The following is a 213,285-nucleotide window of genomic DNA, read 5'->3' on the forward strand; positions in this document are numbered from 1 at the left end:
TTTCTTGCAACATGTTATAAGCTTCCAGAAGCAGCACAGGAAGAAGACTCACCAAATATACACCATATAACCATGACATTTCTGAGAGATAAGGAGACCAAGATTCTTTTCTGGGATTAAAACAAGTAACACAGTAACTTTTCTTTCTTCCAAGTCTGCGAAGCAATCTCCTTCATGCTTCTCTTTCAACATGAAAAGTTAATGAACAATAAGTTTTTAGCATAAAAAGTATATATAACATCATCCAATATGGGTAAACATAAATTTACCCCAACTACCTGAAAACTCTGCTTTTAGTAGGCAACACACACACAAAACAACTTAAATTAAAATACAAAATAAACAAACAAAAAACATTATTTTTTGGAAAAGCACTGCATATGCTGCAGGTTCATAGGCAATATTTTATATTAAACGTAAATCTCACCCAAATTCTGTTAAAATTTCTTAAAAATTTCTCAAAATTGTCAGCCATTATATGAATATTATCTTTTTCCTAAAGGAATACTCTGATATTTTGCATTTCAGATATTTTAAGAGTTTTATTTGGCAAAGAGAAGCCTAAGAATTTTTTTAAAAACATTTCCAGAGGGAACACCCTTTACCATAAAATAAATTTGTTTAATTTGGGAGGACAAATGTATATTTCTGACATATGTGCCAATTTTACAATTAATACAAAAAAGATAAAGTTAGTTGAAATATTTTAAAAATGTAAAAACCAGTCCAGGCAACATAACTATACAATCTTGCTGTAAAAGTTCTTATATCAAATTCCATCCAAAATATTTATGCAATATACTAAATTCAGTTGCTCAAGTCACTCTTCACTGCCGGCTGGCTTTTCCATTTTCTGTTGTCTCCATTCTGAAAAATAGGAGGAAAAAAATGAGTTGGTAAAATAAAACATTCATTAACTACCAATATTTTTTCTCCTTATCTAACTTTTAAATGAAATTAAAATTTAATATATTCATAGAACAGAAGCATGTAAGCACTTTAGAAAATGACTAAAGTTAGGGTTCCCCCTGGTTAGTTTAACTTCCTCATTTTGCAAATGAGTGAAAATTGAGGCAGGCCCAGAGAGACTACATGACTTCCCCAAGGTTTTATTTCAAAGGCCACTGGTGTTTTTCACTATACTGCTCCAAGCAAACTAAGGAAAAAAATCTCTTCCATTTTGATAAGGATTTATTTCCTTTTCCACTAAAGAAATTCCTTTATCAATACACTTTTAAGAGAATTTCTTCCAAAAAAGGTTAAAATAACCATTTAAATTATTTTAGATTTATTCTAATAAATCTTCAATTATTTTTAGATTTTAGATTTATTCAATTAAAATCAATATTCCTAATACCATATTACTTACTAGGAAAATATTTTCTCCCTGTTATTTTATACAAGAGTCAATGTTGCATACTACGTTTTCTCTACAATTTTTCCCTCTATGATGTTTAATGAACATTCATGGTTACAATCAATAATATCAGGTCTTTTACAAGTACCAAGAATCAAAGAAGGTAATTTTTTTTCTCTTCATAAGTAACACGTATGAGTCCATAATATTATAAGTAGTTAAAGTTATTATAAGTAATAAAAAAATTGCTGAACACAACAAACAAGCAGTGTTTATTTTTTTAAACTTACTATAAGGCAATTAATAAAACTAATTTCTACAGTAATGAATACAAACCCATTTTCCTCTTTAAGATGTTGATATAACTCAGCTCTGTTATTAACAGAGTTCAAACGTCCAGCAAACTCCTGATGTTTTCTGGAATTGGCAGTATTGATTCTATTACTCCATAAGGATAATAAGGACACTGGCCCTGGTGTAACATTTGAAAGAGAACAAAGGTAGAATAATTCATTACTTCAAAATTTACAAACTTAACAAATTTACCCCTTAGTCTATTGTTCACTTTATATAATTTAAGCAATACCATCTTCCCTTTATTCTAAAGTTTGTATGTGTTTAGGGGTCCCCAAGACCACCTACTAGAGGTTCAGTGATTTGCTGGAAGGACTCAAATGACTAAACATAAAGTTACAGTCACAGCTAGGAATCATTACAACAGCACAGTAAGGACACATAGCCAAACCAGTGTGGGGAAAAGACACAGTAGTCAAAGACTAGAGAAATCAATTTGCAGGCTTTCCATGCTCTCTCCCTCCCATGAGGGTTTACACAAGAGTGCATACTCCCTCCAGCAGCAAAAATGCAGTGATGTATGTACAATATTTCTGCCAGAAAAGAACATTTAAGACTCCAGACTGGAGTTCCAGGTTTTTCTGGGGGCTGGTCATGTAGGCATTCCCTGCCTAACTACAACTACCAAAATTCCAGACTCCCAGAAGGAAAGCAGGTGTTCAGTTCAGATATAAGGCAAAATAACTTCATCATTTGGGGAATGTTTCAAAAGCCATATTCCCAGATGTCAGCCAAGGGCCAAACTTGAAAGCAGGCTTTTCTAATGATAATAGTCTCAGGCCTGCTATAGTTAACTCTTTTCTACACAATAGAAATGGCAGAAAACATTCTCTAACACCATATACAAAAATAAACTCAAAATGGATTAAAGACCTAAATGTAAGACCATTAACCATAAAACTCCTAGAGGAAAACATAGGCAGAATACTCTTTGACATAAATCATAGCAATTATTTTTTTCTGATCTGTTTCCTAAAGCAAAAATAAACAAATGGAACCTAATTAAACTTAGAAGTTTTTGCACAGCAAAGGAAACCATCAACAAAACAAAATCACAACCTACTAAATGGGATAAAATATTTGCAAATGATATGACTGATAAGGAGTTAATATCCAAAATATATAAACAGCTCTTACAACTCAACATCAAAACAAGCAAACAAACAAACAACTTAATTTAAAAATTGGCAAAAGACCCGAATAGGCATTTTTCCAAAGAGGAAATGCAGATGGTCAACAGGCACATGAAAAGATACTCAAATCAGTAATAATCAGGGAAATGAAAATCCAAACCACAGTGAGATATCACCTCACACCTGTGAGAATGGCTACTGTCAAAAAGAACACAGATAACAAACGCTAGCAAGGATATGGAGAAAAGGGAACCCTTGTGCACTGTTGGTGGGAATGTAAATTGGTGCATCCACTGTGGAAAACAGTACGGAGGTTTCTCAAAAAACTAAAAATAGAACTACCATATGACCCAGCAATTCCACTCCTGGGTATATATCCAAAAAAAACCCCAAAAACACTAATTAAAAAAGATACATGCACCCCAATGTTCATAGCAACATTATTTACAATTGTCAAAATATGGAAGCAACCTAAGTGTCCATCAACAGATGAATAAAGAAGATGTAGTGTGTGTGTGTGTGCCTGTGTCTGTGTGTGCGTATATGTATGTATACATATATAGACATACATACAATGGGAGACTACCCAGCCACAAAAAGGAATGAAATTTTGCCATTTGCAACAACATAGGTGGACTTGGAGGGTATTATGCTAAGTGAAAGAAGTCAGACAGAAAGACAAATACTGTATATCACTTATATGTGGAATCTCAAAAATACAACAAACCAGTGAATATAACAAAAAAGAAGCAGACTCACAGATATAGAAAACAAACTAGTAATTACCAGTGGGGAGAAGAAAGGGGGGAGGGTTACCAGTGGGAGGAGGGAAGGGGGGAGGGGGTTAAGAGGTATAAACTATTATGCATAAAATTAGCTACAAGGATATACTGTACAACACTGGGAATACAGCTAATATTTTATAATAACTATAAATGGAGCATAACATTTAAAAATTGTGAACTGCACATCTGTAACATATAATATTGTACATCAACTATACTTCAATATAAATAAATATAAATAAACTATACTTCAAAAATAAATAAATAAATAGATAGATAGATAAATAAAATTATAGCACTCCTAAAAGAAAACATAGAAATAAATCTTTGTGACTTTGGGTTAGCAAAGATTTCTCACATATAACACCAAAAGCATATCATAAAAGAAAAAAATTTATATATTGAACTTCATCAAAATTAGAAACTTCTGCTCTGCAAAAGTCGCTCTCAGGAGAGGGACAATCCACAGACTTGGAGAAAACATTTGCAAATCACATATCCAACATAAGATTTGTACCCAGAATAAATTAAAAATTCTCAAAATTCAACAATAAAAACCCCCCAAACAACCAATTTAAAAATGAGCAAAATATCTGAATGGACCTTCATCAAAGAAGACATACAGCTGGCAAATAAGCAAATGAAATGATGCTCGCCATCAAAGTCGTGAGAGAAAATATAAATTAAAACCACAAGGAAATACTACTACATACTTATTAGAAGAGAAAAAAAATCGTGACAATACCAAGTGCTGTCAAGGGTGCAGAACAACCAGAACTCTCACTAACTCCTGGTGGGAATGCACATGTACAGCCACTTGGAAAAATGAGTTGGCACTTTCTAATAAAGTCAGTCATATACAATGGAATAATAATAAAAAAAAAACCTAATGATAAACACACAACGCAGATGAATCACAAATGCATTATGTTCTATGAAATAAGCCAACCTCAAAAGGCAGCACACTCTATGATTTTATTTATATGACAGTCTGAGAAAGGCACAATCATAGGGGGAAAAAGACACATCAATGGTTATGAGGGATTGGGGGTAGGGCAGTGTAGGACGAGCAGAACTGTTCTATATCCGACTGTGGTAGTGGCTGTTACACAACTGTATACATGGTCTAAACTCACAGACTGTGCACCAGAGAGAGTTTATATTACTGCATATAAATTTTCCATAATAACTTAACAAAATTAAAACATTTTTTCTTATTCTAAAACTAATACATAGTCATTAGATAAAATGTAGAAAACAGCAAGACATATAAAGAGGGGAAATCAACCATAATACTACTGCTCTAACAACTATACATATTTTTTTTAATGCCAATCTATAGCAATAAAATTACATTTTGGTTTTTCTATTATTGCATTACACAAAGAGAGGTGAACAGATTTTCACCAAATCTATAGGGCATGTTTGGAATAGCCCAACCTTCCATGCAGACTACACAGCAAGCACAAAATTCACTTTGGAGAGTCCTAGGAAGTTATTTTCCAAAGCAGATGAAACTGAGGTACAATAAAAGACCCATATCAAATTGCTGATCAGAAGAGACATATGACTTAGGTTGTAAAATAGAATGAAAGAAGAAACAAACAAGTTGCAAGTACCAGTCTTGACTGGAAAGTTACAAGGGCAGGCAGTGATTTGCAATCAAGTTGCTTCTCATATGGGCCACTCTATATAGTGTTTCCAGGGTGAAAAGCTTCAGGGATCTATTTAATTGAATTATAGCTGATATTTCATCTAAGTGACATGCTCTAGTGCATATGTGTATAAAAACTTCTTTTAAAACAAAGTGGACATCATGGTATATATGGTTGTGTAACCTGCATTTTAAATTTAACTTATTATAAATTAATTCATTAACTTTTTCATTTAACAAATAATAACTGAACTTCTCCTATGAACCAGGGACTGTAGTGGGTGGTAGTGAAAATTTACAACAGTAAATTTTTAAAAGCCCCTGCCTTCGAAATGTTTCAGCCGAATAGCAGAGGCAACATATCAATCAGCAATGTCAATGAAGTACTCTAAGTGCTACCATAGTATTAATCATGGGATGCAATGGAAACACAAAGAAGTACCTGACTTAATTGTGAAAGGAGGTCCTCAGGGAAGTCTTTCCTGAAAAAGTATTTATTTAAGTTAAAATCTGAATGATATACATTAGTGAGAGGAAAGAGTGGGTATTTGTGAAAATAGTTATTCTGAGGCTTTATAAATTCCACCCTACGGACACACCATCATTTGTCATTCTCTTGCTAATTCATGTTTCAGTTGCTTGCAACTTTTTGCTACTATAAATAATAATTTTTAGAGTTCTATTTTCCAAACAGTGTTGAAGCATTGCTTAGATTAAACCTAAATTAACCTCATCGTAATCAGCAGTGGCATGTGAGTAATAGAATAATTTACCAATAGACATTTATTTAAATCCCATTATTTTCCAGGTACCCTGGCAAATGCCTGAAAGACAAATATGATAAGATCGCCCTTACCTCTAATTTCAAAGAAATCAGTGAACTGGACAATATTAACATGTATTACAATATATACTACAACAGTAGTATATAAAAAAACAAACAATCCCACCTTCTCCCTAGGATGAGCCGCCAATAATTGTAACCAGCTCTGAGGTCTTACGTAAAGGCACAGTGGTAAGAACTCAGTCCTTTGTCATACCATTTCCCATTTACCCTGAAAGAACTGAATTTAGTTTACCTTCAAGATAACTAAGGCCTACAGTGATTTCAGGCACTCCCAAACCCAAATCCTACCTTTGACTGCTAGAATTCCTCAAGAGGAAATTCAGCTTTTCAGCCTATAACTAAGACATAAAAGGCATTACAATAAAAATATTGTTTGTAATACCTTTACTGAAACCCATTCACAAGACATTTAAATTTATCAGTAAATGGGGATATTAGATCCTTCCCTAAGCTCAGTAACAGCTTAGAGAAAAGAGTCTGTCCTCCATAACCTAGCACTTAGTATAGTGTTAGAAACACACACAGATTCAAGTTTATGTAATTAAAATTTCTTAAACCACAGACTTTATAGTAGAAGTGTTTATCTTCCAAAGGCTTCATTAATAAAGCTATGACACTATGTTTCCTTTAAAGCTGACAAATGGGACTTCCCTGGTGGCACAGTGGTTAAGAATCCACCTGCCAATGCAGGGGACACGGGTTCGAGCCCTGGTCCAGGAAGATCCCACATGCCGTGGAGCAACTAAGCCCATGTGCCACAACTACTGAGCCTGCACTCTAGAGACCGGGAGCCACAACTGCTGAGCCTGCGTGCCACAACTGCTGAGGCCCACGCACCTAGAGGTCATGCTCCGCAACAAGAGAAGCCACCGCAATGAGAAGCCTACGCACTGCAACGAAGAGTGGCCCCCGCTCACCGCAACTAGAGAAAGCCCATGCACAGCAACGAAGACCCAACGCAGCCAAAAATAAATTAAAAAAAAAAAAAAAAAAGCTGACAAATGTATTTACTGCCTATATTTTCCAAGGCTGTGAACAAAGGGTCTCCTAAACAACATCAGGAGCAGTGAGTAGCTCTTCCTCACACACAACATAAAAGGACACTGTACAAGAGAACTAAACTGGAAAACTTTTTACAAACATAGTTACCGCAGTTCTACCTTACCTTTTGATTTTTCTACTGGTGGAGTTTCATCCATCTCAACAAGAGGCTTTTTATTTGGAGGTTCTGGGGAATCAGGTGAATCTTTGATAATCTCAGCTTCAGCCAACTCTTCTTTTCCACGTTCTAAGATTCCTTTTAATCTTTCAGAGGGACAAATAATAAAAACTTAAAAGTTTAAATTCTTAGAAATCTGAATGGTTCAATAATTAAACTAGACTTTACATACCAATCAATAAAAGATACCTGGCTCTCACAACATAAGCTTAGGAACAAATCAGAAGCTATACCTCAATTTAAAATCAGGTAAGAGAACTTAACAAATTTAAACACAAGTTTCCCTACTCCTCCCTATAATGCAGTAATTCAGTAATGTAATCAGCTGTAAAATGGAGCTAAAATTATAAAAGAAAATGAAGAAGAATTTATAAACGTAAAATTTTAAAGGTCAGAAATAATGTGATCTCTGTTGCAACAAAAAGAATAAAATACCTAGGAATAAACCTACCTAGGGAGACAAAAGACCTGTATGCAGAAAACTGTAAGACACTGATGAAAGAAATTAAAGATGACATAAACAGATGGAGAGATATACTATGTTCTTGGATTGGAAGAATCAATATTGTGAAAATGACTATACTACCCAAAGCAATCTACAGATTCAATGCAATGCTTATCAAATTACCAATGGCATTTTTCACAGAACTAGAACAAAAAATCTTAAAATTTGTATGGAAACACAAAAGACCCCGGATAGTCAAAGCAGTCTTGAGGGAAAAAAACGGAGCTGGAGGAATCAGACTCTCTGACTTCAGACTATACTACAAAGCTACAGTAATCAAGACAATATGGTACTGGCACAAAAACAGAAATATAGATCAATGGAACAGGATAGAAAGCCCAGAGATAAACCCATGCACCTATGGTCAACTAATCTATGACAAAGGAGGCAAGGATATACAATGGAGAAAAGACAGTCTCTTCAGTAAGTGGTGCTGGGGAAACTGGACAGCTACATGTAAAAGAATGAAATTAGAACAGTCCCTAACACCATACACAAAAATAAACTCAAAATGGATTAGAGACTTAAATGTAAGACCAGACACTATAAAACTCTTAAAGGAAAACATAGGAAGAACACTCTTTGACATAAATCACAGCAAGATCTTTTTTGATCCACCTCCTAGAGTAATGGAAATAAAAACAAAAATAAACAAATGGGACCTAATGAAACTTAAAAGCTTTTGCACAGCAAAGGAAACTACAAACAAGATGAAAAGACAACCCTCAGAATGGAGAAAATATTTGCAAATGAATCAATGGACAAAGGATTAATCTCCAAAATATATAAACAGCTCATGCAGCTCAATATTAAAAAAACAAACAACCCAACCCAAAAATGGGCAGAAGACCTAAATAGACATTTCTCCAAAGAAGACATACAGATGGCCAAGAAGCACATGAAAAGCTGCTCAACATCACTAATTATTAGAGAAATGCAAATCAAAACCACAATGAGGTATCACCTTACACCAGTTAGAATGGGCATCATCAGAAAATCTACAAACAACAAATGCTGGAGAGGGTGTGGAGAAAAGGGAACCCTCTTGCACTGTTGGTGGGAAAGTAAATTGATACAGCCACTATGGAGAACAGTATGGAGGTTCCTTAAAAAACTGAAAATAGAACTACCATACGATCCAGCAATCCCACTACTGGGCATATATCCAGAGAAAACCATAATTCAAAAAGACACATGAACCCCAATGTTCATTACAGCACTATTTACAATAGCCAGGTCATGGAAGCAACCTAAATGCCCAATGACAGAGGAATGGATAAAGATGTGGTACATATATACAATGGAATATTACTCAGCCATAAAAAGGAACGAAATTGGGTCATTTGTAGAGACATGGATGGATCTAGAGACTGTCATACAGAGTGAAGTAAGTCAGAAAGAGAAAAACAAATATTGTATATTAATGCATATATGTGGAACCTAGAAAAATGGTACAGATGAACCGGTTTGCAGGGCAGAAATTGAGACACAGATGCAGAGAACAAATGTATGGACACCAAGTGGGGAAAGTGGCAGGGGGTGTTGGTGGTGTGATGAATTGGGAGATTGGAATTGACATATATACACTAATATGTATAAAATAGGTAACTAATAAGAACCTGCTGTATAAAAAATAAATAAAATAAAATTCAAAAAAAAAACAAATAATGTGATCTTTGGAAGATACTTCACAATTTTAATTTCTAAAGATATAGACAAAATACTATTTCAAATTACAAATAAGATTAAGAAATCTACTAGCATTTGTTCCCTAGTTTATGTACTGTGGAAATGTACTTATGTTCCTTAAGTTAGGAACTTAACTCCAAGCTTATTTTGAATTTCATATACTTGAAGATCAGTGGGATTTGAATGAGAATAGTCTTTCCCCCCTCTTCTTAAAGCAAGACAATTCTGTTTCAGAAACTCAGCAGCACTAAGGAAGAAGTGAACCTCTTCATAAAAGTGTCCTACTTATTTATGAATGAAATAATACACTTTCCAGAATTAGCTTCAAAATATTCAGGTGGGGGAGGTGGAGGGTGGTAGTGGTGAGGGGAATGGATGTGAATATATATGAAGTGAGATCTGCCATGAATTGATTAACTTTTAAAAGTAGATAATAGGTAACTCTTTATTCTACTCTTGTATTAAGTTTCAAATTTTCCACAGTAAGTTCTGTTTTTAAGGACTGACTACACTGCCATTGTAATAGTTACCTGGTTCTCTGCCTGATTTCTGGCAAGGAGGTAGAAGATAAAGCCAACTACTGATACTATGTCATGATATTTTTATTTATAGACCTTTATTACATTTTACGGTTTTTTCCAAATTTAACCCTGACATCACTATATAAATCACGAACTGAGGAAAAGAGTGTACTATTGAGGAAGGTTTTCAGAATAGGACTATGATCTTTCATGCTTTCAAGGGTTTCCTATGCCTATTTTTATAATAGCATCTTCCACACTTTGCTGTAAGTTGCTCATTTACTTGCCTACCTCTACACAACACTGTCCATTCTTCCAGGGCAGGGATTGTATGCCAAATGCCTGGCACATCATGGGCATTTAATAAGTATTCACTGAATAAAAGAAATAAAACTATGCCTTTGATGTTCATAACACATAAAAGCAACTACTGATACCAAAAATCATGTATTATGACTTTCAGAAGTTAATTAGGAAAAAAATTAAACACTATCTTTGCCCCAACAGTAAAAAATACCATACCTCTTTAAGCCCAAGAAAGACCTTCCAGACTTGAAGAATGATAAAATAATAGTTATAAAATACAATAAACACATATTAAATGAAGTACTAATAAATAAGGTCTGAATGTTCAAATGTGCTACATGTAGAATGGGATATGCCAAAAGGCACCACAGTGCTATGTTAATTTAATTAACAAATCACCTCTCTGAATCTTGCCAAGATTTCTCCTGTTCATAATCTTTCACTGCTTTCTCTGACTTGTCCTCTTTGTCCTCCCTTTTTCTTCCTCGTTTCTTTCGTTCTTCTTCTTCTGGGGGTTTGCTCCTACATGCCATTAGACATTCCAAGACTCTTTGATGTTTCTCCGAATTGTTGATATGGGCTCTGACAAGCGTTTCTAATTCATTCCACATGATACGGTACTGTTCATCTCTAAAGTAAAGATTCAAAATAATGTTCTTACAAAATACTCTTTAAATAACATCCAAGTGTCACTTGTTACTGATAAAGTTAAAAGAAATATTAAACATGGGTTTCCTTTCTCTTCCAACGGTGCAATTCTAAGTGATAATGTATCTAATTCTGCTATTTTATATTCTATATCATTTCATCTTAATCATATGTATGTGTATATACACACCCCCAAACATATAATTTACATATGGAATAAGTTAGCTCAAAAAAACAGTAAGTATCTAGAAAATGTGATATACGAGAAAGAAAGAAAAAAAACCCTACCTTTTAGGGCCTTTTCCTCTTGTACCAACTGTGGAAATAGGTAGAGGATCATTTTTTCTTTCCATATCAACTAAGTTGTATATTGTTTTTTGACAGTTTAACACATCTTCTTCTGTCAAAGATTCTTTCACAATAACACTGGCTAATGGAACTACCTGTTAGATTTAAAAAAAAAAAAAAAAAGAAAGAAAGAAAAAGAAAATCTGTCATGAAAAATAAGTATCGAAGCATCTAGACAGTACTTGAATTGATTTTAAACATCACCATGGAGAACTAATCTATAACCATCACTTCCATTTTCTATTACTAATTCTTTAACTGTAGCAAACTCTTATATTTCATTCTTTGCTTGATAAATGTTATTTGTAAAGAATATATAACTAATCTAGAAGAAAAACTGAAACTATTTAACACTTACCGCTTGCATGTTAAAGATGGTGGTCTGTGAAATAATCATAGGCCAGTAACGGGTGTGTTTTTCTAACTGATCTTTTGCTCGTTCCAAAGGGATCTCAAGATTTCCATCGATTTTATATCTGGGGTCTAGAAAAGGAGTTAATCTGTTTTCCCTCATAAATTCACCAAAATCCTAATGATAACCAAATAAGATAAAATTAGAAACTATTTTCTAATGTTTCAGCACGGATTACATGTAACAGTCTGTTCCCCTGAGGTCTTCTGTCCTGTGATATGCAACAAAGCATTTTCTCTAACAGCCCGCCCTCCACACACTAATTTCTTCCCTGCTTTTTGAACATGAAACCTATCAGCCTTTATTCAATGGAGATGAAGAAAGCTTCACACATTAATACATTCATGGTTCTTTCCACTTTTTAAAAACACTCATTTTTCTTCACTCCTATAATTTAACTCTTTTCTATTATATGCAGATAAAAGAATAAGTTCATCACATTAGAATACCATTTTGCTTACTTAAAAATTACCTTAATACAACATCAAAATGTTAACAGTGGTTATCTTTGAATGATGGAATTACAGGTAATTAATAGTCTTTGTTTTTGCTTTTTTTATAAAAAGAATCTACATTTTCTAAATTTTCTACAATGAATACTTACTAGCTTTCTCCTTATTTAAAAAATTATGTAAAAATAAAAATGAAAAGCCTAATCAAAAACAATTACAGTACAAAACACTTTGTGGTTTACAAAGTATATTCATACACATCATTCGCATTTAATTTTTATAACCACCTTAAAAAGTAGACAGCCATGAAATATCAAAGAGGGGTGGAAGAGTGAAAAATTCAAATCAGAACAATACAATTTCTACCAAAAATAGATAAAATTTCCTTGTATGCACCTCTCAATACTATAAAAATTTATAAAAATTTATTTTCAAAGTAGCAGAATCCAAACTTTCAAATGTTTATGCTTGGCACTTAAGTTACTAGAAATAAAATTCCACCTAAAATATTAGTTTGAATCAACTTCCATTCTCTCCTATAATTCCAGTGTGTGTCAATGCTATTCAGATACTTCTCAGCATACACTGAGTATGTAAGGAAGACAACATAGTGATAAACAGCTCTTTTGAGCAAGTACTGCAGGAAATTCACCTAATTAAAACAATAATAAAAAACCAACTTCTCTAAACTTCTTAATGCCACAGATCTTAGCATATAATAGGTACTCTATGTACTTGCTGAATGACAGACTCAAAATTTATAGATATTAGAGTCTTACTGTAATCCGGTAGTCTGTAACTCTTCCTCCACATCCTTCACTAATTGAAGGCGGATCTTCTAGAATGGATCGAGAACTGCTAAGGACGTGCAAAAAAATCTCTCCTCCATGGCTACTAAGCATATGACTAATGACTTTGGAACCTGACTTTCGTGGTTGTTCCAATAAAACAGAACGACCTGTCAAAAACAAGATTACTCTATCAGTAATGAAATCCCAAGGGCTCTTAGTTCTTCCCTTAAGATTTATGTCTAGATTTTTCATTTTATTTATTGCTCTTCATATTTTAACCAGCATTGCTAATTGAGTGTATCTGCATATCAAGTCCTAAAAATCTGAATTCTAGCCTTAGCTTTCTCTTTGCTTCTCCAAGCTTACATAGTTACACAGTTTTCCAAAGTAAGTACAGTGGTCTCTGGTATAATGTTTGGTTATATTATTCATTCAATTACAAGTTCATACAAAATTTTTCTCCTGGACATCAAGAAGAAAAGTGGGACAACTCTTATATAACCCTTAGGTTATCAAAGCTACAAACCATTTGGGGGAGAAAGCAAGTCTCACTTCACTTCTACAATACCTCCGTATTGACACTGTTACTTTAACTACTTGCTACTTTACATGACCAAATGTTATTTAATCTGAACATTACATAATCTGATAATCAAACTGTGCTTAATATAACAATGAAATTAACCTTATGATAAAGGCAGAGTAACTCTTTACAACAGTGGTTCCAAAACCTAGTTATTATAAGAATCATCAGAGGAGCCATCAGAATTTAGATTTAGCAAATGGAATTCAATAATTTTTTAAAAAATTTTTTACACAAGGAAACCTAGGATTTAAAGTCGTATTTGTAAGAATCATATGGTATATTATTGAAAATAAGATGTTTATCTATAATAAAGATATAGTGTTTAAAGAGAAATAATTCCATATATATTTTGTAATTTAAAATTCAATAGGCCAAGATAAACAAGTCTATATTATTCTATCTTCCAAAAAAAATCAACTTAGACTCTAAATGTCAAATTTTTAAAATGAAAATTCTAAAAAATATATTAAGTAAATTTACTTAGATACAATAGTCTGAAAGACAAAGTCAACTTATTTTTAAACATCAGTAAAACTGTTAAAGGGTATTTACCATTATATAAATTTAAAACAGCTTTGGGAAATAAAATGGTTAGACTATATTGAAGAAAACAGCTTTTCGAGAATTCACATTTTCACATATTCTCACTAATGATTTCACTTGTCATAATCTCATTCAAAACAATTAAATGATGAAAGTTACCATTTAGAAGAAAATTAGTAAGGCAGGAGGAAGGTCTACTATTTACATCTACGGGTGAAATTCGATAAGCGCCAGTGCAATAGTGTAATTCTGAAATAGAAGAAAACACTGATGTGAAAGAATATAAAGAAATATTTCCACAATTAAAAGAGAAAAACAAGCAAAAACAAAAGCTTGTTCCTTGATCCTCTAAAACAATGAAAAACAAAAATTCAAAAAGAAACAAATAATCCCTACACAATACTTAAAGAATCCTTTGATTATTCTTTTCTCTTTCAATTATTTTTAAATACCTACCAATGTTATTTGTCCTTGGTGTGCACCACTTTAACGTTATTGTTTCTTTAAATGAGCCTTCTCTACTGCTTCCACTTAAGTGGTTATCACCTTTAAAAATAAGTTAGAGAAATAATAACATTACTAAATAATCACAAACTTCAAATGTTTGACAAGATTTCCAAGAGTTTAAGGTCTATAAGAGAAAATACCTCTGGGAGTACATCTTTTTTTAGAAAGTCTCCTAGAAAAATACCAAATTGAGTTTGGATATCAGTTATTATTCAAATAAATACTTTGGGCTTCCCTGGTGGCACAGTGGTTGAGAATCTGCCTGCCAATGCAGGCGACACGGGTTCGAGCCCTGGTCTGGGAAGATCCCATATGCCGCGGAGCAACTGGGCCCGTGAGCCACAACTACTGAGCCTGCGCGTCTGGAGCCTGTGCTCCGCAACAAGAGAGGCCGCGATAGTGAGAGGCCTGCGCACCACGATGAAGAGTGGCCCCTGCTCGCCGCAACTAGAGAAAGCCCTCGCACAGAAACGAAGACCCAACACAGCCATAAATAAATAAATAAATAAATAAATTAAAAAAAAAAAAAAAAAAAAGAATTCCCCATTAAAAAAAAAAAAAAAAAATAAGTACTTTGTTTTCCTCCAAGTTTCTCATTAATTAATTTAATCATTTCAATCACTACACTAAAAATCAACAGCAAATTTTTTTAAATTTTAAGAATCTACAACTGCTACCCTCCGACACCATTAAACGATAAAATAACATGGTTATGTAGAAAGCTTCAGGAATCTAAAATGCACAACTCATTGTACTGAATCCCAATAAATTTATTAGAAGAAACATAAAATGAGGAATCTATAAGGTAAATATATAAGAAGATGTAACAGTGAGCACTTTTTGCCTTAATGGAGTTCAGAGTAAACAGATGTTAAAATAATAATGAACACTGAAGTCTTAAACCCCTCAAGGTCATCCAAGAGGGTTGGAATCAACTTCTTCCAAACTTATGTTAACGTTGATATTTTTACCTCTTCCCATAAAAAACAAATGTTCTTAACAGCATCCAGAACAGTGAATCCTTTCCAGAAGGTTTTCAACTTTCTTTGCCAAGATCCATCAGAGGAATCACTACCTATGGCAGTTATAGCTTTATGAAATATATTTCTTAAATAGTAAGACCTGAAAGTCAAAATTACTCCTTGATCCACGTGCTGTGGAAAGTATGTTGTATTAGCAGGCAAGAAAACAACATTAATCTCATTGTATGTCTCCATCAGAGCTCTTGAGTGACCAGGTGTACTGTCAATGAGCAGTAATATTTTGAAAGAAACCTTTTTTTCTGAGCAGTAGGCTAAATCGTAGGCTTAAAATAATCAGTAACCCATGTTGTCAACAGATGTGTTGTTATCCAGGCTTTGTTGTTGTACTGATAGAGCACAGGTGGAGTAGATTTAGTGTAATTCTTAAGGGCCCTAGGATTTTCAGAAGGGTAAATAAGCTCTGGCTTCAACTTAAAGTTACCAGCTGCATTAGCCCCTAATAAGAGTGTCACCCTGTCCTTTGAAGCTTTGAAGTCAGGCACTGACTTCTCCTTTCTAGCCATCAAAGTCCTAGATGACATCTTCCAATAGAAGGCTGTTTCATCTACACTGAAAATCTGTTTAGTGCAGCCACCTTCAAGAATTATCTGACCTAGATCTTCTGGATAACTTGCTGCAGCTTCTAGATCAGCACTTGCTGCTTCACCTTGCACTTGTATGTTATGGAGACAGTTTCTTTCCTTAAACATCATGAACCATCCTCTGCTGGCTTCAAACTTTTCTTCTGTACCTTCCTCACCTCTTTCAGCCTTCACAGAATTGAAGAGAGTTAGGGCCTTGTTGTGGATGAGGCTTTGGCTTGAGGGAATGTTGTGGCTGGTTTGATCTTCTACCCAGACCACTATAACTTTCTCCATATCAGCAATAAGGCTGTTTCACTTTCTTATCATTTGTGTGTTCACTGAAGTAGCACTTTTAATTTCCTTCAAGAATTTTTCAGCTGTTTGGTGCAAGAGGCCTCGCTTTCAGTCTATCCTGGCTTTTCGACATGCCATCCTCACTAAGCTTAATCATTTCTAATTTTTGATTTAAAGTGAGGGACATTTCACAGCAAAGGAAACCATAAACAAAACGAAAAGACAACCAACAGAATGGGAGAAAATATTTGCAAGTAATGCGACCCAACAAGGGATTAGTCTCCAAAATTTACAAACAGCTCATGCAGCTCAATATCAAAAAAAAAACAACCCAATCAAAAAATGGGCAGAAGACCTAGAGGCATTTCTCCAAAGAAGACATAGCTTCAGCTGGCCAACAGGCATATGAAAAGATGCTCAACATCACTAATTACTAGAGAAATGCAAATCAAAACTGCAATGAGATATCACCTCACACTGGTCAGAATGGCCATCATCAAAAAATCTGCAAACAATAAATGCTGGAGAGGGTGTGGAGAAAAGGAAACCCTCTTGCACTGTTGGTAGAAATGTAAATTGATACAGCCACTATGGAGAACAGTATGGAGGTTCCTTAAAGAACTAAAAATAGAGCTACCATATGATCCAGCAATTCCACTCTTGGGCATATATCCAGAGAAAACCGTGGTTCAAAAGGATAAACGCACCCCAATGTTCACTGCAGCGCTGTTTACAATAGCCAAGACATGGAAGCAACCTAAATGTCCAGCGACAGACGAATGGATAAAGAAGATGTGGTACATATATACCATGGAATATTACTCAGCCATTAAAAAGAATGAAATAATGCCATTTGCAGCAACATGGATGGACCTGGAGATTATCAGACTAAGTGAAGTGAGACAGAGAAAAACAAGTATCATATGATATCACTTATATGTGGAATCTAAAAAAATGATACAAATGAACTTATTTACAAAACAGAAACAGACTCACAGACTTAGAGAATGAACTTATGGTTACCAGGGGGGAAGGGAGAGGGGGAGGGATAGATTGGGAGTTTGGGATTGACATGTACACACTGCTATATTTAAAATAAAATGCCTTTCCATGAAAAAAAAATAAAGTGAGAGATGTGCAACTCTTCCTTTCTTAGAGGCCACTGTAGGGTTATTAACTGGACTAATTTCAATATTGTTGTGTCTCAGGGAATAGGGAGGCCCAAGGAGAGGGAGAGAGATGGGGAATAGCCAGTCAGTGGAGCAGTGAGAACACACACAACATTTATGGAATAAGTTCTCTGTCTTATATGGGTACAGTTTGTGGCACCCCAAAACAATTTACAAGAGCAACATCAAAGATCATTGATCACAGATCACCATAACAAAAATAATGATGAAAAAGTCTGACATACTGCGAGAATTACCAAAATGTGACACAGAGACATGAAGTGAGCAAGTGCTATTGAAAAAATGTCGCCAAAGATTTGCTCAACCCAGGTTGCCACAAACATTCAATTTGTAAAAAAACGCAACATCCATGAAGCACAATAAAGCAAAGCATGATAAAATGAGGTATGTCTGTATTTGTTCCATTAGCCTAGTCTTTCCCAAAGTAAATTCAATAGAACACTAGTTCCATGGCCATTAATGGGTGATATTGTCAGGGAAGTTTGGAACGGGATGGACTAAAGTCAATCAGGTTTATTTACTCAAGAACTTCTCAAAGCTGTTAGTACGCTTTCATATGTTAGATCTTACAAAATAGTATTTTCCAACGTCTCTTACTTACCACTTTTCAGAAAATCTACATGTGCATCTTTGTGATGAAGTAGCTCCACATCGTAATTGGCAGATGTGTTAGCATGTTGTTCTTCCTTAAAGCAAAATTTAAAATAACTTGGCTTTGTTTTTAAAACAATGAAGTAATTATTCATTTTGCTTAAACAATAATTAGCTATAATAAGGGGATAGTTTGCTCAGTAATTAATCTATTTAAAGATGCAATAATTTTCCACAGCAATATAAACTATATTAAAAAACTACTAGCTACATATCACTAATAAAGTAGTGATTTTTCTTATGTATGTCAGAATTAACATAGATGGTTCATCTAGAAATTTTAGAAATTTTTTTACTCTGAATGCATCGTCCTGCCAATACTTTGTATACACAAATATGATGTAATTGAAATAGTTTACTCAATGTAAAATAGCTGATTAAAGGAGGAAATAGCATCTTTAAATACCTATAGTAAATTAGCAAGCACCAATTATATAAAATAGCAAATACAGACTAATAAACAAGTTTAGTAACTTGTCCTCACTAAATAGTAAATACAAACTTCAATATTATCTATTTACAAGAAAAAGACAAAGATCAAGGAGTCACACCAGTAGCACACAAATATGGTCAAATTTAAAAAGCAAGGTATCTGTCACCCTCAGGGTATTTTTCTTATAACTCATGAAATTATATTAAAGTACACCTATTATGCTATTTTAGTTGTTCACTGCTGCCTCACCTAAACTGTTCTATTGGTTAAGGCTATAATTTCTATTAAAGAGCCAGCCAGTGGTATAAGGAGGAAATTAATAATGAAAAGATTACATTTCTCATGCAATTTAGTTTTCATCATATGGTGGCAAAAAAAATGAAACTGGACTTATGAGAAAGCTAATTTAAATTTTTAGATATACTGGCTACTTTATATTTGTAAATATAATCAATACAATTAAATGTAACTCCCCTCAGTAAAAATTTATTTGAAGCTTTCTATGGGCCAGGCATCGTGCTGGTTTTAGACAGCTAAATAACATAATGAAAATGACAAGGTAGTAATAGATTCCTAAGAAAATCCATTAGTAAAATCGTAAGACTCATATGTTTTTCAGCTAGAATCATAAACTTGTTTAAAACTATAAACTATTTTTCCCTAGTTAGACCTATTAGTTACAAACACCTTTATACTGGGTAGGCAAGAACAAAAATATAAGAAAGAAAAGATCTACTAGAACACACAAAGTGAGTAAAATCTAATAACAACTGTCAGGAAAAGAATCACAGAAAAAGTAATCATTTCAGATAGAAATTATATTTTGATGAAAGTAATGAGAACAAAATTAAAAACAAAAAAGCTGATACAGAATGTTCTTATTAGAAAAAAAAAATACAGCACTTTGTTCTGTGATCCTTTCTTGTTGCTTTTCATTATTTACTAACCTGGTCAAAGACACTGAATGTGTGCTAGCAAAACAGAAAATATGATATGGGAAGAAAAAGTTAAGGTTCATTAAAATAAATAATACATATCAAATATTTAAAAAGCAAAGCAGAGCTTTCAAAACAGCAAGAAAAAGAACTGCCTACCTTCATTGGAATATTTGTAATAGTAGTTGAAGCCAAGTCGAAATGCTGCTGTACTAAAATATTTAATTTGGTAGCAAGATGCCGTCCTGCACGAACACTATGAACTTCGCTGGTTAAAACGGGGGACAACTATAGAAAGGTATGAAAAAAAAAACCCCACAAAACTTTAATACGTTTTAACTTAGTGCTAAATATTTTACTTCAACCCATGAAAATTAAGTACTTTTACTTGTGAGAATTTAGGGGGAAAAAGGTCCATAAATTAACCATAATCATTATTTTAGTAATACATGTTTATACATTCATTCATTCAACAGATAGGTATTAAAGAGAACTTACTGTATAAATTGCCAGAAACTGTGTGAGCTACTGGAGGATACAGCAGTGAACAGGCAAAATCCCTGTCCTCTTGAAACTTAGTGTAGAATAGTCTTTGATTTAAATATATTTTTTAATTTATAATTTTTACTTCTATTTATCTATATGCAAAATTGATTTGAAGTACCCCACAGAAATACTGTAGAGAAAATAATTAATTTTGTGGAGAGGACAAACCTCTGCAGATACTACTACTTACTACAAAGAATGAAAATCACTACAATCATCATATTTTGTCACCAAGAAATGTATAAGGCAGCCAAAAGTTACTTATAACAAGGTAACAAAATTTTACTCATTCCAGGGTAATAGTATTTATTGTAAGTAAATTATTTACTTATCTCAAAGTAAAGCCAATATAATGTCATGTTACCAAGAGTCAGAAAAAAGTTAACAAAAAATGGGCTCATGCTGGAAACCACATAAAACACAATGATAGAGATAATGACCTAAAAAAAAAATCAGCTATAAAAAAAATCATTAAGTTAATATTTCACATGTTTATATTAAGTAATGCTAAATAAAAACACAAAAATAAGAACATACACATTTAATATAGTTATACAAACACACATGTCTGTATTTCTAAACACAGACCACCAATGGAGAATATCATGTGATGTGAATCCATTTAACAATCAACAGACTCATCTCTTCCTTTAAAGTTGTTCAGATTTATTTGAAAAGTAAAACCAAAGTTGGAAATTAGTCTTTTACCCCTCTGGATAGGTAAAGTTAATTTCTTTGTTATAGGAGTGTATTTTGATTAAAGAGTGTATTGTTTTCCTAATGAGGAGAAAAAACAGTTCTACAGAGCAAGAAGTCATTAAAGCAACTGAAATCCATTACAGTAATTGAAATTTGAGGAACAATACAAATTGTGTATGGTTTGAGAACACAGTTATTTAAAATAAACATCAACAGGCAAACCAAACAAAATACTTTCAAAATCTACAATTATAACATAAAGAACCAATCTAGGTACTTTGCCATACAGGTTGCTTTCAAAACTCTAAATATTTTTGTATCAGAAAATGTTGGCAACCTGATCATTCTTATGCTAAACCTTCTCAGCATTTATTATTAATAATTAACAATGATCTCTTCTTCCATTACTTCTGCACTTACCTCTTTTTTAGGACGATCAGATACAAGGCTGTCTTCACCAACTGGGTAGGTATGGATCAAGACTAGCTCACACTTCTGAATCTGCATGAGACTTAAAGAGAAACTTTTCACTTAGAACATAAGGCTATATACTACGTAAAGAATTCAGGCAGGTAAACTATAAAAAGTTTTATATACTAAAACAGTGTGTCTCTATAATCAGATACTACGGTTAACATAAAAGTTAAATATTGAGAAAGACTGTATAACTGCTGTACTTGTATGAACATTTAATGAATAATTTATATGAGTTTAATTCAAATGCAAAAATGATCATTTTGTGTATTCGAAGGATAAAATAAAGCGAAAATTCTTATACTCTGGTGTAATTTTCAATAGATAACTGCCACAGAGAAAATGAATATATTGTGTATTAATTTCCCTTTTACTAGTGTTTTTCAAGAACAAATTATATTACCTATAATTGGTTATTTCCAAGAATACAGAATTTGTATTACTAAAAATTTACCCCCAACTTTTTATTTACTTTTTGCCCCCTCCATTTTATTTCTTTTTTTAAATTGAGGCACAGCTGATGTACAATGATAAAAGTTTCAGATATACGACAGTGATTCACAATTTTTAAAGGTTATACTCCATTTATAGTTACTATAAAATACTGGCTATATTCCCCATGTTGTACAATATATCCTTATAGCTTATTTATTTTATACATAGTAGTTTGTAACTCTTAATCCCTACCCCTATCCTGCCCCTCTCCCCTTCCCTCTCTCACTGGTAACTACTAGTTTGTTCTCTATATCTGTGAGCCAACTTTTTATTTTAAAATTTCCAAACCTACAGAAAAATTGAAAGAAAAGTACTATTCAATGAACACCCATATATCCTCAACATAGATTAGCTAATTAGCTGTTAGCTACATTTGTTTTCACTATAAATGCCTAAATAGATGTACATTCTTTTTTTTTTTTACTAAGTCATTTGAGAGTAAGTTGCAGAGGAAATGATATTTCATTCCTAAATACCTCAGCATGCTTCCTTCTCCTAGCGAGAATAATCCTACTCGTTGACAATAATACCAGTACTCCACCTAGAAAATTAATAGTAGCTCGATCTAATATAGACTCCTCACAGCAACTGTCCCAAACATATCTTTAGTGGCTTTTTTCTTTTTAAAAAATTCAGGCAATATAATTAGTTATGTTTTGATTTGGTACATACTGAATAATGCCACCAATGATCTGCTCATTTTATAGATTTATAATACAGAGTATGAGAACAAGCCATAAAAAAAAATGCATTATAAATTTATGTGTTATTTTATCCTTCTGCTCACCTTTCCTGTGAGCAAAAAGTAAAATTTTAAACTTAAAGGGAAAATGGGACAAGAAGTTTCTGATCGAACATACGTTTTTGACTAAATTGTAGAGCCAGTAGAGAATTCAAGGGAATGGTACCAATTACCATTAAAATTATTGGAATAATTATAATGAAATAAATATGACTACAAAATGGAATATTTACTCCATTTATGGATTATACTCACTGATCTGAATTTGCAGCAAGCTTGTTATGTTCATGAATTGTTTCCTGGACACAGTCCTCAAGCATTCGCACATGACTATCACTATGGCATAAAAAAGATAAAACCAACTTAAATAAATAAATAGTCAGAGAAAAAACTAAACACACTATGCAGCTGTAGTATCTTGTTACAGGCACTTAAAACTACTTCAATAAGGACTGTCTGTAGTGTGCTCATTCACAATACCAAACAACCAATTGAATGAAAAACTAGTGAGGAAAAAAAAGTCAAATCGACCTACGTGATAACAATCTAAACGGTTTTCACTGAGATGAACTGGATATTTTAGAACTGGATAAACACAGTTTCGATATTAGAAAGGCCACATGTGATATCCTTAAATGCTAACATGTTGCCCCTGCTTTTTTTTAAATAAAAACTACAATAGGATATTAAAATTCCCTTAGTGAAAGAATTACTGTGATTAATGTCTCACCTTTTTGCATTAGTAATGCAAATTATTCGTCCTCTATTTCCAACACGTTCTGCATTCTCCATTAGTAGAGTACGAGCCTCATGTTGGTATTCGGTAATTTTACAGAGGGTTTCCACTGCTGCAACAAGACCATGCAGAATACTGCAGCATTCTGGATCTGCCCGGGGATTAGGAGGCCCAACAGCTGCTAATGCTGCCATCAGCTAAGTAAAAGGGAAAGCAATCATGTTGACAAGAATAAGCACAAGTCAGACAAAGGCATCACAAGAAAATGAAACTACAGACCAATGTATCTTATAAATATGGATACAAATATCCTCAACAAAATACTAGCAAACTGAATCCAGCAACATATAAAAAGAATTATATACCATGACCAAGTTGGACTTATCCCAGGAACACAAAGTTGGTTTAATGTCTAAAAACTAATTAATGCAAACGATATCAATGGAATTTTTAAAAATCACATGATCATCCCCATAAATACAGAAAAAGCATTTGACAAAAATCTAAAACCCTTTCATGATAAAAAACACTCAACAAACTAGAAACAGAAGGGAACTTCCTCAAGCAGATAAAAGGCATCTATGAAAAACCTATACATAATATCATGCTTAATAGTGAAAATTAGATGTGTTCCCTCTAAGATCAGAAACAGAAGGATATCCACTCTCACCACTTCAATTCAATACTATACTAGAGCTTCTAGCCCAAGCATTAGGAAAGAAAAAGAAATAAAAGGAATTCAGATTGGAAAGGAAGAAGTAAAACTATCTCTATGTTGCAGATGACATGATCTTGTATGTAGAAAATCCTAAGGAATCCATTAGAAATTTTTTAGAAATAATAAGCAAGTTCAGCAAGGTTGCAGGATACATGATCAATGGACAAAAACCAACTGTATTGCTGTACACTTGCAAAGAACAATCCAAAAATGAAATTAAGAAAACAATTCCATTTATAATAGCACCAAAGAGAATAAAATGCTTAGGAATAAATTTAACAAAGGAAGTGCATATTTTATACTGAGAATTATGAAATATTGTTGAAAGAAACTGAAGATCTAAATGAATAGAAAACATCCTATGTTCATGGACTGGAATACTTATTATTGTTAAGATGACATTACCCAAACTGAACTACAGATTAAACATAATCCCTGTCAGAATCCCAGCTGATTTCTTTGTATTGATAGAAATTGATAAGCTGATTCTAAAATTCATATGGAATTACAAGGGATACAGAATAGCTAAAACACTCTTAAAAAAGAACAAAGTGTGAGGACTTTGCTTTATATATGCATAAAGATACGCTGGAAGGACCCATTAAAAACTAATAGTGGTGGGCTTCCCTGGTGGTGCAGTGGTTGAGAATCTGCCTGCCAATGCAGGGGACACGGGTTCGAGCCCTGGTCTGGGAAGATCCCACATGCCGCGGAGCAACTAGGCCCGTGAGCCACAACTACTGAGCCTGCGCGTCTGGAGCCTGTGCTCCGCAACAAGAGAGGCCGCAACAGTGAGAGGCCCGCGCACCGCGATGAAGAGTGGCCCCCACTTGCCGCAACTAGAGAAAGCCCTCGCACAGAAACGAAGACCCAACACAGCCAAAAATAAATAAATAAAATTAATTTAAAAAAAAAAAACTAATAGTGGTGGGGATAAATAGTGATGTGCTGGTAAACCAGCTCTCCAAAGGGAAAAAAACCCCCTAATTTGTAGTGTTTGCCAATATCTATGGTTAAGTACTCCCATGATCGCTACTTTCAAGCTTTCACTGAATGTGAAGTTGATAGGAGATGCACACACTCAGCTCTCCCAAGTTGGTATAACCAGGCTCTAGCACACCACTAACTGGAACAGAGGATGAGTCGGAAATTTTTCAAGACTTAGCTTTTACTTACACACACACACACACACACATACATGTATACATGCAAGTATATATGTAAAATTTATTTTTAAACTACATAGGTATTACCTATTCATAAAAAGTGATCAAAAATGAAAGAAAAAATACTGTATATATAGGACTATAAAAAGTCCCTGGTACATAGGAGAAAAAATAAAAAGCTGCTTTTTAGGACAGGGGTGTTGTGGTCCTGGGAAAGCAGCAGAAAGCTTAACTTCTGGAGTCAGATAACTATGGACTGAAATTCTGGCTCTGACTTTTTTTTTTTTTTTAATTAATTTATTTATTTATGGCCGTGTTGGCTCCCCGTTTCTGCGCGAGGGCCTCCCCCAGCCGCGGCAAGCGGGGGCCACTCCCCATCACAGTGCGCGGGCCTCTCACCGCCGCGGCCCCTCCCGTTGCGGAGCACAGGCTCCAGACACGCAGGCCCAGCAATTGTGGCTCACGGGCCCAGCCGCTCCGTGGCATGCGGGATCCTCCCAGACCAGGGCTCGAACCCGCGTCCCCTGCATTGGCAGGCAGACTCCCAACCACTGCACCACCAGGGAAGCCCTGGCTCTGACTTTTAATATTGTGTGACCCTGGTTTATCTCTCCTAGCTTTTTTCCTAATCTGAAAGTGAAACTAATAATAGAACCTGTGCCACATTAGTATGATACTTTCAAACTTTATTTAATTTAGCCAACAAAAACAAGGCCAAAACTCCTGAAATCTGATAAATTTTTTGTAATAAGATCTACAATGTAGAGGATAGAGTCACGTGCTGTAACAGAAAGAGCCCTGGACCCAGGTATGCAAGTCAAACTACCTCTGGCACCTGTGGGCTTCAGTTCCTTCACCTGCACAAAGGAGTCTAAGCAAAAGATGTCTACAATCCTTACAGCCCAAACATTCTTCAATCAATCTACTTCAATTGCTTCTCATGATCAGTCACAATAACTAGAGAAAGGTGTGACACAGACAACCAAAGCTAAACATTAAACATGTTTACACAGACAAGATTATACATAATTTATGCGCTTCCCTGGTGGCGCAGTGGTTGAGAATCTGCCCGCCAATGCAGGGGACACGGGTTCGAGCCCTGGTCCGGGAAGATCCCACATGCTGCGGAGCAACTAGGCCCGTGAGCCACAATTACTGAGCCTGCGCTCCGCAACAAGAGAGGCTGCGATAGTGAGAGGCCCGCGCACCGCGATGAAGAGTGGCCCCCACTTGCCGCAACTAGAGAAAGCCCTAGCACAGAAACGAAGACCCAACACAGCCATAAATAAATAAATAAATAAATAAAATTTAAAAAAAAAAAGATTATACATAATTTAGACAAAATGTCAATTATTTTATGTCATCTTAAACACTAGGGATTTGCTATATAGTTGCCTTCACACCTGGAGTTTCCCCTTCTGTTCATAATCTAAAAGCAATGCGTGTGATATAATATGCCTTCACCTTCAGAAAGCAGAAGGAAGCAGTAATTCTTGCATCATCAGTATAGCTCCCATTATTAAATGCATACCTCTTACTGCACTGCAGAGGTGCAGTAACGAAAATCTATTCAAATTTGTACTTATTTTTATTCATACACAACTAGAGAAGCTTCAGGCTTCTTTCACAGTACCTCTTGAAAGAACAAAGCAGAATACATGCTATTTCAAAAAGATAGTACAGGGGGAATGTATGGAATCCTTAATATTTTTTCAAGCAATGAAAGAATAAAGAACATTCTGGAGTGATATAAATGCAAAGCCAAGCCAATAAAAGCCCCCCTTCAGTGAGTTATCTCAAAAGAAAAAAAGGTTAGTTATGTTTACATATTATAATATTAATCACAACATTTTAAGACCAAACATTGTAAGAAACACATTTTCATTAAAACACATTTGGATGGGATTATTTCCACTAAAGGGCATCCATTAACAGAAAAATTTTAACATGAAATAGTTCAAATAATGTATTCAAATATTTCACTAATGCCTGTCTCTCATGTTCATATTCATCAGTGAAGGACCTAATAGACTGAAGTCTTCTATCCACTTAAAACAACAGAAAAGAACGTAATCTACAACATATTCAATATCCTTAGACACGTTTAAAAAGCATAAACTTGATGAATTGAGCATGGGTTTATTTCTGCTCCCTAAAACTCCACTAAAACTGTAGTAAAGGAATTTAATTTAAAAAAGCAAACACCAAAGGGGGGGATAAAAAACCCCATAAACCCACAAAGATGAAGAGAATGGAGGAGGAGACAAGAGAACAATCAAGAGATGTCAGCAAGAACGTATGAAAATGGATGGAGGAATGGTAATGGACTTAGCAAGACTGAATAAACTGAAATCTAAGCGCCTACAGGGGAAAAAGGCAAGATGATATGCCTTTCAGAATCCAAGAGAAGTTCAGGAACTGGCAGCATCAAGTACCACATAAAGCAAGGATGAGGCAAGATACTGAAAACGGAATGACTTGAAGCCAGTATAAGGAACAGCTTGACTCCCAATCCTACTCACACCCTACCCATGCAAGTGACTCCCTCTTCCTGATCCCCCCAGATACAGAATCACAGTCGTTGGAGGAAATGAACCAGAGAGGTACCAAGCATGGATACCACAAAGCACAGCAGAGTGTCAGGGGAAGACACTAGACCAGTGCTGCCCAAAGGAACTTTCTCTGATGATGGAAAAGTTCTATAACTGCGCTGTACAGTAGCCACTATCCACATGTGGCCTACTGAGCGTTTGGAACGTGGCTAGTGCTACAGAGAAACTGGATTTTTTAATTGCATTTAATTTTAATTAATTGAAATTTAAATAGTAGCTATTTGATAGCTAATGGTAGCTACATATGGCTAGTAGCTACTATATTGGACAGCACAGTACTAGACCAAAAACAGAAAGACTGAGTGAAAGTTCACCTACTGGATGGTAGAACCTACCCTCTCCCCTGGCTCCCAGAAGGCTGACAACCAAGTTTATAGCATACAGGTGGAAGAGTGGAAGATCTTCTCTGGAGACCCTGAGAAGTCCCGGAGAGACAATCTGTCTATTCTGACATCTGGAGGCCTCCCAGGGAAAACAACTAGATTAAAGCACGATGAAGGCCAGTCAGCAATACCTACTCCACGACATGCAGATCTTCTAACCTGCTGTTTAGTGCCCTGCTTTTAAATAAGGTTGCATAGCTAAATATCAGTAGGCATTTAAGAAAAGCCTCAACATGAAAAGAACACTGAAAACACAAGGAGAGCAAAAGAAAACTTCAAATAAACTAATACCTTTGGATTAAAAAATTACACCCATAAAACAAGAAAAGGATATGACAAAAATGGACATAATTAGAGCATAAGTAAAAGTTCTTGGAAATTAAAAATTAGATCACACACCAACAAAGGGAATAACACAGAAGTCAAATCATTGTGCTGTAGACCTTAAACTTATACAGTGCTGCTTGTCAACTATATCTCAATAAAACCTTAATAAAACACAAAACAAAGGAAATAATCGCATATCCTACTTGGCTTAGCAGTGGATAACACTTTATGTAGACATTATAATGTAAACACAAAATTTTGAATTAACCAAAACTTCTGATATAATATTGAGAAAATCAGGGAAGGGAAGAAGGCAGTGAGAGTGGCATGGGTGAGAGGAAGTATAAAAGGTAAATCCTCATCGACAATAATGATAAATAAGGTTTAAATTGAGAACTCTGTAAATAGCAGTAAAAACATGTTATTTAGAAATAGGAAGTAAATACTAGATGAGCTAAAGAGTTGAAAGCTTGCTTCTAGAAAGTGGGGAAAGACTGGAAGACAGACAGCTCTGTTTTTCTTTTAGTATTAGTTGGTGTTTTAAAACTATGTGCAAACACTATATCTATTTAAAAAATTAATTATATTTTAAGAAAGTATTACCACATCCAGATAATTTTCAAAAATGGCCACAGCTCAAAATCTAAGCATACCTCCTGCAAATTTTGGTCTTCTTGAGTCCAAGAATTTAAAACATGTGCTCCAGAGTCACTCACAATGAAATTCACCTAATAGAGTTCAAAGAAATAATTAGTATTCAACTCCAAGTCTTCTCAATCACATCATATTTAAAACATTTATTTTATTATAAATACCTTTTAATATATTATATATAACATAAACATAAATAGAGAGTACAGTCTCTAGCTCTCGTTTGCTGATTGATTCATTCATTCATTCTATAGTTACCGAATGCCTAGCACAGGCCAGGTGCTACTCTCAGCACTGGGGATATGGGAATACAGTGATGAATACAACAGTTCTGTTGCTCACAATGTGGGGAAAGCCGGAGTTCCGGGGTGTGGTAAGACAGAGGGTAGTGCAGGGAGAATACAAACAAAAATAAATGAACAACATAATTTCAGAGAGTGATAAATGCTATGAAAAAGAAGTTGTTTAGCTTCTTTAGGTTGGGTGATCAGAGAAGGGCTCTCTACAGAAGTGGCAATTGAGGGAAATCCAAAATGACCAAAAGAAACCAGCCAGGGAAAGAGCTGGAGGTAGAGAATTCCAGGTAGAGCAAACAACAAATGCAAAGATCTCTAGGTGCACACCCTCAGAAGGGTGAAGGTCAGAGTGGAGACAGATGTAGGAGATAAGGTCAGAAAAACAAGCAGTGACCATATAACCTAGAGCATTGAAAGCTAAAAGAATGGATTTGCACTTTATTCTAAATTTTAAAGTAAAGGGACTTCCCTGGTGGCGCAGTGGTTAAGAATCCGCCTGCCAGTGCAGGGGACAAGGGTTCGATTCCTGGTACGGGAAGACCCCACATGCTGCTGAGCAACTGAGCCCGTGCGCCACAACTACTGAGCCTTTGTGCCACAACTACTGAAGCCCGCGTGCCTAGAGCCCATGCTTCGCAACAAGAGAAGCCACCGCAATGAGAAGCTCGCGCACGGCAACAAAGAGTAGCCCCTGCTCGCCACAACTAGAGAAAGCCCGTGCGCAGCAAAGACCCAATGCAGCCATAAATAAATAAATAAATAAATAAATAAATAAATAAATAAAAAGCATCCTAATTCTTCCACTGTATCTGTCAAATTTCTTAAAAAAAAATTTTTTTAAGTAAAATGCAAACAAAGAATAGTATCAGGTAAGATGGTAACAGTAAGGATACATTAGAAAATATATCAAATGATGGCTATGTTCCCTTTTGGGAGGAGGGTGAGATTACTTCTTTCCCCTGGACTACATGATCTAATTCATGATCTTTCTTCCTATTATCCATGTAATACTCATTTTGCTTCCCCAGTAAGTTTGATAAGCAGCCTTTTCTCCTAAGACTTACCTGACAGGAACATATTTTACTGGCCACTTTACTCACATTACCTCATTGAAATCTTACAACAATCATAGGAAGGAGGTGGTATGCTTACATGGGAGGAAACTGAGGCTTGGAGAGATGAAGCAAAATGATCAAGGTCACACTGCTGGTAGCTTAATGATGCCAAGACCTGAACCGAAACCTGTGCGTTAAATCACTACATTATGCTTCCTCTCATATATACTTTTTTACCTTACATGATACACAATTTACAGAGGGACTAAAACAATTTATATTTTAATTTGGAACATATCTGAATGTATAATATATATTAGCCTCTCTGTGTTCAGCCTTACGGTTACTGCTGTGCCTGTGCCGGTCTATGAACAGGCTAGGTCCCAGCCTACGCTGCTCCAAATGAGACAGAAAGCAAAGCATCCACTTGTGGCTTAACCAAATGACTTTCCCAAAATAAAACAGTTGAGATTCTGAAAACTGAAGATAATTTTCACACTTGGAATTTCTATCAATCTTCAACTTCTCTTCTTACTGATAAAAACAATTTCCCCTTAGCATTCTTAAGAGCATTCTTTACAATATGGCCAAATCCTGCAGCAATTTAGGACACTTTCACTAAAACTGTAAGCAGCCACGTTCAAATTCTGGTTCTTCCTCTAACTAGCTACATGACTCAGGGCAAATTGCTTCTCTTTACCTCCGTTTCTGCGTCTCCAACAAGGCAGTAATAAACAAGGCTGATATTCAGATGGAACATACCAACACATTCTGACAAAGTGCTTTCAGCCAACATCCCTTCTGCTTAGGCTGGCAACAGTTCTCAGTGGTCAGTGTCTGTTCCATTCTGGTTTTTATACACTTTGAATATTGTCCCAGTAATTACAGTAGCTACCTCATAGGACTGCTGTAAGAGTTAAAGGAGTTAATATGAAGCACATGTAAGTGCTCCATAATTGTTAGCGGCCCCAATTAAATACACATATTAACCCCAAAGGGGAGTTCTATATACTACACTTTTAAAGTGGCAAATAAACAGTTGTAAGTCAAATCTAAAGCAAAGTCATACATAAAAAGTGTAAAAAGCAGTCAAGTACATCCCCCAAATCATGATTTTCCTTGTACTTCACACTCACCAGCTTTTTGAAAGGAAATATATCATACATTATTCTACAATATTCCATGGAAGATTCTACTGAGCAAGTCCACAATGATTTAGATATAGGGGCCAAAGGGATGATTCCTTGGGTCCTATTCTTCACCAGCATATCAAACTCGACATGCTGTCTGCATGATTCTGCCATGTAAGGGCAGTGATCCACAACAAATACTGTTTTATGAGATTCAGAAAAAATCTTCATTTTGTTTTAACCTGTAAGGGATAAAATATATTAGCCAAACATCTTATACATAACATTTAATATCTTAAATTATTTCTAACGAATGCGTCTTCTCCTCAAGATTTGATAGGGAACATGAATAATCAGTAGTCAAAAAAATTTATCGAACAAAGGACAAGATTTAATGAGGTCATGACCAGAAAGTAGCAATTCAAGGGATGAGCTACACCATATTCACCTGTCATTCTACCAGACACAGGCAGATTACAATACATGCAGATATTTCTTGCCTTTGGAATGAACTTAAATTTGCCAGAAGAAAACATTTTTACAAATAATCGTACTTGTTTCCCTTACATAATACCAAACAAAATAAACGACAAACACTCTTCAAACACACTTTTGATGATCCTTGCTAATTGACATCAATCAAATATAAACCCCTAAAGTAATATAAGGCAGCATTTGGGGGCTTCCCTCCAAAAAAATCTCTAAGACTTCTGAAAAAGGGTGGGGATTGGGGAGAAAGAATGAACTGGAAAGAGTGACAACAAAAGGGAAGCTCAAAACATAACAAACATCTCCTAAGATAACTGCATATCTGGTCTTCGCATTAGGATAAGGACCTCAAATTCACACTCTCCACCTTAGCTTCTGAAACACCACGGTAATTCATCATGTAGAACAGAAAAACTTAGGTGCTACCATCACATGGTGGGAAGGAGGAACTTTGGAAACTTCTTCTTATAAGAACTCCCTTGCTTCGCTAATAAAATCTTATACTGAATAGACAATCCACATTCGAAAAGCACAGGGTAAACACAGCAGAAGTGTTCATTAAAACGAACCGACTTTTTACAATCCAGCTATTTTCTTCTCCTGCTTTCAAATGCATTTCCCCTTCATGCAAAACTCTTCTTTGAGAAACCTAGACACACTCTGCTGGAAAGTGGGGGGTGGAAAGTACAAGGTGAGTGGATAAGGAAGACCTCAGGATCGAGGTTCGCTTACTTTCGTGCCTGGTCCTGCAGTGAAAACGAACAGAGGCTATGCACCACAGCCTCTCTGGAAAAGGCTGCTGGCTGGGTGGGGAGGGTCAGCGCACAGTCAGGAGTGTCTGGTACCAAAGACAGGGGACTACGCTTTCCCCGCTCATCTCCTAACACACCGGTCCTTCCCAGGCTTCCTAAATGCAGGAGCGCGCGCGCCTGCGCGTGAACACAAACACTCACACACTCGGACTGGCGCGTGCGCAAAGCACTCTTCGGCAGCCCCGCCACGCTGCCCTTCCCCCTCTGCGGGCCAGACGCCCAGGTCTCTAACAGGAAGAGGGCGGAGCCAAGAAAAAAATGCCTCCGACCCTCAAGATTTTCTACCCCCTAATTTTCCCAGTCACCCATTGGGAAAATTGATCCGGGCGACCTAAGAGCCTCCCCAACAGCGAAGTACCAACCACAGCACCGGCTAACGGTGCTACGGTCCCCTAAGCGCAAGACCCGCCCACCAGATCTCCCCTTCTCCGTCTCTCCACCCAGGCCCGTTTCCCCTAGCAAAATTCGCGAGACTTTGCGAGAGGCCGAGAGAAAGCTTGAGTGTGGATTAGTGGGGAGGCCCGCCCCTACCTCTCGCGCATGTCAGGTAGAGGCCTCAAAAAAAATCTCTGGGCTCTGCCCCCACGGTTACGCGAGGAAGGAAATCTCGCGAGGTTAAAGTGTTCTGAGAGCGCTGGTCGGAGGCGGTGAACGGAGGTTTTCGCTTGGCCAGTGATGGGGCTGAGCCCCTCTGATTCCCCCGGGACGCCCCTGTACTGCCTCGCTGAAGAAGCTGAACAGGCAAGAGGAGTCTCTTCCCCTGGGTGCATAGGTCCCCGTTGGCCGAGGCTTTGAGTCCTAACCGCCACAGCTGACGGCTGCGAGGGATTGAGACCAGAGTAAGTGGAATCAATCCAGGGACCAGAGCGGGCATAGGGAGTCGGAAGCTTCCTTCCCCGATGGTGCTTTGCACCATCTCTTGAACTACCGGTTGCCAGTTCCTGGGCGCGGTACTTCCTCTCCTTGTTCAGCTCTGAGCACCTCTTTCCGGAACTGAGGTGCGGCAAGTTCGATGAAAAGCCTTGGCCCTAACCCTGTGGACACACCTTCCCTCTCTGTTTTCTTCCTGCCTAACCCACCTGGGAACTCACCGTTTGCGGGGTGGGGTTGGGAGGTGGTCGGCAGGGATGCAAAAGGGGTCCTTTTCAGTTTTCAATTTACCTCTTTGCATATGACATGGAGAACCATTCCCTCTTTCTTGAAACTGCCCTCCAAGAAATATTACTCTTTTCCTAGTACTCTTCATGGATAACCATACTGTCTGGAAACTGCCCTCTGAAGAATCCTACTCTCTTCTTGGTTTTCTTCCTGCCTTTTTTATGTATCCCATCTCAGATAATGGTACCGGTGTCCATCCTGCTGTCCAAACTAAGAACCTAAGGCTCATCCTTGACTGTGTATTTCCACTTGCACTGCACGATGCTTTTTCTTTTTCTTTCACCAGATGATTTCCCCGCCATCATCCTTCCCTAGAGTTACCATTCTGAAATACAAATCTGTTCATATCGATACTCTCTTTAAGCTTTTTGAATAACCGTATTGCTGACAGAATTCAGTCCTAATTGTTAAGCATATCACTTAGGACCTTATACTGTCTGTTCCAATCCATTCTACCTCTTTCGTCTTATTTTGCCTCTCCTCCAAATACTTCAATACCCAGTCATGCCAGACTGCTGGATGTTTCACCAAACATGCAAGCACTTTCACAACTTTGTGCCTTTGTATGTGCTGTACCATCTGTCTTGAATGCTTACTCTTCCTTTTTTTTTTTAAACCAACTTTCAAGATCCAATTCATAGACCATTGTCTTCTCAGGCTCCCACAGATGACATTGATAGTACCATTGTGTTCCCAAAGCACTTGAAATGGTACTTCTGCGGTATTTTTTAGGTTGTATAACATTAGTTGTTCAACTATCTGTCTCTTGTGCCAATTTGAGCTTGAGCCTGGGATCACGTCTTATTCATCTTTGTAACAAAAGTTAGACCAGTGCTTGGCACATAGCAGGCGTTATAGTTCTGAAGATTCACCATAGGAGTAGGAGTCCTTAGCATCCTTAAAAGTGTAGAATTTTAGAGCCAGAGGAACCTTGTATATTAGCTTAAAGAACCTTGACCTGTTTTGAATATGAGGCACCCTGTACCACCAACACACAAGTAATTGTACGTTTAGTATCTGTTAGTTGAGATTGTGCATAGTGGCAAAAAGACTATTATGCTTTTAAATGCGTTTGTATTTTATTATTACTAGTCTCTATTAAAAATAGTGGGCTATATATGTGAGAGAAATATTTAGACTACAGACCATGCTTGGTATATGTACATCCGTGCAACCCTTCCAATGATTCCTTGCCCATAGGTTAGAAATAACTGGTTTAGATTAAGTTAGGTCCTTCTTGAATTGTCATACCTGTTTGAACATACTGGTGTATGCAACTTATATTTAGCCACAATTCCAAGGTAACGTATAATTAAAAAAAAAAATTCTCCTGTGTCCTTACTTTCAAACTGTTTCTTCTAACTTTAAAAATTCATTTTCTTCATAAAGCAGCTTCATAAAAGTCCAAACGTGTTCATTCCATCATTTTCAAGGACAGTGAAAATTTTTTGTGCTTTCACATACAGTGCTATGTCTGTATAAGATGCTTTTTAAAAATACGTAATTTATAATTTACATGTTTTCTTTCTTGATCTCTTTATAAGTTTCTAAGAAAGCCATAACCAGGACTTTTTATTTTTATATTTCCATATGTGTCAGTTAATATTATCTACTAATTAACTTTAGAGGCACCTGCCTGAACAATAAAAATTTTTAAACTAGATTGTTGACATTGATAGACACATCTGTGGTATGTCAGCGGTCACAGTATTTCTGTGTAGTTCCAGCTATAGGGTAATGGATTTGTGGATAAAGGAGAAAGAAGAGTGGTTTGAATTTCTTTAAATTTTTCTTAACCAAAATCTAAAACGAACGAACAGCTGGCAGTTTCTGTCTCGGGTGGGTGGTGGTTTCTCTTTTATCAGCAGCACAATGTTCTGAACCCTCTGCCAGGAGTCTGACTGCGAATGTCTTTGGGTGGTAAAGTGGGTGAGAATGTGGCTCATGTGGAGGGCGGGGAGCTGCTTTAAAAAATTTTACCTGTAATATGAACCTACCTATAGAAGATAATGTAAGTAAGTACACTAGTTAAGTGTGACTAGTTAAGACATGCTCTCTAAAAATAGATCAATTGAGAATATCTTTTTTTTTTAAACTGGAGTCTTTTAAAATTTAAAACTTGTTAGAGAATGTGGAAAACAATCTTCCTCCCACTCCAGTTACCAGCCAAACAGTGAGGGAAAAGCACAATGTTTTTCAAAAAAGGTGGCAAAGTAAATGCTTATTATAAAATATTTTAAACTTACAGGAAATGAACATGCAGATTCATAGAAACTTTGTGTCACTGTTTTTCTGAAATGCTAATAAAGGTATGCTTTCAATTACCTGCTATTTATAATTCCTTTCCCTGAACAGGTATGTTTTTATAGTTACAAAACGAATTTCAAATGTAGTTCATTTTGATAGTAGTATTTCATTATGCAACCTAGAGAATGTTTTTTAAAGTGGATGTTAATTCTAGTTTCAGAAAGCCTAATTGGTCTCCTTAAAGAACAAAATTCAACTGAGTAAACTTTAAAAATCTTATTGGCTTTGTTCAACGACTCATGAATCAGGCTGCGTCCCATCTAGCAGAAAGGAGTTCCAAGGAGCTGTACAAAATGAAAGACTTTGATAGGAGAAGGGACAAGGAAGTTATACTAACAAAAAGCAGATTGGTTGGGACAAGGTCACTTTCCTTTAGGGGATGGCAGGGGTCTGTCAGACAAATTACCTCACAGTGATTCCTGTTCGACGGATTTAAGGTTCCATTTCTGGAAGAGGCCAAAACTGTAAGTTAAGTCTTGGTTTGGTGATATGGGGCTTAGCATAAGTGACATGGCATTTGGGGGCCTGTTTTCTTGTTTTTAACAGTCATATTAACTGTGATGGCTGGTTAAAATAGGTACTAGGCTTTTATTGGTTATGCAGAGAAGTATTAAAAATTTGTTATTTTTTCATCTTCATTTACACTTCCATTTATTTTCTATTGCTGGTTTGAAATGCAATTTATATAATATTTTGGAAGTCTCATTGGTGGAGTAGGGTGAAGGAATTTGCTTTGTTTTTCCACCCAGGAGACCAGGATAGTCTTTATATAGGTAAAAGCAAACAGGGCCCTGGAGAGCCATCTTGGCTCATGAATATCCACTAGACTGGGGGTCAGAAGTTCTATTTCTGGTACTAGCTTGGCTCCTTCCTTGCTACATGGTGCTGTCAGTCAGCTCCTTACCTTTGAAATCCTGAGTCTATTTCCTCATTGATAAAATGGAAATAACAGTTATCCCAATGAGCAAGATTCAGTATAAGGTTGTACTACTCAGGCTCAGAAAGCTACCAACAGTTGGAATTAATTAAAATTATTACCTAGCGGTTTGATTTTACTCTGGAGTGCTCTAGAGGTCCATTTAGATTGAATTAGGTTGGAGAAAAGGCTAACACACTTTTGAAGAAGGAAAAGATGACTTGCCATATCAGATAGCAAGAGTTAGTTTACAACTGTAACAGTTGAGGCAGCATATTGATGTAAAGATAGATGATAGATCCAGAGGTAGAATAGAGAGCTCAGAAACATACCCATACATTTATTGAAAAAACATACAACAGGTGTGGCATTAAAATTCAGTGGGGGAAGAACATACGATCCAATAAATGGGAACTGGGGCAACTAGTTGTCCCCATGAGAAAAGGAAAATATAATTAGATATCTTCCTTATACCACGCATGCAGATAAACAGCAGATGAATTAAAGACAAAGGCAAAACCTTGGGGACAGATAATGATTTTTTTTTAAGTTTTAAAATTAACATATTATGCCCTTTTTTGCAATATAGTTCTATTCATTTTAACATGTATACAGATTCCACCGCAATCAGGATACAGAACTCTCCATTATTTCAGAATGCTCTCTTGTGCCACACCCTTCTCCCCCACCCCCATGCCCACTCCCACTCCCACTCCCACTCCCAGCTCCTGACAACCACTGATCTCTTATGTACCCTCTTATCTACCGCTGTGGTTTTGTCCTTTGGGCAGTGCCAGGTAAGTGGAAGCAGTATGTAACCTTTTGAGATTGTCTTCTTTCACTCAGTCAGCATAATATTTTTGAGATTCATCTACGTTGTTGCCTGTATCAGTGCTTCATTCCATATTATTGCTGAGTAGTATTTCATTGTATGGACTGTGTGTACTGCAGTTTGTTTATCCACTCATTTCTCTACAGTAAATACCCAGAATTGGTATTCCTGGGTCATATGGTAGAATACATTTAACTTTTCAGAAACTGCTAAACCATTTTCCAAAATAACTATGTTATTTTGCATTCTCACCAGCATTGTGTGAGAGTTCCATGCCAGCACTTGGTATGTCAATGCTTTCTATTTTATCCATTTTAATAGGGGTATAGTGGAGCTCATCATGGATTTAATTGCTTTTCTTTAATGGCTAATGATGTTGAATATCTTTTCATGTGCTTTTTTTGCCATCCATATATTTTTTTGGTTAAGTGTTAAAGTCTTTTGCTCATTTTTAAAAATTAGATTATTACCTAGTTGTTAGTTTTGAGAGGTTTTTATGTATTCTGAATACAAGTCCTGTGTCAGATATGTGATTTGTATCTTCTTCTAGTCTATAGCTTGTCTTTTCAGACTATCTTAACAGTGTTTCCCAGAGCAAAACTTTCTAATTTTGATGACGTCCAGTTTATTGAATTTTCCTTTTTTGAATCAAGCTTTTGGTATCATGTCTAAAAAGTGTTTGCTTAACCCCAGGTCACAAAGATTTTCTCCTGTTTTTTCTTCTAGAAGTGTTACCATTTTTCATTTTACATTTAGATCTGTGGTCCATTTGGAGTTAATTTTTGTGAAAATTGTAAGAATTACTTCAGAGTTAATTTGTTGTCATGCAGATGTCCAGTCTCCCAGCACCATTTGCTGAAAAGGCTATCCTTTCTCCTTTGACTTGCCTTTACACCTTCTTCAAAAATCAGTTGGTCGTGTTTCTGTGGGCTTATTTCTGGACCTGTTCTGTTTTATCTGACTGGCTCTGCCAATACCATGCCATCTTGACTGCTATAGCTTTATAGTAAGTCTTAAAATTTAGAAGTGTGATTTCTCCAATTTTGTTTTCAAAATTATTTTGGCTATTTGGTTGAATTTGCCATTGAAACCATTTGAGTCTAGAGATTTTTGGCAGAAGATTTTTAACCACGAATACAATGTTTTTAATAGTTATAGGACTATAGAATAGTTACAGGTATTTAATAGTTATAGCTATAATAATTATTACTAATAGTTGCATCTTGTATGACTTTATGTAGTTTGTGGTTTTTAAAGAATTAGTCCATTTCATCCAATTCATGTGTATGAAATTTATTATTGTATTCACTTATCCTATTTTTTTTTTAATTTTTATTTATTATTTATTTATTATGTTTATTTTTGGGTGTGTTGGGTCTTCGTTTCTGTCTGAGGGCTTTCTCCAGCTGCGGCGAGTGGGAGCCACCCTTCATCGCAGTGCGCGGGCCTCTCACTATCGCGGCCTCTCTTGTTGCGGAGCACAGGCTCCAGACGCGCAGGCTCAGTAGTTGTGGCTCACGGGCCCAGTTGCTCCGCGGCATGTGGGATCTTCCCAGACCAGGGCTCGAACCCGTGTCCCCTGCATTGGCAGGCAGATTCTCAACCCCTGCGCCACCAGGGAAGCCCCCCACTTATCCTATTAATGAATTAGGAGTCTGCAGTGATATCCCTTCTTTCATTCCTGACATTGGTAATTTATGTCTTCTCTCTTTTTTTTCTTGGTCAGTTATGCTAGAGGTTTATCAACTTTTTTTTGCTTTTTCAAAGAACTAGTTTTTGGTTTCATTGGTTTTTTTCTGTTGTTTTCCTGTTTTCAATTTCATTGATTTCTGCTCTTTTATTATTTCCTTCTTTCTGTTTACTTTGTGTTTATTTTGCTTTTCTTTTCCTTATTTCATAAGGTTGAGGCTTAGATAATTGATTTGATATCTTTCTCGTTTTCTTATATAAGCATTTAGTGTATAAATTTCCTGCTTTACATGCATGCCAAAATTTTGATATCTTGTATTTAGATCAAAATATTTTCTAATTTCCAAAAAGACTTTCTTTTTGTCTCATGGATTATTTATGTGTGTTGTTTAATTTCCAAATATTTAGAGATTTTCTTGTTGTCTCTTTGTTATTTATTTCAGTTTAATTCCATTATGTTCAGAGAACATAATTTGTATGACTGCAGTTCTTTTAAATTAGTTAAGGTTTGTTTTTTGATCCAGGATATACTCTATCCCAGTGAATGTCCCATGTGTACTTAAAAATAATGTGTATTCTGCTGTTGTTGGGTATAGTGTTTTATAAATATCAATTCAGTCTACTTAGTTGATGGAGTTTGTTCATTTCTTCTATATCGTTGCTGATTTTCTGTGTACTAGTTCCATCAGTTACTGAGAAAGAAGTGTTGAAGATTTCAGCAGTAAGTGAAGACATGTCTATTTATTTTTTTCAGTTTTTGTTTGATTTTGAAGCTCTCTAGTTAGGTACATATACATTTAGGATTCTTATGTGTTCTTGGTGAGTTGGACCTTTTATCAACTGTGTATTGCCCCTCTTTTATCCCTGGTAATTTTCTTTTCTCTGAAGTCTAATTCATCTAGTATATTTTTTTAATAAGTTTATTTGTTTATTTATTTATTTTTGGCTGCATTGGGTCTTTGTTGCTGTGCGCGGGTTTTCTCTAGTTGCAGTGCGCGGGTTTTCTCTAGTTGCAGTGCGCGGGTTTTCTCTAGTTGCAGCGAGCGGGGGCTACTTTTCATTGTGGTGCGCGGGCTTCTCTTGTTGTGTAGCACGGGCTCTAGGTGTGCAGGCTTCAGTAGTTCTGGCATGCAGGCTCAGTAGTTGTGGCTCACGGGCTCTAGAGCACAGGCTCAGTAGTGGTGGCGCATGGGCTTAGTTGCTCCGCAGCATGTGGGATCTTCTCGGACCAGGGCTTGAACCCGTGTCCCCTGCATTGGCAGGTGGATTCTTAACCATTGAGCCACCAGGGAAGTCCCTCATCTAGTATTAATATAGCCACCAGCTCTTTTTTTAAATATAATACCTTTATTGAGATACAATTTCACATACCATAATATTCCATCATTTAATGTGTACAATTTGATGGGTTTTTTGTATATTCACAGATTTGTGCAACCATCACCACAATCAATTTTAGAATATTTTCTTCACTCCAAAAAGCTATGCCCATTAAGTCACTACCCATTCCCCCTATCTTCCCCCTCTCCCTTTGACCCTAGACAAATCACTCATCTACTTTCTACCTATATGAATGTGCATCTTGTGGACATTTCATGTAAATGGAATCAAAACATGTGCTCCTTTGTGACCGGCTTCTTTCACTTAGCATAATTTTTCAAGTTTCATCCATTTTGTAGCTTATGTCAGTACATCATTCCTCTTTGTTTTGGGTCAAAAAATATTCACTGTATCGCATTTTATTTATTCATTTTTCAGTTGATGGACATTTGGGCTATTTTTACTTTGAAGCTATTATGAATAATGTTGCTATGAACATTCATGTACAATTTTTTGCAAGGACATGTTTTCATTTTCTTGGTGTGTACCTAGGAGTAGAATTGCTAGATCATGTGTTTAACCTTTTGAGGAACTGCCAGACTGGTTTCCAAAGTGGCTGCACCATTTTACATTCCAACCAGCAGTCCATGAAAGCTCCAAATTCTCTGCATCCTAGCCAACACTTACTATCTTTTTTATTATAGCCAGCCTAGTAGATATGAAGTAGAATCTTGTTGTTTTGATTTGCAGTTCCCTGATGGCTAATCATGTTGAGCACCTTTTTGTGTACTTATTATTAGTACACTGGCTTTCTTTTGATTGGTGTTTATATAGTGTGTCTCTTTCCATCCTTTTACTTTTAACCTACCTATATCATATTTGAAGTGAGTTTCGTATAGACAACATATAATTGGGTCCTGTTTTAAATCCTAATTAAAGAGTTAGATTATCAGACTGTATGTTCTAATGTGTTTAGAACATTTGTATTTAGTGTAGTTATTAATATGTTTGTATTAGATCCACAATCTTATTTGTTTTCTGTTTGTACCCTCAGTGTTTTGTTCCTTCCTTTCCCCTTTTCTCCTTCTTTTGGGTTATTAAAACTTTTAATTCATTTTAATCCATCTGTTATGATTTTGACTCTTATCTCCATACTGCTTTTTTTAGGAATTTCTCTAGTATTACAATATATATGTTTGTTTACAATTGACATTTTATCATTTCAAGTGAGATGTTGAAACATTATAGTATAGGTCCATTTACCCTCCCCCTTTATGTTGTAGTTATATATTACATCTACATAAATTGAAAATTCCATCACAAAAGTTATAGCTTTTGTTTTCAAATATCAGACATTTTAAAGCACTCAAAAAGAGAATAGTCTATTATTTTTATCAAGATATTTATGATTTCTCTTGCTCTTCCTTTATTCCTGATACTCTAAGTTTCCTTCTGCTATCATTTTGCTTCCCTCTGAAGAATTTCCTTTAGAACAAATCTACTAGAAATGGGTTCTCTTTTTCTTCATCTGAGAATGATTTTTATTTTACCTTCATATATGAAGGATATTTTCACTGGATATAGAATTACGGGTTGAGAGTTCCATTCTTTAGCACTTTTTTACTGGCCTTCTTGATTTCTGATGAAAAATCTATAGTCATTCAAAATGTTGGTTCTCTGTAAATAATATGTTATTTTTCTCTGGCTGCTTTCAGGATTTTTTCTTTGTCTTTCATTTTCAGAAATTTGATTATGATGTGTCTGAGCTTGGACCTTCCTGGATTTATCCTGTTTGGGGTTTGTTGAGGACTGGGAATGATACAAGCAGAAAGATTTCTGAGAAAGAGGCAAAGTGTTGCATAATTTAAATTCATGAATAACTGATCCAGTTAAATGTCTCTATCTTACCTGATTGACAAGTTAGAATATTCTTGGAAGGACACAGAATATAATAGTATATTAACCATTGTGAGTATTACGGCTTTTCAGTAGGGGACTTTTAAAATCCATCCATAACATAAATAAATATACTATTATTAATACATTGCTCGTATATTTAGGAATGTTATGTAGTCCTAAACCATAGAGAGAGACAACCCTATGAAATCCACTTGGAGATGTTCAAAACGTCCTTTAGGAATGGTTTTAGTCCTCGCTTCACCTTTACAATTTTTCCAGATACATTTATTTACAAATAAGGTGTGTACTGGGCCATATCCTCTGCCATCCAAGCAATTTTCCCATCAGTGTTTACTATTGTGGCTAATCTTTTTCTACTGGAATGAGTTAGTGTTCATTCGAGGTTTTGTCTGGTGCTATCAGGTAGCCATCCTGATTCTGTCCGCTCTTATACTCATGGATTTTATAACCTGATCATCCCATGTTTCTTTCTGGAATTTGGCAGGCCAGATTTTGTGTGTCTGCGATGGACTCTTTGACTTCTCCATGGATTTCTTATGAGTTTATTGTTTTACGTGAAACCCTTGCATAGGACTTTTAGTAAAAGTAATGTTTTTATAACTATGTACTTTAAAGTAGTTCGGTAGTATCTGTAATATACGATACTAGCTTTAGAATCTTTTTTTTTTACTGTGCATCTCTACCTTATTATTTTAGGTAGCATCAAGCCATCAGGTAGTTAATGTATTTGTTGTTTTTTAAAGGATATCTGAGGAACTTCCTTGGAGCACTTAAAGAAGTGAATTATTCCAAAAACAATTCAGCTATTAGTGTATGTATTTACTCTTTCATTTTAGCGAGTTGCTGTATCTTAGAAGGCCACAGTTAAGTCATTTGATCAGTTTGGCTTCTGGTAAGAAATTGAATTTTATCAGCATGACTGAAGTGCCTGTTATGTATCAAGCCTGATGCACGTCACTTTTCATGTTTGATATAAAACCCGTTAACAAACAGTAAAGTCGGGATTTGGTACTATAGAGTTCAAAAGCTTTGCTTTGGGCTTGGACACTCCTTGAATCATGGGAACACAGTCACAAGATTTTCTTCCAGTAGGTATGTTTGTTGGAGTAAGAGTTTTGTACCAGGAGATGGTAATATGAAGCGGAGAAAGTAACAACATTTCATAATTATTCCACTAGTAGATGATTTAGGGTGCTTTCATTTAGCAGTTGGGATTTACTACATATGGGAACATTAGGTATAAAAAGACCTAGTATAAACTGTGAAGATGCTTTGACTAATTTAGTTGAGGCCTGTGATTGCTCTGAGGCAAGGAGGGTGAGCCTTAGCTACTGAATCAAAGCATAGGATTTAATAGGCAGTGGGTCTTTGGTGCCATGTTGTCAAGTTGATACTCGCAGAACGCAGCTTAACTTTTTCATATTCCTTTTTTTTTTTAATATTTATTTATTTATTTATTTACTTATTTATTTGGCTGTGCAGGGTCTTTGTTGTGGCACACGGGGTCTTTGTTGCAGCATGCGGGATCTTTAGTTGTGGCATTGCGGGATCTAGTTCCCTGACCAGGGATTGAACCTGGGCCCCCTGCATTGGGAGCACGGAGTCTTAACAGCTGGACCACCAGGGAAGTCCCAACTTTTTCGTATTTCAAAAAGAAAGATTTATGATTATCTGGAAAGATTCCATCTAGATTCAGGGCTCTGTAGATTCCTTTGCCCAGAGAATTCTGGGAGCATGGCTTCTGGGGAGAGAGCAACTTATTGAATTACACACAGTATACGTATTCTCATGTCTAGATCACTTATTATCTGATCATATATAGGAACTTTAGTGCATTTTATTTGGAAACGCATCCTGTCTATTGTTTGTAGATGTCATGTTGTTACAAAGCATAAAGAGGTATTCTTCTCATGGTAGTCCCAACAGTATCATTTAACAATATCCTAGGTTGGAACCTAGGACTGTCAGAGGTTCCTCATACTTGACTTGTTCTATTAAATCAAGATAAACTTTACTTCTCTCAGATCTTTTATAACTTTCTCTAGACTTTGTTTTTTTAATTTTCTTTCACCATCTGTTACAACCAGTTATTTTTACTGTAAGACAAATATTTTTTCTCTTTTTAATTTTTTTTTTCCACATATAACTTTAAAATTTTACTCTGAAGAATCTGGTGTTCTATAGTAGTGGGATTGATGGGAGATATGGAGATATAGTAACTCCCACATAAATAGGAAAGCCGTACTATTACCTATATATAATTTTAGATTATTCCCCTTGGAAGTTTAGAGGAAGGGCAAGGCATTATTGGAGGCTAATGTCTCCCTTGGAGCAGCATCTTAGATAGATTTTGAATGGCTGTCCTTTTGTGTTTTAGCCAGTACGAGGCATTGGTTCCTTTAATTGCCCTTTTGCTTGTTGTATTTTGAAGTACGCTTATCTAAATCTCCTAGATATTAGAGGACAAATCTTCCGGTTGTTTTATCTAGAGAGACAGAAATCGTATTAGTTTCCAGCTTAATTCTTAAAGCTCTCTGGAAATGTCTAGTCATGAATATTTTCTAGATTGGCAGTTTTACATTTTAATTTATTTTGATTAAATCTTTTTATTCAGCTTTAAACCTGTTTGTAATAACAGGACAGTATACCCTTTGCTTCAGCTGTTGGGTACAACCAAGAATACTGTTTGAAGGTTTTTTCATCTTTATTTAGTTTACGATTTTGAATCTTTGCTATATAACCTTAAATGAAAGCCTGCTAAAATGGCCTGATGTGTTTTCTTTCCTTCTTTTAAAATGTTACACAGTTGGGTTATTTAAATCTCTTTTGTACTTGCTGCATTTTTCTGTATCTGAGGGGCAAATAATTAACTGAACTGTAGTCCAGTGCAGTAGGATCTAACTAAGTCCTACATTCTGTAGCAAATTTCTGTCTTCCTAAACTTGATGAAAATCCTTCATTATAGCCCTTAACTTGGTTCTATACCTGAGTTTTAATTTAATATCTATAGACCTGGCTTCTGGCCTAGTAATTTTACAGTGTAATTTTATTTTTTGAGAAAATGTTGAAGAAAGGGTAGCTTATATAGAAAGTAAGGTGACACTTAGTACAAAGAGAAAAAATCAAGAATGATAAGTTTCAGAAGGTTAAAGTTTTTGAGAGACATTATTTTAAGATTAAAATTTTGTTTTGAGGTCTCAGCATACCAGTTGAAGAAACTACAATAACTATTGGCTGCTTCATGTTTTGCCTCCTAATTTTTTGAGCTCCTTTTATGCATATTAATTATTGATTTTAACACCTCAGAAGTTTCCCATAATGGCCAGTGTTGTTCTAAGTTAAAACTTTCTTTGCCATTCACTAAGGAAAGTGCAAGAGTTAGGATTATAATGCAATTTTATATAAGAAGCCAAAGTTCCTCCAGAAGGAGGTTGACCCTTGAGCATAGCATGACACATAGAAGCCACTTTGGCTGGTCAGTAGTGTGCATTTGTGAATAGTGTCTCAGGTCACCTGACCAAGCAGAGGCTAGGAAGGGTCTATGGTCAGAGACCTGACAGTCATTGACTGCAGAATAAAGACTAATAAAGTGACATTTTTTACAAATGACAAGATTGGGATTGCCCTTATGAAGAGCACTATTTCTTTATAACATAAAATGTATTCATTGGATGTGTACTTTTTTTCCCCGCTATAAATTCAGGGTGTTTTAAATACATTCTGATTATGTCTGCAAATCATATATGTATGATCATACACACACACATATATATGTGTATATATATATATATATGTAATTATATAACTATATATATTTATACACATTGTAATTTTTGAATATTATAAATTCACTTTTGAGTTTGTTCTACCTTAACAGAATCAAAGCCACAGGTGTTCTTAGATTTTTTTTCTTCTGAGACAGTGAGCAATCCAGTAACAAATGTAGCTTAAGCATATCTGTGTTAACGTGAAACTAAAATAAGATGCTACGCCAGCTTTGTTTTGAATCTTGATTTTCATTTTTAATTATACATATTCCTTTAGAAATGAGTTGCACAATTGAGAAGGCACTTGCTGATGCTAAAGCCCTTGTTGAAAGACTGAGAGATCACGACGATGCAGCAGAATCTCTGATTGAGCAAACCACAGCTCTCAACAAGCGAGTAGAAGCTATGAAGCAGGTTTGATGTTTTTCCTTGCTGATTCCATTTTAAAAAAGCAGTCATTGATATTTATGTGTTGCTTGAATTGTAAACTTCTGCTTAATTAGTATTTTATTATTTTTAATGTTCTCTAAAATTTAAAAGTAGCTTGACTTGTGTGTTTCAGTTTACTTTAGACTGAAATGTAATTTTGTCAAGTTCAGCTGGCATTTATATGTGTATATATTCAATATATATTCTAAAACATATAGACTTGAGAACTTTTATGACAGTGATGCACATTTGAGTTTGGAAAATATATGAATTTTTTAGGTCTAGATATATTTGACAAAGACCAGATAATATCTTTTACTATATAATTGACACATATTTTGCTCTCTCTTCTATTTTTATAACGTAGAAATATTTTTCTTTATAAGAGTATTTAGGTGACACTATTTAACAATAAAATAGTTTTTGAAAATGATGCAAAGCAATATCTGGTTTCCAGCTTTTGCAGTTACTGCATTTGTACTTGCTACCTTATTTTTCATTTAATGCTGCCAGTTAAAGAAGAAAGAAAAAGGGCTTCACTTCTTGTTATCCTTACTGTTGTATGTAAGAACTTTCCAGTGAGCTACTATTTTAAGCCCTCTTTTGATAAAGAGTTTCAACTCTAAGAATTATAAAATCTCTGATATTATGATGGAAATCACTGGAGGAAAATATATATTCATAGCTTACTCTCTAGAAATGCATCCCTTTTGTAAAAGGAAGCAACCCAGGGTTACTGGTTTTAACAAAGCTGCTGAAAATAGTGAAGGAAGTTTACTTATTTTGTTTTGCAACTTTGTTGCCCTAAACACATTACATACATCCCCGTCTACCTTGATTCATGCATTCCAGTGAGCATATATATCTGATATTGAGTTGTAAAAAAGGGGGTTTGACAACCAGAGTTAAGAACCATACCATAAAGTTTACCCTTTTGAAGAGTGCAGTTCATTGGACTTTAGTATATTCACATGCTGTGCAACCATAATTACTGTCTAGTTTGAGGACACTTCATCACCCCAAAAGCCCATATCCATTAGCTGCTACTCCCTAGGTCTCCCTTTCCCTGGCCCCTGGAAACCACAAATCTGTCCATCTCTACGGATTTGCCTATTTTAGACATTTCATATGAATGGAGTCATACAATATGTGGCTTTTTGTGACTGTTTTTTTAACGTAATGTTTTCAGGTTTCATCCATGTTGTAGCATGCATCAGTACTTCATTCCTTTTTATTGCTAAATAATATTCATTGTAAGGATACAGCACATTGTGTTTATCTGTTCATTGGTTGATGGACATTTGGATGGTTTCTATTTTTTGGCTATTATGTATAATACTGCTATGAATACTTGTGTGTAAGTTTCTATGTGGACATATGTTTTCAATTTTCTTGGGTATATACCTAGTTCAGTTAGAATGGATGGGTCTTATAACTCTACGTTTAACTTTTAGAGCATCAGCCTGACTGTTTTCCAAAGCAGGCACATCATTTTACATTCCCATGAACCGTATATGAGAGCGATTTCTCCATATCCTCTCCAACACTTGTTACTACTTGCTTTTTGATTAAGCTCATCCTAGTGGTTGTGAAGTGGTATCTCCTTGTTACACTGAATTGTATTTCCTGAATGACTAATGATGTTAAGCATCTTTCATGTGTTTATTGGCCATCTGTGTATTTTCTTTAGAGAAATGTCTCTTCAAATCCTTTACCCATTTTTTTCCAGCTTTACTGAGATATACTTGACATACAACATTGTGTAAGTTTAAGGTGTACAATATATATTGATATATGTATATATTGTGAAAAGATTACCTACCACAATGAGGTTAGTTAATACCTCCATCACCTCACATAATTACTGATGTGTGTGTGTGTGTGTGTGTATACATTTAAGATGTATTCTCTTGGCAACTTCCAAGTATATAATACAGTATTGTTATCTCTAGACACCATGATATACATTACATCCTCAGAACTTACTTGTTTGCCCATTTTTAAATTGACTTATTTTTCCTTTTATTGTTGAGTTGTAAGGGTTCTTTATCAAATATACATATATGTGTGTGTGTGTGTGTGTGTGTGTGTATATATATATATCAGATACATATTTTCAAATATTTTCTCTTACATTTTAATAAAAATCTTTTCATTAGTATCAAGAAGAAATTCAAGAACTTAATGAAGTTGCAAGACATCGGCCACGGTCCACATTAGTTATGGGAATCCAGCAAGAAAACAGACAAATCAGAGAATTGCAACAAGAGAACAAAGGCAAGCTATATTATCACTGTGTATAGCAAATCAAAAGAGAGCTTTAATCTGCAATTGTACTATCAACTTGGGACCAATTAATATTTTTTAAAATGGCAAAATAGGGAATTCCCTGGTGGTCCAGCAGTTATGACTCCACACTTTCACTGCCATGGCCCCGGGATCAGTACCTGGTTGGGGAACTAAGATTCTGCAACCTGTGCGGCGTGGTCAAAAAAACAATAAATAAATAAAATAAAATGGGAAAATAGCCAGTTAAAGTTACTTTTTGACATTTCTAGTCCATTATGCCTAAATCGTACTTATTGCTCTTTTTTTTAAAACATCTTCATTGGAGTATAATTGCTTTACAATGTTGTGTTAGTTTCTGCTGTATAACAGTGAATCAGCTATACGTATACATATATCCCCATAGCCCCTCCCTTTTGCATCTGCCTCCCATCCCTCTAGGTGGTCACAAAGCACCGAGCTGATCTCCCTGTACTATGCAGCTGCTTCCCACTAGATATCTGTTTTACATTTGGTAGTGTACATATGTCAATGCCACTCTCTCACTTCATCCCAGCTTCCCCTTCCCCTTCTCCATGTCCTCAAGTCCATCCTCTGTGTCTGCGTCTTTATTCCTGTACTGCCCCTAGGTTCGTCAGAACCACTTTTTTTATTTTAGATTCCATACATCTGTGTTAGCATACGGTATTTGTTTTTCTCTTTCTGACTTACTTCACTCTGTGTGACAGACTCTAGGTCCATCCACCTCACTACAAATAACTCAGTTTCGTTTCTTCTTATGGCTGAGTGATATTCCATTGTATATACGTGCCACATCTTCTTTATCTATTCATCTGTCATTGGACACTGAGGTTGCTTCCATGTCCTGGCTGTTGTAAATAGTTCTGCAATGAACACTGTGGTTTATGACTCTTTTTGAATTACGGTTTTCTCAGGGTATATGCCCAGTAGTGGGATTGCTGGGTCGTATGGTAGTTCTATTTGTAGTTTTTTAAGGAAACTCCATACTGTTCTCCATAGTGGCTGTATCAATTTACATTCCCACCAACAGTGCAAGAGGGTTCCCTTTTCTCCACACCCTCTCCAGCATTTATTGTTTGTAGATTTTTTGATGATGGCCATTCTGACCGGTGTGAGGTGACACGTCATTGTAGTTTTGATTTGCATTTCTCTAATGATTAGTGATGTTGAGCATCCTTTCATGTGTTTGTTGGCAATCTGTATGTCTTCTTTGGAGAAATGTCTGTTTAGGTCTTCCACCCATTTTTGGATTGGGTTGTTTGTTTTTTTCATATTGAGCTGCATGAGCTGCTTGTAAATTTTGGAGATTAATCCTTTGTCAGTTGCTTCATTTGCAAATATCTTCTCCATTCTGAGGGTTGTCTTTTCATCTTGTTTATGGTTTCCTTTGCTGTGCAAAAGCTTTTAAGGTTCATTAGGTCCCATTTGTTTATTTTTGTTTTTATTTCCATTACTCTAGGAGGTGGGTCAAAAAGGATCTTGCTGTGATTTATGTCAGTGTTCAGCCTATGTTTTCCTCTAAGAGTTTTATAGTGTCTGGCCTTACATTTAGGTCTTTAATCCATTTTGAGTTTATTTTTGTGTATGCTGTTAGGGAGTATTCAAATTTCATTCTTTTACATGTAGCTGTCCAGTTGCCCCAGCACCACTTATTGAAGAGACTGTCTTTTCTCCGTTGTATATTCTTGCCTCCTTTATCAAAGATAAGGTGACCATATGTGCATGGGTTTACCTCTTGGCTTTCTATCCTGTTCCATTGATCTATATTTCTGTTTTTGTGCCAGTACCATACTGTCTTCATTACTGTAGCTTTGTAGTATAGTCTGAAGTCCGGGCACCTGATTCCTCCAGCTCCGTTTTTCTTTCTCAAGATTGCTTTGGCTATTTGGGGTCTTTTGTGTTTCCATAGAAATAGTGAAATTTTTTGTTCTAGTTCTGTGAAAAATGCCTTTGGTAGTTTGGTAGGGATTGCTTTGAATCTGTAGATAGCTTTGGGTAGTATGGTCATTTTCACAATGTTGATTCTTCCAATCCAGGAACATGGTATACCTTTCCATCTGTTTGTATCATATTTAATTTCTTTCATCAGTGTCTTATAGTTTTCTGCATACAGGTCTTTTGTCTCCTTAGGTGGGTTTAATCCTAGGTATTTTATTTTTTTGTTGCAATGGTGAATGGGAGTGTTTCCTTAATTTCTGTTTCAGATTTTTCATCATTAGTGTATAGGAATGTAAGAGATTTCTGTGCATTAATTTTGTATCCTGCTACTTTACCACATTCATTGATTAGCTCTAATAGTTTTCTGGTAGCATCTTTAGGATTCCCTATGTATAGTATCATGTCATCTGCAAACAGTGACAGTTTTACTTCTTTTCCGATTTGGATTCCTTTTTCTTGTCTGATTGCTGTAGCTAAAACTTGCAAAACTATGTTGAATAATAGTGGTGAGAGTGGGCAACATTGTCTTGTTCCTGATCTTAGTGGAAATGGTTTCAGTTTTTACCACTGAGAACGATATTGGCTGTGGGTTTGTCATATATGGCCTTCATTATGTTGAGGTAGGTTCCCTCTGTGCCTACTTTCTGTAGAGTTTTTATCATAAATAGGTGTTGAATTTTGTCGAAAGCTTTTTCTGCATCTATTGAGATGATCATATGGTTTTTCTCCTTCAATTTGTTAATATGGTATATCACATTGATTTGCATATATTGAAGAATCCTTACATTCCTGGGATAAACCCCACTTGATCATGGTGTATTATCCTTTTAATGTGCTGTTGGATTCTGTTTGCTAGTATTTTGTTGAGGATTTTTGCATATGTGTTCATCAGTGATATTGGCCTGTAGTTTTCTTTTTTTGTGACATCTTTGTCTGGCTTTGGTATTAGGGTGATGGTGGCCTCGTAGAATGAGTTTGGGAGTGTTCCCCCCTCTGTTATATTTTGGAAGAGTTTGAGAAGGATAGGTGTTAGCTCTTCTCTAAATGTTGGATAGAATTCGCCTGTGAAGCCATCTGATCCTGGGCTTTTGTTTGTTGGAAGATTTTTGATCAGAGTTTCAATTTCAGTGCTTGTGATCGATCTGTTTATATTTTCTATTTCTTCCTGGTTCAGTCTTGGAAGGTTGTGCTTTTCTAAGAATTTGTCCATTTCTTCCAGGCTGTCCATTTTATTGGCATATAGTTGCTGGTAGTAATCTCTCATGATCCTTTGTATTTCTGCAGTGTCAGTTGTTACTTCTCTGTTTTCATTTCTAATTTTGTTGATTTGAGTCTTCTCCCTTTTTTTCTTGATGAGTCTGGCTAATGGTTTATCAATTTTGTTTACCTTCTTTAAGAACCAGCTTTTAGTTGTATTGATCTTTGCTATTGTTTCCTTCATTTCTTTTTCATTTATTTCTGATCTGATCCTTATGATTTCTTTCCTTCTGCTAACTTTGGGGGGGTTTTTGTTCTTCTTTCTCTAATTGCTTTCGTTGTAAGGTTAGGTTGTTTATTTGAGATTTTTCTTGTTTCTTGAGGTAGGATTGTATTGCTGTAAACTTCCCTCTTAGAACTGGTTTTGCTGCATCCCATAGGTTTTTGGTCATCATATTTTCATTGTCATTTGTTTCTAGGTAATTTTTAATTTCCTCTTTGATTTCTTTAGGGATCTCTTGGTTATTTATAGCGTATCGTTTTGCCGCCATGTGTTTGTATTTTTTACAGTTTTTTTCCTGTAATCAATATCTAGTCTAATAGTGTTATGGTCGGAAAAGATACTTGATATGACTTCAGTTTTCTTAATTTTACCAAGGCTTGATTTGTGACCCTAGATACGGTCTGTCCTGGAGAATGTTCCATGAACACTTGAGAAGAACGTGTATTCTGTTGTTTTTGGATGGAATGTCCTATAAATATCAATTAAGTCCATCTTGTTTAATGTGTCATTTAAAGCTTGTGTTTCCTTATTTCTTTTCCTTTTGGATGATCCAAAAGGTGTCCATTGGTGAAAGTGGGGTGTTAAAGTCCCATACTATTATTGTATTACTGTCGATTTCCCCTTTTATGGCTGTTAGCATTTGCCTTATGTATTGAGGTGCTCCTATATTGGGTGCATAAATATTTACAGTTGTTACATCTTCTTCTTGGATTGATCACTTGATCATTGTGTGGTGTCCTTCTTTGTCTCTTGTAATAGTCTTTATTTTAAAGTCTATTTTGTCTGATATGAGAATTGCTACTCCAGCTTTCTTTTGATTTCCATTTGCATGCAATATCTTTTTCCATCCCCTCAGTACACATCAGTCTGTATGTGTCCCTAGGTCTGAAGTGGGTCTCTTGTAGACAGCATATATACGGGTCTTGTTTTTGTATCCATTCTGCCAGTGTATGTCTTTTGGTTGCAGCATTTAATCCATTTACACTTAAGGTAATTATTGATGTGTATGTTCCTATTACCATTTTCTTAATTATTTTGGGTTTGTTATTGGAGGTCTTTTCCTTCTCTTGTGTTTCCTGCCTAGAGAAGTTCCTTTAGCATTTGTTGTAAAGCTGGTTTGGTGATGCTGAATTCTCTTAGCTTTTGCTTGTCTGTAAAGGCTTTAAGTTCTCTGTCGAATCTGAATGAGATCCTTGCTGGGTAGAGTAATCTTGGTTGTAGGTTTTTCCCTTTCATCAGTTTAAATATGTCCTGCCACTCCCTTCTGGCTTGCAGAGTTTCTGCTGAAGGATCAGCTGTTAACCTTATGGGGATTCCCCTGTATGTTATTTGTTGCTTTTCCCTTGCTGCTTTTAATATTTTTTCTTTGTATTTAATTTTTGATGGCTTGATTAATATGTGTCTTGGCGTGTTTCTTCTTGGATTTATCCTGTATGGGACTCTCTGCACTTCCTGGTCTTGATTGACTATTTCCTTTCCCATGTTAGGAATGTTTTCAGCTGTAATCTCTTTAAATCTTTTCTCAGACCCTTTCTTTTTCTCTTCTTCTTCTGGGACCCCTATAATTTGAATGTTGTTGTGTTTAATGTTGTCCCAGAGGTCTCTGAGATTGTCCTCAATTCTTTTCATTCTTTCTTCTTTATTCTGCTCTGCGGTAGTTATTTCCACTATTTTATTTTCCGGGTCACTTATCCGTTCTCCTGTCTCAGTTATTCTGCTATTGATTCCTTCCAGAGAATTTTTAATTTCATTTATTGTGTTGCTTATCATTGTTTGTTTGCTTTTCAGTTCTTCCAGGTCCTTGTTAAACATTTCTTGTATTTTCTCCATTCTATTTCCAAGATTTTGGATCATCTTTACTATCATTACTCTGAATTCTCTTTCAGGTAGAGTGCCTATTTCCTCTTCATTTGTTTGGTCTGGTGGATTCTTACCTTGCTTTTTCTTCTGCTGCATATTTCTCTGTCTTCTCATTTTGTTTAACTTACTGTGTTTGGGGTCTCCTTTTCGTAGGCTGAGGTTCATAGTTCCTGTTGTTTCTGGTGTCTGCCCCCAGTGGGTGAGGTTGGTTCAGTGGGTTGTGTAGGCTTCCTGGTGGAGGGGACTGGTGCCGGTGTTCTGGTGGGTGGGGCTGGATCTTATCTTTCTGGTGGGCAGGGCCATGTCCGGTGGTGTGTTTTGGGATGTCTGTGAACTTAGTATGATTTTAGGCAGCCTCTCTGCTAATGGGTGGGTTTGTGTTCCTGTCTTGCTAGTTGTTTGGCGTGGGGTGTCCAGCACTGGAGCTTGCTGGCCGTTGGGTGGAGCTGGGTCTTAGCGTTAAGATGGAGATCTCTGGGAGAGCTCTTGCTGATTGATATTACGTGGGGCTGGGAGGTCTCTGGTGGTCCAGTGTCCTGAACTCAGCTCTCCCCGCTGAACTCAGCTCTCCCACTTGACACCAGGCCCGAGCACCAAGACCCTGTCAACCACACGGCTGCTGTATTATTTAGGGTTCCACTAGGAAACAGCATGCTTAGCTGAGACTTTGAGGAAAAGGCAGTGAAGGCACTATTTCAGGAGTGTGGAAGGAAACAACGAGGAGTGTTGAGGCAGCCAAGGACTAGCAGCCATACCTACACATTTCCTGACTCACTCCGTCTTCAGTTCTTCTCCATTCTTGCTGCTATCACACATCTATTTTTTGTTTTTGCTGGGTCACTCGTCACTCTTTTTACAGTTGAATTTTATTAAATTGGAGAAATATTTTGTCCTTTGCAGAGTCTCAGTTTCTCCATCCAGATGATGGAATGGATAATATCCTCTTCTCAGATTTGGATGAGGATTAAGATAGCATATTTTTAATGGAACTGACACTCTACATCTCCTCCCTTGTGTCAGCCAGTACTCTCAGTACTGAGTAATAAAACTTTTTTAGCTTAGCTGTGAAAGGCAGTTTCATTTGTGCTATGTAACTCAAGGGTGAAGGCAGAGGTGCACGGTGCTAGCCGGAAGCCAGGCAGAAGCCTGAAGTCAGATTGCTCCCATGTGAAGTCAGTTGGAGCTCACGCAGAACCAGAACCATAGACAGCTGAGGGCAAAAGGCTGTGATGTGGTGATTAAGAGGCGTGTGATCAAGATACCTCCCCAGATAGAGAGGATATTTATTGCTCTTTATCCTGTTCTACATATGAATGTCTAGCTTACTTGGATCTTAGACTCTCACCCTCAGTATCCAGTTTGCACCATTGTCATTACCTATGAAATAACTCAGTGTCATTCTCTGCAGTCCCACCACTTTGGCCCACAGCTTAGGTGTTCATAGTCTCTTGCCTGAACTGTCCTCTTTGGTCTCCCTGATTTCAGTGTCTTTTCCCTCCAATCCATCTTCAACACAGGCATCAGATTGATTTTTCAAAAATATATCTGATCATGTTATTCTTCTGCTTAAGAACCTTCATTGTGTACTATTTCTTTATCCAGAGGCCTTCAAAGTCGACTCCAAGCTTTTTTTGTATTCTTCCCATACTTCTCTTCTCCATGAAACCTTTGCTCTTGTCACCCTGAATGATTTCCCGAACACACCATCCAGTTTCATGCCTCCCTGCTTAGAATGCCCTGTCATTTATTTTTCATTTCAAGGAATGCAAGTTGATCTCAGTACTATACTTCTGTGAAGCTTTCACCAATTTTTCCTCACAGACTTTCTATATGTATTTGGATAGAGCTCCACTCTACACTTATCACATTGTATTATAATTATTTATGTTTTGTTTTCTCCACTAGACTCTGAGCTTTATGGCCTTTTGGTATTCCTAATATAGAGCATGATCTGATACTTAATTCCTATTCAGTAAATATTTGTTAAAATGATTTCTCAAAAAATGAGTTTAAAATGGTCATTTTGAGAACTAATAAAGGACTCCATTTGGTATCCTTTATTTCCATGTGGCTAGATTTTTGTACCTCATGTTTTCTTTTTAAAATACCTCTGTTATAAATTGCTTTTTTGATAAATGTAATGTGGAAGAGAATACTTTGTACATCCTGAACTCAAGTTTGAATAAAATATACTGTTGTTTTTGATAGAATTACGTACATCCCTGGAAGAACATCAGTCTGCCTTGGAACTTATAATGAGCAAGTATCGAGAGCAAATGTTTAGATTGCTAATGGCTAGCAAAAAAGATGATCCAGGGATAATAGTGAAGTTAAAAGAGCAGCACACCAAGGTAATCCTTTCTGTAAATATAATTTGAAATAGAAAAGAAGGACAGTTGGTTAACTTGTGTTCAGATTTTTAAAAAAACAATGGAATCTTACTTACATGATATTGAATACTTCTCTTTTTGACATTTTCTTCTCCTTATTTTTGTCATGTTATGTGTCATTTTCTGTTTGATTTACTCTTCTAACTCCCATTCTTCCCTAGTAGCTTTAATATATACTAAAAAATAAACTTTATTTGGGAAATAAAGGTAAGTCTGTTCAATTCAAAATTATTTTTATAAGGTTATCTGCTTGTAAGAAATACTTCTTTTAATTTGTGTACTGATATCTCTTGCAAAAACGAAAATTAAATGCTTAAAACTTTTTGAAAAATCTGAAAACAGCTAAAGGTAGATTTGTTTTTCTTAAGACTATTTTCTGAATGAGGTTAATTCATCCAGACTATAGATACTCCTGATTATTAATGGAAGTGCCATGGTGGGGGGGAGAGGAAATATATATATCAAATATATGTATATATTTATATATATATCAAATATATTGCCTCCCCACCCCCTCCTCCATCACATATCACTTAATATCATTTCTAGAGACAGAGCTGAACTGGTTAGAAATTAGTGTTTTTCCTGCTGTTCGTCATACTCATTCTGATCCCTGTGTTTGCTAGCACCTGTTTTGAAAACAGGTAGAATAGTCCTTTTCTGTTTATGTTTTATTTTAAACTGATTTTTAACTGCTGGTGTGAAATAAAAATATTAGAATAGATTGTGACTACTAGGCCATTATCTGTATTGGATAATGGTGAACTAACTATTAGTCATAACTAATATTATTTAAGAAATATTCACATAACATTTTTATCTTTCTCGATTATTGAAACACTTTTTAGATTCCTTAAAATGTTATATTTCTTCCATCTTGGTGCTTGTAGGTATTTTTAAATTATGAATTCTATTAAAATTAAATACCTAGTGAATTGCTTTAATATGTAAATTCAACTCTACATATTAAGGAAGTTAGTAATAGACAGCTCTTGTGTCAAATAGTAAAATAATAAAAATAAATGTGGCTTTAATATTATCTAATTATGCTATTCATCTCCTATCCAAAAGGAAACCTTGGATAGTTAAATGGCAGTCTTTTGACTATAAACTGTATCTATTGTTAATGAGATCATTATAAAAAATTTAATTTTAAATATATAATTTAAGAGGTCTTTTTAAGGTACAAATATGAACTGACTTAAAATTATTGGTAAGATAAGTATAATCTTGAGACATTCCAAAAGGCCCTTATGTTTAACAACTTAACAAATTTTTTAAGATCTAAAGAGAATGCTCTGGCAAACTAGTGCTTGAGAATAAGATACTGAAGCTAGCTAGTCTCTTGTGGTAGCAGCTATGTCAGAAGCAAATGTTTTCTAAAACACATTAGAGTTTACCACTCATCACAGCTGTTTTGTTAATTAGCAAAGTTAAACATTTCTTAAGATAGCTGTAAATCATCCTTTTTCAATTATGTCAATTGAATTCTTCATCTAAGTGCTGATTCTTGCCTTCCATGAAATGACAGTTCAGTTACTTGTTATTAATTCTAACTAATACATATTAATGTTTGTGATTTTGATTTTTCCCAAAAAGGAGACACTTTGATTCAAACAGATATTTATTAACACTTGCACTGGCTTAGTTATTATTAATAATAAGATGAATGAATAAGTTTATTACTCTACCATAGAAGCTTTCAGTGTATTTGGAGATACAGACACAAACATGATTATCTAATATAAGGTAGGATGTGATGAATCCTAAAATAGAGATCTGAATTATTACTGGAATACTAGAGGAAGCAAGATTGGTTCTCATGAGGAGAATCTGGGAAAGTGGCAAGGAAAGGTAGCAAATCCATCTAAATCTAGCCTTGAATTAATTATTGGGGTCAACAAGCAGAAGTGGGTGAGCAGAGAAACTTGTATGATAAGTATGAGCTTCCAAGATATGTTTAGGTACTAGTGCTCTGATATGCCTAAACACAAAAATAATTTTATAACACATTTAGGGGTAATAAACAAAGTTACACGTAACAGCATTTTGGAGTAAGAGACCCTTTTGAGACTACTGTAACATAGAATTTTGTCCTCACCTAGAAGTTTTTGAGCACACATTTATTTAAAAACCAATAAAAAGTTTGAGGAGAACTCATTTTCATTCAAATACTCATTTTTACATTATTTTTGAACTGCTACCTTTTTGGAAATCTTAAAAAAACAAACATTTCAAACAGTCGGCTAACACGCATGAACTAACACTCATTCAGTTTTTAAATTACGGATATTATCCGTATTAACATTATAATGACTCTGTACTACAGATTGACATGGTGCATCGTAACAACTCCGAAGGATTCTTCCTTGATGCATCTCGACACATCCTTGAAGCACCTCAACATGGACTGCAGAGGAGGCACTTGGAAGCAAATCAGAATGTACACTAAATAAAACAGTCAGCTTTTGGGGTGTGGATGGAAGGGGGGGGTCCATTTAAAAAGTTCTTTTACATTGAATTCTCCTCCCAAATTAAATCAGCAAATAAATGAAATTGCTTTTAAAAACGCTGTGCTTTTCATAGCCTTGCAAAAATACTCAGTATAGAAACTTTAAGTCTGTCATCAGTTCTCTGTGTATTGTATTATACATAGCCTGTTAGATAATTGCAGGCTTTAAAGGTTCTTTGGGCCAGACTTTCATGTTATTGTTCTTGTGAGCTATAGATGCAAAATTTTAGTAAGCTTCAAACGGTCATCCTCTTGCTGGACATCAAAGATGTTTTCTTGGTAATAATTTTAATCTGATTTTCTAAAAATTTTGTTCAATTAAACTGTTAAATGAACTGTTTTAATTCAGATTTTCGATAGTTTTAGTCCTTTAGTTTGAGTTCACAATAAAATAAAATTGCTTTTGTTTAGGTGTTATTAAGTATAGTAGTACCCTCTCCATTGTGTCTATTGTGTTTTAACTGCCTTTTTTTCTTGAAAGGCATTTCAAGACAGTGCAGGGTTTATGTTGCTAGCACTTCTTGCCTTTAAGACAGTTTTGAAAGCACAGGTCTTGCCTTCTTGTGCCTATTAAGAGATCTATGACACTTCCCTGAAGATTTTATTGTAATAAGTGAACCATCCAGGAACCAGACCTATAAAAATACACTTCTGTTTGAAGTATTGGGGTTTTTTTCTTACGATGATTTTATTAAAACAGACTGTCCTGAAAAAATTAGTAGTTTCTTGTTTTCTTTTGTTTTAAAGGCAAGTAATTATCTGCTTCCTTGTAGTTGTTTAACCTAGGTCAGTGCCATAAGACACCAAATCATAAACTGAGAAAGCTGTTGGTATTCAAAATTTTTACTCATTACCCTTATTCAGTTTGCTGCTGCAGTTATCTATACTTAACTTGCTTTTAAACATTAGGCTCCCTTTACAGTGGGAGGGATTGTAATCATTTTTTTTAAACTACTACAGAATATGACAGATGTTTGTCTTGATATCATTCTTGCTATCATAATTTAATCCAGAGCTGTCCAATAGAACTTTCTGCAATGATGGAAATGTTCTTTATCTATGCTGTTCAATATGGAAGCCACCAGCCACATGTGGCTATTAAGTACTTGATGTGTGACTAGTGCAACTGAGGGGCTGAATTGTTAATTTCTTAAAATTGTATTTGACTTCAGGTAACTTAAATTTAAATAGTGCCATACTGGACAGCGTAATCTTTTATTTTGCATTCTTCCTGCGTACTAGCTTTGTATAGATTGTGTTAAAATAATGTAAGGATCTGTATATTTGTTGGTTAAGAAGATATTAAATGTGTGGTTTGCTAAAGATATTCCTATTTGCTCTCTATTACATTCCTTCCATAGTTTACTAGTTTTGTAGGTTTTGGGGGGTCTCGTTGAAATCCTTTTTACAAACAGAGTATATACAACTATTTAAGAAACTTAATGTTTATTTGGGGAGCTATTAACTTTTATATTTAAGTTTTGTCCTTAGTATAACAAAATGACCCTCAATTGCTAGTGAACAATGGTCTATAGAAGTTGTTCATTTAAAAAAGTATTATTCTCATGTTTCTGTTGATTATAAACCTTTTGTCTGTCTGTTTCATTGACTGTAAGCTCCTTGAAATCAGGGAACATTTCTTAACAGGCTTCATATTCCTGTCACCTAGCACAGTGCCTGGCTCATCTTAGGTGTGCAAAAAAAGAATAAGAGAGTGAGATTGAAGAAATTTATGCTACTTGCTGTGCCAAACAAATGTGGATGTCTATTTTATACTAAAATTGTATTTTGAACAGTTTGCACAGAAGGCCATTTAATATTCAATACTTAAAAGCAGAACTCTGTTCATTTTACTCAACACGTATTATCTATTATGTACCTAATGTTAAATAATAGGCAGATATAAGCAATATACAGTTCCTGCTCTCAATGAGGAATATAATCTAGAAAAGCTTCTGGATTGAATTGAGATGAATTTTTAGGCATGGAAAATACAGAAAATATTTTTAAATCATGAAGACTTCAGGGAGGAAAGGAGATTGAATGCTTATCTTTCCCATTACTTTGGTCAATGGGGTATGTAGGTGCAGAAAAAAGTTGCTGATCATTTGTGGTGAGAGGACAGTGAAATGAGTATTTTTCCTGTTTGTGGGTTTAGATATATTGTGCTGCTTATCCTTAATCCTAGTCCTAACAGAAATCTGACTTCAAAAGCACATTCATGGTCAGTCAACTTTCTTATAAATATCTGTTTGATATATTACATTTATGTTACATGGCAATGTAAAGATATTACATTCATATTAAGTGGCAATGCAGATTTTATAAAAAGGGGAGGATCCAAAAATTTTTAAAAAGTGTATCACTGATTCACAACTTCCATCTCTTTTTTTTCAGGAATTACAAGCACATGTTGACCAGATAACTGAAATGGCAGCAGTAATGAGGAAAGCCATTGAAATTGACGAGCAACAGGGTTGCAGGGAACAGGAACGAATATTTCAACTTGAGGTAAGTTCTAAATTGCACATGTAGGTGAAAACTGTCCATACAAAGATTTATGCCAGAAAATATATCCCACTTTAAAATATGTACCTTCTGGGGACTTCCCTGGCAGTCTAGTGGTTCAGACTTCACCTTCCATGCAGGGGGTGCGGGTTTGATCCCTGGTCAGGGAACTAAGATCCCACGTGCCTTGTGGCCAAAAGAACCAAAACATAAAAAAAAACAGAAGCAATATTGTAACAAATTCAATAAAGACTTTAAAAATGGTCCCAAAAAAATCTTAAAAAAAAAATACATATATATATATATGTATATATATACTCACACACTTTCTGGGATACTAGTAATGTTCTTTTTCCTAATCTGGATACTGGTTATATGGGTGTATAATGCAAGACCATTTATATAGTAATGCAGGAGTCTAGGATCAATAGTAAACTTATACCAGTAATTGAGAAAATGGATTTTTTTTTTGATCCTGTGTCTCTTCTGTTATTAGGTGAATATACTTCTTCAGCTTAGTAATTTTTTTAATATCTTTATTTTATTAGAGATCACAGTGATGCAGGGAGAAATGTTTTCAGTCCACAAATCATATTCTTTGGCCACTTGTATTTTTCTGGGGAGTATAAAAGCTTTTATCTCATCTGTCCTTTATTTTGTGGTAGCAAAAGCACAAGTCATTGTTGAATAACTGAAATCAGTAGAGTAGACCTTTATACTTTTAAAACCTTTATTTTGAAATCATGGTGGAGAAATTGGTTATAGAGGGCCAAAAATGATTTCTCTAAGTATACAAAGTTCTCTCATTCTTTATAACAAAGGTAAGCAAACTTTTTCAGTAAAAGGCCAGATAGTAAATCTTTTAAGCTTTGTAAACAGGCGATCTCTGTTGTAGCTACTCACCTCTGGCATTGTAATGAAAAAGCAGCTATACACACAAAAAATAAGATTGGACTCAAATGTGTTCCAGTTAAGTTTAATTTACAATAACAGGCCTCAAGCCAGGCCATAGTTTGCTGATCTCTGCTTTATACCATTGAAACTTAGAAAGTAAGACCAAAGACAAAGCAGTAGAGAATAAATTATGAGAGTTATTTTTAAATGTCTAAAAATTTCTTGCAGTAACTAATCTAGAAGAAGAAGGCAAAGTCGTTTACCAGTGCTAGATTTGGTCACTTAACTTTCCTACTTAAAAAATATCACAATCTATTCAGCCAGCCCTGCTGCTGTTAAATTCCAGTGAGGGATAGCATTCCATGCTATCATGGGAAATAATAAAATTACTAAAGTACTGAGACCTTTTAGCCCCAGGGTATTATTCAGACTTTCTGAGTTTACACAAATATAAATCTAGGTGTTATTTTCTTACTGTGATTTTCTATACTGTGATTATAAAATAAGGCTGTTTCTGAGGTTCTGTCTACAGTTACAGCTGGATAAATAAAAAGGCTTTTCAGTGGTGGAAGACATTGAATACATGATTCCTACCTCTTTAAAAAAGTGTTCTCTGGATTCAAGTTGTCAACTTCAGCTGCATATATCATTTAATACATTTCTGCCAATTACAGTACTTGCTTTTTATTTATCATACCTTCATATGTTTGGCTTTTCTTAAGATGTTTGTACTCTCGTAGCCAGCTTGGTGACTGCTTCTTTGTTTTTGTGCTTTCTTATAGCAAGAAAATAAAGGCTTGAGAGAGATCCTTCAAATAACTCGAGAATCATTTTTGAATCTTAGAAAAGATGATGTGTCGGAAAGTACATCTTTGTCAGCATTAGTGACCAATAGTGACCTGAGTCTGAGGAAGAGCTGAAGAGCTTTTAAGTCTGTGAATGAATTAACAGAAAAATCCATCTCAAGCTGCCCTTTATTTTTTTTATAATACGTACAGTGCACTGGCAATGACATTTTTAAAAGATAGCAACAAGAAAATGCATAGTTAATGGTCATAGATGTTATTCCAAACTATAATTGAAAAATAGAAGCTAAGCCTTTGTTAATTGGTGAACAAGTTAAAGATTTTCACAGAGACTGCTGAATGTATCAAGAGCTTTCAGCAGTGCTGTTGGCTTTCTGGTTGACACTTGGATAAACATGACTATCCCCAACAAATGTCTGGGAATTAATAGAAACATCCCAATTTTAAAATACAAATTTTGCCACAGTATTGTGAATGGAAAATCGTCATACTAAATTATATCCTCCCTATATGGTGAAAGCTAACAAATAGCTTATGTACCATGAGACTTCAGCTTTAATGATTGCCTATCTACCTTCTCATTAATTTAAATTTTTGTCAAAGAAAGTTCAGTTTGAAAGACTTAGGAATGTTTTATATGCACCATAACTAAAAGAGGTAATTTAATTTTAGCTAATTTATCCTAATTAATACTGAGCTAACAATTGTCCATGATTTGCTTAAGTATATGAAATATTTCAGGGATGAAAGAGAAGGAATACTACTTTCTAAGAAAGAAGAGCTTATAAGAGACATATTTAGTAGGTTAAACTACTTCTTTGAAAGAATAAGTTTTGGTTCTAATCAGTAATGAAGATGAGATTTTTCTCTTCTCTGGTTGATCTTTAAGGATATTATGTAGCTCATTTAGCTAACAGTTGAAATGTTTGATATAGCAAGATAAGTATGGTAATTTCAAAGTAAATTGGAAATTCCTCTGCCTCAAAACCTTTTTTTTTTCTTAAGTAATTACGCTTAAGACATATAGAAACAGTAAGTTAAAATTAAAAAAAATTTTTTTTCTAGATCTATTCTTAAGTTCCATCTGGTTCTCATAACCTATAAGATGTTTCTTGTAACCTTTCAGTCAAAGGGCTGGGGGGTGGTGAGGGGGAAATCTGGATTTATAAGTATTTGTTTTATTTTTTACAGAATATATATCCAGTATATAAATTTTTAAAAGCTGCTAGAAATAGAAATGTGCTTTAACATCAGTTGAAATCTAAATATTTCATATTCTGTCATGATTATAGAAGAAAAGGTAAGAGTGTCAAATATGATTATTAAATATACCATACTCATTTATATTAAACATATATTAAAAATAGCACAATAGAAAATTCTACTTTGGAGTATATAATTGGTTAAAGTAATATTTACATGGTAACTTTTATGTATAATTTCATATATTGGTAAAATTCAAAACTACTTTTCACTTTAGAAATTTTTATCTTAAGTTTGGGGTAAGTGGGGTTGATGGGACTGACTGAAATAGAAAAGGGCTAATGGCCCAAACATTAAATAGATTTCTTTTCTCATTCAGAGGCCTTAATTGTTATTTGATAAACAAGTGACAGTTTTTATTTTTAAACTTTTCTATTGGTTTTGGGGAAAATATCCTTTAATTTGATGGCACATTCATTCATAGAGTTTTTATCCCAAGTCAGAATTGAAATAAGCTACACAATTGAGAGTAAGTCTGAGGCAATTCATTGGGGCAGCTCTATTATAAAACATTACTTGATAAATAATTATTTTTGTAAACAAATAAGTTGAGTTAATTTATTCTTCGTCTTCTTACTTGGATATTATTTTAAGAACTTGGTGTTTAAAGACATTTATGTTATTATATAGCAACTGTGTTCTATCCCATACTTTTTTTTTTTAAGCAGAACCTTAAATTTATGTCTGAGAATATGTACTACTAGGAACCTATTTTATCAATAAAGATGAGCGATTAAAATTGGTATGGTCTCCAAGTTAATTTGAAAACAATGCTTACATTTATTCTTCCATATAGTTTATTTTTAGGGCTTTTTATTTATTTTTTTCTTACCACAAACTTAGTACTTAGCAACAACTTCTATCTGTATTTCTTAGGAATTGGCCAGCAACTTATTGCTAACTCGGCAGACCTTTTGATCATCTGTGGTGGGTTTAATAGTGTCCCCCAGAAGTATGCCCAGGTCCTAACCTGTTGTACGTGTGGGTGAGAGCATATTTGCAGATAGAGTCTTTGCAGATTTAAGGATCTCAGGATAAGATCATCCTGGATTTAGTATGGGCCCCAAATCCAACGACTGTCGTCCTTATAGGAAAGGGGGAGATTTGAAACACAAGGAGAAAGTCATGTGAAGACAGAGGCAGAGGGTTATGCAAATCAAGGAACTGTAAGGTTTATGAGGTGCCATCAGAAGCTAGGAGAGATACATGGAATGACCTTGGCTCCCTCAGAGCCTCCAGAAGGGACCAACCCTGCTTGATTTCAGACTTCTGGCCTGTCAAACCAAAGGCTGATGTGAGAGCAAGTGAATGAATTTCTCAAATACTAACTAACTAACTTCCCCTAGAATATGTTCATTTTAAGACCTACCTCAGTGATTATAAGGTTTTTGTTCCTAGCTCGTGCAGACTCTAGACATATATAGAATACAAGAGGTGAAAAACCATCTCTATTCAGTAGAAAGAAAATCACTGGTATCTATCAATCATTGAAGGGATTCAGGAGGGAGAGCTGGTTTGGAAGAAAGGTTGAGTAGCTCTACTTGTGGAATGGGAAGTTGTCGTCCTCTGTTGGAAAAACCTTCCGACATTAGTAAGCAAAATGAGAGAGTGCTTTTTTGTTTTCTTTTTCAGAGAAAGGCCTTCCATCCCATCCCTGAAATTAGTCCCCTAAAACAGCGGTCCCCAACCTTTTTGGCACCAGGGACCGGTTTTGTGAAAGACAATTTTTCCACGGACCGGGGTGGGGGGATGGTTTCGGGATGATTCAAGCGCATTACATTTATTGCACACTTTATTTCTAGTCTTGTTACATTGTAATATATAATGAAATAATTATACAACTCACTATAATGCAGAATCAGTGGGAGCCCTGAGCTTGTTTTCCTGTAACTAGATGGTCCCATCTGGGGGAGATGGGAGACAGTGACACCCAAGTGTGTTGCTTATGTTCAGTCTACTCCGTAATCTCGCTTTGGTTGCTGTCACTGCAGAAAACCCTGCTTCACAAAGATAGGATGTTGGAAATGGAAGCAGGCTTTTCAGTGCTTCTGTGGCAATCTCAGGATATTCCCCCTTGACTTTAATCTAGAACGTATGGAGATTTGAAGTTGTCTCAAACATACTTTTAAGGACACCGTCATTTACAATCTCCAGCAGTTGATCCTCTTCTAGCACGGACAAAGTCGATTCACCTGGCTTATTCACAAATGGGTTGCGGATACATTCCTTCCCAGTTCGAGCTTTTGTGGTTAAGAAGTAATGCTCAAACTCTTTTGAAAGCTGAGACAGGTGATCATGCCCCAGCTGGGAGAAAGAAGGCCCTGGCTCAGTCTCTTTCAAAATCTCTGCTAATGCTTGAAACATGTCAAAAATCCCAGTATTTACTCGTCGCCCCCATAATTCCAGTCTGGCTTTGAATGCAGCCACTTTATCTGCCGACTTGAACACAGTTGTCGTTCTCCCCTGAAGTGACATTGCGTTCGTTGAGCAGGTTGAATATGTCACACAAGTAAGCAAGTTTTGTGACCCATTCTGTGTCACTGAAACGTGCTGCCAGTGGTGACTGTTTTTCTAAAAGAAATTTCTGGAGCAGCTCTTGTAAAAAACTCTGGCCAGTGATCTACCTCTAGAAAGCCATCTCACTTGTGTGTATCAGAGAAGACGTGTGTGCTCTGCGTCCATCTCCTCACAGAGCTGCACGAACAGACGTGAGTTAAGGACCCGTACTTTAATGTGGTTGATAATTTTAATCACATCCTGCAAAACACTGTTAAGTTCAGGTGACATTTTTCAGCTAGCCAGCATTTCTCTATGGATGACACAGTGCATAGACACATTCAGAAGCGACCTCTTTGACCTGAGTAGTGAAACCAGAAAGCCGTCCAGTCATGGCAGCCGTTCTGTCCGTGCACATACCGACACAAAGTGACCAATTCAGTTTTCCTGTTATGTAATCATTCAAAGACTTGAATAGTTCTGCTGCTGTGGTATTGGTTGGCAACACAAGTGCACATAACATATCCTCATGCACGTCCTCCTGAAAAATATATCGCACAAAAGTGAGTATTTTTGCCTTGTTGTCAACATCGGTAGACTCATCAACCTGGAGTACCACGGTGACTCATTAATCCTAACAACTGTGCCTTAATATTGTCTGCTGTTTCATCAATTCGTCTACTTATAGTGCTAGCCAAAAGAGGAACATGTGCCACCTTTTGAACTGCAGCCTCTCCTAAAAGTTCACGACAAATGTCCTTAGCAGCAGGCAGGATCAACTCTTCACCAATACTAAGGGCTTCTCAGCTTTAGCAATGCGGTTAGCCACTAAGAATGATGCTCTCAGTGCAGAGACATTTGATGAAGTAGTGGCCTTCAATAATTGCTTCTGTTCTTTGTGTTCACGTTTTTTCTTTTGAAAAACTCCGAAGGCTTGTCTTTTAATGCAGGGTGCTTGGTCTCCATGTGGTGAAGCTGTTTTGAAGGTTCCATGGCTTCGTTGGATAGCCGGTTGCCACATATTATACAAAGCGGGCTTGGAGAACGTGAATCACCTGTTGCAATGAACCTGTGATTTAAGTAGGACTCTTGGTATTTTCTTTTAAATGCAGCTTTCTTTTTGTTGGCAGTCTTAGAGGGTTCTGCTGTCTCATCATTGTGTCTTTCCCCCTTTTCAAAGAAGCTCTCCAGTGACGTTTGGTTTTTACCCATTTTGGCTAGGGTTAGCTTTTGGGTTTACCAAAACTGTGACTGAGAGAAGTGCGCAGTGTGGGAAAGAGGCGTGGATGGAAGTAGTAAATAAAATAATGGGCAGGCCACGCACGGACTAAAATATGTGTCGGATTCTGACTTAAAGCCTGCCACCAGATGCAGCTGTACAATTGAAGTACATCAACTCACTTGCCACTATAAATCCTGCCACCATATGCAGCTTAATTGTCACTTGCCACTCACTGATAGGGTTCTGATACGAGTCTGCAAGCAACTGATTTATTATGGTCTCTGTGCAGTCAGACCTCTCTGCTCATGATGATCTGTATCTGCAGCCACTCCCCAGCGCTAGCATCACCGCCTCAGCTGCCCCTCAGATCATCAGGCATTAGATTCCCATAAGGAGCGCGCAACCTAGATCCCTCGCATGTGCAGTTCACAGTAGGGTTCGATCTCCTATGAGAATCTAATGCCGCAGCTGATCTGACAGAAGGCGGAGCTCAGGCGGTAACGTGAGCGATGGGGAGCGGCTGTAAATACAGATGAAGCTGCGCTCGCTCACCCGCTACTCCCCTCCTGCTCTGCGGCCCGGTTCCTAACAGGCCACGGACTGGTACCAGTCCGTGGCCCAGGGGTTGGGTACCCCTGCCCTAGAACCTTAGGCCCGGCCCTAATGATACATATATTTTAGTCATTTTAAGGAATTTTGATACACAGATGGTCTCCAAATGAGACAGCTAGTTTACTTTAAAAAGTTGAGAACTGGTTCAGTTCCTGAAAACACAGCCCATGGAGAATGGGGGAGCCAAGGCATGCTTAGTAATGTGTCTCGCTTGCTTCTTGCAGCTGCATTCATCTTCTTATCCTCTACCCCTTTCCTCAAAGCTCCCAGATCATCCATCCTGCACCATGAGTGCAGGCAGGCCAAGCACATTCAAGCTAGTCTGGAAGAGAGAATCCGTTACAGGAGGAGCCATGAGAACTGCATGTGAGACAGAATAGGCCTTTTCACCCTTAAGGACTTCAAAGGGAAAAGACTTCAAAAAGAAAAAAAAATTGTGGCCATTCTTTAACCTCCTTCCAGGGGAAGGAATTCACCCTTAGGGGCAGTAGAGTCAGGTATATTATTATACTTGTATGTATAGACTGTGGAATAGAAAGAATGATTCCGAGGGCCACAGCTTGTGGGTCACTCAAGTTCTGACCTACCTGCGAGGGAATGATTATTAAATTCTAGGGTCTTGGAAGGAATGGAAAAAGAAAGGTAAATAAAGAGGTAAGGTGTACTCTGTGCAGTTTTGTAGTGCAGTTAAAATTTAATGAGGAAGAGAAGACTGACAATAAAAACGGAACTACCATATAATCCAGCAATCCCACTTCTGTATACCCAAAAAAAACCAAAAACAGGATATTGAAAAATTATCTGTACTCCCAAGTTTACTTCAGCTGCAGCATTATTCACAATAGCCAAGATAGGGAAACAATCTAAGTGTCCTTCAACGGATGAATGGATAAAGATGTTGCATTTGTATACAATTGAATATTATTCAGCCATGGGAAAGAAGGAAATTCCGCCATTTGTGACAACATGAATGGACCTTGAGAGCGTTATGCTTAGTGAGATAAGTCAGCAGAGAAAGACAAACACTATGATATCACTCATCTGTGTAATCTAATAACGCCAGACTCCTACTAACAGAGGGTAGAACGGTAGTTACCAGGGGCTGGGGCTAGGGGAACTGGGGAGATGTTTAAAGGTATGAACTTACAACTAGAAGATAAATACATTCTGGAGTTCTAATATACAGCATAGTGATTATAGTCAACAGTATTGTATTATAAACTTCAAAGTTGCTCATAAACTAAATCTTACCTGTTCTCACCACAAAAAAAGAATTATGTGACATGATAAGAGATGTTAATGCTGTGATGATAATCATATTGTAATATATAAATGTATTAAATCAACACATTGTACACCTTCAACTTATACAATGTTGATATGTCAATTATTACTCGATTTAAAAGAAAACAAAACAAAACCTGACAACGTCCTGGTCTGGACCAACTGCTCAAAATGTCAAAAGCTGAGAATAGGAGAGCTGATTCCCACCAGGCACCAAAAGGAAGGGCGATAGTGACTGGTGGGCAGACAGGTGAGGCTCCACTGGGGCATCTCCAAAATGAGAAGGGAAGGCCTCCAGGCTTTGGTTGGTGCTTTCCCTCCACTACATGGAATGCACTGAGCCTCCTTGTGGCCCTGCTCATCCTCCAAATCTCCACTTAAATGTCACTTCCTCAAGGAAGTCTTCCCTGGCATCTCAGATTCCACCCCCAATTCCACTGTAGGTTTTCATTGCATATTGTTACTTCTTCTGTAACTATTTTAGTATCTGTCTCACTCATCACACTCTAACCCCTGAAGCAGGGACCAGGCCTGTATTGTTTGTCATCTTCTTCTAGGGCCCAAGGCAATGCCTGGCCATTTAGGAACTCAACAAAATATTGAGTGAATGAGTGAAGGTGAGATCCAAATCAGACTGTTATCATTCATTGTATTACAGTTATTAAAATTTTGCCCCTGGTGCTGATGTAGTAGCTTCATCCAGAACTGCCAGCCTCCCCCGCGTAATGATTATGTGGTAGTCCCTGGTAAGCCCAAGTTTCCGCTAAACTTGAGTCCCTCTCTACCTCAATTTCATAAAGAGTGGTCCTTGCAAACGTAGTGGCCAAAGTGCCCAGATGTCTTTCAATCAACCATCAGGATAAAAGGACTTGTAAAGTGTACTAGTCCGCTAGGGCCGCCATAACAAAATACCACAGACTGGGTGGCTTAACAACAGAAACTTTCTCACAGTTCTGGAGGCTGGAAGTCCAAGATCAAGGCTGGTTTCTTCTGAGGCCTCTCTCCTCTGCTGGCAGATGGCCATCTTCTCACTGTGTCCTCACATGTACTTTGCCCCAGGGTCTCTGTATGTTCTTATCTTTTTGTAAAGACACTAGTGAGACTAGATAAGGGCTCACCCTAATGGCCTCATTTTAACTTAATTACCTCTTTAATAAAGCCCTCTCTCCAAATACAGTCACATATTGAAGTACTGGGAGGTGAGGGCTTCAACATATGAATTGGGAGGGGGGAACACAACTCAGCCCATATCAAAAAGGAAAACACAGGTAGCCTCCCTTCCAAGAAGGGCTGTAGCACAATGGGAAAGCCTCCACCCAGTTCTCAGGAGATCAGCCAAGAATTCTGGGGTTTTAATGAAGGTTAATAACAGGTATCAAGTACATCATCAAGGAGTGAACTTTATACTAAAAAATTCTTTACAAATGCTGCTGTGGAGAAATACTTATGGATATTGGAAATTTTAAGGATCTATCATGTACTTTGTAATGAATAGGAAATGGTCCATGACCACAGAGAATTAACTTGGAAAAACATGTTTTCACTGTGTAATATTAATAACTCCCCAAAAGTAGAGATCATGGCAATATTAGGAGCATAGGAGCTTCCTACCAATTCACCAGCAGAAGAAAACTGAAAATAATGAATTACATTTTCATTATGATAGAGTATAAAGCACATTTGGATAGGGAGTTCTCAAATTTTGTTTCTGGGCACTATTATTTGATAACTGTGACTTCATATAATTTACTCCTTGTTTAAGAATTTCCTCAGGTATAAAATAACATGATAACATGTTAAGATCAGTTAACGTTATCTCTGAAGTTCACTCCTGGCCTAATATTCTAGCAATTTCTTTGTTAGAATCAGTTTTCTATCCCAATTTATATAGAACTCAACTGGTCTATAGCACCGGTTAGCTGCTGTGGTTTGGCAACCTAGTAGCTAATCTACAATAGGTTAATCAGAACCAAAACGTTTAAATAGTAGAACCAAGTTTCCAGCAACACTATTTTTCTTGTTTGACACAACTGAAGTACTAAAGACACCAACACAAACTAATGCATTAAAGACATCAGCTTTCCTTTTAACAAAGGAAATAACTTTTAACACATTATCCCATATTTTGTTCATTTCCTATCATTCCATTTATACTTAAACTGATTTTTTTAATAAAGAATTGTTTGTCCAGATTAAATAATTTTGTTCTTATAGCTATGAAACGGTCCTCTCATGTCTTGTTACTTTGGTACAAAAATACAGTTGGTAAAAAATTTTATAGGAATTTTATAATAATGAGACTTCTTAGCATTTTTTCAAAATAGGTATTTATTATTAAAAAATTATACGAACTGACTTATTACTCACAAATTATCATGAAAAATTTTAACAATTTGTCTCCCCCCTCCAAGAAAGTGTTTTGTCTTTATACCCTTTACTGGCAGTGCATTTTGATGGTATAGGAAAAAACTCACACATATTCCATATAACTTTGTTAGAATTTACAATAATACAGCAGAATCCAGAATCCCTACAGCGAATTATTAAAAAAACACATTTTTCTTCAAGTTTAAGTGTTTTTGAAGTTATATAAACAGTGAAGATTACAAAATAAATAGTAAACAAACACCTGTGTATAATTTTTCAATGCAAGAAATGATTAGTCATACATTTTTTCATTTTGTTTCAACCTTACCAGAACACTTTTAAGAGCGAAAGTTGAAAATTTTCCAGTTACCCGAAACTTCAGAAACCTACTGTCCATTGAAAACCTCTGAAAAGCAGCATCATTTAAACAGCGGTTAACTTACAGATGGGAATGCAACAACCACAACTGACCTCACAGCCACTCAGGCACATCAGCGTCACCAGCTCCAAATGCAAGGCAGAACCTCCTCGGCAGAGGCTCTGACGGTTAAAAGGCCATGAGGAGCAGGGATGCAGCCCAGGGCATCGGGTGCTTTCTTGTGGTGGAACAAAGTCAAAGCTGAAGGGACTCTCCTTACAGAGTCCAAGTCATTGAAAGCAGCTCTATTAAACACCTGAACCCTTTCTGACGCCCTCCTCAGCGCTTTACAACACAGACAGGACAAACAAAGCCTTCATGCACATATTTTCGGAAACTGTGCCAAAGCTCTAACAACTAATTTAGCAGAAAGAACTACAAAATGCAAATTTTTTAAAGGTTTCCGTATTAATGGGATTATGGATGAAGCTAAGAGCCAATTTGTCTCCTAAAAATAAAACAATTCATATGTCATCGAATGCAGTTTCAATTAGAGATCAGCTATCAACACTATTTTAAAAGGTCTTGAAAGAAAAAAAAGTCCATTTTTTAATCTGAAATATAAATAAATCATCCATATAAAAGCTCTATATAAATGGACCTACTTTCAAATAATTGGAATAATTTAGCTATTTAAATTACCATTTTAAGCAATAAAAGGCAAAGACGAGGGGTACCTACTGAACTATATACTTAAAAAATGATCGATACGGTAAATATGTATTTTACCATAAACAAAAGAAGGGTACTTTTTGATAATATATGATACTAAGAAAGATACAACTAAGTAATCAGACTGCTATTAGAAAGAAAATAAGTTAGTTTTCCCTGTTTTGTACTCTGAAGTTCAAAGGCCCAGTTTCAAATTCCCAAAGCTCCAAACACAGTGACAAATAAAAGTTCAGTCCAACCCTTAAATTAAACCACCCTCCGTGCCCTGGCCCCCGAGTTTGGACAGACTCAGGTGACAGAATTGTTCAAGGTGTTATAAAAAAAAAAAACCACCAGGGCTTTACAGGAGAACCATTGTTTTCAAGTTCCTTTTTTTTTTTTTTTTTAAGTGTATCTATTTAATGGAATAAGTTGACATATATTTATAAACCAAAAGGTAATTTCTTACGTATTTCGTAATAAGGAAGAACCTCCCTACCACCAACTTTTTGGCCATCTTTCTCCCTCTCACTTAGAATTACTGTCATGTCCCTGGTATACCCTTACCCTGTATCAATAAGGAGACCACAATACTGTACAAAGCACGGACACAGAAGCTGGTTTCTTAGCAGACTTGCCCCAGAGACTGCTGAAGCAGCAAGGCAGCAACACCCAATCTGAGGCGGTACCTGGGTTGTACTTCAAGACTGCACTGACCAAGCCCTCCGCATCTACAGAAGCAGGGGCGTTCTTTCTCCGGCTGGCTGTTCCTTCTGAAAGAGCTCTTTGATCTGGGCTAATCGGCCGTAGAGCCTCTCTCTCAGTGGAGGGACGTGGTAGCTGGGGTCCAGGATGTTCGTCACTCTGCGCTCACGCTCTCGCTTCCACAACTTGTACGGGTGGGGAGGGAAAAACGGTTGCCCTCTTTCTCTTCGAATCTGTAACGTAATTCCACTTACAGCCAGCATCCCCCATACTGCCAGGATAATAAAGTCTAAAGAACGGTAGAGAAGCACAGTTTGAACTCTTGTATTTTAAAACCTAACACAGATCGAAGACAACATTTCATAGCCTCAATCTGTATCATCTTTTCTCAGTTAATATTAGATTTTCTGGTAAGTTTGTCCAAACATATGTGTATTTCCTCACTTAACCAGCCAAGGAATAAGTGAGGAAGCTATGGTCTTACATTTTAAAATAGGAGTTTCCAATTACAGGCATTTGAAAGTCCAGACAGGTTGTAAAGGAATCCTTGGCATTCCAATATTTTATGACTAGTGCCCACAGACACAGCTGTTTGTTGATTGCTGTGTTTCTCCAGAGGTGGGGGGAAAGGCAGTGATCTCACAAATGTACATCATTGGAACGTCATGATGCTCTTTTTTGCCATCCCACCCTATATGGGACCCCACCCCACTCATACAGAGTGGATACAGAAATGCATGAAAAGAGTCAACAAATTGTATTGAGCTTCTAGCAGAAGGCTTGGCAAAATACCGTCAAACTTCCAAGACGTGTGGATCTCAAGGTCTCTACCATCAACCTCTTAAAGAATGAGGGCAGGCTCAGGATAGCAGAGGGAAAGATTTGCCCTTAAATATTCATAACAATCACAATGGTGCTTATATATCTTCAATTCTAAGACCTGCTTTTCCATCCTCGCTATTTTAACATTTCTGAAACCAACATATCTTATAATCTTTGTGAACATTTAATTTAGTAGTCATTTTTTTCAGAAAGTTAATGGAAAATCTTTAATGGGTAGACTCTTACAATTGAGGAAAAATACAACTACTGATTGAAAACCACTTTCACTTTGATTAGCAAATTGCGTGCTTCTTTATAGGAGGAAACAAGGGAATAGCTTAAAAAAATCAAGTTGTCGTTCTCACCCCTCACCCCACCCCAACTCATAAGGTGCCCAACAGCTTTCTTCTCAGCATTTTTCTTACAGCTGGGAATTGACCAGATAAACCTTAGTAATCCTGGCTTAGAAATTTCTTAATAAAGTTCATGTACTAGATTTTTAGAAGTATGACTTTCAGCCACCTTACAAATTTAAATTCTTCATTCCTATGATCACAAGTTATTAACACAGGGCTCTTACAGCATTTGGATGGTGTGAATTTCCTCCTTTTGTCCAGTTAACCTTCTTTCAATCTTTCAATCTGGTTACCAAGAGTTCTTGTTAGCACAAGTGGGCCAATATTCCTATCTGACTATCACTTGGTTCTTGGATTTAGAGTCTTACCATTCGTTTGAAAAGGCACATTTATGAAAGCTCTGCGGAAATCCGTGTGGAGCACCCTCTTCAGTACGTTCAAAGTGATGTAGGAAAGGCTTGTGTACAAGTAACTGTCAACGGCCAAGACCACCGAATAGGAGCCAATGAATCCACAACTCAGTATGTTCAGCTGTGGAAGAGCAGAAGCGTTTAGGCGGCACCTCTGGTAGAACAATAATAGTTTTTAACTTTAATCATTGGCCTCAATCCCAGAGAATCACTTCTCCCTCGGAGCATGTGAAGAGAGACAAAGTCTTACAGCTGAATAAAGGTTACCTGAAAATATAAACTGAAAACAATCTTCAACACCTACAGCTGGTAAAACAGTTTCCCTCATCATAGAAAATATCTTCCCTGTGAAAGAACTTCAACAATAAATTCTAGTTAGATGAAGAACCATTCTTCTGGAGAGACAGCTGAAATGAACAATCCAGCAGACTGTTGCAGTACTGTAAGCCCTACCTTCTCTGCTTCCGCTGTTAAAAGAGGGATGACCTGCACCACTTGATGGAAAAAACATCATAACTAGGTAATCGTAACTAGAACTTCTCTTGCTTTCATAGTAACAAGGCTATTTAAAAATCAATCATCTGATACAGATAATCAGACAGCTCTCTCTGGTGAATAAAAATGCAAAACAACTGAAGGCCCAGGACAACAGGATGAATAAACTGACCCAATGACACTTACTATTCTTAGGCAGCCCATGAAAACCACTGGAATGAGAATAGCTATACAAGAGAAGGTCACCCAGAACACTGAGTCATCACGGAAAATCTTTAGGTTTCCTGGAAAAGCAAAAAGAAATCAAGAGTAAACAACAGGTTCACCAAGTTAAATTTTGTTTTCTCAACGTGTGAACATAGACGTACATCGAAGATTTAATTTAACAACCAGGGAATATGTCGGCAATTAGATATGAACTGACTTTTTTCACTTAACTGTCAATACAATCCCCTTTGAAGGGAGTGTCCTAAGAAGGTAGAGGGGTGGGAGGAAAATCAAGCAGGTAAATGCTCTGCATTTATTACCAGGATAATTTAGAAGAGGCTGGGCTAGTCCAAGCTCTTCCATTTACCAGCTGTGATGCTGGGCCTCAATTTCCTAACCCGTAAAATGAGAAGGTTGAACCACTTCATCCCCAAGCTTCAAATCGTCCCTTCTAGCTACAAATTTCTATGATTCCATGATTTTGTACTGCAAAGTAAAAAAGTGGCATTCAGAGTTAACCATATGAACTCCCATAAAGGCAGCAAAATAGATGTAATAGGTTTTTACCGTCAATGCATTTCCTGCCCAGCCACTGCACACTGGAAGAGATTTCCTCAGGCATCAGGAAAGATGGGAGCCAACCACTTATCTGCCCTACTAAACCCTTCTCCAAAGTCCAGCACACCTTGGGGTGACCCAGGACAGATATATAAGAACTCCTATTATAAATTACGTTTAAATAGCAAGAATATAAATCTGACAATTATTTCATATTGACACTGGCACTGTCACTCAGTCCAGCTGGAGGTGGCCCCATATCTTGAGACCCATGTATCCTGAAAGAGAGGGAGTTCCATAGTGAGGGACTCTGACCTGGAGACCCCACATTCTCAGGAAGCAAACTGCAACATGCTGCAGTGAGGTGAATGGATGGATCAGATCTCGAGGTCAACTACACTAACCTTCACAAAATGCACATGTGGTTTTAAAAGAAGGAATGCAGGATTAAAAAGAGGAGTTACGTAACACAACCTTGTACATCAACTCTACTTGAATAAAATAAATTTGAAAAAAATAGTAGTTATGATGCCAGGCATGTGAACACTGACCCTTTCAGAGTACAAGCTCTTGGGTAGACACATAATAAGGTGAAAACAGTAATTTAATTAGATCTGAGAGGTCAGCCAAATCTTTTTCAAATTTTAATGCTTAAAAATATGAGTTTGCACCCACTCTTATTAGGGAGACACTCACCCTAAATGTCCTTAAGCAATGAGATAGTTCATACATTAACTACCAAAAATAAGATAGTTCAATATATTAACTACAAAAACTTCTAACCCATCATCCCTCCATCCTCTAAGCATTAACAAAAAAGGAGGAAGCTCATTAAGTAGTATTTGATTTAGCACTTCTAGAGTAGAGCTCTGAATCTGCATTTTCAACAGACATCCCTGGGAACCTGTCATTTAGTCAAATCTAAACAATGCTACTTTGCAGGTAGATAAAAAGCTACCTGCAGGGGGGCCTGTGGAAATGAACTCGGCTATAGGTTTGCTAAAATCAGAACAAAGGGCCTTGGAATGGTCAGTAAACACACAGGTCACCAATCCTCTCTGATCTTAAAAAAAAAAATCTTTAGAGAGCCAACTGTACTCTATATCCTGTGTTCTCAAAAACTGACAACCTCAAGAGACAGGCACTCTTTTTTTTTTTTGAGACAGCTATTCTTATATCTAACATTTTCATCACCTTTAATCTGATATTATTATATAAGAACTAAACATTGTCACAAGAAGGAAATAGCCTAATACTTTTGAATGTAGATACTCCCTTTTTTTTCTTAATTGAAATATAGTTGATTTACAATGTTGTGTTAGTTTCAGGTGTATAGCAAAAGTGATTCAGTTATACACACACACATACACAAATATATATTCTTTTTTGGATTCTTTTCCATTATAGGTTATTACAAGATATTGAATATAGTTCCCATGGTATATAGTAGGGCCTTGTTGTTTGTCTATTTTAAATATAGTAGTGTGTAGATACTCCTTTTTTTGCATTTTTGACAACAAACAAGAAATGTTAAGTTATTGTACAACTGCAAAGTGAAGGGAAGCAGAATAGGGCACCCCAAAATGTGCCCCTTTGGCATGAGCTGAAGGCAATCAAGACCCAGCAGATTCAGAAAAACTTTTCTTTCCCTTAACTGCCTAAAAGAATTTAGATCAGGGGCCTGGCCCAGAACCAAAGCAATTACCAGAGATAACTTTTTATCTGAAAGACTTACCTGCATGGCAAACATCTGCTCTTCTTATGTTCCTGTAAACTGCCCTCCTCCCCTTTGAAGCCCCAGACTCCATTCCATTTCTTAGCTCGGGATGGCAGATAAGCCTCAACTGCGTGACTGCCTTTGAGTCTTATATTTTTATGGGACTACAGTGGCACGAAATTAAATCTGTTTTTCTCCTATTGATCTGTCTTACGTCAATTTAATTATTAGAGCAGCCAAAGAACCTAGAAGGGCAGAAGGAAAATTTTTCCTCCCCTACAAAAGGAAGTTAACTTACAAGCTAACTAGACTTTAAAAATTGATAGAAATTGAATAACTTAAAAAAATCCCCAGAACCATCCCTTTGCTACTGCCCTAGGATGACTACAAGTAGGTACTTTGGGAATACTCGGGGTTTGGCAAAGGGTGGGAGCAGAGGTTAGGGGTAAAGAGAAGACGGGGGACAAAGCACCAGGTTCCTCAGCTCAGCTGCCATCAGGGCAGCACCAAATTTATCTGTGGGGTGTATCAGGCTTCTGCTTAAAATTCACTTGAAGAAAGAGTTCCAGGGTTTAACAAATAAAAAATGAAAACCACTATTCTGCCATATATAAAGAATCCCCTTTACCTCCCTTAATTTCAACTAAGAGAAACACACACACACACCCCTTATCATGACAAATAGATACAAAGCTACCTCCAAAGACATTCTAGAATTCATCTGTACAGAGTGCCTTTGAGGAAAGAGGGATTCTTACTGGTACTGACCCTCCCCAAAGGGCCACATTATCAGTGCAAATTTCTAGAACTCTAAGGAGAGGCCCCAAATCCCTGACGAGGGGATATGTGTACTAGAGAGCTGAAATGAACTCGTGAAACAATGAACTGAACACACATAACATGAGTTACACATCTCCTACCCAGTGGAGTGAAGAAAGTCACTGATGAGACGAGGAACCCCAGCACTAGCCCAATACACAGCATGCAGAGGACAAGGATCCCAAATCGCCACCAAGCAGCTACCAGGAAAATCCCACCAACACATCCGGCAACGGCTGTCAGAACCAGGCGGACTGCACAAGGAGAGAGGATGAACAGTTAGATCAGAGGAAGCTTTTCCCACCGCACGCTTAGACACGCTATACCATTACCAGAGCCAGCCTAGCCTTTCTCTGGGTCAGGCACCGAAGGCGCATCAGTGGTGCAGTGAAACCAGCATGGGGAGGCCCTCTCTAGAGAGGGCCCGGTCTGAGGCTGGAAACCAGCCGGGGAGCTAAACCTCCAAGGACTAGTGACAGGCATGGCTTGGTACAACCTATAATTGGGGCAGAGGAAGAAGGGGTGACAAGCATTCTGTTCAATGTGACAAGGAAGGAGGGGTTGTGTTTGTTTTAAGGTAAAGAAAATCCTAACACTCTGATTGCTATAAATGTCATATGGTCAATATACCACACAGCTGGAACACAGGTTTATAATCAATATGGCCCTTCATTTCCCTCAGTACCAAGGAATTCACCATGTAGATTAAAAACCCGGGAGAGAAGGTCTGAAGGAGTAGTTTAGAAAAGATGTGTAGAGCACAGGTGGCCAGTTATTTTACACACATAAGAGGATATCACACACAATACTGGTCAAACTGTAGAAGGAAAGGTGCGTGTAAATGGTGCCTTCCTTTTTGAACACTCAGTCAAACTATATTATTTTCACTTACCATCATACTTAATAGGTGTCAGTCTTGTAATCAGTATATAAAAGAAGAATCCCATGAAGATAAAGCCTATAAAGAATAGTTCTAGTAGCAAACGACCAAGGAAGGGAAAAAAACAAAAGCTACAGTTAGTAAATGCAATTTAAATGTCTAATCTACAAATACATGCTTCAGTTCCCAGAATTTACACATGAGGGCATTCAGAGAAGAGAAATAATTATCTAAAAGGCAGGAAAAATTCAGAAGTCACTGGGAGTAAATATTATCGTTAAATGGGTACAAATTAAAGTATTAACTATTGGATACATTTTCTTGTATATAGGTCAATTTCAATTGGTCAGTTAATTGTTAAGTTCATAGCTCATTTTAATATATTTATACTTCCTACTTAAAACAAAAATAGTACTTTTGTCATTGTGTCTGATCTGAAATTGCAGACTAGATTTCAATTCATTACATGAGCAAGAATACAATTTGAAAGGTTAAAAAAAAAAAATTCCAAAGCAAAATGTGACTTTTAAGTGATCCTTTCCTGTTTAGGATGAACATCAACCATTGTCTTTATCTATAAAAAACCTAGTAATATCTTTGGGACCTTGCATACAGCTTAACAATTAAATTCTGTATTATAGAATCATTCTACACTTTGAGAAATTAAATATTCTTCACAATATTCTCTTCTCAATCAAGAAAAAAAGTATAGTAATGGAGGGAAAGGCGTTGCTGCTTCAAACAATTTATTAAAGCAAGTTCGAAGAGTTTTATAAGATCAAGATTATGTTTACTCTCCCCTTGATGCTCATTATACTGCCTGTTAATGAATTATATAAGGTTTTTTTTTTTTTTAGTAATTACAAACATTAGTTACATAAAAGTCAGCCCAAAGAATTCAAATCAACTCAATGAGCATAATTCATATTCTACCTCCCCCATTGGGTTTCACTGAGCAGATCGTGGAGTTCCCATTTGCTGTCTGAACCTCCCAGGGCTGTGCAGACATTTCGACCTCCCTGTACACTGCAGCCTGATTTATACGAAACCATGTCAATCACCGTCACCAAAATCCACATATATTTTTACATAGACGTCCTGATTTCTAATTAGTAATCTTTGGTCAACTAGTCAATCTAGCAATTGAAGTTTTGATGCACAAATCAAATTTTATTCCCCTCTTAATAAGAGAAGGTTGCATTCCATTGTTGAGAAAAGAGAAAAAATCAAAATGCATTGTAATTCAGTAGAATCTTTACTAAAAGACCCCAGCTACAAATCTATAAAGATAGTGGAGGTAGCCAGTTGCTTACTCTCCTTACAGGTCATAAATTCCCCAGCAGCATTTCAGAAAAAAGACCACAAGGCATGTAAATAGCAACTATATTAGACAAAATACCTGTTTTCCAGAATCTGTGTCCAAAGAAACAGATGAAGAGACCAAGCAGGGCAAAAAGAGTGAAGAACACTTTGGTAGATACTCTTCCTAAAAATAATGAAAACTGAGTGCATAATACATCGAATTTGATACTTTGAATTTAATTAATATAGAACAAAGCTTCATGAAAAAAAGCAAAGTGAACTGACAATAATTTATTCCATACGTGTATAACTTATTTTAAAAACATCCTTGCCACCCCTAATGACTTACTCTATGTGGGCGGTGAATACCAATGGTGGCTGGTGTCACAAAAAGAAAAATCAGACAACACTGCTATACTACTCACGACACATTTGGAGGAGGGGATGGGGGAGAAGTGGGAAAGGAGGAGGAGAGAGAGTGTGCCTAAAACACATAACTCTGTTTCTTCACCAATAAATTACAAGAAAAAAAAGGAGGGTCGGGGGAGGGAGAACTATGGCTTAAAGTGGATTTAAGACACACATCAACTAAAAACAATGTGCAGACCTCATCTGAAACCTGATTCAAACAAACAAAACTGTGACAAACAATTAAGAAGCCTGGGAAAATGTAAACACTGGCTGTTAATCTGACACTATTAAGGAATTATCTTCAATATTTTTCATTGAGACTTGTGTTAATGATACTGTGGCTATATATTTTTTTAAAAACAGCACTTATCTTTAAGCTATACATATTGTACTAAAATTTCGTAAGCAAAATGACCATTAGGGACCCACTCTAAAAGAATCCAGTGATAAGGGGGAGGCGGAGAGACACAGGTGGGTGTATAACTGCAACAAGATAATGGCCATGAATCAAAATTGCTAAGGCGGGATAATGATATATGGAAGTTCACTGAAGTTTTCCATAACAAAAGATTTTAACCAAAACTCACATTAAATTAAAGAAGATGTATTATTCTACAAGTAACACATGAACAAATTACTACCAATCTTCTCAATTATACATGTTGCTTTGGAAAAAAATGTAGTGTAATAACTAATGATGAAGCACAATATGCTCCCTGATGCCGAAGGATCCAAATCCTGTGATCCTCAATCGGCACAAACTTAAATAGAAAAAACAGGATTCGAAAGATAAGCCCTATTGAAGGGAAAAATAGATCCACTAAATTCACCACCATCATGACACCTTTGAGATAAACACAAGAAAATCATCCCCGAACTAAAAACAAAAACAAAGCACCTACGCAAACTCATGTGAAGTGTTACAAACTGACCACAAATCAAAACACATAAAATACTTGAGTGTTCAGATGGATTCCATGAAGGCCTACATTTAGATAAGGAACACAAGACAGAAGACCAGAATTTGCAGGGCATAAAATATACCTACATATCAGTTTCTCTGAGAATGAAGAGCTCAAAAGAAAGATGAAATGAGAGTTACTGCAACAACCTGCTTATTTCAGCCTGCAGTTGACAGCAGTTTTACGATTCAATCCTTATAGCAAAAACATGCAGTTCAGTGGGATAATTTTTTTCAAGTGAAAATCTAGTGGAAGTTTCCAGCAAGTGGTACAGTCACCAAAGACAGCAACCCAAGAAAAACTGGCACACACAGATATGTTCCTCCAGAACATTAGACAGCAGAGAGGAACTAAGTAGAATCTCTGATCACAGTACCAGGAAGGAAGGAGAGAAAAAGTTAAACATACAAGTAAAGCCAGAGAGGAGAGATTTCATAAGTAGAATCTAGAGACAACACAAGGTACGAATTCTGGGGAAAATGAAGACAAAGGGGTGAGTGGGAGGGGAAGACACAGGGGAGCCAATGTTTAGTGTTTTTAATCATGACGGAATCACTATAGCTATGACACAGGCCAAGGTTTTAATTAAAAGGCAATGTGGGTCCATCCTCCCTACTCCCAGCTCAGGAAAGGCATCCTAGTGTGCATTGAGCTTGAAGACAAAAGCCACAGAACCCAACTCCGAGCTGGAGGAACAGTAGGACCGGACCTTTCCCTCCCCTCCGCCTAACGTGGAAAGACAGGTCCCAGAGCTCACTCTCATTAGGAGGGGCCCTGGTGCAAAGAGTCTGAGGGAAAGGAAACGGAGGAACCCAGACAAGATACAGCCCATCAGTCAAAAACGCAGAACTTATATCTGTCTGGTCTCTTGCACTGTATCTCTCAAGGATCTTGCACGTGGCAGTGGAAGACTGGGTAGGATACAGAGGAGAGCAAACATTAAACCCTGGCTTGAACCCAACCGATAGACTTCATTCTTTAGAGCAAAACTCCTTGAAAGAGTTCTTTGAACTCTTTCCAGTTTCTTTCCTCCTATTTGTTCTTTTTTTTTTTTTTTTTAATTTTATTTATTTATTTATTTATTTTTGGCTGTGTTGGGTCTTCGTTTCTGTGCGAGGGCTTTCTCTAGTTGCGGCAAGTGGGGGCCACTCTTCATCGCGGTGCGTGGGCCTCTCACTATCGCGGCCTCTCTTGTTGCGGAGCACAGGCTCCAGACGCGCAGGCTCAGCAATTGTGGCTCACGGGCCCAGTAGCTCCGCGGCATGTGGGATCTTCCCAGACCAGGGCTCGAACCCGTGTCCCCTGCATTGGCAGGCAGACTCTCAACCACTGTGTCACCAGGGAAGCCCCTCCTATTTGTTCTTGAACATACTCGAGTCAGGCTACCCTGAAATGCTCTCACTGGCATCTGTGGCCTCCATGTTGCTAAATCCAATGGTCACTTTCCAGTCTCTTTCTCAGCTGCCCTGTCAGCAGCATCTGACCCAGGTGATCACTCTCTCTTCCTCTAAACATTTTCTTCTCTTAGCTACAATCTGGTTGCTCCTTTTTACCAATCTGGTTGCTCCTTCTTGGTCTCCTTGGTGGGATCTTCTTCAATTTCCTGACCTCTAATCACTGAAGCACCCAGGGCTCAGTCCTTAGACCCCCTCCCTTTCCCACAGCTATAAACATAAAAGGAATGATAAACATGGAAAAATGCCATTTGGCAACCGGCTGGTAATAAATGTTTCAGGCAAAACTCACCAGATGCTAAAGCCAGCAAGTGAAGAGTTTGAGAAATGACTATTTACCTGTACTCAAAGTACCTCCCCAAAAGATACTTAAAGGGGAAAACAGTTACTACACAGTGGAGAAACCTGGCCGACACCCCTAACCAAGTAATCAGGGTTACTACCACCAGTAACGGAAAAAACAGATATCAGGTGCCTCTAGAGGACACTTCATCACTTCTTTTGTATTCCTAGCAAAAATTCATCATCTGAACTTAGTCACAAGGAAACATCAGATAAACCCAAATTGAGGACGTTCTACAAAAATAAATAACCTGTACTCCTCAAAAAGGTAAAGGTTTTGAAAGACAAAAACAGACTAAGAAATTGTGCCAGATGCAGGAAGATAAAAGAGATAGTTTAATGCAACATGTGATCATGAAGTGGACCCTAGACCAGAAAAAAAATTTTTCTTCTGGTTATAAGCGGCATTGGTGGAATAACTAGTGAAATTTGACAACATCTGTAGGTTAAATAACAGTACTATATCAATGTTAATTTTGTGATTTGATAGTTTTACTAGTTGTATAAGGAGATAAATAGAAACATTTAAGGGCAAAAAGGTCTCTATGTCTACAACTTGCTCTCAAATGCTTCAGGAAAAAAAATGTATATATATGTGTACATAGAGATAAAGAATAAAAAGCAAACAGCATAACGTGGTAACTAACATCTGAGGACCGTTGGTTAAGACTATGCAGAATTCTCTGAACCATTTCTGCATCTTTTCTGTGAAACTGTTTCAAAATAAGATGCTAAACACACATAAACAGAAAGATCTTACCACAGCCCCCCTGCCAGCGCCCTCTCTCTCCTGGACACTATGATGGTCTGCTGATCAATCTCCCTATTTCTGCTCTTGCCCCTGATTTTTCTCAAACAAAACAAAGCAGCCAGAGTGATCCCATTGAAACACGAATTAGCACTATCTGCTCAAGCTCTCCAGTGCCTTTTCATTGCTCTCAGAATAAAAGCTATAGTCCAAACTGGGACCTGCGAGGCCGCCGGCTCCAGCAGCCACATGAGGCAGGCTCGCAGCTGAGGGCCTCTGCGATGGCTGTCCCCTCGGCCTGGCACCCCCCGCCACTGCCCACCCCCCACGGTGACACGTCCATGGCTCCCTGCCTCGCCCTGGGTCTTTACCCTAATGTTACCTGTTCAGCAAGGACTTCCCAAGCCATGCTTTCTCAAATTCTCTCGCCCTCACTGGTTATCTCCCTTTCCTACTTAACTCTTGCTTCTTAACCCTCGTCATGTATCTCACATACGATATATTTCACAAATGTATCTTGTCTGTCTCTTCTCCCCCACTAAGATGCAGGCTCCAGGAGGGCTAATATTTTGTCTGTTTTGTCCACTGCTCTATCCCAGTGCCTAGAACAGAGAGTGGAGTAACGGAGGGGCTCAGGAGGCATGTGCTGAATGCATGAATGAATGAGACAAAAGCAGTTTAAAATATCCTTAAGTTCTGTACTAGTTGATAAAGATCGGCAAAGCCAATGAAGAATTTTCACAGTTGAAATCCACATACTCACCAAGGGAAGAACAATTATCCTCCCCTGCCTCAAAGCTGCAAGCGTACGTGTGAGCAGGGACGTAAGCTGCAGACGTATTTAGAAATGGATCCCGAACGATGACGTTGTAAATGACACCTTGTCCCCGGAGGGAGGAGAAAGAAACACTTGTCTTATCATCAGCTGTTAGGGTAACCACCTGAAGCCAAAAATAATGCACGATTAGTGTTTAGATTAAAAAATGCAAACCCCATTTCTCCACACCCTCTCCAGCATTTATTGTTTGTAGATTTTTTGATGGTGGCCATTCTGACCAGTGTGAGGTGGTATCTCATTGCAGCTTTGATCTGCATTTCTCTAATAATTAGTGATGTTGAGCATCTTTTCATGTGCCTCTTGGCCATCGGCATGTCTTCTTGCACTGTTGGTGGGAAAGTAAATCGATACAGCTACTATGGAGAACAGTATGGAGGTTCCTTAAAAAACTAAAAACAGAACTACCATATGACCCAGCAATCCTACTACTGGACATATACACTGAGAAAACCATAATTCAAAAGACTCATGCACCCCAATGTTCACTGCAGCACTATTTACAATAGCCAGGACGTGGAGGCAACCTAAATGTCCATCAACAGATGAATGGATAAAGAAGATGTGGTACCTATATATACAATGGAATATTACTCAGCCATAAAAAGGAATGAAATTGGGTCATTTGTAGAGATGTGGATGGACCCAGAGTCTGTCATACAGAGTGAAGTCAGAAAGAGAAAAACAAATATCTCATATTAATGCATATATGTGGAATCTAGAAAAATGGTATAGATGATCTTATTCGTAAAGCAGAAACAGAGACACAGACGTAGAAAACAAACGTATGGATACCAAGGGGGAAGGGGGAGAGGGATGAATTGGGATATTGGGATTGACATATATACACTATTGATACTGTGTATAAAATAGATAACTAATGAGAACCTACTGTATAGCACAGGGAACTCTACTCTATGCTCTGTGGTGACCTAAATGAGAAGGAAATCCAAAAAAGAGGGGATATATGTATACGTATAGCTGATCACTTTGCTGTAAAGTAGAAACCAACACAACATTGTAAAGCAACTATACTCCAATAAAAATTAATTTTAAAAAAACCCCACAAGCTTTTCTATTATAACCCCACCTACATGTGCTATTAAATTCTAATATGAAAGTATAATTCTTGTTTAAAATATACACTAGCCCATTTGGCTTTTTTAAAACAATTTATTAAAGTATAGTTGATTTACAAAGTTGTGTTAATTTCTGCTGTACAGCAAAGTGATTCAGTTAAACATGCATATATATATATATTCTTTTTCATATTCTTTTCCACTATGGTTTATCACAGGATATTCAATATAGTTCCCTGTGCTATCCAACCTATATATAATAGTTTGCCAACCCATTTGACTTTGTCAAGAGATTGTCCTACACAGTCTGTATGTGCTGATATGAACAAGCTCTTACACAAAATGCATCTAAAGATTTTGTATATGTTAATAATTTAAGTAAAATGTGATATAAATAAATGATTTAGGTAAAATGTGCTAGATAGGACAAAGAAAAAAATTTCTGTCTCGTCTGCTAGACTGTAAACGACAGAAGGGCAGGAACCTTATTTATCCTGCTCACCAGTCTCCCCTCAGTAATTAGCACAGAGTAAGTGTCCAACAAACAGGAGCGATCACTGAGCTACAGAGCTGACGCAGGCCGTGCGGATTAACATCTCACAGAGAGCACCCACTTCCTTTTGTCTAACAGGCTCTGAAATAGGAAAAATTACATACAGCTGTGTTATCCTGTAGTCCTTCACTTCAAAAATTCCCTTTTAAAGGTTGTTTTTTAAATAGGGGATAAATATAATAGAAACAAAAGCCCCACGTGGCCCTAATACACAGATATGTTCCTACTAACAGAAGCGAGAAAATGAAATGTTACGGTTGCAGGAGTAAATAATTCGGAGCCTCTTAGAAAACTTCTACTGTTTAAATATAGTGCTTAGCCTTCAAAAATATGTTTTCTGGGCAAAAGATTGGTCAAGTCCAACAGAATGTTAACATTACCTCCTACTCTCCCAAGTTTTTATTATGAGACACTCAACCTTAGAGAAATGTTCAAAGAATAATACAATGAAAAAGTTATATACCCCACTTAGATTCAACAGTTGTTATTATTTTACCGTATTTGCTTTACTGTCCCTCCCTCTTGCTCCTCCCCACCCCACATATATATATATTTTTTGGCTGAACCATTTTAAAGTAAGTTACAGGAATCATGACATTTCACTTCTACATACTTCAGCATGCATGTCCTAACACAGTGTTTCTCAAACTTAATAGCCTATGAATCACTGGGGAGCTTGTTAAAATTCAGATTCTGATTCTGCTGGTCAGAGGAGGTACCTGAGATTCTGCTTTTCTAAGAATCTCTCAGGTGATGCAACGCTATGCATTCATCTACCACACTTTGAATAGCAAGGTACTAAGTACAGGGATATTCTCCTATGTGCTCACAATACCTTAGCTCACCTAAGAAAATTAATAATTTCTTATTATCTAATACACAGTCCATATTCAAATTTTCCCAAATGTCTTTTATAGCTTTTCTCCCCCTTAACCAAGATCCAACCAAGTTTCATGTATGATGTTTATCTCCAATTTCTGCAATCTAGAATCACCTTTGAAAGATTAAGGAAGTTATTTTACAGATCACTCCACAATCTGAATTTACCAGATTGTGCTCAAGATGTCTAACTTGTACTTTGATCCCATGCATTTCTTGTAAACAGGAACTCCTATAAACAGGAAAGCAAGTTAAACCTGTTTTGCTAGAATATTCCATAGGTTATGGCGATAAAGTCAGCCTACATTCACATGAGCACATAATGCAGGTTCAGCTACTATCAGCAAAGCTAACTTTGACCACATGGATAAGGTAGAGACCATCGGATCACTCCACTCTGAAAGTAGTTTTCCCTTTGCCTTAGAATTAATATAAGGGTGCTATTTAGGTATCCTGGGAATATCCTTCCCCCCAACACTCTTTCACCTGGTGATTTTTGCCTGAATTATTTCACTGAGGGTCAGAAAATAGCGATTTTCTAATTCTATTATTCCTTCTACATTTACTAGCTGGCATTCTTCTGTAAAGCAGAGCTTTCTCTTACCCACCGGGAGTGAATTACAGATCCTCCTTTTAAAAAGGCAGGGTAAATTCCTTCCTTTTATTAATTTTCAGAGTAATTTTGTGTACATTGCTCCAACAGTAGCAACTAAGCATTTTTCCTTTTTCTTTTTTTAGTATCAGTATGGACATGTTTTTGTTTATTCAAGGCATAATCAATCACGTTCTCTTTGATGACTGAATTGTCCCAGAGATGGCCAGTGTGAGCCTCTTCAAACAGGCTCCAGGGACTTCCGTGGTGGTCCAGTGGCTAAGACTTCGCCTTCCAATGCAGGGGATGCGGGTTCAATCCCTGGTCAGGGAGCTAAGATCCCACATGCCTCGCGGCAAAAAAAACCAAAACATAAAACAGAAGCAATATTGTAACAAATTCAATAAAGACTTTAAAAATGGTCCACATCAAAAAAAAATCTAAAGAAAACAAAAAACAACCAAAAAAAGCAGGCTCCAGAGTCTTCTTGACACGCCCTCATTAGTCGTTGAGGGTTTCCTTGAATTCTGGCACGTGATATTCTAGCTTTTAACCAAGAGTTAAGAAGTAAACTAAAAAGACTCTGCTGTAAGAATTCTTACATTCTTCATAAGAATAAAAATGGTCTTCAAAATTTCCTATGTACAAAGGCAAACTTTGCCAATAGAGCTTCCTAATTTGTGAATAAGCACAATGAGTTTTCTTGTACAAGGCTCCCTCTTAGCATGGGGCAATGACATGTGACACGTGTGACACAGCAACAAAATCAGATCTTACTCTGCAACAGGCTGAGCCCCTAGGCTAATCACAGACACCCAGTTTCAATCGCTTCTTTCTATGTAATCTGATAATCTACAACCTTCTAGGAAGATCTTAGCAGTCTAGAAAAACTTTACCCACCAACCACTAGATTGACAGATGACCTTGTTTATTAGACTGATATCAGGCACCCTTTAAGATATAAAGATAAAATCCTGCCCTCCACAAAGATGATCTAGAGCATGAGTCTCAAATTTTAATTTGCATAGGCATCACCTGGGAATCATAAATACAGATGCTGATTCCATAGCTCTGGGGTGGAGCCTAAGAGTCTGCAACTCTAACAAACTCCCAGATGATGCCAAGGCTGCTGGCCTGTCCCCACCCTTGGAGTCACAAGAGTTTTCAGGGGTTTCAAAAGCTCGAAGAAAATTTTTGCTGCAAGTTAGAAACTTTGCATTTGGGTTTAAATATTAAAGATAACGTGTATATCCTTAAACAGTTTCACATTACTTTTTCTCAAAACACTATAACCTTTAGACTTGCCAAATTTCTTTAATCTAATAGTTATGGGAGTACATAGAAAATTACCACCCACTTCCATCCATAGCTCAAGATTACCAGTCATAGATGTGGCTGCAACTAAAACATAACAAAATTTACATGCATCTCCTCAAAAGCCAATGCTACTTAGGGATATCACTAGCAATGACTCCCAAGGTGACAATGAAATAAAAGAGAAAAAGTGAGAATCCCAGAAAGACCAAGAAAACAGTTTAAAAGAAAAAAAAAAGCTCCTGGTAGCTTCTCCCCTTCTCAACTCTTACAATGGCGTCACAGTCTGGCCACACAAATTATGAGAGTCAGATTTACCTTGACAGCATTGGCCTGCACCTGAGGCACCTCGGCCATCCTCTGCAGGTGCCTTAGCAACGCCTCTTCAGTGAGGTCGTTCTCCGGCAAAAAATACTGATAGACGTCATACTGTAACCTCCACCTGGAGTCCTGGCCCGTCTTGACATCACATGGCGGAGCATCTGTGCCTCTAAAGTCAACCAACAAAACTGAACATCAATCTCTTGTGCTGCAAGTTTCATCTATAAAAAGGAACCAAAAGCTGGAACTTCAAACTTCTGCAACAACGATTCCAAGTTTGGCACCACCAAGAAAGGAGAGGCAGTATGAATGGTTACATAACCAGATGTGAGTATCAGTCAGGTTGAGTCAATTGCCCGCTTTGCTACTTGTTGGCTGCGTGTATGTGGGCAAGTCACTTAATCTCAACAACCCTTAGGGGGCCTTTCTGTAAAATAAGAACAGCAGCCCCTTCTTCATAAAAGTGTTAGGATTAAATGACAACACACAGCACTTCGCAGCACCATGGATGATACACAGGGAGCATTTCAAATGTTACTCAAATGTTAGCTATCATTACCATTAAAGTAGAAACTAGGGCAGAATGTTAAAATAATAAAATCCTTACAAAAAATATGAGTGTTTCATGCCTCCAGAATGTTTTCTATATTTAAAACTCTTTACAAAAACTAAGATGTACTTATAAGCTCATAATAAAGGCTCAACATCTGGCTCTTCCTAAGAATGAAGGGAAACAACATTAACTGTAAATGACAGCTCGAGTATTAGTAACAAAGCTTAAATTACTTCCATTCCAAAAAAAAAAAAGTATGCAATTCAATTCTGCTAAAGAGAAACTATGGATTTTGAGACAATTTACTCAATCTACACAACAGCGAGCCATGCACATCCTAAAAGGAGTTTTAGGAGTCGGGAGACAGACATACCTCGCATGACCTAGGTTTGCTGGAGCAAATTTGATAGTTGTTTCAAAGAAATTATACTCCAGGTAAATGTTGGAATCGATATCTAAATCAAACTCCAAATTACAACCACCAGGGATAGGATCTGGATGGAAAACAAGGAAGTTACTTAACATAGAATTCTTATATATTCAAACCACACTCGGAAAAACAGAACCCCACCCCTTATAAGAACTCCCAATATAGAAGTTAAATAGACAGCTTCTAGTTTTGTACTACCTCATGGACTGAGGATAAAGTTAACTGAGGTTACGGGCTGTGGAACAGGGATTAGAAGACCTTTTCTGTAAAGGGCCAGATAGTAAATATTTTAGAGGCTTTTCACACTTGATGGTCTCTGTGGCAACTACTGAACCCTGCTCTTGTGGCAGGAAAACAGCCATGGATGATACGTAAGCGAATGGGCTGTGTTCTTTTGGGTTTTTTTAAGTACCGGATTTTTAGTTACTTTTCTTTTTTTTTTAATATTTATTTATTTATTTCGCTGTGCCAGGTCTTAGTTGCAGCACACGGGATATTAGTTGCAGCGTGCGGGATCTAGTTCCCTGACCAGGGATAGAACCTGGGCCCCCTGCATTGGGAGCACAGAGTCTTAACCACCGGACCACCAGGGAAGTCCCTGGGCTATGTTCTAATAAGACTTTATGTACAAAACAGGCAATGAGCTGGATTTGTCTTGCGCTCTGGAGTTTGCCAACCTCTGCGCTAGAGTTAAAAAGGTCAGAAGAGGCAGAGATTCTTAAGCTGGGGTCCAAGAGCGGGTTTCAGGGGCTCCATGAACACCCTGAAATTGTATGCCAAATGTTGAATGTGTGCCTCTCCTACATAGAGAAGTTTTTATTAGATTTTAGTATATAGAAGAAGGGTGTCCACTTTTCACATGACTCTTTCAACAGGGAGAAAGATGGTGTCACCCTCTTTGCTGGAAGTTTTTGTGTATATATAAAAGAGTAAAAATTTAAAAATCTCAAGAACCCCAAGACCACATATTAGAATAGCATATGTATAATTAAACAGAAAATAAATTTGGGGTATTTAATTTACATTAATAATGTGGTTAAAACAGCTCTTCTTTTCTTATTAGGAATCCTATTCATAACCTTTAAGCAAGACAACACTTAAAGAAGTCACTTGACATTAGTTCAATTCCATGCAAAGAACTGTATACAGCGGACTCAAGTGGAGAAGCTAAGAACAAGGTAAACCAATTTAAAGGTTTTTAAGATCTCAACTTCATACACTCATCCAATCATTCCCACAGCTGGTTCTTAGTTTCCATAAACTGCTGGAACTCTGCAGATTTGGAATGGAGATACCCAGTGTGCACTGTTTCAATATTCTGCGGAATCTTTCTCAGAATTCTATGCTCTTCTTTCACACTCTCCTTTTCCTGCATTTACAAATATGTACCACACCTGAGAAAAGCATGTGTATTGTAATTGACACTCCACTGTTCATAAATTTTCTTGTGCACTGACCCTGAGGGAAGCTTGAAATCTATCATTTTTTCAATCAGGTAATTACCCTTTTGCGACATAACACTGTCTTTCTTCAACTCCAATCACTTTTTGGCTTCTACCTCCTTTACTAGTTATTGCAACCTCTCCTTCCCTTTACTACCAAACTTTAAAAGAATGTAAATTTCCTCACCTCACCTTCACTCCTCAATCACTATAATCTAGTTTTCACCCTCACTGTGCCACTAAAATACTCTCATTAAAGGCCACCACTGACTCTGGATTGTGCTATCATATGGACACTTTCAGTCACTCTCTTGATCTCTCTGCAAAGTACTATTTACCACTCCTTACTTAATGCAGGATGTCCAGGCTCTCCTCTTACCTTCCGGTCTACTCCTTAGTCTTACAATTATTCTTCAGCAGTTAACATCCCCCAGAAACAGTCTGGCACATGGTAGGCACTAGGAAGTTATCTGCTATTATTTTTCCCCCCTAAATCTCTAAGTTCAGGCCTGGACAATCTCACTCACTTCCATGGCTTTTACTAACAACTATTCAGTTGGATATCTAACCTCACTCCTCCACTCCAGGCCCTTATTTTAAACTGCCTACTATACATTTCCATCCAGATGTCCTATAAGGGTCTCAGATTCAATGTGTCCCAAACTGAAGTGACCATCTACCTCATCCCAACCCCCTAAAACATCCAGCACCACAAAAATCCTATCTCCATGCCTATTTTGCATCACCACCTCCCAGCCGCCCAAATGGGAAGCCCACGCTCCCCACTTTTACAATCCATAACCACTGGTCATTGTGTCTTGTCAATTCTACCTTCTGAATATCTCAAACCCAGCTCCTCCTCTCCATCCCCCTCTAGGGGCCTCTGCTCGCATCTTCATTTCTCACTATGAGTCCTGAAAGCTGTGCTGTACTGACTCTGCTACGCCCTCTCCAACCCACTCCTCACACCGCTTCTAGAGTTAACTTTCTAAGAGATGAAATGCATCAGATCACTCCTCTGCTTAAAAACTCGCTATGTTCCTCAGCATAGAGTGCAAACCTCACATTGTACACCAGGCCCTTCACACGCTGGCTCCAGCCATACCCACTGTTCGCCACCCTCCAAACACCCCATTCTCCTTCCACGTCTTCCTCGGCCTCCGATAACCAACTAATGTGTGAAGGACCATGTCTTGTCTTTCTGTTACAGCTTCTCCAAGGGCTCCTTAAATGTTTTCCAAATGAATAAATGTGCTCTCCTGGCCCCTACCTGGGCTTTCAGTCATCATGCTAATTCTCTGACTCCCCTGCTGTTAATACCTTTCTGACTCAAGGTATTGTACTTATGATAAACACTTTTAATAGGATTATCGTTTTCCCTAAATTTTCACACACAAGTCCCACATTCCGGAGAGTAACGGGGAGTCGACAATAGAAAGGTTACCGCTTTCTGAGTAGGAGAGTGGAATGGCCACATTTTGGACAGGCTCAGGGTCTGAAGTCTCCAAGTGCCAAGTGCATATACTCTGCTCTGGTCTAAGAATGAAAACCAGTCCTTTGTCGGTGCCTGTTCCCGAGGCATTGGGAAGGAGAGTCTACAATAAGGAAAGAAGAGTCATCATGAATCGGGAGTTGAGCAGAGTGCTTAAATTTTGGAGTGGATCTAGTGTGCATGCCCTACTCCAAAGCTTCTCAAAACAAAAAGGAATAAAAACAGACCTTCCTCAGATGATTAAAGAATTCTTTGCACTTCTATGTGCACGTGCCCACACATACACATGGAGGAACTATTTAAAATATACGTCTTTGATCAGGAATAGCAGATACACAGAAAAATCCCCAAGCTTTTCAATCCCCTCAGTTAGGATCTACTATGTCAAGTACTAAGACTACTAGGTTAAGGACTACTGTGTGAATGACAAAACTAAAACAATTTAGTAATGAGTCTGACGGCCTTTATTCAAGGGAGAACAACCCATGGATTGGGGCAGGACAGTGCCTCACTAGCTGTGGAGTCCTGTTCCCAAGGGATGTGGGGCATGAACTAGTTTCTTACAGCATTAGAAGGGCATGCTTGGCTAGGTCGGGATTTCCTTAGAAGTCGAGCGGGTCCTGTTTTCTAGGGTAAGGTGAGCTGGCTAAGCTGAGCTGGAAGATTGTGGCCAGTGTAAGTTAGGTTTCCTTGACAGCGGTTCCCTGTAAGTGCAGGCTGACTTAGGTTTAGATTTGTGACGTGGACCAAGCCACTGGGGCAGCCTCTATTTGTGGTCCCGATATACAAATTAACTTGACCACTACCAAGACAAAAATATAAGCTCTGCCCCCAAAGAGTTCAGTTCTTGGAAAGCTTTTTTAAAAAACTGAGTTGTAATTAACATATTATAAATTACACATAAAGTATACTAACGGTAGGTTTTGATAAATGTAGGCACCTGTGACACCATCACCACAACCAAGACAGTGAACATACTGATCACCTTCTTTGTGCCCTGTTCTAACCCCTCCTCACACCCTGGCCACTCGCCCATCCCCTGTCCCCATCTGCTGGGAAAGCTTTTTGAATAACAAAGTACTAAGTTAAGAGGTAGCAGATTCAAAGTGTTTTCTTAAAGCTAAGGAAATAGAAAGAAAAAAGTGCCAGATGGGTTTCAATGTGACAAGCATAAAAGAGAATGACCCAAATACTAAGTGAGGAACTTTAGGGTCAGCAGTTTCAAAGAACTAACTGCCAAGATGACCCAAAAACTCCAAAGTGCCACACTTCATCAGGAAGTTACAAGAGAAAGTTCTCGGGACTTCCCTGGTGGCGCAGTGGTTAAGAATCCACCTGCCAATGCAGGGGACACGGGTTCGAACCCTGGTCCGGGAAGATCCCACATGCCGCGGAGCAACTAAGCCTATGCACCACAACTACTGAGCTTGCGCTCTAGAGCCCGTGAACCACAACTACTGAGCCCATGTGCTACAACTACTGAAGCCCACGCGCCTAGAGCCAGTGCTCCGCAACAAGAGAAGCCACCACAATGAGAAGCCCGTGCACCGCAAGGAAGAGTAGCCCCCGCTCGCCGCAACTAGAGAAAAGCCCATGCGCAGCAACAAAGACCCAACACAGCCAAAAATAAATATTAAATAAATAAATAAATTAGAAAAAAAAGAAAAAAAAAGAAAGTTCTGTTCACAGACTCACTTCTAGAGCTATGTGCAGTTCTGCTTATCATCTTCTCAGCAGTATAAATACAGTGAGAACTAAAGGCAGTCCAAGAAAGGAACACGATTATAATTCAGGATAACTAAGATCCTTTCTGCATGAAAACCGAGGCCCAAGATGCTGTTCATCCAGGCCATTTTCGTCCCATTAGTAATGCTGGCCTCCCTTTATCTAACCTCAGTTTCCTCAAATGTAAATATAGGCATTAGAACTACTTGGTTGAACTGTTACGAGAATTAAATTAACTATGTGGAAAACCAAATGCAAGGGTTCCTAACTAGGAGCCCCAGAGGCCCAGTGAGTTTCCAGAGGTCCCCATGAAACTATACAGATGTAGTCATACATTTTGCCAGGTAGAGAGTCCTGAGATTTCAGCAAATTCCAAGTCTATGGCCCCAGGAGCTTAAGGATCACTGGCCTAGCACACAGTGGGCATGCAATAAATATAAATGCCTTTTTTCTCCATCCTTTCTCTTCCTTCAAATGTTGTCTTTGCTATGATATTATTAAGAAGGAAATTACCTCTGTGCCATTTTACTATGTATCCTATGTAAGGGCCTGAATAGAAAGCTTCCATTTGAATTTAGTGCCAGAAAAAAACTTGGCTTCCCCTCAAGAACTGGCATGTTTCTTCCTTCTAAGAAAGTTATGAAATTTAACATGCTTTGATTTCTGCTCTGGCTGCAAAGAACTCAGGCAAAATCAATATATGAGTCATAAAAAAATATATATATATATATGGGTCATAGACACTGTTATCTCTTCAATTAACATAATTTACTCTTTCCTCTTTTCCTTGATCAAACCCCTCCATTTCTAGTCTATTAAATCACCACACACAACTTCAAAACCTTCGTGGCAGAGACAGGAAAGCAGGAACAAAAAAATACCAAATACTTAGTTTGAAAGATGCTGTGACCAATGCTCATAAGATATATAGGAATTGGACTAAGACAGCTCTGTTTAGCAAATTCCAGAATATTAGAAGGTAGGCTTAGGACAAATAACGCAGCACAACTTTATACAGAGTGAAATTCATTTATTTGTCTAGGGGGTCATATAGACTAAATATAAATAGATTTGTAAAAGGTTAACATAAATGGCAGAGCCTTAATAGCTTAAGCTGACCCAGGACATTTGAAAAACTTCCCAGAGCTGAGGCTGAGGTTCAGGGGTGTAGTGATGATCTCTGTAAGAGGGTCCTAAATGCTGCTGGAAGCAAAGCACTGCACTGGTTAAAACTGAGTGTTAGGATTCTTTTGTTTCCATGAGACTCCAAAGAATAAAGCTGATCCTACAGGAGTCTTAATAAACTTCAACACTAAATGGCTGAACAACAAAGCAAACCCATTAAAATGTATTCTCAGGTAAAAATCACTGAGGACACAGTAGGGTAAGGAAAAGAAGAAGTGGGAAGTATGAGGAAAGCGTAACTGCAGACAGGGGACATTTGGTACAAGCCACCCTCCCCCAAACTCAGGAGCATCACCCCTCTTTTTAGGTCAGAGGTCACCACTCAAGAAAGGCCTGTGATATTCACCTCTCAGCCAGTCTAAACCACTCACTTGACAGGACCCAATCTTGATTTTTTTTTTTTTTAAATTTAAGACATACACTTCTCCACAAATTTATCACCCTTTGTTAAGATGGTATAGGGGCCCCAAATTCTAACCACCTCTTTGAATTACTCATTACTGCGTTCTCCCACGTATACACACATTGTACGTGTAAATAAACTCTTTTTTTTCCCTCCTGTTTAAAAAAAAAAAAAAATTTAAGTCATAAAGTGGCATCAAATTCTAATGCTCGGGACTTCCCTGGTAGCTCAGTGGTTAAGAATCCGCCTGCCAATGCAGGGGAAATGGGTTCGATCCCTGGTCCGGGAAGATCCCACATGCCACGGAGCAACTAAGCCCGTGTGCCACAACTACTGAGCCTGCGTTCTAGAGCCCGCGAGCCACAACTACTGACCCGCACGCTGCAGCTACTGAAGCCCGTGCGCCTAGAGCCCGTGCTCCACAATAAGAGAAGCCACTGCAATGAGAGGCCCGCGCACAGCAACGAAGACCCAATGCAGCCACAAAAAAAAAAAATGTGTCTTTAAAAAAAAAAAAAATTCTAACGCTCACGCTAAATACAAGACCCCAAAATGTGGAAATGGCTTTTACGGAAGTAATGCTTTGTACTTACCTCAGAAAAAGAAACTGTTGTATTCTGATACTGTGAATGTATTTGGAAAATAAGAAAAGTGACATTGCTGGAAATATGACGCAAAATAGCTTCCTCTGGAAAGGGCTTCTGGAGCTCCAAGTATCTAAATTTCCCCACAGAAAATTCAAGAAGACCTACAATGACAGACACGTTTCATTGTAACACTTATATCTCTAACAGCGATTTGTACAAACTGCATACTTAAACACAAATGCATGGCTAATTTAATCCTCAGAAAAACCCGTTGAGATAAATATTATTATTACTGCTCCTATTTCACTGATGAAGACAATGAAGCTCAAAGGGGTGAAGCTGCCCGCCCAGGGTGACTCACCTAGAAAGGGTGGAACTGAGAACCTAAGGGGAAGAAAGGTATTTCAAAAGATGTGAAAAATAGGCTGTTCAAGGTGCCTGGCTCCCAGAGCCCAGGAACATCCCCCTTCTGGTAGCAGCAATAACAACTCTATTCAGAACAGAGTCCCTGAATTTAAGGATTAACAACCCTGATGAGTTACTAACAATCGTAAATGCACTGGTACTAAAGATTATTACGATCTAGTGAATTCTGAAGTCAGCCCAGCTAGAGAGGCACATCTGGCTTCAATTTTTACCCCACCATTTACTAGCTGTGTGATCTCAGGCAAGTTACTTAATTCCCTTAAACCTCAGTTTCTTCATCTGTCAAATGGTACTGAAGTACTCAGCTTGCAAAGGAAGGTGTCATCATCACAGGCAAAAATGTCTATTGAGTGTCCACACCAGGAACTTCATGAATCATAGGGCTTCCAGAAGAAGGAGCTTTTCGTTTGCTTGTTTAAGGATCAAGTTCAGAGCCCACATAAAAGACAGGCTATAACAAGTTCTCCAACACCTCACCTAGGCTTTCCCATTTGTCCACTTGCCTCCACTGTCTGCTTGTGTTTCACTCACTCACTGTGTCTTATCTCCCAGCTGCTCACCACTTCTTTCCTTTTCCAACCTAATTCTCAAGGAATCCACTAAATAGGCTGCTTTTAGACTTCTGTGTGGTTCTGGGTTCCCATCTCACCCCCTGCCCTAGAGTCAGTGTGTCTTTGCATAAACAGCAGAGGAGCCTGCAAGCATTACATAAGCAGTCTTGGGGGCTGGAACCTAAAAATAGAAAAAAAGATTTCAATTTAATAGAGATGAAAAGTAGTTGATGAGGTAAAGATTATATTCACCAGAGTCCCACAGTGGGAGGATCACGTTTTATTTTAGAAGGAAATTTGAGTCAGTGGGAGCTAAAAGAAAATACCCCAGACACTAACTCATTCTTATGTACCATTTCCTAAGAAGGCTAATTTTTTCAGCACTTTTTGTTGTTCTTGTAGTTAACACAAGTACTCCCATTTGGATGATTAAAAAAAAAAGACTATCAAGAAAGGCTAACCAAGAAAGCCAAACAGAACATACAAACATTGCTAGAACTAGAATAAAGGTTACTCTCTATAAAATTTCCCCAAACTCCATGATGTTATTATATTATCTTCATAATTTAATTCTTTAATTGATTATAGAAAAAAAGGTTACTTGTGGTTCTAATTTAATTTCTAAAAATCCAGAGAAAATTTTAATAGTTGTAACAATGACAAATGAAGGTGGTGTATTTTCTAGTTATGTAACTGGAAAGACATTTCACCTTTTATGTGGAACAAAACTCCAGCCTGAATAGAGGTAAAAATATTAGGAAGTGGCTAACAGAATCTACGGAAGTCTGGAAAACGTGGGGAGTTTTCTGGGTTTTTTTTTTTTAAAGGGGAACAAGGAACATTTGAATATTCCAGGTCTTCCCAGCATCAGGATTACTTTATTAGGAAACCAAATTATACATAAAATTAAGTGGACCTCGGTAAATGGCCCTAAAAACTTTTCACGTATTGCACTTTAACTTTGGTCCCATCCATTCTCCACCTTCCAAGTCTTAAAACTATCCACAAATTCCAGTCTAAGAGCAGTCTCAGTTTGTTTTCCTAGGAATTAATTGGATTTCCATCCTTTAACTGTCCAAAGCACTCAGCTCATTTACCGGCCTGCCTTTTCGAGTTACATTTTCAGTTTTTCTGTTTTTTCAGTCCCTCCCCATCCCATTTTCTCTATTTGACAAATACTTATTTTAGTACTTATGGACTAGTCGCTCTGCCTATTGAATACTGTGACCAGAACTGATGTAAGTAAATTCGTAAAGGTTATAATCACTTAACTAACACTTAAATTTGCCCTTAAGCCTATCTTAGAAACTTTTGATGATCTTTACGTCTGTCTCCCATTACATGGGCCTTGAATCAAAATACTACCCAGAACATTTATAAGCCCTGGAAGAGACTGAAGCTATCAGTTAGTGAAGTGTTGGTTTTCTTAACGTTTCCTTAATCTATCACACAAGGGTGAAGATAAATTGCAACTCAGAAATACTTGGAGAACCAAAACTTTCAGTGATTTAAAAGACAGTAAGGAAAGACAGGACCATAGAAATTAAAATATACTACTAAACAACTGGTAACTTAACAAAATAAGTAGGGGTAATAAAAGTAGGTATTCCTGGGAATGTATGTTAAGTGCCTTTTCTTTTTTTTTCTTTTTTTTAAAATTTATTTTTATTTTATTTATTTTTGGCTGCATTGGGTCTTCATTGCTGCATGCGGGTTTCTCTCTAGTTGCGGAGAGCGGGGGTTACTCTTCATTGTGGTGCGTAGGCTTCTCACCGCGGTGGCTTCTCTTGTTGCAGAGCACGGGCTCTAGGCGCGTGGACTTCAGTAGTTGTGGCACACAGGCTCAGCAGTTGTGGCTCGCGGGCTCTAGAGCGCAGGCTCAGTAGTTGTGGCGCACAGGCTTAGCTGCTCCACGGCATGTGGGATCTTCCTGGACCAGGGCTCAAACCCATGTCCCCTGCATTGGCAGGCGGATTCTTATCCACTGTGCCACCAGGGAAGCCCTAAGTGCCTTTTCTTTACACATTTCATTGTTTATCAGATTTCTATAGCGATCATGAGGCATTCTTACCAGAAAGGAAATGCACAATTTGAAAAAAACCTTCTTCCTTGATGGCACTCAAAACACAGGTTCTACCTCAACTCTTAATGTGAAATTTATAAAACAGGGACACAATCTAGAGAAAATGGTGACACTGTCAACACTCAACAGGTGTCACCTGTTTTGTTTTTCCCTTAAAATGGTAATATTGTTCCAGATCATACATAAGCCATATTTTAAAAGGCAAGAACTGTAGAGAAAGTTAATTCCTCCAGCAAGTACACTGTACAGAAATAATCACTATTAACAGTTTGGTATACATCTTTCAGGATTTAGGCAGATATCAGCAGGAGCATCTCTATGTAGATGGAAAAAGAAAGACACAAATATGTTTGGTATAGCCATTTCATAGATCTTAGATATCTTTCCACATCAACAGATAATTCTAGCTTTATCATTTTAAAAGCTATATAATATTGCATTCTAGGTAAACATGATTATTCAACCAATCCCTTACTAATGAACGTATAGGCTGTTACCATTCCAGCATGAATAAGAAATAAGAAATAAAATAGTTCTATTTTGTGAAAGAATACTCTAGAAAAAAAGTATACATATGTGTGTGTGTGTACATATATATGCCAGGCAATAAACCTATTTGAGAAGGTTTTTGCTGTGACAGTGTAGATCACCTTTGATTTTAAATGGTTAAAATAACTAAGAAGTCTTGTTCTCATTAAGAAAATCAGAAATGAAGACAAACAGCTTCTGTGAGAATATAAAATGATCAGGACCAAAACGGTAAGTGACAGTCTCTGCTTCTGACTTTTTCGAGAAGAACACCTGCCATTTCAGAAACAGATTTCCAAAAGCTTCCGAACGGAAGATGATGCCTACTAACCCTCTTTCCCCAGTCAAATGCCTGTGACAAGAACCAGAAAGAAGCCAGATAACAAAGGGGAGAGACACTGTATACATTATTTTTAAAAAACTGGTCACTTGACAAAGTAAGTAGGGCTATTAAAAACAGGTACCTATGGGGTGTATCTTAAATAATGTTTTCTTTTCTTTACACATTTCCTATTTTTCATATTTTCTGGAGTGCTCATGAGGTGTCCTTCTTAGAAAGGAATTCTAATACAGTGGTCATCCACCTTGGTTGTACGTTACAACTATCTGAAGGTGTTTTTTAAAACATATTGTTGCCTGGGCCCCTCTCCAACCAGTTAAATCAAAATTCCTGGGGTTAGGGTTCAAGTATCAATTACAAAACAAATATTTATTAAAATAACATGCAGGGACTTACCTGGTGGTCCAGTGGGTAAGACTCCACGCTCCCAATGCAGGGGGCCCAGGTTCGATCCCTGGTCAGGGAACTAGATCCCACATGCATGCCGCAACTAAGAGTTTACATGCCGCAATTTTAAAAAAAAAACAAAATCCCGCACGCCGCAAAGAAGATCCTGCATGCTGCAACTAAGACCAGTCGCAGCCTAAATAAATTAATTAATTAAAAAAAAAAAAAAACACGCCTACAAAGAAGTGCACAAAGTTTACACTGCCAGATCAAGAAACAGCACTCTAACCTCTTAGAGGTCTCCTGGTGGTCTCTTCCAATCACTACCTCTTCCCTCCTCCCCAGAGGTAACCATGATCCTAACTTTTAACACCACAGATGGGCTTTTTTTTTTGAAATTTAATTAAATGGAATCATACAGCATGAATTCTTTTGTGTCTAGCTTTTTAAAAAGCAACATTTTATTTGTGAGATCCATCCCAGCTGCTATCGTAACTGTTATTCATTCACTTTCACTGTCATATGCTTCATGAAATAAATATACCACAATTTATTTATCTATTCTACTGTTAACGAACATTTGGACTATATCTAGTTTGGAGTAATTATAAATAACTCCATTCAGACAATTTTTTGTATGTGTCTTTTGGTGCACATGTACACATTTCTATTGGGTAGAACCTATGAGTAGAATTATCAGGTAACAGGGTATACTTACGTTCAATTTTAGTAGATACTCCTGAACAGTTATCCAACATGGTTTTGCCAATTTAGACCTCTATCAGCTTGTAAGAAAGCTTCCAGTTACACAATACTCTCACCAACACGTGGTAAGAACATTTTGTTTTACCTATTGGTTATTTAAATATCCTCTTTGTGAAAGGGTCTGTTAAGCCTTTTGCCCACTTTAAAAACTGGATTATCTGTCCTTATTGAATTTTAGGAACTCTTTAGGCATCACTGATATGAGTATTCTGTCAGATACGTGTTACAAATATCTTCTTCCACTCTTTTTTTTTTTTTTTTTTTTAAAGAACTTTCTTTCACCAACTATTTTTTTTTTTTTTTTAATATTTTATTTATTTATTTATTTATTTATGGCTGTGTTGGGTCTTCGTTTCTGTGCGAGGGCTTTCTCCAGTTGCGGCAAGTGGGGGCCACTCTTCATCGCGGTGCGCGGGCCTCTCACTATCGCGGCCTCTCCTGCTGCGGAGCACAGGCTCCAGACGCGCAGGCTCAGCAATTGTGGCTCACGGGCCCAGTCGCTCCGCGGCATGTGGGATCCTCCCAGACCAGGGCTCGAACCCGTGTCCCCTGCATTGGCAGGCAGATTCTCAACCACTGCGCCACCAGGGAAGCCCTCTTCTTCCACTCTTATAGCTTGTCTTTTCACTCTCATTACCTTTAGATTAACAGAAGTTTTAATTTTAACGTAGTCCAATTTCTCAAGTTTTTCCTCTATGATTTTAAAGAATTCTTTGCCAACATATTCCAAGATCAGGAAGATACATTCCCCATGTTAACTTCTAGAACTTTGTTCTACCTTTCACATTTAGGTCTCAAATCAACCTGAAACTGATTTTTATGTATGGTGTGAGGCGGGACGGTCAAGGTTCATTTTCCCATATGAATATCCTGTTCACATAGCAACCTTTATTGAAAGTAGTTTCCCTACTGCTCCGCAATTCCACCTTTCACCTAAGTCAAGTGACATATGTGAGGGTTTATTTCTGGACTCTTAACTGTGTACCATTGGTCTATTTGCCTATCCTAACACCAATATTACACTGTCTTAATTTCTGCCCCAAATTTGTTCTTCCTCTTCAAGACTGTCTTGAGTATTTTTGGCCCTTTTTCATTTCCATATAAATTTTAGAAAGCAGCTTGTCAATTTCCACAAAAAAACTCTGCTGGGATTTGATTGAGATGGCACTGAATATATTAATTTAGGGAGAAATGATACCTTTATAACACAGAATTTTTCTAATCTACGAATTTGAGATATCCCTCTATTTATTTATTTCCTTAATTTATCTCAAGAATGTTGGATAGTTTTCTCTATAGAGATTGTAACATATCCCATTATAATTATCCCTAAATATTTAATATTTCTTGATGGTATTATAAATTTACTTTTTATTTTCTATTTCAATTTCTAGTTGTCTCTTCACCAACATGCCTTTTTTTCAAGGCTCTCCAGGTGATTCTAATGTCCAGCCAGGTGTGAGAACTCCTAACACAACGTTTGATGAATTAGGGAAGGAAAGCTATACTTTTTCCTATTCTTAGTTATCTTTATCTAACTTTTGCATGAAAATCCTCTGGCAATCCAAGAGCCATTTCACAATTTTTATAGAATACTGTATATTAAACAAACCAGTTATGGTCTGAGTCCTGACTTGCAGGGCCCTGTCATATTTGATGTTCCGGAGCCTCACACAGTGCCAGGCACCTGGTTGGCACACAGTAAATGTTTGGTAAATGAGAGTTGAATTTTGTGACCTCAGACAAGTAATTATTTCCTATGGGCCTCAGTTCCCTCATGGTAAAATGTAGGTAACTGTGCTGCATACATCACGTGGCTGCTGAAAGTATCAAATGGGAAAAAATTTGTAAACTGCCCAATACTACACAATAAAATATCATTATTAGTTTCTATTAGCTTTCCAATATTTCAGAGGCTCATGTCCTTATCAAAAAAAAAAAAATGCAGGCAGTCAGTATGGTCCTCCTACAAATAAACTAGTGGGAAGAAGAGGTCTAACAGGTATAAAACGCTCAGCACATCCATCATGAACAGTGAGTTGAGAAAGTGACTTCCACAGAGGGACAAGGAAATATACTGAAAGTCAAGACAACTTTAACAGTTCAGCCTGGCAGAAACTGCATTTCATTTCTACTCATAAAAACAGACATGGCAAAGGAAGACACAAATACAAAAATATATCCTGAAGAGGTTAACAGGAACTTAACTGCACTTCTAAGTCATCTGGAAAAGGATGCATCAGAAACATTTTTTGACGGATAATTAGATCTTATGACTTGAGGAGTGGACAGGAAAGAAAGCACATCAAGGATATTACAGGGCAGGGCTTCCCTGGTGGCGCAGTGGTTAAGAATCCGCCTGCCAGTGCAGGGAACAAGGGTTTGCGCCCTGGTCCGGGAAGATCCCACATGCCGCGGAGCAAGTAAGCCCGTGTGCCACAACTACTGAGCTTGCACTCTAGAGCCCGCGAGCCACAACTACTGAGTCCACGTGCCACAACTACTGAAGCCCGCACACCTAGAGCCCATGCTCCGCAACAAAAGAAGACACCACAATGAGAAGCCCACGCACCGCAACAAAGAGTAGCCGCCGCTCACCGCAACTAGAGAAAGCCCGCGTGCAGCAACGAAGACCCAATGCAGCCAAAAATAAATAAATTTTTTAAAAAAAGAAGGATATTACAGGGCAAATGGCTAACACGAGACTGAGCACTTACGCTGTAGCTCTCCTCTAAAAAGCAGTGGCTCTGCTTTTTCTGGCAAAAATGTTTTTTGCCATCTAACGTACAGCAGGGGACCCTTTTCTATTTTTCATACCCTTCCTCCATTCCTACCCAGAGTCACTCTTTCCTTCCAATAATTCCATTCTAAAAAGAGCTGCCTAATCCCAATATGTTCCTTTTCTTTCTCAATCAGATCCTAAACTTGCAACCTTAAAATTTTCCACCTCTTCCTTTTTACTATTTACTGAAATGTACCTCCATTGTTTCTGCTTTAACCAACAGAAAAATTCTAGGACAGCTTTGTCAACGCTTAGTCTTCATAATTCTCTTCAGATGGAATATTAAAAACAAAAACCGTTCAGCTACTTGAGCTGGCCAGCATTCAACTGCCCCTCCCAATTTCTCATTGATACTTTCTTATGAATTTTCATTAGCCCTAAAAGGTGAAAGGAAACACAAAAATGCACACACTTTTGAGAGAAAGAGAACACTTGCAACTAACTAACACAAGTGGCCTGCTACCTTCCTTAAGCATTATGGATAGCACAAACTTGAGAAGGTTCAAATACCACTCTGCTCTACTCCAATCACTAGGTAAGTTCCTGTGAGTTACCAGATATGAACCTGAATCAATAATGAAAGGTGTTAAGGGGAGCAGGGAACCGGGACTCCAAGAGAAGGGAAAACTGTTTCGATGGATGGTTCATCTCCTGCTGGTCACAGAAAGCACCGTCCTCAGACATTCTAGAACTCCATCTGCCACCTTTAAAGATTCACTTAGGGCTTCCCTGGTGGCGCAGTGGTTGAGAGTCTGCCTGCTAAGGCAGGGGACACGGGTTCGAGCCTTGGTCTGGGAAGATCCCACATGCCGCGGAGCAACTAGGCCCGTGAGCCACAACTACTGAGCCTGCGCGTCTGGAGCCTGTGCTCCGCAACAAAAGAGGCCACGATAGTGAGAGGCACGCGCACCGCGATGAAGAGTGGCCCCCGCTTGCTGCAACTAGAGAAAGACCTCGCACAGAAACGAAGACCCAACACAGCCAAAAATAAAAATAAATAAATAAATAGATAATATCCTTTAAAAAAAAAAAAAAGTAAAGGATTAATTCCTTAAAAAAAAAAAAAAAAAAAGATTCACTTAGCTTCTAAGCCACTACTCAAGGTGTTTAGCTCTTCCTGCTAAAGATGGGTAAATCCTCCTAACTTACAGCAGCTACTCAATTTCGAGTTTGTATAGTCATCAGAATCCTCAAATAGAAATCCAGACATTTTCCAGGAGGATCATGCAAGTCTGGAACTAAGTCTTCCTTCATTTCCACTCTGATCTTTATCTGACAGATGTGGAGAATATCAGCTTTCATTAACCCTCAGCAGTCAAGTTCCCACCTGCTGTCCCTCTCCTGCACAGAACAGCAATACTGATGCAAGGCCAGAAGAATAATGTGGCTGAGGAAATAACAGTGCTGTAATCACAGAAAAGAGGTGAGAAACAGTGTCTGAAAAACATTAATTTCTCAAATTACTTCTCTCATCTGATCATCTGCGAGCTCAATCTCTCAGATTCTTCACCTTGGAAGAATGGAAATAGCCATATGAGGGAGGGAGAAGAGACTCTATTTTGAGGAATGAGAATTCAGAGAAGAATTAAGTGTAAAGCACCACACTAAGTAAAACATTCTCACTGGAGGGCAGCTTTGTAGAAGTGGAAGACCATGAAATTTACAGCAAGACACACTTGGGTTCATCTGCTGTCTGTGCCCCTCGTAGCTGTTTACTTGTGTAGTGAGCATCGTCTTGGGCCTCAGGTTCCTCCTCCACCAGTGAGGACAATAATTATCTAACAGGGTTGTAAGGATTAAATAACACTGCCATGAAAAGCACCTGGCACATACTGCACGCAGTGAATGTTAGCGCTCTGCTATAAACAAGGCTATTTTTTCTGCAAAACTATAACCGCCCTTTTCAGCTTTGGCCTTAAATTCTAGGCAAAAATTCTAGGAGTCAGTTTGCACAAGTGCTTTTCAAAGATAAGCATTCAGAAACAGAATCACATTATTCAGAAAATACTATGTTTCAGAACTACAACTAGTCTCTTAAGCTCAAAACAAAACCAAGAATGTTCTTGACCCCATGGAAAAGCACATGATTATCAGCTTCGTACAATTAACGCTTCTTACAGTTTATATTAACAAACCACCAACTATTGCTAAAATCCATTCACCAAGCACATGACCTATGGTCTAAAGTCCCATTCTGGGTTCACTTTTCCTCTGAAACTCCGTAGAGTATAACCAGTTTGAAAAGCATCTAGATCTAGATTTTGGAGTACAAAAACCCACTGCAGCTGGGCTGCATCAAGCCTCGCAGTCCAGAGGCTCAGACCAGCCACTTGGGAGCAAAGAGGTGTTTTAATGTGTTAAATTAAACCTACAAACATGGCTGCACTCTAAGGGAGAGAATAACGTGTCTGAACAAGAGAGTTTCTTGTCTCTTCCCATTCCCCTAACCTAAATTAGGAGGTTGACAGTAAAGCCTCCTTAGCAATGGGACTTGCCTTCTGCAGGAAAGGACCTCGATCCATTCCTGCCGGTTCTGGACTCACCGCCTTCCCTGCTGCGCGGACAGACCCCGGGGTGGACTCCGACCTTGCAAGAAATGCAAGACCAAGTTTGGGTTGCAGCAGTCAGGCGCCCCCGACCTTACCCTCGCTGGAGTTCCCGACGGTCTCGGCTCCGCCGGCCGCCGCCGGTTCCGACGCCAACACAGCCAGAAGCAGCAGCCGAAGGAGCTCCATTGCTGCCCCGGCCGGGCGCCGCCACCTAGCCCGCGCTACCCCGGGGCGCCCGCGCCCGGCGCCATCGCTCGCCAGGTGCACGCGCAGCACACCTGCCAGCCCCGCGGAGCCCGCGCGCCCCCCGCCGCCGCAGAGGGCTCCAGTTCCGGCAATCAGCCCCGCGGCGCGGCCCCACGCCTCCTCCCGCCCCTCACGTCACGGCGACGGCGCCCCCCGGGGCGGGGACGGGAGTGGAGGGGCGTGTCTGGGCGGCTCTCGCCTCCTCCCGGCCGGCGGCGCTGCGGGCGCCCTTTGCGCTGGGGGCTCCGGCGACCCCAGGAAGTTGTGGGGTGTAACCTGTACTTCTCACTTTGGTATCTTTCGCACTTACGAAAACTACCGTTTGAGTGAAAAATAACCCTATCTGTTGCGGCCTAACGTCTCCAGGCTCCCGTTTCCCGCGTTTCCTTTGCAAACGGAAAAAAGAGGAATCTGGTGCTCAAAACGCTAGAGTTGATCGTTTCTCCCTGTCGCAATTGCCTTAGCTCCTCAGGGAGATGTTGGTATGAAAATACGGGGGCAGTGCTGTTTCTGTAGTGGTCATTGCGCTGGTGATGAGCGCCACAATTAAAAATAGTTTCGTTTTCTCTAAGCGAAATATCCTCGAAGACTCAAGACCTTCATCTGAACTTTCTCTCTCAAATTTTATACGTGAGGGCTGTTTAAAGGACAGTAGTCCATGTGACAGATGGCTCGTGAGACGATTGTGGAATTAGGTTGATAGACTCAAATTTATTTGGGGAAGATTGCCCTGCTTTATTTTTCCTGTCCTTTAACTTTTTCAGTTATCTATTTTAATAAGCAACTATGTTGAAAATTCCATATTTGGTTAATCCACTACTAAACTAAAAACCTATAGCAAAAAAAAAAAAAAAACCTATAGCAATCACCATAATATTAACAGGCACAACTCGTTTCCTGTCCTTCCAATGCCTGGTCCAAATGTTCACACCTGCGGTAGTACTATTTATTCCTATGGTGTTTATTCACTGTCCCACATGCCCTCTTTCCAGTAACTCTCAATAGATGAAACCCCGGGACGATGATAGCAGCGATTATAAGGGTAGCATTTGGACCCGTGGATGGATTATTCAGTAAATTGTGTCTGATAACTGATTAGCTGCACTCTACTGGGGAGAGAGGATTACAACTCTATCTCACATCGTCACAATGAAATCCCAAAGTAATAAATAAAATTAAAATCTTAAAAGAGCTAGAAGAAATACACCTTTAAAAAAAAAAGTTGATCGCAGAATGATGGGAGGTACTGTCTTTTTTTTTTTTTTTCTTTTAAGAGTTTATTTGAGCAAAAATCTATTGGAATCTGGCAGCGCCAAACCAGAAGTGATCAGAACTATTCAGTGGAGGAACTTTCTAAGCAAAAAAGCGAAGGAGGAAAGCATAAAGGAAAAGATTGGTAGATTTGGCTACTTAAAAATTTTAATTTTATTAAAGCCAAAAAACACCATAAACAATAAACCATAGGAAAAGTCAAGTTGATGACCAAAAGTAAAAGTTAGCCAACGACATGAATAGGGAATTAAAAAGAAAAAAAAAAATAGAAGAAACACAAATGGCCAGTAAACACATGAAAAAAAGTTCAAATTCACTAGTAACACACAAAATCAAATTAAGAAACTAAGCTGTAAATATTTTAAAAGAACAAGAACTTCGAGTGTGGATGAAAGAGCTGAGAAGACATTCTAATATGGAACTAGTGAGAGTGTAATTTCATACAACTTTTTATGGCATGAGCTGCATCAGAAATCTTAAAAATACTCAGCTTCGGTGTGATAATGGCACTTTTGGGTTTAAGTATGTAAATATGTATAAAAATTATATATATATATGTTAGTGCACAAAACTGTTCAAGGTGTTATTTACTATAGCAAAAAAACTAAAACAACCTAAATGCCCAACAATACGAAGTTAATTAAATAACCTGTAATGCAGCCATATAATAGAATACCTGGTAGCCCTTCAAAAATCATTTTTTAAAAGGCAACTGATTGATCAGGAAGTGTTTATGAAAAGGCAAGTTAAAAAGCAATACATATATATATATAGTATAAGCTTTATTTTGTTTTCTTTTTAATATGCATTCACGTTTATATGCATAGAAAGGTTGAAAGAACATTATCAAAATGTTTAAAATAGTTTATCTCCAGGTGATTGGATTAAGAATGATTTTGTCTGCACATTTCTGCTCTTTGTAAAATTTCTCCATTGAATGTGTATGGCTTTTGAATAAGAAAATAAAACATTTTTAAAGATATACTTCTAAAGGTTTTCTGGTAAAAGCATTCAGGATAACAGTCCATCTTGCTGAGTATGACACATAATGTTTTTCATGATGTAGCGCCTGCCCAGCTCTCCAGGTTCTTGCTGCAACTCAACTCCTCTATGCTGGCCATGCTGAATGAATTTCACTTCCCTGAACTAACCCCATTCCCTCTCTTCCACACTTTAGCATTGCAGTTCCCTGTGCGCAGTCGACAGCTGATGACAGATGTGTCAGTAAGCAGAAGAGGGCCTCATTACCTTGGCTCCAAAATACTGTAACAGCTTGGGAAGAATATTGGCTGGGGTTCCTTGCTCATGTCAGAGTTCCACTGGCAACCTGTGAAGCAAATGGGCCCAGCAGCTTTGCAGATGAGTTTTTATTCCTTAGAAAGGAAACACAAAAACTGACAAGATTCCCAAATCCAAGATATAGATAACTAGAGCCTTAAGGACTGCTTAAAGTCTAGAAAAAGAAGGAAGGCAGGCAACCTATCCTAGATTTTTGACAAAGCCCAAGACACCTTGGATGGAGATGGGAATAAAGCTCCAGGGGAAAGGCAGGAAAGGTCCTCTGTGAAGCTTCCCCATTTATTCTATCTCATTCTAACCTCACCTTTGTTCTGTATTTTTTTTTTGAATTTTAGAATTTTATTTATTTTTTTATACAGCAGTTTCTTATTAGTCATCCATTTTATTGCTCTGTATTTTTTAACACTTGTTCTTCCTGTGGGTTACATTCTTTGGACTGTGTTCATTAAATTAAATTCAATAAATGTTTATTTAGTAACTTATATGGAAATCATTATGCTAGGAAATTCATTCATTTAGTCCATAAATATGCATTCAGAGTCTTCTAAGTGTCAGGCTAAATGCTAGGTGCTAGGCATTGGAAATATGGAAACAATTAAAATATGTTTCCTGCCCACAAGTAGCTCATGGTGGTGAGTGAATTAGAGTCATGTATGGATAATTAAACCTCAAGGTGTTGAGTGTAATAACAAGTACAAGGAACAATTCTGAAGATTGGGAGCAACTAACTTACTCCAGGGTTTCAGGAAAGGTTTTATCAAGAAAGAAACATTTAAAATGAGGTTTAAAGCTGAGTGGATGATCAACAGGGGAACAAAATCGAAGTAGGGATGGAAGCGTGGGCTTTTCATACAAGGAAGAGAGAATTAATGCGTCTTATATGATGTGCATAGGAGTACGAAACAGCAGAGCATCTGTAGGGAATTGCAAAGAATCTAATGTAGCAAATGCTTATTTACAGTATTTCAGCACAGTGCTTGGAACAGTTTAGATGTTTAATAAATTGTGACTGAGTAGGTAATAAAGGTAGTTAAGGGTCTAAATGTCAAGTTAAAGAACGGTTAAAGATTTTTTTTTCCTGAAAAAATAGGGAGTCACTACAGATTAAAAAAATCAAAATACTTACTACAAGATTGGCTATGAGCTGATAAAAAATCGAAGCTGAGTGATGGGTACATGATTGTTCACCATACTATTCTCTCTACTTTTGTGTATGTTTGAAACTTTTAATAATATAAAGTTTAAAAGGACATACTTACCAAAATTGTGTTTCAAAGATAAGAGATACACAATACTGAGTTCCTCCTCTTAAAACCATATAATCCAGCAGGGGATTCAAGAAAAGCAAATGAAAAAGCATATGAAAAAAATGTCAAAATCATGAAAGGAGAGAGAAGGGGTCCACGTGGAATCTAGTAATTCATAAAATTTACATTAAAAGTAAAAAGTAAAACTTTAAAAGATCGAGTGTGAATTAAATAGCAGCAAAGAAATTGTTTTGATAAAGGTAAAGAATTGAGTGGTTACCAATTGGAGACAACTTTGCCCCACACTTGCTAGGAGACATCTGGGAATATCTGGAGATATTTCGTGTTGTCACGACTGGGTGGGGTGGGGGGCGTTGCTACTCTCATCTCATGAGCAGAGGACAGGGATGCTGGCAAAGATCCTACAATGCACAGGACAGCACCTCAGAACAGAATAATCAGCCTCAAACGTCAACAGAGCCACTGTTGAGGCATCCTGAGCTACACATATAAGACTGTATTTGGCAGGTGGATTATTACCCGAAGTCCACAGTTTCAAGAGGTTCGTAAACCCCTGAAAACGTATGCAAAATTTTGAGAGCCTGGTCGGGGAAAAGGTCCACAGTTTTCATCTGATTCTTTAGGGGTCCATGGCCAGAAGAGGCTTAAGAAGCCCAGGAAGAACAAAAGTTTTCAGGGGCTGTGGCTGAATAACCTGAAATGATTATTTCACTCAGAAAACTATTGCACGAGGAGGCGGGATCTGTTTCCTAGAGCCAGATTATGGTCAACCTTGAAACCCAAGCAGAAATAGCTGAACATCAACCTGAGGTCTCTGTGGAGCTACTGAAAACTGTAAGGAACGTAACAACAGGATGACAGGATGGAAGTTGGGTTGTAATAGGAGTTGCTTCAGAGTGGTTCTATCCCAAGCGCCCAAATTCTCTTCAATCAGGCTACAAAACTTAGTATTCTCCCTTCATGGGTGCTCTCATTCATCCCTCTGTATCCAACCAGGTACCAATCCGTGTGAATTTTTCCTTCAAAGCTAGCCTTGTCTTCTCTTCTCAGGCTCAACACCCTAGTCTAGGCCCAACTCACCTCATTCTTGAATAACTGCAAACGCCTCTTCCTTGTGAGCCCCTGGCTTATTCATCTTTGCAAACCCAGCACCCACATAACTTCCTGGCACGTGGCAGACATTCAGTAAGGAACACTCTCAGCTGGAGGTGAGAAGAGAGGGTCACAAGCTTACCCCATATTACAGTTAAAACAAATTAGAATTCTCTCAATAATCCCATTAAGGGGGGAGGTGCCTCACCTGTAGAGGTTCCCAATTAGGTCCCAGCAGTTTTGTCGATTGTTTGGAGGTGGGGTCGGGTGGTGGTGAAGCAGAAGTGGAGCTTCCCAGCTAGAGCTGGAGTAGATCCCGCAAGCTAAGTTCCCAGCGGAGAGTTTTCTCCACCCTCCCCCAACCCCAGGAGGTTAATCAGGGATAATCAGCCTGAGGAGGAGGGTCTGTGAGTTTGTCTGAAGTCCACAAAGCAGTCATTAGCTGATTCCAGCCTCATTTCTTTCCAGACTATCCCCAGGCTCTAACTTTCCTTAAATACCAAGTTTCGACTATCACTCTTCACACTGAAACCCTCAATAGGTCCCAAGTCTAAGCCTAAATTGCACAGCTTAATCTTTTTTAAAACTGAACTTGCCGCACCTACGCACCTGGCTTATTTTCCAGGAACCTCTCTTCCCACTACACACTGTGAAACTTCCAATCTCTTCTCCACCAACCCTGCTCTGTTCCTTACCGAGTTTCTCGCAGTCACACAAACAAGAGATGCTGATTACACCTTACCTCTTACCTTACCGTCTTCCTCCTCTCACTTTTGCCCACAAGACCTCTGTTTTCCATACTCTTCCAACACGGCCGTTAACAGCTCAGTGTAGTACTAGTTTTGGACGCTTTCCATCTCACGTGTCAGCTCCCCCAGCACACCCACATTTAAACACGCATCCAGGCGCTCCGCACCCAAAAGCAACGGAGGGGCACCCGAACACAGCCCGTCCTGATTGCTTGCTGAATTTTAATTTGGATTTCTTGACACTCAAGTCGGTACCGTGACTCCCAAGTATTCTTTAGTTGCTTGCTGTGTATGTTTTGTGGTCCATGCAAGTATTCAAGGCGATGTTTATAAATGGATACAAGGGAGGGTAGGGAAAATTACTTTTAAAAACCGCATAATCCAACAATCTCTGTAAAGTGTTTAACACCTAAAAGCCACGAGAAAGTATGTTGGTCCCCAAACAGAGTGGGCCCTGTACAGTCCCCGCGTTACTGAACGTGGGCCCAGCTGAGTCGCCTCAGGTGGAGGTAATCTATATAAAGTAGGCCTCCGGAAAGTCCCACCCCCTCCGCGCCGGGCGTGGAGTAAGGCTTGACTCCACCCCCTCCAAGAACGCAGCCCTGTGATTGGCCATGACGCATCCTAGAGCTGCCCAATTGCGTACGAGCAGCTGCTTTCGCGTCTCTTTGTTTGCGAGAGGAACATGGCGGATCGGCTTACGCAGCTGCAGGACGCCGTGAACTCGGTGAGCAATTGCACGCGATTAATCTCCGTCGTCTTCTTTCCCGAGGGAAAGCAAGGCAGAAAAAGAGGTCCGAGGGACAAAACTCGGAAGGGGGGAGTGGACTGAGGCCGGGCTTCAGCATCAAGCGCTGGGGTTGGAGGGAGGCGGCGCCGCGGTCTGGAAGGTCTGAGGCCGGCTGCGGGGCGGTGCGGGAGCCAGCGGCCTCTTAGCCTGCGAAGTGGTGGATCTCACTGCGTGGACTGTCACGCTTCACGGCCTTATCATGTTCTCTCGGGAAGGTTTTATTTTCTTGTCAGTGGTGCTTATGGGATTGCTCCTCTTTGGCCTGGAGGGGAGAGGAAGCGGAAGCTTTTTCCCCCTTATCAATTTTAACCCACGGAGGGCAATCCGTGTTCTTAATGATTGGATCTTTCTCATTAGATGTTAGCCCAGAATATTCCTTCGCCAAAATTTTCAGGTTGTGGCGGGAGTGATAGTAAAATGAAAAGTTTTGTTTCATCTTAGTTGGTTCCTATAGACCAAGGGTTCCATTTCTTGGCCACGCCCCCAGCATGTCAGTTTAGGGAAAACCGACGTCTTTATGATAGTGAATCTTCTGACCTTCGTATATCTTTATTTAAGGTTTTAAAAATGCCTGCCAGTAGGTCTGCTCCCTATGAAAGTCAGGTGTTGTGAGTAGCCCCCCTTACTTTGATCCTTCTGATTATTTTTCCTGTATGTCTACGTAGAAAGTATATGCAAACCAAAGAATTCATATACTTATTACCATTGAGGTAAATTGTTTACATTTCTGTCATTCTATTTATAATTTGATGTCCCAGGTGAGATGTTGACTGGAAAATCCAAGTACCTGGTCTCTTGCCAGTTTTTTCTCACTGGAAGCTAATAAGTTGGTATTCTTGTTATTAGTTTTTGTGCACTTGAAGAGTGTGAACCTGCTCACGAGCAACTGATCTACTTTGTGTGTGAGGGCCAGCCCCTAAATGTTGATGAATTCACCAAGGTAAATTCTACCTTTGGTGACTTGCCTGGGCTGCCAACCAATCTCCCTCAGGGAGATACTCCTTTGAGGCTTTACAAAATCAAATTGTAATGATGCTGCTGGATACAAATGTTATTTTAGGGGAAATGTTGTGTATTCATACATGTCTCATAGCCAGAAGGATAGTAAGGAAAAGTGAATATGGCCCTTAACTCCATGGTAGGCAGACTGATCATGGGATTTTGGAGAAAAACCTCTAGGTTAACTGGTATGGGTGCCTGGTATCCATGATGGGTGCACCATCATGGTTACAGAGAAATACTCCTTGAGGAGTTTACAGTCTGATTAGAAAGATGTCATATACTCAAGAGACATTTAAATAATGCAAAAGCAGTATGTGGTTAGGAGTTGTAATGAATTGAGTGTTTTCAGCTGTAAGTGCTGAAGTAAAGTGAACTGTTGAGTGATACTAATTAAAATAGAATCTTATTAGCATTTATCTGAATTGTAATTATTTGTGAAATTATTAAAATATAATTTATTTTATTCACTGAGAACTCCATGAGAGCAGAAACTGTCTTGTTCACTGTATCACTGTGTTTATACAGTTATATACAGTGCTTGTCATAGAGTTGATTTTTGATAAATATTTGTTGAATAAATGGATTTTGAGAGCTTCATAAGGACAGAGCAAATAGCCAGTGTGTTGAATATTTGTGTGTGTTTTCTGTATTCTTCATAACAATGCTATAATGTGAGAATGTTCCCAATTTAAAAATTAAAAAAAACTCGAGTTACCAGAACCAGAATTAGAATCCATGTTTGTACAGCTTCAGAGCACTAACTGCCACTCTATTACCTTTGCAAAATGTGAGCAAAAGCAGTGTAGTCAGGAATGAATTTATCACCAGTCAGGCATATGTGAAGGAGGAGTAGATAATGAACAAGTAGGGTTGACTTAGATTATTGAAAGCTTTGAAATAGCCTGAAGACTTGGAGATTTATCTTGAAGACCATGCTGGGGCAAACTCAAAATTTTTGAACAGAGTAAAATAACATAGAAAATAATAAGAACTAGGGACTTCCCTGGTGGCACAGTGGTTAAGAATTTGCCTGCCAATGCAGGGGACACGGGTTCGATCCCTGGTCTGGGAAGATCCCACATGCTGCGGAGCAACTAAGCCTGTGCGTCACAACCACTGAGCCTGTGCTCTAGAGCTGGCGAGCCACAACTACTGAGCCCGTGAGCCGCAACTACTGAAGCCCCTGCGCCTAGAGCCTGTGCTCCTCAACAAGAGAAGCCACTGCAGTGAGAAGCCTGTGCACTGCAACAAAGAGTAGCCCCTGCTTGCCACAACTAGAGAAAGCCAGCTTGCAGCAATGAAGACCCAAAGCAGCCAAAAATAAATAAATAAATAAATTTAAAAAAGAAAATAAGAACTAGAAATTAGTAAGGAGTCTGTTGTAAACAATTCTTGTGTGAAGTTGTACTAACAGCAGCAGTGATGGTAGAAGGAAAAGGGAAAGTTTGTAGTAGTATTGGCAGGATTGGAAGGTGAAAGGAAAGTTGAGTCTGAAGTTAGACTGGTTGACTAGGAGATTCTCAATACAAATTAGATATTAAACAAAGGAAACAGTTGACTTTGAGTTCTGTCATTCAAATAGTGGCAGCGAAACTTAGTGGAAATGCTGATTCAGTGATTGGAGATAAGGAATTGAGGTTTGAGAGGTCGGGGCTATTGAGAGAAGTTGCTGGGGAGACTAGGAATCTTAGGTTTGGAGATGGTAATGTTACGGAGCCAGGTTTGTTTGCTGGACTTGGAGCAGGCCAAACACTGAGACACCGAGTTTCGCAGCAGAGAAGGGGTTTATTTATTCAGGAGGCAGTCGAGTGAGGAGACAGGAGAACAAATCTCAGATTGCTTCCCAGAAGGCAAGAGGCTTGAGATTTTATGGGGTAAAGAAGCAGGGTGTTCTCAGGCCTGGGGAAAGGTGGGTGGAGGTAGGGAAAAGGTGAGGTAATTGGTGTTGTGCACGGGACCAGTTTTAGGGTTGGTGGTCCCAACTATTCTTAACTGGTCTGAACTGGGCAGGAGCCCACTCCAAATCTTCCAAATTTCTGGAAAACAACTTAAGCCCCTGTTACTACAGTGATGCACGCATCAGCAGCGTTATCTGTAGGGGTGGTAAGAAGTCTGGTGCTGTATTACATGGGCTACGTGAAGCTTGGAGGGTGTGCAATTAGGGAAAGAAAAAAAAAACTAAAGCAGTCTTAATCATTAAAGGCAGGTTACAAGCAGAGGGGTTTCTAACAAGCTGTTCCCTTATCTGCTGTTCTGTAAGACATACTCCAGTATTTCTGTTAGCGTGACAGCTTCCATTAACCCCATGGGACATGGTTTCAGTAAGGACTTGGTATTCTCAATCTTCAAAACTGCTTAAGGAATACTTTTAGAGCCCTGGGAGTTTACAGCTTGAGTCCTGGAGAAAAACATTTCAGAATACTTAAGGTGCAGTCTTTTCCCCACTTTTATACTTGTAACTACTCTAGGTTCAGAAAAGGGGTCGTATAGTTTGTACACGAGTCACACTTTAAAATTTACCCTGGGGCCATTCTTAGCTATTTGCCTATCACATTTGCTCTTTTCCACCACTACTTCCCCAGAAGTCTTTACTTGTGCTTGCAGTAAGTATTGGCATATATTTCTCTTGTCATTCTGTTACCCTGGGAAGAAAAGAAAGATTATTTTGTATTTCTTTGATTGATACCAAACATAGTTTGTTTGCATGATTAAAACCAAATGTAGTTTCTTTGCATGATTAAAACATTTGATACCAAACGTAGTTTTTTTGGCATGATTAAACCATTTAATCATTGTTAATAACTGGTTTATGTTATCCAGAATTACTCCTTTCTGTTTTATTTTCTTGCTCAGAGATCATTATAATAGAAACATTGTTGCTGCCGTTACCAATAAAATCGGTAAAACAGATAAATCCTTTCTAACTGTGCCACATTTCCTTTGGCCTCAAGCTTGCAGATCAGTTTTGTAATGCCATTGGAGTGTTGCAGCAGTGTGGTCCTCCTGCCTCTTTTAGTAATATTCAGACAGCCATTAACAAAGATCAGCCAGCTAATCCTACAGAAGGTAAACAGATTTTCTTGGCTTCTCTTAGTTTGACTCTCACATTACCTGTAATCCCTTAAAATTAGATTTATTGAAAAATTCAACTTATTTATGGCTTTCTAAAAATGTTATTGTTTGAGAATATTACTACAAGTTTGTCATAAAAGAAATGAATTTGTTGTAGTCAATTTACGTAACACCTCATAATTCTTTTCTTGTCAAATAACAGATGTTTTACTTGTTTAGAGGAGAATTGTATGAATTTAGCTGAATTTTACTTGAGGGACCTTAATAAGAAAGGCATCCCGTTTATAGATTCCTTTATTCAAGCGACCACTGTATTGTCCTGATAAATGAAATGATATACATTATGCTTACATTCCAATTTGAGTTACTATTAAAGCTAATTCTCAAACGTAATAGAATTGATGTGTTAAAATTATACTTTAATCATTAGAAGCCTGCTACAGAAAAAGTTATGAAGTTTTCTGTTTTCATAAAGTTTAATTTCTCTTTCTGAAAACTTGAGATTCTCTAATATCCTAAATGAGTACTGTCTTTCTCTAGAATATGCCCAGCTTTTTGCAGCGTTGATTGCACGAACAGCAAAAGACATTGATGTTTTGATAGATTCCTTACCCAGTGAAGAATCTACAGCTGCTTTACAGGTAAAAATCTCTTTTCCTTTGAGAATTTTGTGAATAGAGAATTTTGAATTAAAGAGATAGATTTAGTTCCTTTTGTTACAATTTCCAAAGTTACTCTAAATTTTAAAGTGGGAATTTTACTGTGAACTACTGTAGTCTGTTAAAGACTGAGCTGAATGTATATAATTGTCCAATTTTGAGCTTAAAGAAAACTTGCCATTTTCCTCAGTTAGCTTCTTTTCCTTGCGAAGAGTGAGAGGAGGGGCACATTCTGGGTGTGGAGTAGAATAGTAGTGTCCGAAAGCAGTGTGGAAGGGAGTCTCATGTAGCCACGCAGAGATCTCCAATCGAAAAGTCATCTTTTAAATAATTCATAGAGGGAAAACTCTGATCTTAGGATTTATGCCACTGAAAGTTTTATCTGATCTTAGGATTTCTGCAGCTGAAAAATCTATCACAATGGTTGCGTAGTCATCAGATTTAAAAGTAAATACTTTTACTGCAGGTTCTTTCCATCTCAACTTTCATTAATCTCCAAGTTTTTCATTTCTCAGAACATTCTTAAATTTGTGTCTTCTAAAGGCTGCAAGCTTGTATAAGCTGGAAGAAGAAAATCACGAAGCTGCCACATGTCTGGAGGATGTTGTTTATCGAGGGGACATGCTTCTGGAAAAGATACAGAGCGCACTTGCTGATATTGCACAGTCCCAGCTGAAGACAAGAAGTGGTACTCATAGCCAGTCTCTTCCGGACTCATAGCACCAGTGTACATATACCGTGCGTGAGGCTGAGAAAAGAGCTGCTTCAATGCCATTAAGAATTCTGCGTCAGATTTAGATGTAAGCCTTACCAACAGTTACAGAAACATTAAGCACTATGACACATATTATCTTTTCAGCTATTTTAAATAGTCTTCTGTTTTCACTCTTAATAATAAGCTTGTAAAATCGTGATTGAACCAGCTTTAAACTGTCATTATGCCTTTTTTTTTTTATTATCTGGGTTAAATTATTGAGGCAGATGTTGCATTAATGGTCATAATATAATTAAACAGATGTACTATAAAATTCTATTGTGATGTAATTTCTGTCTTTATTTTTGTCGTATTTCTACAGTCTTCACAAATCAAAACATCCCTCAAGCCAGCAGAGAGGTGGTAAACGCAGAGATAGTGGACTTTTGAATTTAGGTTGATATCCTTCTGCCTCTTTAATGGTGACATGGTATAAATTTGGAGCTTGAGCAAGGAACGATTCTGAAACCATGTTGCTTTTTAAGAAACAGAGAGTTAGTGTGGCTGGATGAGATATTAGGTCACTTTTATGGAAGTTTTTTCCTCTTTTTCTAGAACCTCATATCCATTCTAGTTCATCTCCACATTTGTTTCTATTAAGAAATCCTCTGTGGAATTCCCATGCTATTGTGAGAAAAATTTTCTTCATTCTCAACTTTTTCTCCACATCTCTTCACCTGCTTCTTTCCATTTTTCTCCTGAATTTGCACAGTGAAGTATGTTTCCTGAGTCATTGATTCCTTCTCATTCTTTTTATTTATCCGAAGGTTCTGTCTTCTGATCTTGTAAACCTCTCAGCCTTTATTGCTGCGTTCTAATTGACCAGAACATGCTTCTGCTACATCGGTTACTTCAGCATCATTGTCTCCATTGCCATTGCTTACTTTGTTATTGTTGACATTTGTGTTAGCTTTATCAAGTATGCTTATGCATTCAACTCTTGGATCTCCTTGAATATTAAGCTCTTCTACAGTTCTTGAAAAATACTGCTTAGGGGTACATTTTAACTACAATAAGACGACTTATAGAATCATTAACTTTTAATTAATTAATTAATTAATTTTTTGGCTGCCTTGGGTCTTCGTTGCTGTGTGCGAGCTTTCTCTAGTTGTGGCGAGTGGGGCTACTCTTTGTTGCGGTGTGCGGGCTTCTCATCGCGGTGGCTTCTCTTTGTTGCGGAGCACGGGCTCGAGGCACACGGGCTCAGTAGTTGTAGCTCGCGGGCTCTAGAGCGCAGGCTCAGTAGTTGTGGCGCATGGGCTTAGTTGCTCCGCGGCATGTGGGATCTTCCTGGACCAGGGCTCGAACCCTTGTCTCCTCCATTGGCAGGCGGATTCTTAACCACTGCGCCACCAGGGAAGTCCATAGAATCATTAACTTTTAAAATTGTTAAATGTTATCCACACTAATAGATAATTTAAATGTTAGGCTTATTTTCTCTGACATCACTTAAAATTCATTTTATTTTTAAACACTGGAATCAAGTAGAAGATAAGGAGCTCACAAAAGAAAGTAACCTTCAAAATACTGAACCCTATTCAATACAATTAGCCCCAAGAGAGAAATAAGAATTACAGCCTTAAGCCGGTAGACTACTGTTAAAATATTACTCTTACCTGAAAGAAACTTCTTATATTTGAAATTGCCTTTTTTTTTTTCCAGTTTAAGGTATTATAGAAAAAGGGCAATACATATTCTGAAATATGCATGAAGATTGTATAACATAATTCATAAAGATTGTTTGCAGCAACTTCTCTGAGGCATCATTTTGTGGACGTGGCTATGGGATTAGGAGATCCTCAGAGCTGAAATAGATGTATGGACAGAACAGTTAAGAAATCCCTTTACTCTGTTGTATTCCAGGAAATGGCTTACTGCAAAGAACCTCCTTTCCCAAGATGACTAAGGTAAGATGTGTAGATGACTCCTTTGACTACCTATGACAAAGCCAGACCTAGACCCTCCAGATTCCTGTTTTTTTTCTCATAGATAATTAGTTGAACTGGTTGTTCCCAAAGACCAGTCTGGGCAAAATGCCCTCTAACTTGACCTGATCAAACTTCAGGCTGCTCCGCGACAGGCTCCTGAACTTGAATCCACCCTCAGCCTGAGCCAGCGCTGGAATGTGGAATAGTCTTTCCTCAACAACACCTCTTGAAAACTGACCACAAAAAAAGACATTCCCTGATCAGCTGTCCCATTCTGTCATCTGCTCCCCGCACTCCCTCATACCCAGAGCTTTCTAGCCTTGTTTACTCGTTCCTGTAAAGGCATCTGATCTGTCTTTGAGCTGCTTGCAGCTCTTACGGTCAGAGCATCCTCTCTATTGCTGTAGCCTCCCTATAGTTCCTCTCGTATTTCCAATAAAGTCTTGTCGTACCGAAGTCTGGGTTTGTTCTTACTTAACGCCACTCACTGTGTGGGGAAAAAAATCCCATGACTCTTACTGCACAGCCCCAGGGCTAAGTCTGGGGTAAAGGGGGCGGAGGCACTTACTTACCTTAAAGTAATAAGAAATCTATCTCTGATTCAGAACATCTTGTGTGCACATTCAGGATAAAATTAATAGAGATGAATGTTAAAAACCTAACACTAAGAGACAACTTGGCAATCAGAGAGGAAATGATAATGGAGATTAGGACATAATTCAGAACTTAATAAAAACAAACTACGTATAGAAACTTGTGGCATTCCACTAAGACAGCATTTAGGAGATGCAATATTACGTTCCTTGCTTATATTAGAAAAAGGGGAACAGAAAATTAATGAGTTAAGCTTCAAACTGAAAGAAAGAAGGACATAATAAATCATAACAGAAGAAACTAAGAAAGCAACCATACCATGAGAGAATAAGAAAAGCTGGGATTCAAAAAGAGTAATAAAATGGACAAGTTAGGCAAGTTTGATCAAGGAAAAAAGAGAGATGGCATAAATAAACAATATGAAGAATTAAAAAGTCAGATGCATTGATTTTTAAATATTTGAGAAAATCTGAGTATCTTCATGCCAATAAATTTGAAAATTTTGATGAAAAGGATATATTCCTACAAAAAAAGACAAGTTAGCAAATAGGCTCAAGAAGATGTATAAATCATGATCCTTTAACCATTATAAAGAAATTCAATCGTAGTCAAAACTCTATCCCACAAATCTCCAAGCCTAGAGAGTTTTATTAGTGAGTTTTACTAAACATTCAGAGAAAAAAATTCCAGTATTATACAAAATAGATAAATCTCATTCCCAAAATCTAACAGGGACAGTACAAAAATAAAAATTACAACCAATATCACTCATGAACATGCAAAAAAAAAATAATAGCAAATTAAAGCCAGAGGATAATACAAAATTGAATACATCACAATAGATCTGTGTTTAACCCCAAGAATGCATGGCAGTTTTTCTTTATAAGTTACTTTGTATTTTTATCAATTCTAAAATGCCTGTATTTTTACTTAACTGTATCTTAAATTGGAATATTCAGTGGGCAGCTGTTTTTTCTTTCCTTAATGGAGCATAAAATCATGGTATGTTTTAGAATTGATGGGATCTTTGATTAAAAATAGTAATGAGTAAAAAAATTAAAAAAAATAGTAATTTGTCACATTAGCAGATTAAAATCAAAATCAGGATCATCTAACTTGATGCAGGAAAAGCATTTGATAAAATTCAACATCATTAATGAAAAACTCTTGGCAAAGGAGAAACAACAAATTTTAAAGGTGACGAGTAGCTTACAAAATACTGCAAACATATTGAAAGATCAAATGCATTCTCTTTAAGTTTAGGAACAAGACAAAGATGTCTGCTATAACCACATCTATTCATTTTGTGCCAACAGTAGTAACCAATACATTTAAGCATTAAAAAGAAATAATTATAACTGGAAACAAAATTCTTATTGTAGAAAAAAATGTTTTCAAAAAAAACATTTTCAATAGCCAAATAAAAAAGCTTTCAAGTTTACAATAAAAATGTAAAACATTTAGGGAGAAACAGAACAAAAATTGAGGAAAGAATTATAAAACGTTATTTTAAAATACTCTTTAAAAGTGGAATAAAATGGAGAGTAATATCTTTATGAAACAGAAGAGTCAATATTGTAAGTATATCAATTTTCCTCACGATGTAACAGAATTTTAACTGTTTCCAACTGGGATTTCTGTGGAAATTGACAAGTTATTTCTAAAATTTATATGGAAGTACAAAGTGTCAGTAGAAATCAATATTCTCATGAGAAAATATAGAATGACAGCTTGCTTTAATAAGACAGCATGTATTAGTGCAGGGATAGATAAATAGGCCAATGGAAGAGAATAGAGAGATCTAACAAATCCACGCAGATAGGAAAACTTGATTTGTGACGGAGATGATGTTGTGAATCACTGGAGAAAGAATAGAAATTGTGCTGGATATTGGTTATATATATGCTATATATTAAAGTCAGTGCCTATGGGGTTTCTTTTTGGGGTGATGAAAATGTTCTGGAATTAGTGGACGTTGTTGCACAACTGAGTTTACTGAAAAACACTGAAATATATACTTTAAAAGGGTGACTTATGGTATGCTAATTATTTCCCAATAAAGCTGTTATAAAAAAGGAAAAAGAAAAAGAAATTCATGCCAGGTGAAGGGCAAATATCTAAAATTTTTAGAAGACATTCTTAGGAAAATATGCATAACTTCAGGATAGGAAAGGCTTTTTTAAACTAGATATAAAAATTTCACATCATGAAGGAAAAGAATACAAAAATTACAATAAACAATATGTGTCAGACACTGCTTCAAACTTTTACATATATTAACTAATTTAGAAAAGGTTAATAAATTTAAATGCATTAAAATTTAGATCTTCTGTTCATGAAAGTACTCCAAAAAGAGTAAAAATGCAAGCTCAGCCTTGCAGCAAGTATTTACAATACTTGGAACTGGACAAAGGGTTAGTATCTAGAATATGTAAAACCCTTCTATGAATCAAAAAAAAAAAAAAATCAGTAAGAAAAAAACAACCCATTAGGAAAATCACAAAATAATCATTTCACAGCAGGGGAATGGCCAATAAAGGTGCGAAAATGCTTAGCCTCATTGGTAATCTGAGAATTTGAATCTGGCTTTCTAGGTTTTCAAGAAGGTTCACTTTTCCAGGCAGGAGGACAAAACTTACTTATTATTTTTTTAATTAACACTTTGCTAGCTTGATTTATAAATTTTATAATTTGGATATATGGTCCCTAGGCTTCCAAGTATTCTTGGCCAGGGCTGCGTAGGTTCAGGGCAGGCCTATACATGTATGTTTATATAACTTAAAGAAAAACAAGGAGATTCCAAAGACAAAATTCAGGGCACTGATTACCTCTCTGGTGGAAAGAAGGGGATGCTATTGGGAAGAGGATCTTTTAAGGTAAGTGTAATAATATTCTTTTTCTTGAACAGGAAGGAATGTATTTAATAAAACTCAATATTTCATGTAAACTATATTTAAGGGTCATGTTTTCAATGATAAGGTTTAAGGCAGCACATTTAAAAAATTTTTTTGTTGGAGTAGAGTTGATTTACAATGTGTTAGTTTCAGGTGTGCAGCAAAGTGAATCAGTTATACATATATCCACTCTTTTTTAGATTCTTTTCCCATATAGTTCATTACAGAGTATTAAGTAGAGTTCCCTGTGCTATACAGTAGGTCCTTGCTGGTTATCTATTTTATATATAGTAGTGTGTATATGTCAATCCCAATCTCCCAGTTTATCCCTCTCCCCTCTCCCCCTGGTAACTGTAAGCTTCTTTTCTATGTATGTGGGTCTATGCACGTGGGCTGCTCAGTAGTTGTGGCTCGTGGGCTCTAGAGCACAGGCTCAGTAGCTGTGGCACACGGGCTTAGTTGCTCTGCGACATGTGGGATCTTCCCGGACCAGGGTTCGAACCCATGTCCCCTGCGTTGGCAGGCGGATTCTTAACCACTGCGCCACCAGGGAAGTCTCTGTATCATTTTTATAAAAATTCCACATATAAGTGATGTCACACAATATTTGCCTCTCTCTGACTTACTTCACTTAGTATGATAATCTCTAGGTCCATCCACAAATGGCATTATTTCGTTCTTTTTATGGCTAACATTCCATTTTATATATATATATATATTTATATATATAGGGTTGGCCAAAAAGTCCGTTTGGGTTTTTCCATAACATCTTAAATATATACCACAACTGCTTTATGTTTATCTGTCAATGGGCATTTAGGTTGGTTCCATGTCTTGGCTATTGTAAATAGTGAGGCAACACATTTTTAAGCAGCATAATATCTTGCTTCACTTGTGTTTGATTTCGGCAGAACTGGTTGGCTGTTAGCCAGTTATAGATGTTGATGGAAGAGGCCTTTCGATCTTCCTCCACAGGACTGACTCCCGCTGTCTCCCGAACTCGTCAAAAGTTCAACAGTGAGTAGAATTTAGGAAGGGGAACTGCCTGCCGCCGTGCCCCTGCTCTGCATCCTTGTCCCTGCCTATTGAGGGTTGCATTTTGTTTTTCTTCCAGTTGCCTGAGAAAGGCCTCAGAAGGAGGGAAAGCTCCATTAAGGCACTGATGCTGCAGGTTGGGGCTTCTGAGACCAAACACGTATCCATCTTTCACCACGAGAGGGCCGTTTGCCCCTGAACTTTGGTTCCATTCAGGAAGTGGCTGTTCTGTGACCTAGAGGGGTACGTGGGGACTAGCTGTCGTGCCGGGTTACGAGTCCCCTGGAATCCACTCAAAGCTAGTGTTATGATTCTGATTTGAACTAGTGTCCTCCTGGAGCCAGTAACTTGAATCTGAGACCGAATGTCCACTCTCATCTGAAAATAAAAGGGCAGGGACACACCTTCATGGCTGTTCATACAGAGGTTGTTGAGTCCTGGCATGGGCCACAGAGGAAGCTCAATGAGCACTTTCTCCGGATGGTGAATTATCTTTTACGTCCACCTTCACGCATGTGGGTGTGTGTTGGACAGGCCGCACATCAGAAACCTGCCCTACATGGAGAGGCAATGAAAAAAGTGATTAATAGTATAGGCGCATGTGCCACCCTGCTTGCGCTGCCACTAATTAGCTGTATGACCTTGGGCAGGTTACCTATGTCTCAACACAACTGAAAAATAGCGGAAATATTACTGATTTCCTCATGGGGTTGTTATGAAGGGTAAATGAGTATATGTGTGCAGTAGTCTAGCATCATGCTCCTAGACATGTGTTTTGTTTTGTTTTTTATTGAACTGTAGTTGATTTACAATGCTGTGTTCATTACTGTGGTACAGCAAAGTGAGTCAGTTATACATATATATATATATATATATACATTCCTTTTTACAAAATATTCTTTTCCATTATGGTTTATCATAGGATATTGAATATAGTTCTCTGTGCTAGACAGTAGGACCTTGTTGTTTATCCATTCTATATATAAAAACTTACATCTGCTAACCCCAACCTCCCACTCCAGCCCTCCCCCCAACCCCCTCCCCCTTGGCAACCACCAGTCTGTTCTCTATGTCTGTGATTCTGTTTCTGTTTCATAGATAGGTTCATATGCTGGACGTGTGTTTTTGTAGGGGCTAGACTATTGAATTAAGTAGGGATGTGATGGTGATCACGGTGCCTGAATCTTTCGGGTCTTTAAGGGTGGCTTCAATCTCTGCCATAGTTCCAGGCAATATTGTTTTTTCTTTACAGTATTTATAATAAAATTTTATAAATTTGTTTTTAATTTTTACAGCATTTACAAATATTTGCAATATTTGTCTTTTATTTCCAGTATTGCCGATGCAGTATTGTTCTTTATTTACTATTTTGACCAAGGCAGAGTGGCAGGGACAGTTTCAGAGCTTCCACTTGGCTTTGTCCACTTCCATAGCTCTTATGCCAGGGGTTAAGTAACTCAAGTGGAGTGGTTGCTAACTGTGAAGTTTAGGGGCTAGGGAAATGGTCACTGGATAAGTCATGGAACCAGTGGACCTATTATGCGTGGGATCTTGGCCAGGGCACCATTTATTGTTTATTATTACCTTCCCCAACAAAGGGGCCATGATAATGCTTTGGATTCTCATGTGTTAATGTCAAATCAGACCCTTTAGCTAACACTCCTCAAAATGCCTTGATATTTCTCTTTTCCTTGTATACAGTTACCTGGGTAAATGGCCGTGGGTCCCTTGGGAGTAGGCCTGGGAGAATTATCATAAACACTTGCTATGGTATTGTAGAGTCTTTCTTATGGGGATCCTCATGAGAACAATGGGTTCTGAATCTGACAAGGGGCTCAGGATTGGAAATAGGGAAGAGATTGTGACTTTTAATTGGGGCAGCTGCTCTCTGGTGTTTAATCATCCATCCTTGGTTTCATTGGATTGTATTGATTGAGCAGTACTGCCCATCTCTCCTGCCCTTGGGGACTCGTGTTCTCTTAACACTCTCCATAGTTCTCTGAAGTCAGGGTCCCCATTGCTAGCCACTCTGACTTTGCTATTTATTACTATGACTGAGCCCATCTTGTGCCTCTGATAAGCGTTACCACCTGACCCCTGTTTGGAATCCTATCATTTCTGCTCCTATCAGGTAGCCCAATTTAGTGCCAGCATCTTTGGCCATCGGCCTTAGCCAGTGGTGTGCTAGGGCAGGATGGCTCTTATCAGTTCTTACAAGACCCAGTTGTGACATTTTTAGGAATTTTATGAGCTAGTTGTTAAACACACGATGTTAAATGTTATATGACAAGAGAGTGGTCTGATGTCAGTAAACTCTCCCTTGTCCAACTTTATTTTCTGTCCCCTTGGTTCTGTACACTGGTGTCATGTCCTGGTCTTGCATATATTTTCTTAGCTCCTCCCATACACCTTAGCTAGGTCCTGCAGCACCTTATCCTTCTCAGCAGGCCCAGAACCTCCTCGGCTGTGTTAGACTGTGACTGACCCTAGTTTCTTATCTGGTAGCCAGGCTATGAGGTGGCGGCATGTCCCGGCCAGAGGTGTGTGGGGATGGCATTTGTCTCGCAAAGCAGAGGATTCTGCATCATGTTCAAGGAAGTGAGTAGAGCTAGCCTTTAATGGGGAGGAGCTAGCCTTGTTCAGTCCCAGATGAATCTCGGGATTCAAGATGTTTGAGTGCTGTCACCAAGAAGGCCCCATTCTAAGTCGGAGCCTCACACTCCTTCCCAATCAATGCCCTGACTTTGGTGAAGCTGACTTGCCTGGGTTGAGAATCAAATATTTCTGGAGGCTCACTTCTCTTATAATTAAAGACTGAATGTGATCTTCGGCTTTTTCTGCCTTCAGGCTATAAGAGCTGAGTGTCTGCTGTCAAGGACACCTTCTGGCTTTCACACTTTGCCTTAAATTGGTGATTAATACCTCTAGCCTCTCCTTCCCCCCCACCCCGCCCCAATGCATTGATTGTAGCACCTAACAATAACCACCATATTCCAGTCCTTTGTTTTTACAAATTTCTTCAGTACAATTGATAACAATAAACTGCATGTGTGTTGGGGGGTGTAGTGTACAATTTGATAAGTTTGATGTACACATACACTCATGAAACCATTATCACGGCCAGGATAACAAACATTTCCAAGAACCCCTAAGGTGTCCTCCTGCCCCTTCTTAATTTATCCCTCCGTCCACCCCCATTCTCAGGGAAATTCTGATCTGCTTTTTTTTTTTTTTTTTAGAAATTTCATGTAATGTCTGAAACATTTATATTAACATATTTCCATACATATTTCCATACAAATACAAATATAAGATTTTTAGAAATTTCATGTAATGTCTGAAACATTTATATTAACATATTTCCATACAAATAACCCAATGAAAGTTTAGTATTAGTTGTTTTGTTTGTTTTTTTATACTGCAGGTTCTTATTAGGCATCAGTTTCATACACATCAGTGTATACATGTCAATCCCAATTGCCCAATCCAGCACACCACCATCCCCACCTCACCGCAGTTTTCCCCCCTTGGTGTCCATATGACCATTCTCTACATTTGTGTCTCAACTTCTGCCCTGCAAACTGGCTCATCTGTACCATTTTTCTAGGTTCCGCATACATGCATTAATATACAATATTTGTTTTTCTCTTTCTGACTTACTTCACTCTGTATGACAGTCTCTAGATCCATCCATGTCTCAACAAATGACTCAATTTCGTTCCTTTTTATGGCTGAGTAATATTCCATTGTATATATGTACCACAACTTCTTTATCCATTCATCTGTTGATGGGCATTTAGGTTGCTTCCATGACCTGGCTATTGTAAATAGTGCTGCAATGAACATTCGGGTGCATGTGTCTTTTTGAATTACGGTTTTCTCTGGGTATATGCCCAGTAGTGGGATTGCTGGGTCATATGGTAATTCTATTTTTAGTTTTTTAAGGAACCTCCATACTGTTCTCCATAGTGGCTGTATCAATTTACATTCCCACCAACAGTGCAAGAGGGTTCCCTTTTCTCCACACCCTCTCCAGCATTTGTTGTTTGTAGATTTTCTGATGATGCCCATTCTAACAGGAGTGAGGTGATACCTCATTGTAGTTTTGATTTGCATTTCTCTAATAATTAGTGATGTTGAGCATCTTTTCATGTGCTTCGTGGCCATCTGTATGTCTTCTTTGGAGAAATGTCTATTTAGGTCTTCTGCCCATTTTTGGATTGGGGTGTTTGTTTCTTTGATATTGAGCTGAATGAGCTGTTTATATATTTTGGAGATTAATCCTTTGTCCGTTGATTCATTTGCAAATATTTTCTCCCATTCTGAGGGTTGTCTTTTCGTCTTGTTTATGGTTTCCTTTGCTGTGCAAAAGCTTTGAAGTTTCATTAGGTCCCATTTGTTTATTTTTGTTTTTATTTCCATTACTCTAGGAGGTGGGTCAAAAAAGATCTTGCTGTGATTTATGGCAAAGAGTGTTCTTCCTATGTTTTCCTCTAAGAGTTTTATAGTGTCCAGTCTTATATTTAGGTCTCTAATCCATTTTGAGTTTATTTTGTGTATGGTGTTAGGGAGTATTCTAATTTCATTCTTTTACATGTAGCTGTCCAGTTTTCCCAGCACCACTTATTGAAGAGACTGTCTTTTCTCCATTGTATATCTTTGCCTCCTTTGTCATAGATTAGTTGACCATAGGTGCGTGGGTTAATCTCTGGGCTTTCTATCTTGTTCCATTGATCTATGGTTCTGTTTTTGTGCCAGTACCATACTGTCTTGATTACTGTAGCTTTGTAGTATAGTCTGAAGTCTGGGAGTCTGATTCCTCCAGCTCCATTTTTTTCCCTCAAGACTGCTTTGGCTATTCGGGGTCTTTTGTGTCTCCATACAAATTTTAAGATGATTTGTTCTAGCTCCGTAAAAAATGCCATTGGTAATTTGATAGGGATTGCATTGAATCTGTAGATTGCTTTGGGTAGTATACTCATTTTCACAATGTTGATTCTTCCAATCCAAGAACATGGTATATCTCTCCATCTGTTGGTATCATCTTTAATTTCTTTCATCAGTGTCTTATAGTTTTCTGCATACAGGTCTTTCGTCTCCCTAGGTAGGTTTATTCCTAGGTATTTTATTCTTTTTGTTGCAATGGTAAATGGGAGTGTTTCCATAATTTCTCTTTCAGATTTTTCATCATTAGTGTATAGGAATGCAAGAGATTTCTGTGCATTAATTTTGTATCCTGCAACTTTACCATATTCATTAATCAGCTCTAGCAGTTTTCTGGTGGCAGTTTTAGGATTCTCTATGTATAGTATCATGTCATCCGCAAACAGTGACAGTTTTACTTCTTCTTTTCCAATTTGTATTCCTTTTATTTCTTTTTCTTCTCTGATTGCCGTGGCTAGGACTTCCAGAACTATGTTGAATAATAGTGGTGAGAGTGGACATCCTTGTCTCGTTCCTGATCTTAGAGGAAATGCTTTCAGTTTTTCACCATTGAGAATGATGTTTGCTGTGGGTTTGTCATATATGGCCTTTATTATGTTGAGGTAGGTTCCCTCTATGCCCACTTTCTGGAGAGTTTTTATCAGAAATGGGTGTTGAATTTTGTCAAAAGCTTTTTCTGCATCTATTGAGATGATCATATGGTTTTTATTCTTCAATTTGTTAATATGGTGTATCACATTGATTGATTTGCGTATATTGAAGAATCCTTGCATCCCTGGGATAAATCCCACTTGATCGTGGTGTATGATCCTTTTAATGTGTTGCTGGATTCTGTTTGCTAGTATTTTGTTGAGGATTTTTGCATCTATATTCATCAGTGATATTGGTCTGTAATTTTCTTTTTTTGTAGTGTCTTTGTCTGGTTTTGGTATCAGGGTGATGGTGGCCTCATAGAATGAGTTTGGGAGTGTTCCTTCCTCTGCAATTTTTTGGAAGAGTTTGAGAAGGATGGGTGTTAGCTCTTCTCTAAATGTTTGATAGAATTCACCTGTGAAGCCATCTGGTCCTGGACTTTTGTTTGTTGGAAGATTTTTAATCACAGTTTCAATTTCATTACTTGTGATTGGTCTGTTCATATTTTCTGTTTCTTCCTGATTCAGTCTGGGAAGGTTATACCTTTCTAAGAATTTGTCCATTTCTTCCAGGTTGTCCATTTTATTGGCATAAAGTTGCTTGTAGTAGTCTCTTAGGATGCTTTGTATTTCTGTGGTGTCTGTTGTAACTTCTCCTTTTTCATTTCTGATTTTATTGATTTGAGTCCTCTCCCTCTTTTTCTTGATGAGTCTGGCTAATGGCTTATCAATTTTGTTTATCTTCTCAAAGAACCAACTTTTAGTTTTATTGATCTTTGCTATTGTTTTCTTTGTTTCTATTTCATTTATTTCTGCTCTGATCTTATGATTTCTTTCCTTCTGCTAACTTTGGGTTTTGTTTGTTCTTCTTTCTCTAGTTTCTTTAGGTGTAAGGTTAGATTGTTTACTTGAGATTTTTCTTGTTTCTTTAGGTAGGCTTGTATAGCTATAAACTTCCCTCTTAGAACCGCTTTTGCTGCATCCCATAGGTTTCGGGTCGTCGTGTTTTCATTGTCATTTGTCTCTAGGTATTTTTTGATTTCCTCTTTGATTTCTTCAGTGATCTCTTGGTTATTTAGTAACGTATTGTTTAGCCTCCATGTGTTTGTCCTTTTCACGTTTTTTTCCCTGTAATTCATTTCTAATCTCATAGCGTTGTGGTCAGAAAAGATGCTTGATATGATTTCAATTTTCTTAAATTTACTGAGGCTTGATTTGTGACCCAAGATGTGATCTATCCTGGAGAATGTTCCATGCGCACTTGAGAAGAACGTGTAATCTGCTGTTTTTGGATGGAATGTCCTATATATATCAATTAAATCTATCTGGTCTATTGTGTCATTTAAAGCTTCTGTTTCCTTATTTATTTTCATTTTGGATGATCTGTCCATTGGTGTAAGTGAGGTGTTAAAGTCCCCCACTATTATTGTGTTACTGTCGATTTCCTCTTTTATAGCTGTTAGCAGTTGCCTTATGTATTGAGGTGCTCCTATGTTGGGTGCATATATATTTATAATTGTTATATCTTCTTCTTGGATTGATCCCTGGATCATTATGTAGTGTCCTTCCTTGTCTCTTGTAACATTCTTTATTTTAAAGTCTATTTTATCTGATATGAGTATAGCTACTCCAGCTTTCTTTTGATTTCCATTTGCATGGAATATCTTTTTCCATCCCTTCACTTTCAGTCTGTATGTGTCCCTAGGTCTAAAGTGGGTCTCTTGTAGACAGCATATATATGGGTCTTGTTTTTGTATCCATTCAGCCAGTCTATGTCTTTTGGTTGGGGCATTTAATCCATTCACGTTTAAGGTAATTACCGATATGTATGTTCCTATGACCATTTTCTTAATTGTTTTGGGTTTGTCTTTGTAGGTCCTTTCTTCTCTTGTGTTTCCCACTTAGAGAAGTTCCTTTAGCATTTGTTGTAGAGCTGGTTTGGTGGTGCTGAATTCTCTTAGCTTTTGCTTGTCTGCAAAGCTTTTGATTTCTCCATCAAATCTAAATGAGATCCTTGCCGGGTAGAGTAATCTTGGTTGTAGGTTCTTCCCTTTCATCACTTTAAGTATATCATGCCACTCCCTTCTGGCTTGCAGAGTTTCTGCTGAGAAATCAGCTGTTAACCTTATGGGAGTTCCCTTGTATGTTATTTGTCGTTTTTCCCTTGCTGCTTTCAATAATTTTTCTTTGTCTTTAATTTTTGCCACTTTGATTACTATGTGTCTCGGCGTGTTTCTCCTTGGGTTTATTCTGTATGGGACTCTCTGCGCTTCCTGGACTTGGGTGGCTATTTCCTTTCCCATGTTAGGGAAGTTTTCGACTATAATCTCTTCAAATATTTTCTCTGGTCCTTTCTCTCTCTCTTCTCCTTCTGGGACCCCTATAATGCGAATGTTGTTGCGTTTAATGTTGTCCCAGAGGTCTCTTAGGCTGTCTTCATTTCTTTTCATTCTTTTTTCTTTAGTCTGTTCTGCAGCAGTGAATTCCACCATTCTGTCTTCCAGGTCACTTATCCGTTCTTCTGCCTCAGTTATTCTGCTATTGATTCCTTCTAGTGTAGTTTTCATTTCAGTTATTGTATTGGTGATCTCTGTTTGTTTGTTCTTTAATTCTTCTAGGTCTTTGTTAATCATTTCTTGCATCTTCTCAATCTTTGCCTCCATTCTTATTCCGAGGTCCTGGATCATCTTCACTATCATTATTCTGAATTCTTTTTCTGGAAGGTTGCCTATCTCCACTTCATTTAGTTGTTTTTCTGGGGTTTTTTCTTGTTCCTTCATCTGGTGCATAGCCCTCTGCCTTTTCATCTTCTCTATCTTTCTGTAACTGTCTCTGATCTGCTTTTTGTCACTATAGATTAGTTTGTATTTTCTAGAATTTTATATAAATGCAATCATACAGTGTGTACTCTTTTTTTGTCTGGCTTCTTTCACTAAGGATAATGATTTTGAGATTTACACATGTTATTGAGTTTATCAGTAATTTATTCCTTTTTATTGTTGAAGAGTATTCCATTTAATGGATGTACCAAATATGTTTGTCCTTTCATCTGTTGATGGATAGTTGGGCTGTTTCCAGGTTTGGGATATTATGAATACAGCTATTCTATACAAGTCTTTTTGTGAACTTGTTTTAATTTTTCTTTAATAAATATCTAGGCATGGAACATCTGGGGTATTTATTAGTTATATATTTAACTTTTTAAGAAACTGCTGAACTCTTCTCCAAAGTCTACCATTTTACTTTCTCATTGGCAGTGGATGAGAGTTCCAGTTGTTCCACACCTTCACCAACACTTATAACAGTCTGTTAACTTTAGCCACTCCAGGAGGTATGTAGGGGTAACTCCCCAAAGTTTTCCTCATGTCCCTTTGAAATTCCTTCCTCCATCCCTCCTTGCTCCTGCTTTCTGACCCCAGGCAACCACTAACCTGCTTTTTGTCACTGTAGATAAGTTTGTATTTTCTAGAATTTTATATAAATGGAATCATACAGTATGTACTTTGTGTGGTTTCTTTCACTCAGCATAATGATTTTGAGATTCATCCATGTTGCAGTATGTATGAATAGTTCATTCCTTTTTACTGCTGGATCTTACTCCATTGTGTGGATGTACCACAATTTACCAATACACCTGTTGATGGCCATTTAGATTGTTTCCAATTTTTGTCCAATGCAAATAAAGTTGCTTATAAACATTTAGGTATAAGTGTTTATATGGACATATGCTTTTATTTCTCTTGGGTAAATACCTAGGAGTAGAATGATTGGATCATATGATAGGTGTATATTTAACATTTTTTAAGAATCTGCAAAACTGTTTTCGAAGTGGTTGTATGGAAATAAGAATGAGAAACAAAATAAAGCACACACAGAAAAAACACATTTAATCTGTCATTTCAAGAGAAAGGGAATATTTAACACTGAGTGAGAATATGTATCTTCAGTTTGAAAGAAACTCTTCTAATGTAAAAGACATTTTGACAACAGATGTTTGGAAATACTCCCATTATTATAGGATTTTTTTTGGCCAAAAATGATATTCATCCTCTATGAAGCTCTCCTATCTAAACACTTAAAATATCTCTAAAACAAAACTATCTGATCTATTTTAAAAATTTCCAAAAAGTTAGTTTTGAACCAATTTGTTTAAAATATGGAAACACAAAAACTTCCACAGTTTGCAAGAACAATTTATTGACATCTGGGAAGATGGAAATTTACTACTTAACTGTTAAAAAAAAAACTTTTTATGACAGGTGGATGAACTGATTTAGTAAATGCAGCTAACCTGAATCCATAGTTCTTTGCAGGATCTCTTTTAGCTGTGAGAGCCATTAACACCAAATATTGGAATAAACTAAACTTGTAACCAGAACTTCATATCACTTTATCCCATAGTACCAAGCCAAATTTTATAGCAACAAAACTCTTCAATTACATTTCTCTCACTAAAATTTCTTTGGCAAAGGCAAAGAAATGTTTTATAAAACATAAAATAAAATACTACACTGAAGAATAGTTTTAAATTTTTATCTCATCTTTTCAAAATTTCTGTCTTTGGAAGTATGACTTATAATAACTGAAATATATAATACAGCACTATGTATAGTTTGTAAAAAAAATAAATACGCATATATTAGGGATGTCAACTCAACATTTCTTGGGATGGGGTGTGCAATAAAAAATTTGGGGATCATAGACCTCTATGATGACAAAGCAACCCATATACTCAATTAAATATCAGGTCATCTCAACAGCAACATTTAGTCAGAATATTTTTCTAGGGCAGTCTTTCAAGAAGAAAACCCTAGAAAGTGGTTTTAGAATATCCACATTTAAGTCCACATTTAAATCCAGGTATTGATGTGCTATACTACAGAAAACAGTTCTTAAAGTATGGCTCATGGATACCCAGGTCTGTGAAGTCAAAAGTATTTTCATAATAATGCTGAGATATTACTTGCCTTTTCTGCTGTGTTGGCATTGTACTGATGGGACAAAAGCCATGGTGGGTAAAACTTCTGGAGCCTTGCCATGAGTCAAGGCACTGGAAACAAACTCATCATAAACTGTCATTCTTTACTGTCATAGACTCACATGGGGGAAAAAGCCTATTCATTTAAGAATGCCCCTGATGAAACAGTAAAAATTAATTTTATTAAATCCTGACCCTTGAGTGTACATCTTTTTATTATTCTGTGTGACAAACTATGACAAATACATATAGCACTTCTGCGGCATATCCATGTATAACGGTTGTGTGAAGGAGAAAGAACTTAGACAGTTTTTTGACTTGTGAGCTACACTAGCTGCTTGTTTTCAGAGAACATCATTTACTAATGACTGAGAGACAAACTATTCAGACTCAGGTAACTTGGGAGATAATTGTCTCAAAAATATTATAAATCAAGTAATCTTGTCACTTCAAGGAGCACAACTGACAGTATTTGTTGCCAAGGATAAAATATGAGTTTTCAAGCAAAAATTAGAATTTTGGAAAACTTGTATCCTCCTCATGAGTTCAACAGCTTCCCAATACTTAAAGATTTTTCTGAGATCTTTCTGATGAAATCAGTGATGAGATTACCAATTGTGATTTTTAAAGTATTGTTTAATAATATGTGTCAATATAGGGAAGATCTAAATAGCTCAGCAAACCATTTACCCCCAAATGGCCATTACTTGATGTTATAAAATAATTCACCAGTAAAGTATCCATTTAAATGCAATGGATTTTACTGTAACGCAATAAGAAAGCTCACTGATAATGATTTTTGGATTCCACGTTGCAACTGACTTTTAGTAAACTGTGACTTGATTCTCAGGGCTGGATCAAAGAAGAATATCCACAATTATCTGAAAAGACTTAAAATACGCTTCCCTGTTCAAATTGCACATCCAGACTTTTTTCACATACTTCAATCAAAACAATATCATAATAGATTGAACACAGAAGCAGATATGACAATCCATTATTTGCAAAATCCTTCTGTTCTCACTAGTATTTTGTTTTGGAAAATATAATTAAATTCCATAAAAATCTACATTATTTACATTTACGTATATTGGGCTCATTATTGTAGAATATATTAATACAGGCATACCTCATTTTATTGCGCTTCGCTTTATTGCACTTCAGACACTTTTAAAAAAAATTATTTATTTATTTATTTATTTATGGCTGTGTTGGGTCTTTGTTTCTGTGCGAGGGCTTTCTCCAGTTGCGGCAAGCGGGGGCCACTCTTCATCACGGTGCGTGGGCCTCTCACTATCGTGGCCTCTCTTGTTGCGGAGCACAGGCTCCAGACGCGCAGCCTCAGTAATTGTGGCTCACGGGCCTAGTTGCTCCGCGGCATGTGGGATCTTCCCAGAACCAAGGTTCGAACCCGTGTGCCCTGCATTGGCAGGCAGATTCTCAACCACTGCGCCACCAGGGAAGCCCACTGTGTTTTTTTTTTAACAAATTGAAGGTTTGTGGCAACCCTGCATCTAGTAAGTCTATCAGCACCATTTTCCCAATAGGATTTGCTCACTTCCTTTCTGTGTCACATTTTGGTAACTCTCGCAATATTTCAAAAAAAATTTTGTTAGTAATATATTTATTAAGGTGATCTATGATCAGTGATCTTTGGTGCTACTACTGTTGATTGTTTTGGGGCATCACAAACTGTGCACACCCAAGACAGCAAAATTAATCTATAAAAGTTGTGTATGTTCTGACTGCTCCACTGAACAGCCATTCCCTGTCTCTCCCCCTCTCCTTGGGCCTCCCTATTCCCTGAGTCACAATAATAGTATTGAAATCAGGCCAGTTAGTAACCTTACAATGGCTTCTGAGTGTTCACATGAAAGGAAGAGTTGCATGTCTCTCACTTTAAATCAAAAGCTAGAAATAATTAAGCATAGTGAGGAAGGCATGTTGAAAGACAAGATAGGCTGAAAACTAGGCCTCTTGAGCCAAACAGTTAGCCAAGTTTTGAACACAAAGGAAAAGTTCTTGAAGAAAATTAAAAGTGCTACTCCAGTGAACACATAAGAGAGAGAAGCAGCCTTATTGCTGATATGGTGAAAGTTGTAGCGGTCTGGATAGAAGATCAAACCAGCCACAACATTCCCGTAAGCCAAAGCCTCATCCACAGCAAGGCCCTAACTCTCTTTAATTCTGAGAAGGCTGAGAGAGGTGAGGAAGCTTCAGAAGAAAAGTTTGAAGCTAGCAGAGGTTGGTTCATGAAGTTTAAGGAAAGAAGACATCTCCATAACATCAAAGTGCAAGGAGAAGCAGCAAGTGCTGATGTAGAAGCTGCAGCAAGTTATCCATAAGATCTAGCTCAGATAATTCATGAAGGTGGCTACACTAAACAACAGATTGTCAAACAATTTGTAGATGAAACAGCCTTCTATTGGAAGAAGATGCCTTCTAGGACTTTCATAGCTAAAGAGGAGAAGTCAATGCCTGGTTTCAATGCCTCAAAGGACAGGCTGACTCTCTTGTTAGGGGCAAATGCAGCTGGCGAGTTTAAGTGGAAGCTAATGTTATTTACCATCCTGAAAATCCTAAGGCCCTTCAAAATTATGCTAAATCAACTCTGCCTGTGCTTTATAAATAGAACAACACAGCCTGGATGAAACACAGCACATCTGTTTACAGCATGGTTTACTGAGGAATTTCAGCCCACTGTTGAGACATACTGCTCAGAAAAAAAAGATTCCTTTCAAAGTATTACTGCTCATTGACAGTGCACCTGGTCACCCAAGATGTCTGATGCAGGTGTACAAAGAGATTAATGTTGTTTTCATGCATGCTAATACAACATCTGTTCTGCAGCCCATGGATCAAGGAGTAATTTTGAATTTCAAGTCTTATTCTTTAAGAAATAAATTTCGTAAAGCAATAGCTGCCATAGATAATGATTTCTCTGATGGATTTGGGCAAAGTAAATTGAAATCTGGAAATAACTCACCATCCTAGATGCCAATAAGAACACTTGAGATTCATGGGAAGAGGTCAAAATGTCGACATTCGCAAGAGTTTGGAAGAAGTTGATTCCAACCTCATGGATAACGTTGAGGAGTTCAAGACTTCAGTGGAGGAAATAACTGCAGATGTGGTAGAAATAGCAAGAGAACTAGAATTATAAGTGGAGCCCGAAGAGGTGACTGAATTGCTGCAACTTCATGATAAAACTTGAGTGGATGAGGGGTTGCTTCTTATGGATGATCCAAGAAAGTAGTTACTTGAGCTGAAATCTACTCCTGTTGAAGATGTTGTGAAAATTATTGAAATGATAACAAAGGACTATTATATAAAGCAGCAGCAGGGTTTCAGAGGATTGACTCCAATTTTGAAAATAGTTCTATGGGTAAAATGCTGTCAAACAGCATTGCATGCTACAGAGAAATGTTTGTGAAAGGAAACTTCATTGTCTTATTTTATGAAACTGCCACAGCCAACCTAACCTTCAGCAACCGCCGTCCTGATCAGTCTGCAGCCATCAACACTGAGGCAAGAATCTCCACCAGCAAAAAGATTATGACTCACTGAAGGCTCAGATGATGGTTAGCATTTCTTAGCAATAACGTATTTTTAAATTAAGATGTGTACTTTTTTTTAGACAATGCGACTACAGTGTAGTGTAAGCATAACCTTTTTTTTTTAAAGCTCATGCACCTTTTTTTTTTTTTTTTAATTTTATTTATTTATTTATTTATTTATTTATGACTGTGTTGGGTCTTCGTTTCTGTGTGAGGGCTTTCTCTAGCTGCGGCAAGCGGGGGCCACTCTTCATCGCGGTGCGCGGGCCTCTCACTATTGCGGCCTCTCTTGTTGCGGAGCACAGGCTCCAGACGCGCAGGCTCAGTAATTGTGGCTCACGGGCCCAGTTGCTCCGCGGCATGTGGGATCTTCCCAGATCAGGGCTCGAACCCGTGTCCCCTGCATTAGCAGGCAGATTCTCAACCACTGCGCCACCAGGGAAGCCCCAGCATAACTTTTATATGCAGTGAGAAACCAAAAAATTCATGTGACTTGCTTTATTGCAAGATTCGCTTTACAGTGATAGAACAGAAGCCACAATATCTCTGAGGTATGCCTGAACTTTAACAATTTCCCATTTATTAGATATCATCCAACCCAAAATTCTTTGGAGTTCTTGATAATTTTTAAGAGTATAAAGGGGTCTTGAGACTAAAAAGTTTGAGAACTGCTACCTCAAAATAAAATAAGAGCATGGTACCTTTGCTTTGCTAAGATTGTTTAAGGGTCTAGGTGAGAGGAGAAGACGCTTACATCAAATAGTGATGCAGCAGATGTAACAATTAGCGGTTATATTTTTTTCTTCTTACTCTTTCCTCTTTGGTTGAGGTCTGTTGTAGCTTGGTATTTTATCTTAATTGTTCTGTTTTGGCAAGAAGAATTCTGACATTATGGAGGACGCTCATAAGTCACATAACCGTGCTGAGGGTGACAATGAAGCATTTCCTTGTCAGTTTTCCAGACTGTTTACATTGATCTTATTTATTTCTCAGACCCAGGATTGGCTAAAGTTGGAAGATTCCCCTGAAATTATACTTTTCTTCTGCCAGAGCTAAAAATTTAAGAAAATCCTTAGACACCAGGGTCATATCTGTGATCTTGAAATTATTGTTCTCAACCCACAGTGAAGAAATTGTTTATTAGAAACAAGTGCTTTTCAAAGAAAAAATCCAATAGGAGATTGAACGTACACTTTAATTTTAGAAGAGTTAAGCTCCTTCCTGACGTAGTCTGCTCTCTCAGACAGCAGCTTATTCTAAATGCTTCAGCAAATAACGCAAAATAGTACAGTAAATCCCTATCTTTCCTAAGAGCACTGCTGGAAGAGATTTCTCCCTAACCCTGGCTAAGGCTCTCTTTATTTATTAGGGGGATTAAACTTAATTCCCTTGATTTGTACTTATTCTTTCTAACAATGGTTTATACATAGGAATTCAGAGAGGCTTTTTCAGATTTGAGATGCAAGTTCAATGTCAGCCTTTTTTTTTTTTTTTCTGGTTTGGCTAAATCACAACAAAGGAATAGTTGCCAATAAAGCATGCTATGCAGAATCCAGGACTTATATGGTGACTCAGCATTGAATTTTACTCCCATGATTTTGTTGGAAATTAGATGCAGCTACTGAGAATACCAGAAGCACTGGCTTCGGGTTCAGTAGATGTAAGTTGAGCTTATGAAAAATAGGATCTTACTATGCAGTCTCTTGATTACTGCTGAAAGAACTGTGCAGTCTCCTGATTATTGTTGCAAGAACTTCTTGATTGAATTGATACATCACCTTTGAACAACTTTTTACTATTTAGAAGGCATAAGACATAATGGTTTAGTACATAGGCTCTGGGTTTGAACCCTGGCCATCCCACGTACAAGCCATGTGACCTTGATTAAGTCACATCACCGCTCTGTGTCTCAGATACCGAATCTATAAAATAAAAAGTATAATGACCTACCTCATCAGATTATGTGGTTGATATGAACAATAAATGTCAAGTATTTAGCCTGATATGAAGTGACCAATAAATGTTATTTATAATTGGTTTTCTTTTATTTCTTGAACCTCACACATCTCTGTGGTTATTGTGGGGTAGATATCACTATTTCCAAGGGTAAACTGAGGATCAGCAGTTAATTGCCAATTGACCCAGTGCCTGCCTGTGGCAGGCCCTCTGATTCCAGTACTCCAGGGCACTTCCCAATACTCCATCCTAAATCTTGTAAGTACAGGAATCAGAATCATAAAAGCTTGATCTCTTACATAATCTTAGACCTCATTTAATAAATTTGGAGGATTTATAGAATTCAGACAAGTATATAAACTTGAACTTCGAACATTTGTGAACAAAGCATACATTCATTATTGGATTTATTTAATTTTCTGTTGACTATATATTGTTTTATTACTTTCACATGAAACTAAGATCTATCTTTCTTCAGTAGATATTTATGGACCCAAACTTTAGGAACATTGGCTCACACTTGACATGGTAGTTTTTCAAAAAGAGCAGGGACCATCTTAACATTGTACAGGGTCCAGCACAGTGTCTTGAACAACTGAATACAGTAGGGGAGGTCAGTTACTTATTCATTCATGATGCAAATGGTTATTGCACCCGCACTGTGTGCAAGGACTGCCCTGGGATATAGCAATGAATAAGCCAGACCAGGTCTTTACTCTTTTTTTTTTTTTTTAATCAGGTCTTTATTCTTTTTTTTTTTTTTAAAACATCTTTATTGGAGTATAATTGCTTTACAATGGTGTGTTAGTTTCTGCTTTATAACAAAGTGAATCAGTTATACATATGCATATGTTCCTATATCCCTTCCCTCTTGCATCTCCCTCCCTCCCACCCTCCCTATCCCACCCCTCTAGGTGGTCAAAAATATGGAACACTTCACGAATTTGCGTGTCATCCTTGCGCAGGGGCCATGCTAATCTTCTCTGTATCGTTCCAATTTTAGTATATGTGCTGCCGAAGCGAGCACCAGGTCTTTATTCTTAAAGAGATCACAGGGCTTCCTTGGTGGTGCAGTGGTTAAGAATCCTCCTGCCAACGCAGGGGACATGGGTTTGATCCCTGTGGGATCTGGGAAGATCCCACATGCCGCGGAGCAACTAAGCCCATGTGCCACAACTACTGAGCCTGCTCTCTAGAGCCTGCGAGCCACATCTACTGAGCCCGCGTGCCACAACTACTGAAGCCCACGTGCCTAGAGCCTGAGCTCCGCAACAAGAGAAGCCACCGCAATGAGAAGCCCGTGCACGGCAACAGAGTAGCCCCTGCTCGCCGCAACTAGAGAAAGCCAGCGCGCAGCAACGAAGACCCAATGCAGCCAAAAAAAAAAAAAAAGTTCATCCCAGGGATATCTTTAAAAAGATCACATAATGGAGGGAGGAGATGAACAATCAACAAGTAAATACATCAGAATGGTAATTTCAGATAACGTACATAGGAGCTAAGAAGACAGTAAAACAGGGTAATGGGATACAGGCTGATGGGGAGAGATGGTGAGGAGGGTGGGAAAGTCTCAGATAAAGTTGTCTGGGAAGACCTATCTGTGGGGACAGCAATCTGAGCTCAGACTTTGATCATTAAAGAGAACCAGCTGAGCAAAGAGCCAGGGCTCAGGCGGGGAACAAGCTTGGCCTGTTATAGGGATACAAAGGACTCATTATGAATAATGAAACTCAAAATCCTTATGAGGTCTTTTTGGTCCATATAGGAAAAATACAGGCTTCAGATCACCAATTGCTTTAGTCACCTTCGTTTACCTTCTAGAAAAAAGAATATAGGAGTGGCTGAGGTACACCTTTCCTTTGAAGTACTTTGAAGGGCAAAACTGGTTTCAGCTTGTTGACTCATTACAGTTCTGAAATGTGTATGGTTTTTCTTCAGCAGATATTTGGGAACCAAAACTTAGACTTAGGAGCATTGGTTCATCTGTGAGGTGTTAGTTTCTCTTAGTAAACTTCACCAAGAACATGGAATTCTGTATCCCTATTTATAAATCTGATCTTTAAGCACACATGATTGTTCACGCTCAAGAAAATATAAGACCTTACTCTATCTCCACTTTTAATTCCTTCCCATTTTTTCTCTCACTCATTGTAAATAGTCAAAGAACTTATTTATAGAAAAACAACAACTAGAAAACAGAAGAAAGGTAGAGAGGATTTGGGCTGTTTGCCTTTCCTAAACTATGTCATGCAGAATACTGTAGTCATAAAAGATGTTATGTTTGCTGGGGGGAAATTACTGTGTTTGTATCTTTCAGTGTCTAGTCAGAATGATAGAAACAACTTGGGTATTTTTTTTTTAAATAAATTTATTTATTTATTTATTTTTGGCTGTGTTGGGTCTTTGTTGATGCGTGCGGGCTTTCTCTAGTTTCAGTGAGCAGGGGCTACTCTTTGTCGTGGTGCTCGGGTTTCTCACTGCGGTGGCTTCTCTTGCTGCTGAGCACGGGCTCTAGGCGCACGGGCTTTAGTAGTTGTGGCTCACGGGCTCAGTAGTTGTGGCTCACAGGCTTAGTTGTTCTGTGGCACATGGGATCTTCCCGGACCAGGGCTCGAACCCGTGTCCCCTGCATTGGCAGGAGGATTCTTACCCACTGTGCCACCAGAGAAGTCCCACAACTTGGGTATTTCTAACCTTTAGCCTTTGATATAGAGAATTGTTTGCAAAAGTGTTCGAAGGGCTGAAGGGGCAAAAAGGTGAAAGGATGCTACTCAGATATCAGTAAGTCCAGGAAGCTGCCAAACTATAAGGCGGGAGGAGGAAAAGGGAAAGGGTGCCGCCCAGATCCCCTGAGCGCTGTGCTGCTGGGGCTTTGAGAGCATCACTGCTGCACTGCCACTGTTGGAACCACAGCAGCTGCTGCTTCACAGGAAGCCAGAGGTCCCTGTGATGGTTCAGGATTCTGGAAGCCACAGTCCCGTTTTTGCTGATAGACGTTGCTGTTGCTGGAGCTGCTAATTGTCCTCTGGCGCTGTTGCTATGACTGTGCCACTGTTACAGCAATCTGTGTGGCCTGTGATGGCCTGCCACCGCTGCTGCCCCAGCCAGAGCAGAGGAAGGAAAGTAAGGGCTCTTCTGCGCTTCCTGCTTTGAAACCTCTTGCCAGGACCTCCCGTGCCAGAACCTAATCAGACCCAGCAGATGAGAGAGTCTGGGAGATGTAGTTTTCAGGCTTCCGGACCCTGAGATGCAAGAAAGAGTTGAAGGCCAATATGAAGTTGAAGGCCAATAGTCAAATAACTAAAACAATACTCTCGTAAGAATGGTCAAAGCTGAGTTAAAATTAAACCCATTTCTTTACTTCAAGATTTCCCAAAACCTTTAATATGCTACTGTGCTTTGAAAATTTTCAAAAGGGAGTTATAGTTTGTAGTGCTTCTCAATTTTATATGGTAATTTTCCTCCCATAGAACACAGTTTTAACATCTCATAGGACCTCAGACTAGGGTAAAAACAGGGACAAACAAAAATGCTATTGCTGTTAGATTATAATGAGGACATAGGATGGTAGATTACATAAAAGATGCTTTCCTCATATAAATTATAAAAACTGCAGAGGGACAGGTTAGAGTGGTAATGTAAGAATTCAAATATACCAACATCCTGAAAACTAATTATGTTAAAGGAATGACACTGACAAATCCTTACATTTCTTGGACATTTTTGTAATGGTCAGTTATTGTTTTGGTAGCCCAGTACATGGACATCTTCTTTGTTTGGGAGAATCACAAGGGGAGAAACAAGAAACAAAGTGCTCTGATTGACATCATGGAAACTGAAAGGGAATGATAGTCTTTCTGGTTAGTTAATAGTTGATTCTGGTAATGTCAGTCCAGTCACTGTATATATAGAGACACCGTGAGTTTGGAGGCATGAGAGTAAATGTGCAGAGGGAGCAGATGCCAGCAGCACAGCTGTGACTCAAGCAGGGCCAGTGCCAATAGGGCATCCTACACAGGTGGCTCTTTTGGCAGGATCTTGGCTGTGCTTTGTCCATCTATGTTCCTGCCCAAGTCTGTTTATCCAGACTTCTTGCCTATTGTGCAACTTTCAGCCCCTCCAAAAATCATTTTTCTCTTTAACCAAACTAGATTTATTTTCTTTGTTTGCAACCAAGACCTCTAACTGAAACATTCTTAGAAAGTAGAGAAAGTCCAAGGGAAACCCAATATTCGAATTTTTTCCCTACCAATAAGAAAGAAAAGACTGGTTATATGGGAAAAAAATTGCTATGAAATAATTACATCCTAACAGAATGGGTAGGTTTAGAAAAGCGGGTTTACAAAAATTCAGAGAAATACCATATGTAATAGGAAAAAAGGAGAACATTCTAAAATAATATCTGACTTGGACTTCCCTGGTGGTCCAGTGGTAAAGAATCCGTCTTCCAATGCAGGGGACCCAGGTTCGATCCATGGCCGGCGAACTAAGATCCCACATGCCACGGGGCAACTAAGCCCGCGGACCACAACTACTGAGCTTGTGCGCCTCAACGAGAGATTCTGTGTGCAGCAAACTACAGAGCCCACGCCACAACTAGAGAGAAACCCGAGCAGACCGTGCGCTGTAACGAGAAAGATCCCGCATGCCTCAACGAAGATCCCCTGTGCCGCAACTAAGACCCGACACAGCCAAAAAAAAAAAAAAAAAAAAAAAAAAAACACGAAGAAGAAGAAAAATATCTGACTGCATAAATGTGAAAAATTCCAAAGGAGAAAAAATAGGAGAAACATATGGAGACACTAGGATGGTTGCAAAGATTAAAGTCCAGAATAAGTGTAAGTTTGTGACTATTCTTAATAAAAATGGAAAGACTTTCAAGGCATGATCTGAACAAGAACAAGAGAAGGGTAAGCCAGCATCCTGGGAAGGATGCTATAAGGTTAGATGAAGGTAGAACTCATGGACTAGGTGATCTCCATGGTCCCGACCATACACAGAACTTTATGATAATCAGTTTACTCAATTTCTACCTTTGCTTCAGCTTCTCTAGCAAGAAGGATTGCCTTCAATTTACAAACGTCAGGACAATTAGCCTAAATAAAGACGTTCATCTAATTAAGACAGGTGAGATAATGAGAGAACCCAGTCACATTTTAAAATGAAACCATTAATTTTAAAAGACTTATATATGCTCATTGTAAGAATGTGAGCCGGAACTGCCAGCAGCTCTGTCATGTAAAAAATATCCTTCCTGAAGTAGGATAGGATGAAGCCAAGAAGCCAAATAAATTGGAGATAGGGACAAAGAGAGAGTCCTGGAGACTCAAGTCCATTAGATTACAACTCCACCCCTTCCCTTTTCAGTCACATGAACACATAATTCCTCTTTTTTTGCTTAACTGAGTTTCAGTTGTTTTTTTTTCCTTTTTAGTAAAAAGGCCAGAATGATAATAAATTCATAGATGATGATTCTGATGCTCAATCAGTCAAGTTACAAGCAATAAGCAAGAGATCCAGGCTTCTGAGATCTCTCTGAGTCACAAACCTATTTCTCTTTCCATTTGCCTCTATTGATCAGTAGTTCTCAATCTATTATTTGCTGAAAGGTACCAGGGTCCTGCAGGAGAATCTCCCATGTAGAGTTTATTACTGCACCTAATTACTTGCTCCTCTCCCTGTAAGAAGGGCCTACACCTTTGTAGTGCTTCGCTGTGGAAGAGTATACATTTGTGCCTACAATGCCCACCATGCGGTGTTCTTAGGTTCAACTCAGCATTCAGACTCACAAAACTACCATCGACCACTTTGGCATCGGAGTCACTCAGAAGAACACAGGAGAGGAACCACAATTTGCCAGCAGGGCACTGTCAGGTGTTCCTCTTCTGTTGGGACATCAAGTCACACAACTGCCCAGGGACAGCTCAAGTGCAAGAAGATGAGATCCACCTGGGGCAGGTGCAGGACCCACTCCTACCCCACAGGAGCCAATATGTCCTTTAACAGCTTCAGAGCCATAACTTCTAGCATCCCCACAAGGACACGCCCAGTGAAAACAGTCACCACACTCAGGGAAGCTAAAAGCTACACAGCCTCCACCAGGGGTCTATCGTGCATTTATAGTTCCTCCCAGTACAGATGCAACTTCCAATCCGAGATCATTTTTATTATAAGCAAAGCTGTTGAAGAACACTGTTAACATATTACTCTCATCTGGTTCCAGGGGAACAGAGTTAGTGAGTTTAAAGGTTGAATTCTTACACAGGAGGGAAAAGATTTTGTTCACCCTTTATCCAAACTGCCCCATTGATAATGGGTTTGACCACTTGACTTTGCTTTTAGACACAAGTGGAGGTGATTTATGCCTTCTCCCAGCAGCCACTGTCTGCTTCCACTCTTACCCTCTTCCCTCTGCCAGGAGACAAGAAGAGGGGCATCCCACCTTTGGCCCAGGCCTCCAAATGAAGAAGATATTTGGAGCAGAGCCATGGAACAGAGCTGCAGCAGATCCTCGGCTGCCAGGAAACCTCTAAGATAGGTAAATGTTCTAAGTCATTGCTAACTGGAGAGTTGCTTGTTATTGTAGAATAACCTGTTTGTGATGAATACAACCCCTCTGGAAAGATGTAGGTTGGGTTTATCGCTGTCCAACCAGGATTCCTTAAGGAGAGCTTGCCAACTAAGCCAGCTAGTTTTTTGATTCCAGCGATAATCCCCAGCTCAAGAGGCTGATGGAAAGTTTCCCCTTTTTGCGTAGTCTGGCTGTTAGGGCAGTTCAAGTAATGTCTGAAAAATACCATGTATGTAGATTGTACCCTTTATTGTTCTACTTCATCTTCTTCTTTGTACCCGTCAGGGTCTAGTCAAGAGACAGAAACTACACAGTTATTTGACAAAGAGAATTTAATATAATGAACTGTCAGTTAGGTATACGACTGTCAACTTGGTAACCATAAAGGTATAAAGAGAAATCGAATGTATTGTCGAGGTAGCAACTACAGGAAACTGTTAATTACCTTCAGGATTGAGGAAACAATGTCAAGAGGTAAGAATTATTATTAAAATGTAGAAACTTAGAGGAGGGGCCCTGTGGAGCTGAAACTCAGCCTTCTGAGGAAGGGGGTGCTGCTCAGGGGGCGCTGGTGTCTCTGGGTTTGGAGGAGGTGCCTCACTGAGCTGGGACCCACCTCTGAGGAAGGGTCTGGTGCCGGGCATCCTTGAGGGGGCACGAGACATCTAGTCCTGCAAGTGCTGGCAGAACTGCACACGGGATCTAACTGCTGCGACGGGGAAGAAGTGTTAATGGAGTGCCACTGGCAAGAACGTGGCCACCAGGAGGGTCACAGGCAGGAGCAAGTCCCTTGTTCCTCCTCCAGCCCTTTGGGCTCCCTCTAGTGCCCCCTATTGTCAGAGCCTAACAAGGAGCCCTCTAGCAACGCCGAGATGTGTGGTCAGCGCACGGGACCCCTGGCCGAGGGGGTGAGTGAGGGCAGAAGTCCAACCTGTGCTGTTCTTGACAAGCGCTTGTGTGAAGCTATGTCAGCCTGGGGAAGAGTCATCTTTTTCTTTCTTTTTTTTTTAAATGAATAGCTCAGTTTTGCTTTTTTTTTTTTAAAGAAATTCACGTTCTTTTATTTATTTATTTATTTATTTATTTATGACTGTGTTGAGTCTTCGTTTCTGTGCGAGGGCTTTCTCTAGTTGCGGCAAGTGGGGACCACTCTTCATCGCGGTGCGCGGGCCTCTCACCATCGCGGCCTCTCTTGTTGCGGAGCACAGGCTCCAGACGCGCAGGCTCAGTAATTGTGGCTCACGGGCCCAGTTGCTCCGTGGCATGTGGGATCCTCCCAGACCAGGGCTCGAACCCGTGTCCCCTGCATTGGCAGGCAGATTCTTAACCACTGCGCCACCAGGGAAGCCCGAGTCATCTTTTTCTAATGTGCATACAGGTGCCATGGCGACTAGTACACACATTGCTGATTCAAGCAACAGTAGTCAAATCTTCCTTCCATCTTCTAATTGGCTGTGAAAAGCAAGTATTTTTGGTTTGTTTGTTTTGTTTTGTTTTTGCCAAACTAATTTTTTAATTGAAGTATAGTTGATTTACAATGTTGTGTTAATTTCTGCTGTACAGCAAAGTGATTCAGTTATACATATGTATACATTCTTTTTTAAAATCTTCTTTTCCACTATGGTTTATCCTAGGATATTGAATATATTTCTCTGTGCTAGACAGTAGCACCTTGTTGTTTATCCATTCTGTATATGAAAGCTTACATCTACTAACCCCAACGCCCCACTCCATCCCTCCCCCAATCCCCTTCCTCTTGGCACCAGTCTGTTCTCTATGTGCGTGATTCTGTGTGGTACATACATACAATGGAATACTAGTCAGCCACAAAAAAGAACAAAATAATGCCATTTGCAGCAACATGGATGCAACTAGAGATTATCATCCTAAGTGAAGTAAGTCAGAAAGAGAAAGACAAATATCATATGATATCACTTATATGTGGAATCTAAAATATGACACAAATGAATCTATGAAACAGAAACAGAAAAGCATGTATTTTTATTGTAATGTTCCAGGCATACTTAAACGGCATCAACATGCAACTTTTTGCAGTCATACAGATATATAGCCCTCCCTGGGATAATATCAAAGATTTGTGCAGATTTGTTTGAATTCAGTTCCCCGTTCTCACATCTTTTTTCACCGTGGGTACTGCTTTTGGTTGACAGTATAAGTTCAGTATAAGTTTTTTTTTTTTTTAACTTCTTTATTGGAGTATAATTGGTTTATAATGTTGTGTTAGTTTCTGCTGTATAACAAAGTGAATCAGCTATATTTATACATATAACCTCATATCCCCTCCCTCTTGCGCCTCCCTCCCACCCTCCCTATCCCACCCCTCTAGGTGGTCACAAAACACTGAGCTGATCTCCCCGTGCTATGCAGCTGCTTCCCAATAGCTATCTATTTTACATTTTCCCCTCCCTTTAAGCTGGAGTTCCAGCTGTGCACCCAGAACAAGTCATTACTGCATCCATAGGGCTCTTTCTTATTTTTCTCTCTTTCTTATTTGTCTTTTCACTGGAGTTGTGTAGTGAGCTACTTTGTTCTTGTCCTTTCTCTTTTAGCCAGCCTTACCATATCCTATAAATGGTTTGACATTTTAAATAAATGCTTTAAATGAAGGCTTAGAAGAAATTATTTTCAAATGTGTTGATGACACAAAAGTAGGAGGTTTAGCTAAAATGACAGACTATAAAATTAGGATTCCTAGTGATTTCTGTAGACTGAAATGCTGTGTTGATAGCAAGAAGATAAAATCTATGAGATAAAGGAAAAACCCAGCAGAATTTAAAATAAGGATAAGGGATAATGAGAGTAAGATAACAGAAATGAAGACAAACCTTTACTTAAAAAAAAAAAAAGAAAGAAAAGAACAACCAAATGAAAAGTAACCAAATATATTTGGAGTTTTAGGAAAATTTTGATGTAAGAAATATCTTCTTTACAATGATTCAAAATGCATAATAAAGCAATGATTGGAATTAAAAATTATCTAATGTACTCCATTCAATGAAACCTAAGTGAGGAGTAATTTGATCGAGAGTCACAGATTTCCAAAGGGGGCAAAAAAGAATACATTTTGAATCTACTAAAGCAATATCTATGGAATAGGTTTGCGAATAAGAACCCATGAAGCATCTTTTTTTAATATACAGAAAATATTTCAAGAGGGTAATTCATTTGACAGAGAAGCAAAATGATGAAAAATTGCTGGAGATGTGTTAAAACTCTTTTTTTCTCACTTAGATAATTTATGGGAATAGCCAGGGCGGGGGGCACCGTGTAAAATGTACCGCTTAGATGAGTGATGGTAAATATTTCCTCTCAGATGAGAAGGAATACTTTTGGTGCGGAAAGGGTCAAGATTAAATTTTGTTCTACTTACCTTTAGAATTAATAAATAGGCTGTTTGTTTGGCTTACAGCAATGCCATTATGAAAAGAAATTAAATCTTGTGTTGTAGATCCAGTCAAGTTTGGTCTTGATGTTGTCTTAGTTTGCTTCCTCGGAGAAGCCTGGCTGTCCCTCTAGTCTTGGTGGGGTTCCTGCTGTTTGGGTTCTAAGCTTGTGTTCTTTTTTTTTTTCAGAAAGTGAACCTTATTTCATAATTATACCTCCATTAGTGTGATTACTTGATTAATATCTGAATGCCCATTAGATGTTCAGCTCTATAAGCGCAGGGACTGTGTCTATCTGTGCTCACCATGATGTTCCCAGAGCCTAACCCAGGGACTGACACATAGTAAGTGCTCAATTAATACTTGTTGAATAAATACATAAATGGATGCAGGAAAAACATTAAATGTAAGTAATTAGAATGTATTCCTGGGAGTAGCGGGGAGGAGGCGGCAGTAGAAAATTTTAGAGTTAAGTGTTTAGGCACTGTAAAAGAATATCTTTAAGATACTTCTTGTAGATGTAACAGCAGGAGATAAAGAGTCAATACATTTAAGGGAAACAGCATATCAGAAAAAAATGTGAAAAACTCTCAGCTTTCCAGAAAATCTGATAAATTCCTTATATAGATTTTAATACTTTATATATATAGTCCTATATATAGAGTATTAAACTATATACATATAGTTTAATACTTTCTGCTCTGAGCTATATTTGAGTGTTTTTCTAAAATAGTGTTCTCTTTTTATATGGCATATAAAGGCTATCTGTTTTCTTGAGTAAAATATTTTCCTAACCTAGTGTCACTGGTTAATAAACTGTCTTTATACTGTAAGATCTGGAATAGAAAGACTCATTCAAACTTTAAGTAAATAGAGAAATTAGATTACAAGAAAAGAGGCTTTGCCTTAATTTTTTTTTTTAAACCTCTTTGTAGTTTTCTGGGCTTTTTCTACTGAATCTTGGTTGGTAGATTTTCTAAGTAAGATTTTTGACACCTTTTATACCTTTTATTCAATACTTCTAAATAAGAAAAAAAAATACTCCTTTCCCACCATCTTATAGCTCTGGGGAAAAATACTATAAGATTTCCACTGTGGGTGAAGAAAATTTTTATTCACTCTAAAAAATCAGGGTCATCTTCTTTTCAGAACTTTTTTCCCCTAAATCTGAGAACATATTCAAGGGAAACAAAGGTGGAAAGTTTTCAACAATCCAGTGGGGAATTCCTCTTAGGGACAAAAGAAGTAAAATACCTAGAGAGGATGGTTGCATGGAATTAGCAAGATTGATATAAATATTTCTAGTGGATAAAAAAAGTATGTGAATTAGTGGGTTAACAGTTGATTTAATGAGAGACAAATCGGTTTCTCAGTTTTGTGGGAGAACAAAGATCAACTGACTTCCCTCAAATTTAAATGTAATGATTTATCAGTTCTCCAACATACTGATTCACTGGGGCTTTTAGGTTTATGGTTCTTAGTATGAGAGAGAAAGATAATTCCCTTTGTAGTTTTTTATTTTTATTTTTTAAAGAAGGAAAAAGAGCCGTGGTTGGCATTTTTGCAAGGATTTTACTTAAGAATCTGTTGAACACTTTAAAAGTTGATTAAAGGAAGAAATACAAGGGTCACAGGTGAGTGGAAAAAAATTACACCTGAGCTTGAGGAGAAGCAAAGTCACACTTCAAGAAGGGCAAAATCAGAAGTGTTGCAGTACAATCTCCCTAATGCTAAGATGGTACATTTACACATTTTAAAAATTGAAGTATAGTTGATTTACAATGTTGTGTTAATTTCTGCTCTACAGCAAAGTGATTCAGTTATACATATATATGTGTACATTCTTTTTTAAATATTCTTTTCCATTATGGTTTATCATAAGATATTGAATATAGATCCCTGTGCTATACAGTAGGACCTTGTTGTTTATCCATTCTATATACAATAGCTTACATCTGTTAACCTCAACCTCCCACTCCAGTCCTCCCCCCAACCCCCTCTCCCTTGGCAACCACCAGTCTGTTCTCTATGTATGTGATTCTTTTTAAAGTTTTTTTTTTTTTTTTTTGCCACGCTGTGTGGCATGCAGAACTTCCCCAACAAGGGATTGATCCCGTGCCCCCTGGAGTGGAAGGGTGGAATCTTAACCACTGGACCTCCAGGGAGGTCCCTATGTCTGTGATTCTGTTTCTGTTTCTTAGATAGGTTCCTTTGTGTCATATTTTAGATTCCACGTATAAGTGATATCATATGGTATTTGTCCTTCTCTTTCTGGCTTACTTCACTTAGTATGATAATCTTTAGTTGCATCCATGTTGCTGCAAATGGCACTATTTCATTCTTTTTTATGGCTGAGTAGTATTCCATTGTATATATGTACCACATCCTCTTTATCCATTCATCTGTTGATGGACATATAGGTTGTTTCTATGTCTTGGATATTGTGAATAGTGCTGCTATGCACATAGGGGTGCATGTATCTTTTTGAATTATAGTTTCATCTGGATATGTGCCCAGAAGTGGGATTGCTGGATCATATATTAATTCTATTTTTAGTTTTCTGAGTTACCTCCTTACTGTTTTCCATAGTGGCTGCACCAACTTACATTCCTACCAACAGTGTAGGAGGGTTCCCTTTTCTCCACACCCTCTCCAGCATTTGTTATTTGTAGACTTTTTAATGATGGCCATTCTGACCAGTGTGAGGTGCTACCTCATTGTAGTTTTGATTTGCATTTCTCTAATAATGAGCAATGTTTGAACATCTTTTCATGTGTCTATCGGCCATCTGTATTTCTTCTTTGGAGAAATGTCTATTTAGATCTTCTGCTCATTTTTTGATTGGGTTGTTTGTTTTTTTGTTGTTGTTGAGTTGTATGAGCTGTTTGTATATTTTGGGAATTAAGCCCTTATCAGTCTCATCATTTGCAAATATTTTCTCCCATTCTGTAAGTTGTCTTTTCATTTTGTTTATGGTTTTCTTTGCTGTGCAAAAGCTTGTAAGTTTGATTAGGTCCCAATTGTTTATTTTTGTTTTTATTTCTATTGCCTTGGAATACTGACCTAAGAAAACATTGGTACAATTTATATCAGAGAATGTTTTGCCTATGATCTCTTCTAAGAGTTTTATGGTGTCATGTCTTATGTTTAAGTCTTTAAGCCATTTTTATTTTTGTGTATGGTGTGAGGGTGTGTTCTAAGATCATTGATTTACATGTGGCTGTCAACTTTCCCAGCACCACTTGTTGAAGAGACTGTCTTTTCCCCTTTGTATATTCTTTCCTCCTTTGTCAAAGATTAATTGACTGTAGTTATGTGGGTTTATTTCTGGGCTCTCTATTCTGTTCCATAAGATAGTATATTTAATTTTTCTCTCTGATTCTTGGAGAATGTATCCAGTTAAGTAGTCATCTATCTTGCCTCATAATTAATGCTAGAAACTTTTTATTTCTGTTATTTGATAAACTCAAGAAACAATTAAAGTTATTTTATTCACAGAATATCTACTTCAGTCCTCAGATTTAGTGTAATAAGTTGATTTAAAAGTTTGCTTACACAAAATGAACCAACATTAAACATTAATTATCCACAACTAAAGATAAAAGTGCGAACAAATGACTAAAATATCCACACTAATAAATGCAAGATTGTTTAAAATACCTCTTAGTGTCTTAGCATACCTAAAAACAATGGGATAAAAAAAAAATCTTACTAAATTTGAGGTTTATGGGAATTCCCTGGCGGGCCAGTGGTTAGGACTCAGCGCTTTCACTGCTGGGGCCAGGGTTTGACCCCTGGTCAGGGAACTAAGATCCTGCAAGCCGTGTTGTGCAGCCAAAAAATAAAATAAAATAAAATAAATAAATAAATAAATAAATAAATTTCCGGTTTATGGAAGTTGTGATTGAACTAAATTAGAGGAATTTAATGTATTTCTCCATTTTCCTTAGAGATTCCCATGGAGAGAAAATAAATGTCCACAATCATAAATTATATTTTTATTATTAATTTTTAGTTTCCCTTTATTAATAAGTAATTAATATTCTTGGAGATAATTTAGAAGATCCAGATTTTGAAAAAGAAGAAAATAAAAAACCATCCATCATTTCATCACCAAAAAATAACCATTACGAACATTTTGTTGTCTATCTGTTCAGACTCTTTTTGGCCTTCGTATATGATACATATTGTTTCAATTAAAAAATGGAATCATAATACATATTATTTTTATGTAACCTACTTTTTTTCACTTAAACATGTTGAAAATAAATTTGAAAATAAATTATGTCACTTAAATACCTGACGTTTTAGCAATTTGTATATTGTTGGACATCTAGTTTGTTTATAATCTGTGATAAAGATATTTATTAGATGCATTATTTATATAAAAGGCATTAAAAATTACTAACAATTTCTTCTGCTGGATTTATGGGATAAAAATACTTCTGATTTTGGAGAGAAAAAGTAAAAATCAGGGTTAAACTTTATTAGATAAAATGTTATTTAACAACACCCAAATAATGCTTACTCCTACTATTCTAAGTACTTTAGAAATATTAAATCACTTAATCCTCCTAATAACTCTATGAGGTACATACTGTTACTATCCCCATTTTACAGATGGGAAAATGAAGCACAAAGAGCTTAGCCAACTTGCCCAATGTTATACAGGTAGTAAGTGGTAGAGCTAGTCTAGCATGTGGGTCCATGCTCTTAGCCATTCCCTTACAAGGCTTCTCTCTGTTGATGTTTTTCTGGGGTATCTGAGAATTGGGATTTGAGATGTTAATGGGACAGCACGGGAGTATCCCAGAAAGACAATTTGGTGAGCATGAGAAGGTTCTGGGAATGGAGAGGGTCTTGCATAATCATTTTGAAATTAAGGGAACCTAGAACTTCTTAGATCAGGAACAGAAGGCCAGGCATCCATTATTTTGTTAAGACCAAAAATGGAAAACCTTATCTGAAGAAATCTGTATCACCCTCTCTTCAAATCTTTTGTGATTTTATAATGCGGCTTTCCAAAACATAATTATTATGCAGAACGTAATTTTTTCCTCTTCCTTTCATCATTTTGCTGTGAAGTAAATTGAATTAATATAATTTACTTAATGAGAAAAGATTTTTAAACTGCATTTACAGATATAGGCTCTCTTAAATGCCCCAAAACTTGTTATCTTGGCTTTAATATAATTAAATTTGGGAAATCCTGTTCCCATAGAGAAATGACAACATAATACTGCTAGTTTACCATCAAACTTAGTGAACATAAAGATTAACTTAAAAGCAGACTATCCTAAAAGCAACCTCTAAACAGGCAGCTAAAACCAGCAAAAGACCTAGCTTACTGTGACAATGAGACATATTAGGAGCAAGTAAGGAAATGCTCCAAGAACAGAACTATTCAGAAGTCTCTGGAATTGCATGGAAGGCAAATTTAGCAAGAGAGATTAGTTGTTCTGAAGATGAACAAAGGCCCTTGTGGTCCTCACTGAGGCTGTCCTTCTTTTGGGGAGGTTTGTGCAGCTGCTTTTCACTGTTACATTTACAGGGCCTGGAGTTCTCAATAATGTTTAAAACTGTTGGTGCAACGTGTAAAATTTAATTCTGACAAGTTAATAAGCCCAGCCGGTGGTGAGGTAGGAGGAAGAGAGGAATGTAACCAGGCAATGGGACAAAAGGGAGGGAGTGCAGACGGAACAGGTGACCCACGGGAGTAAGGCTTATCGCATTTCATCATCACGTTGTATCATATTTTAGAGCTAGTTCAGACCACTTAACGCTACATCAGAGGTAACTACAGGAAAACTAAATTTACTGAACTGAAAACATTATTTCGCTGGATTCCAGTGCAAGTTTTATTCCTTTGGAAAGACTTGGTTTCCATAATATCTCACAGCAACCCTTCTTCATCACCCAAGAGGATTGTTCTGGAACTTCACCATGCTGCTAACTGTGGAGAGGTCCCAGGGAGGTCCGATTCTCCACTGCACAGCTGAGAAGGGGAGGAGTCTGTGGTAGAACCAGAGAAAGTTCTACCACAGAAACTTGTCTCCAAAGACAATTTCTCCCTCTTGTAGTAGTCACCCCACCAGCCACATGGTTCAGGAAGCTTAATGTAAGGAATCAGACTCTTTCTACGTAGTCTAAAAGTGACCACAAAAATAACTCTAAATAAATCAGACTCAAGCTTGATCAGTGTAGCCTAAAGGGGCCAAAAGACATAGTTTGATTACATGATAAACATGACAAAGATCCAAGCTTGGAGAAACTGTGGGATTGGTATTGCTTGGTTGCACTATTTGAGGATTCTCTCACTAAATTTAAGACAGTTGAAGCAACCTATTCTGAACATTGACCTAGATTTATTCTATAAGTGGCCTCAAAACTACAGGAAACTTTGGGAACTGGCAAACTGAAATCAAGGTATGGGAAGATACTCAAGAACAGCTCCAAGCAAATATTTTCAAAGATGCTGTTACTTTGTTTCAGAAAAAGTAAAATTATCCTTCCATCCATTCATTCATTCAACCAATCATTCAGCAAATATTTATTAAGTGGTACTAGGTGCCAGGAGCATCCAGAGGTGAGTGAGGCAGGTCCCAGCCTTGTGGTCTTGAGTCCACTGGGGGAAGCCCAGTTCCATCAGAGACATGCCCTTCCTGTGTGACCATTTTTATTATGCAGGGCTTGGGTTCTGACTTCTATTTTTAACTTAGGCTTTCAATAACTGGACTTGGAGTCAACAGAATACAGTAGCAGCTACCATTTATTACTACTTACTAGGTGCCTTCCATATGTGATCTCATTTAAATCCTGACAACAGGCAGGCCTGAAGTAGCCTATAGGGGGCCTTGTGCAAATTAGAAACAGGTACCGCTGCATGGTAGATACCGCCCAGGGATCTGAGCCCAAGTGGGATGTCAGCCCCTTCTCACCTCCTCCACTAGGTACGTTTGTGCAGTTCGCAGGCTGCACAACTGTACTTGGCAGGCTTCTCAAGAAGCTAGTTAAAGTATCATCAACCCTGTTTCACGGAGAAGGACACTGAGGTTACGAGAAATTAAATAGCTTTCCCAAAGTCATACAGTTAGTAAGTGGCAGAGCCTTGACTCAGAGCCACATTTATCTGGTTCTGAAAGCCTGTTGGCTTTCTGCTACTTCGATTTTCCTTCTTGCTGTTTTGCTAAGGCTTACCAAATCTCGCACTGCGGAGGCAACATAACAGAATTCTCAAGAGCCTATTACTTCCCATGCATGTTCTCCATATGGTCTTGGAAGTCTTTCCCTTTGATTCTCTCTTACTAACAATGTTAATGGTAATAGCGAAATAATTTTCATTATTGATGGTGCAATTTAAATCCAGGACATTTAAGCAAACACTTAATACAAATATTATTTTTAGGCACTATATAAAGCTTGTGGGTAGAGGTAATATACATTTAAAAGTTAACATGTGAATGTATACAAAGACAATTTAATGATTTTTTTTAAGTGGCCTGACCTTTGAGAGGATTTACCTGCACCTCTGTCTTTCAAGGCCACCCCTGAATGGGAATTATCAGTCCGTTATCAACCCAAACTAACTTCACCCAGCCCATCCGTCTGTGAACCAAGCTTGGGTTTTTCTTCCTCTGCTGGCTGGTCGTTGGGAAACCACCATGAGGCCATAGGCATGAACTGAGGAAGAGATGTCAGTCAGGGCAATGGCAGGGTGATCCCAGGGGTTGGGGTCATTTTCCATGCAGTTTATTTGGGCCTCTGTGCCTATTCAAGCACTGTCTCCAGGGTACCACTTATCTCTTTCAGCAGCACATTGCTGCTGGGTCCGCCTAACTTAGCACTTGGGGATCTGAGAGCATCCAGCTCATGATGAGCAATTCTGGACACAGGGTCACATGATGTCCCATGGTGAGGTACTCAGACTATATCAGGGCCCGGTAGCCTGCCAGGAGCTGCATTTTGAATGATGCATAGTTCTCTGCAGCAAATGGCATGGCATCATTTGACAACCTTAGAGGTCTGTGTTGCAATCCTCCTACTGGGACTTGCCAAAGAACTCACACGGCATCTTTTCTTCCACTGGTACTCCTGCTACCATGGGATCTGCGGGGTGTACGACCCAAGCCGCAAGGTTGCTTTTATTACTGGACCTGCTACAAAGCCTTCTCTTGCTCTGGGCTCCACTTCAAAGCTAGCAACCTTCCTATAAATGGATTGAAGGAGTGTATCTCAGTGTGGAATAGCCTGCAAGCAAATGATAAACAGACCTGACAAGGGACTTCCCTGGTGGTCCAGTGGGTGAGACTCTGTGCTCCCAATGCAGGGGCCCGGGTTGGGGAACTAGATCCCACATGCATGCCGTAACTAAAATATCCTGCGTGCCACAACTAACACCTGGAGCAGCCAGAATAAAAAAATAACTTAAAAAAAAAAAGAGGCCTGACAAGTGGTGTCCTTCTTTTTTATAGATTGGAAGTGAAAGATGCAGTAACCTACCTTGTACTTGGGAGGGGATAGCCCTGCATGACCTATGCTAATCTGGCAGGCCTCTGGATCTTTCTAGGGTTGACTTCTCACCCTCTGGAATTCTATATGTCTCATCAAGGCATCAAGGGTACATGGCACATTTTGCTCATTAACATGTTTCCTCAAAATGATGGACAAATGTAATTTTTGTGAAATGTCCAAATAGTATGGATCCTTATAAGAGAAAATGGGAGAATTAACATAGTCCCTGGGCAATCCTGTGAATATATACTGTTGTCATTCCATGCCAATGAAAACTGCTTTCGGTCCTTCTTTTTGAAAGATATGGAAAATAATATGCTCACCAGATCAAATGCACACTACATACTTGAGGCTCTGTTCATCTTCTTTAGTCAAGGTCCCACATCCAGCCCAGCGGCTGCAAGTGGGGCTACTCCTTTGTCACAGTTAAGTAATGAGTGATCATCCACCATCTGGTTTTCATAGATGCCAGAATAAGTTAATGGGAGCTACCACCCCTGCATCCTTCAAAGCTCTGAGGATAGCTCTAATCTCTTCCATGCTCCTCTGAGATGTGACTTGGTTCTTTTACTGTCTTGGCTGGATGGGGAGGTGGGTAGTTTCAGAGGATCCCACTTGACTTTTTCTTCTACAATGAGGCTCTTACTCTAAAAGGAAAAAAGATAAGACATGCATCTCATCACATTCTAATTAAGAAGAGAGTCATGACTGGAAGAACAAGGCATTTCAACCCCTAAACCTTCACAAAGCTATACATATGGTGTACCTCTTATGTCCCAAGGCTCATTCTCTCGTTTCATCTCATTTACCTCAGTTACACTCTGGCACCTCACTTTAGCTGCCCTTCATAGCTCTGGCTTTCTGTCCAGCGGTGTCTCTGCTCTGCAGTGGGTCACCTGCAGCAACCTTCTTAGCTTTTCTGTCAAATGTGCAAACCTGGAAACAGGAGGGGCTTAACACCCTTTACCAGTGGGGAAGGGACCATAGAGAAGTCCTGTCTTATGTCCCTCAGGCAGACAATGCAGAGGTCCATTCCATCTGACTCTTTATAGAGAGTTCTGCAGAGAACACCTCAGTTTCCCACAGTGGTGATCAGCTTTATAACACATCACACCCTTGATTTCACTTTCCTTCCATCCAGTTTCACTCTGGCACATTCCCACTCCTGCTCCCTAGGATCACTGACTAAAACAGCATCACTGTGTGCAAGCTCTTGTTTCAGGATCTACTATGTGAGCTCAGTGTGGCACTATTAAACATAAGATTTATTCATGTTGAGATTGGTTCAAGATGGCGAACTAGAAGGACATGCTCTCACTCCCTCTAGCGAGAGCACCAGAATCACAACTAACTGCTGAATAATCATTGACAGGAGGAAACTGGAACTCACCAAAAAAGATACCCCACATCCAAAGACAATGGAGAAGCCATAATGAGATGGTAGGAGGGGCGCAATCACAATAAAATCAAATCCCATAACTGCTGGGTGGGTGACTCACAGACTGGAGAGCACTTATACCACAGAAATCCACACACTGGAGTGAAGGTCCTGAGCCCCACATCAGGCTTCCCAACTTGGGGGTCTGGCAATGGGAGGAGGAATTCCTAGAGAATCCGACTTTGAAGGCTAGCGGGATTTGATTGCAGGACTTCAACAGGACTGGGGGACACAGAGACTCCACTCTTGGAGGGCACACACAAAGCAGTGTGCGCATTTGGACCCAGGGGAAGTAGCAGTGACCCCACAGGAGACAGAACCAGACCTACCTGCTAGTGTTGGAGGGTCTCCTGCAGAGGCAGGGGGTGGCTGTGTCTCACGGTGAGGACAAGGACACTGGCAGCAGAAGTTCTGGGAAGTACTCCTTGGCGTGAGCCCTCCCAGAGTCCAACATTAGCCCCACCAAAGAGCCCGGGTAGGCTCCAGTGTTGGGTCGCCTCAGGCCAAACAACCAACAGGGAAGGAACTCAGCCCAACCCATCAGCAGACAAGCGGATTAAGGTTTTACTGAGATCTGCCCACCAGAGCAACAGCCAGCTCTACCAACCACCAGTCCCTCCCATCAGGAAACTTGCACAAGCCTCTTAGATAGTCTCATCCACCAGAGGGCAGACAGCAGAAGCAGGAAGAACTACAATCCTGCAGCCTGTGAAACAAATACCACATTCACAGAAAGATAGACAAGATGAAAAGGCAGAGGGCTATGTATCAGATGAAGGAACAAGATAAAACCCCAGAAAAACAACTAAATGAAGTGGAGATAGGCAACCTTCCAGAAAAAGAATTCAGAATAACGATAGTGACAATGATCCAGGACCTCGGAAAAAGAATGGAGGCAAAGATCGAGAAGATGCAACAAATGTTTAACAAAGACCTAGAAGAATTAAACAACAAACAAACAGAGATGAACAATACAATAACTGAAATGAAAACTACACTAGAAGGAATCATTAGCAGAATAACTGAGGCAGAAGAATGGATAAGTGACCTAGAAGACAGAATGGTGGAATTCACTGCTGTGGAACAGAATAAAGAAAAAAGAATGAAAAGAAATGAAGACAGCCTAAGAGACCTCTGGAACAACATTAAACACAACAACATTCGTATTATAGCAGTCCCAGAGGAGAAGAGAGAGAGAAAGGACCTGAGAAAATATTTGAAGAGATTATAGTTGAAAATTTCCCTAACATGGAAAAGGAAATAGCCACCCAAGTCCAGGAAGTGCAGAGAGTCCCAGGCAGGTTAAACCCAAGGAGAAACATGCTGAGACACATAGTAATCAAATTGGCAAAAATTAAAGACAAAGAAAAATTATTGAAAGCAGCAAGGGAAAAAAACCAAATAACATACAAGGGAACTCCCATAAGGTTAACAGCTGATTTCTCAGCAGAAACTCTACAGGCCAGAAGGGAGTGGCATGACATATTTAAAGTGATGAAAGGGAAGAATCTACAATCAAGATTACTCTACCTGGCAAGGATCTCATTCAGATCTGATGGAGGAATCAAAAGCTTTACAGAAAAGCAAAAACAAAGAGAATTCAGCACCACCAAACCAGCTCTACAACAAATGCTAAAGGAACTTCTCTAAGTGGGAAACACAAGAGAAGAAAAGGACCTACAAAAACAAACCCAAAGCAATTAAGAAAATGGTCATAGGAATATACATATTGATAATTACCTTAAATGTGAATGGATTAAATGCTCCAACCAAAAGACACAGGCTCACAGAATGGATACAAAAATAAGACCCATATATATGCTGTCTACAAGAGACCCACTTCAGACCTAGGGACACATACAGACAGAAAGTGAGGGGATGGAAAAAAATATTCCATGCAAATGGAAATCAAAAGAAAGCTAGAGTAGCAATTTTCATATCAGAAAAAATAGATTGTAAAATAAAAACTATTACAAGAGACAAAGAAGGACACTACATAATGATCAGGGGATCAATCCAAGAAGAAGATATAACAATTATAAATATATATGCACCCAACATAGGAACACCTTAACACATAAGGCAACTGCTAACAGCTATAAAAGAGGAAATTGACAGTAACACAATAATAGTGGGGTATTTTAACACCTCACTTACACCAATGGACAGATCATCCAAACAGAAAATTAATAAGGAAGCACAAGCTTTAAATGACGCAATTGACCAGATAGATTTAATTGATATTTACAGGACATTCCATCCAAAAAGAGCAGATTACACTTTCTTCTCAAGTGCCCACAGAGCATTCTCCAGGATAGATCACATCTTGGGTCACAAATCAAGCCTCAGTAAATTTAAGAAAATTGAAGTCATACAAGCATCTTTTTTGACCACAATGCTATGAGATTAGAAATCAATTACAGGGAAACAAACGTGAAAAACACAAACACATGGAGGCTAAACAATACGTTACTAAATAACCAAGAGATCACTGAAGAAATCAAAGAGGAAATAAAAAAATACCTAGAGACAAATGACAATGAAAACACGACGATCCAAAACTGATGGGATGTGGCAAAAGCAGTTCTAAGAGGGAAGTTTATAGCAATAAAAGCCTACCTCAAGAAACAAGAAAAACCTCAAATAAACAATCTAACCTTACACCTAAAAGAACTAGAGAAAGAAAAACAAACAAAACCCAAAGTTAGCAGAAGGAAAGAAATCATAAAGATCAGAGCAGAAATAAATGAAATAGAAACAAAGAAAACAATAGCAAAGATCAATAAAACTAAAACCTGGTTCTTTGAGAAGATAAACAAAATTCATAAACCATTAACCAGACTCATCAAGAAAAAGAGGGAGAGGACTCAAATCAATAAAATTAGAAATGAAAAAGGAGAGGTTACAACAGACACCACAGAAATACAAAGCATCCTAAGAGACTACTACAAGCAACTCTATGCCAATAAAATGGACAACCTGGAAGAAATGGACAAATTCTTAGAAAGGTATAACCTTCCAGGACTGAAACAGGAAGAAGTAGAAAATATGAACAGACCAATCACAAGTAATGAAATTGAAACTGTGATTAAAAATCTTCCAACAAACAAAAGTCCAGGACCAGATGGCTTCACAGGTGAATTCTGTCAAACATTTAGAGAAGAGCTAACACCCATCCTTCTCAAACTCTTCCAAAAAATTGCAGAGGAAGGAACACTCCCAAACTCATTCTATGAGGCCACCATCACCCTGATACCAAAACCAGACAAAGATACTACAAAAAAAAGAAAATTACAGACCAATATCACTGATGAATATAGATGCAAAAATCCTCAACAAAATACTAGCAAACAGAATCCAACTGCACATTAAAAGGATCATACACCATGATGAAGTGGGATTTATCCCAGGGATGCAAGGATTCTTCAATATATGAAAATCAATCAATGTGATACACCATATTAACAAACTGAAGAATAAAAACCATATGATCATCTCAATAGATGCAGAAAAAGCTTTTCACAAAATTCAACACCCATTTATCATAAAAACTCTCCAGAAAGTGGGCATAGAGGGAACCTACCTCAACATAATGAAGGTCATATATGGCAAACCAACAGGAAACATCATTCTCAATGGTGAAAAACTGAAAGCATTTCCTCTAAGATCAGGAACAAGACAAGGTTGCACACTCTCACCACTATTATTCAACCTAGTTTTGGAAATCCTAGCCATGGCAATCAGAGAAGAAAAAGAAATAAAAGGAATACAAATTGGAAAAGAAGTGAAACTGTCACTGTTTGCAGACGACATGGTACTATACATAGAGAATCCTAAAGATGCCACCAGAAAACTCCCATTTACCATTGCAACAAAAAGAATAAAATACCTAGGAATAAACCTACCTAGGGAGACAAAAGACCTGTATGCAGAAAACTAAAGGACACTGATGAAAGAAATTAAGGATGCTACAAACAGATGGAGAGATATACCATGTTCTTGGATTGGAAGAATCAATATTGTGAAAATGACTCTACTCCCCAAAGCAATCTACAGATTCAATGCAATCCCTATGAAGCTACCAATGGCATTTTTTTACAGAACTAGAACAAAAAATCTTAAAATTTGTATGGAGACACAAAAGACCCTGAATAGCCAAAGCAGTCTTGAGGGAAAAAAACAGAGCTGGAGGAATCAGACTTCCTGACTTCAGACTATACAACGAAGCTACAGTAATCGAGACAATATGGTACTGGCACAAAAACAGAAATATAGATCAATGGAACAAGATAGAAAGCCCACAGATAAACCCACGCATCTATGGTCAACTAATCTATGACAAAGGAGGCAAGGATATACAATGGAGAAAAGACAGTCTCTTCAATAAGTGGTGCTGGGAAAACTGGACAGCTACATGTAAAAGAATGAAATTAGAACACTCCCTAACACCATACACAAAAATAAACTCAAAATGGATTAGAAACCTAAATGTAAGACTGGACACTATAAAACTCTTAAAGGAAAACATAGGAAGAACACTCTTTGACATAAATCACAGCAAGATCTTTTTTGATCCACTTCCTAGAGTAATGGAAATAAAACCAAAAATAAACAAATGGGACCTAATGAAACTTAAGAGCTTTTGCAAAGCAAAGGAAACTACAAACAAGATGAAAAGACAACCCTCAGAATGGGAGAAAATATTTTCAAACGAATCAACAGGCAAAGGATCAATCTCCAAAATATATAAACAGCACATGCAGCTTAATATTAAAAAAATAAACAACCCAATCCAAAAATGGGCAGAAGACCTAAATAGACATTTCTCCAAAGAAGACATACAGATGGCCAAGAAGCACATGAAAAGCTGCTCAGCATCACTAATTATTAGAGAAATGCAAATCAAAACTACAATGAGGTATCACCTCACACCAGTTAGAATGAGCATCATCAGAAAATCTACAAACAGCAAATGCTGGAGAGGGTGTGGAGAAAAGGGAGCCCTCTTGCGCTGTTGGTGGGAATGTAAATTGATACAGCCAGTATGGAGAACAGTATGGAGGTTTCTTAAAAAACTAAAAATAGATTTGCCATATGACCCAGGAATCCCACTACTGGGCATATACCCAGAGAAAACCATAATTCAAAAAGACATATGCACCCCAATGTTCATTGCAACACTATTTACAATAGCCAGGTCATGGAATCAACCTAAATGCCCATCGACAGACAAATGGATAAAGAAGATGTGGTACATATATACAATGGAATATTACTCAGCCATGAAAAGGAACGAAATTGGGTCATTTGTAGAGACGTGGATGAATCTAGAGACTGTCATACAGAGTGAAGTAAGTCAGAAAGAGAAAAACAAATATCATGTATTAACTCATATATGTGGAACCTAGAAAAATGGTACAGATTAACCAGTTTCCAGAGCAGAAATTGAGACACAGATGTAGAGAACAAAAGTATGGACACAAAGGTGGGAAAGTGGGGTGGGGTGGTGGTGGTGGGATGAATTTGGAGATTGGAGTTGACATATATACAGTAATATGTATAAAATGGATAACTAATAAGAACCTGCTGTATAAAGAAATAAATTAAATTAAATTAAAAAAATTTAAAAAAACCCAAAAAACCACAGTGGGATACCACATTATACCTGTTAGAATGGCTAAAATTTAAAAGACTGACCATATTATGTGTTGGGGGAAGGTGTGGAGGAAATGAAACTCATATGGGCTGCTGGGAATGTACAATGATACAACAACTTTGAAAATAGTTTGGCAGTTTCTCAAAAAGTTGAAGGAACAGCTGCCATATGACCCAGTCATTCCATTCCTAGGTATTTATCCAAGAGAAAAGAAAGCATATGTTCATGAAAAGACTTGTACATGAATGTTCATGGAAGGTTTATTTTTAATAACCTCAAATTTGAAACAACCTAAATATCTACCAACAAATGAATGGTTAAACTGTGATGAATATGTTCATTATCTTGATGATGGTGATGGTTTCCAGTTGTACACATATGACAAAACTTGTCAAATTGTACATTTTAAATATGTGCAGTTTATTGCATACCAATTGTATATCAGTAAAGTTCTATAAAAAATGATTTATTCATGTTATTATAGAAAGTCAAAACATACATGTAGACACTTAGAAGAAAAGCTCATGCAAGACCTACTACCCAAGCGTAAGCTTTCTAGATTGTTGTTTATGCATATACTTTTTTGAAAAATGGGACAAGATTTTTTTAACTTATTCTCATTCTATATATTGCAGTCATTTTTCGTGTGCCTGCTCATGCATGGTATTCTATCACACAGTGTGACTGCAACTAATTCAACATTGTCTCACATTTGGACTTCAAATTTGTTTCCCAGCTCTGTGATTCTAAAGCAGTGCTATGATTTACAACCTTGAAGCTATTTAAGAAGCAGCAGTAGGTATGGTATCACTTATATGTGGAATCTTAAAAAAACAAAGAGCCAATTTCATAGAAACAGAAAATAGAATGGTGGTTGCCAGGGGTTGAGGGGAGGGGGAAATGGGGAGATATAGGTCAAAGGGCACAAACTTTCAATTATAGAAGAACAAGTTCTGAGTATCTAATGTACAGCATGGCGACTACAGCTAATAATAAGGTATTGTATACTTAAAGTTGCTGAGAATAGATCTTAAGCATCCTCACCACACACACAGAGTTAACTATGTGAGGTGATGTATGTGTTAATTATCTTGATCTTGGTAATTATTTCATTATATTTATAAAATAAAATAATTTATATATATAAAATCATCACATCATACACTTTAAATATACATGACTATATTTGTCAATTATTCCTCAGTAATGTTTGGAAAAGCAAGATCACTAGAAAGAGACCATACCTTTGGAAATTAAGAGGTCTATAGGTCAAAGAAGAAATAGAGGGAAAAAAAAAGAAGTAGCAGTATATCATAGTGGTTGAAATTTTGTACAAGCTCAGGACTCAAGCTGATTGATTTAAATCCTGGGTACTCTATTAGTTATATATTTTTTAAAAAATATGAATAGTAAAATTTATTTTAAAAATTAAAAAGGTGTGATATACACAGAGATATGCATACGGTATATGCATAAGGAAAGAGGTACCCAACAGATGTTCCCGGGAGTTGGACCTGGCAAGGCTGTTATGTAAAGAGGAACTTTCACTTCTTTAGGTAAGGAGAAACTTTCATTTATTTTCCTAGACATATAGCTTTCTCTAAACTTTTTTTGTGCAAACTACTTGCACTAGAAAATAAATCACAGAGATATAATGTACAACACAGGGAATATAGTCAATAATATAATAATTTTGTGTGATGTGTAATCTAGAAAAATATTGAATCACTATGTAATACACCTGAAACTAGTATTATATTGTAAGTCAACTATGCTTCAATTAAAAAAATTAAATTTTTCTTGTAAAACGTAACATAGATAAATAAAAATGAACAAACCTTGAAGTAGAGGGGGATTTAATCTCAAACCAACATTAAGTACCACCACTTAAATCAAGAAATACAAAATTGCCAAACTCTGTAATCTCCCCCTGTGCTCCCTCTTCCTTACTACTCCTCTCTGTTCCAAAGTTAAAAACTATCATGACTTTTATTGTCACTACATCCATGCTTTTCTTTAGAGTTTGCCACCCATGCATGAATTTTCACACATTGTAGTATTCTCCTGCCTGTTTGTGAATTTCATATAAATGGAATAATCCAATATGAGTTCTGTTGTGCTGACTTCTTTTGTTCAATGTAAAATTCATCCATATTGCAGGATGTGGAAATTTTTTTAAATTTACTTTTTTTTTTGGTGAGAACAGTTAAGTTCTACTCTCTTAGCAAATCTCAATTATATAATACAGTGTTATCAACTTTAGTCACTATGTTATACATTAGATCCTCAGACTGTTACCAAACCAAACTTGGGTCTGCTCACCTGACGAGCAGCAAAGCCAATCTACTGCAACAGATTGTGGTGAAGGAAAGTACAGTGTTTATTGCAGGGCCAAGCAAGGAGAATGGGAAGCTCATGTTCTAAAGACCCAAACTCCCTGATGGCTTTCAGGGAAGGTTTTTTTTTTTTTAACATCTTTATTGGAGTATAATAAAGTATAATAACATTGCTTTACAATGTTGTGTTAGTTTCTGCTGTATAAAAAAGTGAATTAGCTATACGTATACACATATCCCCATATCCCTTCCCTCTTGCATCTCCCTCCCACCATCCCTATCCCACCCCTCTAGGTGGTCACAAAGCCCAGAGCTGATCTCCCTGTGCTATGTGGCTGCTTCCCACTAGCTATCTATTTTACATTTGGTAGTGTATATATGTCAGTGCCACTCTCTCACTTCGTCCCAGCTTACCCTTCCCCATCCCTGTGTCCTCAAGTCCATTCTCTACGTCTGAGTCTTTATTCCTGTCCTGCCCCTAGGTTCGTCAGAACCTTTTTTTTGTTTTTAGATTCCATATATATGTGTTAAAATACGGTATTTGTTTTTCTCTTTCTGACTTACTTCACTCTGTATGACAGTCTCTACATCCATCCACGTATCAACAAATGACCAAATTTCGTTCCTTTTTATGGCTGAGTAATATTCCATTGTAAATATATACCACATCTTCTTTATCCATTCGTCTGTTGATGGACATTTAGGTTGCTTCCATGACCTGGCTATTGTAAATAGTGCTGCAATGAACATTGGGGTGCATGTGTCTTTTTAAATTATGGTTTTCTCAGGGTATATGCCCAGTAGTGGGATTGCTGGAGGAACATCCATACTGTTCTCCATAGTGGCTGTATCAATTTACCTTCCCACAAATAGTGCAAGAGGGCTCCCTTTTCTCCACACCCTCTCCAGCATTTATTGTTTGTAGATTTTTTGATGATGACCATTCTGACTGGTGTGAGGTGATACCTCCTTGTAGTTTTAATTTGCATTTCTCTAATGGTTAGTGATGGTGAGCATCCTTTCATGTGTTTGTTGGGCATCTGTATGTCTTCTTTGGAGAAATGTCTGTTTAGGTCTTCTGCCCAGTTTTGGTTTTGGTTGTTCGTTTTTTTGATATTGAGCTGCATGAGCTGCTTGTACATTTTGGAGATTAATCCTTTGTCAGTTGATTCGTTTGCAGATGTTTTCTCCCATTCTGAGGGTTGTCTTTTCATCTTCTTTATGGTTTCCTTTGCTGTGCAAAAGCTTGTAAGGTTCATTAGGTCCCATTTGTTTATTTTTGTTTTTATTTCCATTTCTCTAGGAGGTGGGTCTAAAAAGATCTTGCTGCGATTTATGTCATAGAGTGTTCTGCCTATGTTTTCCTCTAAGAGTTTGATAGTGTCTGGCCTTACACTTAGGTCTTTAATCCATTTTGAGTTTATTTCTGTATACAGTGTTAGGGAGTGTTCTAATTTCATTCTTTTACATGTAGCTGTCCAGTTGCCCCAGCACCACTTATTGAAGAGAATGCCTTTTCTCCATTGTATACTCTTGCCTCCTTTATCAAAGATAAGGTGACCATATGTGCATGGGTTTATCCTGTTCCATTGATCTATATTTCTGCTTTTGTGCCAGTACCATACTGTCCTGATTACTATAGCTTTGTAGTATAGTCTGAAGTCAGGGAGGCTGATTCCTCCAGCTCCGTTTTTCTTTCTCAAGATTGCTTTGGCTATTCGGGGTCTTTTGTGTTTCCATACAAATTCTGAAAATTTTTGTTCTAGTTCTGTGAAAAATGTCATTGGTAGTTTGATAGGGATAACACTGAATCTGTAGATTGCTTTGGGTAGTATAGTCATTTTCACAGTATTGATTCTTCCAATCCAAGAACATGGTATATCTCTCCATCTGTTTGTAGCATCTTTAATTTCTTTCATCAGTGTCCTTTAGTTTTCTGCATACAGGTCTTTTGTCTCCTTAAGTAGGTTTATTCCTAGGTATTTTATTCTTTTTGTTGCAATGGTAAATGGGAGTGTTTCATTGATTTCTCTTCCAGATTTTGCATCATTAGTGTATAGGAATGCCAAAGATTTCTGTGCATTAATTTTGTATCCTGCTACTGTACCAAATTCATTGATTAGCTCTAGTAGTTTTCTGGTAGCATCTTTCGGATTCTCTACATATAATATCATGTCATCTGCAAACAGTGACAGTTTTACTTCTTCTTTTCTGATTTGGATTCCTTTTATTTCTTTTTTCTTCACTGATTGCTGTCACTGAAATTTTCAAAACTATGTTGAATAATAGTGGTGAGAGTGGGCAACCTTGTCTTATTCCTGATCTTACTGGAAATGGTTTCAGTTTTTCACCATTGAGAACGATTTTGGCTGTGGGTTTGTCATATATGGCCTTTATTATGTTGAGGTAAGTTCCCTCTATGCCTACTTTCTGGAGGATTTTTATCATAAATCGGTGTTGAATTTTGTCAAAAGCTTTTTCTATGTCTATTGAGATGATCATATGGTTTTTCTCCTTCAATTTGTTAATATGGTTTATCACATTGATTGATTTGCATATATTGAAGAATCCTTGCATTCCTGGGATAAACCCCACTTGATCATGGTGTATGATCCTTTTAATGTGCTGTTGGATTCTGTTTGCTAGTATTTTGAGGATTTTTAAATCATGTTCATCAGTGATATTGGCCTGTAGTTTTCTTTTTTTGTGACATATTTGTCTGGGTTTGGTATCAGGGTGATGGTGGCCTTGTAGAATGAGTTGGGGAGTGTTCCTCCCTCTGCTATATTTTGGAAGAGTTTGAGAAGGATAGGTGTTTGTTCTTCTCTAAATATTGGATAGAATTGATAGAATTCTCCTGTGAAGCCATCTGGTCCTGGACTTCTGTGTGTTGTAAGATTTTTAATCACAGTTTCAATTTCAGTGCTTGTGATTGGTCTCTTCATATTTTCTGTTTCTTCCTTGTTCAGTCTCAGAAGGTTGTGCTTTCCAAGAATTTGTCCATTTCTTCCAGGTTGTCCATTTTATTGGCATAGAGTTGCTTGTGGTAATCTCTCATGATCCTTTGTATTTCTGCAGTGTCATTTGTTACTTATCCTTTTTCATTTCTATTTCTATTGATTTGAGTCTTCTCCCTTTTTTTCATGATGAGTCTGGCTAATGGTTTATCAATTTTTTTTATCTTCTCAAAGAACCAGCTTTTAGTTTTATTGATTTTTGCTATTGTTTCCTTCATTTCTTTTTCATTTATTTCTGATCTGATCTTTATGATTTCTTTCCTTCTGCTAACTTGGGGGTTTTTTTGTTCTTCTTTCTCTAATTGCTTTAGGTGTAAGTTTAGATTGTTTATTTGAGACTTTTCTTGTTTCTTGAGGTAGGATTATATTGCTATAAACTTCCATCTTAGAACGCTTTTGCTGCATCCCATAGGTTTTGGGTCATTGTGTTTTCATTGTCATTTGTCTCTAGGTATTTTTTGATTTCCTTTTTGATTTCTTCAGTGATCTCTTGGTTATTTAGTAGTGTATTGTTTAGCCTCCATGTGTTTGTATTTTTTACAGTTTTTTTCCTGTAATTGATATCTAGTCTCATAGCATCATGGTTGGAAAAGATATTTGGTACGATTTCAATTTTCTTACATTTATCAAGGCTTGATTTGTGACCCAAGATATGATCTATCCTGGAGAATGTTCCATGAGCACTTGAGAAGAAAGTGTATTCTGTTGTTTTTGGATGGAGCGTCCTATAAATATGAATTAAGTCCATCTTGTTTAATGTGTCATTTAAAGCTTGTGTTTCCTTATTTATTTTCATTTTGGATGATCTGTCCATTCGTGAAAGTGGGGTGTTAAAGTCCCCTACTATGATTGTGTTACTTTCGATTTCCCCTTTTATGGCTGTTAGCATTTGCCTTATATATTGAGGTGCTCCTATGTTGGGCGCATAAATATTTGCAGTTGTTATATCTTCTTCTTGGATTGATCACTTGATCATTGTGTAGTGTCCTTCTTTGTCTCTTGTAATAGTCTTTATTTTAAAGTCTGTTTTGTCTCATATGAGAATTGCTACTCCAGCTTTCTTTTGATTTCCATTTGCATGGAATATCTTTTTCCATCCCCTCACTTTCAGTCTGTATGTGTCCCCAGGTCTGAAGTGGGTCTCTTGTAGACAGCATATATACCGGTCTTGTTTTTTTATCCATTCTGCCAGTGTATGTCTTTTGGTTGCAGCATTTAATCCATTTACACTTAAGGTAATTACCGATATGTATGTTCCTATTACCATTTTCTTAATTGTTTTGGGTTTGTTATTGTAGGTCTTTTCCTTCTCTTGTGTTTCCTGCCTAGAGAAGTTCCTTTAGCATTTGTTGTAAAGCTGGTTTGGTGGTGCTGAATTCTCTTAGCTTTTGCTTGTCTGTGAAGGTTTTAATTTCTCCATCGAATCTGAATGAGATCCTTACTGGGTAGAGTAATCTTGGTTGTAGGTTTTTCTCTTTCATCACTTTAAATATGTCCTGCCACTCCCTTCTGGCTTGCAGAGTTTCTGCTGAAAGATCAGCTGTTAACCTTATACAAGGGATTCCCTTGTATGTTACTTGTTGTTTTTCCCTTGCTGCTTTTAATATTTTTTCTTTGTATTTAATTTTTGATAGCTTGATTTATATGTGTCTTGGCATGTTTCCCCTTGGATTTATCCTGTATGGGGCTCTCTGTGCTTCCTGGACTTGATTGACTATTTCCTTTCCCATATTAGGGAAGTTTTGAACTATAATCTCTTCAAATATTTTCTCAGACACTTTCTTTTTCTCCTCTTCTTCCGGAACCCCTATAATTGGAATGTTTGTGCATTTAATGTTGTCCAGATGTCTCTGAGACTGTCCTCAATTCTTTTCATTCTTTTTTCTTTATTCTATTCTGCAGCAGTGAATTCCACCATTCTGTCTTCCAGGTTATTTATCCGTTCTTCTGCCTCAGGTATTCTGCTATTGATTCCTTCTAGAGAATTTTAAATTTCATTTATTGTGTTGTTCATCATTGTTTGTTTGCTCTTTAGTTCTTCTAGGTCCTTGCTAAACATTTCTTGTATTTTCTCCATTCTATTTCCAAGGTTTTGGATCATCTTTACTATCATTACTCTGAATTCTTTTCAGGTAGACTGCCTATTTCCTCTTCATTTGTGTGGTCTGGTTGGTTTTTACTTTACTCCTTCATCTGCTGCATATTTCTCTGTCTTCTCATTTTGCTTAACTTACTGTGTTTGGGGTCTCCTTTTCACAGGCTGCAGGCTTGTAGTTCCCATAGTTTTGGTGTCTTCCCCCAGTGGGTGAGGTTGGTTAAGTGCATTGTGTAGGCTTCCTGGTGGAGGGGACTTGTGCCTCTGTTCTGGTGGATGAGGCTGGATCTTGTCTTTCTGGTGGGCAGGACCGTGCCCTGTGGTGTGCTTTGGGGTGTCCGTGAATTTATTGTGATTTTAGGCAGCCTCTCTGCTAGCGGGTGGGTTTGTGTTCCTGTCTTGCTAGTTGTTTGGCATGGGGTGTCTATCACTGGAGCTATCCGGTCGTGAGTGGGTCTGGGTCTTAGCGTTGAGATGGAGATCTCTAGGAGAGCTCTCGCCAATTGATATTACATGGGGTCCAATGTCCTGAACTTGGCTCTCCCACCTCAGAGGCTCTGGCCTCACACCTGGCTGGAGCACCAAGACCCTGTCAGCCACACAGCTCAGAAGAAAAGGGAGAAAAAAAAAGAAAGAAAAAACAATAAATAAAGTAAAATAAAGTTATTAAAATAAAAAAATTTTTAAATATTAGTAAAAAAATATTTTAAAAAAGAGAGCAACCAAACCAATAAACAAATCCACCAATGATAACAAGAGCTAAAAACTATACTAAGATAAACATAAAAATCAGAAGCTAGTCTGTCGCATACAGCAAACCCCAAGTCTACAGTTGCTCTCAAAGTCCACCTCCTTGATTTTGGGATAATGCCTTGTCTATTCAGGTATTCCAGAGTTGCAGGGTACATCACGTTGATTGTGGAGATTTAATCCACTGCTCCTGAGGCTGCTGCAAGAGATTTCCCTTTCTCTTCTTTGTTCGCACAGCTCCTGGGGTTCAGCTTTGGATTTGGACCCGCCTCTGTCTGTAGGTCGCCTGAGGGTGTCTGTTCCTGCCCAGACAGGACTGGGTTAAAGTAGCAGCTGCTTCGGGGGCTCTGGCTCACTCAGGCTGGGGGAAGGGAGGGGTACGGAATGCAGGGCGAGCCTGTCGCGGCAGAGGCTGGCGTGACGTTGCAACAGCCTGAGGCACCATGTGTTCTCCCGGGGAAGTTGTCCCTGGGTCACGGGACCCTGGCAGTGGAGGGCATCACAGGCTCCCGGGAGGGGTGGTGTGGATAGTGACCTGTGCTCGCACACAGGCTTCTTGGTGGCGGCATCAGCAGCCTTAGCGTCTCATGCCCGTCTCTGGGGTCCGCGCTGATAGCCGCGGCTCGCGCCCGTCTCTGGAGCTCGTTTAGGCAGCGCTCTGAATCCCCTCTCCTCGCGCACTGCAAAGCAATGGTCTCTTGCCTCTTCTGCAGGTCCAGACCTTTTCCCGGACTCCCTCCCAGCTAGCTGTGGCGCACTAGCCCCTTCAGGCTGTGTTCACGCCGCCAACCCCAGTCCTCTCCCTGCGATCCGACCGAAGCCCGAGCCTCAGCTCCCAGCCCCCGCCCGCCCCGGCGGGTGAGCAGACAAGCCTCTCGGGCTGGTGAGTGCTGCTCGGCGCCGAGCCTCTGTGCGGGAATCTCTCCGCTTTGCCCTCTGCACCCCTGTGGCTGCGCTCTCCTCCGTGGCTCTGAAGCTTCCCCCCTCCGCCACCCGTGGTCTCCGCCCACGAAGGGGCTTCCTAGTGTGTGGAAACCTTTCCTCCTTCACAGCTCCCTCCCACTGGTGCAGGTCCTGTCCCTATTCTTTGTTTCTGTTTTTTCTTTTTTCTTTTGCCTTACCCAGGTACGTGGGGAGTTTCTTGCCTTTTGGGAGGTCTGAGGTCTTCTGCCTGCATTCAGTAGGTGTTCTGTAGGAGTTGTTCCACATGTAGATGTATTTCTGATGTATTTGTGGGGAGGAAGGTGATCTCTACGTCTTACTCCTCCGCCATCTTGAAGGTCCTCCATTATATAATTTTTAACAAGTTGCTCAACTTCTCTAAGCCTCAGTCTCCTTGTGTAAAAGTGTAATAATAATAGTAGGTAATAATAATAATGTCATACATAATAAGATTGCTATAAGCATTCTAAATTAATTTGTGCAAAGCACTTAGAAGAGTGCCTGGTGCATAATAATTGTTCAATAAAATTTAGCCATTATTATTGATTATTTCATTAGTATTAATTCCTAGGAGTAGAATTGTTTGTTCAAAAGGTATGCATTTTTGAGGTTTTGTTATAAATTGCCAAATTTAAGCTTAAAATTAATATTCATAGTTCAACATTCATACTATCATTAACATCAATGATATTTTGGGAATTCCCTGGCGGAACAGTGGTTAGGACTCCGCGCTCTCATTGCTGAGGGCCTGGGTTCAATCCCTGTTTGGGGAACTAAGATCCCATGAGCCGCATGGCCCCCCCGAAAACAAAAATCAGTGGTATTTCCATGGGTGCAAATATGTGTATTGTTTTTAATACGAGGCTAAATTTAAATATTCTTTAAAATATTTTTTACGTGGAAATAATGCCAGGAGTCATCTGGTTCCATTTTTTATCAGCAAGGATAGGGCAGTTCATGCTGTGGTAACAAGCAATCCCATAATCTCAGTAATTTAAAACAACACAGATTACTTCTCACTCATGCTACAAGTCCAACGTTAGTGTAGTGTGGTAGGAGGGAGGGTGTCTACTCCTTGTATGTCATGGACTCTGGCTCACAGGGGTTCCATGATGCTTCCATGATCTATAAGGTGGGAAAAAGAGAAAGTGGCAATACACGCCCTGGCTTTTAAATCTTCTGCCTGATGTGCTGCACATTAGTTCTGCTCATATTTTATTCTTCAAATAAGTCATGTAGTCACACCTAACTTCAACAGGCATAGAGAATTACAGTTCTACTCTGCACTCAGGAGAAAAGTATCAGGCTATTCATGAACAACTTAATGACTACCACAGACTTCCTTGTTTTTAAATTTATTTTCATTTTTTAAATGTAAATGTTATTTATTTTTAGAAATAGGTGATACATTCACATGGTTTAAAATTCAAAAGCTATAAAATGTTATAGAGTGAAAAAGTCTATATCCTTCGATCTTTCTCTTTCCCTGGGAGCCAACCAGTGTTAACAATTTTCTTGTGTTTCTTCCAGAAATAGCCTATATATATACCTTATTAGCAAATACTTATGTGTGTGTGTGTGTGTGTGTATTCTCTGTTTGCCCTCAGATTCATTATCTACCTTTTATGGATCTGCTCTGTGGTCAGGGAGTTGACTTGTAGGCAAATAGCACCCAGGTTGCCTTATCCTCTGACTTAGAGCTGAGTTTGGTCAATGTGAGGCATCAGTAGATTGAAGGGCAGGAGAGGAAAAAGGTTGGGTTATTCCCCACGACCACCACCACTGACATTTTCTGCTTCTGAGCTACTGTTGGGGCAGTGGTTGAATCCCTCTACAGTTGCAGCTCTTGCAGGGAGTGCCTCCTCTGGGTCTTTATCTCACACAGGCTCTGATAACACCCTTCCATCTTCTTGCCCCATGAGACTTAGGGATGATGGTGGCTTCCTGCCACTGCTGGTCCCTGGGGGCCTCAGCATCGCTCTCTTTTTTAAAAACAGCTTTGTTGAGGTGTAATTCACATACGATACAATTCACTCACTTAAAGTGTAAAATTCTTTTTTTGGATATTCACAGATTTGTCAGCCTCTCTTTGTGTTTCCTTAACCTTGATCACACCCTTCAATAAATTTTCTTCAGATTTTCTTCTCTATTTTTTTTTGACTGTGTCAGGTCGTTGAGGCATGCAGCATCTTTCGTTCCAGTGCTCGGGCTTCTGTGGCGTGCACGCTCCAGAGCGCATGGGCTCTGTAGCTTGTGGCACATGGGATGTCTCGTTGAGGCGTGTGAGCTTAGTAGTTGCGGTGCGCGGGCTTAGTTGCCCTGTGGCATGTGGGATCTTAGTTCCCCGACCAGGGATCGAAACTGTGTCCCCTGCATTGGAAGACGGGTTCTTTACTACTGGACCACCAGGGAAGTCCCAAATTTTCTTCAGATTTTCATCTAAGTGTGTTTTCTGTTTCCCCGTGGGAACTATCTAATTGTATACCTGGTAGTATGCTGGTGCCAGCTCATACCAACTCATCAGAGCTGATTGTTAAATTTTCAGGAGTTTTGTGTGCTGGTTATCAAACACAGCCACTATTTTAAAATAAATAAAAGAAACTTACAATTAAATAAATTATAACAGATAATAAATACTAAAAATTCATCACTTCCTAATTATTTTCTACATTTCTCTATTACATGTGTGTTGTGAGATTATTTGCATCTACTGTATCTGAAAGGTGTAAATGCTGTATAATGATGTTCATGTAGGTACGTGCATCTCTTCGCAACTCTGTATTCAGTGATGTCGCATTTGTAGCTTGAAATTGGCCATAGTGGGAGTATTTCCACCACAGAAATCAGAATATGATACAATCAGGACTTAATTTTTTGATTCACTGATTGTCTAGACTTAAGAAAATGATGGTAAATATGTTAATAATACAAATTAAGCCTAAATGTTTGTCATTGGGAATATAATAAAAAATTAAAGAAATATTCTTCCAATATTTGAAATTATTATCCAGTCTGGCAAAGAAGTCACTCACAGCACTGAGGAACCACTGAAGCTCCAGAATACACCTTCATTGTTTCCCTTTCGCTTTACTTGTCAACCATCATTCATGGAAGTACACTTGGGGAGCTGGTAGTTGAACATTTACCAGCACACCATGGTATAAACAAACACACACACCCCATATCACTGACAGAGCTTCCTCGGTCTTTTTAGGTTTACATTGTATATACCTTGTTGCTGGATATTTAGGCTGCAGTCTTTCACTGTTACAAAACAAAGCTACAGTGAATCACCTATGAATCATCTGTAAATGCATTTGTAATTTCAATAGTTATTTCAAAATTGCTGTGTATGAAAATCATCATCAATTGCTATGCCTACCAGTAATATACAAGAATGTCTGTTTTCCCACACCCTCAGCAATACAGTGTGCTGTCAAATGCTTTGTACTTTTCTGTACCATTATTATTATTGATCATTAATAATCCATCTAAGATTTTTTAAAATGCATTTTTTAGCTAATACCATGCATTAATTATTGCATTTAATAATAATTGCAATTCTATTTTAAATGATAGCCTTGAAGGATTTGTTTGAGAGCTAGTAACATTTTTTTTTTAATGTTATTTATTTATGGCTGTGTTGGTCTTCGTTTCTGTGCGAGGGCTTTCTCTAGTTGCGGCGAGCGGGGGCCACTCTTCATTGCGGTGCGCGGGCCTCTCACTATCGTGACCTCTCCTGTTGCGGAGCACAGGCTCCAGACGCGCAGGCTCAGCAACTGTGGCTCACGGGCCTAGTCGCTCCGCGGCATGTAGGATCTTCCCAGACCAGGGCTTGAACCCGTGTCTCCTGCATTGGCAGGCAGATTCTCAACCACTGCGCCACCAGGGAAGCCCGGGAGCTGGTAACATTTATTCTTAGAGATACAATTCAATATTTTGGCTCTTCCACTTCGAAAGGGATATGGGAGTATTTTTCTAGTAGACACAGGAAAAAGTGAAAGAGAAATGTCACTTTACAAAAGAAATGTCCATATAAATGAAATGATTGCATGGCAGTGCTTGACCATCCTGTACCACAGTCCCCTGGGCTCCAAGCTGCAGAGCTCCCCTGGGGCAGTGGAGGAGAGAGCCAGGCAAAGGCGGAATTGTTTCTGCTAAGGTGCAGTCAGACCCACTGTCAAGGTCCTAAGGGATTTTGAGCACAGCCTCCACTTATCCACACATAGTTATAAGCTAGGTTTGAGCAGGAAAATGTGCATTCATATACTTTAACTTCCTCGGCATCTCTCCCTTTCCTACTCCCTTTTCCACTTCAAAAAGAAATAAAGTCCTCTGAACCTGTAACTGATAAAGCCTGGGCTGGAAGAAAGTGCATAAAGATTGAGACCTGACTGACCATGTTTCCGTGTTCACATGGCTTATGGGGCATCATCCTTCCCTTCATAAACAGGTGCTAGTAAATGACATTAAAAATCTCTTTCTATCCCCTAAATTCGCTGGAGTCAGATTCAGTCTTTGACTCCCAGCTGACTGTGCAGTAGCTCTGTAACACTTGGAAGTTACTTGACCTTTTGACCTTCAGTTTCCTCATCTTTAAAATGGAGATAATAACAGTTCCCCTCATATGGTTACTGTGAGGAAATGAGATAATCCATATAAGATATACAGCCAGGGCTTTACATATGCATGCTATTGCTTAATACATGTTATCCATTATTTTATAGAAACATATACATTGTATGCACCCTTATTAAGCAGTAGAAATTCAGTCATTCACAGATTTTTTCTGTTGCCTTTATGAAATCCTGAGCTAAAGAACTTAAATTAGATATTCCTATACAGAGATCATTGTTGAAGTAGATCTTGACTGAATGGAGTAGGTGAAAGTAGAAAAACTGTGCTCTTCACAACCATTATCATTAGCTTTATTTCTGTCTGGATTGGCTACATGATACATTTGAGTTGATCCAGTCTTAATCTTAAGTAACCATTTATTTTGCTGAACAAAATTAGAGCTTATGTGCATTTATTATAACAAATATCCAGGCCCTATTTAATCTCCTAGGAGAAGAAATTTACCAAATGATACCCTGGTGTTCTAGAAGGGCTTACTCAACTTAATGGAGGATGCCCTTTATTCACACAGAGTAAATTAGACATGTTCGTTCTTCCTGATGATTCTGCATTGGAATTTAGCTGACCTGGGAGTTGGTTGTGCATAAAAAAGCATGGAACACACCTTTCTTTTGGCCACAGTTAAATTATATACGGAGAGTGTGGAAAAGAGTTTTGCCAAGAAAGTCCAATATGGCCTAACATACATTGAGTGCATGGCAGAGTTTGTGTTTCTCTCTTCTGTTGCAAGTAGCAAAGCAACTGACCTGATTATAAGACTGATTTTTGAAAAATGGATTCAGTTCAAACGGAGAAGTATTTCTTGAGAATGTAATTATCTGCAAGACACTGTGCTGGGTGGTGTGAACAATAATAAAACAAAGAAGATAATGTCGCTGCTGTCAAGAAATCACCATCTACAGGAACAGACAAATAAGTGTGGAACAGACGGTAACAAAATGTGGTAAGTAGTATGCAAAAACTGTTACGTGGTAAGGAAGCCACTAATTCCACCGGGGTGGCAGGGAGGAAGCTGCTAAGGAAGACTTTGTAGAAGTGGCACTTGAATGGGATCTTAGAGGATCTATAAGATTTTTGGAGGCAGCGGGTGGAGAAACAGAGAAGCAGCATGACCCGAGGCAGAGAAGCTCCGTGGTGGGACATGAAGGTCAGAAGATTTGCTAATCCAGGTAATAAAGGAGGCAACAGTCTTCCTAGAGTGTGTGGACTCTGTCCTGAAAGCAACAGTGAAAATGGAAGGTTCTCAGTTGCGGCAGTGACCTGTCCAGGTTTGGTCTGGAGAAGGCTGTTGCAGAAGCTGTGATTGAGATCAGGGAAGAGGGGAGATGAGCTTGCCAAGGGGGCCTGTGGTCAGAGAAGAGGCTGGAATGATAGCTCTGGAGAACATCTAAGGGTGAGCTGTAGAAGAGAAACAAGTGAAGAAGCCTTGGAAGAAGTGATCTTCAGAATCAAGAGAATCATGAGGCAAGTATAAGGAAGCGAAGAAGAGTTGATCTACATGTCAACCACAGCGCACAGTTCCAGTGGGAAGGAAACTTAAAAGAATCCATTGGATGGGGCAACTAGACTATTTTTAGCAACCCTTTTGAGACCAGTTTCAACAGAATGAGCAGAGTGGAAACCAGATACTGTGCCAAACATGGAAAAATATTTATAACATACAGGAAATTTAAAGATAGGCAGGAGGCGATGTTGCCTCCCTCAAGGAGGGGTGAGTTTAAGAGCAACCGATGGAAATCATGAGACATAGGAGCCCCAGAAGTCCCAAGCCCAAAACCAGACAGACGAGAAACATTTGCAGAATGAAGTCAGCCTCCCTCCTTGGATGATATCACTTTGTTCCTCAGATGTTTCACCCAGACGGCATGAGTCAACCTCTCTATTTGGGCATAGGAGAGCTACCTTTTGTGCTATGTGCCAATTCAGAAGTCTGTGCTAGTCTCGTTTAACTCTGCCAAATTATTTTCAGCTATGACCTCACCACCAGTCCATGGTAGGTAATCTGTTTAGTATCTCACAGCTTGAATTCCAGGACACTCAATTTTATGTAATGTAATCTTCATTGGGTTTTCCCCCCTTGCATTTGGAAGACACCAGGTTTATTTTTTACAAGTACATTCATAACCAATGTAAAAAAAGCAAAAGTAGAAATGTCAGAAGCCACCATAAATAGATCCAAGAGATTATGTAGATTACTGGACATGACTAGAATAATAGGAATAGCTTCCACGAATTCAGTGACTATTATTTGCCAGACAGTTTTCATAGATTGTTTCTAGTTCTCACTAGAGTCCAAAAATATAGCTATGATTTCCAGCTGAAAAAAATTAAGGAAACTTGCCTATGTTCACTCAGGCAGCAAATGGAAGAATAGGGACTCAAAACTAGACCTGACCCCGAAACCCTGGTCTTCCATCACGCTCCAAAATGTCATGGTGTCCATAATTGTAAAAGAAAAGTGAGCCACGTCAGATCAGGTATGTTCACAAGTGATGGCTTAGACACTGATTTCTAGAAGCTCTTATAAGATAGATGTAAATTGCCCATCTAACTTTTATTTAGACAAAAGTATTACAAGTTGCCTGTAGTTGATCAAACTTAATAGTGAGTGACTCTCTATCTTGGATGGGGGATCAGAGGAGAAGGCAAGAAGGGAGAGAAGACAAGAGGATTACGTAACAGGAACTATGCCTGGAGGGAAATTCAACATTAAAGAAAAGCTAGAGGTGGGTTCTTTTAAGATCTTGAGAAGGTATAACTTTTCTGAAATTCTGAACTACAGAGATTCTTTCTTTGGCTAAATTATAGTGAGATCACTCATCAGAATTTTATTTGTTTTATACTAAACTCATTGCTGTGACCAACAAGCAAACCTGTGATATTTATTTAGGAAGGAAAAGGGAACTAACATTTGGTCAGTGCCTGGTGCAGAGTAGTTGTAAATGTGAATGAATGTCTACTTTGCTCTGGACACTGTGCCACGTGTCTTTAAACCCCACTGTGCCATGGGGTTTAAACAGAAATTAAGGAGAGGGACATTGATTTGGGTTTTTCAGGCTGGAATGCTGAGTGATCAAGTGTTTGGTATTTGATACTGTTACAGGGCTATTTCCAAATGAAGCACACAAAAAGGAATTATTTTGGGAAGGTCATAGGGACATCAATGATGTCTTATAGATTTGTTGTGTCTAAAGATTCCATGGAGCAGTGAAGGAAAAGCTAAAGGAAGGGGAGCAGGGAGGATGCTGCTTCTGGATGCTGGTACCCAGCACAGTGCCTGGCACGTGGGAGGCAATCAACAAACATTTGTTGTGCTATCCCTCACTTTATAATCAGTGTAAGTCATGTCCTCAATTCAGCTTCCTGGGGTCACATTTTCCTTTGTATCCAAATAACACCATCTTTCAAATTCTCACCCTCCTTGATGACAGTGAAATTCTCAAGAGCAGGGACCAGCTTCTTGTTGCTGAGCATTTTTCCCAACACCAACAATGTACTTGGCATATGGCAGATATTTGAGGAATGTTGTTGGGTGGGTGAATGAAGCCTGCATCATTAAAGATTTTGTCGCCAGACATCTCTGAGGACACCCAGGTAGTCCTGGTTTTTGCTGTCATCTCAGGTCGAGACTGCTGATCAACCCTCTGTGTGGCAATTGCCTCTCTGGGCTGCTGTGATCTCCTCACCCACTTTGCTTAATCATGGACTCAACTACTCTGAGCCATCTCCTGAAGCAACTCCTAAGAGGCTTTGGCGGTTTAACAAATTTAACTCAATTCTTTTTTTTTTTAAACCGTTTTATTGAAATATAGTTGACCTGTAAATAGCTGTACTTATTTAATGTATACAAGTCAGTGAGTTTGGGGTTAAGTACGCACACATGAAATCACAACCATGAAGGCTGTAAGCATATACATCACCTCCCAAAGCTGCCTCCTCACTCCTTTAACTTCAGCAGAAAGTCAGCCCTCTGCTTGGAATACAGTGGGTACCCAGGAACAAATTTAGTGTGTTCGGTAAAGATAAAAGGCTGCTCAAGTCGATGGAAACAGCAACTGAAAGAGACAACTCAGGCTGTCACATAGTGATCAGATGCAATGTCTAACAGTTACAGAAGTAGAAAAATTCACTTAAGTGCCGTTTGGTAGACGGTCTTTTGGGGAGGGGATAAAGCCTTCCATACTGAACAGCCTGTGAGTAAACACTTGATCCATTTTCTTGGAAACTGGCAATACCTTCTACTTCCATTGGCATCAGGGACTCTTTGCCTTGTTTTGGCTAGACCTTTCCCAATTCTGTCTTCAGAAGAGTTAGTTACTAAAAGACCCCTAACCATCACTTTTTTCAGGTGACTGGCGGGAATGAACATTCGTGTTCATCATAACAAAATAGTCGTTGCACTTGCACGTGTTCATAGGGCACCCCTTCGCAGAATAGGTACTCAGCGGTGTGAGAGGGGCTCTTTTTCATCTAGCTTTGGCCAAGAGATACGACCTGGGGGGGGGGGCACAAAATACTCCTCCACATCTCGACGGGGGTTTTGTAGCAGTTCTTCGGCACAGTTGCCTTCTACCACATTGTCGGATCTTAAGCACAGACCTCCCTCCTCCAGGACTGACTGCACGGCCCCACCCGGCCCGTGGCCACGGCGCAGAGCCTGTAGGCGAACGCGGTGGCTTTCTCCGGCCGTGCCACGGCCTCTCCGCTGCCGAAGTCCGCAAGCGCTAGCGGCTCCAGGATCTGGCCCACTTCCCTGGGGGGGGGGGATAAGGCGGAGGGTGTGGGTCATGTGTGGTGCCCGCTCTACCTCCCGCCGCCCTTCAGCACCCGCCTAGATGCTCCGGCCTCTACCCGGGGACCCGCCTTGGAGGTGAAGCCCCGGTGCCCTCCCGCCGAGGCCCAAAGGCCCAGCCACACCTAACTCAATTCTTGAGGATGACAGAAGGGATTGATGACACCGGAAGCAAAGTTAAAATTATATACCAAATAACAGTGTTCCAAGACTCCACAGACCATGCCTCTCAGGCGGTCCCCGCAGTTTTCCTTCTTCTTTAGTCCCTGGATGACATCAAGTTACTGGGGTATGTTTCCTCCCACTGATGACAGTTCCAGCTGACTCTCTGCTGTGGGTTGAATACTTTCCCCTCCTCCGCAATTCATGTCTACCCAGAACCTTTGAATACGACATTATTTGGAGTAGGGTTTTGCAGATGTGATCAATTTAAGATGAGGTCCTATTGGGTTAGGGTAGGTCCTCCTAAATCCAATGACTGGTATCTATAAAAAGGGGGAATTTTTATTAAAAATATTTAGTTTTTAATAAAAACAGACACAGAGGAGATACAGGGGAGAAGGCTATGTGAAAACTGAGGTAGAGATTAAAGTCACGCTGCCGCAAGCCAAGGGGAACACCAAGGATTGCTGGCAACCACCAAAAGCTATGAAGAAGCAAAGAAGAATCCTTCCCTATAGTCTTTGGAGGGAACATGGCCCTGCTAACAACTTGATTTTGGACTTCTAGCCTTCAGAACTGTGAGAGAATAAATTTCCGTTGTTCCAGCTTGTCGTAATTTATGATGGCAGCCTTAGGAAACAGATACACTGTGCCTGCTCCCTGAAATCCAGGACTCTGACATCTGTCCTGGCTCCAGTCAGGAGAAGTGGGAAAAGAAGAAAAAATATCAGTTCACATCAAAGAATCTCCCTAAGATTACTTCCCATCCCCACTGTCACTGAGAAAGCTTTTAGTGTGTTTCATAGGGAAGTTCAGCTAGTTTTTCTCAATCCCTCCTTGTCAGACTAGGCTGGGAGTGGGAGGGGTGGCTTACCTTTGTAGGCCCCCTGCTCAGAGAGCCTTCCCTTGGCATCAAATCTGAAGTAGCCCCCCCTGCCACCACACTCTCTAGCACATTACTGGGCTATATATTCTTCATAGCAATACCTGAAATTATCTTGTTCACTCAATTTTTTAATTGACTGAAATCATACACCCCCCCCAGAAATTTAAGGTCTATGAGAACAGACCTTGTCTCTTTGTTTCAAGGCCAAATCTGAAGTTCTCAGAACAATGCCTGAAACATAGCAAGTGTTCAAAAAAATTTATTGACTGACTGAATGAATAACATTGCCAAATGCATAATAATGTCAATTCCCAACTTAGAGTAGAGATCTTCACTCAAGAGAGAAACTCTACATGTCTCCTAGAAGGGGGATAGTAATAAAGGGTGGGGGTCATTTATGTTAATAGGCTATAAAAGGAAGACTAGGAAAGATGGTTTATTACACACACATGAATAGACCGGATTCTAAAGAATCTTCTTCCTCCTAAAAGTGAAGAGTAGGTCTACAGACATCCAAATGTATCTTGGCTTGAAGGCAAAAGGATGCTGCGTTCTGTAGCAGGCATGTGAAAGTCGTCAAATGATGTGCTAAATATATGCAAATAACTAAAGTGAATTATTAACATTCAGACCTTACATGATGTTGAATTTACTGTTGTCCAGGATTTTTTCTTCTTTTTCTCACAGGTCAGAATTTTTAAAGCAGTTCTGAATAGAGGGAAGTTTTTATCCTACTGGAGTCTTACAGCATGGAATATCTTATCAGCTCTTAGAGCTATGTATGCTGGAGTGCTTCAAACAGACAGAAATAAGATGGCTAGCACTTTTAGTTGACAAGGCTGGATGCATTAGACAGATGACCTTTCATAAGAAGTCCATTCCTTGAGTTAGAAAACACAGCCAATCTCCACCCAACCTGAATAAGATATGTTGGTCAGAGGCACATGAGCACAAGCATGCCTTTATATTTCACTTTAATAAATTCCTGCTTATTGCACCAAAAGGCAACCTGATATGGTTTTGGACAAGTCTTTGAAAAAGTATATCTTCCTAATGAAAAATGATTATTGTATTGCTGAAAACTGGGAAACCACATACACCAAATATGTGTATTTTTCCACAGCATTTTATAATGTTGAGAAATCATTCTAACTAATCACCCAGGCATATTATCAAAAATTGAGCAAGGGAAAATCGAAATATGAAGTTAAGTGAAAGAAAGCAATACGATTAACAAAGGAGGAAAAGTCACAGTCAAAGACCAATTTCAGTCAATTCACTGGCAGTGTCTGAGGTGGTAGATTTCAATGGATAAGTTGAACAGACAGATTTGTGTGTCTGAGGCTTTAGGGAGGTATCGGTTTGGGAGACTTGGCATTCAGGTATCTGTTACAACTACAAGAGTGTGTGAGGTCTGCCAGGGAGGACACGTAGAGCAAAAAGAGAAGAGAACTAGTGGGAAAATGAGAGAATATCGAGACCTATGGAGTGGGCAGTGGAAGAGGAGCTTAGGAAGTTGGCCAAGAAGAAAGGATTAGAAGGGCTTAAGAAGCCTCAGGAAAATATGGTGTCACCAAAGCCAAGGGTTGGGAATTTTAAGGAAGAAGTAGTCTCCAGCAATACATTCAGCAGAAAGATCCACTAAAATAAGGACAAAATGTAATCAATGGATTTCTCAATAGAAAGTCACTGATTGCTCTTGAAAATCATGTTTTAGCGGAATGGTTGGAACAGAGCCAACCATTGGGACAGAGGAAGCGAAGCCTTCCGGTAAATGTAGACAACTTTCAAAAGTCTGATGGGTAGAGGAGAAAAGAGATGGTAGAAGAGGTAAGGGCAGGTGGAGGGGCAAAGGAGTCTTTTAGGATTTTTAATAGAAAAAGATCATTTTCCCTTCCATTCTGAGCAAAGAAACTCAAGCAACACTATCTAAGGCAGTGCCTCTTTTAACTGTTCCAGTTGCATTGTTTTCTTTCTGTTAAAAATCTTTTTGGTAAACTAAACAAACAAAAATAACAAACACAAAATAGTCTTTCTTTCACTGGATCCCATTTGACATGTAAGGAAAGCAAATATTCTGATTGTGTTCTATTACTGAAAGATGTATATAAATAGGTGTACTAATTCAGCAAGTCTTTGTACAACTATTGAGTATCCTCAGGTTTTTAACTTAGGACTTGTTTTCCTGATTATAAAAGTTATAGACACTCATTGGAAACACACACACACACACACACACACACACACACACCAGAAAAGAAGTAAGAAGGAAAACATTGCTTTTTTAAAACTGCCTGTAAATGTGAAATTCTGCTAGAAATTCCAGTTGTCTGTTCAGGCGGAAATTTCAGTTGTCTGTTCAGGAAAGGTAGATTTACTTACGATCTGACATGTGCATGTTTATGACTGTTGGAGTCTTTCTGTTTGTTCTTGAGTCTTAGTTTTTAATGTAAACAAGATAATACTCAGAATGGGTATAAGTTTGGTGGAAATATAAACTGTTATTACCTTTCTGTATCAGGACCTTTAAAAATTACTATCCTCTAACCCAGTAATTCTAAGAATTTAGCTAGTGAAATGATTAGAAGTTGTCACAAATATTTAAGTACAAGACTCATAATTGAATCTTGGAAAAACAATCTAAAATCCAATAATGTAAAATCATTAATAAGTATAGTAAATCCATGTGATACAACCAGTAAACTCAGATTTTTTTCAAGAATATTTAATGACCTGGGAGAATGTTTGTGATACAATAAAAATTCAGGTTGTAGTTTTTCAGTATGTTCTGAAAGTTGTAAAAAGAAAACACACACACATTAGTATATAAACATTTAAAAATTGTCTTGAAATAAAATATATTAAAAAATTCAGTGAGATGCTAATAGTTCTGTATCCAGGTGGTTCTGTTATGGCTGATTTGTATTTTCCTATTGTACAATTTTCTGCATTCCTAAATTTTCTACAATGACATGCACTGTTTTTAATAATCAGGAAAAAATTAATAGTAAAAATGAGGTATCTGGGGTTGAATTTGTGAATTCTAATAACTGTGTACCAAAACCCATTATGTTCAATGTCACTCAAACCAAGTGTACTTGAAGCTTTCTAAAAACCTTGGAGTTCTGAAATGATACAATGCCATTCTGTGAATGATGCTTTCCTTGGGAGAAAATCAGCAATACTCCCAGTGTTTGGCAAGCAGACTTTACAGGGAACAACTTTAGGAAATTTAGATAGTCCTGTTAAAAATGGTAGTGTAGGGACTTCCCTGGTGGTGCAGTGGTTAAGAATCCGCCTGCCAATGCAGGGTACATGGATTTGATCACCGGTCTGGGAAGATCCCACATGCCGTGGAGCAACTAAGCCCGTGTGCCACAATTACTGAGCCTGCACTCTAGAGCCCACGTGCCTAGAGCCCGTGCTCCGCAACAAGGGAAGCCACCGCAATGAGAAGCCCGCACACTGCAACGAAGAGTAGCCCCTGCTCGCCGCAACTAGAGAAAGCCTGCACGCAGCAGCGAAGACCCAACGTAGCCAAAAATAATAAATAACTTAATTAATTAATTTAATTTAATTCCAAAAAATAAAGGTAGTGTATTGGTGTTTAAATTAGTCACACAATGGTTGATTAAAATGAAATTATTACGGAATATGTTTGCAGTTACCCCAGAGCCAGCGATAAATCAGGTACAGTGGTAACTTGTTCTTGCTAATGCTGACATTTTTTCCTTCTATGGGCAGAATGCTCATGAGTCTGGCTATGCATGAAAAATGGCATGAATTTCCTTAGAATCAGAACCACTCCCTATGTGTCATTTTTTCCCCAGGGCTTTATTTAGAAATCTAGAAAGAGAACGTATCTGTATGTCTATGTGTTTCTTGTTTTTGAGCCACACTGTCCAGGAGAAAACAAAGGACAATTTTACTGGAGTCCCTTTATGTACAAGGCACGGTCCTGGGTGCTAAGCCAAGGTGCCATTCCTCACCCACAAAGCCTGGGATCCAATCTCACCTGGTGCAGGTGTGTCAGTCCTTAACCTTAAAGAAAGTCTGGGCAGCGCACAACTTGCTTTGATTCAACATACCTTTTCATGGTGGGAAACCAGTTCCTGACCTTTCTGGAAGCACAGCCTTCTATGAGCTGGTTAGAAATTACATCCATCCCAAGCTTGAGGCTACTTCTTAGCATTTTCTCACAGACTGTCCTACCCTTGAAGACATCCAGGGACTTTCACCACCTCACCAATTCTACATCACCCTCGCCAATAGCTGTCATGCCTGCCACACTGCCCTGTTGTATCAGTTTCCTATGGCTGATGTAACAAATTACCACCAACTTGACAGCTTAAAAACAGCACAGATTTATTCTCTCATAGTTCTGGAGGCCAGAGGTCCAAAATTGGTTTCAGTGAGCTAAGCCAAGGTGTCAGCAGGGCTGTTCATTTCTGGAGGCTCTTGGGGAGAATCTGTTTCCTTGCCTTTTCCAGCTCCTAGAGCTGTATTCCTTTTTTTTTTTTTTTTTTTTTTCTGGCTGCATTTGGGTCTTTTTTTTTAATTGATTGCTTTTTAAAAATTTATTTAATTTTTATTTATTTTTATTTTTGGCAGCATTGGGTCTTCGTTGCTGTGCGCGGGCTTTCTCTAGTTGCAGCGAGTGGGATCTTCTCTTCATTGCTGTGCTCGGGCTTCTCATTGCGGTGGCTTCTCTTGTTGCGGAGCACGGGCTCTAGGGTGCATGGGCTTCAGTAGTTGTAGCACGTGGGCTAAGTAGTTGTGGCACACGGGCTTAGTTGCTCCGTGGCATGTGGGATCTTCCCAGACCAGGGCTCGAACCCATGTCCCCTGCATTGGCAGGCAGGTTCTTAACCACTGCGCCACCAGGGAAGCCCCTGCATTGCGTCTTAGTTGCAGCACATGGGATCTTTGTTGAAGCATGTGAGATCTTTCCTTGTGGCGTGGTCTCTTTGTTGCGGCACTTGGGCTTCTCTCTAGTTGTGGTGCACGGGGTTTTCTCTTCACTAATTGTGGTGCGTGGGCTCCAGGGCGCATGGGCCCTGTAGTTTGTGGCACGCGGGCTCCCTCGTTGAAGCGCACGAGCTCAGTAGTTGTGGCACGTGGGCTTAGTTGCCCCGCGGCATGTGGGATCTTAGTTTCTCGACCAGGGATCAAACGTGCGTCCCCTGCATTGGAATGTGGATTCTTTACCACTGGACCATCAGGGAAGTCCCTTCTTGCATTTCTTGGCTCATGGACCTTTCCTTCATCTTCAAAGCCAGCAGCATAGCATCTTTATTTTTTTAAAAAAGAGTTTTTTTGATGTAGACCAGTTTTAAAGTCTTTATTGAATTTATTACAATATTGCTTCTGTTTTATGTTTTGGTTTTTTGGCCACAAGGCATGTGGGATCTTAGCTCCCCAAGCAGGGATCGAACATGCACCCACTGCATTGGAAGGCAAAGTCTTAACCATTGGTTCACCAGGGAAGTCCCAGCATAGCATCTTTAAATCTCAATCTTCCTCTACTTCCATCTTCACATTGCCTTCAGGCCCACTTGGATAATCCAGGACAATCTCCCCATCTCAAGGTCCCCAATCTAATCACATCTGAAAAATTCCTTTAGCCATATAATGTAGCAGCCATAGGTTCCAGAGATTAGGACATGGACATCCTAATGGTCATGGGGAGGAGGCAGTGGGGACAGAAGGGCACCATTCAGCCCACCACACCAGTTGAGGCTGGCCAGCTACTACTACCTTAGGCACCCTGAATTAAACATGCCGGTGCTTCTCAGGGGTGCTTTGTCATATGTAACACCTATGTGAGGTGGCATTTTTATCCTATGTTAAGAGGGCATGAGAGCTGAATGTCAAACTGTTCAGCAGGCTCTAGAGTCAGACTATCTGGAGTTCAATCCTGGTCTCTGTCCGTTAACTGCTTACAAGCTATGTGACCCTGGGAGAGTTCCTTGACTTCTTTAAATCTCAGTTTCCTTGTCTGTAAAATGACATCTGTCTTCTGGGTTATTGTGAAATTTAAAGGAGACAGTCCTTGTAAAATAATTAGTACAGGGTCCGGCATGTAGAAAAATATTCAATAATTATTCTTTCTTACTAGTATTATTAGTCTATCTTCCTTACTTTACAGATAAAAATAAGAGGCTTAGAAATATTAAGTGATTTATTTTTGCCTCACACCCTCGGTCTCAGAATCTATAGACAGGGTGAAAACAAGTGTGACACTGGAGTTATTTGTACCCAATTGAGAAATCCCCTTCACTTACCTGCCCAAATGCCACCACTGTCGACTGGCTAACGCCGTGCCCGACACCAGTGCACGAGGGCCTCTGAACTGCTGGCCACCATTTCACCTTCGGTTCTCCTTGCCTGCGAGGTGGCTCCTATTTTATCCTCCTGCTGTCCCCACACAGGCCCTCGAACCTGTCGCGGAAATACTTGCTGTAGTCACTACTTTTATTAATGTTCCACTATAAAATCTCATTGCTACTGCCTGCTAAATTTGTGTTTCAAAATTGACATGTCCAAGACCAAAATTTTTTATTGAAGTATAGTTGATTTACAATATTGTGTTAGTTTCAGGTGTATGGCAAAGTGATTCAGTTATATATGTCTTTTTCAGATTATTTTCCATTGTAAGATGTTGAATGTAGCTCCTTGTGCTATACAGTAAATCCTTGTTGCTTATCTATTTTATGTATAGTAATTGTATCTGTTAATCCCATACCCCTAATTTATCCCTCCCCCCACCTTTGTTTGTTATCTATGTCTGTGAGTCTGTTTCTGTTTTGTATATAGATTCATTTGTATTATTTTTTAGATTCCACATATAAGTGATATCATGTGATATTTGTCTTTCTCTGTCTGACTTACTTCACTTAGTATGACAATCTCTAGGTCCATCCATGTTGTTGCACATAGCATTATTTCATTCTTTTTTATGACTGAGTAATATTCCATTACATATATATATCTCACATCTTCTTAACCAGTCAAGACCAAACTTTTCAACACCTCCCCTCCCCCAATGGCTCTTTCCTGAATGATGCTCACCTCAGTGAATGGTGACACCATTCTCCCAAGTTGCTCAGAACAAATACTTCCATGCTTCCTTTTTCTCTCACACCTTGTGACCAACCTGACAACAAGGCTATTATAATGTCTCCCTTCAAATACAGTGTCTTCTTACTACCCAGGCTAAGGCACCATCATCTCTTATCTGGATGATTGTCACCCAACAACTCTCTGTGCTCTCATTCTCACCCTCGCAATCCTTCTACACATAAGTCAGATAATGTCACGTCACTGTTCAACCCTCTCCAGGGGCTTACGGCTAATCTTAAACAAAATCCAAAGTCTTCATCACACCTACAAGACTCTGTATGGTCCAGCCCCTGCCTACTTCTCTGATCTCATTTCCTACCTTTTTCCTTACACCTCTTGAGTCACACTTGCCTTCCTGCTCTCTTGGGAGCTCCCCAAGCATGTGCCTGACTCAGGACATTTGCATATGCTATTTCCTTTGCCTAGAATACTCTTCTCCCTAGATAGCCACACTATTTGTGTCCTCACTCCATTCAGATCTTTGTCAAATACCATCTCCTCATAAAGGCCTTTCCTTACTATCCCATGTAAAAAAGCATTCCATCACTTCATTTTTTTAGAGTGCTTATTATTACATGCCACTGTATTATATACTGTGTTGTTTATTGGTTTATTACTTGTCACTCCACTAGAATAGAAGCTTCATGTTCACTTGGTTTGTTTGTTTTTTCCCTCCTCCCTCTTAGAATCATGCTTGAAATCCTTTTTTTTTTTTTTAACTTGCTATGAAAATATGACTCAAAGAATCCCACATTCCAGATATGGTCCTGTTATCTCTTTGCTTCATGGGTCAGTTTATTTTTTTTTCGGACACCGAGTCCTTTTAGAGGTGATGATGTCATCCCTCAGTCTTTTCTGCAAACAGTTTATGTTCTTTGCTATTTCTTAGGACTATTTACAATTTCCTGTTGGATAGGATTTTGTCCTGTTGGAATTCTATTTACAATGATTTTCCCGTTAGTTTAAAATCTCACATAGACACACACAGAGTCTTTCTTTCCCAGCATTCACCCATTTTTCAGCTATTTATTAGCTTTGGTTTCAGAGGCATTGTAGAGTGTATGACCTTCCAGCTCTGTCTCACTGATTGAGATGCTTATGCTACAAAGAAAAAAAGCCCTGAAAGGTCAAGTAACCACAGGAGAGCAGAACTGCAGTGTATATGGTACGGGAAGTCAGGCCTCAGAACAAAGGTGGGTGCTGTGCTGGGATGCGGAGGGCAGGGCTCCCGCTGTCTCTGGGATGGCTCTCCCGAGGTTGCAGTTTGCTGCAGCTGCAGTGTTTTGGGAGAGTGGAAGTCAGGAGTAGGTAGGATGGGGGCAGTAACTGGGGGGTGGGCCATCAGCAATCCCTATCCTGTCCTGGCGCAAGTGGTACTAGGGTATCCTAATTTCTTCCTTTTCTTTTCTTCTTCTTTTTTTTTTTAAGCCTACAACCTAGATATCTGTTTGTTTATTAATTCAACATGTGGCTCTTGAGAAATATCTTTCAGTCAGGCACATCGATGAATGTCTTGTTTCCCAAAACCATATAAGAGTACTCTAGGACCCCATGTATTTAATTACATCTTCCTCCATTCATCCTATAGTTGAAAAAACTTTGTCTACAAAATTGTATTTATTAAGTAACAATGTTTCTGTTTTCCATTATTACAAATCACTTTCATATAGAATTCTCAAATGATACTTCTAATTGGCATGATATACCCAGAGAGATTAACTTAGTTGATATAATTTAAATCAAACACTAAGCAATTTGATATTTTAGTCTCAGCAGTCTTTAAGTTGGAGATTTTGTGATTTTACTTGTTTCTTGAAATATGGAAAATAGCTCAGAGATTTCCAATTTGCTTCTCCTTAGCAATTTCTCCCTTTTCTTTCTCTCTTTCCTCTCTCTGCTCCTCACCTTTCCTCTCCTTGAAACTCATACTGTCTTACTAGCTCTCTGCTGTAAAGTAGAAGAAAATACTGGCATGAAAATACATTCTTTAAAGAGCAAAGTATATAACTGCAACAGAAAATCTGGGGCTGCTCAGGAAAAAAGGGGCAGTGTGGCCAGGGTGCCTCGTTTGTTTGTTTTGTTTTGTTGTATTTGTTTATTGAAGTATAGTTGATTTACAGTGCTGTGCCAGTCTCTACAGTACAGCAATATGACTCAGTTATGTTGGGTTGGCCAAAAAGTTCGTTTGGGTTTTTCTGTAACATCTTACATCTTCCGGAAAAACCCGAACGAACTTTTTGGCTAACCCAAAACATAGATATATATACATTCTGGGCTGCCTTGTTGAGCTTTACTCTGCAAGGCTGGCCATGACTAGTCTCCTTCCTTCTTCTCGATGCCAGTCTGACCATTGCAAGGACGTAAGAGGTGGAGGGGGTGAGAAATACTGCCGGGATGTAAGTCTGCCAAGTCTCAGAGTCTGTCTCTGCTTTCCCAAGCCTCTTCTGTAGAGAGGCCCTGGCTCTTTCTTTTACTCATATTTTGTGCCTACTATGTGCCAAGTATTGGTGCTGTGCATACAGTGATAATAAAAGTAAAACAGCCCCTTGCACCAGGAAGAAACACAAGTCATTGAAGGAATTGCAAGTGTGATGAGCGTTACCCCAAAGCATGTTGAGGATACCATGGAAGCACACAGTGAGGGGCTGATCTGCTTCCCTTTACCTGTAGGTTCAGCCCTGCCTCCAATATGAGCCCTTGCCCATCAGTTGGTGAACCTTCAGGATTAGAAAATGACCTAGAAAACCAGGCGCCTTGGACATCCATGTGGACCCACCAGATATCAGCCTTCCCCAGTCATCTGCCAGGTCAGCCCAGTAAGTTTGGGTGGATCTCCATTCCACTGTCCTGCAGTCTAGTACTTTGCTGGTGTTTGGATCCTTTCACCCTTCTTAGCTCTTTCCAGATCCCTCTCCTATAAGACTAAATCCTTTCTCTCATATCTTCAGCCACTGACTAGGTTCTGCTAGGACTGGAATGTTCTCCATCCACCTGACTTTGATTCTAGCCTGTCACTGGGACTCACGCTGTCATTCCCTCCCCTCCAGACTGGACCAACTTGCCCAAACCCAACCCAAGCTGGCCCTGAACCACAGATGGTTTCCCGAGCTGGTTTGGTTGTCCCCTCTGTCCTTATTCTTCTGACTCCTTGTTTCTCTCTCAATCCTCTTTCATTTTGCTGTGACCCAACAGGCTCTGTGGCTAAGTCTGAGCTGTGACATTATTACCCAGAGTGCCCTGGGTTGGTTGATAGTTGAACACCTATTGATTTGTCCTTTCTCCCTTGTATGCGGTGTAAGTACTGACTATTCACTCAACAAAAATTTTCTGAGAGTCCACCATCCACCAAGAACTACTCTGAGCACTGAGGAAACGCCAGTGAATTAAACAAGATTCCTGTCCTTCTAACCATGTCCATCCCGTATGTGCTCTCTGCGAACATCGATCTTTAAAATCAAACACACTCTGACATGAGATCAGTGGGTCTTCCACTTAATGACAAGACACACTGTACTTCCAAACCCCCCCAATTTTCCCAGATGATGGAGCCAAGTATTGCCTTAATTCCATGCCTCTCCCTTCCTCCATCGAAAATGAATTCCAGGGACTTCCCTGGTGGTCCAGTGGCTAAGACTTTGCACTTCCACTTCAGGGGGCATGGGTTTGATCCCAGGCTGGGGAGCTAAGATCCTGCATGCCATGCAGCGTGGCCAAAAAAAAAAAAAAAAAAAAAAAAAAAAGAAGGAAAAAGAAAAAAAATACCCATTTGGACCATTTCCAAAACACCCTGCTGTAAGCATGACATCAGCTCACAAATCTTTACACCAAGTTTATAAACTACCACTGATAAACGAGGTTAAGACTTGGAAATCAAATAATTGCCCTTTGAGACTTGCAGACTAGACAACACAAATTGCTCATTGCTGACAAAGAGATTCCAAGCTAATATTTCTCATTTTGGAGGCTTTAACCATGCTATTTAAGGGAACACAAATTGACTTTTGCTCTGATTAAAATCTATTATAATAACATGGATCATGTTTGATAAATATTCCCTTATTTCTCCTTCTAATAGGAATAGTAACTTGATGATACACACACACACACACACATGTTCTATATAGGGTGTGTATAGCTGTGAATGTATGTGTAATTGTCTAGGCAGTTTCTTTAGCTGTTTTCTTCTATGCTTTTCTCTCTTCCCAGCTTCAGAGTTTTCCTATTGACTATAATAATTACTGAGCAAACAAAAATATTACTTATCTATCAAGAGCAATTACTACTAAGAAAAAATTTTTAAATCATGCCCTAGGACTGAACACTTTCCTTGAGCCTTGAGACAAGTGTTGCCCCACATGCTGGCCAGGTAGCAAACCAGATGAGGTCAGGATGGTCTTCCTGATTCTTCCAGCAAGCAGAGGATGTGCCAGTGATGTGAGGCAGAGCAGGGCAGGCATCAGATGGGTGGAGTGGGTAAGTGGCCATGTGGTGTGATGTGAGAGATTCCCACAAAAGGTACTGGATTGAGAAAGTCCTTCTCTACTACAGGCAGAGATGTGATTATTGGAATTAATGTGGGGAGAGCCTCACCGTTCTTACTCTTCTTGTATCTGCCAACATGTTCTTCAAACAGGAGGTAAATCCAAGGAGGAGGCCTCTGTCCTCAGGTCCCTGGCCACTGGTTTGGAGCTAAGCATTGTCATAACCTGTTCTGGATCCCAGGCAACTGTCCCTGGCCTCCATAGATAGAATCCCTCTTCATTCTTCCATCCTTGCTTTCACAAACATTTAGCAGTGCCTTCTAAGAGCAAGGCCCCACATGAGACTCTGAAAACACAAAACCAAATAACATAGATGTCCCTTCGCTCAAGGATCTGATGAGAATTTTAAAAAAAGAAAGAAACATGTAAAAAGAGTTGCAAATAAGGAGCTCTTTGTGGTGATGGAATAGTTCTGTGTCTTGATTGCAGTGGTGGGTCCACAAACACACACAGCTGGGCAGTGGGAGGGGCAGGGCCACATTGAGGCTGCAGCATATGCGGTTGGTGACCCACCAACATCCCCTGACACTCACAGTTCTGGTGCACACGTGCTGATAACTTTCTACCACAAACACCTACAACTCTGCCCGAGGGTGTTCTCTGGCTAGGAGCTTGTGTGACCTGTTCACGAGGCCGCCTGGAATGAGAGGGACTTAATGCCTCTGAGAGCAGTCCTCAACCAGTGGCAGAGAGGAAGGAGTGGCTCTACACAGTCTCTTGGAGGTCCCGGTGGAACTGAGCTTCAGTTGCCCATGGTGGTAATCTGCTCATTAACATGCCCTGTGTTGGTCCCTCTCCCCCAGCCCCACTTCTCTCTCTCTCTATTTCTATCCCTCTCTCCCTCTTTCTCTCCTCTTCTCGCTCCCCACTTCATTCCTCTACTTGGGATTATCTCCAAATAAACCATTTGCATCCAAATCTTTGATTCAGGCTCTGCCTTTGTGGGAACTGAACTCATGACAAGGGCCCAGCTGAAATTAGTGAATCAATGAGTAGTGATACCTGCCTTCCAGGGTGTGATACTCTAGTGTTGCTTGGTAGCCAGGGCATGAAAAAAACAACAAGAACAGATAATCCAAACCACAAAGGGCAGGAGATTTTGCAGCAGGTATGGGGAGAATAATGAGGTAAAGGAGTTTAAAATACGGGCAAGAGAATGTTTGAAATGGTCAATCATTAAGTCTACAATGACTAGAGGGGTGGATAGAAGATCTGAAGCAAAAGAAAAACAAATGTACCATGAGAATCGAGCAGGCTAGTTGAGAGGAAAAGAGGATGTGGTCAGAGAGAGGGACGCCTGATTTAGTAATTTTAGAGATGGGGCAATTTGTGCAGACCATGGCCAAGAAAGTAGGTGACGACAGAGTAACATCAACTGTATTGTATTGTAAATGAGGAATTCAAGAATTCCTGAGACTGGAAAGGGTATGGGTTGTCCATACAGATATTTAAGTCACCTTGGATGATAGTCAATTGGAAGACTGAACTAAGTGCCAAAGTCTATGATTAATAAGGGGAGATTTATCAGAAACTGCTGATGAGGAAGGACAGTGGTTGATATGACTGAATGGCATGATCCTCAAAGAATCAATAGTTGAAGTCATCTTTCTGTGTCAATATAGATTTACATCATTCTTTATATTTTTTATAAATTTATTTTTGGCTGTGTTGGGTCTTCGTTGCTGCGTGTGGGCTTTCTCTAGTTGCGGCAAACGGGGGCTACTCTTCATTGCGGTGCGTGGGCTTCTCATTGCGGTTGCTTCTCTTGTTGCAGAGCACGGGCTCTAGGCGTGTGGGCTTCAGTAGTTGTGGCTCACGGGCTTTAGAGCGCAGGCTCAGTAGCTGTGGCGCACGGGCTTAGTTGCTGCACGGCATGTGGGATCTTCCCGGGCCAGGGCTTGAACCAGTGTCCCCTGCATTGGCAGGCAGATTCTTAACCACTGCATCACCAGGGAAGTCCCAGATTTACATCATTCTTTTTAAGAGCTGTAGAGTAGTCCAGGGATGCATGTACCACAACTACTTAAATAGCCCCTATGGAGGAACATTAAGGTTGTTTCTCATTTTTCAAAATGGTGAAGTCTGAATACATCTTTTCAAATGTGTGTAATAATCTCTTTGGATTAAAGTCCCACATGAAGAATTGTTGCACCAAAGAGTATATACATCTTATGCTTTGATACTTCTTGTCAGATTGCCCTCTGGGAAAGTTGTACTATTTCACATGCCCACAAAAAAAAGCGCGAAGTACACATTTCTTCCAACCTCGTCAGTTTGTGAGTTTCAGCAATTAAAAATTTGTCAATCTGACAGTGAAAATTCTCTTGTTATTGTTTCAACTTGCCTTTTGAATATTAGTGAGGTTGAACATTTTTTCATATATTTATTGGCCATTTGCATTTTAATTACCTGTTTGTGACTTTTGCCCATTTTTTTCTATTGAAGTTTTAATTTTTTGTGCTTTGTATGAGCTCTTTTAATATTATGAATAGAAAGCCTTTGCCTCGCCTTTTGCCTTATTACTTTCCTGTTTGTCACTTATGTTTCAAACTTATATGTGATTTAAAATTTTTTGCCACACAGAAGTTTCCAATTGTTTGTACTCAACATTATTTACTTATTATTTTTCCTATTTTAAAATTACTTTTATGTTTAAAATGTTTACATTAAATTTTTGGCCTGTCTGTATTTATTTAGATGCAGTGAAGTAATGAGCTAATATTTTTTCCCCTAATTACAAGTCAGTTTACCCAACATTTTAAAATGATCCGTTCTTGGGACTTCCCTGGCAGTCCAGTGGTTAAGACTCTGCGCTTCCAATGCAGGGGATGCAGGTTCCATCCCTGGTCAGGGAATTAGGATCCCACATGCCTCGCAGCGTGGCCAAAAAATAAAATGATCCATTATTTTCTTCAATGGTTTGAATATCACTTTTTGTCACATACTCACATAACTAGGGCCCAGTTCTTTCCCATCTCCCTGCCCACTGTGGCTCTGTGCTAGCGTCAGAGTATGAGACCCAGCCCAGCCCGTAATTCATACACAGTCTTGGTGACGGGCGTCTCAGATGGAGTCCAGGAAGTGGGGGAAGAGGGTGGAATGGAGGCGGCGTTGCAGCAACTCTTGGGGAACAAGACTCTGACTCATGCAGTGACTGGAAAATTGATGGGCGGCTCCTTTGAAAGACAAAAATAAATGGGGCTCTAACAGCACAGTGGCAGACTGCCTGGGCACTTATTCTCTGGGCTGCAGTGCTGGGATGATGGCTCCTCTATTCTGGCCATTGCTTCAGGCACTGGCCTGATGCCCATTTGCAGCAGAACTGCACCGTGATTGCCCAGGTTCATGGTGCTCAGGACCTCCAGGGTGAATGCCGATCTCCAGCTGGTATCAGAAGGCACACCCAGATTCTGGTGTCCCCCGCACCCAGACCCTGACCTTGATCATTTTCCCTCCCTCTCTTTCTGCTTCAGGGTGCCAGTGCCTTTCTTTTGCACACCCACCTTAAATGGACTGACTGTTCCCTCTTTGGGGACAATGGGAGTGTGACTTCTCTTTGAAGAGGGGCTACCCTACAACTTTGAATACAACATTATATTGTGTTGGCCAAAAAGTTCGTTCGGGTTCTTTAAGCTGGTACAGGAAAAGCCGAACGAACTTTTGGGCCAACCCAATTAAAAACGGCATTCCTAAACACTCATATTACCTCCTCTAAGTACAGCTTCCTTAAATCCTTACACAAGCACCCCCTTCAAAGGGGAGTTATTTTTAATGTTTCAAAGGTAAAAATAAAGGAGCCAAAAAATGTTTTTTAACATTTATTTTATTGAAGTATAGTTGATTTACAATGTTGTGTTCATTTCTGCTGTATAGTAAAGTGATTCAGTTATTCATGAATAACTTTCTTTTTCATATTCTTTTCCATTATGGTTTATCATAGGATATTGAATATAGGTCCCTGTTCTGTACAGTAGGACCTTGTTTTCTATCCATTCTGTATATAATAGTTTGCATCTGCTAACCCCAAACTCCCAGTCCCTCCCTCCCCTCCCCCCTCCCCCTTGGCAACCACAGGTCTGTTCTCTATGTCTGTGAGTCTGTTTCTGTTTTGTAGATAAGTGCATTTGTGTCACATTTTAGATTCCACATATAAGTGATATCATATGGTATTTGAAGGAGATAAAAAAGTTTCATCTCTGTCAAGGCATTCTGCTATGTAAATTCTTGATTAATTAATTCTTGATGTAAAGAACAACGCTCTCTGTAAGTGGGAGAGACAAGCGTGCACAGACCCTCATCATTGCTGCTCCTTGAATCGCTCCAGGAGCCTCGGAAGCTAGTTCTGCTTCTGCTGTGGCTCAGCCCACGGCGTTTGCTGCCGGCCGCTCCACTCCCAGCCATGTCCCTATGGCTCCGCTGCCGGAAGTGGGCCGTCCATCCCTAGAGCCCTTTGAATTCAGCCATTGTTGCCATTCCTGCTACTGTCTCCCATCACCAAGCCCAAGCCGCCACTGAGCCTTCACTTTTACTGGTGCTGGAAGTCTCGCTTTTGGAGAAGGGATAGCCTGCCTACCGCACCTCCTTCTGGGTGGGCCAGGGCTGCCAGAGATGCTTGTGCAGGTGGGACCCTGCCCAAGGGTGCCTGGCAGAGGGGTACGTGGAAGCTGAAATTCAACACTCAACACAGGAGTCCTGGCAGGGTGCTAGCGAAGTGGGTGGGCGCTGGGTCTGCCTCGACGAAGGTGTGCCTTTCTGATTTAGACAAAGACACTGCATGGGCTGGCCGCAGTCCTGGGCAGGGATTGGAGAAACCTTAAGGCAGTCCGTAGTTAGAGTCTTTCATATTAGGAAAACAGACCAGACCCCTCCCAGTATGCCCCATTTCAGGTGCTACACGTGTTAGGTGCTTCTTGTCAGTTTCTCTCAAAGCCCTTTGATGGGAAGCCTACTGTCACTGACTATAGTTAAACATTTCACCTCTCCCTGCCTTTAGCTGAGGCTACTATGATGAAAGTCTCTTCTCTGAGGTCGAGTATCCAGGGTAAGTATCTTCACTAGCCCTTTTTTGTCTTTCCGGAATCTTAGGGATTTGGTTGTAAATAGGACAGCCCATGCCCTCAAAAAAAAGCAAAGAACATTGATGGAGTTGTTAACCCAATAACCTTCCAGCCCCCTTCTCCTAGGATCTGTCTCTCCTCCATCCTCTCTCCCTCTTTACCCTCATGGCTAGGTCAAGAGTATCATTTTCTTATGTGACACATCTCCTGTTAGGTTTGATCCAACCTGGGCCCAAAGGATTTCCCTGGGATTTTTCTAATTAAAATTGAGACACTGTCCCTCTTTAGGAATAGATCTGTAAGATTTGAAAGAGAGGGAAAAAAGGAGATGTGTAAGGTTAGGTTTCCTCCTGGTAGAGTAGATTGATCTATCGAGATGGAGGGTAGCATGTGGAGAGAAGCAGAGATTCCAAATGGAGAAGGAGAGAGTTCTGGTAGCTTTCCAGTCCCTGGTTCCCATTGTTCCAGAAGCTCTGCTGCATCCCAATTTTCCCCATCATTTGGTTATTTACCTCCTTGGATTCTGTGAACCAGCAACCCCTGCTGCCCATCCCCTTCTCCTAGGCAAATTCAAGCTGTGTTTCTATCGTCTTGCAACCAATACCTTTATGTACACAAAGGCAGATAAAGTACCTAGAGATGCTTTGTTTTTCAAGTTAATTTCCACTGGGTCTGAACTATAAATATTACTTCACACAGATGAAAACCAGAGGCCTATTGGATCACCAGTCACTTGGATTGCTAAATGGGATTCATTATCTGCTGAAGTTTAACAGTAAAGAGTTAAGGAAATGAAGTCCAGAAGGGTGTTTCAGTTTACAATAATATTAATTTCCTGAGAAAATTGCTTGACCCCAGACAAGCCATTTACTTTTTCAAGAGAATTGTTTTGTCTTGTGTTTTTTTTTAAACAACAGAGCACTATTGTATAGTAAGCATTCTTGAGATGACTTCCTTTTTGTACACATATATGAACACATGAAACAGAGATATAAGCAGAAAAAACAGGATTGAAAACGTGTATGCGTGAAGCATAGTATGAAGAATCTCTGCTGAGGGTTTGCCCCTGGTTTCATAAGATCAATGTATTGTAAACCTATTTTTCATGTTTGTCTTAGTGACATTCATTCAATTGTATATTATCAATACCTGATTTGGGAAAACTCCATGGAGGCTGCAGGGTTGGACAAAATGTTCCTTACCCCAGGGTGTTGATAACCCGAGTCTGGAAGTACACTCATGAAAAGAAATTAATGCAAGGGCAATTGAAATAGATGTTGTAACAGAGAGAATGAAGTATTCTGGAGGCTTTGGGGGAGGAGAGACTAACTCCAGCTGGGGTGGACACAAATGGCAGGTTCCTATTATCCAAGTTCAGGGAAAATTATCTACGAATCTAAAATGTCAGGTCATTATTTTTCAGTGATAATTAGACACTTTCTAGACATTTTGGCTGTAGATGAATTTCCTACAGGGCCCTTAGCTGACACCTGACACTTCCCGAACTGAGATTCTATATTATGATGAATATTCCTCCTCACAATTCTGATGCTTGCAGGTTTTATAAGGTGAGAGGGAAAGCAGTGAGCGGTTTAATGGATTAAGTCCAAAGGGCACATCTCTTTTCTTACTAAAAATGGCCAAGGATTAGCAAGACTTTTTAGTAAAGGGCCAGATAATAAATATTTTCGGCTTTGCAGGCTTTATGTTTCTGTCACAACTACCTAACACTGTTGTTTTAGAGTGAAAGCAGCCACAGACAGTACATAAGTGATGAACATGACTGTGTCTCAATAAAACTTTATTTACAAAAACAGGTAGAGGGCTGAATTTAGCTCACAGGCTGTAGTTTGCTGACATTTGAACTAAAAGAAAGAGGAAAGGTTATGAGCATTTAATAAAAAGAATCTACTAACACTGTGTTGTGCATTGTGGAGAAATATGAAAATGCAAAATGTACAGTCTCAAGTTCAGTGCGGTGGAGGGAATCTGTAAGCAGATAAACAGAACACGATGTGAAATGAGGTGTCCTAAGTGAGGACCAAATATTTCTGGCTTAGAAAGGCTGGAAGGTATAGGATCAGCTCACCTGGAAAGAGGGAAAGGGATTGTAGGCAGGAGGAGCCATGTGAGAAAATGAACAGGTACAGAGAGCCCTGGGAGGGAACAGGGGACACTGAGAAGTAAAGTCTGATACGTAGTTGTGGGCCTCACCTTGTTTTCTGTCTTTGCCTTTCTCAGAGCTGCACAGCTGGGTGCCTACTCTAGGATTAGTCTCCCTCAGGACATAGCTTAGCAACTGTGGCCTCACCAAGGTGGCTTGGAATAAAGTCATGCTCCTGGGACCCAGCGTCTGGTGGTATCAGCCCTGGTCTCCTGCAGTCGTGCCCTCTGAGATTCCTTCACCACAGCATTTTCCATGCCTTGTGTTTTCTTTTTCTTTAATAGACCTTCAGTTTCGTCTAGTTCCTCCTCCTGAGTCTCCCTGACTGGTACCCAAGTGCCTCTTTAGGACTAGGACCTTGGTACACAGACAAGTACCTCCCAGCCTTTCCTTCCAGGAGCTGGATCTCGCTCCCCAAACTCTGCTCACAGCTGTTAAGTCTGCTGTATCAGGGCAGATATCCAGATAATTGACCAGTGTCCCATCTGACTTCCCAGTTATACTAGCCCAACCTCTGCTCATTGAGGTCCTCATATCCAAGCTGGGTTTGCCCACTGAATATTGAACTTCGGACCACCTAACTGCTCTTTTCTTTAGCCAAGTCTTTCCCTGGCCTCTGTCCAGGCCAAAGAAGCCAGTCTTCATCCGTTGTGGCTTATTCTGTTTTCTTGTGGGCCTTCTGTTGCAGGGACTTCCCTTACCCTGTGCCTGAGCCCACCTGAGCTAGTGCACTGTCACAAGCCTCAGCTTGAAATGGGCCGTGCTGAGACAAGGGCAGCGTCCGAGCCATCCTTCGATTCCCTTGTTGCCAGTCCTCAGTCAAGGTTCCCATTTGCCCAGTTAAACAGCCTCCATTGATGGGATGCAAGCAGATTTTATCTACAGTTATTGGTAGAGGCCCTCTGGAGCTGTTTTCAGAAGGATTGTGGGGATGCATTTGGCCTTGATGAGAAGAAGTAACATGATTAATTAGCAATAAATCCAGTTTACCTACCTGAGATCCGCTCCCCATCGAAGAACTACCTGGCGAGAAACTATAGGGTTGTCAGCCTCTGCTTTAAGACCTTTGTCACCAGATCTCGTGGAAGGATGGTGACAGGTATGGATACCTGAGAGATGTTCCTAGACGAAGAGGAAAATACCCATCTCTGTTCACTTGGATCCTATCCACTGTCATGCTCTTGCCAACTCCAAATACCCATCATCTACCTGCTCTGCTAGATATTTGACAGATGGCGGATATTTGGAGTACTGTGTTTTGGAGCGTTTAGAGACCACATTCAGACTTTTCAGAAAAGGCCACCATGATGGATTAGCAATGTCTGCCATGGGCTGGGAGGAAGGATGGGGAGAATAATGGCACGCATGCCACATATTTCCATCCCTGATCCAGACCAAGAGGGTGGTACCCTGAGTTGCGTATGTTGGGAGAGGGGCGAGATGCTGCAGCAGGGCCTCCGGGAGCACTGGTAGCACCACTGTGTGGTCTCAGGACCTCTGTGTGAATCACGAGCACCTCAACCAGGACCATCAGAGCATTTACCTCCTGAGAGCCTGCAGAAGGTCCCTGGGATTATCGGTTGAGATCATCTTGAAATATAGTCTAGGAAGATCAATTCTAATAACAAGATTAATCTTCCCCTCTTAGCACTTTTATTCCAGGTGGGCCTTAATGCCTTTTGTAGCCTAGCATAACCAGCATGAAAAGACTGCATTGATATTCTCCCAATGTCACCTACATCTCATAAGTATCCTTGCTTAGGTGAGTACCTTGAAATCTCAAAAATGCTAAAGCAAAGGGGGACAATGTGAAAAACCCAGTCATCACTGAGCGAGGCCATAGTCCATAGGATGGTCCAGGGCAGCGGTCCCCAACCTTTTTGGCACCAAGGACTGGTTTCATGGAAGAAAATTTTTCCACTGACCCGGAGGGGATGTGGGGTGGGGGGATGGTTTCAGGATGATTCAAGTGCATTATATTTATTGTGCACTTTATTTCTATTATTATTATGTTGTAATATATAATGAAATAATTATACAACTCACCATAATGCAGAATCAGTGGGAGCCCTGAGCTTGTTTTCAGTTGCCACTCACTGATAGGGTTTTTTTTTTAAGAACACTTTTAAAAATATTTTATTTTATTTTATTTTATTATTATTATTATTATTTGGCTGTTTTGGGTCTTCGTTGCTGTGTGCAGGCTTTCTCTAGTTGCGAATGGGGGCTACTCTTTGTTGCGGTGCGTGGGCTTCTCATTGCGGTGGCTTCTCTTGTTGCGGAGCACGGGCTCTAGGTGCATGGGCTTCAGTAGTTGTGACACATGGGCTCAGTAGTTGTGGCGCACGGGCTTAGTTGCTCCACGGCATGTGGGATCGTCCCGGACCAGGGCTCAAACCCGTGTCCCCTGCATTGTCAGGTGGGTTCTTAACCACTGCACCACCAGGGAAGCCTCTGATAGGGTTTTGATATGAGTCTGCAAGCAGTTGATTTATTATGGCCCCTGTGGGGTGAAACCTCTCTGCTAACGATAATCTTATTTGCAGCCGCTCCCCAGCGCTAGCATCACCGCCTCAGCTCCCCCTCAGAGCGTCAGGCATTAGATTCTCACAAGGAGCGCGCAACCTAGATCCCTTGCATGCGCAGTTCACAGTAGGGTTCGCGCTCCTATGAGAATCTAATGCCGCCACTGATCTGACAGGAGGTGGAGCTCAGGCGGTAATGTGAGCGATGGGGAGAGGCTGTAAATACAGATGAAGCTTCGCTTGCTCACCCGCCGCTCACCTCCTGCTGTGCGGCCCAGTTCCTAACAGGCCACGGACCGCTACCGGTCCTTGGCCTGGGTGTTGGGGACCCCTGGCCTAAAGCAACAATATTTATTTATTAACTCTCCTGGCTTATGTGGATCTGGAATTTGGAAGCTGCTCAGCTGGGTGGTTCTATTATAATCAGATTATAGTCAGACCGTAGCTGGGCTTGGGGTCATTTTGAAGGCTTGTTCATTCATTCTTCTGGTGCCTGGGCTGGGAAGGTTTGCACAGCTGGGACTTCTAGCAGTCTCTCTCTTTCCCTTTGTGGTTTTTCCATGTAGTTTCTCCAGAGTGGCAGCTTTAAGGTAGGTGGAATTCTTACATGGCTTTTCAGGGCTCCAAAGATACATGTCAGAAGAGAGCAAGAAGCAGACAGAAACCATACTGCCTTTTATGATCCTAGCCTTGGAAGTTGCTTCTGCCACATTCTACTAGTCAAAGGCAATTACAAAGGTCTGCCCAGGTCCAAGGTGAGGAACCTAGACCCCCACCTCTTCTTTTTCCCCAGCTTTAATGAGATATAATTGACATACAGCATCATATTAGTTTAAGGTATATGATGTAGTAATTTTGTATGTGTATAGATTGCAAAATGATTAACTAACACATAAGACTAACACATCCATCACCTCACATAGTTACAATTATGTGTGTGTGGCAAGAGCTTTTAAAACCTCTCTTAGCAACTTTCAAATATACAACACAGTATTATTAACTCTAGTCAACATGTTGTACATTACATCCCAAGAACTTATTCATCTTAACAACCGGAAGTTTGTGCCTTTTGACCACCTTCACCCGTTTCCCCCACCGCCAGCCCCCAGTAAAACCCTCCAACCTGTTCTCTGCTTCTCTGAGTTCTAGACTCCACCTCTTGATAGAAAAGCATCAGCATCTCATTATAAGAGTGTGTGGGATGCACTATGTATTGGTGCAACCTCCTTTGGAAAATACAATCTGCCACAGCATATCATGTATACTTTTGTATTGTTTTAATTTTTACAGTGAATGTGTATTATTTTGGAATGAGCAAAAACACTGTCAAATTACTTCAATTTTTAAATCTGTAAAACTAAAAAGGAATAAAATATTACTTCTATTCGACCAACATAAAAAGGTTTAAAAATCACATTACATCCTTAAACCATCATGGAAAAGAATGTCTATATATGTATAACTGATTCACTTTGATGTACAGTAAAAATTAACACAACATAGTAAATCAACCATACTTCAATAA

General features: G+C 38.7%; 4 protein-coding genes, 1 non-coding gene and 1 pseudogene across 16 annotated transcripts; 2 read left to right on the plus strand and 4 right to left on the minus strand.

The window, feature by feature from the left end:
• Positions 1-526: 526 nt before the first annotated feature.
• On the minus strand, positions 527-33,520 carry INTS13 (integrator complex subunit 13). 3 transcript variants are annotated; one of them, XM_036867422.1, is made up of 17 exons: positions 33,018-33,497; positions 31,803-32,038; positions 29,318-29,392; positions 23,453-23,655; positions 22,978-23,058; positions 21,432-21,522; positions 19,926-20,054; positions 18,349-18,433; positions 14,607-14,696; positions 14,310-14,399; positions 13,010-13,188; positions 11,725-11,895; positions 11,307-11,461; positions 10,770-11,000; positions 7,296-7,435; positions 1,694-1,829; positions 527-867 (listed from the first exon to the last, which is right to left on the minus strand). In XM_036867422.1, exons 2-17 carry the CDS (start codon positions 32,025-32,027, stop codon positions 828-830), a joined length of 2,121 nt encoding a protein of 706 aa, XP_036723317.1. In that variant the 5' UTR covers positions 32,028-32,038; positions 33,018-33,497; the 3' UTR covers positions 527-827. The 3 variants fall into 3 exon arrangements, with proteins under 3 accessions (XP_036723317.1, XP_036723316.1, XP_036723318.1); XM_036867421.1 differs by having other exon boundaries at positions 570-867; positions 14,310-14,417; positions 33,018-33,520; XM_036867423.1 differs by lacking the exon at positions 13,010-13,188 and having other exon boundaries at positions 570-867; positions 11,725-11,849; positions 33,018-33,520.
• Positions 33,521-33,719: 199 nt separating this feature from the next.
• FGFR1OP2 (FGFR1 oncogene partner 2) lies at positions 33,720-66,136 on the plus strand. Of its 5 annotated transcripts, none has more exons than XM_036866964.1 (7): positions 33,720-33,936; positions 47,284-47,420; positions 49,595-49,712; positions 57,229-57,371; positions 59,740-59,853; positions 62,320-62,433; positions 64,107-66,136. In XM_036866964.1, the coding sequence occupies exons 2-7, from the start codon at positions 47,286-47,288 to the stop codon at positions 64,242-64,244; spliced, it is 762 nt and encodes a 253-aa protein (XP_036722859.1). In that variant the 5' UTR covers positions 33,720-33,936; positions 47,284-47,285; the 3' UTR covers positions 64,245-66,136. The 5 variants fall into 5 exon arrangements, 4 of the variants coding, with proteins under 4 accessions (XP_036722859.1, XP_036722860.1, XP_036722862.1 ...); XM_036866965.1 differs by having other exon boundaries at positions 33,726-33,838; XM_036866966.1 differs by lacking the exon at positions 33,720-33,936 and adding an exon at positions 34,039-34,095.
• Positions 66,137-73,320: 7,184 nt separating this feature from the next.
• On the minus strand, positions 73,321-110,796 carry TM7SF3 (transmembrane 7 superfamily member 3). Of its 2 annotated transcripts, none has more exons than XM_036866454.1 (12): positions 110,528-110,796; positions 100,028-100,182; positions 96,074-96,224; positions 93,131-93,251; positions 92,202-92,373; positions 87,395-87,572; positions 82,812-82,898; positions 81,425-81,505; positions 80,634-80,786; positions 77,418-77,515; positions 76,695-76,857; positions 73,321-75,437 (listed from the first exon to the last, which is right to left on the minus strand). In XM_036866454.1, the coding sequence occupies exons 1-12, from the start codon at positions 110,616-110,618 to the stop codon at positions 75,175-75,177; spliced, it is 1,713 nt and encodes a 570-aa protein (XP_036722349.1). In that variant the 5' UTR covers positions 110,619-110,796; the 3' UTR covers positions 73,321-75,174. The 2 variants fall into 2 exon arrangements, with proteins under 2 accessions (XP_036722349.1, XP_036722350.1); XM_036866455.1 differs by lacking the exon at positions 110,528-110,796 and adding an exon at positions 100,754-101,155 and having other exon boundaries at positions 73,581-75,437.
• A 6,220-nt stretch (positions 110,797-117,016) lies between these two features.
• On the plus strand, positions 117,017-125,012 carry MED21 (mediator complex subunit 21). 5 transcript variants are annotated; one of them, XR_005021590.1, is made up of 6 exons: positions 117,017-117,085; positions 121,102-121,216; positions 121,763-121,863; positions 122,425-122,681; positions 124,499-124,542; positions 124,625-125,012. XR_005021590.1 is itself a non-coding variant. In XM_036867251.1 (4 exons), exons 1-4 carry the CDS (start codon positions 117,044-117,046, stop codon positions 122,599-122,601), a joined length of 435 nt encoding a protein of 144 aa, XP_036723146.1. In that variant the 5' UTR covers positions 117,017-117,043; the 3' UTR covers positions 122,602-122,909. The 5 variants fall into 5 exon arrangements, 2 of the variants coding, with proteins under 2 accessions (XP_036723146.1, XP_036723147.1); XR_005021591.1 differs by having other exon boundaries at positions 124,701-125,012; XR_005021589.1 differs by having other exon boundaries at positions 124,499-125,012.
• A 21,061-nt stretch (positions 125,013-146,073) lies between these two features.
• LOC118902943 lies at positions 146,074-146,180 on the minus strand. The gene has a single exon (XR_005021653.1). It is a non-coding gene; the product is annotated as a U6 spliceosomal RNA (small nuclear RNA).
• A 42,772-nt stretch (positions 146,181-188,952) lies between these two features.
• On the minus strand, positions 188,953-210,025 carry LOC118902054 (annotated as a pseudogene).
• Between the last annotated feature and the right edge of the window lie 3,260 nt (positions 210,026-213,285).

The sequence above is a fragment of the Balaenoptera musculus genome, chromosome 10 (assembly GCF_009873245.2).
Source record: "Balaenoptera musculus isolate JJ_BM4_2016_0621 chromosome 10, mBalMus1.pri.v3, whole genome shotgun sequence".
Classification (NCBI taxonomy): domain Eukaryota; kingdom Metazoa; phylum Chordata; class Mammalia; order Artiodactyla; family Balaenopteridae; genus Balaenoptera; species Balaenoptera musculus.

Bases quoted from the DNA above. Each gene is read 5' to 3' on its own strand.
- FGFR1OP2 (XM_036866964.1), top strand. From the start codon at position 47,286: ATGAGTTGCACAATTGAGAAGGCACTTGCTGATGCTAAAGCCCTTGTT. The intron at 47,421-49,594 runs GTTTGATGTTTT...TCTTTTCATTAG, and splicing joins GAGTAGAAGCTATGAAGCAG to TATCAAGAAGAAATTCAAGA. The intron at 62,434-64,106 runs GTAAGTTCTAAA...GCTTTCTTATAG, and splicing joins AACGAATATTTCAACTTGAG to CAAGAAAATAAAGGCTTGAG.
- MED21 (XM_036867251.1), top strand. From the start codon at position 117,044: ATGGCGGATCGGCTTACGCAGCTGCAGGACGCCGTGAACTCG. The intron at 117,086-121,101 runs GTGAGCAATTGC...TTTGGCCTCAAG, and splicing joins TGCAGGACGCCGTGAACTCG to CTTGCAGATCAGTTTTGTAA. The intron at 121,217-121,762 runs GTAAACAGATTT...GTCTTTCTCTAG, and splicing joins GCCAGCTAATCCTACAGAAG to AATATGCCCAGCTTTTTGCA.
- TM7SF3 (XM_036866454.1), bottom strand. From the start codon at position 110,618: ATGGAGCTCCTTCGGCTGCTGCTTCTGGCTGTGTTGGCGTCGGAACCG. The intron at 100,183-110,527 runs GTAAGGTCGGGG...CTGTCATTGTAG, and splicing joins CGTCGGGAACTCCAGCGAGG to GTCTTCTTGAATTTTCTGTG. The intron at 82,899-87,394 runs GTGAGTATGTGG...CATTATTTTTAG, and splicing joins GGATAATTGTTCTTCCCTTG to GAAGAGTATCTACCAAAGTG.
- INTS13 (XM_036867421.1), bottom strand. From the start codon at position 32,027: ATGAAGATTTTTTCTGAATCTCATAAAACAGTATTTGTTGTGGATCAC. The intron at 29,393-31,802 runs GTGAGTGTGAAG...GAACTCTATTAG, and splicing joins TATTTCCTTTCAAAAAGCTG to GTGAATTTCATTGTGAGTGA. The intron at 7,436-10,769 runs GTGATTTGTTAA...TCCCTCTGAAAG, and splicing joins TCTTGGCAAGATTCAGAGAG to ATTAAAAGGAATCTTAGAAC.